The sequence below is a fragment of the Crinia signifera genome, chromosome 4 (assembly GCF_055691185.1).
Source record: "Crinia signifera chromosome 4, ASM5569118v1, whole genome shotgun sequence".
NCBI lineage: Eukaryota > Metazoa > Chordata > Amphibia > Anura > Myobatrachidae > Crinia > Crinia signifera.
The window spans coordinates 101,207,264-101,495,621 of record NC_139220.1 but is presented as its reverse complement, the minus strand read 5'-3'; the positions used below and the strand labels follow the sequence as shown (position 1 = coordinate 101,495,621).

At 43.8% G+C, this 288,358-nt stretch overlaps 2 protein-coding genes and 1 long non-coding RNA gene across 4 annotated transcripts; all 3 read right to left on the bottom strand.

The window, feature by feature from the left end:
* Positions 1-72,560: 72,560 nt before the first annotated feature.
* CPLX2 (complexin 2) lies at positions 72,561-235,516 on the bottom strand. 2 transcript variants are annotated; one of them, XM_083182055.1, is made up of 4 exons: positions 235,277-235,516; positions 114,549-114,644; positions 99,721-99,896; positions 72,561-75,894 (listed from the first exon to the last, which is right to left on the bottom strand). In XM_083182055.1, the coding sequence occupies exons 2-4, from the start codon at positions 114,577-114,579 to the stop codon at positions 75,697-75,699; spliced, it is 405 nt and encodes a 134-aa protein (XP_083038181.1). In that variant the 5' UTR covers positions 114,580-114,644; positions 235,277-235,516; the 3' UTR covers positions 72,561-75,696. The 2 variants fall into 2 exon arrangements, with proteins under 2 accessions (XP_083038181.1, XP_083038180.1); XM_083182054.1 differs by lacking the exon at positions 235,277-235,516 and adding an exon at positions 133,486-133,738.
* LOC146074203 (uncharacterized) lies at positions 199,080-200,799 on the bottom strand. Its single transcript, XR_014473382.1, has 3 exons — positions 200,625-200,799; positions 200,379-200,495; positions 199,080-199,570 (listed from the first exon to the last, which is right to left on the bottom strand). It is a non-coding gene; the product is annotated as an uncharacterized LOC146074203 (long non-coding RNA).
* LOC146074202 (uncharacterized) lies at positions 202,459-209,741 on the bottom strand. Its single transcript, XM_083182053.1, has 12 exons — positions 209,498-209,741; positions 207,024-207,468; positions 206,701-206,775; positions 206,521-206,604; positions 206,337-206,423; positions 205,294-205,356; positions 205,132-205,212; positions 204,935-205,036; positions 203,188-204,820; positions 202,953-203,054; positions 202,697-202,860; positions 202,459-202,567 (listed from the first exon to the last, which is right to left on the bottom strand). The coding sequence occupies exons 2-9, from the start codon at positions 207,451-207,453 to the stop codon at positions 203,229-203,231; spliced, it is 2,514 nt and encodes an 837-aa protein (XP_083038179.1). The 5' UTR covers positions 207,454-207,468; positions 209,498-209,741; the 3' UTR covers positions 202,459-202,567; positions 202,697-202,860; positions 202,953-203,054; positions 203,188-203,228.
* Positions 235,517-288,358: the final 52,842 nt, after the last annotated feature.

Genomic DNA, 288,358 nt, shown 5'->3' with positions numbered 1-288,358 from the left:
GACAAGTACGAAGCCTAGTGCTTAAACCAAGTAGTCCCCCCCCTTCTCCTTTTGTTTTATTTCTGTTTCATTTGAGGCACACGATGAACAAAGATGGAAGAGACTGCATACATATACACTGGTTGTGCAATATGAAAATGCCGGAATTGCAAACATTGGCAAAATCAACTGATAGAAGGATTATGGCCAAGACATACTTAACCACTCCCCTAAAAGGTCCAACAAACTCACAATCTTTCATCTTCTCCCCCAGGCAAGGGGAAAGGATGGGTATATAATACTGTGAATCACAGGACTGTCGTGAGAGGGCTGGGCCAACAATAATATAGAGTCTGGCCCTCACCTCCAGAATATCTATATGTGCTCTACAGGCTTCTGCCCTGCTGCCTGACCAGATATTAAATCAAACTTTGTTGTTTTATTAATTATGACTACTACACGCTGAAGAGTCTTGTTCATCTTATCCACAGACTGCCCTGACATTACATTGAAAGCAACCACATTTAATAACCATTCCTCCTTATTTCCACCCAGGTGCAATATCAAATGTATATTAATTGCATATAATAATTAGGCCTATTTCCCATAAGAAGGCCTGTTCGTAATTTAGTGGCCTGACATTTAATAGATATCTCATATTGCATTAACAGACCCTAAAATGTATTTATAGCCCCACTAACCATACATTAGATCAATAGTCCTCACATTTAATAGAGTTACTACATAACAATGCTACTCCACACAGGTCAACCCAATTGAACATTATCGACTTACAGTACAACCATACAGCATAACATCGTGAACAAAATAATAAGATCATTGTATTATGTTTACAGTAGTCTCTCTCTCTCTCTCTCTCTCTCTCTCTCAAAATGATATCATTTCTAGGTACAGTGTAGATCTAAGTTATATTTCTAACATAGTGTGAGTACAAGAAATGGTTATGGGTTCTCTTTAGCCGTGCTTTATGGTTTAATTAACATTTGTTTTCTCCTGCGTGGTGTCAGGTTTATTTTGTATTTTATTTTTATTTAATGAGTAATATGGAGCTGTGCTCATGATGAATGAGTTAGTGTGGATACAGAGCACATTGGACGGCAATGATTGATCAGCTTTGGCTTGGTAGCTGCAATGTAATTACGGCAAAAAGTAAAAGAACACAATTTAATGTTTATGTCTACTTCCATAGATGTCATTGTAAACAGTACTGTATTTGCTGTGACATTCCAGCCACTTTGACAAACAATAGTGTATTAAAATGATATCTAACTACATGCACACATATGAAATTACAGTCAAAAATTTTTTTTTTTACAGATTTCCATAAGTAATAGATTAGGACACGGGGTCAAGGGGTCTTAAGGTTTTTCTGCCATTTATCTATGAAATGCCTTCCTTTCTGAATTTAATTTCACTCCATTACTCAGGAAAAGGTTAATCAGCTATTTGCCCTTAAGGCAGATCCTTTTGAATGTGCTCTATCCAGTCATCAGCTCCCATAATTATGCATATGGAAAATCTGTACATGTTGGCAATTCCTTGTTAGAAAAGACACATTAGATTTTACATTTTAAATATGTTAAAACAGACGATATTTTAACCCCTTCCCGACATTTGACGTACATTTACGTCATGGCCGGGATGTACTTCCCGACACATGGCATAAATGTACGTCATGGCTTTAAACTGTCACCGCGTCTATAGACGCGGTGACAGTTTAAACATGTCTGCTGTCCCTGACAGCAGACATGTCCCTGCATGCCCAGGGGGGGCTGCGATGCCGCCCCCCCCGTCGGCGATCGCTGTGATTGGCTGTTCAAATGTGAACAGCCAATTACAGCGTTTTCTGTGTACCGGCGAATAACGTTCGCCGGTGACACAGGGATCGGTGGTGATTGGTGCTGTAAAGTACAGCACCAATCACCACGGGGTGTAAGGGTGACACTGGTGTCACCCCACCTCACCCCACCCGCCCCCAAAGGCCGTGATTGGTTCGTCGGACCGACGAACCAATCACAGCCATGGAGGGTGATTTAAACTAACGGTGACTGCACTGCAGACGCCATTCCGGTCTGGAATTGCGTGCAGTGCGGTCACCGTGCCTATCTGCCGTGATATACTGACCTGAACCTTGCAAATACTTACCTGATCACTGCTTGTAGTGTGCTGGATCTTGTTACTTCTTGTGACTTCCTGTGTTGTGCTGCTGCAGTGTGATCGAGTTATAGATAGAGAGATAGAGAGAGATAGAGAGAGATAGAGAGAGCTAGTGACAGAGAGTGCTATATTTTGTGCTGCTGCAGTGTGATAGAGTTATAGATAGAGAGATAGAGAGAGATAGAGAGAGATAGAGAGAGATAGAGAGAGATAGAGAGATAGTGACAGATTGTGCTATATATTTATTATATATATACAGCTGTACTGCGTGTGCAACTGACTGCTGCCCCCCCCTTTTGTGCTGATCAGTATAAATTAACTGATCAACAACTTTTTGGGGGCGCAGGTTTTTTTTTTTATATATATACCTGTCAGTGCTGCTGCTGCAGTGTCATAGAGTGATAGTGAGAGATAGAGAGATAGAGAGAGATAGTGACAGAGAGTGATAGAGAGTGCTATATTTTGTGTCTGCTGCCCCCCTTTTGTGCACCCCCAGCAACTTTTTGGGGGTGCAGGGGTTATTTTTTATATATATAACTGTCAGTGCTGCTGCTGCAGTGTCATAGAGTGATAGATAGTGAGAGATAGAGAGAGATAGAGATAGTGACAGAGAGTGATAGAGAGTGCTATATTTTGTGTCTGCTGCCCCCCCCCCCCTTTTGTGCTGATCACTATATCTGAGGTGATCAGCAACTTTTTGGGGGTGCAGAGGTTTTTTTTTTATATATACCTGTCAGTTGCTGCCAGTTGCACTGTCAGTTGCACCAAAGGTTGTGCACCTGCTGCCCCTCACTGGTAATCAGTGTCGCATCAGTGATCACCTTTTTTTTTTTTTTGAGGGTGCTGTGGGGTCTTTTTTTAATTTTTTTTTACACACACTGTGATTTTGTGGGTGTCCTGTGGCCACTGTGCGCTGATCAGTGACGTACATCACTGATCAGCTTTTTCGGCACAGGGTTGATCTATTTTTTTTTTTTCCTGTTGCCTTTGAGCGCTGTTCAGTGACGGACGTTACTGACCAACATCTGTGCTCAATTTTTGGCGCAGGACCTTTTTTTTATATTTTTTTTCTGCACTACATACACACTACACACTACATACTACATTGAAATAAAGTTTGTACCCCCCCTACACTATACACGTGTTGAAACATTTCACTACCAGAAACACAAAAATAAAAATGGCATCCCAAATGTCATCCCAAATGTCATCCCAGTCATCCAGAAGAATGTATTCAGCGGAGGAGGCATATGCCATGCTTGCCTCTGACTCTGACACAGTAAGTGAGGCAAGCGGGGAATTTGAAGGATTCATCTTAAGCTCCTCTTCCTCCTATAGTGATGAGGGACCCCCTCAAAGATGCCCCCGTAGAGCAGCTGAGACCCCCCCCAATAATTGATCTCGTATGGACCCCACCACCAGACAATTTTGAGCCCCAGGTTCCTGAGTTTTTGGCCATCCCAGGAATCCAATTTAAATCCACAGGTCTCAGAGAAATTGACTTTTTCAAATTATTTTTCTATGATGATTTTATAAATTTAATGGTGGACCAAACTAATTTATATGCCCAGCAGTTTATTGCTCAAAACCCCACGTCATCATTTGCTAGGTGGACCCCTGTAGATGCAGTAGAGATGATGACGTTTTGGGGTCTGGTGTTTCATATGGGCATAGTAAAAAAGCCAGAAATTAGGCAATATTGGAGTACAGATGTTCTGTACAGCACCCCACTTTACCGTATGGCCATGACCCGGACTCGTTTTGAGTTAATCCTTAAATTTTTGCATTACAACGATAATGCACAGTGCCCACCCAGAGATGATCCCACCTTTGACCGGCTATTCAAAGTCAGGCCGGTCATTGATCATTTCAGTGCCAAATTTGCAGAGATGTACATCCCTGAAAAATTTATTTGTATTGACGAGTCCCTTATACATTTTAAAGGAAGGGTTAAATTCCGCCAGTACCTTCCCAGTAAGAGGGCAAGGTATGGCATAAAAATGTATAAGCTGTGTGAAAGCACCTCAGGGTACACTCACAGGTTTAGGGTATATGAAGGGAAGGATTCAAGAATTGAACCGCCAGAATGCCCCCCCTCCCTCGTAGGTGTTAGTGGAAAAATTGTCTGGGATTTAGTGCACCCCTTCCTGGATAAAGGTTATCACCTCTATGTGGATAACTTTTACACTAGCATCCCCCTGTTTAAGGCCCTTGGTTCAAGAGGTACAGCAGCTTGCGGTACTGTGCGCAAGAACCAAAGAGGCCTCCCAAAAACGCACATTGCCCAAGTAATGAGAAGGGGTGAAAGCAGGGCACAATCCACCGAAAATATGTTGTTGGTCAAATATAAGGACAAGAGGGATGTCCTTATACTGACAACAATTCACGGAGACAGTACCACCTCCGTCCCTGTACGAGGTACCAGTACCCACACCTCAAAACCTAATTGTATCCTGGATTACAAAAGGTACATGGGCGGAGTGGATCTTTCAGATCAGGTACTGAAGCCGTACAGTGCCCTGTGGAAAACAAAAATCTGGTACAAGAAGCTGGCCGTGTATATCATCCAGATGGCACTGTATAACACTTACGTGCTATTCCGTTCTACCAGCCAGAGGGGGACATTTATGCACTTTCAAGAGGAAGTCATAAAGGGCCTAATATTTGGGAACCAGCAGGCAGAGGGCCCCAGTACTTCTAGTACTGGCCCCCGTATTGTACCAGGGCAGCATTTTCCTGATGAAATCCCCTCCACTGGAAAAAAGGGCAGGACACAAAAAAGGTGCAAAGTTTTCTATAAAAAGGGAATAAGAAAGGATACTATTTTCCACTGTGAAACTTGCCCCGACAAACCCGGCCTATGTATAAAGGAGTGTTTTAAACTATACCACACATCTATGGATTATTAGGTTCATCATTTCACCGTGCTTCGGGGGTCTTGCTAATGCCACATAGCACCCACCATTCATTCCACCAGAATCTGATCTGCAAAATCCAAAAATCACTCCTTCCCTTCTGAGTCCTGCCATGCACCCAACTGGTATTTTTTGGTCACATGTGAGGCATTGCCGTACTCGGGAGAAATTGGGGCACAGATTTTGGGGTGCTTTTTCTCCTTCATACCTTCTGAAAATGAAAAATTTTGAGCCAGAACTGCATTTTTGTGTAAAAAAATGTAATTTTTCATTTTCACTGCCCAGTTGTATCAAAATTGGTGAAACCCCTGGGGGTTTGAAATGTACACTATACCCCTAGATGAATTCCCTGAGGGGTGTAGTTTGCAAAATGGGGTCACTTGTGGGGGGGTTCCACTGTATTGGTGCTTTGGGGGTCTTGCTAATGCGACATAGCACCCACCAACATTCCACCAGAATCTGTGCTGCAAAATCCAAATATCACTCCTTTCCTTCTGAGTCCTGCCACTTTTTGGTCACACATGAGGCATTGCCGTACTCGGGAGAAATTGGGGCACAGATTTTGGGGTGCTTTGTCTCCTTCATTAATTGTGAAAATGAAAAATTTTGAGCCAGAACTGCATTTTTGTGTAAAAAATTTAATTTTTCATTTGCGTAGCCCAGTTGTATCAAAATTGGTGAAACCCCTGGGGGTTTGAAATGTACACTATACCCCTAGATGAATTCCCTGAGGGGTGTAGTTTGCAAAATGGGGTCACTTGTGGGGGGGTTCCACTGTATTGGTGCTTGGGGGGTCTTGCTAATGCGACATAGCACCCACCAACATTCCACCAGAATCTGAGCTGCAAAATCCATAAATCACTCCTTCCCTTCTGAGTCCTGCCATGCACCCAAATGGTATTTTTTGGTCACAAGTGAGGCATTGCCGTACTCGGGAGAAATTGGGGCACAGATTTTGGGGTGCTTTGTCTCCTTCATTCCTTGTGAAAATGAAAAATTTTGAGCCAGAACTGCATTTTTGTGTAAAAAATGTAATTTTTCATTTGCACAGCCCAGTTGTATCAAAATTGGTGAAACCCCTTGGGGTTTGAAATGTACACTATACCCCTAGATGAATTCCCTGAGGGGTGTAGTTTGCAAAATGGGGTCACTTGTGGGGGGGTTCCACTGTATTGGTGCTTGGGGGGTCTTGCTAATGCGACATAGCACCCACCAACATTCCACCAGAATCTGAGCTGCAAAATCCAAAAATCACTCCTCCCCTTCTGAGTCCTGCCATGCACCCAAATGGTATTTTTTGGTCACATGTGAGGCATTGCCGTACTCGGGAGAAATTGGGGCACAGATTTTGGGGTGCTTTGTCTCCTTCATTCCTTGTGAAAATGAAACATTTTGAGCCAGAACTGCATTTTTGTGTAAAAAATGTAATTTTTCATTTGCACAGCCCAGTTGTATCAAAATTGGTGAAACCCCTTGGGGTTTGAAATGTACACTATACCCCTAGATGAATTCCCTGAGGGGTGTAGTTTGCAAAATGGGGTCACTTGTGGGGGGGTTCCACTGTATTGGTGCTTGGGGGGTCTTGCTAATGCGACATAGCACCCACCAACATTCCACCAGAATCTGAGCTGCAAAATCCAAAAATCACTCCTCCCCTTCTGAGTCCTGCCATGCACCCAAATGGTATTTTTTGGTCACATGTGAGGCATTGCCGTACTCGGGAGAAATTGGGGCACAGATTTTGGGGTGCTTTGTCTCCTTCATTCCTTGTAAAAATGAAAAATTTTGAGCCAGAACTGCATTTTTGTGTAAAAAATTTAATTTTTCATTTGCACAGCCCAGTTGTATCAAAATTGGTGAAACCCCTGGGGGTTTGAAATGTACACTATACCCCTAGATGAATTCCCTGAGGGGTGTAGTTTGCAAAATGGGGTCACTTGTGGGGGGGTTCCTAAATTTTAGCATCTTATGGTGCCTAGAAACCTACATGGTGCCTAAAAAATAATCTCATAAAAAGGAGGCTCCAAAATCAAGTAGGTGCTCCTTCTATTATGAAGCCTGTGGTTTGGTCAACGTGCACACTAGGGCCACATATAGGATATTTATGAAGACACAAGAATAGGGGGAATCAATTTTTAGTCACATTTCTCTAGTAAAATCTACTGTGTTCCTTAGAAAAATGTATTAAAATTGCAAATCTGCAAAAAAAATGAAATTTTGAAATTTCACCTACACTTTGTTTTAATTCCTGTGAAACACCTAAAGGGTTAACAAACTTCCAAAATGCTGTTTTGAATACTGTGAGGGGTGCAGTTTTTGAAATGGCATCATTTATGGGGGTGTCTCACATACAAGTCCCTCAAAGTCACATCAGAACTGAACTGGTCCCTAAAAAAATCAGTGTTTGAAATTTTCTTGAAAATTTGAGAATTTGCTATTCATATTGTAAGCCTCCTAGTGTCCAAAAAAATTAAAAGGAAGTTGAAATAATGATGGACACATAAAGTAGACATATGGTCTATGTTAGTTATTAACTATTTTGAGTGGTATGATTATTTGTCTCACAAGCAGAAAATTTAACATTTTGCAAATTGCTAAATTTTCCATTTTTTTACGACATTTTGGTATTTTTCACAAAAAAACACAGACTGTATCGACCCAAATTTACCACTAATTTGAAGTACAATGTGTCACGAGAAAACAGTCTCAAAATCACTGGGATAAGTAAAAGCAAAAAAAAGTTATCCCCACTTAAGTGATACATGTCAGATTTGAAAAAAAGGGCTCTGTCAGGAAGGCAAAAACATGCTGTGTCAGGAAGGGGTTAAATAGAAGATAAGACATATTTTATTATATTATTATTTATGTGGTGCTACAAGGGATCAGCAGCGCCCACTTAAAGAGTACATAAGCGAATAAGCAAAACAATGACTGACAGTTCAATACAATAGAGGACAAGTAAAGGGTATATAAACATAGTTGCATCAGCAGAGGACACTGGAATGAATATCAGGGTGGCAGGAAACAGTAGAATTTGGTGCCATCAAAGATGGTTTAAGTAAAGAAGAAAAAGCATATTAGGGAAGAGGGCAATGTTCCCTCTGATTTTACCAAGGCTGTGTGCGGCAAAAGATTTTGGCTGTGCAACTTTGGAAGGAAATTTTCATTTTTATGCGTCACTTATATATAACTGGAAAATGACGTTCAGCATTTGCGTTAACTTTAATTCAAAATGATATTAAACATTTAAACATTCAAAACACAGCACACAATGTAGTTAATGGGTGAAACACACATTAATTGAGTCCACAACTGCAAAAAGGGACCACTGCTGCTTTGTGCGCTCAGTTGTAATGTCTGTGCGCACGCTCGTCGAGTTGTGTGCGCGCGCACGTGCGCACAGCTTAGAGGGAACACTGGAAGAGGGCCCTACTTGTTAGAGCTTACAGTCTAAAGGGGAGGGCTTGACAAAGGGGTGACACAGATGGGGTAGACTGAGAGCATGGAACAGAGGGTTAAGGTGAGATTTGGCTGGGTTTGGTGAAGAAGTGGGTCTTCATCCACAAACCCGTTTGAAGTTTTGTAGAGCGGTGGAGAGTCTGAGGGAGAGAGGTAGAGAATTCCAGATGTAAGGAGCAGCATGTGAAAAGTGATGGAGGTAGGAGTGGAGGGAAGTAATCAATAGGCAGGAGAGGCGGCGTGCATAAGCAGATCTGAGGTCAGGGATGTAAATGGGTGAGAGCTTTGTACGTAAGTGAGTGTGTTTGTCACTAAGCCGCTTTGACAAATTCGAAGTTTACAGCATAACCCTACTTTACTTTCCAATAATGGATCCTGATACGATGTCTGAAGAACGTTATTTATTATTTATTAAAGGGATCAGGAATTTATGCGATGATTGTTTAGAAGATGTAATAAGCATAATGTTGCATAGACCTGAAATTTCTATATTGATGTGAAGTTTCGGTATGTGTGAAGATAAAATTAATTTTGATGTGTATGTGCATGTATGGTTGGTACTTTGGGCCTTATTCTGGTTGGTGCGGCCGGGCCGTACGCATACGTTCCGGGGTTTTTCATGATCTGCGCATGCGTACATTCGCTAATGCGCAGGCGCGAACACTCCACAACGCTTACGGACGGGTCTCTCCGTGCGAAAAAACACATTCACTACGTGCTTTCATAGACTTTACACAGTAGCACACTCAATCTACACAAGTCGACATGTGTCAACATGTTCACTCTAATACAAACATAGGTTTTGTATTTATGACACAATAACATAAACCACATCTAACACCTACAAAGGATGTTTCAGCAATGTTTTAAGCCCATGCCCACTATTTTGCACATTAATTAATTCAATCAATTAATTAATTTTCATAATTATAGTTGAAAGGCAAGATTTGCAGGTCCATATATGTGAAGGGTATGCCAGCGTACACGGACGTACGCTCACTCTCACGAACGGTGACATAAGCTGAGTTTTCTATTGAAAACAATAGGGACCCGTCCGTGCAAGCTGGCGTACGCTCAGATAGCCGCAAGAAGTCGGTGGGAAGACGGACGAGAGACGTCCGTAAACGGTGGCGTACGCTCAATTGTACGCCAGTTGTCGGAGTGTAAGGGCTGGTCCGTCCGTGTACGTTGGCGTACGCTCATTTGTACGCCACTCCCCTTCTACGTTGTTTATGCCCGTACGTATGCGGCTGAGTTGTGGTGGACTTAACCCCAACGGCCGCGTACGGAGAGCGTACGTTAATAGTGAACGTACGCACGTTTGGCAGCTCCGATCAGAATAACCTCCTTTATCTCTGTCCAATTTATCTCTCTCTAATGCTTAGTACCTCCTTTATGTGCTACTTCACACCAATTCATTTGTGAAAAATACTAATCCTATATACTTAGGGGCTAATTCAGTATGCTTTCTGCTAATCTGTGCAGCGGCCGCACATGAACGGGATTCCCCAAACTGCGGTTGTATTCTGGAAAATGTAACCACAGTCTAAGGGCCAGTGGGGGGCAGCAAAGATGTGGCATCGTGGTGCTGTGGTGGAATCAACATGGAATTGGGGGGGGGGGGGGAGTTCAGACAAGACAGGTGTGTCCAGGCCATTTGGGGGGCAGGCCAAGGCAGCTTGCGAGCACTATTCTTTTTAGTGATTGCAAAGGTTCTTGGTGGGCTGTATGATACAGTGACCCAGCAATGTTGGCCAGAGGTCAGAGGGATGGAAAGGTGAGAGTGAAAATAAGTGAGGATATTTGTACTGCATAGAGGGGAAGTAATTGGATAGGAAAAGTTTATGAAGGTTATGTAGTATATGCCGGGTCAGTTAAAGTATTATAGATAGACCAAATGTATATAAATAATAATAATAAAAATATATATATATACATATACATACATATATATACATACAGGGGCATAAACAGCAGTGTAGGCCCCTGGGAATATCAATGTATTAGGGCCCCTACTGATCCTCCAGCGGTAGGGGTGGGGGAAGCTTTGATGTCCCGCGGGTGGTAGGGGGTATTATATCAGCCGCTCAGCATGTAGGGCCTGGATCAGTAATTTCCACTAATTACCCCTTTACTGCACAGATGGTGGGAGATGGAGTGGGAGAAGGGGGCATTGGGCTGAATGAAGGGGCCCTGACACATAACTTTCAGGGTGGTAGAGGATGTTTAATATGCAGAGGAGAGGTGTATAGTGGAGTGGGCTTATTATTCATAATTTTCTGGTGGGAGGACAGCTTGCTTGACTGCAGATATCTCCAGTTCCTGGAAATAAATTTCTTAGGATTTTAATGGAATTAAAAACTAGAGAATTCCACCTACCAAATGGTACTGGGGACTAGGGGATTAGATTTCAGGAGGCAGAGCAATCTGCCAATGAGTGTATAAAACTACATACCAGGTGTGTGGAGCTGGAGCAGTAACCATCTGCTAGAAGGCTGATATCTATGGTTCTGGGAACAGTAGAGACAAGCTACTAGTGTCCCTCAAAGGGGGAGAGTCCCAGCTTTTGGAGTATACCCTCAGAACTCTAAGTCAGACAGAACCTGAAATATCTGACTGGGAAGAGCAATTAACAGGCTTGGATGGGGACCACTGCTTTGAAGTTAGATATCTCCGGTTCCCAAGGGCCGATTTTTAAAATTCTTGTACCCATGGAAAGAGGGGACCCTCAGCTTTCAGCCTAGGGCCCTTAGACTCCTGGGGGGGTTTCTGGGTACCCAGAAACGCCCCCTGCGTGCGCTACTGTAGGTGGTTCTGGAATTTGATAAGCTTGTTTGAAGAGGTGGGTTTTTAGGGTGCACTTGAATTTTTGGAGACTAGCGGATATTCTTATATAGATGTATGTTGGTGTTATCTAGTTTATGGCCTTGTGCGTAAGTAAAAGCATTTTATAGTGAATACGGTAGAATACAGGTAACCAATGGAGGGACTGGCAGAGTAGTTTTGCAGACGATAAATGTCTGGCGAGGAAGATCAGCCTCACAGTTGCATTCATAGATTGTAGTGGTGAGAGTCTGTATTGGGGAAGGCCCAATAGATTGTAGTGGTGAGAGCCTGTATTGGGGAAGGCCAGTAAGGAGTCTATGTGTTTTTATTATTTTGTACTTGTTGTGGGTGGTTCACCTTATATGGGGTAACAAAAACCTTGTGGTGCCTTTTTAAATGCTAATAATAATATGAGGATGATTATGATGATAATAATATAATTATTATACCGTGATCTGTTTACCTTTGGAGATACAAATATAGACATAATATGTATGGTATCCTTGTTACATTTTTGTCTTTAATACGCATTTGAATCAAAACCATACTCACAAATCTATTGCTCAGACACTGAAACATTACTCTTAGGCGACCAATGACCCTCTGCTATTATACAAAAGAGCTTACAAAATACAAACACGTTTGGAAATAAAATGCCAAAAGCATTAAAACCCTTTGTAGTAAAACATAAGGACAGCAGGCAATGCCAGTCTTTCTTCTAGTGGCCCACGTGCTGAATGACTGTCTCCTGAATTCATCAGAAGTGCCATAAGCTTCTCAGCCAATTCCAATCCTTTTCCTACAGTTATGGCCTGGTACATCGTGGTTTACAACGCGCCATTGAGGGCTCTGACTCGCGAGTTGCAGATCACGTTATGTCCTGCGTTATGTACCACGCCATGCAATACATAGTTTAACCACTGGGTGACTAATGCTCCACGTTAAGACTTTACGCTACGGATTTTTGCTAACCACTTTTCACTACGGATTTTGTCCTTACTTTACGGACAGATTGTTTTGTATTTATTCGCAGAAGCAGCTACGTACGGTCATTTATGTAATTGGTACAGAAGCCATGCTAACCTTTGCTATTGCTGGATGACTACTTAAAACATTATTTGAGGACCTACAGTATCATACTTTACACTACGGATTTTGTCCTTACTTTACGGACAGAGTTCTTTTCTTTTATTCGCAGCCGCAGTGACGTACTGGATGGTCATGAACTGTATTTGATTGGTGCAGAAGCCATGTTAACCATCTGCCAGGAATGAAGTCACAGGCAATAGTGGCCTAGCGGGTAGAGGCACGGCTTCACTATCTCAGTATCAGTAGTTCGATCCTCAGTTGATTACATTATATTTTTATTTTTTAAACGTTTTTTTTCGCAAAATAGATTTAGCTTTTCAGGTAAAACTCCTTGCCTTGAGGACCGTGTTTCGGGATTAAATTCGCTAACCATTGCTAACCAGCCACTTTTCACTACGGATTTTGTCCTTACTTTACGGACAGATTGTTTTGTATTTATTCGCAGAAGCAGCTACGTACGGTCATTTATGTAATTGGTACAGAAGCCATGCTAACCTTTGCTATTGCTGGATGACTACTTAAAACATTATTTGAGGACCTACAGTATCATACTTTACACTACGGATTTTGTCCTTACTTTACGGACAGATTGTTAGTACAGTATTTATTCGCATTAGCAGCTACTGTACGTACGGTCATTTATGTACTGTAATTGGTACAGAAGCCATGCTAACCTTTGCTATTGCTGGATGACTACTTAAAACATTATTTGAGGACCTACAGTATCATACAGTACAGGTACTTTACACTACGGATTTTGTCCTTACTTTACGGACAGAGTTCTTTTCTTTTATTCGCAGCCGCAGTGACGTACTGGATGGTCATGAGCTGTATTTGATTGGTGCAGAAGCCATGTTAACCATCTGCCAGGAATGAAGTCACAGGCAATAGTGGCCTAGCGGGTAGAGGCACGGCTTCACTATCTCAGTATCAGTTGTTCGATCCTCAGTTGATTACATTATATTTTTATTTTTTAAACGTTTTTTTTCGCAAAATAGATTTAGCTTTTCAGGTAAAACTCCTTGCCTTGAGGACCGTGTTTCGGGATAAAATTCGCTAACCATTGCTAACCAGCCACTTTTCACTACGGATTTTGTCCTTACTTTACGGACAGATTGTTTTGTATTTATTCGCAGAAGCAGCTACGTACGGTCATTTATGTAATTGGTACAGAAGACATGCTAACCTTTGCTATTGCTGGATGACTACTTAAAACTTTATTTGAGGACCTACAGTATCATACTTTACACTACGGATTTTGTCCTTACTTTACGGACAGAGTTCTTTTCTTTTATTCGCAGCCGCAGTGACGTACTGGATGGTCATGAACTGTATTTGATTGGTGCAGAAGCCATGCTAACCATCTGCCAGCAGTAAAATCACAGGCAATAGTGGCCTAGCGGGTAGAGGCACGGCTTCACTATCTCAGTATCAGTAGTTCGATCCTCAGTTGGTTACATTATATTTTTATTTTTTAAACGTTCTTTTTTTTTTTTTTTTTAAACTAATACAGTTACAGTAGTTGGTGCTTATCAAAATCTTTCGGACTTTTCCACAAACAAAAACGATAGTTAATACCCATACTGTACATACTGTACTGCGCTACAGAGAACGTTTTTTTTCAGCAACAATACAGTAGATTTCTCCAAACTCAGACACAGACCGACACCTCAGACAATAAGATGTTGATTGCAGTCATACTGTATGTTAATTTCAGTCTGCCTTTTTGTTTCGCTGGTAATTGTACATAATTCAAATGCACCTATCAGCTTCATGAAGGATTTCCTTTGTCTCTGCCAGCATAAATTCAGCTACATTAAAATTGTCAAACAATCCAGTTTTTTTTTCTGCATCTAAACCGTGTAGAATTGCTACGGATCGTCTCTTCATCTCTTGCCTGTATACAAGCACGAGATTCTACCTGTACACCTGGACTATTCATTCTGCTGAATCCAAAGTCAAGTTGTTGCTGCTTTCGTGTTTCTACCGTTTTACCATCATACTGCCTTCCTTCTGCAAGAACACTACTGTATCTTCTCGCTGGAGCAGTACAGTAAGTACACTATACAGTAGTACAGTCTTTTGTACATTTCACTGATTGCTGCATTACAGTATACAGTAAGCAGCACTACAAAACGGTCCCTGCGCGGAAGCGCTCGGTTCCCACCCTTCCCTGAATGAAGCTGTTTCCCTTCTTTTCCTACTGTTCAAATGCACCCGGTGCAGAATACTGTATACCATCGCTTGCTGTGTATACTGTATTTAGATACTGCAGGCTGCCGCTATGAGTATTGGGGCAGATGTACAGTATTAAGCGTTAACAAGAGATTCAATCCAAGGGTGATAAGGAGAGATAAACGTCCAGCCAATCATCTCCTTTCTGACTTTTTTCAAACACAGCCTGTAACATGGCAGTTAGGAGGTGATTGGCTGGATGTTTATCTCTCCTTATCACCCTTGGATTTACAGTACCTCTTGTTAAAGCTTAATACACCTGCCCCACTGTCCATAAATACTAGAGTCTGTTTCGCAGACTTACTGTATACAGTATCTACAGTGGTAGTGATATCGTGATTTTTGATGCCTTACACGTTCAGTGCAGTGCAGTAGAGATAGCGCCATTGAGAATATTGTACAATGTGTTAAAATTGCCTGGTGTGTATGGGCCGCAGATCCCCGACTAGCGATGACAGTACTCTATTAGGGTGGGCTACTTTAGGCTGCTAAATACTAGTTCTCTCCGTAATACAATTGGTGTAATACTGTAAATAACGTATTTTTTCGCTATTTTGCACTCATACTGTACTGTATTTGTGTAAAAAAATACCCTAGCTGTGTACAAAATCCCCTAGCTGTGGGTGTTCGTATTGTAAGTACGAGGGGCGGCAGTACGCATCCTCTGACCTTTTCATACCCACACTATCCACGTCGGCGTGAAGTTGATCTTACTGTACAGTACAGTATACACTGTAGCGTGGCGCGCGCAGCGAGCCCCGCGAGGGCACGCGCATTACTTCACAAGTATTACGCGTCCCCTCACGGGTCTTGCTGCGCTCGTCACGCTTCAGGTTCAGTGGCTCGCTGCGCTCTATATACTGTACTGTAAAATCAACTCCAAACTCCACGCCGACGTGTGTAGTGGGGGTATAAAAAGGTCAGAGGACGCGTACCGCCGCCCCTCGCGGGCTGGCTGCGCTCGCCACGCTTCGGGTTGGTGTTGATAATGGGGTCTCGTTAACAATGGTGGTGCATTTAAAATAGTCATTACCCATCAGGGTACTCATCTGGTTGCCTGTACAATTACAAATCGGTCCTATCGCTTCATATCACATGCGATGCGATTTTTGGTTGTACAATGCCCTGCGATGGAAATGGTGGGCGCCTTGATAATACACAAGTACCCCATTTTTTTTTAATCATGCTACTTTTTGCCAATTTTCAGATCTACAGTAAATCTCCAAGTGTGTATAGTGTAGGCCACCAATGGGAGACACAACACTAGCAAAGTCTCCCGTCTGCTGATTTGACCAGCATGCCAGCGATGATGGATAATTTTTCATCCATCATCGCTGTGTGTGTGTGTACACCGCGCGTGCTTTCAACTTGCGGACCGCCTCTGCGCCTCCCCTTCTCCTGTCCCTGCTCCTTCCCCCTGCTCTGTGTTGTTATGAGCCACACATTACCGGCCGCTAGGGTTGCCACCTCATCCCTTTAATCCTGGAGACTGTACTGTATTTGGTACTTGTCTATTATCATCGCATCGCATACCACTAATTAAGGGAAGGCAACCCTACTGGCAGCACGTCCGGCCCCAACTTCACTCCTGCCTGCCCGGCTGACATCTGTACATACAGTACAGTATTAAAATCGCATCAAATCGCATCGCATGCAATACAATAGCATACAATGCAACAGCAATTTTCTCTTCAAAGGAATTTCAAGGGAAATCGCATCAAATCGCATGCTTAGGGTACTGGCATACAATTTCAACATTGGCTGCCCAGATACTGTAAGTCACAAGTACCGAAAATTATGTGACCGTACTGCATAGACATGAGCTTTTTTTTTCAATAAAAGGGATGAAGCGATAAACAAAAGTACAGTACGTTAACAGATGGGGCTTAGACAGACAGACTAGGAGGGGTGGAGGCAGGGGCGGGCTGGGCCGGGGGGCAGGATGCCATCTGCCCCCCAGGCCGCTCTGGCAGGTGTGCTGCGGGCCGCGCCCGTTTCTGAGGCCGCATTGCCGTTTGTTTGTTTTTTCACTGCCGGCGGCCATGTTACTGTGGTTTTTTAAATGATGTCTGAGGCCACAGCAACATGGCCGCCGGCCTCCACGGCTACGTGGAGGAGGGCTCCGGCCGGCAGCCTGTTCCCTCTTATCCCCAGTGGCAGTCGGCAGACGCTGGGTGCGGTGTGGACGTCATGACGTTGACGCCTCCCACCCACGCGTCTGCACTCAGAGACTGGAGGAAGGCTGGGGCCGCCCGCAGAGCAACTCGTGGGGGACGCTTCAGGAGGCCGCAGAGAGGGGAACAGAAATGTGTGGAGCCGCAGCAGGACAGGAGGAGCCTGGTCGAGGATAAAACACAGGATAGTAGTAAGTTAACATGATCTAAAACGACATACAGTATCTGTAATAATGCAATGACACCACAGGCTGCTCCCCCTGTATAATAATTTGTGTCATGGCATTACTATTAATAATAGTAATGCCATGACACAAATTATTATACAGGGGGAGCAGCCTGTGATCATGGCATTACTTTTATATTATACAGGTGGAGCACCCTGTGGTGTCATTATTATTGTACAGGGGGAGCAGCCTGTGGTGTCATGGCATTATGCCATGACACCACAGGCTGCTCCCTCTGCATAATAATAATGCCATGACACCACAGGCTGCTACCCCTGTATAATATAAAAGTAATGCCATGACACCACAGGCTGCTCCCTCTGTATAATAATAATGCAATGACACCACAGGCTGCTCCCCCTGTATAATAATTTGTGTCATGGTATTACTATTGTTACTGTATATTATACAGCGGGAGTAGCCTGTGGTGTCATTGCATTATTATTATACAGTACAGCAGGAACAGCATGTGGTGTCATTGCATTATTATTATTATACAGAGGGAGCAGCCAGTGGTGTCATGGCATTCATTTTACTGTATATTATACAGGGGGAGCCACCTGTGGTGTCATAATTATTATTGTACAGGGGGAGCAGACTGTGGTGTCATGGCATTATGCCATGACACCACAGGCTGCTCCCTCTGTATAATAATAATGCCATGACACCACAGGCTGCTCCCCCTGTATAATATAAAAGTAATGCCATGACACCACAGGCTGCTCCCTCTGTATACTGTAATAATAATAATGCAATGACACCACATGCTGTTCCTGCTGTATAATAATAATGCAATGAATTAATAAAAAATGTAATAAAAAAAATAAAAAAATAAACTGGTACAGTATTCTGGTTCTCCGGATACCTGTAATCTAGTATTACTGTACAGTAATTACTGTACAGTATTACAATACGAACACCCACAGCTAGGGGATTTTGTACACAGCTAGGGGATTTTTTACACAAACAGTATGACTGAGTCTGCGAAATACAGTAGTCTATTAATATGCGCAAAAATCCCCAAACTGCGAAAAAATACGTTACTACAGTATACAGTATTTACAGTATTACACCAACAGTATTTACAGTTGCACAGATTATACGAGAATACCCATAGTAGCAGCCTGCCAGTAGTAGCCCACCCTAATAGAGTATTGTCATCGCTAGTCGGGGATCTGCGGCCTATACACACCAGGCAATTTTAACACGTACAATATTCTAAATGGCGCTACAGTATCTCTACTGCACTGCACTGTACTGTATGTGGCATCCATGTTGATCCCTAAAATGGCGGAAAATCACGATACCACGTGATCCTATTGCTGTGACTACTTCAATTACAAGTACAGTATGCGGGAAAAAATGCCAAATGATCCGTTATTTACGGTATTACAACAATATTACTGACAATACCCCAATCCAGGATTTATTACACATTATACGGACAATACCCATAGCGGCAGCCTGCAGTAGCCTAATAAAGTATTCTCATCGCTAGTCGGGGAACTCTGGACCATACACACCAGGCAATTTTCAGATGAAAAACGTTTAGTGTGTACTGTATGGTCCTCAAGAGAATCATGCACTGTTCATTATGGTACTTACTGTATGGTACAGTACCTGAAGCAGAAGTGCAGTAAGGGGGAGGGAAAGTTGATCCTGCCCTCGCAAATGTAGCGGGGGATCTGCGTCCCATACACACTAGGCAATTTTAACACATTGTACAATATTCCACATGGCGCTATCTCTACTGCACTGTGCAGCCATCTCGATTCCCAACATGGCTGAAAATCACGATACTGTATCACATGTGCTCCTATTACTGACTGACTCTGCGAAACAGTCTGTAAACATGAGAAAAACACCGGTCCCCTCGTTTGAGGAAAAAATACGTGTTTTACGGTATTACACCAATGGTATTACGAAGAGAACTAGTATTTACAGTAGCAGCCTACAGTAGCCCACCCTAATAGAGTACTGTCATCGCTAGTCGGGGATTTGCGGCCCATACACACCAGGCAATTTTAACACATTGTACAATATTCTAAATGGCACTTGTACAGTATACAGTATTCTGCACCGGGTGCATTTGAACAGTAGGGAAAGAAGGGAAACATCTTCATTCAGGGAAGGGTGGGAACCGAGCGCTTCCGCGCAGGGACCGTTTTGTAGTGCTGCTTACTGTATACTGTAATGCAGCAATCAGTGAAATGTACAAATGACTGTACTACTGTATAGTGTACTTACTGCTCCAGCGAGAAGATACAGTACAGTAGTGTTCTTGCGGAAGGAAGGCAGTATGATGGTAAAACGGTAGAAACACGAAAGCAGCAACAACTTGACTTTGGATTCAGCAGAATGAATAGTCCAGGTGTACAGGTAGAATCTCGTGCTTGTATACAGGCAAGAGATGAAGAGACGATCCGTAGCAATTCTACACGGTTTAGATGCAGAAAAACAAACTGGATTGTTTGACAATTTTAATGTACTGTAGCTGAATTTATGCTGGCAGAGACAAAGGAAATCCTTCATGAAGCTGATAGGTGCATTTGAATTATGTACAATTACCAGCGAAACAAAAAGGCAGACTGAAATTAACATATGACTGCAATCAACATCTTATTGTCTGAGGTGTCGGTCTGTGTCTGAGTTTGGAGAAATCTATTGTTGCTGAAAAAAAACGTTCTCTGTAGCGCAGTACAGTATGTACAGTATGGGTATTAACTATCGTTTTTGTTTGTGGAAAAGTCCGAAAGATTTTGATAAGCACCAACTACTGTAACTGTATTAGTTTAAAAAAAAAAAAAAGAACGTTTAAAAAATAAAAATATAATGTAACCAACTGAGGATCGAACTACTGATACTGAGATAGTGAAGCCGTGCCTCTACCCGCTAGGCCACTATTGCCTGTGATTTTACTGCTGGCAGATGGTTAGCATGGCTTCTGCACCAATCAAATACAGTTCATGACCATCCAGTACGTCACTGCGGCTGCGAATAAAAGAAAAGAACTCTGTCCGTAAAGTAAGGACAAAATCCGTAGTGTAAAGTATGATACTGTAGGTCCTCAAATAATGTTTTAAGTAGTCATCCAGCAATAGCAAAGGTTAGCATGGCTTCTGTACCAATTACATAAATGACCGTACGTAGCTGCTTCTGCGAATAAATACTGTACTAACAATCTGTCCGTAAAGTAAGGACAAAATCCGTAGTGTAAAGTATGATACTGTAGGTCCTCAAATAATGTTTAAAGTAGTCATCCAGCAATAGCAAAGGTTAGCATGGCTTCTGTACCAATTACATAAATGACCGTACGTAGCTGCTTCTGCGAATAAATACAAAACAATCTGTCCGTAAAGTAAGGACAAAATCCGTAGTGAAAAGTGGCTGGTTAGCAATGGTTAGCGAATTTAATCCCGAAACACGGTCCTCAAGGCAAGGAGTTTTACCTGAAAAGCTAAATCTATTTTGCGAAAAAAAACGTTTAAAAAATAAAAATATAATGTAATCAACTGAGGATCGAACTACTGATACTGAGATAGTGAAGCCGTGCCTCTACCCGCTAGGCCACTATTGCCTGTGATTTTACTCCTGGCAGATGGTTAGCATGGCTTCTGCACCAATCAAATACAGTTCATGACCATCCAGTACGTCACTGCGGCTGCGAATAAAAGAAAAGAACTCTGTCCGTAAAGTAAGGACAAAATCCGTAGTGTAAAGTATGATACTGTAGGTCCTCAAATAAAGTTTTAAGTAGTCATCCAGCAATAGCAAAGGTTAGCATGTCTTCTGTACCAATTACATAAATGACCGTACGTAGCTGCTTCTGCGAATAAATACAAAACAATCTGTCCGTAAAGTAAGGACAAAATCCGTAGTGAAAAGTGGCTGGTTAGCAATGGTTAGCGAATTTAATCCCGAAACACGGTCCTCAAGGCAAGGAGTTTTATCTGAAAAGCTAAATCTATTTTGCGAAAAAAAACGTTTAAAAAATAAAAATATAATGTAATCAACTGAGGATCGAACTACTGATACTGAAATAGTGAAGCCGTGCCTCTACCCGCTAGGCCACTATTGCCTGTGATTTTACTCCTGGCAGATGGTTAGCATGGCTTCTGCACCAATCAAATACAGTTCATGACCATCCAGTACGTCACTGCGGCTGCGAATAAAAGAAAAGAACTCTGTCCGTAAAGTAAGGACAAAATCCGTAGTGTAAAGTATGATACTGTAGGTCCTCAAATAATGTTTTAAGTAGTCATCCAGCAATAGCAAAGGTTAGCATGGCTTCTGTACCAATTACATAAATGACCGTACGTAGCTGCTTCTGCGAATAAATACAAAACAATCTGTCCGTAAAGTAAGGACAAAATCCGTAGTGAAAAGTCGTGGCGGCCACTGTTTTGTAGAAGAGATTTTTACGCATGCGCTGTACTGTTTGGGAAAAGTGACATCTGGTGGTCAATGAGTGTAAGTGCAGGTTACATTTACAAGATTACGTTACGTTATAACGCGATCTATAACGGGACTATAGCGCAAGGAGCAGGCGCGATCCAGGCGCGATTTGCATGGCGCACTGTATGCGCAACGCAGCCACGATGTACCAGGCCATAACTGTATGTCAGCTATGCTATCCCCTGTTAAAACTTCAAGCTCTGGTCCATGAAGACTGTTGACTTCTTAAATGTAATATTTTATTTCAAGGTTCGCTATATCTATTTCTCACCTTACAATCAGGACTGTGCAGTTTTTGAACCAATGCTGTTTCATGATTGGAGTTCTGTTTATTTCTTCCTGTTCTTGCCACCTTATTTCAAAGTTTGCTTCCTGAGTTCCAGGCAAGAGTTCCAGGAGCTATTGTTACACCACTGGTGGTTACCAGTGTATAAACTTCATCTCTCCTAATTGACCCTTGCCTTCTGATAATCAAGTGAAACACTGAGTCCCAGACATTGTATTGCAACCCATATGTAATCCAGTTCTGTGTACATAACAACCCAAAAGACCGCCATGTATAGGAAATTCACATGCAATTTCTGCTCTTTTCCTGCGATTCCGGCGATCAATCTCAGGAAAAGAGCCCAAATTGCAGGTAAATTACAATGGTCCAATGCGATGCGTGGTCTTGTGCCCATGACACCTGATCCTGTGTGTCGCACCGGCAGTACAAGCAATCTTTTGGATTGCTTCCGAGCCAGGCAGGGTTGGCTGGGATTACATGCTTTATATGGCATGAAAAAGGACCAGGTGGCTCAAGGATGAATCGCCGGTGGCTTCTCCGATGGAAGCTGTCACCGTAGTGAATAGGCACCTTAAGTCAATGACTTCCAAGCACACGTTTAATCTTAATTTACTGGCCCCATTTTACTATTGTGCAATCATTCATTTTGGCAATCATTTACTACGTACAATTATAAATTGATGACTGTCTGCTTCTTAAGAGATATCATGAGGTTATGATGCTCTGATCCGGTATCTGTATGAAATCCTGAGGTCCTGACACCCAGCTATCTGTTTGCAATTGTATTTGCTGAGCGTAATATTACTTTTTCAGTCAATGTAGGAAGTATACATTAAGCACAGCAGCCTTTGGAGGCAAAGTGAAAGATAAAAGGCACCTTGTTTTGGGGTTTCCCTGCCATATCGGCAGCCGAGTCAGAATCTATAGCTTAGGTTTGTTATTCAGTATAGCCAAGTATAGCCTTACTGAAAATGATCCCCAGGCTGAATGACACATTGGCTATTATGGGATGACTCACTGCCAGAAAATGTAATTGACCCTAGCAGTACCTGTGCAGCAGCACAAAGACCTTTGGAATCAGAAGAAGAAGGGCGTTCAATTAAAATAAACAATGAAGTAAGAGTGACTAGCTCATCTTTTGTGTATAAACCTTCCATTGTCTCGGCCTCTCTACAGTGATGCCACATCATCAGTGACTGCATAGTATCCCCAGTTGCTGATTAATTGCTTTGAGCAGATAATGATATAGCCTTACTTCCCCACTGGCAGATACACTACTTTTTAAGTTACCTTATGTAACAAATATTCTCACACCTCTTAGACTGTAAACAGCGGTGTAACTATAAATTTTGTAACCCCCATGCCCAAAAAGTTTCTGACCTCCCCCATACATAAGTAATTAGAATTTTTAATTACATACTCATTGATAGGGGTTTCATTCTCGTTGTTGGGTTTCACAGTCAAACTTTCATGCTCGTTACCAGGGGTTCCTGCTTGTTGGCCGCGCCGGCATTCCTGGACTCCCAGCACTTTCAGGTAACACTGAAATAAAGAATATGTGTGGGGCGCAATTAACAGCAGCCGGCACTAAGGGTAGTCAATCCCTTAAAAAAATTGTTGGAATAGAAGTAGGTTTTTGTGCCAATGCACACGATATATCAATTAATACATTTTACTTAATAAAATATGTAAACAATAAATAATAACATTCAAAAAATAATATTAAAATTGGTTTAAAAGAGAAGACTTGATCATATATATGTAAAGCATAGTCTTTCAATTAGAATGAGTGGTAGAGATAAAAAAAGTCATGTGTCAGCTGAACAAGGATAAATACATATTACCATCCTTGGTTGTCCTCAAAGGAATTGTAGGAGAAATTTGTAATCCAAGGGGTTTAATTGATAGACCAATATTTCCCAGTGCTCTATGATGTCAAGAGCTCAAAACTCCCATGATGTAGCTCACCCTGACATCCGATTCAATTAGGGATCGTATTTATCCCACAGCCTCAGCGTTTCTCAGATTCCGTTCAGCGTGGTGTGCTGTGATTCGGGAGAGGTGGGTAGGTCACCAGAAAAGGAAAGTCCTTGTCAGCTAACAGTTTGAAGGTGCTCAAATCGTTTCACCGGATTAATAGCTGTCTGGCTTTCTCAGGAGCAAGTGTTGACTGTGTCCACAGTGCCTGGTTTTACACCACTGCATAGATTTGCTAAATTATCTCACCTGTGTGAGTTCCACCCATTAATAAAATAAAAACACATTAACCGTCTTGTAAAACACATTTCCTTATACAAATATACATTATTAACTGTCTGTTATATTAGAATAAATACATTTATAAAGCGAATAAATAGCTTTCATCCTCTAACACCTGTGGTGTAATAGATCAGGTGGGTCATATGACCAGGACGTGCTCGGTCACTTATTGTGTTGGTACACATTGGATAATTAAAACATACAAATATACGGTTCCATATGGTAATTATGTGTTACCTTTTTGAGATTCTGTGTCACAGGGAGCTCAGCTGTCCGCCGCCGATGGCCGGTATAGGTGGTTAGGACAGCAGGATCCCCGCGACCACCAAAACCAGTGACTCACCTGTTGCCTGGCGACCATGTCAGATGATGTGACCAATCACATGACATGGAAGTTCGCCAAGGCACAGGGGAGTGTTTCCCGCGTTGACCGGCAACGACCCGCCGCATGACCTAATCAGGCAGCGGGATACGTAAGCCAGGAGCCAGAGGAAACGTACTGTACCATACGTGCTGGGTCAGTCTGGGCTCTGTAGATGGATTCACCCCGTGTGACGTGACAGGGGATGGAATTAGAATCCAGAACTTAGCACCCTCACTGGTAGCGTCCCTCGTGTTGCCTAGCAACACCCGTGTTTTATTGTATGTTCCGATTATTTATATACATTTATTCATATATTATTATAGATAACATATGGGTGGATCTTCACTTGTAAATCTCACAGACAAAATCATAGATTACCCATATAGGAAAGATCTAGATCAATAAATATATATTATTATCAATGAGGTAAAATATATTATCTCGTAAAACTCTTTACATATATTTGATACATAGAATTTGGGAAAAAGAATTCAATGATAATGAAAAAAAGATAAAAAATAAACAAAGTAAAAAAACTTTAAATAAATAAATGTAATTTAATATTAATAATATTAATATTAATAATGCCCATATAAAAAAAATAATATATATATATATATATATATATATATATATATATATATATATATATATATATATATATATATAAAGTAATAACAAAATTGGGTACTTGTTTCCTAGCACGGCGCCCAAGATTTTCATCTTATGGCATCTTATGCAATCGCATGCCATATAGCCGCATACGATGCATGCGATGTGATGGTATACAATGTTTTATTGTACAACCACCCTGATGGGTCCTTACAATGTTAAATGCTACCCCATTGTCAACGCCATCCCCAGGATCAACGCCAACCCAAAGCGTGGCGTGCGCAGCGAGCCCACGAGGGGCGGCGGTACGTGTCCTCCGACCGTTTCATACCCCCACTATCCACGTCGTCGTGGAGTTGATTTTAAATAGTGTGGCGAGCGCAGCGAGCCACCGAGCCCGAAGCATGGCGAGCGCAGCGAGCCCCGCGAGGGGATGCGCATTACTTTACATGTATTGCGCGTCCCCTCGTGCGCTCGCCACGCTTCGGGCTCGGTGGCTTGCTGCGCTCGCCACACTATCTAAATTCAATTCCATGCCAACGTGGATAGTGGGGGTATGAAAAGGTCGGAAGACGGGTACCGCCACCCCTTGCATTATCATCAGGGAGCCTGATGATAATGCTTACGCATTGAAACATTGCTGTATGCCTCAATAAAGAAAGCTTGAAGATTAATGTGTCTGGAGTGCCGCATCTATCCCCAAAAAAGTCTATCTATCTATCTATCTATATATAGATAGATAGATAGATAGATAGATAGATAGATAGATAGAAAAAGAAACAGGAGCGCTCCATAGTGCAGTATCAAAGATAAAAAGTTTTTATTTTATAAAAGTCTCCAAGCATAGACAGGTGTAGGGTAACGTACCAGAGTAGGCTGTTCAACAACCGCAAAGTACGTGGCCTGGCGTTGCTGTCTGTCTATCGAATGTGAGAGTGTAACCGCTCCAACAAACCTGTGTAGGATACCCAGAGATTTATGCTGATACTTTGCGGTTGTTGAACCGACTACTCTGGTACGTTACCCTACACCTGTCTATGCTTGGAGACTTTTATAAAATAAAATCTTTTTATCTTTGATACTGCACTATGGAGCGCTCCTGTTTCTTTTTCTAGATCGTGTTGGAACCTGTGGAATCCAGGCAGTTGGGAGCAGCCGGGTGCAAATACACCCACAGTGCATTGAGTACATTGGAAGGGACTATTAACCCTTTTATTCGCGGACTGCCTTTGTTTGTAACTCTCAAGGTTTTTGCACACTTAATATTCTTTGTATATATATATATGCGTGGGGGGGATCGTGGCACTCAGATGGACTTGCATAAATAACTGCTCCACACACCGGCGGTGCGGCCAACGTTTCAGAAGTTTATTCCTTTGTCAAGGCTAGAACAAATACAACAGAGAAATGCACTCACCTAAATGCTCTGCGCCGTACCTGGTCCGCCTCTCTCCCTGTGCCGGTGACCCTCCTTCACTTCCAGTCTGACCTGATCACCTGTTAGAGACATCACTGTCTCCGGCTTCCTGGTTCCTGTATTACAAAAATAAACTTCACTTTTGTAGTCTTCAAGATCCCAAACAAAATGTTGAAAACCACAAGTTTAGATGATGATCTCCCATACTATCAATGTGCATTAATATAACAAGAGATAAATATATTAATATTGGATCTAGATGTATATATTTTAACCCACCTATCCATCATAATGTATAAGAGGGGAGACAAATAAATTACATAGGCGCAAATGAAATACAGGTTGAGTATCCCGTATCCGAATATCCGTTATCCGAATTATTCCGAAAACCATACATTCCAGAAAGTGAACCAAAAAATTTTTTTTTGCTAAAAACTTACTGGGGACATCTGTAACAGCACTACTGAGGACATGATATGTAACTGGCACTATATATGTGCAAGACAATGATTGCTTGGCATTTAAATTCAGTGCCTGAGATTGTACACAAACTTTGTTTCATGTTTTGAAACCTTGTTTTATGCACAAATAAAATATATTTGTGTTTATTTCATGTGTTTGATGTATATGTACAACATAAATGCAAGATACCTCAAGATACATCATTGAAATGTTAAAATATTCCGAAATACGGAATAATCCGTTATCCAAAATTCTCCTAGTCCCGAGCATTTTGGATAAGGGATACTCAACCTGTATCTATAAAACAGCATTTAATTCGATGGTCTGAATGAGACCATCGAATTAAATGCTGTTTTATAGATATTTCATTTGCGCCTATGTAATTTATGAATTTAATTTAAGGGTCCAGAAAACCTCTCTCTTACACAACAAATTAAATCTGTTCCCTCCTCTTGGGGTTTGTGATATTTGTTCTAAACCCACAATTGTGAGACAAGCTTGTCACATTAATGTTGTAGTTTCTAGGGTCGGGATACTAGCCCTTCTGTACTGTATATATCTGCGATGTTCCATAAATCTAGTGTGTAATGCTCTTGTGGTTATTCCACTATATGGTAAGTTACATCCGCATTTTCAGTTAACATTGTTTGCTCGGTTCTTCCCTGACAGATGCTAGAGTTCCGGTAGGCCCTCTAGCATTTCACTTCTCTTAGGCAGCAGGCATTTTGGAATGGACATTTTCAGCAGATTTCCTGGAGGATAGTCAGCACTAATGGAATCTACAGAACACAAGCGCCGGCACCCCCACGCCAATGCTTGGTCTTTGGGGGCTATTGCTACATTAATAATTGTGAACTTACTCTTCACTTTCTATCTAATGTCAATGTATGTCATTTGATTGTGTTGTGTTTCTCTCAGCACAATAGTGCAGTGTATTATAGATAAAGGTTACTGTTAATTAAATATATTCTGGCCAATAAGCCTGCACAAGGGAGAAATCTTTAGATCAAGCAACTTGAATGAAACAGGGCTAATAAGTTATATTTTTGTGACAAAGCAGAAAAAGAAGGAATAGATCGAACTTAGATTTCATATAAACTATAAATTGCTTAAGAATATTTATCTTTCCTCCAAAGATGAGTTTTATATGTTATTTTCAATGTCAATTTAAACAACACGTCTCTTAGTGCTCTTGTGTATGATTTGACTTCCTTGCCCTTAACCCAAGGATCTTTCGGGAATTTATGCAAATGTATTAGATTGACACTCAGCTATCTATTCTCTAGGGCAAGACTACTGAAGGATTGAGTAGAGATAAGGAAAATCTTTGGCTCTAACCTTTCTGAGACCTCTTTAAGACCCAGGAGGTTTGATTCCTAAAGATTAAAGTTCTAAGTATTTTATTGTTCAGACAGGTACTTTCAAGAGTTCAAAACCGACAACAAAGTCAGAGATAGAATGAGAAGCTTAAAGATTGCGCCAGGGAGGAGGAAAGGCAAGAATGAGGAAGGAAATTAATGCACAAAGAATTAATATGGATTAATTAAAAAAAATTATATATATATTATCCCCAATACTCCTCACGCGCTTATATGCACAATAATATTAGAAACAACTTAAACTTCAATTGCGGCTGCTTAACCACCAGGTTTCCTGAGGGCTAGGAAACAATACCCACAATATACTTCCCAAATGGTGGTATAGCGCCTGAATTAAATGTCCATGTATCACGGTAAAGTTCATAAAACCAAAAAGACGTTGGATTTCCAAGAGGTTTCTTTATTTGACTCTTATGTGGTTCAAACAATGTCCCTTATATATATATGGAACAGGCATGAACCTCTGCGCCAAGTGTATTTCAGACAGTTCTCCAGTAGAAGATCCGCTTGTATAACAACAGGGGGAATACCAGCACCGCAGCTGCTTTTCGCTAAGGGTGAAATCTCTGGAATCCACAGAGAGGATGGATCTAGGAAAGGGCATAGAAAAGGCGCTTCATGGTGCAATATCACTTATAAAAAGTTTAATGGACAATAGTAAAATCCAGGTACAGGCAGATAAAGACTCGTACCACAAGTAAAAGCACTGTGGACTGGGTACCACAAGGTTTTAAAACATAGCCACAGGCTAGGCTGCTCCCACTTCTGCGCTGGAACAAGGATCCGCCAAAGACACCGCTATGCTGGCTTGCAGGGAGGCATGCAGGGGTAACCAGGAACCAGACGTCAGTAGTGAGGAGAGAGGGAGCATCGTATGCCACGCCCTGACGCGTTTCGTCGTATAGACTTCGTCAGAGGGCGGCCTCTGATGAAGTATATAAATAAACTTGAAGAAAGGATGCAGCACACCATTCACCAAAAAACGTTGCCTTTGTGCTAAATAAATTGCACTCGTTTTTGGTGAATGGTGTGCCGCATCCTTTCTTCAAGTTTGTCTATATCTTTATGCGGGCACCCATGCAGTAAATCACGTAAGGAGGCTGTGCCGGACAATTTGGATTATATATATATATATATATCTCCCCAAAGATCGGCACTCGTACTCTAATGTGATTGCTTGCTCAAGGTGCCCTCCTAGATAAACCAATCGTAGATAGCTGCACTGCGGGCGGCACTCACGGAAATAAATACAGAACGCAAGGTTTTAGCTTAACGTTTCAATTCTCACACGAATTTTCATCAGAAGCACCATACAACAAATAATACAAGATTTAAATACCTTCACCCACACCGTCATGTTACGTGCAGACGCCGAGTCCAGGTTCCCGCTTCCGCCCTCGTTCAGCCGGGCGCTCCGTCGCCTCACCAGTGACGTCATAGGCGTGTAGTGTACAAAATTAATGAGATCTATACCTGCAATTCATCGTATGTAATTTATCTTTTAAAATGCCCTTGTGGTCTTGCATATGTGGGCAAGACCACTTGTAAATTTAAAGAGAGAATGGCACAACATAGGAGTGCCATTCATCTGGCCATAGGGGGTCGAGATACGGAGCAACCCGTAGCCAGATATTTTAAATTGATGAAACATGGTGAATCCACGGTCAGATACAAGATCATAGATAGTGTCCCGGTAAATGTAAGAGGAGGTGACCGTGCCAGAACTCTATTACAGAGGGAGGCACGGTGGATTTATATGCTGGGCACAGTTAATCCACACGGACTGAACGAACAATTGAATTTAAACTGCTATTTGTAAAATTATTTATGGATCTACAGTGATTACTAATGCCTTGTTGCTTAATATTGCAGAAATATCTGCCGATATATTCAATGTGTCATATTATGGGGGAAATTTACTAAAGGAAATTTGTAATAAATAGGTGTATTTGTATCCAGAAATACACTTATTTTTGACATTTACTATCCCAAAAATATGGCAATTCGTATTCGTATTGATAGCACATCAATACGACTACGAATTGCCGTATTTTCGGGATAGTAAATGTCAAAAATACGTGTATTTCTGGATACAAATACACCTATTTTTTTACAAATTTCCTTTAGTAAATTTCCCCCATTGTAACATGAATGCTCTGTTTTCTTCTTTTTTCACAGACGTCCGTATCTAGGTAACCCGCTGACGCCTATGACGTCACCGGTGAGGCGACGGAGCGCCCGGCTGAACGAGGGCGGAAGCGGGAACCTGGACTCGGCGTCTGCACGTAACATGACGGTGTGGGTGAAGGTATTTAAATCTTGTATTATTTGTTGTATGGTGCTTCTGATGAAAATTCGTGTGAGAATTGAAACGTTAAGCTAAAACCTTGCATTCTTTATTTATTTCCGTGAGTGCCGAGGCTCATTCCTCTACGATGTAGCAAATTTTTTTGGACACATACTTGCAGCCTATTATTCAAAAACAGAGCACTTATTTACAGGACACTACGATGTTTCTGAATGAATTGACAAAACTTGATCTGACAGATGGCAATTACCAGCTATGCACCATCGATGTGGTCAGCTTATATACAAGCATACCACACGACCGCGGTATACAAGCAATAAAATGCCTACTGCAGAATAATGATAGCTACAAAGGCCCGAATGTGGAACTTCTATTGCAGTTGTTACAACTCATCCTTACCAGGAACTATTTCATATTTCAAAAAGATTTTTTTATTCAAGTGCGTGGGTGTGCAATGGGTGTGTGCGTCGCACCCACGTACGCAAATGGATTCATGTTCCAACTAGAACAAGATTTATTTTTTGGAAATCCTGACTTTGCCACAAAGTGTATTTTTTTCAAACGCTTTATCGACAACGTCTTTGTGGTATGGAAAGGCACAGCAACTGAGTTCACAAGTATTATGGACACTATCAATACCCAAGATGACAACATTAAATTTACATATGATGTCAGTGATACCAGCATCTCATTTTTGGATGTGAAAATTACGTTAAATGGTGGACAAATAGCTACAACATTATTTAGTAAACCAACGGACTGTAATTCTTTATTATTAGCTTCAAGTTTTCATCCAGAATCTTTGAAAGAAGCATTACAGTTCTCGCAAATGTGCAGAGTCCGCAGGATATGTAACACCAAAGAAGAAGAGACTGCACAAATTAACAACATGTCAAAAAGATTTTTAGAACGAGGATATTCTCCTAATACAGTCATGAATGCAGTAGCTAGAGTAAAAGACATTCCTAGAAGAGACTTACTCACCACCAAACCCAAAAAGAGCTTGGAGAATAGTACCATTTTTATCACACAATATTCCACTGCCAGCAAAAAAATTATAGGTACAGCTAAGAGAATGTGGCCCATTATTAACACAGATCCTGAATTGCCACTATTAAAGGATAACACACTAATACCGTGCTATAAGCGTGGCCGAAGCATACGAGACTGGGTGGTAAAAACAAACCCAGTAAAACCCAAAATGGACCAAAAGTCGCATTTTCTAACAAAAAAACATGGCAACTATCGTTGCTTAGGTTGCACAACCTGTAATTTCCTGGAAACAGGAGATACCTTTACCCATCCACGGTTTGGCAAAGTGTACAAAATTAATGAGATCTATACCTGCAATTCATTGTATGTAATTTATCTTTTAAAATGCCCTTGTGGTTTTGCATATGTGGGCAAGGCCACTTGTAAATTTAAAGAGAGAATGGCACAACATAGGAGTGCCATTCATCTGGCCATAGGGGGTCGAGATACGGAGCAACCCGTAGCCAGTCATTTTAAATTGATGAAACATGGTGAATCCACGGTCAGATACAAGATCATAGATAGTGTCCCGGTAAATGTAAGAGGAGGTGACCGTGCCAGAACTCTATTACAGAGGGAGGCACGGTGGATTTATATGCTGGGCACAGTTAGTCCACACGGACTGAACGAACAATTGAATTTAAACTGCTATTTATAAAATTATTTATGGATCTACAGTGATTACTAATGCCTTGTTGCTTAATATTGCAGAAATATCTGCCGATATATACAATGTGTCATATTGTAACATGTATGCTCTGTTTTCTTCTTTTTTCACAGACGTCCGTATCTAGGTAACCAGCTGACGCCTATGACGTCACCGGTGAGGCGACGGAGCGCCCGGCTGAACGAGGGCGGAAGCGGGAACCTGGACTCGGCGTGAAGGTATTTAAATCTTGTATTATTTGTTGTATGGTGCTTCTGATGAAAATTCGTGTGAGAATTGAAACGTTAATCTAAAACCTTGCGTTCTGTATTTATTTCCGTGAGTGCCGCCCGCAGTGCAGCTATATATATATATATATATATATATATATATATATATATATATATGATAATACTAGGCAAAATTACAGAGAGAAGGGCAGTATAACACAAAGTGAAGAGGGGAACCAAGAGTAGACACCCTTATGCATGTGTATAGATTAACCTTTTGTTCAAATAGTACAAACGATACACTACACTAGAGCGACAATAAAAGCGGTTTCATGGAATAGACTCCGTATTGGAATTTGTGTTCCTCCATAACATTTTTCTTTACGTGCTTCACCCCTGTATGATTATTATTTCTATCCTTTATTTATTTGGCATCACAAGGATTCGCAGCGTCCAATTACAGAGAACATAAATGAGTAAGTAAATCAGGAAACAGTGACTTGCAGTTAAATACTATAGAGCAGTGGTTCCCAAACTTTTTGGAATCATGGCGCCCTATAGTATCAGAATTTACCCCATGGTACCCTTAGGCCAAAAGTTTCTTCTAGAGAAATGAAGAAACAAAATATGAATTCAATAAATTGTACTTACTGTATATGTCATCTTTAGGTTAAATTATGCAGTGAGGGAAAACATATGCTTCTGTTTCTCCACATATTTTATAATTGGCAGCCACAAACAATGGGTATTAAACAGAATTAATTTAAAATGGTCCTGGACCCCCCAACCCAAGGCACCCCTGCAAGGGTCCCAAGGCACCCCGGGGTGCCATGGCACACAGTTTGGGAACCACTGCAATAGAGGACATATACAAAGTACATAAATAAAGCGGCATCAGCAGACAATACTAAAATATGTATCAATATGGCAGAAAAGTGCAGTAAGAAAAGGAAAAGTACATGAGGGAAGAGGGCCCTGCTCATGAGAGCTTACAGGGGATGGGCAGATAGGGGTGACACAGATGGGGTAGTTAGTGAGCAGGGAACAGAGTGTTTGGATGAGATTTGGCTGGGTTTGATAAGGGAGTGGGTCTTGAGAGCCAGTTTGAAGGTTGTGGAAAGTCTGAGGGGGAAAGGTGGAGAATTCCAGATAAAGGGAGCAGCACATGAAAATCTTGGAAGTACAGTAGGAGTGGGAGGATGTTATCAGTATGCAGAAGAGGCAGTGTGCATTAACGGAGGGAAGAGGGTGGGTGGTAGTTTAACAGGAGATAAGGTCAGAGATGTACAGTAAATGGGAGAGGAGGGGGGAGGGCTTTGTAAGTGGGATAAATGTCAATTATATACTGTGGTGTTTATTTTATATACTGTCTGTTACTTTTCCAATTTCAAAAAAAGTGCTGGAGTATACAAGAAAACATAGCAGAGAGACAGTTAGAGACACCAGTGAGGAGAGTGAGGGAGAGGTCAGGGATGGAGTGTGGGACTTGAGTATCAACAGCTTTGATATGTCAAAGATGTCAAAGCTAAGTTCACCTAAAGAGGATGAATAGAGAAAGAAATGGAGAGGACCAAGAACAGGATGTTGGTGGACACTGACAGTTAGTAGAAGTGTGAGTGGGGGACGGGAGGGGGGTTGGAGTCATGAGAAGAGACAGAAAATAAATGGTCAGAGAAGGAGAGAACAGACAGGAGAGTACAGTATCACACACACCAAGGAAGTGACAGGTTTGCAGAAGAGGGTAGTCCACAGTGTTAAAGGCAGCAGAGAGGCTAAAAAGGTCACAATACTTGTTCTAGCATTCTGACTAGCACCAAAACACTGTGCAAGAATGGACAACATTGCTGAGGATGGCTGTGTCGAAATCCCGACTATCATCATCCTGATGGTATATGTGCCGGGACCCTTTGTGTTAGGCTGTGGGAAGCTTAGGGTTGTGCATGAGGGGGACTTGAGGTTAGGCTGTGGGGAGAGCAGAGGAATGTTAGGGTTTGGTTTCAGTAGGGAGAGTCAGGATTAAGCACTTCGAAGGGTAGCTTATGGTTAGGCAGTAGGGGAGGATAGATTTAGGTGGTCAGGTAAGAGGGTTAAAGTTAGGCACTAGCGGGGAGGGGAGGAGTGAGAATCAGGTCTGTGCATAGCAACACTGTGTTCAATGAAGGAGCTACATTTACCAGCATTTACTGTTACATATTAACAATACATTATATAATCTCTCTAATACAGCAGAAACAACTTGAAATGTTATGATGCAAAAACATGTACTAATAAAGAAGGCAGGAAAATGTCCACTTTCTTCCTTGCTTCAGCGATATATATATGCATGGGCATACGCATTGCGGCACCAATATGGATTGTCAGGCCACGTACACGTTGCAAATCCATATGGACACATCTGTATCAGCATCACCGGTGCATTCACAACCAGCCAATCACAAGCAGTTTACTAATGTATATCTGCCTGCAAATACGACAGCTCTCTCAGGTATAATAGTATCTGTGTCCAGATCTACACCTGTTTTCATTTGGTAAACATGTTCTTATTTTACTTAGTGTATGATGATGAGAATAATAATCATTTGACACTCCTTCCACATGCTAAGGCCCCTCTCCAAGTGCAAGTGGGAATAACTGCTAAAATCATGCAAATCAGCACAGTCACATACACAGTGTGCACGACCATTTTTCTGGGTGTTCACAGAAAAATGTAACTTTAAATACGCTGCTCAAACTGGGCAGTACTCGGTCCGCCTCAACCACGATAGGAAACAAGTCACGAGTCAAAGTTGTATCATTAGTGTTATTTACTGAAGAGAAAGTGAATAGAGTTGTTTGTTATAATAATAATCATAAAAACCAACATCAATTAAATGTGAAAGACAGATGAATGTGTACTTTATAAAACTTTCCTTAACCTATCTGTGCTACAAGTAAGAAGAAGTATTTAATTACAGTACATACATTTTAGTGCTTTAATGGAGATGTAAGATGTAACAAATGGTGTTAATTCTTCTTGAACCTTCAAGCAGCCTGTGACCTATATGCAAGAAAATCTCCTTCTAGAGGAGGATCACAGGAAGACAGGAAACACAGGCCTTGAAAATGTTGCTGGATCAGCCCTCCCACTATATGCAAACACTTCATTTCTTAATTCTGGTATTTCTTTATTGCAGTAATTAACAGTTATTTTAATTTCATTATACGTACAGAAGCATTTTGCCCTTCAATAGCAGATTTACTATGTCTTTGGTAGTGAAGGCTTCTTTCATCCCCCAGCTTCTAGCTGGATAAGTACAAGTCTTTGCATCTCATTCCCCTCCAGTAAACAGTCTGCATTGTTTCAGAAATTCTCTCTTTGTACTCTCAGTGATTATGGAGCTGGCTAAATGCCTGCTGCCATTTTCCTTTGTGTTTCCAGATGGTAACAAAGATTACAAATAGGAGGAGAGTAATTTGCAGCGTAGAGTAGGTGATATACAGTACTGGTGTAGCTGACTGTATTTTGACATTTAAGAAATATACAGTACAATAGGTACAGAAGATTGCATAATTAATCAAGCAGTTGCATTTTACTGTTACTTATGTTAGAAATTATAACCAATCTATTTACATACTGTAAGTCACAGAGAAAATATACTAAACCTTGATTTTACCAATTATGACCAGGTTCTTGCAGCCGTTTTGTTTTTCCCCATTCATTTCAGAAAATATATTTCGCTATCCGTTTAGTAATTGAGGGGCAGATTTATTAAGCTTGGGGAGGGGATAATGTGGCTGGTACTTTATCACTGGCCAATCAGCTCTCAACTGTGTAGTTACAGGCTCGGCTTGAAAAATGACAGGTAGGAGCTGAGTGGCTGGTGATAAAGTACTAGCCACTTTATCACCTCACCAAGCTTAATAAATCTACCCCTATATTACAGAATTTACTTTGTCATGTCAATATAAACATACAGTATGTAACATGTTTTTTTAAAATAACACGTTACACAATTTGTATTATATTTCTAATCATCGAGTGATCATAAGACACCTAAAGCAAAAGCAAAATAACTAATATAATACAGTAGCTTGTAATAGTAAAATAACCAATGACAATCCAGCACACAGTAAATGGGTCATGGTTGGGATAAAGGACACGGTTTCAACCTACTTTGATACCCTTTTTATAATAAAATATTGATCCTGGATAAACCCAGATCATGTGTCGGTGCCAACTGGGTCAAACCAGGTTTTGTTACCTGAATCGGCAACCCTGGTCTTGACCTAGGTTTTTTCCCATGCATGCCACAGTGAGAAAAGGGATGATAAATTTAGCTCATTAAGCTCTTCCAGGGTATAATAACCCAATAATCCCCTTATATAACATAGCATATCCATCCCAGACCTGAGAAAAACAATATTCAAGATTAAGGTCCACATAGGCCCAGAGTTCAAATGTAATATGGGCCTACTTTGTGCTCCTCCATGTGAGGAGTGAAGCCAGTGCTGTGGTGGTATAGTTTGCTCAAGAGGTATGGTCTGTGCAGTTGGGGTGGGGGTGGGTGTGTGGGTGTGGGGGGGGGGGGGGGTGGATAGTACCATTTAAGCACCAATATGAACTGTTGCTGCTAGCTGCCTGTTTGTTTGTTAGCCTTCAGAAACAGCTGCTGAGCCTCCTGTTGAGTGGGATAGATATCTGCCAGATATCCAAGGAATCTGAAGAAAAGCTAGGTAGGCTATTTACTACACAATAGTGTGTGCCGATTTGATAAATGCTAAAATCCGACAGATCGATCATTTGGTCTGAATAACCCCCTCACTCTTAACAGACAGACTCAGATTCTGCAGCTGCTGATGGCTGATGGGTAGGAATGGCTAGGCTGAGCACACGAGTGGGTTTGTGTGGCCGCCTTATGACTCTCTTATGCACCAAGCTTCAAAAAGTGATTAAGTGGAGAATGATAAACAACTAGCCAACAGCTCACAACTGTCATTTTCCAAACCCAGCTTGTAATGTGGCAGTTAGGAGCCGATTGGCTGGCTGTTTATCACTCTCCGTTTTATCACTTTTTGAAGCTTGATACACCTGGCCCTCGGATAGAGACCCAGGGAGAAGTATATCTAGGTATATACTATAATAGTTTGGGCTGATCCAATAAATGCTACAATACAATGGATTATCCGTACAGTGCACACATGTACACACTAATACATTTCTTGCTCAGGGTGTACTTTCTTCTGATAGGAAAATCCACAAAAATGAATATCCGGTAAAGTAAATGAACAACATTGGTAGCAGGCTATCTGGAGGATGAATTATCCAATATTTGATTATCTTTCCAATCTGGCTGGTTGAAATGAAAATCTGTTTAAATCAATTTATGACCAATTAAGCTTTTGGGAGCAAATAGTTGATTGTTATTTGTTGACAGAAATTTCCAGATTTTCATTCCAACCAGCCAGAATGGAAAGGTAATCTTATAGTGTGTATGGGCCTTAAAGACTTAAAATTTCCCTACTCTTCTGAAAGTTGTGAGATGCTCCTAATGTTGGGAATGGTCTCCTGCAGCCCAAAAAAAGTAGGAGGCTCTCCCGCATTAAGCGAGCATGACTGTATGTTATCCACCACCAATTGTGAGAGCCACAGGAAAAGGGTGGGGCTAAATGACTGGTCACATAAATTAGCTTTGCCCTCTCACCACAGACCCTCAAATCGCAGGTGTTTTCCTATGTTGGGGCTGGGCCTAACTATGAGACCATTAAGCCCTGCCCACTAAAATGCCCTGCAGTGTCTCCTCCCCAGGCTTTTCCTAGGGATCTTTACAAAGTAGGTACTTATGGGTATCTCTTCCTTGTGACAATGGTCTCAAAAGCAATATGCAAAATATTAAATTGTTTAGTTTTAAAACATATATAATTTTACCATAACTGAAGTAAAACAGCTATTGTTATATTACCATTAATACTGTAAAATGCAATGCAGTATGAGAACACTCTCATGGTAGAAGCTAAAATGTGATTTGTATATTCTCATTCTGCAAGTCATTTGCCTAGCGTTCATGCCTATGTTCTGCATCTTATAATGAAAGGAGACATTAGCTCCCAGCCGCTCCAAGGCTGTACTATGTTTCTGTTGCATTGGAAACATTAAACCCTGGCTCAGCTTCAATTTGTCTCCATCCTCTCTTGCATGCAGGCAGCCAGGGCACTGTACTGCAGATAACACATACAGCTGCAGTCATGCCAGGCAACGGAATCCCCGGAAGAGTTATTCCAAACACAGGATCTGGGCAGACATGCAGACACATTTTAGCACCTCAATAAAGATTTTTCTATTTTTGGAATACATCTCCTGGAAATTCTATTGCCTGAGAGCAGCTGTACGTATTGTATCTCTTCTCGTACACTCCACAACTGGAGATTTGCAGGAACCTGTTTGTTGTTTAAGTAAATATGAAAAAATAAAATGCTTCCAACTTAGTCACTCCTATTAAACATATATAAAATAATTAAAGTTATATAACAAATATGGTTATATTCTCCAGGACAGTAAAAATAGGAAAAACAATTAGGGTCCGTATTCAATTAAATACGGTACTTTGCTACACCTGGAAAATGGCGGTAGCCCTTATGTTATGATAATCTGGGGTGAACTTGGAGTTAACCCTCGCTCTGATTAGCAGGTCTGCAAGATATTGATAACAGCCTGAATTGTACTTCTGTGTCCGAGGTGGTGAAACCACAGCAGTGCCTGAACCTGACCCTGACTCTATTACTATACCCTGTGTCTTCTGGCACCACTTCTGGCAATTCACCACTAATAGCTGCCTCTCCAGGGCAAACTAGCTCCACCCTGTACTCCGATGCCACCTGGTCTTTTGCAATGACACAATGGGGCAGATGTATTAAGCCTTAACAAGAGATAAATGCAAGGGTGATAAAAAGAGATAAACGTCCAGCCAATCACCTGCTAACTGCCATGTTACAGGCTGTGTTTGAAAAAAGTCAGTGAGCTGATTGGCTGGACGTTTATCTCTCCTTATCACCCTTCCATTTATCTCTTGTTAAAGCTTAATACATCTGCCCCAAAGTCCCAACTGAGTCAGGGAACTAGTAAGAGGATAAACTGATTAGACACAAAGATTAAACTAGGCTCTGCATATGGCCTAGAACATGCAACCTTGCAGACAAAGACTGAACACAGGATTTGCGGACTAGTCGCTATACTGCAAATCTGTCACAATAAACAAACAGTAAAACTAGTCTGCAACCAAACCGCCTTTGCGACACCGTTGCAAGGCTAGACCAATATCTCCAGCATCTGTCATGAGACAAACAAGATACCCAAACATAAAAATGTTATCATGTGGTTAGACCTGCGCCCTAACTGACTCCATGTCACGGGACAAGACCTTTGGCTCCAGCTGGCACCATGGGAATACCAATGGCAGATAAAAGGTGCGACTTCCTCCACAATGTATGGGGAAGCCGCTGGTGCTCACAACACCTCCGGACGGAAACTGGACACAGACATGATCTTAGAAACTGGATGCAATGGTTCCTAGACACAGGCAGGATCTCACAGGATAAAAGGCAGGTATGCTTACTGGAATACTCAGACACAGGGTGGGGCAATCCAGGACACCAATGCTGCACTGAGGGCCTAAATCCACATGCTGGAGTATATAACAAGTTTCTAGGAATATAACTCTGCCCTAGGCATCTCTTGGATGAGTTAGTAATCACCACGGAACAGGAAATCATCACATAGCAGGAATATCACAGAAGTATCACAGGAATATTACCGGCAGGACTGACTGCTTAGAGCATGACTAAATACCATGTAGCTTAGAGGCAGCCACACCCAACACAGATTAAGGTATGCAGGGAAACAAGGCAAAATGAACCAACCAAAACCTGGAGCGCTAATCGGGTAAGTACAAAACCCACACAGAATGCTCACAGAAATACGACATGGAAATATAAACAGGATTATTGAATATTGGAAATGTTTGCAAGCCTGCTTTAAAGGCTTGCCTGCCATCTTAGCCTGCATCGTAAGCATGGCAACTGAAGCATGAGTTTGACTGGAGAGAAGTTCTAAAACCATCTCATCTCCTATTTTACAGGTACATGAATCCCATTTGAACATCTGATGCTTTTCATTTAAAGAACAGTCTGCATTGTGAATTGTTTTGTTACTTGGAGCCTGCAACTTCCCCCTTCCACTAATTAGCCTGTTGAGGAATTTGTGCAAACACCAGCCCCTCCCACTGTACCAGCTGACCCAAACTTTCCTTTAATATTGGAAATGTTTGCAAGCCTGCTTTAAAGGCTTGCCTGGCATCTTAGCCTGCATCGTAAGCATGGCAACTGAAGCATGAGTTTGACTGGAGTTTGGACTGGATTTGGACTTACACCCGCACATGGCATCATTTTATTTTTCACCAATTACCATCTCTCTCAGCCTCTAAACTGATGAAAGCTATGTATTTTCTTTGTTTACTGTCTCTTTACAATGATTTGTACCATGTACCTCCGTAACCACTGTTTGCAAAGCCTGTATGCTGTACCATCACTAGTTGCACCCTCTTTGAACAACAAGCTGGCAGGGTGTGCCAGCTTTGGAAGAAAAGTGCTGTATCCGGTCGAACTCATGCTTCAGTTGCCATGAAAATAATATTATTACTGCTGCCTTTGAGCAGCATGATCAAGATGGTGCCGCTGATGGCTGCCTAGGAGCTGTGCAGCTCAGCCAAATATGTTCCATGTGTGATAACTGTATTGTCTCTCTGCTTGTATTGTTACCTACCTGGCTGTTTCAGCGACCAGTGGCGCCGCTGATGGCTGCCTAGGTGCTGTTCAGCTTGGCGGGTATGTGCTCCCTATGTGATAACTGTACTTAATGCTACCTTCCTGGCTGTTGCAGTGACCAGTGGCGCCGCTGATGGCTGCCTAGGCGCTGTGCAGCTCGGCGGGTATGTGTTCCCCACATGTAGGGTGACATTCTATGGGATGAGATTTGCGTTTTTTGGCGTTAATTAGTAAAAAAAATGGCGATATCGCATTTTTCCTTCAAATCGCATATTTAATAGGATGCGCTAAGGGACAGAAATCGCATATTATGTGCGTTAATGCATGCTGACCAAAAGTGCGAGATAAATTCGCATTTTTATCGCATCCAGATGTTTTCATAAAGAAAAGTATACAAATCGCTTATTTAATGCAATGTGTTTTCGCAAATCGCACTTTTAAGGTGACTAATATTCGCACTTATTTCAGACCAGTTTCTGTTTGGCGAATTAGCCAGAACCCTGCACAGATCACAATGTTCTGTGCAGGGTTCTGGTGTAAAAAAAAAAAAAAAAACGGTTAAAATAAAAAAAAACGAGCGCGGGGTCCCCCGCCAGAGCATAACCAGCCCCGGGCTCATTGAGCCGGTGCTGGTGACATAAAATCAGGGTCCCCGACAAATAGGGGTCACCTTGATTTAGTGAAACCAGCACCAGGCTCAATGTCCGGCGCTGGTTCCCAAAATACGGGGGACAAAATGACTAGGGGTCCCCCGTATTTTAAGAACCAGCACCGGACCCAACCAGCCAGCAGGGTAATGCCACAGCCGGGGGACACTTATTATATAAGGTCCCGCGGCCAAAGCATTAACCCCCTGGCTGGTCAGCATGGGCAGGGGTCCTGGGGAAGTGGGGACCCCCCCAATGAAGGGGTCCCCCCCTCCAGGACTTACCAGCCCATGCTGAAAGTCCGGGGCTGTCCCCGATGCCCCTGGGCGGTGGGCATTGGGCTGATGGATTGTGTAAAAAAAAAGAAGAAAAACTATTGTTTTCTTCTGGCGAACTATGAGTCCCAGCAAGCCTACCCCGCATGCTGGGACTTGGAGAACCACAAGTCCCAGCATGCGGGGCATTAAAGGGCCCGCTGGAACTTGTAGTTCTACAGTACAAAAAATTGTTAAAGAAAACACACTGACACCCTGAAAAATAAAAGTTTAATACACACATAACACACACACACTGATACTTACCTACCTTGAGCCCGTAGGTCGGTCCCTGGATCCTGGGTCCGGGCTCCGGGGCTCCAGGGGCTCCAGGGCAGAAGAGTCCGGTTCCGGTTCCAGTGGCTCATAACACCTTAGGCTTCAACTCCCAGGGCTGGTCAGTTACCGTCACTTTTCCTTACATGGCAAATTACTTGTTAACCTATAGTCTGGACATCAAGACATTTAACACAGATTTCTGATTAAGTATCCCTCAGATATAAACAAAAATGCTTGTTAAGTGCAGCCTGCAGACTATCACAGGCCCTAAATGAATATCTCTGACACATAGCCAGATTAACTGAACCCTGAGGGGGGCGAGGGGGTTAAACGATAAAACAATAAATAGGGTGAGCGGCCGGTGTGGGGGTTAAATGGTGAGGGTCACTTGTTTTCTGCTATACCCGCCATTTAACCCCCTCGCTGGCCACATGGAATACGACATTATGAGTGAAGTCCAGTTATAGACAATTTTGTCCCTCCTGGAATGGATCATGTTGAGAGCTATGCACAATCTTATATAAACCCCCTCCCCTTTACATGGGCCGCCCCGTCTTAATCCAGTCCTGCCCTGACAGAGTGGGTAAACCTAGACGTTCAATGTTGCTATCAAGGAGAAAAAACATCACATGTATTCAGTGTGTACCTAGGAAAGTCTTGTGCATAATAAAACCTGTTACAGATTCATGTGTTCAATTGCATACATCACTAAATGCATCCAGCTTTAAAACATATTGCTAGATGAAACCAGGGGTGTAGCTAGGGCGCAGCAGGCGGAGCACAAGCTCCAGGTGCCGGATTGTCACTGGGCGCCGGAGCTGTGCACTTTGCAGCCGCCTCCCCTGCTCTGCTCCCCCACTCCCCCAGCACGCCCGCTCCCCCAGCACACCAGCTCCCCCTGCGCCCGATCCCTCTGCACCCGCTCCCCCAGCACGCCTCCCCCTACCCCGCTCACTACTCCCTGCCACTGTGTGAAAAGGACTGCGCTACATCTGCGCATGTGCGCTACGTTACCCTGCGTATGGGAGTAGAGGCAGAAACAACATACACAGGAGGAAGCGGCTGCGATTAGAGGTGTGTGTTGTTTTGGTTCTTACGTACTGAATTCTGACAGATCACATATAGTTGGTTTGGAAGTTGCAGGTGTCTGCAGGTATGACCCACATGTGTCTTGTTAATAACTTTAGTTGTAGCAGGCAGCATGTGTAGTCCTCCCTTACAATGAACCACATTTCCTGTAACATAGACAATCGTGTAATGTTGGAACAACAAATGTCTACGGCGCTTGGGGCGAGAGTAGTGTGTACTGGGCAGTGTACCTTCTGCAGCCACCGTGCTGGAGGAATGACAACCTCCCCAAAACCACAAAGAAACCAGAATAGCACAGTGGCTGCTATTCGTGCTATTCTGGTTTAATCGTGTAATGTAGCTACGGTTCCAGCAGATGAAAACCATTATAGGTGCTCCTAATATGGGAGTCTGCTATATAATTATTGGATGAATGCAGGAGAATAGTTTGGGTAATGTGTATGGCAGACTGGTATGACTATACAGATTAGATGTTTACTACAGAACGGGGCGGGGGGGGGGGGGGGGGTTGCGCACCAAACATGCTCCGGGCACCGTGGCACCTAGCTACACCACTGGCTGGAGCTCATAGTTTCAGTGTGCAGCTGTTTTAGCCAGTGGTGTAACACACAGTACCCAGACTACTTGGACACACTGTAGCATAGAGAGGACTGGATTGAACTCATTTGGACATGGAGGTAGGGGTGCACATATAGTGAAGCTCTGTTTCTTTTATTTGAACTGAAAGCCCACATGGCGTGTCATTGCATTGTGCTGGCCTTTACCCATGTCCAAAGCAGTAGCTGGGATGATGGATCCAGCTGTAATTTTCACAATGGTTTTAGAATTTAAACTAGAGGGCAAATAATAGGGATTTTTTTTTAAACCAATGCATTGTTTAAGTAGGCTTAAAAAAAAAAAAAATCTTTCTCTTTCTTCTAGAAGGTCCCAGGCTGCTGCCAAACCTTTAGGGAGTCAACGTTTTTGAAAATAGTAAAAATAAATAAATAATGCAGTGCTTACAGGCCGGGTTGCCTTGTTCTCAGCAAACTTCAAATAAATTCAAGTTTTTGGCTTTTGCCAGCAGGAACCAATGGCATCTTCAGATGACATTAATTCCAAGAGCCCCACTGCTTCAAATGCGAAGGAGGTCCAGTATTGCCAAGCGGGTTCGGATCAGATCACTCTATAGCCTCTGCACTGTGAATCCTGCAGCCATACTCATGCATGAAAATAGGCCACCAGTTGCAGATTAAACCCTGTGGAAATATCATATCCCAAATCCCGCCTCACAAATTATCTATATCTAATATGTTTTAAATTGTACCATCAGTCTACAATTTGGAAACTGTAATGTGAATCAGATGTCTATGGTTTATGTACTTTAAGTTGATAATGAGTACATTACATTAATACATGATTTTCTCTATAGAGTTTTTAATGTAAAGTTTTATTTTGTTTGAGTTGATTCTTTTTTTTATATCTTTGAGAAACAATTTTTAAAAAAAAAGCTTGGTTTTAATTTTCTTTCAAGATCAAATCAGAATTAAATCAGAATTACATTAATCTGTTGTTACGGGCCCCTAAATGGCACAGGACACATAGGTTGGTGCCTACTCTGCCTATTTGGTAACGTGCCACTGCAGGTCCCGCAATTGCAGTTGCCTGGCATGGTAGTACTAAGTAACTAAGTGGGCACTTTGGTCCCAGCACTTAAACAATACTGGATTGCTCCATTAATTAAGTATCCACTGCCTCATCTCACCATCCCATCTCAAATAATGAGTAAACCCCTTAAAAAAATTATATATCTCGCCTCATAGTTACAGACTTTTTGGAAGCTGATGTGGGGGCCATGGCTTGGCATAGGGAGCATGATGTGGAACAAGAGGCTTTGAGTGGGGACATGGGTGTTGTTCACAGCACACCCCTTGCTGTAAAATGCAGAGATTACTGGCATTGTACAGTGGGGGGCATGTTTACAATGACTCATTATTCGGTTTTCCCATTGTAGCGGGGGTGTGGGCAGCTTCAGGAGACTTGCCTACTTTCCTTTGGGGGGGCGGGAGAACCACTACATTTTCAGGAGCATCCTGGCAGTTCCAGTAAGAGGTCATTGTGTTTTAATGAATGCCTTATGAAATAATAATATGCAACAAAAACAACATATGAGCATATGGTAAAGGATGAACTAAGCTATGGTTTCCTTTTGTTGTCTCTGAGTTATACTGCTTTATTGATTTAACTGTAAGTGCTCTTTAATCAGCGGACACATTTTTCCCCAGTCGGGTTTGTAGTTAAATATGTAACATCAAACATGTCATTATGACTATTGTCAACTATTATACATTACGGTCTGAAAAATGTCATACAAATAATTTATTAGCATTATTTAATAGTTTAGTTTCTATGAGTTTATGTCTGACATGTTTACTGGAGTCTTGGATACAGACCAGCCACAAAGGAGGATTCAATAATTCTATTTAGCAAGAGTGTGTAAATGTTTAATGAATTCCGCCCACTGATTTCCATTTGGATAAGGATTGTGAGCTGCTCTGGGGAAAATTTCAGTTAAAAAAATAGCTTGCTTATGTTTTTAAGTTCAATTTCTGCTAGAGGACATCCTCTTAATTAGTTAATTGATTCTAGGCAGAAGATGGAGATCCACTAATTGCTTTTAAAATGATACACCAAGGACTGAAGAAAAGAGATAAGTAGATGAGAGCAAGAAAGATGAAAAGGAAGAGAATGCACAGACCATCTCGGGAATTAGAATGGATACGGGACAGCAAAGAGAGATGATAAATTAAAATTGAGGGAATGACACTGAAAATAAATGTCAGATAGATGTCATGGCCACAATTTTTTCTTTCCCTTTTACTTGGCTTTGTATAGTAAATATTTTCTTCTGGTTTGTGAATTACTCGTTTCTACCAATGTCCCATTTCCTCTGCAGCCAATGAACAAGTGGTTTATTTAAACATAGACCCTGAAGAATCAGGTGTGCTCGGTAAGCTGCGAACATCGCAACTTACCGAACACCTGAGACGCCCACCAAATACCCGTCCCCCCGCGGCCTAATCCCCTCGGTACAATGGAAGGCCATTTGTATGAGAACACATCCCCTCACATCCATTCACATCCATCTTCTATCCGGGGAAACCATTCGATGGTCAATCACCGTTGAATGATTCCTCCTGCCTTCGCAAATAGAATTCAGTGAAAATTGACTTTTATTTACAAGCGCAACGCTGAAGACTGGGTAGGTGGGTGATGTCTTGTGATGTCAGCCACCCACCTCTGGCAGGCATTGGCCCACCCACGTACCCATGGGAACGTCCAGCATTTTCATGCGAATGCTCATAAAAAGCTGGTCCAGCGACTTCACCGTCCCCAGCCCTTCCTCCCCACAATGAAAGGCTCGGCGAGTGTAACTCACCTAGGCCATTGGCTGCCGGCATACATACATGAATACGCACTTGCACATGCGCAGGCCCCCAAAAATCAGAATGGGGTCGAATTGGCCACGTTCTTAGTGACCAACAATAAGGCCCATAATCTATAATGTTAGCCACACTCACAGCAACTATATCAGCAACATGGTCTATTGCCCTTTAATGAGCAGGATTTCCAATAATGCCTTATTAGGCAGATTCCAGATTCTTTCTGTTCCAGGAAGAACCTGGTAAACCTGGTCAGACAGCACCCAATATCCAGGTCTGGTCCACTCACATGTGTGGTCTTGCAGGATAATAATCCTTATGCTCAGTACATGGGCAAAGTGGCAGGAATAGCCCAGCTTGGATCGTTGCAATCATCATGGATCATTTGACTAGATTTGGAACTCTGCTGTACAGAACTCCTATTCATGAAATCTGTTGTCAGTATAAATAGCTAGACAGATTGAGACTGTTTTATTAGTTTAGACTTGAACTCTATTCATTTGTAGATACTGGGACCAGTGGCGGCTCCTACCTTATTTGGGGAGGGGGGCTGCCTCTGGCCGCAGCGGGGGTACCACGATTCAGGCACTCCCCTCCCCCTGTCACAGCTGCTGCTGCTTCCTCTAGTCCTGTCCCCGGCGCATGCACAGTACAAACATGTGTACTGCGCATGCGGCCAGCTTCTATGGGCTGCATGGGCAACAGCCCATAGAAGCAATCTTGGTCCCGGCGCCTGCTTAATACAAATGACAGGCACCAGGACCAGCGCATGTGCAGTACCGATATAGGTACTGCGCATGCACAATTGCCGTTTTGCACGGCAGCCCGTACAAAGGCGCCCCGGAGGGAGGTAACACCTCCCAATGGGACTGCTTTTGTGACTGGCAGGTCGGACTTCCAATTGGAAGTCACTGGCAGTCACAGTGAAGCCAGTGCAGTCTCACAGACTGCATCTTGCTTCACTACAGCCCTGCAGCCCATAGGTAAAAACCGCCAGTGACTGGGACCCTTTAATATGTTGCAGAATGTAGTGTCTTTTGCATACTATACTGTAGAGGTAGCTAGAGATTCTGTTTTTTTTCCCAGGACTAAGCTGAATTTCGGCAAAATGTTCATTTTCAATTATTACTTCAAGAGCTGCAGGACATTACACCAATCCCATCAGAACATTACTCCCAGAGCTGTAGTGACACCAGTATGATTACTTGACATTGTGGATTATTCAGACTTGATCGCTTTTCTGCTATTTTGCAGAGCCCAGTGATCAGATAGCTGCCACCAGAGTGAAAGCCCACCCAATGCAAGGCTGCGAAAGGCTTGCAAATATATCGCAGATTGGTAATTAGCTGCATTACCATTTGCAACTCACTCGCCATCTAATGATTTTTTCAGTGTGTGCAGTCTGTGTGTATCCCAGGACCAACTTGATTGATGCGATAGAAACAGGCTGATCGAGGCTGGAGCTGATGTCACGCCTGACACTCCCAGTAAAGGGCCAGTTACCACCCCCAAAAGCCATCTTCCTGTCAACTTGTGAATGTCTAGCGATCAGAGAAGACACTGGATTTTTATCGCTGGATGGCCACGATCCGTACGCATGAGCAGTAATTTTATAATTGGGGCCCTGCTAAATCGCAGGGCTAAGATCAGGTCTGAATAACCCTCATTACTCCAAGGGCTGCAAGACATTGCACTCACACCAGTATGACTGTGTGTCATTATATCTGCAGGACATTACTTGCAGGGTTTTAGGAAATTGTATTCACTCCAGTATTGTTGCAGGATATTTCCCCCAGGGATGTAGGACATTGTGGCCAACCCTATTTAGAGCTCTACTAAAGCTCAGTGTGGATCTCCATAGCCACCTCCAAGATGCAGTGGAGGAGCATCACCCAGCAGCTGCACAACTCTCTCCCGGCCAGCTTCCTGCATTTCTAGCACAACTCTCTCCCGGCCAGCTTCCTCCATTTCTAGCACAACTCTCTCGCGGCCAGCTTCCTCCATTTCTAGCACAACTCTCTCACGGCCAGCTTCCTCCATTTCTAGCACAACTCTCTCGTGGCCAGCTTCCTCCATTTCTAGCACAACTCTCTCCAGGACATCTTCTTCCATTTCTAGCAAAACTTTCTGTTGGCCAGCTTCCTGCATTTCTAGCACAACTCTCTCCCGGCCAGCTTCCTGCATTTCTAGCACAACTCTCTCTTGGCCAGCTTCCTCCATTTCTAGCACAACTCTCTCTTGGCCAGCTTCTTCCATTTCTAGCACAACTCTCTCGCGGCCAGCTTCCTCCATTTCTAGCACAACTCTCTCGCAGCCAGCTTCCTGCATTTCTAGCACAACTCTCTATTGGCCAGCTTCCTCCATTTTGAGCACAACTCTCTCCCGGCCAGCTTCCTGCATTTCTAGCACAACTCTCCCTTGGCCAGCTTCCTCCATTTCTAGCACAACTCTCTCGCGACCAGCTTCCTGCATTTCTAGCACAACTCTCTCTTGGCCAGCTTCCTCCATTTCTAGCACAACTCTCGCGGCCAGCTTCCTCCATTTCTAGCACAACTCTCACTTGGCCAGCTTCCTCCATTTCTAGCACAACTCTCTCACGGCCAGCTTCCTCCATTTCTAGCTCAACTCTCTCGCGGCCAGCTTCCTCCATTTCTAGCACAACTCTCTCGCGGCCAGCTTCCTCCATTTCTAGCACAACTCTCTCGCGGCCAGCTTCCTGCATTTCTAGCACAACTCTCTCGCGGCAGCTTCCTCCATTTCTAGCACAACTCTCTTGCGGCCAGCTTCCTGCATGTCTAGCACAACTCTCTCGTGGCCAGCTTCCTGCATTTCTAGCACAACTCTCTCCCGGCCAGCTTCCTGCATGTCTAGCAACACTCTCTCTTGGCCAGCTTCCCCCATTTCTAGCACAACTCTCTTGGCCAGCTTCCTCCATTTCTAGCACAACTCTCTCGCGGCCAGCTCCCTCCATTTCTAGCACAACTCTCTCGCGGCCAGCTTCCTGCATTTCTAGTACAACTCTCTCTTGGCCAGCTTCCTCCATTTCTAGCACAACTCTCTCTTGGCCAGCTTCCTCCATTTCTAGCACAACTCTCTCGCATCCAGCTTCCTCTATTTCTAGCACAACTCTCTCGCGGCCAGCTTCCTGCATTTCTAGCACAACTCTCTCTTGGCCAGCTTCCTCCATTTCTAGCACAACTCTCGCGGCCAGCTTCCTCCATTTCTAGCACAACTCTCACTTGGCCAGCTTCCTCCATTTCTAGCACAACTCTCTCACGGCCAGCTTCCTCCATTTCTAGCTCAACTCTCTCGCGGCCAGCTTCCTCCATTTCTAGCACAACTCTCTCGTGGCCAGCTTCCTCCATTTCTAGCACAACTCTCTCGCGGCCAGCTTCCTCCATTTCTAGCACAACTCTCTTGCGGCCAGCTTCCTGCATGTCTAGCACAACTCTCTCGTGGCCAGCTTCCTGCATTTCTAGCACAACTCTCTCCCGGCCAGCTTCCTGCATGTCTAGCAACACTCTCTCTTGGCCAGCTTCCCCCATTTCTAGCACAACTCTCTTGGCCAGCTTCCTCCATTTCTAGCACAACTCTCTCGCGGCCAGCTCCCTCCATTTCTAGCACAACTCTCTCGCGGCCAGCTTCCTGCATTTCTAGTACAACTCTCTCTTGGCCAGCTTCCTCCATTTCTAGCACAACTCTCTCTTGGCCAGCTTCCTCCATTTCTAGCACAACTCTCTCGCATCCAGCTTCCTCTATTTCTAGCACAACTCTCTCGCGGCCAGCTTCCTGCATTTCTAGCACAACTCTCTCTTGGCCAGCTTCCTCCATTTCTAGCACAACTCTCTCCCGGCCAGCTTCCTGCATTTCTAGCACAACTCTCTCGTGGCCAGCTTCCTCCATTTCTAGCACAACTCTCTCCAGGACATCTTCTTCCATTTCTAGCAAAACTTTCTGTTGGCCAGCTTCCTGCATTTCTAGCACAACTCTCTCTTGGCCAGCTTCCTCCATTTCTAGCACAACTCTCTCTTGGCCAGCTTCTTCCATTTCTAGCACAACTCTCTCGCGGCCAGCTTCCTCCATTTCTAGCACAACTCTCTCGCAGCCAGCTTCCTGCATTTCTAGCACAACTCTCTATTGGCCAGCTTCCTCCATTTCGAGCACAACTCTCTCCCGGCCAGCTTCCTGCATTTCTAGCACAACTCTCCCTTGGCCAGCTTCCTCCATTTCTAGCACAACTCTCTCGCGACCAGCTTCCTGCATTTCTAGCACAACTCTCTCTTGGCCAGCTTCCTCCATTTCTAGCACAACTCTCGCGGCCAGCTTCCTCCATTTCTAGCACAACTCTCACTTGGCCAGCTTCCTCCATTTCTAGCACAACTCTCTCACGGCCAGCTTCCTCCATTTCTAGCTCAACTCTCTCGCGGCCAGCTTCCTCCATTTCTAGCACAACTCTCTCGCGGCCAGCTTCCTCCATTTCTAGCACAACTCTCTCGCAGCCAGCTTCCTGCATTTCTAGCACAACTCTCTCGCGGCAGCTTCCTCCATTTCTAGCACAACTCTCTTGCGGCCAGCTTCCTGCATGTCTAGCACAACTCTCTCGTGGCCAGCTTCCTGCATTTCTAGCACAACTCTCTCCCGGCCAGCTTCCTGCATGTCTAGCAACACTCTCTCTTGGCCAGCTTCCCCCATTTCTAGCACAACTCTCTTGGCCAGCTTCCTCCATTTCTAGCACAACTCTCTCGCGGCCAGCTCCCTCCATTTCTAGCACAACTCTCTCGCGGCCAGCTTCCTGCATTTCTAGTACAACTCTCTCTTGGCCAGCTTCCTCCATTTCTAGCACAACTCTCTCTTGGCCAGCTTCCTCCATTTCTAGCACAACTCTCTCGCATCCAGCTTCCTCTATTTCTAGCACAACTCTCTCGCGGCCAGCTTCCTGCATTTCTAGCACAACTCTCTCTTGGCCAGCTTCCTCCATTTCTAGCACAACTCTCTCCCGGCCAGCTTCCTGCATTTCTAGCACAACTCTCTTGGCCAGCTTCCTCCATTTCTAGCACAACTCTCTCGCGGCCAGCTTCCTGCATTATACCACAACTCTCAACTCTCTCACAACTCTTGCGCAGCTTCCTCCATTTCTAGCACAACTCTCTTGCGGCCAGCTTCCTCCATTTCTAGCACAACTCTCACTTGGCCACCTTCCTCCATTTCTAGCACAACTCTCTCGCAGCCAGCTTCCTGCATTACTAGCACAACTCTCTCGCGGCCAGCTTCCTCCATTTCTCGGCCAGCTTCCTGTTTTTCTAGCACAACTCTCTCTTGGCCAGCTTCCTCTATTTCTAGCACAACTCTCTCGCGGCCAGCTTCCTGCATTTCTAGCACAACTCTCTCGCGGCCAGCTTCCTGCATTTCTAGCACAACTCTCTCGCGGCCAGCTTCCTGCATTTCTAGCACAACTCTCTCTTGGCCAGCTTCTTCCATTTCTAGCACAACTCTCTCTTGGCCAGCTTTCTGCATTTCTAGCACAACTCTCTCTTGGCCAGCTTCCTCCATTTCTAGCACAACTCTCTAACGGCCAGCTTCCTCCATTTCCAGCACAACTCTCGGCCAGCTTCCTCCATTTCTAGCACAATTCTCTACCGGCCAGCTTTCTGCATGTCTAGCAACAATCTCTCTTGGCCAGCTTCCCCCATTTCGAGCACAACTCTCTCTTGGCCAGCTTCCTCTATTTCTAGTACAACTCTCTCACGGCCAGCTTCCTCCATTTCTAGCACAACTCTCTTGCGGCCATCTTCCTCCATTTCTAGCACAACTCTCTCTTGGCCAGCTTCCTCCATTTCTAGCACAACTCTCTCTTGGCCAGCTTCCTCCATTTCTAGCACAACTCTCTTGCAGCCAGCTTCCTGTATTTCTAGCACTACTCTCTCCCGGCCAGCTTCCTCCATTTCTAGCACAACTTTCTTGCGGCCAGCTTCCTCTATTTCTAGCACAACTCTCTCGTGGCCAGCTTCCTGCATTTCTAGCACAACTCTCTCTTGGCCAGCTTCCTCCATTTCTAGCACAACTCTCTCCCGGCCAGCTTCCTGCATTTCTAGCACAACTCTTACTTGGCCAGCTTCCTCCATTTCTAACACAACTCTCTCGCGTCCAGCTTCCTGCATTTCTAGCACAACTCTCTCTTGCCCAGCTTCCTCCATTTCTAAAACAACTCTCTCGCGGCCAGCTTCCTCCATTTCTAGCACAACTCTCACTTGGCCAGCTTCCTCCATTTCTAGCACAACTCTCTCGCGGCCAGCTTCCTCCATTTCTAGCACAACTCTCTCGCGGCCAGCTTCCTGTATTTCTAGCACAACTCTCTCCCGGCCAGCTTCCTGCATTTCTAGCACAACTCTCTCTTGGCCAGCTTTCTCCATTTCTAGCACAACTCTCTCCCAGCCAACTTCCTGCATTTCTAGCACAACTCTCTCGGCCAGCTTCCTGCATGTCTGGCACAACTCTCTCTTGACCAGCTTCCTCCATTTCTAGCACAATTCTCTCTTGGCCAGCTTCCTCCATTTCTAGCACAACTCTCACTTGGCCAGCTTCCTCCATTTCTAGCACAACTCTCTTGCGGCCAGCTTCCTGCATTTCTAGCACAACTCTCTTCCGGCCAGCTTCCTGCATTTCTAGCACAACTCTCTGGCGACCAGCTTTCTCAGTTTCTAGAACAACTCTCTCCCGGCCAGCTTCCTGCATTTCTAGCACAACTCTCTCGTGGCCAGCTTCCTCCATTTCTAGCACAACTCTCTCGTGGCCAGCTTCCTGCATTTCTAGCACAACTCTCTCTTGGCCAGCTTCCTCCATTTCTAGCACAACTCTCTCCCAGCCAGCTTCCTGCATTTCTAGCACAACTCTCTTTTGGCCAGCTTCCTCCATTTCTAGCACAACTCTCTCCCAGCCAGCTTCCTGCATTTCTAGCACAACTCTCTCTTGGCCAGCTTCCTCCATTTCTAGCGTGTATCGCTATGTGATAGTAGTAGTAGTAGTTCATTTATTTAGAAGGCAGCACAAAGTGTCTGCAGCGCCGTACATAGCAAACAAAAAACAAATTACAAGGTAACGTACAGGGTGTGTTGATACAATACAGCATAAATAGGGGTATAGCTGAAAGAACTAAAATCAGCATCAGTTCTGAAGTAGGTGTCGAAATTGTCGAGGAGACTGAAGATGGAGTAGAGGAAGGGAAGAACAGGGCCGAAGCGCTGGTGAGGTAAAGAGGTAGGGTGAGTACGTGAGGATGGAGGGCCCTACTCATAAGAGTTGACAGACTAAAAGTAGGTGGGTGGGCGAACGAAAAACAATAAGTAGGAACGGATGGGAACAGATGAAGGGGTAGGGTAGGCAGGATAGGAGGAGCGAAAGAGGTTAGGAGGAGGAGAGATAGGCTAGTCGGAAGAAGTGGGTTTTGAGGGAGCGCTTGAAGGAAGTAAGGGAATCAGAAAGCCTGATGGGTGGCGGGAGGTTGTTCCAGTTCAGGGGGGGCAGTGCGAGAGAAGTTTTGGACAAGGGAGTGGGAGGAGGTGATTAGGTGAGAGGTCAGGCGGCGGTTGGCGGCAGAGCAAAGAGGATGGGAGGGAGTGTGAATAGAGATCTGTGTGTGGATATGGGGTAATTGTGGATATGGGGTAGTGTCTGTGTGTGGATATGGGGTAGTCGGTGTGTGTCTTTGGAGCAGGGTGTGGGTGGTGGTGGAGCACCAAGCCTATTTTCTCAGTCCAGGGCCCCACAATATCTGGTGGCAGTGCCGTTCATGATTTCCACTCTGATCTCCTCTTGCTTCTGTAGGCTTACCTGTGACCTTTCTATTAGAGTTACTATGACCTTTCTATTAGAGTGTGAGCTCTCCCTATCCTCTGATCTCAGCTGTGTATTTATTTTCACTACTGTACAGCGTCGTGGAGCACTCTCCTTACAAGTCAGTGCAAATACAAATCAGGTATTATAAATTAGATAATTAACAACTAAATTGAGATTGTGGCCATTATTTGCCTTCTGGGGTCCTACTGCTGCTCCTTAGTCATCTTCCATTTCCTATCCAACTTTTGTAATATGCCAAGAGACTTGACAAAACTATTTGACATGTGTTCAGGAACCTTGCTATTTTATGGAGATAAATACTATTCTTGGCAATAGGCTGTCCCAGTATAGCATTTCCTGGCAAACTATTACCAATATTCTTCAAGGGGAATGCATCCAACTGTTTACCATAATATAGGAGCAAAAGTAAGTAATTATGGACTAGAAACACATATTTAAATAAAATGGTTTATCAAAAATGTACCCTGTTATGTTTTGGCTTCCCTTGCTTAATACACATTGGGGCTTAACCATTGAAAATTAGTAAAATAGTATTAATATATATAAAATAATATATCATCAGAAGCCATTGTAAATGCTAACTATTTTTATACACGGAGAACAGAATATAGAGGTTCTAATCCAGTATAATAACTAATTATTTTCAGGCATATTATTTTATTGGTGTAAAAAATGCTTACCTGCAGTTACCAGTACACTGGCATATCATTTCTATTTAGCATTTTTATACTAAATGGAAATAGTAGTTTTCCTAAATGTGTTGCAAGAGAGATTACATCAATGTCTGTAACTCAAAGGTATTTGCTTCTGGTCCTCATGAATGAAGTTGGTAAGTCCGCCAAGGTAATTAGATCAGCATCATGATTATAGAAAAGAATACAGAAGCAACTACACTACTAGTGCGTTGCAAAAGATCACCCTGGAAATGTCCACAATTAGTATTGTGACCCTGCAGGATAGAATAGCATTAGTCTTTATGTGGCCCAGTAATGGGGAAGTATGTTCCCTAATTGGAAAGACACGTTCTATTTATTTATTTATTTTTTTTAAACATTAGTTTTTATTGGTTTTATATAATAGCACACAAAATAAAAAGATACAGAAAGGCAAGGCAAAACAAAACAGGGGAAAATAAAACACATGGAGAGGCACACATTGGTACGGTCACAAGTACACAAATATGAAACAATCATAATTACTAAATAAACGTCAGTCAGAAGGCCCTTAAAAAGAGAATGTGGCATGGAGAGACTGGTCTATTGAGTGAGAAAAACCGCCCATTTCAGAGCAATTGAGAATAAGTTAAGATTTAGTGGTCCAATATTCAGTCCAGCCAAGCCATCTAATTAATGGGTTGGAGGTCGAGGAAGAGTAACGCACTCCAGCAGATTCAAATTCGCAGTGGTGTTGAACTGCTTGTTCAATTTGGGGGATGGTTGGGATTCGGGTGGATTGCCAATACTGTGCGATCAGAGTTTTAGATGCGATCAGGATGTGACCCATAACATATCTGTCATTACCAGAAAGGCCTCCATTATATAAATGAAAAATAGCCAATTTTGGAGTCGGGGAAATGGGGATTTTCAAGACTGTTGATATTAATACAAACACCGCTTTCCAATAACCGGAAATGTATGGACAATCCCAGAATATGTGGAATAGGGAGCCAACATACCCGCATCCTCGCCAACATAGCTCAGGGTTGGCTGGGCTGAATTTATGCAGTAATACTGGAGTTATATATAGACGGTGGAGTAATTTATAGTATTGTTCGATATGGGAAATACATTTAGACACTTTGAAGCAGATTTGGAAGATTTGATGCCACTCTTCCTCACTGATAGTTTCGGACAAGTCCTGTTCCCATTTCAGTAAGGTGGGGAATTTAATAAAGGCCGGTGGTTCTATCAGTAGGTTGTACCACCAGGTGATACCACCTCTACTATTAGCTCTGGTCACTTTATTGAGTAAATACGAAGGGAGTGTGGACACAACATGAGGTGTTGGGGTTACATCAAACAGCCAATGCCTAAGTTGTAGGAACTTAAAGAAGTCCTTGTGGGAGAGGGAGTATTGAGAATGGAGTTGTGAGTATGTTAATAAAGAGCCTGAGGATGTAACTTCTGTAAGTGATAACACCCCTTGTGAGACCCAAGATGTGAAAGAAAGATTTGGTATCAGGGAGGCAATGGCTGGGAGTGACAGCTGTGTACAGGGTAATGAAATATCTGAGGAAGTTTTTACCACCTCCAGCCAAGCCTTACGGGTATGTAGGACCGAGGAGATCGGAACCAATGGGCGTATATCAATCGATATGGGGAGCCATAGACTGTCTATGATTGGGAATGGGGAGATTAAATTACGTTCCAAGGTCACCCAAACTTTAGGGGCGTCTAGCTCAAACCAAGCCCCGACCTGGGCGAGAATACTCGCAATTTGGTAATTGTGCAGGTCACGTTCTATTTATTTATTAATAACTCTCAAGAAGTGTTTGATCATGCTGAGCAACACCAAGCTAAGATGAGAATTTTATTTCAGATGGAAGGTTGCTATCAGCAACCAGATTCCAACTATTATCTGCTAGAAGTTGCTAAAGAAATAAGACGTAGATTTTGATTAGTTGTCTATAGCAACATCCCATCTTCAACAGAACTCCCATCTTAGTAAATGTACCCTATGGTGTTTGGTTATTTGATAGTTGTGTTTCTCGTTGTGTTTCTGATTTATGTGTATGGCAAGTTTGGCAAATGCAGTTTACTCATACAGTATGTGTAGTGAAATGATTGAAAATGATATAACTTAATTTTATGCAAAAAAAGTTGAGACTATGCAATCTGATTTGGAGAACAGGGGAAGACTCTGAAATTGATGAATAGTTCCATATGTAGCAACAGTATGGATAATGTTGAGTTGGAAAGGCTCAAAATGGGAATGTTTAAGTGTGTCATAAATACAAGAGATTATATTTAATCAGAAACTGTTCAAGATGGTAAGTTTAAGTTCATTTTCTGTGTTCTTGAGTATACTGTAATTCCATTAAAGGGAAGTGTGTGCCTTGCAGCTTGCAAAATGTACAGTATCTACAACATTTAGTGGAACATGTTCTGTATACTAGTGTATGTTCCTAATTTATAGAAGACTGACTTAAACAGAGGAATCCACATTATTGTGTTCTAGTGATTTGGGTTAGAAGAGCCTAGAAACGCTTCTCTAGAAAGAGTATAGTAAGAACTTTCCTATAACATTTGCTGGAAAGTGAATGTAGCCATGGTCCTGCCACTGATGATCACCAGTCAAACCGTCACAGTACAGTGAGTATTAGGGTTTAATGTTAGGCACCGGGGGAGGGTTAGTGTTAGGCAGTGAGAGAAAACAGTGAGGGTTAGGCTGCTGAAGGGGATGGTTAGGGTAAGGCTGTGGGAGGAGATGTTAGGGTTAGGCTTTGAAAGGGACGATGGTTAGGCTGTGGGAGGGGATGGTTAGGGATGGGCTGTTGGAGGTAATTATTAAAGTTAGACTACGGGAGGGGTGGGTTAGGGTTATGCCATGTGGGCTGATTAGGGTTAGGCCATGGTGGGGTGGGGTGATTAGGGGTAGGCCATAGGGGTGGGGTGGTATTATGACCGCCTAGACATTGTTTGACCATTTATTTATTTTTATATCCAAAAGTTAAATATTGTTTATGGGATAAAGCCAGTTATTATAAATTAGATGATAAAAATGTAATTCAATATAAATGTGTCAATTTATATTGGGAAATATTGACTACAAGATGATATATCTGTTCCATAACACAATGGGTTTATTTAATAAAGATGCCATGTAACAAATAATCTACAGTGCATGGCATCCAATAAAATGATGGCAGCCACTTTTCAAAATCAAAGCTTACATCTTATCATTTATTATGTGATATAGTACAATATAATTACATAAGCCTCTAAAATTGTGTTATCTGGCTTTTACTTATCTATCACTAACACAAAACAAAACATAGTGCTGCCTGAAGTAAAACCTTTCACTTGTCTCAATATTGTGAGTACAGTGTGCTTTGCAAATTGAACCATTTCCATTACACAATTCACCCCAAGCGTGTACTGTAATTATATCTACAGTACCTTCTGAATGACAGTCACACACATTCAAATGCATTAATGGTTTCAAGCAACATGACTATTCTTAACATGTTAATGTCACTGAAGTCACATAGAACCATATGTGTGCTTTCACCTTGAATGTGATTTAATAAGCATTCTGCTTTGTAGAGCGCTTGTGTCTCAGAGCCCTATAATAGCTGTAATACAGTACTTTATGTGCTTGCAGTTCATTGCAGACAGAATCTGCTTAATCCATTCGTGTACATCATAGGCCACATAGGATTTTATGGAATTAAAAACATAATTGTTATATTGCATCTCATTATTCATTTTATTTTCTTCAGTACACATGTCAGCAGGAGAACAGGTATAGCATAATATCCGCAGACAATGGCACCCATGTAAAAGAGGCTTATGTTACAACAAACAAGATTTTTAAATTGTCAGGGCACACCATCAGACCCCCCACAGGGAAAAGCACATTGACCCCCACAGGAAAAAAAAACAAACCCATACTGTATGTCCCCCATAGGAAAGAAAAACACAGACATTGACTATCAGGTGAACACAGAACAGTCTGTGCCAGGCTCATCTGCTGGCAGAACACAGAAGAGATATTATATCAATGCCAATTGTTTTCAGTGTGTAGTGCCCAGGGGGTAGAGTTAAAAATGCCCTCATGTGAACACCATATGAGTCAGTGGTGTAACTATGGAGAGTTCAGGGGATGTAGCTGCTATGGAGCCTAGTGGGTTGGGGGGCCCAAGTGCCCAGCAGGTTATCCCCTGCACAGACCCTCTAACATTTGTTTTTTATTGTCATTTGTAGAAGGACACAAGCACAAGCAGTGTGTTGCTGCAGGCACCAGAGAGCATGCAGCGGGGGAACGGCCAGTGGATGTCTGCAAAGAGAGCAGGTCATGGGGTGTTGGAGGCTGCATTGGGAGCCAGAGATGGCAACACTCTAGCCGCTGTAGCCATTGCAGTGAGAGTCCGTTCCGATGGGGGGGCTTGGAAACTTCGGTGGGTGATGTGCGCAATGCTGCATGTTAGCCACTCCGGCCTGTAGGAGGGCTACTGCTGGAGGTGGAGAGCATCATTGCTAAATCCCTGCTGATCAGGATGGGGCAGCTGATTTATCATGAACCTTTCAGGTGAGCAAGAGTGGGGTTGGGGGGGGGGGGCTGTGTAAACTGCTGCTTCCCCAACACCTCTATAGTTGGAGTGTCAAGCCTGTTCATCCATCTATGCAACCTCCCGGCTGTCCCTCTCTCTTTGCCCCCTCCCGTCCGTCCCCCTCTCTATGCCCCTTCCCATCCATCACTGTGCTCGATCCCATCTGTCCCGCTCTCTTTACCCCCTCCCATCCATCCCTCTTGCTATGCCCCCTACCATCTGTTTCCTGTCTCTATACTCCATCCCGTCCCACCCACTGTGCCCCATCCCATCCATCACTTTCTCTGTGCTTTCTCCCATCCATCCCTTTTTCTGTGCTTTCTCCTGTCCATCCCTTTCTCTGTGCTTCCTCTCATCCATCCCTCTCTCTATGCCCCCTTCCTTCCGTCCCCCTTCACTGTGCCCCCTCCCATCCGAACCCCTCCCTTCTGTCTTTCAATTTATGTCCCCTCCCATCCATTTGTCTGTCCTTTAATGCTTCTTCCTCTCTCTGTCTCCTCTATTTCTGTCTCTCTCTCCCGTATTCCCTCTTTTTTCAACAAAACCATCATTCTCCACTCTCTAACTCGTTCCTCTCTTTCTTTCTCTCCCACTAAGGGGCATTGTAGTGACAAATGTGGAGGCTTTCATGATTTTGCTATGTGGCCCACAAATGTCTAGTTATGCCTCTGAGTTACTGCCTAGCTGCCATTATGTTCTCTAGGGAGCTAGTGGAGACAGTGTCACAGCGGGACATCTGAGTAGCTCCTCACCGAGCTCCCTGTGACTTGTCATCTCTAAATCCATTTCATGTCCTATGTACTTCTCAAGCAACAAGCCCTTGAACTGGGAAGGACACTGACAGAATCCATGTGAGAGAGTGAGCAACAACAGCCGCCAACCAATGATGATTACCGGATGACAAGAGGAGGACAGGCCAGCTGCCAGACCTGAACTTACAACATCAGAAAAGGATGATCCCATATGCCATAGGAGCTTGCGGCCTGGCAGCCGATCAGGAGTGGCTCCTATTGGATGGTGACCTGGCACGATATATCAAATAGCCATGGACTAGCTCTGAAGACAGCCGGGTTGCCCACCGCTCTCTGCCCGGCTGTCACATCACTTTCATTCTTCCGGGTGAGCCATTTACTATGATGGGAGTTCAATTTCAGATGAGATATTGCTATGGGCAACCAATAAGAATCTACTTCTTATTCATTTAGCACCTTCTAGAATAATGGTCATCAACCCGTTGCTCGCGAGCTACCGGTAGCTCGCGGCAGCGATCCGGGTGACTCGACCACTCTGCCCCCGCTCACCGCCCCCCCCCCCTCCGTTATCCAATGCTGCTGCTTCCCTTTTCCCTGAGGGGAGGACAGCGCATTGCGCGTCTCTTCTACCCCTCACTGTGCATCCCTGTGACTGGGCAATCCGCCAATCAGAGCTTTCTGTCCGGCAGCCAATCAGGAGCTGGCCCGCGAGCTTTGATTGGCAGATGGCCCAGTCACAAGGAAGTGAGAGGACGCGCATCTCTCCTCCCCCCTGAGAATGGCAGCAGCGACGGCGGCACTGGACCCCGGACATTGCTGAGGCACACAACTTCCCTCATCTCTTCCCCCGAAAAGGGAAGCAGCAGTGTCGCGGCGACCCCGGACATTTGTGAGGCACACAACTTCCCTCCTCTCCCCCCTCGAGAAGGGAAGCAGCAGCGGGGGCGACCTCGGACCCGGATCCTGCCCACTTGCTCAACCATTGCTGATCCCTGCTCCTTGCTCCTTCTGTTGACAAATTCTGGCTGCATAAACTCCCCCCACTGAGCCAGGAAGAGGGAAACCATCATGTCTACTGATTCAGAGATAGGGGCCAGTGTATTTTTATTTACTTAATTGCTGTGTTAGCTATTTGTGTGTTTTTTTCCCCATGGGGGACTATGTGCATTTTAATTCCCCATACAGGTCAATGTGTGTGTGTTTTTGGCCATGGTATGCTAATGGTATGGCATGGCAGTTTTAAACTCTTGTTTGGTGTGCAGGTAACAATAATTCACAATACGGAAATTGTTTTAATGATAATGTCAAACAAAGGTGCTCTGATAAGTTTACATTCAGTTCTAACTAAAGGTATGAGGAGTTCCATGATAGTAGGTCTTGCCGCCTAATTTTCCACTAGTTCCTTCACTCACATTCACATTACTGAAGTTCACTCTATTAATATCCCCCCCCCCTTTCCCTCTGCGTGTTGCTGCTATCTGTCAACCACCTGGGCTTCCCAAAGCTCAAAAGGAGAAAGAAGAAAGTGTATGCCAGAAAGAGACACAGCACCAATGCTCTTTATAGTCACTAAAAGTAGCAGTAGGTAATTAAAGAAAAATATATGACAGTTGCTCATTGAGGGGAAGACTTATTAAGCTTGGTGAAGTGATAAAGTGTCTGGTTTTTAGCACCAGCCAATCAGCTTCTAACTGTGAAGTTACATATTTGAAAAATGAAAGGTAGGAGCTGATTGGCCGTTGATAAAAATGAGACACTTTATCACTTCACCGAGCTTAATAAATCTACCATTCAGTCCTGTAGGATTCAATGTATCTAGCTTGAAGATCCACTGAACTACAAGTTGTAACAGTCTCTTTCTTCTATATCCACCCGAAAGATCAGCTGGTACATGATCAATTAGGATATACCTCAGACTTTCAAGGCTTTGTTTTGTAAAGGCAAAAAGTTTTGCCATAGGTTGATTATTCGATTTATTAATCAGGGCTGCACGAATTGCTGTGCAATGTAGGGCAATGCATTCTTTGAACGATCCGATCGTCTTTCCTACATAGCCCATGCCAAAAGGGCATGTGATCAGGTACACCACATAGGAGCTGACTTGCTACAGCTCCTAGGTGGTGTACCTGATCACATGCCCTTGTGGCATTGGCTATGTAGGAAAGACAATAAAATCGGTAAGTAGCTAAATAAGTGCCCACCAGGTGTCTACAGGTTAAGTGTGGCATACTGTGTAGTCATATTTATTTGTAGCTGTATATGTGTTTCATATGATTGAATTAAGGGGCTAGTTTACCACCATTTGTAACTGGACAAATGGAGGGGGGCATGGACATGCACCGGGGTGGCTTAAAGCCGCACGGTAAGTAGAGAATGACCTCTGCTTACTAAACAGTATTGATTTACACTTATTGTGTAGGCCCTATTGTGCACACAGAAAAAAAAAATCCAGTTTATGGGGTATATTCAATGTCCTTTTAAGCGAGCTATGATGGTGAGCAGTGTGGATAGCTCGCCGTCATAGCTCGCGGTCAGTATTCAACTGACCCCCCCCCCCTTCATTCACCGTTTCCACCTCGCCAGTTCTTTTCAGCAAGGTGGAAATGACGAGTGCAGCCATCAAAATGGTGTGGCTCACCTCTATATGGGCTTGGTGCATATGTGGCAAACCTGATCGGTGATCATCGGCAAAAACAAGTAATCCTCGCAGCACAAATCCCCTCGCTGGTGGCATTGAATACCGCCCGATAAGTTTAAATGTAATTTAGGTTTGTAGATATGTTCATTTAACATCCTGTGAAATATCCATCATACAGACTGCCTTATGGACATGTTTGCAAACAAGGCCACCTTAGCTTGCAAATTTGCTAACACACATCTCACAGCTGCACTTTTAAAATATGTCAAATATAAGCTGCTATGTTATTTGTACCATTTAAACATGAAAAATGTGGCTGAAAAAAATAATTGTAATTATTGTAATTTCTTTACCTGGAATTGTAATGATACATTATCATTATTTAAAGAAATAATTTATTTTCTTAGAATTAGCTCATTTAAAAAACAAAATAAACTCAAAAGTGTTGGACATCCCTCGGGCTATCCCCTCAGTCTTTGCTAGTGACCCATTTCTCCTTTCTGCATTATCGTACCTTTTATTCATCTTTATGGAGATCGGCCCAACTCTTACTCAAAGTTTTACCCATGGTTCCTGCTATTATTAAATGATGGATCAGAGGGTGAAGCCCTGTGCGTCATAAAACAGAATGAGACTGAATTTGATCATATTATTTTCCCAGAACACACGACCTCCTCCTCGGCACAATGCAGGGAGGTCACGTAAGGCTTGAAGCACATTTCACATCAGAGAACGAGGGACATACAGTCTACACCCTCAGTATAAACCATATGCTGTACCTCCTTCCTTTGGGGGAAAGATGTGTCGCTCCTGCTTCATTGATGCAAGTTAATAATTGTTAGGTGGGGCTTCTCTTTTTAAAATCACAGAGGTTCCCAGACCACATGATCAATTATGGGGCCAGCACTTTCAATCTACAGTATGTGTTGTGAAACCGCTGTGAAAATACTTTCACCTCTTTCTTTGCTTTTTAAATAAACAGAAACCATTTCTCACATGTCTGCTGATGTGTTGCTACAGATAGGTGCCTATAACTTTGCTTTATCTACTGCTTTATAAGCCACCCAAGACATTGAGAAATTAAATACTAAATCAGTGAGTATTTATGATAAACATTCCTTTATGATAAAGCACCTAACGAGATAGTGCAAACATACTGTAGATTCCATGTGTGCCTGATGCAGTGTTGTATGCAAGTATTCATGTAACTAAATGCGTATATTACCCATATGCAATTTTTTTCCCCACAGCTGTACGGGAGTTTGATATCTGTTAACATCATCATTATCATCATGCACTAATAGTACACTGGTCTATACTAGAGATGAGCGCCGGGGCCAAAGATTTGGACTTGGATTCGACGCCGGGATTTGGATTTGTCAAGCGGCGGTGAAAAGCTTTGGATTTGGATTTTTTCAAACATGGTCAAAAAAGCCCAAATCACGTAATTTTTGCATTTTTTTGTACCTAGAGTAGTATTAACCTCAATAACATTCATTTCCAGCCCTTTCCAGACAATTTTTACCACTTTACAGCTCACAATGTTGTTTTTATTCAATTTCGGCCAAGGTGTGCAGCAAGCTGGCTGGTTATTAACACACAGAACTTCTGACAGTATCAGTATGGTGTATTGGGGTGCAGTACACACAAACAATAAAGAAGAACACAATTGTTTTACATTTTTACTGTTATTTTTTTGTAATGTGCAGCTTTTATAACACTGCGTGGAGGCAGAACAATCACACGGAACTTCTGACAGTAGAATATGGTGTATTGGATTGCACTGCAACACACCACACACCACAATGAAAAAAAAAAGAAAATCTGACTGACAGCCTGCCTGTGTAATGTACCCCACTACCCTGACTGACATCCTGGCTAATCACAGGACCAGTACAATAACCCAGCACAAACCCCTCTGCACAGCACAAACCCCTCTGCACTCAGGGCTGGATTAACAATGGGCCTGATGGAGCTACAGCTCCAGGCCCACTCTCAAAATAGGCCCATTTTATAGCTGAGGGTCAGGGCTTTCCAACGAGACCAGCCCTGCTTCTCTAGCCCCCCAGAAACCGGAGATACCATTTTCTCCACAGGATAACATGGGACCCGCTAATTCCGACCCCCACCCAGTTCCAACGGCTGCCAGTTCCCCCTCCGGCATCACAGAAGCTCGGGGTGGATCTCAAACCCAAATTGCTGGACCTTCAATCTGATACCAGGCTGGTCCATATGGGTTAATAACATGTTGTTTGAGGGTAGATTTCTCTGGAAACGAACGGCCCAGTTTCACAGGACCAAAATCATTCAAAGCCCACTCAAAAGTTCTTCAATATGGTACTGATCTCATGTAAATGGGTCAGTTGTTTCCAAAGCTATAGCTGGTGGGTAAAGGAGGGGGGGAGTGTTCTCTCCACCTCACACCAGAAAATGCAGGGACTAGGCTGGTGTAAAAGGGGCCATTTTCTGGTGTGAAAGGGGTATTATTTCAAATAGCTGGGACCTGCAGTGCTCTGAATACAGCCGGACAGCCCGCTGATCTCTGCTTGGCTGTCAATGGCTGTCACTTCTGCCCTGCTGTGGATGTCCCTTGGCAATGAGCATGTAATCCCACATGGCAACAAGCATGAAACCCCTGACAATGAGCATGGAACCCCTGGAAATGAGCATGTAGGTAAGCAGCACTTATGTAGCAAAATATTTAATAGGCATTATGGGGTTTGGCATAATACATAATGAACATTATGGTGTGTGGCTTAACATGTAATGGGCATTATGGTGTACATTTTTAATGTCCCTGTTTATGAAGCATATTGTGAATTTTTGCTCAATTCAGAGGCAGAACTCTGGGAGGCAACGGAGTCATCTGCCGCCGGGCTCCTGCTCTCAAGGGGGCACTTCTCCATCACTGCCAGTTTAAATCCATTAATTGAAAGCCATCAAAATTGCTTCTGTGGCTGAGTTCTGAAATATATATGTGTTCTCCCTCTCTTTCTGTATATACATACAGTATATAATATATATTTCATAACAGACTATATATGTTTTGAATAACGTTGTGTGTGTGTGTGTGTGTGTGTGTGTGGGGGGGGCACCCATATACATCTTGCCTCCGGGCAACTGGGACGAACTTACGCCACTGGCTCAATTCATTTGGTATAGTGTGTAATTTGGCTCAATGCATGCGCCATAGTGTGGTTTTAGCCATATCTGTGGTAGGGGATATAGATTGTAAGCTTCACTGGGGCAGGGACTGATGTGAATGTTCAACTATACACTGTGAAGCACTGCAGAATATGTATGCGCTATATAAGAAACTGTTAATAAATAAATAATAAATATATAATTAGTTGTAAGTATTTACACAAATAGAGACACACCCATGAGCAGACCACTCAAACAGAACACTGGTTATGCCCCCCACATTATTAGGTACTGGCTAGAACCCCTATTAATGTGCATAATAGGCCCTTGATAATTTTCAGCTCCAGGCAAATTTAGAGCTTAATCTGGCATTGTCTGTACTACCAAAACCCCTCTGCACTGCACAACACCCCTCTGCACAGCACAAACCCCTCTGCACTGCACAACATTCCTCTGCACAGCACAGACCCCTCTGCACTACACAACACCCCTCTGCACAGCACAAATCCCTCTGCACTGCACAACATTCCTATGCACAGCACAGACCCCTCTACAATGCACAACACCCCTCTGCACTGCACAACACCCCTCTGTACTTCACAGCACCCCTCTGCACTGCACTGCACCCCTCTGCACAACACCCCCCTGCACAACACCCCTCTGCACAACACCCCTCTGCACAACACGCCCAGACCCCTGCACTGCAGCTTGTGGAAGCATTTGTGTAATGGCACCGAATTCTCAGGACGTCGAGCCTTTAAAGACTTTCCACCTCGCGGGAATCCGATGCGAGATGCCCACGTTCGGCCGCACTCAGGTTTCCGAACAAAGGCGGAGACTCGCGAGCATGACTCGCGTATGTCGAGTCGGGCTGTGTTTGGAGCGGTTCTATGGAATCTGAACCGCTCATCTCTAGTCTATACGAATGTAAATGAATCCCTGGTGCATTGGCGCTTCTGTCCAGGGCCGGCGCTGCCCTCTCAGCACAGGATGCAAAGCAGGGAGGTGCCAGCCTGGAGAGGCGCTCACTCCCTGCTTTTGCTATCCTGCTGCCTGCTTGCACTGCGCCTAACAAGCTAGTCGTGACAGCTTGCAGCGCTGGGCAGGCATCATGAAGCGCCGCGCTGCTCCGTGTCAGGTCCTTCCGTCCTCCCCGCTCCCCTCCGTCATCTCTCCTCCCCACTCCCCTGTGTAAGGTCCCTCCATTCTCTCTCCTCCCCGCCCCCTGGGTCATATCTCACCGCTCCGTCGGCTGTAGTTCCCGCTGGCTGTCGCCTGGCTGTCTCAGGTCCTTCAGACTTCCTCCATCCCCCATTCTTCCTGCTGCATCCGGGGTCCTGGGAGTTGATATTTCTAGGCGCTGAATGTGCTGCCCTTCTATGGGGAGCAGGGGCTGCTAGAATGGTTTTTGTATCCAATAGCATATATAATATATATACACACACATATATATATATATATATATATATATATAAACATGTGTGTATATATATATATATATATATATACAGGGCCGGTGCTAGGCACCAGAGCGCCCCAGGCGGGGAGGGGGGGGCGCCCCGACACTCAATTACTTACCCGCTCCAGGGGGGCTGCCTTCCGGGTCCAGTGATGCGGCGCATGGCGCTGGGACGTTCCGGGGGGCTTGCCGTGCGATGCGGTGCTGGCCGCCGGGACTCTCCCCAGGGAGGGGAGGGGAAGTGGGGTGTCCATCTCTGTGACGTTCCAGGAGGGGGGGTGTTGCCGAGCGATGCAGCGCTGTCCGCCGTGGGAGGGTGTGTCTGGCGCCGTGGGAGGGTGTGTCTGTGCTGGCGGGGGATGCGGGTCGCAGCAACACAATGCTCCCCAGGGAGGGGGCGGCTTGCTGGGTGATGCGGCACTGGGGGACCAGCTCGAAACTGCCGCCCTCCAGCGGCCGGCACCCTAGGCAAATGCCTAAGGCTGCCTAGTGGTGGCGCCGGCCCTGTATATATATATGTATACATATATATATATACATACATACATACACACACAAATATTTGCCAAGTCAGAGAGGCGTTTCCCTCCTCTGGCTATCTCTTGCTGAATCCCCAGCCGCCTGACTACTGCCAATTAAATGAAACAGCCTCCAGAGCTGAGATAAACAGGTGGGGGAGGGGAGTATCACCTTAGGGGCTCAGAGTCTCTTTCCACGTACAGAGACCCAGATCCCCTCCAAAAATGGCTGCCACCATAAAGGAGAGAGACATTTGAAGGCCTCCATCACCTCTATCAGGGTGCCTAGCACTACCCAGAAGTGCTGGCATGCTGTGCGCCTACATCCCCAGGCAATGCAAATCCCCCTGGCAACAAGCATGTAATCCCATGTGGCAACAAGCATATAATCCCTCCATGGCAGTGAATCCCCTGGAAAGGAGCATATAACCAATGTCAAGGAGCAAGTAATCCCTTGCATTGAGCAAGAAACCCTTGGCAATGAGCATGTAGGTAAGCAGAACTAATGTGGCATAATATGTAATAGGCTTTTCGGTGTGTAGCACAATGTGTAATTGGCATTATGTTGTGGGGTATAATATGTAATGGCATTACAGTGTGTGGTATAATGCCTAATAGGCATTAAGGTGTGTGGCAGAATGTGTAATGTGCATTATGTTGTGTGGTATAAAGTGTAATAAGCATTATGGTGTATGGCATAATATGTTAAAGGCATTGGGGAGTGCAACATAATGTGTTATGGACATTACGATGTGCTTAATCCTGGTGCTGTGTTGAGGTTTAACCTGGTACAGGGTGTTTAAGGGGCTATACCTGGCACAGTGTCTAAAAGGTTCTACCTAACGCAGTGTGCATAAGGAGCTACAATTTGCATATGTAGCACTAATGTGTGGTGTAAAAGGTGATTTGGTACTATTATGTGGCCACGCTCCATCCCCACAAAGCCACAACCAAAATTTTGGACGCGCGCCTTCGGCACACACTGTCCCTGTCTTTAGTGTGTATGTTGCTGTGTGGGGGGACCCAATTCTTTTTCTGGCACAGGGCATCAAAATGTTTAGTTATTGTACTGCTGCTACTGGGCACATGATGTGGCACTACAGTTACAGACATTTTTTTCAGGGTCTGCATTCGGTACTTGCTGTCTTTTTGTAAAGTATGGGAGGGCGCAAATTTATAGTTTGCAGGAGGGCGCCGAACACCCTAGCACCGGCCCTGCTTCTGTCTAACTCTGAATAGCCCACAATTCCATTGTCATGCTCTCTTTGAACTTACCTACCCACGAACATCATGTTACGGCTTAGTCTTACCCCTTCAGTGAAAGGTGAAGATAGGCTTGAACTGCTTAGAACTCTACATTGATCATATGCATTTGCAGTATAAAAATAGGCAAAATACTCTCTGTAGGATTATATTTAACTCTACATGAGCTTGAATATGAGGAACAACATAAACTTTATTAACATAGAAAACACTGGTATAATTCTTCTAGTATTAAATCCATTAGCATAGTGTTCAGCAGTTTTCATTATTTAAAAATAAGAGAATATATATATATATATATATATATATATTCATATATACGTGCTTGCGTGGGTTTACTCTGGGTACTCCGGTTTCCTCCCACAATCTAAAAATATACAGGTAGGTTAATTGGCTTCCGACAAAATTAACCGTAGAATGTCTGTGTGCGTGTACATGTGGTAGGGAATATAGATTGTAAGCTCCACTGGGGCAGGGACTGATGTGAATGTTCGAATATTCTCTGTAAAGTGCTGCGTAATATGTATGCGCTATATAAAAAACTGTTAATAAATAAATATATATATAGCAAATTTTGGCTCGGCACCCAGAAATGCAATTTCCTAAATTCAGCTAGCTATATATGCGTGGCACTCATGGTCTTAAAGCAATAAAACCACTCAGGGTATCTAAAGTTTCAACGTTTGGGTTTATTATATATAACCTTTGTCAGGAATCACATTGATTCCTGATGAAGGATATAATAAACCGAAACATTGAATCTTCAGGTACCCTGAGTGGTTGTATTGCTTTAAGATCATGAGTGCCACGCATATATATATATATATATATATATTTATATATATATATATATATATATATATGTACTGTATGTATGTATGTGCATATATATATATATATATATATATATGTATATATAACAGTTTACCAATAGTATATAGCAGATGTTTTAAAATGTCATCACAGAGGGAGGCATATTGAGCAATCAGCTGTGAATTAAAATTTGTTTGGGGTGATACAAGCTGATTGATTGGCACATTTACTCTCAGCAAGCTTTGATAAATCTCCCCCATATTAAGATAACTCAAATCATAAATGTTCAAATGTTCTGTTCTTTGGAGTACAGATGAGTCAATCGTTCAATTTCTAGAATTATTTTTTACATGAAGTCATTCATTTTTTTTAAACTACTGGTTCACCTAGGAAAGCCCATGTAAAAACTATATGAACATAAACATTACGGGGGAAATTTACTAAAGGAAATTTGTAAAAAAATAGGTGTATTTGTATCCAGAAATACACTTATTTTTGACATTTATTATCCCGAAAATACGGCAATTCGTATTCGTATTCGTATTGATGTGCTATCAATACGAATACGAATTGCTGTATTTTCCGGATAGTAAATGTCAAAAATAGGTGTATTTCTGGATACAAATACACCTATTTTTTACAAATTTCCTTTAGTAAATTTTCCCCTATATGTGAATTTTTTTGACACTCACATTGAATTTGCTCTTCAAAATCAACTGGTCAAACCTTTATTTAAAAGTACTTTTTTATTTCATGAACTATCTTTTTGTTACAATTGTTGATTTAGGATACCTGAAAAGAAAATTCTATAATTTATGAACCATGAAGAATTGATTTTCTTATCCCTACATAAAAAAGAAATCTGAGCTCTCTGGGAACTCAGGGCCTAATTCAGAATGAATCTCTAATGGTCAAAACCATGTTTCATTGCTGGTGGGGTGTGTTCAAACTGAGAGTTAGATTTGGGTGGGGTGTGTTCAAACTGAGAGTTAGATTTGGGTGGGATGTGTTCAAACGGAAACTTAATTGCAGTATCAAAATAAAGCAGCCAGTATTTGCTCTGCACAGAAACAAAATAACTCGCCCAAATATAACTCTCTCTGCACATGTTACATTTGCCCCACCTGCAGTAAAACATGGTTTTGTCCATTAGAGAACAAAAATGCTTTGCAATCCAGGGGGGTATTTAAGTAATTCCTTTTTTCTTTTGCCTAGCCAAATAAAAAACAGACTTTCCTATTTAATTGTATCTGTTTTTGTATGGTCTTTGGAAATGTTTTGCCGCTGCAGTTTCACTGTAATTTGCCGATCCAACAGTTGAAAAATCACCATTTTAATTGAATAGGTTGAATATAAATTCAACCAGAAATCCACAAAAACTGCAGATTTTTCTACTGTTGAGATATCTGGCATGTAATTGAATAGCTTCCAGTCTGAATAAGGCCCTAAAATGTTTGTCTTATTGACTAGAAGGGTGAGATTTAATAGGATGAGAGATTCAGAAATTGAGAGATTTGGTGAGAAATCTCCAGTTTTTTTAAAGCGGCAATCCTTTACACTTCAAAATCAAACTGTTTTAGCAGTGTAAATGATTGCCGCTTTAAAAAAACTGGAGATTTCTCACCAAATCTCTCACTTTCTGAATCTCTCATCCTATTAAATTTCGCCCACACTGTTTTGAAATTAGTGTTCAAAAAGCAAAACATTTATAATCATTCATTCACACCTGTGTCGAAACTATAAAGTATTTTAGATGCTGCTTGAAACCGGTAGTCAGGAGTATGTTTTATTTACATTAAAACTTTGTATCACGTATATGAATATTACAAATTTTATTCTCATTCTCGCAATTTGTATATAAATGTTCAAAAACAGTTTTCCTTACTGAATTTGAGATGTTTGCATTTTATATTTAAAGTGCAAAGTTGGAGTTTTAATAGCTAAAAAAATCATTGCTTAAATCATGACAATAGTATTTGTGTGTTTGATTGTGCGTGTGTGTGTGTGTGTGTGTGGAGGGAATTGAAGCAAATTGAATTAATAATTTTTCACACTATGTTTTTAATACTTGGGTATAAAAGAAAATTGTATATCTCCTGTGTTTATAGTATATTAATATCGCATTCCCAACTCAAATGTTTCAAAGATTTCATATATGTCCCCAAAAGAACCTTTAGAGAGTTGGTTGGATTCCATATAGTTGCATAACAGAATAAACATATACAAAACAGACTTTACAAGACATTAAATAATGGCAGTATGGCTTTATCTCCTACAGAACAGGTCACTGCTGGTTGTTGCCAATCATGTGACACAGCAGCTTGTTATCACTGTGAAACAGAAGCATGCATGTATGAAACATAAACACTTTACTAAAAGTCATAGGATGGGACAATAAACACACACACAGGAAATAGAAATGGTAACATAGAACATCTCAATGTACGTACGTACATACAAAGACATCTGACATACACATATACACACACACGCACAGATAACATGTACATACAGTAAATGGTAGCAAAAACCATTCCAGCTTTTAAATTCTAAGTGTTACTCTTGATTTTGCTTCTAAATGTATATATAATTATTTAAATATCTTCAATATATTGTTTTAAAATCTTGTCCTGTACAGTGTAACGGTCCCTGTGTCCTGTTTATGGTATCATTGCATTTTCAATATTTTTCTGATTTTTTTTCAAGTTATACAAGTTTACTCATTGAAATATATACAAACCCTATTTATGAAGAAAATACTTTATTATTGTAATTTATTGTGATGATAAGCATTCACTTGAGGAATGGAAATATGTGCTAGGAGGATTTAGATCATGCAACCGGTGTTCTTATGCTATTCGGTTAAAATCTTGAGTTTATGCTATAAAATATATTTGCAATGGGTGTGTGTGTGTGTGTGTGTGGGGGGGGGGGGGGGGGGGGTGGTGGGTGGGGTGGTCAGCGGGCCTAAAGGTAAACATTGGGACTACTACAATCTGGAATGTTTTATTACGCACCTATTAGTGGCCTTGCCTAACCTGGGATGTATATGTGTGTATTAAAATCTATTCAAGTTTATACAAACCTATAATTCTCGAAAGTATACAATGTGAAAGGTAAACAACATTAAAAAAAATTAAATACTTATATTATAAAGACCCCAATATAATGAGTAATGATTATCTTAGTTTGCCATTTTTGTTTTTTTGCCAACTGGAAGCCACTATGACGATCAATTTCAAAGTGCACATAGTGGTGTATATACTAACAATATGCTTTGTAAACCATTAACATTGTAAAGTGTAGAGTGAAGTGAATTTACAAGCCACACAAGAGGGGGATGTACAAAGTCGGTGACTTTAAGGTATAGGCTTCCTCATAGATATGGCAATAAGCATTAATTAGGAATGTACAATTAGCAGAAGACAACTGTGAGTGAGCGGAGCTTTTCCAAGAAGTAAAGGCAGTACATGTCACCCTGTGCTATACTGTATAAAAAATATTTTTCATCCTTTAACTTTTTTTTAACAGTGTCCGTAATTTGGTCCTTGGCAATTAACCTTGTCTCAGGGGAAGAAATTGACTAATAAGTCTTATAGACAGTAGACATTAACACAGAACAACAATACATACAGTATGTAGACCTATAAAGAGATAAATCACTTTGGCTTGAAAAATTTGCTCATAATAGAAAAAGAAAAATGAAAAAGAGGGGAACGGCATACTATGAAAGTACAAACATGTATCCACAATCAGATCCACAGCTCTAAATTTTTCCTTATGTTACAAATGTAAACAGTAAATACAGTGATAGGCACAGAACTAAGACAGACAGTGCTTGCAATAGTAAAAAAAAAGGCATCAAACACTTGTTTTCTCCAAAGCATGCAGACAGCATTACAGTCATAGAAATCTAGAAGAGAAATCTATGTGTTCAAGTCAAAGTCTATGTCATAGTCCGCTCCAGGTCTCGGATGACTTCCATGTTTCCTTTTGTAGAATGACTATTGCTAAGTGACCTGCAGTTTGTTTCCAGCTTCCGCACTGCGTAGTATGTGGTTTAATTGTACGGTAACAAATAGATTGACTCAATTTTATTAGGAAATAGGTTGCTATTTCCAAAATTCAGAATCAAATAAGCTATGCAACACAGGTCCTTTAGCAATGTATGGAGAAGGCGAGTATAAAGAGCCACAAATGGACAGTATAAAGTGTATGGTGCAGATGGAAACACACCAGGGTTCCTCCACTCGCATCTCAGGACATATTCCAAGCCACCAGATGTCCCACAGTGTGTAACATAATTCACAATGTGTACTGTCAATCAACGTATGAACTCTGTCCCTTTGCATCTCTGTGTCCTTGCGGGAGAGGAGCTAATTATTGATACTTATTCTTAAGTATTGTAATACAATATGAACATTGATTTATAGTTAAGCCGTTGAGAGTTTGAGCTCTTGCTCTAATTTACCAAACATCTACAGGGAACACACATTAACCTTTTCTATTCTTCCAGCTGTTACATCTACAAGGTCCTGAGCACTCGATTTGCAGCTCCAAAAACTCAGTTATTGTAGTTCTGTCACTGCTAAGCCCAGCATATTGAGCAGCAGTGACAACCTTGGTCCACGTAACATAATGTGAGGCAAAGAGTCCAAAAAGAAAAATAAAAGTTAATTAAAAGAAGCCATTAGGTTTTGTGTCCTTTGTGCGTGCAAGTTTGCATGTATGTTTATGGTCGTCAGTACAGAAAATGATGTGGCGATACTAATGTTTGTTTTATGCTTTTTTCTGGTATCCATTTGTGTGCTTTTATGTATCTCTTGTAGTCAAGGATTCCAATGATGGTCCCATTATTTGTAGCTAATAATTTTGGCTAGAGAAGTCCGAGTGGGCGCCTATGGTTACTTTTTAAACATGTCCTGGAGAGGACCTGGGAGGTACTTTAGTACGGTGTCCAAAATGCTTTCTTCTTCTTCATCATCGTCATCCCCACAACCTGCAGGAATAGCTTTTTTGGGGCGAGTCAAGCTGCCTTCACAGGGCTGCTCCATGGCCGCCTTTTCTTCTGCTTCTTTTTCTTCTTTCTTTTTTAAACCATACTACAAGGAGAAAAGAGAACACGTTAAGATATTGAAAATGTCTTTTTACTATAGGATACTGCACATTTACCCTTACCAATAAAGCCATGTGAAAGAAACATTTAAGTGTCGACGTTCAGTGGTTGACCTCATGAAAGTCGACCCTATATGTGTCACCCCAACAACCGTATACCCTAGTTATAATAATAATGTTTGTTATATAACTCTCTCATTTCTGTCATAAGACACATTTGTGTAAAAAAACTTTTATTCCCTAAATAATAGTAACTAAAGGCCCCCATACACTGAGCTGACCTTGCTGCATGTCGACCTAGTGGTGACGACCCAATGCTTGTCGTCCTAGTTGTTGTAGACCAAACAACACACACCCGTATAATTTTCCTTCCTTAAATACAGGGTATCCAATTATCTGTGGTAATTATGTTCCCCAGGGCTATCCTATGACCCCGGACCACAGGCACATATCTGTAGTTTTGTTGAGCCTGCCAGGCAGGTGAAACCAAATCCCGATAAGTTTGCTTAAAAACTGCCAGCACTGCAACGGAAACACATGATCTGTGGCTTTTTGCAAAACCTATGTGGTTTTGTGCGGTATAAGATAATTTACCTCACATTACAAAAATGGGCTATTATTAAATAGCCTGATAATGACCAGAGGGAAAACATTACATCACAAGACCCTTTTTGCCATGCAGTCAATTATATAATAGACAGTGAGTAGACACTGATTGGTTGCTATGGGAAACATATCCACTGTTCTGCTTCTCCACTCTTTTCACTGTTTGATTTGTTTCGCTCTGATTTCTTTTTGCTTTGATTTTTTATCTTTCTATCATATGCAACAGATTGCACACTGTTAAGTGTCCTATACATGTATTTAATCATTTAAATGCTGTTTCACCTAGATGTGAAATATTCCAAAAGATAAATATACATATACTTAATAACCAACTGCTGCAGTTTACTGTTACATACCCTGCTACATTCCTTTTATATGTCATCTCCACTTTCTTCCCATGAGAAAAACATGTTGAAAACAATTTCTGCACATGACAAGATAAAGAGAACCTGCCATCATCCTCTATCTATAGAAAGTCCAAGGATATATACTTTTTAGCCCTGCGTCTACATAGACATCAGAACAGAGAACAGGGAGCATGGAATTGGAACCTAGAACCATCAATCAAACCAATTTCAAGAAATGCAATCTCTACCTACACCAAATATAGAACAGGGCGGCAGGTTTCTTTCTTTTAAGACAAATATTCAGTATTTTTCTGATTTGGTAGTATTTGTAGAAAGCCCATTTATTGTGTACTATCTCCCTCATCTTCCTGACAGGATATTAAAGATCGGTGTCCTTCTGCCCACCTTGTGATTAGATGGAACATCTGCCAAGGGAATGAGCTGCCAGGGGGAGATGATAGATAGAGATAGACGGAGATTTCTAATATTAAGAGATTTGTAGATAACATTGAACTTTCTTAAACCTCTTCAAAAACAACATACATTGAATGTCATAAGGATATAGACAAAAAAAATGAAAGTATGTTTCTTTCTACTTCATCATTATATATAAAAGAGACACGCAGCTTACTGAGCAAACCTAAATCAGGCCCATAGTGTGCTCCTTGGCAAAAGCTATGTTGCATCGCAGATGGGGCAGATTTAAAATGTGCAGAGAGAGGTTTAGATTTGGCATGGGACTGGCTGAAACCTAAATTTCAACGTGCCCTCAATGCCTTAAAGTACTCAAAAAAGATTAGGCCTGGAGTTGATTATACCAACTGGAGTATATATATATGGCCCCTACCCTTTTACATTCCGCCCACAGCCCCGCCCTCTGTAGCTGCCTCCTGCACTAGATATGTCCTTAGTGTAGGACATAGTGGCCCAGGGGGCCCATGGCACTCTGCCCCCCAGCCCAGCCCGCCACTGGCTATATGGCTTCTCAGAACTTTGATAACTGACTGATCTATGACTGATGCTGAGTCTTTGTGCTCAGCCGCTGAAATTAGCAAAGCGGGCAGTGGGCGTCTCTTTAATCCATGTCCAAGTGGTTGCAACATTATCATATTTTCATAGAGCCGCTGTGTCCAAATTACCAGTTGCAAATGCCTTTGTGTACAACTCTGAATCCAGCCCTATGGTAGAAAGCGCACACAGCGATATTAAGTCATGTTTGACTCACAGGCGTGAAAGGCAATACAACTGTACTAGGGACCAAATTAGCATTTTGGTAGCAGCTCTTCTATAACCTTTCCCTTAGCTTGCTCTCTGGCACTCCATTTGAGCTGCTCCCAGAGTTCTTTTCTTATCCTCCTTAGGAATCCTACCCTTGTTTCACTCCTTACTCTCAGGGAGCACCTACGCAACATTATCATCCAACATCTACATCCGGTCCCGGGGTTTGCACATGCGCAGAAATGCGCATGCGACAACCCGACCATTGGGGCTGGGGCCGAATCCAGTCCACTACGAGCGATCCTAAATTGGCCTCACTGTGTATTAGCCGACCATTTAGTTCACACCTGTGCCTCACTATCCCCTTCCCCCACACCCTCCAGCTTAGCTTCCTCTGAGCTACCAACCTACATAGACACTGAGATATATTTGACATAGGGCCAGATGTATCAAGCTTCAAAAAGTGATAAAATGGAGAGTGATAAACATTCAGCCAATCAGTTCCTACCTGACATGTTACAGGCTGGGTTTGAAAAATGACAGGTAGGAGCTGATTGGCTGGTTGTTACTCTCCACTTTATCACTTTTTGAAGCTTGATACAGTACATCTGGCCCATAGTCACTGAGATATATTGATGGAAGAATCTGCAAACATTATTCCAGAACATTATTCCCTTATTAAATAATGCAGCAGTTGATTTACAAAGTGCAAACTGTTTTCAAACAAAAGTCATCTATATTTATAATGCCCCTGTAATGTCAGGCTTTGTATTGAGGAAATGAAAGAGTTACTACCATGTGGTGGAAAGCAAAAGGCAAAAAGAGGCTCTGGAGCTAATAAATTATTAAGTGGACAAACTGAGCACACGCAGCCTGCTATCTCCTTACAGAACACTGAACATTATGGTAGGAAAGTAGGTGCCTCAGCAGAAATAAACAAAGCAAACAAAGGAGGGGTGAGACGAGAGCAAGCGTTGTCACGAGAATTCTTCCCTTCCACGATCAATGTACATAACAATAAAGCAGCAAGTAAATAGTATAAAGCATAAAAATGGAGCATTAAGCCGTAAAAACGTAGTAATAAACATATTACATAGCAATGCTGACCCATTATTCCTGATGTACAGACACAATCTATCTTAATGTTCCACTCTGCTGCTCTTATTCTGATCTTTGCCTCGGAGTTCAGAGCAATTTATTTCTCACACTGCTGATTTAAGAGAGAACATTTGATGCAGTCTTTGCAGTTGGTGCCTTCATACTACAGTCAGATTCCAATAACACAAAATGCACCCCCCCCCCCCCCTCCCCAAGGAAGAGCAGTACTTGTATATATACAGTGTGCTATCCAGGACAGGGTATTCATAGTAACAATACCGATGCTGATGTGAATACATTTGAATCTATCAACTGTATATAGTAATGGGCTTGCATAGGCAAACACAGGGGGGTTCTGGTTGCCCGGAAACCCCTTCCTCTTGGCAAATGCCTTAAATAATGACAAAAAGTAGCACTGGTATACAATATGTTTATTAGAACTGCCACCACATCATGCAGTGTATGAAACAGAGCAGAGTAGCAGCACATGCCTGGTGTACCAGCTTATTCTACCACATTTACTGTATGTGTGGATCTGAGCCCTCATACATTGTGCTGGACCAGAGAGCAGCTGCCAGAGGGAAGAGACAGGAGCCTTACCATGAATTGGGAGATTAGAATGTGCAGTACTGTTTTTATTATGTTTGTTTAACCTTTTCCTGACTTATTTAAATGTTTGAAACAGCCTGAACTATAGACCATCTGTACTGTTAAATATTATTACTGTATTCCATACAGAATCCAGTGTATAAGAAAGTCGGTAATACCAATTTATTTCTGTCAACTTAATCTATGGTTGGTTGTGCAGTTTGTGCAAGGAAGACTTCAAGTTGCAAGGTCCCTTTTCTAAATATTCTGCAACTTACTTTACAGTTTAAGGTTATAACCAGGTTATGGAGTTTGTGACCATGTAAAGGACACTGTAGGGCAGGGGTGGCCAAACCGGTCCTCAAGATCTACCAACGGTGCATGTTTTCCAGGCCACCTGTGGATCTTTAGTAGGAATGAATGCAACAGGTTTTAAAATGTGACAGTTAGTAATGACCACAGCTGTGCACCAGCTAGGTAACCTGGAAAACGTGGACCGTTGGTAGATCCCAAGGACCGGTTTGGCCACCCCTGCTGTAGGGTAAATATAATAACATGGGAGTTCTATTGAAGATAGGATGTTGCCCATAGCAATCAGATTCTGCTTCTGATTTATTTAGCACCTTCTAGAAGATAATACATAAATTGGCACCATGGCCCTAACTGTACAGAGTTTGCATATTCTCCCCGTGTTTTGTGAGTTTTCTCTGGGTACTCCGCTTTCCTCCCACAATACAAATATTTACTGGTAGGTATAGTGGCTTCCAACAAAATTAACCTCAGAGTGAATGTGTGTGTACATGTGGTAGGGAATATAGAGGGGGATTCTGGTCTCCTTTTAAGTAGCAAAGACCTGCTGCTTAGTGAGCCTTCTATAGCTGCCAGCCGGGCATGCAAATACCTGTACCCACCATGCTCCGCATATCCCTGATGCTTTACGAATGGATGTTTTACATAAACATCCTTTCGCAAGGCAAAATCATTCAATGGTTGCCGACGACTCAACGACACAGAATGATTTTACCCCTGCTCGCAAATCGAAGTCATTCTGGGCTGACCTAGACTTGAGAAGTCCAGTCAGAGAATGGGGTGGGGAGCTGATGTCCTGTGATGTCTGTCACCTGCCCCCTGGCAGGCAGATGCCCGCCTGCATTTGCACTGGGATGCTCAGCATTTTCCTGGGAGCACACGCAGTTTATTTATGCGCAGGAAACGCTGGGCATCCCCATGTGCACACCCTCTGCCCACCTCCTTCCTCCCCCCCCCATGCGAGTGCCGAAGGTGCCTGCATAGAAGCTCTGCACATATGCGAATATGTGCATTCACAGTGCTAATACATCGGTCCCCGATGCAAATACGCCGGGGACCAAGTGAATTAGAATAAGCTCCACTGGGACAGGGACTGATGTGAATGTTCAACTATTCTCTGTAAAGCACTACGGAATATGTGTGCGCTATATACATAACTGGTAATAAATAAATAAAAATCTGAATGGTTGCAACATCCCATCTTCAATAGAACTCCCATCTTAGTACATTTACCCCTGTGTATATATTAAGTGAAGTTATAGTGAGATAGAATGTAAGCAAAGATGAGCAGGGCCCTCTCTCCTCATGTGCTTTTCTTAGAATATATCTCTGCCACTGGTATAATTGTGTCAGTGTCCGCTGCTGCAACTGTCTTTTTTATTTACCATGTCCTACTGTAATTTGCATTTTTACTGTAAATCACTATTTCCTTGTTTTGCGCATCTATGTATTGTCAGGTGCTGTGGAACCCTTGTGGCGCCATAAAAAAAATTATATAGATAATAGGGGGGCAGCATTGGCGGTGTATTGGTTAGCATTACTGCCTCACAGCACTGAGGTCAAGGGTTCAATCCCCACCATGGCCCTAACTGTGCGGAGTTTGTATATTCTCCCCGTGTTTGCGTGGGTTTACTCCGGGTACTCCGGTTTCCTCCCACATTCCAAAAATATACAGGTAGGTCAATTGGCTTCCAACAAAAATTAACCCTAGAATGTCTGTGTGTGTGTGTACATGTGGTAGCGAATATAGATTGTAAGCTCCACTGGGGCAGGGACTGATGTGAATGTTCAACTATACACTGTAAAGCGCTGCGGAATATGTGTGCGCTATATAAGAAACTGTTAATAAATAAATAAAATAATAATAATGATAGTGTTTGTACAGTAGTTGGAGACAATCTCACTACAGTGAATGCTTGCAGCTTCTGCTGATAGCGAATAGTCACTTGCTAAACCTTCTCAGACCTTACACCATGTATTCTTCTTCATTTCAGCTTTTTTTTTACACAAGATACATATATAATTTATTCATGCAAGTTTTATCAACAACTACAGCAACATATTTCCATGCACATTATCAGTATTATTTTTCTTTCACTTAAGCTACTTAAGAATTACTTTGGACCACCTCAGCCTCTGGTGAGCACTTATACATACACATTCATCACACATTATTTGGCTTATATTCTTCTTTGTGTCATTTCTACATACAAGAACCTGCCTTTGGATTGAAATAAAGGGAAATTGCTGTTTTTCTTTGTTTGAAGGTGACCTTGAATTAAATGAGGCAAGCATAAGAAGGGATCCATGGACCATTGATTTTGTTCCTGCCACTCTATGGTGACATAATAACAGATAGAGGAAGTCACGGCTCATTGACTTAAACCTACCCTTCTTAACTAGCAGAAAACAAATAACGTGAAAGAAGAATCTTAATATAGATCAGATGACTGCCTCTAATGTTTATACGCTATGTAGAAAAAAGTTATTGGACATATCACACAAGCAAAAATGGTGTGTTCCTGCAGCAGACATGTGTTGGTGAGGACATAAAGCAGGTAGAGAGCTTCTGATGAGATCATTTGCTCAAGAAATGGCCTGCCGGAAGAAGCTAACCAAGCTTGAAAAGGGAATCATGAGTATGAGTGTGCGAAGCATTGCGGATGTAAAGATGGTCCCTATACCCACTTTGTGTGGAAGAAGACTGGTCATTGCAGGAATGCCCCTCACCATGGACAACCCCTAAAACTGCAACCCAGGGACCGGAGAGTGCTAACCAGCGAGCTGAAAAAAAGAAAGGGTCATCCCATGCATACCATTGCACATGAGTTCCAAATGGCCACTAAGGCTATTTTGACAAAAACACTTCATAGGAAATTATGATTGAGTAGCGGTTCATTAATCTCCAATCACCAAGAAGAATGCACCCCAGTGCTTTAAATTTCCCCTTTTAATATCAGGGGTGAGATTTAATAGGATGAGAGATTCAGAAAGTGAGAGATTTGGTAAAGAAATCTCCAGGTTTTTTTAAAGCGGCAATCATTTACACTTTAAAATCAAACTGGTTTTGCAGTGTAAATGATTGCCGCTTTAAAAAAACCTGGAGATTTCTCACCAAATCTCTCACTTTCTGAATCTCTCATCCTATTAAATCTCACCCCGGATGTCATTAGAATGTCTAATGCCATAGTGTATAGTACCTAGAGTAAGACATGGAGGAGGTGGCGTTATGCTGTGGGGCTGTTTCAGCTGGTTCGGCATGGGCCCACTAGTTGTACTGAATGACCACATTAACTGAGAAGTACAGAGATCTCGATAACTCTGTGCTCCTTACATTATGACAGTTCTACGGAAACAACAGATGTTTCTATCAGGATGACAATGCCACCTATCGTGTTTCTAGGATGCTGGGCTGGTATACAGATAATTTGACAACCTAGATGGACTGGTAGCTCATAGTCCAGATCTTATCCTGAATGAAAGCCTTTGAGGCACATTGTAGTGACAAATGTGTTCTAGGTTTTCTTCAGTCTCATAGTTGATACTGTATTCAAGGAGGAATGGTAAATTAAGAAGGCTATCTGCAATATTCACTGCACATGGTGCACCTAAAATGTACTGATGTTAATAAAATGTTAATAATATGTTAATAAATGTTAATAAAATGTCATTGTCCAATTGGCTGTCAGCATCCAATTACTTTTGTCTACAAAGTGTAGTTGAGTTGCGGTGGAATTGGGTATTACTATGCCCAAGATAGCATAGTACAGAGCAGAGTATCCAGATATGCTGAAGTCTGGCTTCATGTATTATTAGTATCGCTTTGGAGGATATTCAATTAGTTTTTTTTTTACAAAGTTTATTTGGTACTCTTTACCTAGAACGGCGCCCATCGGGGTGATCGCGGGATCGCGGGCAGTACATAAACGGCCGCGACGCGATGCCCGCGATCACCGCGATTTTCCCATAGGGAACAATGTTAAAAAGCCAGATTGACCGCGATTTTGCATTGAATGCCTCAATGCCCGCGATTTTACCATAGGAATCAATGTTAAATGGGCTACAAAGCCCAAATAGGCTCAATTAACCCTTAAATGTCACCCCAATTTTTTGACGCCACCCCACGATCCACGCCAACCCGAAGCGTGGCGAGCGCAGCGAGCCCGCGAGAGCGGCGGTACGCGTCCTCCGACCTTTTCATGCCCTACTATCCACGTCGGCGTGGAGTTGAGAATAGAATAGTGTGGCGAGCGCAGCGAGCCACCGAGCCCGAAGCGTGGCGAGCGCAGCGAGCCCCGCGAGGGGACGCGGAGACCTTCACAGTTATACGCGTCCCCTCGCGGACTTCACAGGTGTCCGTGGCGACGCGGACACCTGTGAAGCCCGCGAAGGGACGCGTTTACCTGTGAAGGTATCCGCGTCCCCTCGCGGGGCTCGCTGCGCTCGCCACGCTTCGGGCTCGGTGGCTCGCTGCGCTCGCCACACTATTCTATTCTCAACTCCACGCCGACGTGGATAGTAGGGCATGAAAAGGTCGGAGGACGCGTACCGCCGCCCCTCGCGGGCTCGCTGCGCTCGTCACGCTTCGGGTTGGCGTGGATCGTGGGGTGGCGTAAAAAAATTGGGGTGACATTTAAGGGTTAATTGGGTCTATTTGGGCTCTGTAGCCCATTTAACATTGATTCCTATGAGAAAATCGCGGGCATTGAGGCATTTTACATTAAAATCGCGGTCAATTAGGCTTTTTAACATTGTTCCCTATGGGAAAATCGCGGTCATCGCGGGTACACGATTTTGATGTACCCGCGATTTACCCGCGATGCCCGCGATGACCGCGATTTTTTACCCCCGACGCCCGCGATTCTGATCGCGGGCGCCGTTCTAGGTAAAGAGTACCGTTTATTTGACACTTTTTTTTCTGTCCAGGTCAATCGTCCGCCTTTTTTATGCTGAACATTTTCTTATTTTGGGTGAAAACACTTATGATCCAGGGTAAGGGGCTAATACAGTGGTTATCAAACTTTTTGAATCATGGCACCCTAAAGTATCAGAATATTTTTCACGGCACCCCTAAGCCAAAAGTTGGTTATTAATTTCAGGAAAAATATTTAAAAAGTTGTGATTTAAATGTTTTCCTTAGGTCCAGTTATGTGGTGAGAAACATGATTCACTTCTGTTTACCCACATATTCTTAATTGGAAGCCACAAGCACTGATTTTGCCTATTTCATTGGCCATAAATAACTTGAATTGATTCTGGATCACCAACCTAAGGCACCCCTGCAAGTGATCCGAGGCACCCCAGGGAGCCTAGGCTCACAGTTTGGGAACCACTGGGCTAATAAGATGGTTATCAGGTATTTATTTTTGCCTGCCTTAGGCTTCCAAAAAAGAAAAATCCCCAAAGACTGCTGGCATCAGTGGCAATTAAATATTCCCAAGAAGGAAGGGGGGGTGTAAATTTGCCATTGAAAATACCAAGGCTAGTTGAATGTTCCCCTATGTGTAAGTAAATTATATTGTATGCTAGGTAATTCTTTTTTTGACCTACATATAGTAATATGATGCATATGGCACATATATATTTAATTTCAATTATATTTCCAAAGAACATCTTGAACTGCTCAACCAATTTGGCTAAAACTTAAAGACTAAAATCATTATTGGATTTATAATGCTTTATAAATGAAATATTATAAAACCTTATTGCATTATAGTTATTTATGACAACTATTCAACACCTCTGTAAGAAAGCAGGTGATAGTTCTCATATATTCATACATAATTGTATGATCTCTTCTTCTTCACCAACCATCTCTGATGCTGGTTGGATTTGATAAATTCTCACAAATCTGCAATGCGATAATTGAAAGCAAAGATATATCAATTGTCACATGCTGTGACAGAGCTTCTGAGAAAATGTGTATGCTATTTCTCTGCTTGCACTTTGTATGTTTTTTGTATTAACATGATTTATATGTCATCTGGAGGCAGGACCTGGGCATATTTGTGCAAGTTGCTTTAACTAGTAGCCCTAAACACAAGTACCTTTTAGTGTTTTCATGTTAGTGTTCCTGTGCCCATACTGGGGGCATTGTTCAAAGGGCACTACTGGTGGCATTAAGTGTGTAAACAGGAATACTGGTGGCATTATGTATAGCATAAATTGTGACAATGTGTAATTGGCATTATGGTGTGTGGCATAATGGGTAGTAGGCAATATGGTGTGTGGCATAATGTATAATGGGCATTACAATGTGTGGCATAATCTGTAATGACTTTTAAGGAGTGTGTCCAAGGGGCTCTACCTGGAAGAGTGTGTCCAAGGGGCTCTACCTGGAACAGTGTGTCCAAGGGGCTCTACCTGGAACAGTGTGTCCAAGGGGCTCTACCTGGAACAGTGTGTCCAAGGGGCTTTACCTGGAACAGTGCGTTCAAGAGGCTCTACCCGACTAAGAGGCTCTAACTGGTGCAATGTGTGGTGCACTGTCTCAAAGAGGCTCTACCTAGCGCAGTATCTACAAGTGGCACTGTGTGGTGTAATGTGAATAACAGACCCTAATGTGTGATGTAATGTGTTTTGGTACTATTATGTGACCATGCCCCTTCCCCACAAACACTTGTGCACTGTGCTTGTTGTAAATATGGGGGAGGGGTATGGAGGGGCACCAATTCCCTTTCTGGCACATGGCACCAAAATGTCTAGTTACGGCACTGCTTCCTAAATATTATTTTTATATCTTATTCATATTATGTTATATCAACATCTTATTCGAAATATACAAACTGACACAGAGCACTCATCTACCATTCACTTATTAAGCAAATATTATCATATATATTCATCCTTCCCTTATTGTCCGAAACATAATTCCTGTTATTGTTCTGGCTGTGTGCAACAGCTGCTGTATTGATCATACAGCACATACAATCAATGCCAGATCCTTCTTACATATATTTTTGTTCCATTACTACTCTATGTAAACTAATCATTATGTTACCCTGAATACACATCAAGCTGCAGGAGATTCTATACCAAGCACAAGCAAGTTTCATACATCAGCTGTTGCTGCACTAATCTCTTATACCCCTTTCCCACTGCAGCTCTTAAACGGTATATTGCTGTTTTTTTTAGCCTTTTTAAACGGGTAGAGCTGCAGTGGGAATGCTCCAGGTTGCTTTACCCGTTTAACAAATACCGGTGCTTGTTAAACGGGTGAAAAGCAGTGTTTTACCCGTTTAAGTGCCGTTTTTATTTTGCCAGTGGGAAAGGGGTATACATTGTTCCCGTTTAAACACATAGTAAAAAAAAACATAGTAAAAAAAATAACCAGCAGCAGGCTGAAAGAGCCGGAGCTGGTATTAAAAAATCAGGAAACCCGCCAAATAGGGGCTCCGCTGATTTTTTAAAACCAGCCCCAGGCTCCAAGGCCGTGGCTGCTTCCCAAAATATGGGGCACAAAATGACTAGGGGTCCCCTGTATTTTAAGATCCAGCCCCAGGCCCAACCAGCTAGCAGGGTAATGCCACAGCCGGGGGGAGACTTTTTATACAAGTCCCCCTGGCCAAAGCATTCAGCCCTACCGACCAGTCAGCCTCGCCAGGGGTCTTGGGGAAATGGGGACCCCCCCAATAAAGGCCCCCCCCCCCTCCAGGACTTACCTGGCCAGGCTGAAGCCTGATGCTGTCCCCGGTGACCCTGGAGCGGAGGTCACCGGGCTGATTAAATGGTGTAAAAAATACAATAAACTATTGTCTTACACTGTGAGTCCCAGCAAGCCTCCCCCACATGCTGGGACTTGGAGAACCACAAGTCCCAGCATGCGGGGCATTAAAGGGCCCGCTGGCTCTTGTAGTAGGTAGGGTCTACCGTTTAAAAGCTATAGTGGGAAAGGGTCTTTATGGCTCTTACCCGTTTCCTTGCAGACACAGGTGTGGGAGAAAATGAAGGAGGAGCTGGGGCCATGTCACGTCCCCTTCAGATGACAATCTCCTGACCTGCAGGTCTTTGCACCTTTGTAGACATGTGTCCGCCGGAAACAGAGACACAACTTTACGCTTTAAACCGGGGATTGAGCACGGTGGCCAGAATGTATTCCTCTGACTTAAACAGACTGACCACCCTCGTATCCTGGCAAAGCATATGGAGGGCTTCATCCACAAGAGCGACATGCTTTGCGAAATCGCAACGCTTTAACTCCTCCTTCATTTTCTCCAGCTGCTTCTGCAACAGCCTGATCAGAGGAATCACCTGACTAATGCTGGCAGTGTCAGAACTGACTTCAACGCTAGTTCAAACGGCTGGAGAACCTTGCACAACACGGAAATCAGCCTCCACTACACTTGAGTCAGATGCAGCCCCGCTCCTGCCTATGTCGTAGGTGGCCGTGTAGGCTTGAATGGCCTTTTGTTGCTCCTCCATCCTTTCCAGCATAAAGAATGTGGAGTTCCATCGCGTCACTACCTCTTGTTTAAGCTGATGGCAGGGCAAGTTGAGGAATTTTTGTTGCTGCTCCAGCCTTCGGCAGGCAGTGGAAGAATGCCGAAAGTGGCCGCAAATTTTGCAGGCCACCGCAAGCATATCCTGCATGCTCCTGTCACTTCTGATGAAATGCTGCACCACCAAATTTATTGTGTGGGCAAAACACGGCACATGCTGGAAATTGCCCATGTGTAATGCCTGCACAATGTTACTGGCTCTTGTCTGACACCTCAAATACCCAGGAGAGTCTAAGGGGGGGGGGGGGGGGTGGTAAGCCAATGGGAGATGATTTCCCTCAGTTTCTCTAAGAGGTTGTTGGCATTGTGCCTCTTCCTGAAACCAGTGATTCACAGTGTAGTCTGCCTTGAAATGGAGCTGGTGTGCAGGAGATGCTGCTGCTTTTGCTGTGGAAGGCGATGCATCTACCCAGTGCGCTGTCACAGTTATATAGTCCTTATTTTCCCCTGATCCACTTGTCCATATGTCCGTAGTTAAGTGGACAGTGGGTACAGCTGCATTTTTCAGGGCACTGCGGACACTTTTTCTGACGTCCCTGTATATCGTGGGTATCGCCTGCCTAGTGAAGTAGAATCTAGATGGTATTTGGTACTGGGGACACAATACACCCATCAACCGTATAAATCCCACTCCACTGATGGCGGACACCGGATGCACGTCTAACATCAACATAGCTGTCAAGGCCCCAGTTATACGCTTTGCCATAGGATGACTGCTGTCGTATTTCATCCATATGGCAAACGACTGTTGGACGGTCAATTGCTTAGTGAAAGACGTAGTGGTCTTACGACTTCCCCTCTGGGATGATGACCGACTCCCAGCAGCAGCGGCAGTAGTAGGCGTAGAGCTGCAGGATCCTCCGGAGGAATCTTAGATAGAAGGGGAGTCAGTCATGCTGGTGACATGGCCTACGGGACTCCCCCCGATCCGGTGGTGTGCTTTTCAGGCGCTTGGCTCCAACAGGATGCCCAAGGGATTTAGGTGTCCCTTGTCTACTAGCTGCCGTTTCTACTGATTTATGAAGGGTCTTCAGGTGACGTATATGAAAGCATGTCCCTAGGTGGGCAAGATCCTTACCCCTGCTTATTGGAGCTTTACATAAGCTACATTTGGCAATACATTTGTTGTCCGGATTCGGATAAAAAAAATTCCAGACCGTAGACGTGGATTTATTGGTCCTCTGCCCAGGCATAACGATGGGCTTTTTCATCCCATGGACAACAACTGTTTCTTCCCCCCTGGTGCCTCATTTAAGCAAACCACCTCAGCATCCTCCTCGTCAACTTCCTCCTCAGCGCCAGCTACATCAATATCCTCCTCTTGGTCTACAACATTTACAGCTTCATTATCTAAATCAGGAACTGCACAGTGGGTGATCCTTCCAGCATATGCAAAGGGAGTGCTGAAAATGGTGGAAGGAGCCACCTCTTCCCGTACAGGGATGGGAAGGTCAGGCATTGCAACCACTAACACCCTTGGACTCTCCTTGGGGGTTTGTGATAACTTCTTTAGTAAGTAGAGATGTTTGCTGTGTTTTTGATGACAGCTGAAATCTCTTCAAATTTCTAAAGGGGGGAGTAGGAGGGCTTGCATGGTCATGTGTTGTTGAACCACCAGTCATGAATACAGTCCAGGGCCATAATTGTTCCTTGCCACTCTGTGTCGTAAATGGCACATTGCCTATTTTACATTTCTCCTCCAATGATGTTAATTATTTTTTTTGGATCCTTCTTGTTTTAATCAACTTTGGCTTTTTGGATTTTATGTGCCCAGTACTTTGACACTGGACATAGGCCTTGGCAGAGGATGTTGATGGCATATCATCGTCTATGTCATCATTACTACTTGCATTTGCAGCAGATTCAGAAGTAAGAGGAAGCGGCCCTTCATCTTTCCCTAAATGATTCTCCATATTTTGGATCTCCATTATTTTTGTGGAGTTATGCAATATTACACCACAGGACAGCACTACTGGAATGCAAGTATATACGGCAGTAAATTAATTAGGCCCCACCAGAAAAATAAAATACGGTAGTCAATTAATTAGGCACCACCAGAAAAACAATATAAAGTAGTCAATTAATTATGCACCACCTGAAAGATATACTGTAGTCAATTAATTATGCCCCACCAGAAAGTTATACGGTAGTCAATTAATTAGGCACCACCAGAAAAATAATATACGATAGGCAATTAATTATGCACCACCAGAAAGATATACGGTAGTCAATTAATTAGGCACCACCAGAAAAATAATATACGGTAGTCAATTGATTATGCACCACCAGAAAGATATACGGTAGTCAATTAATTAGGCACCACCAGAAAAATAATATACGGTAGTCAATTAATTAGGCCCCACCAGAAAAATAATATACTACGGTAGTCAATTGATTATGCACTACCAGAAAGATATACGGTAGTCAATTAATTAGGCACCACCAGAAAAATACTATACAGTAGTCAATTAATTATGCACCACCAAAGATATATTCTCTATACAGCAGTATAATTAATATGCACCAGCAAAGATATTATTTTATTTAGTAGATGCACCAGTTGAGTACACTGTTAATTAATTTATTAATATTTACTTATGTCAGACTCAGTAGTACAGTAGATGCACCAGCAGAGAATATGTATTAGTTATGTAAGGCTATAACAATTACACCAGCAGGGGGGTATTATTAATTATTACAGCAGATAAACAAGAAGACTGGTATACAAGTGGTTAATATAAGTTTAACAGTGCTGCACACTGCAGTCATATACACATGTCTGATATAACTTAAGGCTGTAAAAAGTTCACCAGCAGGGGAGTATTATTAATTATACAGCAGATGCACAAGCAGACTGGTATACAAGTGGTTAATAAGTTTAACAACAGTGCTGCACACTGCAGTCATATACACATGTCTGATATGGCTGTAAAATATACCAGCAGGGGGGTATTATTAATTATACAGCAGATGCACAAGCAGACTGGTAAACAAGTGGTTAAATAAGTTTTACAACAGAGTGCACACTGCAGTCAGACATATACAGTACATGTATGATTGAAGTGGCTAGATATAGGTACTACTGCTGATGGGCTGGCAGCCAGCCTCTGGCAGTGTGGACACACACCACCAGAGAGCAGACAGTGGCACTAGTAGGCACTGGCAGTCGCCCCAGCAGCAAAAAAAAAACACAGATCCTAAGTCTAACCTAAATAACTAGTCTCCGCACACAGAATATCCTACTCTCTCTAACCAGCTCAAATCACGAGTGAAAAATGGTGCCGGTTGCTCGCTCTTTATATAGCGGTCCGGATCTCGCGAGAATCCGGCACCGGGCAATGACGTTTTGCTGAGTCAGGCAGGAAGCTCCGAACACCGCTCTGATACGGGCTCGGATTAGTGACGTTCGTGCGGGCTCGGATCTGGGAAATTCTCTAAAATAAATGCACAAACATAAAAAACCCATACTGCACTTTTTACGATCACATTCTCCTACCTAATATTAAAGGCTCCTATCTCTTCCTCCCATTGCGATGTTTGAGGGCTCAGATCTATACATACAGTAAATGTGGTAGAAGAAGCTTACACTGCATAATGTGGCAGCAGCTCTATTGATCATATTATATACTGTACCAGTGCTATTTTTGTCATAATTTAAGGCACTTGCAAAGAGGAGGGGTTATCTAGGCAACCAGAAACCCCCCTGCGTTTTCCTATGCACAATGTGCCTAGTGGTCTGACAATCTTCTGTGCTCAGGGTATGAAAGGTGGAAAAGTTGAAAATACTTTCCCATATTTAAAACAAAGCTTGGTACATACTATGTGACATATATTGCCCTATGTTGCAATTGCAATGGCTCACAACAATTATGATATAATCTGCATATATTTTGTGTTTGCATCATCGCATTGGATGTTCATCCAACAGAATGATTCCATGGTCAAAATGTTACTGTACAGGAAACATGTAACCATATAACAGGTTGTGTAGTATGTATGATGATGTGGATATATTGGGGGAAATTTACTAAAGGAAATTTGTAAAAAAATAGGTGTATTTGTATCCAGAAATACACTTATTTTTGACATTTACTATCCCGAAAATACGGCAATTCGTATTCGTATTCATGTGCTATCCATACGACTATGAATTGCCGTATTTTCGGGATAGTAAATGTAAAAAATAAGTGTATTTCTGGACACAAATACACCTATTTTTTACAAATTTCCTTTAGTAAATTTCCCCCGTAGTTACATCGCATTGATCCTTCACTGGGGAACACCATTATTTAGGTGTGTACACAGCTTTAGATTATTCCACTAAGAATAAAGGAGTAAGAAGGAGAACTTGAAGTTGGTGGGATGTGACAGGGGTGCAGTAGATGTACTGTGGTCAGTGACAACCAGTGTGCTTGACACCCCCCCCCCCTCCTCCCTTCCCTGCATGCAAGTATGGAAATGGGAATGGTCTCATGGGCTAACCCTTATTTTCATCACTAGGGTGAAGTACTGGGCTGCCCCCAGAGACTCACCTGGCTACACCACCAGAAACTACACTGTAACAGGAGCCCGATGCTGCAGGTAATGTCACAGTGCAGTGTTACCCTTGTGGGAGGGAGTTGGAATCCCTCTTTGTGAAGCAAAGCCAAGCAGTAGGGCTTACAAAGTATTATTTTGTCGAAAACAAACAGGTGAAATGTTGGTTGTATTTACTGGTTGTGAATTCTCATTTGGTTCCATAAACTAGCTGTCAGCTCTTAAGGCTGGGATGTGAGAGTCCTTACAGTATACAGTGTGCGGCCAAGTAGCTGCTTATGCCAATAGAGTATTTCTGTGTGCCCTTGTATGCCTTGCTCTCACATGAAGAACTGTACCTGTTATATGTGTGAATGCAATCTACCTAGGAAATGATAGTTCAATCAGCATCTCTGTGTCTGACTTGCCGATGTGTAATGCAGGTTTTTAATGATCTGCCATGAAAACCTGGCTGTTGTTTAACCCTACTGTATACCAAAAGAGACATTTTCAAATGGGAATTTTCTTGCATTGCCAGACACATGAGCATCACAGACGTCTGAAAATTGTTACAACAGACAACTATACATCACATTGTATACCACAAACCAGACAATACCTAATATACAGGCTGGATGCTCATATACTTCCTCATTTTCATGAAGTGCAAAGACAGATTTACTACCGTATGCTAATATGAGTAGCCTGCAACTATCATCATTAGTATCATCAGCACTTACACCCATAGGTGGTAGAATGGGGATGTGTGCTGCACCCGGTTGATATCCTTCCATGTGGTGACACCAAAATGCAGAATCCTCCACAAAGATAGGAACCGGGTGTTGCGGTATAACATTATCCTGCAGCACTCAGCTCTTGTCACTGAGAAGGGGCCTGCAGTACTGTAAAAGTTTTCAGGGGCAACCCACACACCTCTAAAGTAAAGTAATTTGAGATACTCACAAGGCCACACCCCCTTTAGTGATGTCAGCTGGGCTCCCATGACATCACACGCATGATCAGAAAGCCACACCCCCTTTTCTAGTGTGCATAGCTAAGGCACACACAGAGGGGTCTCTTAGCTGTGCCAGGTGTCACCAGCCCTGGTGCTTCCACTGCTTACTTCTGCCCCATAGGTGCTAAACATCCACCAAAATCAGATTATCCTTCATCATATGCATTACTCAGAATAGCATAGACTCAGCATAGCAGAGAAATCTGTTCACACACCCACTACAGTACCCTAAATCGGATCCCTTGCATTCTCTAGGTAGCCCATTTTGCGGACAGAAACTTCATCAAAAAGTAGTTTTCTAAAACTGTCTAGAGCAGTGGATCCCAAACTGTGCGCCTAGGCTCCCTGGGGTGCCGCAGGACACTTGCAGGGGTGCCTCAGGTTGGTGATCCAAGACCAAGTCACATTTTTCATGGTCAATTATTTATGGACAAAACCAATTCTGGTGACTACCAATCAAAAGGTGTGTAAAAACAGAACCCTTTACCGTGTAACTGAACCTAAGGATCACATATAAACACAATTCATTTAAAATTCATTTAATTTTATATTTTTTTCTAAATTTTTTTGGCCTTGGGGTGCCGTGAAAAAAAGTTCTTGTATTCTAGGGTGCCGTGATTCAAAAAAGATTGGGAAGCCCGGGTCTAGAGGCATTGGACTCAGAAGTGAAATTATTTATACAGATCTCTGCAACAAAAATAATAATCTGAAATGTGGTAGACAGGGTATAGTCAGCTGGGAGCTAGAGGGTAAATGAATCGATTTGCATTCTGTTATTACAAAGTTCAGCATACAGTACAGTATGTGAAGGCTGGAGGTCTCTGTATGGTAACACATTTTATGCAGTGTATATTGTTGTTGTCTATAGATTCTACATATTTTAATATTTCCAAACTTAGTTCTCATGGTAACCACTTTCTTTTTATGGGCATTGTGCAATCTCTAAAGAAATATACACATACAGGGTGACTAGAAAAAGGCTACAGAACAGCACGCAATGTTGCCTCTAGCGTGAACGAAAGCATTTAAAGCCCAATAAAATTCAATATCTAAGAGCTACAATTAGCGGTTCCCTGTATCCCTGCAGAATAGGGTTCTCGTAAAACATTTTTAATGCTACATATAATCAAGGGAACAGTTATCTGAATTTCTGCATGTACTGTATCAACATTTGTGTAGATATTGTCCACAAAATATGTTATATACAAAACAATATACATGAACAAATCATTGGGTAAACAAATATGGTGGCAAGACACAATCTTTTTTATAAAAAAAAATCGCATTAGCACAAACGAAAAACATTTCAACAATCCACTGCCAAAAACAGTCAAGATGATGACTGCAAGGCCTCATTTACAATGCAGCCAATGCCTCCTCAGGCAGTGTTTACAGGAGTAGACATTTGCACCAGCCAATGGGTGGATTTTTTTGTGAAGTCAGAGTTTAATTCCAAATTATGGACTATACACTGAGCCGTACACAATTGAAAATTCTATTTGCAATGAAGACTATTGAAATGAGAAGAGACATTGCATAAGGACGTTATTGCTGTGTGGGGGAAGGGGGACTGGGGTGACAGTGGAGACATCATTAGGCTTCTGTCCTTTTCAGCCCAGACCCTCATCGAGGACTCACGATTACTGGCATTATCTGCTTATCCTTTCCGCTTCTCTAGAAAGTGGGTGGGATGTGGGAGTAGTATCCATTCTTCCAGGTTGCAGAGGACTATCCCAAAATGGGGGTGTCTACTGCAACATCCAGGAGATTAGGTAAGTATCGCCAGGAGACTGGTGCCGGAATACCCACATCAATGGGGTATGCTAGTGTCATGATGGGGAAGAGGTGATTTAGGTTTAGCCACTAGGGAGTGTTGGGGACAGGGGGAAAGTAAGTAAAAACTTACCAGTCCCCAGTCAGTATTACCTCCTTTAAGATGCTGGCGACGGAATTCTGAACACCAGGATTCCCACCGCTGCTCATCTGTATGTATTCCATTAATAAAGTGCAAAAAATGATTTTGTGATTCCTATTATGTAGTGCACAAAATGTAAAAATCGCTTGTCCACTGTGTAAAATTTGCCATTGAGTAACGATCTGTGGCATAATTTAACAATGGGCTGTAGGGCTGCAGCCCCCATTAAATACCCCCAGTGAACCGGTCACTGTGCACTGACCACTGACAGTGGCTTTCCATTGGAAGTGCTATCTTTTGATCCTATGTTGGACAATCAGTCAAAGCATTATGATGTCCTTATACTGCCAGTCTGAACTGCAGCTACAAAAAGCTAATCCAGTGGGAAGCCACTCCACTGCTTTATCCAGCACTACCTGGTTTCTTGGGCTGCAACAGATGCACATTTTGTGTGCTTTCTAGTCCCCAACCCTTGTGATCTTTTTAGGTCATGTGTAATGTTGTGACCATCAGGACTTCCAACCAGACTGCAGTCTCCCTCATCCAAACTTGTAGGTGCCACCAATAGCAATTATCTTACCTGTCTCAACAGGCCGAAATCTCCTTAATAACATTATCGATAGGGAAATGTGAGCACTGGAGTTATGAAACAGTGTTTTACTAAATGTGTTTAAGGCAGATTTAGTACATAATAAATATAGGGTTTGATTTATTAAAGCTTGAAGAGATAGCTAATGTACCAACCATTTAGTTCCTAACTCATAGGAGCTGAATCCTGTAAAATGAGAGGAACTGATTGGTTGATCGTTACTCCATCTCTTGAAGGTTTTCGATATCTGCCCTATATCTTGCTTCACACACTAAACACATGAGATAGTGCATCTACAGCAATGTTGTCTTTACAAAAGAACTTTTAATGGGTGAACTGTGAATGTGGTAACCATAGTAATGTTTTAAACAGTGGGACCTATTCACATCATATTAGCAGGGCCTCTGAGAGGGGCGCTGGTACTAATTACCCGGGCTTGCTGGAGGGGCCCGGCGGGGGCCCTGGTCCGACCCCCCCTTCACGCTCCGTCCATCCCGGGCAGCACACACCTACAGCATGTGCTGTGCTGACAGGCTCAGCATGAGTGAGACACAGATAGCGTGAGTGGTCATGCTGAGCCTGCATCTGCAGTCAGTTCAGCACATGCTGTAGGTATGTGCTACTGCTGCTGCTGCTTCTGTTGAGGCAATAACACTCCCTCCTCAACTTTAAAGTGTTTTTTTACTTCCTTAACCTTTTTGGGGGTGTGGCCTAACCATGGACGGTGGCCACACCTTCCGTGAATAGGCCACGCCTCCAAAAATTTCCGGGCCGGTCATACCTCTTGGCGGCCTTGCATATTAGGTATGTATTCAATTAAACTTTTTATTTATTAGACCATGTTAAGTACAGTATGTAGTTTTTATTTCAGGAGGGAAAGTATTCTAGGGTCAATTATTTTCTAAACATTATAAAGAAATAAAATAGTAGGGAATTAAGATGATTTTGGTTGTCATACAGTACATACAAATATGTTTTTCTAATGAGCACATTTAGATTATAATAAATTAGACTTGGGGAGAGAAACAGGGGCGTGAGTGTGCACTAGCAAGTAGATTAATAATAGTTTGCGTAACCAATAATTCCGACTTCAAATAAGTACAATAATACTGTATGTAGAATTAGGGCAGTTGGCATTGCTCCCCGGGGGACCAGAGACTAATAGAAATGAGTAAGTGTCTTCTGAACAAAGCGTTCAGTAGCAAGAAAGCAGTTTAACCTCTTTTCAGGGGTACTCATTAGAAACTGAAATACATTTTTGCAAGTTAAAAATTAATCAAAAACATGTATAGCAATTCAAAAAAGGCAGAAGCAAAACATGTAACAGTATCGCTCCCTAAATTCTCAACCAATTAATTTTGTACTTGTAGTGGTAAAACATGGCAATAATATTTTTAAAATAAATTTTAACTTACAAAAATAAACTTTTTTTATTTTTTATTTTTTATAATGAGTACCCCTGCAAAAACTGCTTTGATATCCCTGCTGTGCTGGTCTATTTCACTAAAATTTGGTATGATCAGGAAGTAAAGTGAGTAGGAATGGGATGGAACTGAGTTCCACCACCTATAATGGTAGGGGGAACTGAGTTCCACCTCTACCACAGCCCTGAACAGTAAATTCCAACAGAAAAGCTTGTTCCAGCATCTTCTTCTTCTGTCATGGTGTATGTGATGTCATGCCATCACCGCCTCTGAAGTGCATGCTGAAGACATGGTGATAGGGGGCTGAAGTGACTCAGAGGTGTGGAAGCTGCTGGAGGGACACAGGGCATGGAGCTTCTGAGGGACATGGACAGCGAGCTGCTGGAGGGACAGAGACAGATGCGAATAAGCAGCACAACTGTGGACATTATGTGTATAAGGGGAACTACTATGTAATGTATATAAGATTGCACTACTTTGTGTTGTAATTTTCATTGGAGTTACTATTTTGTGACCACACTACTTCCTTGTGAGACCATTATTCCTTTATGGGAGGTAGGGCACAAATTCCTTGGCACTGGTCTCGGCTCTTCTTAATGGGGGGGGGGGGGTTGGTGTTACAGGAAAGGAGTTCCACAACCTCTCCAGGACCACTTTAAGCCTTGGGTATGATATGCTGACAGTGACCATCCAGAGAGCCAAAATACCAACAGTGGTACCCTGCCTAGCTCTAACAGCCCCCTTTGGCAGCCTAACTCTACCTATAATACAGGACCCAACTGTTCATCCACCTAGAATAATGTTGCTTCTTACCATCATCATAACACTATTATTATTATTATTATTATTATTATTATTATTATTAGAGGACTGGAAACCGGTGGTATTTTTTATTATAAAGTTCAAAGTGTTCACATTACAATATCTCCTGAAGTGAGCACCAAGGTGCAGATGTATTAAGCCCGGTCAAGTGATAAAGTGGAAGGTGATAACAGAGCAGTAGGTCGGCTCCTAACTGTCCTTTCCAAACCCCATAAGCAAATTAACAGTAACGAGCTGATTACCTGCTGCGTGATCACCTTCCACTTTATCACTTATTACATCTGCCCCAAGTATGCTAATAGATCCACTGCTTCCATCCCAGCTAAGCATCACTGCACTTAGCACTAGCAGTAACCGTATGCTAAACGTCACCACTGGTATAGAATTCATTAACATCATGTAGGAAAGACAGTCCCAGGAGTCTAGTAAGAGTAGACCCAGACAATTCTCTTTCTAGATTAATGACATCTTGCTCTGAAAGTACATATACACATTCTGCAAATGCTAGTGTTGTATAGCTGGACGCAACTTGCGATGCACCTAAGTAAACATATTGTACTGTATGTGGATATGTTTTTTCTCATGTTGTTATTTTAGCTTAGGATCTGATGTGAAACTCATGTGAGTGGAATCACATAACACATAGAAGGGAATTAAGAGCCTTTTTAACACTTTACTTTATTGTCTCAACAAAAAGAATCAATGTCTTTGAATTGACTACTTAAATTAGCATATTCTACATGTGGAGCCAAACAAAAATGTATCAAATATATGTGCTAATGTCTTTTTTCCTAGTCCCGCCATAACCCTACTACAAAATGTCCTATGAATGTTACAGTCCAAATGAAAGCTACAGTAGCATGGCGTACCTTGTCTCGTATTTGTTGCCGGACTTTCTCTCTTTCAGCTTCCATCCTGGCATGTTTGGCCTTCCTCTCTTCCTCTTGCTGACGTAGTGCTTCCTGCCTCTCTTCTTCCTTTTTCTGAGCATCTGGATCTTTTTCCTCTTCACCTCCCAGCATCTTTCCCATATCCTTTGTTGCCCCTGGATATAAGAAATACAATATTACTGCAATCTATATAAATATAAAAAAGCAATTGCAGTTAGAAGGACAGGTCTACTAAGCTTTGAAAAGTGACAAAATGGGGATTGATAAATGACCAACCGATCAGCTCCTAAAGGTGCCCGTCCACTTGTCTGATTTAATCCGAATTTTACCTGATTCAGACAGATCGGCCCAAATCAGATGTTGACAACACCTCTGACCCAATGCGTGGTCCAGTGCACATCGGGTCGGAGTGGGGAGGTCGGACGGGCTGCACATTAAATCTATCGGATCGGACCCATCAGTGGCACATCGCAGGTATATTTTAGCACCTGTGATGTGTCGATCCAATCCATAGGTGTGTGCCAGCAGTGAAGCACCGCTGCATGTGCAGCAGCAGGGTCCGGTCGTCTGGGTCTGGTCGGCGACTGGGAACGTTGCCGAATTAGAAAAAATATTTTGAAAAGACTGGCTGGATGCTGACCCCGCTGCCTAGACCCCACTCCGTGCCCTTCCCCCCCCCCCCCCCCCCCCACCGCTGTTGCAGCTCCCTGGGGGATATTACATGCAATAAATCGCATACTTGGCTGGTACTTTATCATTCTCCACTTTATTACTCTTGCAGGCTTAGTACAGGCATGACCAATCTGTGGTTCTCCAGCTTTTGTGATACTATAAGTCCCATCATGCCTTGCAACAGTTTTGCTATTAGGGAATACTAAACCTGTGGCAAGGCATGTTGGGATGGGAAGTTTCACACAGGTTGGTGAGACCTGTTTTTTTTAACTGCTTAACAACAATCTAGAGCATTTGTGTTGCACATCCTGATATCCTTATTACAGCAAAACAAGGCCTGAATTATAACGCTGATCTCTGTTCTATCATCTGTGTCGGCCGATCGAAAAAAAGACACATTCTAGGTTTCAGTTCATCATTTTGTGCACTTGTTTCTAACAGTGTAAACCAAATGTTCACCTTCTTGTCTCACATGTTCTTTACTGCCTGTTGACACCTTCATGTCACAGCTCAATATTTATATAAATATACATGACTAGGTGATTCATCGCGCCCTACGGGCGCTCTTCACACCGTTGTAAGGGGCTGCGCCCCCTTAATTTGTGAACATTTGTATATGAGAAATATGGTTAGAATTGTATGAAAGATGGCCTGTATTGCAACTTGAGTTATAGGTGAAATGTGTTACATAGAGAGCATATGATGTGGAAGGGGTGTGCATTGTTTTGTTTAATTAAAAAGCAGTTACAGAGTAAGATGTACATTGATAGTGTGGAGGGTACAGTGACATTTGTGGGTGTGGGGGTGTGTGTGCGTGTTGTTTATGTGGGTGTGCAATAGTATAGTAGGGTGTTTCTGAGTCAGCGGCTCCCCACTGGCGGAGGTCACGACACAGGAAAACAGGAGGCTGGGTAGTGATAGGGGTGTGTGGGCATAAGGGGGACTAAAGAGGAGGGTGGGAGATACTGTGCAGCTTCTGCCAGTGGGTGAGGGTCCATCGTGGCAGTACAGGATGGTGGCCCTTAGTCAGTGTCTCCTCCTACTGGGTGGGAGTTTGGGTGCATGAGAGCAAGAGGCTGGGCTATGAGGCATGATAGGGGCATGTGGGCAAAACAGCGTCAGCGACTCCCCAGTGGTGGAAGTTACGGTTCAGGAGAGCAGGAAGCTGGGTAGTGATAGGGGTGTGTGAGTATACGGGGGAGTAAAGAGGGGCTTAGGGGTGCCGTGAATTGCGGGAGGGGCGCGGGGGGTGCCGTGAATCAAGGGAGGGGGGGCGCAGTTGTCAGCGAATCGCGGGAGAGGGCGGGGGTCCGCAAAGCGTGGGAGGGGGCGTGAATTGCGCGAGGGGGGTTTGCGAATCGCGGGAGGGGGGTGCGCGGGGGTCCGTGAATTGCGGGAGGGGGGGGCACGGGGCACGATGAATCACCTAGTTGGTTATATATTCTTGTAGAAGGATGGTAGGATGTTGCTGTCATTCAGAATGCATTTACATAAACAGTAATAGTAGCAGTAAAAGGTCTGACTTAAAACACCGACAGTAAAACAGAACAGGTGTTATATATTATACAAAGAATTGGTTGATGATGTGTAGGTTGACATGCACATAGTTCAGAGTTGTCACTGGAAAAAAATTGCTACACGAAAAAATCAACACAGAAAGTTCAACACATGTAAATGTTGACATAAGTGTGGCACTTCATCGGTGTCCATGTCGACACATGAGAATGAATATGAAAACATTCCAAAAAAGAAAAATAAATCTTCAAAAACTCATGTCAACCTTTTTCATTGTCGACCATAGCCGTGCCAGTGTTTTGCATGTGCCATTTAATCCTGGGGTTGCCGTGAATCGCGCGCGGGGGTGGGGGGGGGGGGAGGAGGAGGTGAGGGGTGTCCGCGAATCACGGGAGGAGGGGTCGTGGGTGGATGCCGTGAATTGCGGGAGGGGGGGTCGCGGGGGGGGTGTGGGTGCCGCGAATTGTGGAAGGGGGGGGGCGCGGGGGGTTGCAGTGAATCGCGAGAGGGTGGGTCCCGGGGGCGTTGCCGCAATGACAGGAGGGGGGGTCAGGGGTTGGGAATCGCGGTAGGGGGGGTCGTGGGGGGCACCGTGAACCGCGGGAGGGGGGCCCAGGGGGTGGCGCGAATCGTGGGAGGGGGGGGTTGCGGGGTGCCGCGAATCGCAGGAGGGGGGGTGTCACGGGGGGGGGTCGCGAATCGCGGGAGTCACCGTGGGTGCCACGAATTGCAGGGGGTGTGCTGCAAATCGCGGGAGGGGGGTCGCGGGGGGTGCCGCGAATTGCCACAAGAAAAACACAGAAAGTTCAACACATGTAAATCGCGTGGGGGGGGAGGGAGGAGGTGAGGGGTGTCTGCGAATCACGGGAGGAGGGGTCGTGGGTGGATGCCGTGAATTGCAGGAGGGGGGGTCGGAGGGGGGGGGGTGTGGGTGTCGCGAATTGTGGGAGTCACCGGGGGTGCCGCGAATTGCGGGGGGTGTGCTGCAAATCGCGGGGGGGGGGGGGGGGTCGCGGGGGGTGCCGCGAATCTCCACAAGAAAAAATCAACACATGTAAATGTTGACATAAGTGTGGCACTTCATTGGTGTCCATGTCGACACATGAGAATGTATATGAAAACATTGAAAAAGTGAAAAATAAATCTGGTCAACCTTTTTCATTGTCGACCATAGCCATGTCAGTGTTTTGCATGTGCCATTTAATCGTGGGGATGCCGTGAATGGGGGGGGGGGGGAGGGAGGGAGGTGCACACCTCCCAACATGACCCTCTCCAGGAGGGACACATTGCTCTGTTTCTGGACTTTCTTCTTAATTTATGGATTACCATCACCTGTGCTTAAACACCTTTCTTATCAATTACCCTGTTTAAAACAGGTGATGACAATCATAAATTAAGATGGAAGTCCACAACCCAGCGTTACAGCTCCAGACACACTTTGAGTGACAGATGTAGCCAAATATATAAGAGATTTTGCCACAATATGTGGGAAACTTTTAAGCTGGGATTTGGCAGTGTATTACCTATGCTAACACTCAGGTTGTTAAATAAATGTATACATTGTAACAGGTGTTTAATAGAGATTTTATAGAAAGTAACACATGGTTATGTTACAGCGTTTTAAATTACTTTTATGTTATGCATCTCATTTATATCATACATTAGGACAGGGTTGTCTACTTTTCCTGAAGAGGGCAGCCAGCTAGAAGAAGCTAGAAGAAGCAGTTGGAGCCGGCGGACATGCCGTGAAGGGGCGCGACTGGAGGCGGGGCTGAAACTCTGTGCTATATTTTGGGGCATTGCAATGCCGGTATTTCAGGCATTACAGATTGTGGGAAAGGGGCCACACGCATCATTGGATCCCCGCAGACCATCCACCGAGTAGGAATTGCTGGACGTTGGAAGGATTTTGGGAGGCTTGCCAGCCTTCCTGGGCGGCCGGGAGGCAGACACGATTTCCGTGAGCCTGCCGGCCATTCTGGGGGGGGGGTAGGCAACCCTGCATTGAGATCAGTGCTCTGGAGTACTAGGAGCGCGGTTTTGCATATCATTAACAACCCCTAAACATGTGCATCTACACTCCTTTATCTTGTTGAAAATAATGGGGTTTATTCTGGCAGCCTTGCGAGTCCACCAAACCCTGCCCGGCGAATGAACACCCACCCCCCCCTTAAAGTACGGGTTTGCCTGCAAAGGCTGCAAATGGATGTATTCCATTCGTATGCCTCGGGTAACCGGCCACATCTTGATGTGGTGCATGCACGCATATAAAAGTGACTTACATATGCGTGCACGCTGGCACAGATATGGGCGGGCAGCTGACATCCGGTGATGTCAGCAGCCCGCCCCCCACACCAGTGTCACCGCCTCATTACCATTACCATGCATTCCCATATGGTAATGGGGCAGCCCGGCGCCCCCGCCCTTCTCCACCCCCCGCACGCCATCATGGGTGCGTGTACCCTGCGAACTAAAAGTTTGCCATGGGTGCACGCACCCTACGTCTGCACATGCGCAGAAACGCACCTGCGCAGATGCGCAACTCTAGACCGAACAAATGTGAATAACCCCCAATATGTGTGGAAATGATGATACTGCAGATAACCCAGTAACTTAAATAGTGGTGTTTGTTTATCGATAAATAGCAGATACAGCTGTACTTAATGTTACACACTAGAGCTGCTGGAGTGGATCCATAGCCGAGTTGGGTTTCATACAGATCACCAGAAGGGTGAGTGTATGTGGCACACAAGTAACAGTGCAGAGATGATGGAATCATTGAGGATTGTATGTAATTGCAGACCTCTCTTGAGCTAAGTGGAATAAAATGTATGTTCCGCTGTAATGCTCAAACACAGGGGTGTCCAAACATTTTGCAAAAAAATGTGGGGGGCCGACCATTCAGCCTGACATTCTTTGAACCATTAATCACATCAGAATGGTCCCCCACTCTGCCCCCATTCACTGTATGTCCCCCAGCGTGCCCCTTCACTGTATATTCCCCGCCTGACCCCCCTTCTCTGTATTTCCCCCAGCATGCCCCCATTCACTGTATGTCCCCCAGCTTACCCCTATTCACTGTATATGCCCCAGCGTGCCCCTCCTTCACTGTATGTCCCCCAGTGTGCCCCCATTTACTGTAAGTGCCCCAGCGTGCCCCTCCTTCACTGTATGTCCTCCAGCATGCCCCTCCTTCACTGTATGTCCCCCAGCATGCCCCCATTCACTGTATGTCCCCCAGCATGCCCCTCCTTCACTGTATGTCCCCCAGCATGCCCCTCCTTCACTGTATGTCCCCCACTCTGCCCCATTCACTATGTTCCTAAGCATGCCCCTCCTTCACTGTATGTCCCCCAGCCTGCCCCCATTCACTGTATGTCCCCCACTCTGCCCCATTCACTATGTCTCCCAGCCTGCCCACCCTTCTCTGAATGTACCACATACTTCCTCCCTTCACAGATGCTTGGGCTCCCGCCACCACCCTTCTCCGCTCTGCATATTACGGGAGTAAGCTTCCCCTTTGCTGTTCCCCCCCTACTCGCACACTGCTGTCACTGTGATTGCGGTGGAGGGTGATATATAATTGCAGCAGCAGGAGTTGGACACATACTCATCTGAGAGAAAGCAAACACGTCTCACATTGGCAGCCGGCACCCCCTCACCAATGATAACCAAAGCCAGCAAGGTAAAGGTGCGCTCGGCGGGGTCCTACTAGAGTCCTGTGCTGTGCGTCCCACGTCAGCCTCCAGCCACCCGCTTCTGGCTGGAGGCTGCGAGCCGCTTGAAGTGACATCACGGGCCACAATTGGCCCCCGAGCCGGACTTTGGACATGCCTGCTCTAACACAATGACAATAAAAAATGGCTCCAGAACTTGCGCAGTAGTGATCTTTGTGGTCATCTTGGGATAGGACATGAATCCTCCATGAAGTCTGCATACTCCTGTTTTAAAATATCTCATTTCAATTAAGTCTCTGGCAATGATAAATCACATTATAGCACTGGTGATTCTTCTCATTACCCAGGAATGAATAGCCCTATTCCATTAATGCTTAATGGTACTACTCTACAAGCACAGCTTTGTCCTGTTATTCCATTCACTGGGGCATAAATCAAAGTACGCCTGAATAGATCAAGGTGCACTACACCACCTTTGCTATTTTTCTGTGTGTCAATGACACATCATCTATTTGTAAATTTGTAACGCCAATTGACCCAATTTGGTCAGCCTGAATTGCCAGTTCCCACCATAGATGCCCATGTTAAAACTTTAACATGGGCATCACTGGGGATTCCCTCATTCTCGGGGAGGAGCTGCAAGTGAAACACACTTGGGGCTCCTTAGTCTACTGGTTTTGGGTTTTTGCATTTTTTTTAAAATTCGTGCAGGCCTACATGAACTGAAGAGGACGTGATCTATGCCAGAGAAGTGGTGAGTATAATTTTTTTCCCAGGCACCCTATGGATTCTACATGGGCAAGTGGACTGAACCTACGTTCCAAGATAGGTAAGTATGTATGTATGTATGTATGTATGTATGTATGTATGTATGTATGTATGTATATATATATATATATATATATATATATATATATATATATATATATATATATATATATATATATATATATATATATATATATATATATATATATCCAGGGTAGGTAGACGGCACTCTGGAGGTTTTTAAATAGAAACTGCACGGCGGCAGATCAAACAGTCAATGAGACAAAAGTCGGTCTGTGTGTCAACGTTTCGGGAAGTGAAACCCTTTATCAAGACATAACAAGTAAACAGAATACATACTTACATTTATAGGGGAGTGTGGGGGCAGGAGCACCTCGTGCAGCCATCACCTGCACGGCACCCGGCGAGTAGTAGATGACGTCATCCCAACCCCACAGACGGGGAATCGGGGTCACCGGGGGGCGTGGTGAAACAATCAAGACTGGTGTCCATGGAAACCACGGACGCTGTGTACGGTGTCTCCGACAAAAAGGGGAGCACCGTCGCGTGAACTAAGGGGAGGAACGGAACGAGTCGCGGGAATGCTGTGGTGCTGACAGATGACAGCTGCCTTCGGCACTGTGGAAATAAACAATGGCAACATGAATACAAGCGTATGCAAAAGTGCAAGCGGTTAAAGCTGTCACCACATCGTGACAGGACTGAGTGCTGTATAGCGCGTGCGGGTGATGAGCGGTGCGAGGCTGGGGGACGGGAGTCTATCACGGAGTGTGTGTGTGTAGATAGGAGTGTGGGAACAATACAGAAAAACGTGCGGCATGCTGAAAACAAAAGAAGTGCTTAAACGAAGTGCTCGTGTAGTGTGAGAAGGGAGGTCTCTGACCGCGGTGCTGGAAGAACAGCAGCGCGATGCAGCCGACCTCAACCCTGCGTGTGCTGGAGTGTGAGCTGAATGTGGTAGTGTGAACAGCGCAACCATAACAGTGCACTGAGAGGAGGGGCTGAGAACAGGACCACAGTGCGGTCCTAGTTGTGAACGTGATGTTGAGTGTGTGTAGGACAGGTGAAAAGCCTACTACCTAGTGAAAAAAAGCCTCAACCTATGCCCAAAAGCCGGGAGAAAGAGAAATGAGAAAAAAGATGAGAAAAAAGATGAAGCAAAATCAAATGCATAATCAAAGCAACATGTAGCAAACTCAGTGCTGAATGGCGCTGGCATGGGAGCAGAGAGCTAAGGGGAATGAGCCCACATTATCAGTGGGACTAAAGTCCAGCGGGGAAGACAATTCATCTGGGGCAGGCACAAAAAGGCTATATGAACAGTCTGGGTTTACAGAAAGCAGGACAGAGGAAGGAGTTCATTAAGTCCATGGGGTTGTACAGTGTTCAGTCTGTGAATCCATCTCGCTTCACATCTCAGGAGGGCTCTGCCCCTGTCACCTCCGCGAATGTTCTCAGGAATGTGGTCGATCATCTTATATTTCAGGCTAGGAAGACTGTGTTGGAAAGTACGCCAGTGTCGGGCCACTGGTTGGTCAGAGCCCTTGGGGCCAAGAGCAGCTCTGATACTGGATTTGTGGAGGGCCATCCTCTCTTTAAATTGTCTAATGGTTTTACCCACATACATGGAGCCACAGGGGCATTTGATATAATATACCACGTAGCGACTTGAGCAGGTTAGGGGGTGTTTGATAGGGATCTTTTTCCCTGTATGCGGGTGGAAGAAATGGTCCCCAATCTCCAGACCGCTGCAGGTTACACATTTAAGGCAGCGGAAATTACCGTTCTTCCTTTTAAGAAAGGTCGGTTGGTTGTCTATTTTCAGCTGAGAAATGTCATTGTGCACTACCAGGTCCTTTATGTTCCTGCTGCGCTTGTAAGCAGGCATGAGTGTGCTATTTTTCAGGGCCAGTGCCTCTGGGTTGCATGCGATGAGGGGCCAGATCCTTCTGGCAGCCTTAACCAGTTCAGTGCTGGATGTAGAAAAGCATTGTGTCCATACAATACGATTTTCAAGAGTAGGAGTAGTCTTAGGGGTGAGCAGCAGATCCCTGTTCATTTTTAGGACTTTGTCCCTGGTGCGTCTGAGAAGTTTGATGGGGTATCCTCTGGCTGCGTACTTCTTGGCCATGTCTTTAATTTCTACAGCTGCATCGCTGATTCTGGAGCAGATCCTTCGGGCTCTGAGGAACTGCGAATAGGGCAATGACCATTTGGTGGCTGAGGGATGAAAACTGCTTCCTAGAAGCGCAGTGTTCCTGTCCGTTGCTTTATGGAATACAGTATGTGGGCTCATTCCCCTTAGCTCTCTGCTCCCATGCCAGCGCCATTCAGCACTGAGTTTGCTACATGTTGCTTTGATTATGCATTTGATTTTGCTTCATCTTTTTTCTCATCTTTTTTCTCATTTCTCTTTCTCCCGGCTTTTGGGCATAGGTTGAGGCTTTTTTTCACTAGGTAGTAGGCTTTTCACCTGTCCTACACACACTCAACATCACGTTCACAACTAGGACCGCACTGTGGTCCTGTTCTCAGCCCCTCCTCTCAGTGCACTGTTATGGTTGCGCTGTTCACACTACCACATTCAGCTCACACTCCAGCACACGCAGGGTTGAGGTCGGCTGCATCGCGCTGCTGTTCTTCCAGCACCGCGGTCAGAGACCTCCCTTCTCACACTACACGAGCACTTCGTTTAAGCACTTCTTTTGTTTTCAGCATGCCGCACGTTTTTCTGTATTGTTCCCACACTCCTATCTACACACACACACTCCGTGATAGACTCCCGTCCCCCAGCCTCGCACCGCTCATCACCCGCACGCGCTATACAGCACTCAGTCCTGTCACGATGTGGTGACAGCTTTAACCGCTTGCACTTTTGCATACGCTTGTATTCATGTTGCCATTGTTTATTTCCACAGTGCCGAAGGCAGCTGTCATCTGTCAGCACCACAGCATTCCCGCGACTCGTTCCGTTCCTCCCCTTAGTTCACGCGACGGTGCTCCCCTTTTTGTCGGAGACACCGTACACAGCGTCCGTGGTTTCCATGGACACCAGTCTTGATTGTTTCACCACGCCCCCCGGTGACCCCGATTCCCCGTCTGTGGGGTTGGGATGACGTCATCTACTACTCGCCGGGTGCCGTGCAGGTGATGGCTGCACGAGGTGCTCCTGCCCCCACACTCCCCTATAAATGTAAGTATGTATTCTGTTTACTTGTTATGTCTTGATAAAGGGTTTCACTTCCCGAAACGTTGACACACAGACCGACTTTTGTCTCATTGACTGTTTGATCTGCCGCCGTGCAGTTTCTATTTAAAAACCTCCAGAGTGCCGTCTACCTACCCTGGATATATCTTTCCCCTCCTGTGGGGACAGAAAGGCACCAGGAGTCGTTGTGTTCTGTCAGAGAGTGCCTGGACTCCCGTTTGTACTATATATATATATATATATATATATATATATATATATATATATATATATATATATTTGGCGTGTGTAATAAAATTATACTTTAATCTTCTGTGTGTTTTATTTGGGCATTGGTTCAATGGTTTAACTACAAGTCCCAGTGCCCTGCATGATGGAACTTGTGGTTCACCAAGTCCCAGCATGTGAGGGATGCTTTCTGGGGCTTGAAATTTTACTACAAAACCTAATAGCAATGTTTATTATTTTTTTAACATTTTATTTTACACTATCAGCCTGGGGGTGCCTTGGAGGGGGGAACTCTACTCCCCCTGGAACCCAGTCAGGACTGTCATGTTTTGGCCGCAGGACCTATCTAATAAGTGTTCCCCATCTGTGGCTTGACACCGCTGGCTGTTGGTTGGAGCCCGGTGCTGGTTCCCAAAATATGGGGGACCCATACTCATTTTGTCCCCCATATTTTGTGAACCAGTACGGTGCTGGTTATAGAAATACAGGAGACTCCTATTTAATTTTTTTCACTGTATTTCTGCAACCAGGGTCGGCTCAAAGAGCCTGGGGCTGGCTATGCTAGTGAAGTGTTGGACCCCACACCCTTTAAAAAATATATATATTTTTCTATTTTTTACACAGACAAGCATCGCATGGATCTGACTGATCCATGCGATGCTTCATGCTCATCTATATTTGGCTGCCGGGAAACTTGGCAGCCAAATACAAATTACTTTTCTCAGGAAGATAAAGTACAAATCCTGTGCATTTGGCAGCTTAGTAAATCAGCTGAATTCTCAGGCTGTATATTCGTACCTGTTCGTACACTGGATTGGCCATGATAGGTGATTTTGGAAAATTTCCCAAATGAGTGATGTTCACACAATAAAACGTTTATCTTCAAATTGCACGTGTGTGTCTGTACATGTGTGGTTGCACAATTGTGCCACTGTGATCCCACTCAAACTGAGAGCTTTGTAGCAGGGTGATTGATTGACAGCAAGTAGCCATATGGAGGTGTTAACGGTGAGTTTAAAGGGAGAGTTTGAGAATAGGCAGGTGTGTCATTGCTGTTTTTGGGGCATGTGGAGCAGTGTGACTGAGGGACAGATTTATTAAGCTGGGTGAAGTGATAAAGTTGCCGGTGATAATGCAGCAGCTAATCAGCTCCTATCTGTTATGTAACAGGCTGGGTTTGAAAAATGACAGGAGCTGATTGGCTGCTGCATTATCACTGGCCAATTTATCCCTTCACCAGGCTTAATAAATCTACCACTGTATGTGCATATGCATTATAGCTTCTATGTTCTCAATAATAGTGTATATTCCACTAATGCGCACGAAATTGCGACAGAGCTTGTGATCAGCTCTGTGCATTCCAAAGTGGCGTCTTCACTTGCTAACATCAGCAGCTCCGTAGCAATTGCATTTGTGAACAAATATGAATTAGGCCCTTAGTAAGGAATAGCCACAATCTATTCAAGACGTCCCTTTATATGGTACACTCCAACAGAAGCAATGTAGTTGCATGACATCCCAATTCATGAATGAACCTTTGACCTAATCTTACTTTCTTACAATGGAAATTAACGAGGACTAAATTGTAATAGTTGCAAACTGCAGCAGATTGATGGATAAACAGAATGAGCGGCGAATGGTTAATGAGCTGCTCAGAAACCCACAAAGCCAAATGTTTCCCATAAATTGTATCTGAGAAGAGACTTGGCAAAGTCCAAAATGGATTGAAACATCCTCAGCTGCTAACACAAATCTGGAACAGGAAAAGCTTTCTAACAATGCCTAGAGGTTGTCAGCAGACTCTCCATCTGCCAGAGTCCTGCAGAGCATTACTTAGCTCTCTCCCCGGTCATTTCCACACACATAAATCTGATAAATAGTACAGTAATACCACTGGCTGCTTCTACGTGGGGTGCATGCCCTCTGCAGGGACCGGCTACATCATTAATGTACATACTAATTAACTTCAGTGGAACTAATGTTTCATGCACACTATGGACTTAACACAATTTAATGTTGACTTGTATACTGTACATAGGATTTAAGCTTTCAGGACCATGGACAGCCAATTATTCTAAGCAATGCCCAAGACATGCTGCTCTAATAAGCAAATCATTGGAGACATTTTTAGGTGAGACTGCTATAATTTTTCAATATAACCCAGACACGCCAGTTGTCTGAGAAGCATGCACACAGCAGGTGGTGTTATTGAATATTCATGTTTAGTCTACAAGAAAAACTAAAACTATATCCCAGATTTATTTAATTCAGTGGCTCACTAAAACATTATATCATTAACTGTTCTGTTTTTCTAGTGGAGACTGGCAGTCAAACTGCAGAGCTGAACACAAATGTTAAATAAACATTTTTTCTACCATCGTCTGACTTCTTTAATGGAATTATGCATAAATGTATAACCGCTAATATTCCAACTGTACAGGCCCAGCTCCCATAGCCTTTGTAATTATGCGCCAATGCCAGAAAGAGCTGCAAAGGATTTGAAACACATATTGTACAGTGCAAAACATTTTTATAAACACTGCATTTCAGTTAACCACATCACGCAGTAATAAAGCTGCTTTCCAAATGTAACTTGTACTAACTATATAAAAACCACTGCTGTTTGGGTAAGTGTAAATGTTGCACCTTAATGCTATGTTAATAAATTAACTCTATTGACTTTGTTAAATTAGGTTGGAGCGATTAATAGGGGTATTTATCAAAGCATGAAGTTGGCAGGAATAAAGTACTAACCAATCAGCATTTAAAGGCTTAATTCAATTAGCCCTATTAAGTTAACAAGGGTGAAAAAGACTGGTAGCCTCTGGCTTTATCTCCTAAAAACTATTGAATTCCTCTCACCTTTTCATCCGAATCTCTTATTGACATTTGTTAACTTAACAATTTAGCAGCCTTAACATGTGCAAACAGGCATTAACACACAGACACCATGAAAAGTTTCATGCACTAACTGGGTCGCGGCACCTGTTATCCACCTAGTTATTGGGGAACGTTTTTACATCTGTTCAGAAGTGTTAAAAACATCCCTGTTTAGTGCTACCAGCGGTGTCACATCAGGTCTAGTGTATAGCTCCATGTGATCAATTAGCCCATGTAGGGTTGGCTGGCACAGAAATTGAAGACAAGTTACATAAATTGAACTTGACCTATTGGCGAAGCAGGAAAACAGACATGTACTATACAATGTGAGCAAAGTAATGCTAGCCATCTTTATTCTAGAACAGAAAGCAATATGAAGACCAATGTTTGCTTGGTTGTTATGGTCACTACTAAATTTTTATTTGTGCCCAAGATTTGATGTAAATTCAATATACTGTAACTAATTACATTTTAAGATTTACAGTAAATTCCGGTTGAGAAATGGATATAATTACCTACTCAGAGCACAGAGAACTAGCAATTTGTCCTTATACACTGTGTCTTCAATCACGTCAAATAGACCATCTTGGTTCCCAATCAACTTGGCCTTTCTAAGTCCCTTTCTCATTCAACATTTACTTCTAAAGGCCCCCATACACTTATCTGACTTGTCCTAAGGACATTGTAACCAATTTACCCTGATCTCCCCACGAGGTTCACATCAGGTCTAGGGTATAGCTCCATGTGATCAATTAGCCCATGTGGGGTTGGACTGGCAAGGGATCAGGTTCCAGAATCTGTCCTAGTATACTTGAATATGAAGGGCTTTGTACATTTTGCAACATCTTGGCTTGGCGAACACATCCATTCAAAGCAGCGTGCACAGTAATTGGCATGGCAGGATTTCCCACTTGCAGGGAGGTGTTCACGCGATCCTTGGCCGCTGCACATTTACCGCCATGTGCTCAAGTCTGAGATACCTCTATGGAACATTTTACAGTACTATTATCTGGCATGATTCATTGACAGATGCTGTGGTGACTTGCCCTTGTGATTGTGCACGCCGAGAATGTGCGAAATTATTTTCCAAAACTAAAAGCCTTGAAAACTACAAAGACTCTCAGCCGAGCATTTGTAAATGCACAGCAGCTGTGTACACGTTCCAAGCGCACATGCTCATCCTTCGATACGGGTCAGCTTGATTAAATCAATGGCCACTCAGCATTGCATCCTGAACAGAGAGTATTTGTATAACTTGAGTATTTATTCACCTCAAAAATATCCACGATACACCTTTGTTTTACCACAGCTCCCTCTGTCAGTCCCCACAAAAGGAACTTCACTGTCAATTGTGCTGCGTGTTTCATCACTACTAGACTGTGACGCATGCTGCTGTTTACAAAAACATTGGCACAGTATCCATCATCTCCACTTTTATAAGCATCATAATGGAGGCTTTAGGCCAGTATCCTGTTGTTAGTTTGGAGATTTGGAGATCAATTTTGTAAATTATTTGCTTTGATATTCAATTCAAATGTTAATAAATCAGAGGATCTGATATTAGTCTATTTTAAAGTACAGATGTTTTGACGATTTTGAGTGGGATTTGGTCTTATGTGAAATTTTTCAATAATTTTTGCCTTTAGTAAATTTCTAGATTGCAAAATCAAATGAAAATCTACTGTAAAATCAATGTAAATTAAAATTCAAAATGGAAAATGAGTAAATATACCCCATATGTCAGGATAAGAGTGTTACTATAGCCATCAGAGAATGCTTATATAGGTTACTACAGAACAGGATATAGAAATTGATTAAAAAAGGAAGCTAAAACTTACCCCCTAAAGCTTGTTTCATAACGAAATCCATTCTCCTGTGATGAGTTTTGTATTACTGATTAAAGTATTCGCATCCAGTACAGATGTTAGGAGACACTATGAACAACAAAACAAAGACAACATTGGTCAAAAACTTTCCGAAATTGAAGACAAGTTACATAAATTGAACTTGACATATTGGCGAAGCAGGAAAACAGACATGTACTATACAATGTGTGCAAAGTAATGCTAGCCATCTTTATTCTAGGACAGAAAGCAATATAAAGACCAATGTTTGCTTGGTTGCTATGGTCACTACCAACTTTTTACTAATGCCCAAGATTTTATGTAAATTCAATATAACTAATGACATTTTAAGGTTTACAGTAAATCCTGGTTGAGAAAAAGATAATATTACCCACACAGAGCACAGAGAACTATCAATTTGTCCTTATACACTGTGGCTTCAATCGCGTCAAATAGACCATCTTAGTTCCCCAAGCAACTTGGCCTATCTAAGGGCCTTATTCTGATCGGTGCGGCCGGATCCGAATATGCGGCCAGGACCGTGCGTGCGAAACCCTGCCTTCCATACGGATCGCCAACTCCGTCCGTACGCGGTAAGAAGCTGGCTGAACGGACCGCACGTGTATTTTTCACGGAATACGCCTCCTCCATTTTAGGGAACTCCCCCATCATTCGATGGTTGCAGACCATCGAATGCAGGACCGAGTGGTCCACCAGCTCCCGCAACCTCAGACCACACAGACATTTTTCCGTGCAAAAGCAGGGATCTGGGCGGGCAGCTGACATCCGGCGATGTCATATGTCCGCCCCCTACACGTGCGTCACGACTGCATTACCATAGTACGCCCAGCGTTTGCATGGGAACGCCCATGAAACGTGGGGTGTATGCATATGGTAATGAGCCCAAATAGCCCTTCATGCCCCTCTCCACCCCCTGTTCGTAGTGTTCACATTTCATGCGGGATTTGGCTGTACGCCCCGCTCGCACATGCGCAGAGACGCCTCTGCACATGCGCAGACACAAAACATCGGCGGCACGAACGCACGCGGATATTACTGCACCAACCAGAATAAGGGCCTAAGTGTCTTTCTCACACAACATTTACATCTAAAGGCCCCCATTCACTTATCCAACTAAGGACATTGGACCCAATTTACCCTGATATCCCCCGGTAGCTCCCCAGGAAGCTTACATACTGGCACTGGATGTGCCATTTTTACAAGAGATAGATGACATGCATTTTTGCATGTAATGCTCCTAAAGAGCTGAAGGCAGGAGGTAGGAGAATTTAAATAAAAAACACATTCACAAGAATAGATGGCCACTGAGCTCTCTCAGCCAATCATCGGCTGCCCATTCTTTTGAAGTTTTTTATTTATTCTAATGCCGCCCACCGTCTGCTGTCCGCCACCTGCTGCAAGCTGCAGAGCGGGGAGGGCGCCTCTTCTGCACTACGCTTTCCCAATCGGGGATCCGGTTCAATACATCACGAGTGCTAAAAAGAACCCAGGATGTGCTGCTGATGGCTGAACGTAAGATCAGATCAGATCTCAGTCACATCCAATTTTGGCCTGATCCGTCTGAATCGGGTGAAATCTGACCCAAATCGGACAAGTATATGGGCACCTTTATTCACATAAATAAAACTGGAAGTGTCAAAACTATACTGCCAGATTGAATTAATCAATACAATGTGCGACGTTTGTACATCTGTGTGTGAATAAATCTGAATCTCTAAATTTAATTCCATAACCCAGTGGCCAATACTTTTTATCATGCCAAGGTCCATTGTGTTTCAATTACAACTATATATGTGTTTAGAAAGAATTCCAAACATCTTTAGTCTACTGTGAGAGGTGTGTCACTGGCGATCTGGATTATATGTTGACAGTGTCTAAGTTCACAGTCAAGGGGCCAGATGTATCAAGCTTCAAAAAGTGATAAAATGGTGAGCGATAAGCCAGCCAATCAGCTCCAACACTTTGGACCTATGAACATCTCCAACATGCTGATATTTGTCCATTTTAAATTGTGGGGTGAGTCAGTTAGCCACAAGTTTCTGTTGGATCCTTGGAGCTCCGGTGTTTAAGCTTAAGTGCAAAATGCAACTGAATTAGGATAGTCATAGATGATGAAGATGGCATAAAAAGGGTTTCTTCACTTCACCCGCGAGGGGACACGTAAAACGAGCCCAAAGCGTGGAGAGGGACCGCGGTTTACTTTACATGTACTGCTTGCTACGCTCACCATGCTGCGCTCCCCACACTTTAGAAAATCAACTTTACACCGACGTGGATAATGGGGGTATAAGCAGGTTGGGTAGCATATGGATAGTGGGGGTTTTAAATGGAGGCATTTGCCAGTATGTAATGGAGCACTGGCAAATGCGTCCTTCATTGTGCATGAGACACACTTGCGCCCGCACTGATCCTTTGTGCACGAGACGCACGCGCAACCGAACCTCGAATCCTGACCATCTCCCTGAAGTGGACATGGTCAGGGTTGCCGTACCCTGCCGCAGGAATTACTGAGACGCACTTGCATATGAGACACTCGTGCGTACCACATGTTGGGAGTCTACCATTAAGGGGTAAGTAAGTACAGTATAATTGTGACTCATTGCAGTTAGTAATTAGGGATCCCTCAATATATTTAATAAAAAGGTGGAATATGTTAAAAAACATCTGTATCAGCAGCAAATAGTATATATAGTTACTGTCATTTTTGTAACCATTTAGAAAATTAAGTAAATTTTTGATTGGCTGTACACTTGTCCACATTGTATTATGATGTCAATTAAAACCCTGGTTTTGTCCCCCCTTTCCCTTTACAGAAAGACATTGGTATTGCCAATATCATAATAATTATTATGATTACTAACTTTATAAAGTGCCAACACATACACAGTGTTGTCAGATATTGTTTTGTTTTACCCACAAGGGATCAACGGCACTGGTGTCAGGCAGTTCCCAGCCTTCAAAACAACCCTAATTATAATTACTGAAAGCTATGGAAATGATCTGAGTGTTGCTGCTATTTAATGTAAATGAGGAATTGCTTTCACCAACCAATGGGAAACGTGATTGATAAATTCCAGTAAAAGGGATTAGCTTCTCCTCATGCGCTGGGTAGATTAAGCACTGCAGTGTGGACATTTCTGTCACAGATAGTGCCCATAGACTGGCAACAGATAAATAGGAACAATCCAGCCAATTGTGATCTCTCAGGCTTTACATGTGTCAGGCAACTTCATGTCATGGGATTCCAAATTCTTCTACCAAATAAAATCCTTTTTACCCATCACATCACTATTAATTTTCAGAGCGCGCACTGACACCTGTCTATTTGAGGAATACTTAGGATTAAATAATACTTCAAAGCATTTCTGCTGTCAGTGTTAATATGAAAGTCTTTTCTTTTGTTCACAGGCAAGCTATATAATAAACGGTTCAAGGACGACTGAGCAATAGTTATACAGCTACCGAGTGGCATAATATGTGAGGGAGTTATTCTTTATCTCCAAAATGTAATAAAGCTTTGACTAAGCTCCCATACTCATTGCCTGCTTTGTTACAGTCATCACTAGCAGGTCCAATATACTGTAGCAAACAAGGGCCCAATTCAGACCCTATAGCTGGGCTGTAAATGTTTGGAGCACAGTGATCAGGTAAACACCGCCCCATCAGAGTGCCCCCCACTGTACTCCCCACTGTGCACGGCTGGCAATATGTTCACAGACATGCGCACTGGCTGAAAACGCAACCACTTACCACTGAATGGTTTTCCCTGTGTTTGCACCAAATAAGTGTAGGTTTACTTGACGCTTCGATGACCGTGGGGAAATGACTTGAGTGGCCCTCCCTCCCCACGGCCCACAGAGGGGCCTAATCTGTGTTTTTAGGTGGCTCTCTTAGAAAACACCAGGGTGCCACCTACACATGCCCCCCAGCTTTCAATCACCTTGTCAACAGCCAATGATGGCTAGGCTTTGCTGGATTCATTCCTAAAGGGACCCCGGGCATGCACACAGAGTACCGCGCACATGCACGGATCATCCAATAGGTGACAGGGCTGCAAATCGGCAACAAGAGTAAAGAACACCTGTAAAATTTCCAACAGCTGAAAGCATGTCCCATAGGACATCCTGTATGTCACTGCTTTCATCCTTTATAATAAAAGGCTGTCACTGCTCCTCACCTATTGGGGGGGGGGTTAAGTGTTATAGAACTGACAGCCACTACATTTCACCTGTTAAAGCAATCTGAAATATTGCTTCATTCAGATGCGCACAACCGCTAGCTCTGACATTAGTGTTATGATGTTCCATCATTTTGATGGGCTGGTAACTAGTCTGTTTATAATTTGTTGCATTAAGGGTACGTTACAGTATTTCAGCTATCCTTCTAATGCGCATAGTGTTGTGCCCCTGTCATACTGTACATCCATTACATGAATACATCCTAATTCTACAGTAGATATTAGACCCTCTTGAAAGCTAAAAGGACAGGACACAATACCTGATTTACTAATAGTGTTTATTAGAAAATATTTACATTGTAGAAGCATTTGTGATCTATTTGATGCATGTTACTACACTATATAAAGACAAGTAAGAAATATTATATAACAAGACAAATTAATGTGCCTGACCGAGGGCTGTCTTCTATTTCTTATTGCAGCTAAACTGTGAAAAAGGAACACGTTTACTTGTTGTTTCATCCCAAAACAAGTGTGACAGCATGAATGACACATCAGAGGATTAGCACACTGATGCAATGCTGATTGGCATAATTATACTCCAGGCAACATGCCAGTGACTGTATATAGGTATCACAGAGACATTTCAGTTTTATTAGACAATGCATTCATTGCTTGTAGTCGTCTGTTTATATTCACTTCAATTGTGAAAATGAAGAAAATGTAAGTGTGCACTGATACAGAGCTTGTAACGTGATTTAAATATGTTATATCTCTTTGAGTTCATTATGAAGGTCAATTAATTAAATGGCTGATTATATGAAATGCATATCTATGCATTGGTTGTATATAGTATGATACTGTACACAGAGGAGTGTTAGCCCAAAATGAATGAACAAGTACAGATTCTTATCTTCTAGGAATTACTGTTCACAATGATCAGCAATGCATCTGCTATTTAATAAAATCATATTTAGAAAACCCCTATATGAATATATCGTATTAGCTGAGCTGAGGCTCATGTACATGTCTGACTGCCAGTGGGTGCGGGGAGGTGTGGTACTGAGGGATAGATGTATAAAGCAGTGATAAGGGAGGATAAATGATAAAGTGCCTGGTACTTTATAACCAGCCAATCAGCTCTTGATGGTTAAGTTACAGCCTGGGCTTAAAAAATGACAGTTAGTGGCTGATTGGCCTGTGATAAAGTACCAGGCACTTTATCAGTTCTCCATACATCTACACCTGTGTGAGGTTTAGCTGTCATTATATCATTTTACTGTATATGCTGTATATATAGTGTGGTATGTATGACGCCCATTGTAATGTGTTATTGTATATGTATGTCACCATCTGTATAGCATTTGAATTTGGGGAAGTATTTTTTGGGGGGGCACCAAATTACTTGCTTGCCTCTGGTACAAGTGTATTGGGGCCTTAAGATTATTTGTTTATTGTTGTTATACTGTTGTAATATAGTGGATTGCATTTATAATTAGAGAGCAGCAAAATGTTAACTTTTATTGCTTATTGCTAATATATATATATGTGTGTGTGTGTGTTGCGAAGATACCCTCTGGACGGTCTTGCTCCAGTGCCCTCAAGTGGGGCTGTGATGCCCTGTATAGACAATTGTGGAGTAGGCAAGCGGCACTCAGAGACCTGATGAAATGTGAACTTGTGCTTTTAATAAGAGTTCAATGGTTCAAGGCCCTGGTCTCCTTCATCAGGATCTATATATGTTTATTAATGTGAAAAAAAAACTAATATTGTCAAAGAAGTGGCAAACATTATTGTATCCAAAGTGCTGTTTCTGTAGAGATGACTACATCATGCAACGCTATACACTAGCTACATGAAAGCTTAACAAATGTAATACCAGATGGTTCCATGGCTGCCAATGCTCACCTACAGACATGTGCCAAGACTGCTTCCAATCCAGGAAATACACACCATGCATCAGGTTAAAAGCCAGCAACCTCCATAAACCAAAATTCATTGGTTTATACATTGTTTTGGGAATAGCATTACTAAAAGTGCATTCTGTGAACATTGAATAAAGCTCAGAATGTTATCACTGACCCAACAATTTAAGATGTTTCCTATACTAGAAGACCAAGATAATGTATAATATAAGTATGTAAATGTAAATTGTATAATGGGTTCCAGATGCACCCAGCTTCAAAAAGTGATACAATTAAGGGTACTTGTTTCCTATCTGGGCGCCCACTAAGTTAATTGCGCACCATGCTATTCTCCGTAGAGAAATCGGATCGCATCGCATCGTACACATACACGATATTGAACGATGCGATGCGATGCGATCCGATTCGATTTCCCATAGGAAACAATGTTAAATGGCTCAATTTAGCCAAATTATCATAGGAACAATAGTAAATGGGCCAAAAACACCCCTGAACATTGAAATGTCCCCCCAAAAGTAGTTGACGCCACCCCGCCATCAACGTGAACCCGAAGCGTGGCGAGCGCAGCGAGCCCGCGAGGGGCGGCGGTACGCGTCCTCCGACCTTTTCATGCCCTACTATCCACGTCGGCGTGGAGTGAGAATAGAATAGTGTGGCGAGCGCAGCGAGCCACCGAGCCCGAAGCGTGGCGAGCGCAGCGAGCCCCGCGAGGGGACGCGGATACCTTCACAGGTAAACGCGTCCCTTCGCGGGCTTCCCAGGTGTCCGCGTCGCCCGCGAGGGGACGCGTATAACTGTGAAGGTATCCGCGTCCCCTCGCGGGGCTCGCTGCGCTCGCCACGCTTCGGGCTACTAGTGGATAGTAGGGCATGAAAAGGTCGGAGGACGCGTACCGCTGCCCCTCGCGGGCTCGCTGCGCTCGCCACGCTTCGGGTTCACGTTGATGGCGGGGTGGCGTAAACTACTTTTGGGGGGACATTTCAATGTTCAGGGGTGTTTTTGGCCCAGTTACTATTGTTCCTATGACAATTTGGCTAAATTGAGCCATTTCACATTGTTTCCTATGGCAAATCGAATCGGATCGCATCGCATCGCATCGCATCGTTCAATATCGTGTATGTGTACGATGCAATGCGATCCGATTTCATTACGGTGCCGTACGTAGAAAACCTGGGCGCCCAGATAGGAAACAAGTACCCAATTAAGAGTTATAAACCACCAGGCAATCAGCTCCTAACTGCCATGTTACAGGCTGGGTTTGAAAAATTACAGGAGCTGGTTGGCTGGTGGTTTATCACTCTCTACTTTATCACTTGTTGAATCTTGGTGCATCTGGCCCTTAAGGTGTGTACACACTTGTACAATTTAGACTATATTTCAATTTAGACTATGTATACAATTTAGACTATCTGCATACAATTTAGACTATATAGTGCAGATCTGCACTATATAGTCTATGCAGCCAAGACTTTCTGCATGAGATCCAGATGAGATTTTGATCTGGATCTCATGCAGATTGTACAAGTGTGTACACACCATAAGTGTTGTTGTTATTGGTGACGTTGGTGAAAAGTGATGATGTTTCGGTGATCACTCTCATATAGACTCTGTCTGCACCTAGGTAATGATTGTAAACCAGACATGACTGAGGGCTTCATTCAAAGTTGATTGATACTGAATAGTGGCAAAGAAGCAGCTAAGATGCTAATGCAACAGGAGGCATCTAGTATAAATAGACATCTACCAGCTTCCGTGATCCAGTGTTGCATCTCAAGTTGCACCATTGGATCACACTGTGTGACCATTGGTTATCTAAGTATCTTCCAGGTTACCCAGTATTATTTAGGCTTGAAGTCTCTGGTCGGCAGCTGAGGAAGGTCAGTAAATCTGTGTCGCCAGACTGTCGTCAGCAGTCCTGCAAAACAGAAGCTTCATGCCTCCATTTTTTTTTAACAGACTCTGCCTACACCCCTTCCCTACTTCCAAATACCCCCAGCCTGTCAATCAGGCTGGGGCTATAGGGGGCACTGCGCGTGAGGACGCTGGACCTGTTCTGCACATGCACAGAACAGACAGGCACTGATTTCCCACAATACAACCTAGACTCTTGCCTAGGGCATGTCCTGTCCTAAAATTGATCACAAAGGCTGGCTTCTAGCTAAATGTTTTACAGAGGCTCAGTAACCAGGCTCAGACCAATGCTAATATCACTAATACTGGCACTAAGCTCTGTTACTATGCCTACACACTATACCTACACCTATGCCGATACATGAAAAAGACGACAAGAGTTTTTCACTCTTTAGATATCAATGTTGACACTTCTTGACATGGACCCACAATTAGTGTAGCATGTATGCTCGCCATGCTTTACCGTTCCCAATTGTAGACTATGTGGATGGTAGAGTATTAAAAAGTCCCTAAAAAAATAATTTTGAAAAACTCATGTCAACCTTTTGTCAAAGTCGACTTTTTTCATATCAACCTTTTGTCTGCGTGGACCGATTGCATGTCGACTTTTTGTCTATTTTGGCATATTGCATGTTGACCTTTTGTTATCAACCCAGACACTGTCGACCTAACAGTCGGAACCACTAGGCCATCCGTCATCTGACCTGAAATGTGCACATACTCTGGCTTGTACAGTATTGCATGTAAGGGTCTAATTCCTAAGCCTTGCATGGATATAAAGTGGAAAGGGATAAAGTACCAGCCAATCAGCTCACTCCTGCCATGTTACAGGCAGTGTTAGAAAAATGACAGGTAGGAGATGGTTTGCTGGAACTTTTTATCCTTTCCGTCAAGGCTTATTAAACAGACCCCTTCCTTAGTCCCCACGTTTTTATCCAGCTGCAAAATGTTAGTGGGGATGCGCAGCTAAGGGACAGCTAATACAGTGCTATTTTATAAAGGTATGGGGATATGAAACATATAAATCCTAAAGGGATGTAGCCGTTATATTTGCCTATTCCTTTGGTACTGTACATTGCATTAAGCATATTGTTTAGGACATACTAATGTTGGATTTTTCATAACTCCATTATATATACACATCCATGTACAAAACATTACCAACTATCTTTACTCATACGAGGTCAGCAAAGTGAATTCTGCACTTTTGCAGCTAGAAGCGCACAGAGTTTCTAGCCTTGAATTGCTCCCATAGTCACATATTAAAGTGATGGGGAAATACTTGTCCCCTGACACATGAAAATACACTGTGTCTGCAGTGCTTAAGTGCTCTCCTGTGATAGAGGAAGTGTTTTTCTTTAACCTCTATCTGTCATGATAGAGGTATTCCAGCCTAATGTAGTTTTTTTTATTTTTTTTTTACTGGAAAAGAACAACAGTCAGTTGTTGGTTTTTGGCACTACTCTAAGATTATACCTATTGTATTGGTGAATATCATTAAAAATATCACTAATTAGTGTGGGTGAATGTTGGCGAGCAGGTATTTTGTTGTTTGTTTGTTCTTTAATAGGGGCAGTACGGATGGTGTAATGGTTAGCATTACTTCCTCACAGCACTGAGGTCATGGGTTAAATTCCCACCATGGCCCTAACTGTGCGGATTTTGTATATTCTCCCAAAAAGAAACTGTTAATAAATAAATAATTTTATTTATTTATTTATTTAATATTTTGCACCCTAATACAGCTCTCCTTGACTCCATTGCTTCCTCCCATAATAAATTAAATAAAGAGAAATTCTAGTTACATTTTATATATTAATATTAAATTCTAATCTATACTATAATAAAACTGTATGGGTTGCGTGTGTCTGTACAATTTTATATATATTTTGAGAAATATACTTGTAGGGACTGGTTTCTGAACTGTGGAGATGGAATTTTATTTTCAGAATTCCCGTCAGTCTGTCCGTTTCTTCCGGGATCCTGCAAAAACTAGTGGATGCATTTGTATGGCATTTTTTATTTTTGCCTAGCTTAGTGCCCTACAAAGAAACTGAGGTATGTATTACAGTATCTGGATGTGACATTAGGGAGAAGAGCAATAAAGAAAAAAACAGATGCTTTACACTCTGTGTGTGTTAATTCCGCTGAGTAATAATAACAGACATCCACGCGAGGGAAGCCATTGGCAACGCTAGTATTAAATAGACTATTAAGTAAACAAAACAAAGGATGTTACATCTGGGTAAAGGATAATATTTTGTAATAAAAAATAAAAAAATGTCTTCAACAAAGACGCTTTAATCTTTTTTGAAAATCGCATTTTGTGGTAAGTTATTTTTGACGTGACATGATGTTACTACCTTTCTCTGTAGGAAGAGTACTTGCAGTGGTACATGCTTACTGATATTCATAAACTCATGGATGTGGTGGCAAGACTGGATCCTGGAGGATGTAGTGAGGTAAACTAACAGCTTGTGCACGGTTCTGTAATAGGGAAAAGACTTATAGTAGTTCTGGAGAAGCACTGTCTACAAACGATGCCACTCCCTCAGGAACCAGATCTGAACTGAACTAGATCTTTTTAACCCATATAATATGTATCTGAGATAACATAAGGCCTGATTCAGGGCGAGATGCACTAAGCTTCAATAGTGATAAAATGGAGAGTGATAAACAGTCCTGCAATCAGCTCTTTATTGTAATGTCACAGACTGTGTTTGAAAAATGTCAAGCAGGAGCTGATTGGCTGGCTGTTTATCACTCTCCAATTTATCACTTTTGAAGCTTAGTGCCTCTGACCCTCAGACCTGTTCACTAGGCTGCATATGTTCACAGACTAGCGAATAGGTTAACGCCTCCCACCCGAATCCCCCCAATGCACGAATCATTGCATTTGTATGCACGGGATGTGTATTTTTACACATCCCCACACGCGTGAAAAATCATTTAATGGTCGCTGACCACCAAAGAATTTTTTTCCCCGATCACATATAGGGCCTTATTCTAGTTCACTCTTAGAGGCAAATTCCTTCTTAGCCGGACAAAACCATGTGCACTGCAGGTGGGGCAGATGTAACATGTGCAGAGAGAATTAGATTTGGGTGGGGTTTTTCTTCAAAGTGAGATCTATATTGCAGTGTAAAAATAAAGCAGTCAGTGTTTTCCCTGCACAGAAACAAGATAACTCACCCAAATCTAAATCTCTTTGCACAAGTTACATTTGCCCCACCTGCAGTGCACATGGTTTTGTCGAGCTAAGAAGGAATTTGCCTCTAAGAGTGAACTAGAATAAGGCACATAATGTGGCAACTGCAAACCCTGGACCAATGCAGCCACTACTACTAATATTGCAGGCTTTATATTAGTGCATATGGAAAGGACACCCTAAGAATTAGCAATAAGAGCATCATTTTTTTCTTATTACTTTACTTACATTTGTACACTCGTTGGTAATACAAATAACATAATTAGTTGTTTGGATAGAAATTTTCTTCAGTGGTGGGCAACATTTTGTCATATATCCATCCAGGTGGGGTTGTCTTATAACAAAGATGACTAGGTCATTTCATAGCAAGCTGGTTGTAAGCTTTAAATTGGTGAGCTACAGATATAGCCGCTCTCATCGTTGCCAGATTGTCATTGATCGCTCCCATTTGTCACTCCAAATTAACCCCTCCAAATTAGTCGATACAGGCAAAAAAATGTAAATGTCCTAGACATTGTTGACCTAATATAAAGTACCCCACCCGATTACAGGTGAGTAGAGGGACCATGGTCTGAATCAATTTACTACAGTGTGTAAAGCTATGAAATACCAACTCTGAGTGGCATTACATAATAGAAGCAAGGAAAACCACCTTAACCCTCGGAATTTACAATTAGGCTGCTGGGAACCTGGAGAAAACTTGGTGGTAAATGAAAGCTGTATGTTTCACTGCATTATATATCACTGATGTGCAAATACATTTTGCACCAGGGTCAAGATAAATACCCCCTAGTCATTAATAATAATCACCTCTAGTGTAGAACAGCATTGTTCCCAAATAGTAGGCTAATGCAGGATGTGAAAGGGAGTATCTTATAAATTGGCGTATATTAATAATTAGCTCTTTATGAGTAATACTATCAGTATTTTGGTAGGTGTTACGTTGCATCCTGCAGAATCCCTTTGAAAATCATGCTTGGTTGAAAAGCAAAGACAATATCTCCCCCACTCCCTCATGAGTTTCTGATTCGTAGAATATAGTGTAACCAGATATACTGTATTTATGTCCGTAAACATACTGTACTTGACTGAGACCCAGCAACAGAGTGGTTGTGTTACTGCTAATCCTATAATGCTTGCCATTTCCTGTAAACCTGTATGTCCATTATTGAACTTTGAGTGTCATCTACAGTATAACTTGGTGTGCTTGTACACTGTAATCGAGGCTCGGCATTAGACCACAAGTTCGGCACTAAAAGTACTGATAACATGGCAACCTTTTTCAGAGATGGCCAGACCCCTGTACAGGGGCGTAACTAGATATTCGTAGGCCCCATAGCAAAAGTTTGTAAGGGCCCCCTATTTAGCAACTGATAAATGTATGTAAAATATATTACTTAGACAGTTAAGATGGGCCCCCTTCAGTTTTGGGCCCCATAGCAGCTGCACCACTTGCATCTATGCTAGTTACATACTTGCCCCTGTATAAATCCTCTGTCACTTTTTGCTATGGGCCTTTCCTGATACCAGTAAACAATCCTATTTATTTCTGTAAGTCTTTTCATTATCACCCATATACATACTGTTCTTACTGACATTCTGGCTGCCCCCCTGGACGGACACATCTTGTTCATGGTATTAAGGTCATGTTGGGGAAATGTGATATTGACTAGGGGACGGGACAGGATCTGTGGTCACTTAACCAGATCATCGTGGCCCTGCCCCTGCTTCACAATGCCGGAATTACCATCATCTCTGTCACTGTGAAGCAGGTAGTGGGGGCACTATGGCATGATAAAGAATGAACTGCGTATTCAGAATGCTGTAGACTACCCACTTGTGGACAACTAGTGGGGGTGGGGCAAATTGGATGTGGGCAGATGCTGGGCGATGCTCTAACTCTTCTGGGAGGCTCAGAGCAAACACCTGATTTTTGGGAGCCTCCCAGCTGTTAAATATTTGCCCTTATACCCACACATATGATGGCTTAGTAAGATGCAACTGCAGCAATGATTGCGCATTCTAAATCTGCCCTATTTACAGTGCAGCGTGATTCTGCAAAGTGCACAGTTACTTGCTCCTTTTGTCCAAATGACAATCAGGCCCACTGTGTCTTTAGATACCCATTGAAACATGCAACAGCCCTATGACAGGTGCAGTGTCTCTGCCTGAGTATGGCTTCTTATGTACGTGGTTTATTTTCTCTGATTTAAACCTCTTTCAGCAACAAGACAATGCCACTCCCAACATCTCCATATTTTTGTTTAGCCACCCCCTGGTACCTCCCAGTCACTGACCAGGAATGACACATATATTACGGCCACCCTGCCCTGCTGCATGAATTGCAACTCAGTGCAAACAAAATTGGGAAGCATGTGCGTTTCAGGTACAGTATATACGGTTACGAAAAACACTTGATTAGATAATGATGTTTAAGATAAAATGTGGTACCTCGGATGGAATATTTTACTATAAGCCATTGGCCTATCTATTACAGGTGCATGTTGGGAAGCACACAGGCTCAGACCACATACAGTACCCTGCAATTATTGTTACACCATCTCTGGAGTCCCTCATTGGCCTGGCATTGCAAATAAGCATAAATCACAGGAAGAATGGAGCAGTGGCCACTTTACCTGTTATTTGTGCTTTGTGCAGTTTAGAAATCCCTGGGAACAATGGGGATCATTCAGGTTGGCTCGCAAACTGCATTTGGTTTGCTAATGGACAAAACCATGTGCACTGCAGGTGGAGCTATGTCAAAATAAAGCAGCAAGTATTTACCCTGCACAGAAACATAATAACCACATATAACTCTCTCTGCATGTGTTACATCTGCCCCACCTGCAGTGCACATGGTTTTGTCCATTATCAAACCAAATGTGCTTTGCGAGCCAACCTGAATCACCCCCAACGTGCAATCAAAATGTTTCCAGAGAATTGCACATGCACAGTAAACGTTATTCTACAGTGTAATGCATTGCCCGAGAGAAATGGCCCTCTGGGAGTCTGCCCAGGGGCCCGCTACTGCTGTAAGCCCTAATTTGCAACTTCTAGCTTACACTGTTGGAGAATTTTACCTTTGCGCATGTGTCTCAATATGGTCTGCCTGGAGTTTCAGATTGAAATTGCAATTGTCTGATGGTACAGCTGATGATGGTGTGATAATTGTGAGTCTTTGTATGCACGCCAGGAGATTCACTGTAACTGGTAAGCAGCCTCAGTTGTAAGGCGCAGCGGAATATGCTGCGTTATATAAGAAACTGTAAATAATAATAATAATAATAGGACACCAACCGGCCTTGGCATTGGTATAAAGACCCGTTAGCCTTTAATGCAGCTGTGTCCACCTCTGAATCACTGACACAGTGTATTATATATTTTTTTGCTAAGTTAGGCATCTGCAACCAACACCAATCTCCGATCTACATTAAGTTGCTCATACACTAGGGTGACTTCTCCAAAGGATGGCAGGATACACCATGGACCTTGGTCAGGTCCATTTGCAAGCCCATATGCGGTTGCATGGGCATTCGCCGGACTGGTCCGGTAGCATATGGGAACACCCATCGTTCCATGGCTGCCCGCCCACTTCCCCCCGAGCGTCCACGCATATGTAAGGTTGCTCAGAGCAACCATACATATGCGTGCACCTCGGTCGGCAACCATTGAAAGCTGTGGGAGGGTACCAGTGGCATGAGAATTTATGTCTATGTGAATCATCCATTCTCATGCTATGCGAAGGAATGCGCCATGCGAATGGTGGGCTGGCATACCACCATTCACAAGGCGGGATCTGGTTGACTCGCAAGGATGCAAATTAGCATCCAAGTGAATCAACCAGAATAACCCCCCATATGCAGTCCTTTTGATGTATCATATTCGATCCCACCCAAGCCGGCAGGAGGCTTGATGATGGGATATATCTATAGTGCTGCATGTGTGATCTCCAGGCTCCCATGCGATTGTCTCAGGACTGTGCATCGCATCAGACCGGATGTCGCACACATGTGATTTTGACACTTTTCATCCGATTTCTCGCTGCAATTGAAATAAAATGTACCAAATCACCATGGAATCACCCTTGTGAATGGGCACCTTTAGGCCTGCATGATCTTTAAAGAAAAATGTATACCCGAGCAATGAGTAAAAACTAACTGTAACAGATTGGAAATGAACTAGACTAATGCAGCACTCTATATGAATCCGTATGATCAGAAATGTGACAATGAAATAAGTAGACAAGTCACAGATACACAATTAATGCTGTTTGTGCTACCACTGCACAAATCAGTAGGAAATGTATTCTTGTTTCCTGTGTGTAGGCCACTGAATGTATGGATGGAATGCATTGCTAAATATGTCCACTGCCTCATTAATAGTTCAGGGAAAAGGAACAAGGTAAAGTACAGTACTGTAAAACCAACAGGCCCAATGCAACTACTGTATACAGTCCATACTGTAGCTACAATTGCCTTAATAAGGAGCATCTCGAACAGCAGAACTACTTAAATACTAAATTATGTATTGATGCCTAAAGGGAATAACAAACATTTTTTTTAATGTACAATTGAAAATAACTGATCTTTACAAATTGATTTATTATATTTTAGGCACATGATGTATATTTTATGTTCATGGTGTATTTTTTTTACAAGTGAAGCCATAAAACAATACTGACTGTAAACCATACTTGCCTACGTTTCAAACATCATTTCAGGGAGATTGTAAAGTAACACCTATAAGTGCTGAGGTGTACTGCAACATCTGAGATGTGTGTCATACAAATGACTTGCAGTACGTCTAAATATAAATGAGCCCCAAAGCAGTAAGTATCATCTACTGTACCTGTTGTAGTAAAGACACCTATACATTTCAGAGCTTGCTCATGTATTTTGATGTACAAGTGGTTCATTATACTGTAAATGATCACAAGAAATCTTATTAGAAAATGCATGTGGCTATAGAGATCAATGCTAGGAAATGGGTCTGATAATCCCATTTGAATGTAAATATATCTCTGATTTCCTTTTTTCCTAAGAATGTAACAGCTACATAATGGGATTAAGGTGCAATCAGGGAGAGTTCTTGACTCTTCAGGGTAGTGATGGCCATTGGCACCATTGATGGTATATGGTTGATGTCAAATACTTCACTATCAATGGTAGTGAACCAGATGTTTTTTTTTTCTTGCAGTTTAAAACCACTGTTGGTACTACTGTATATAAAGTAGTTATATAACATCAAGGGTTTATACCACCATCAGTATCTATGGGAATTATGCTGATATCCATCCCTTGCTGCCACATCAAGGAGTCTCCCTGACAATCAAGGATGCTGTAAATACACTGCAAAATGTAAGGGAATGTATTATGCAGTATCGCCTACATACAGTAGATGTATCCTTAAATAACTACAAAAAATTGTATAGTATCTTCATTAACTTTTCAATAAGTGTATGCCTAAAATGTGTAGCTATATATTTTTAATTCAATTAAAGTTTTGCTTTTTTTTTTTGGGGGGGGGGGGGGGGGTGTTTCTAAAATATTGCACTGTTTTTATAATGTGATTAAATATATAAATGAATGAACAGATAAATAGAAATATTTTCCAATAAAGTATGTCAGCTGTACATAACAATATATGTGAGCATTTTGTTCACATTCTCCAGGACTGTTTAATAATAAGCAAGTCTATTTCATTTTGGTACATATGAAATCCCCAAGTCATTCACTGAGGAAACTCATTTCCTGCTGCTGAAAGACAGTCTCCATCACAAGACAGTGATATCTGCATCAACAAGCTCAGCATTGGGGGGGGGGAGCAATGTTTTCTGTATTATAGGAATAGTTATTATAGGCGGGAAAAGCAATCATGTCTACCCAAACAGTCTGTTAATGCACAAAGATTGGGGAAGCTGTGAAGATTATGGAAATATATATTTGATAATAAATTCAATCATCTACAAAAATGTTGATATCATTAATGATATAAGCAGAGTGACTTCTATTAGGTTCTTATAAACACTTCTTTGACAACAGGGAAATGATTGTATATACACATCCCTCAGGCAACAAATATAATATGGAGATAAAACACTTCTGTGCATGTGCACACATTACTTATACATTACTAATTGTTCATTAATTCAGCTGTGCATGGCATAATATACAGATATTATTCTTAGATTTATCATAACGGTATTTTCAGAATCTAGACAAAAAGAAAAGTAATATTAATATTATAATAATAATAATAAAAAATGCCTTGATAGCCATCTTTCGATCCTGTACATACTGTAGTAAACAATGCTTGTCAGAATGTGTAACCAAATATACAACAAGCATTTCACCTGCTTCTACAATAAGTTGTTCTTGACCTCCACCAGTTGAGAGTCACCAACAAATCTAATCAGAGATGTGTATTCACACAAAGGGGGTTAGGAAAATATATAGCCTTAGGCTCAATTCATCGACACAGTACTTATTGTCATTAACAATACCACACGTGTATATGGGATTTAAGTTTAACATTAAGATATGGATAATGCAACTTTTGTAGATGATGATAGTAAGGAAAATCACAAACACACATTATATATCATCATTATATATAAAAAAATGTAATCTAATTTGTGTAAATGTTTCTTACTATTTTGTATACATTAAAAAAAGAATACATTCTGAACACTATATAATCAATGTTAAACTATCCGGGAATGTTATTTGGAATATACTAACAATCGCCACTTACTATATTTATCAATGTACCTTTGCTGGAAACATAGTGACTATAAACTACAGATGTCCTGCATGTGTGAATGCATTCAGATTAGCCAAATTGCACAATACTGATTTTTTTCTCCCACACAATAAACATAACAAAAGCAGAGAAAGAAAGTCCCAAAGAGTCCCTGCTGACAATGAGGTTTCAGGTCAGAATGAGTTACTTCATCCTTACCACAAACATTGCTCATAGTAGAAGTGTGGGACTAACGGCAGTGGCTTAATATCTGTTCAGAAAGATCAGGTTGCTGCTCATTCAAAGCTGTTAGCCTAGCTTGATTAATGTCATTTATCAACTATCACTCAGCATGTAATTTTCTATGCAGCTAGGAGAATCTAAGTCTGAGAATGAACTATTTTACTTAATAGGGGAAGTTCATGTGTATCTGTCAAAAATGACAGATTCATTTGTTGAGCTATTACTTTATCAGTGCCATTGCTCATGCACTATGTTGCACTCTTTTCGTGCATTTCTGTTACTACCCTTCAGCAATACACCGAGTACTATGGCTAAGAAACAGCATGAATGAGTCATATATAAAGCTTAGTGATAGTTGATATGTTCTGATGGTATACATAAAAGTATATAAATTAAATGTCAATAATAGAATTATTACTATCCTGCTTCATGTGATATCGTATGTCACACGTGATGCCTGTTATCTGAAATGCTACAAATATCGATAGTTACCCGCAACAGTTAACTTTAAACACAATAGCGGTGTTCCGTTAGAACTAGTTGCTACTGTAGTCTATGAACTTCCTGAGCTCTCATTCATTTGTATTCTAGAAAGGAGCTGTCCTTTCAGCACCACCGTGTTCCATTCACACCATACAGTGGAGCCGCTGCTCGCAGTGTAACATCACACCTGCTGTCATGCCTGCGTACACATACATCACTTACCTGGGCTGCCGTGATACTGGGTGAGCACTGCAGCGTTTGCACGATATCTAGGGGGAACCCAGTCCTTGTCCTGTCAGTGTGAGAGTGCTGCCTCCCCAGCTGGTGACTCTCAGCATCAGCAGTCACTCCCTTCCCTCCCCTCCCTCTGGCTGCCCCTGCTACCTATCACCACCAGCAGGGAACTCTGCCTAGTCTGCGGTGATGGATAGCGATCAGCTACAGTAGGTCTCAGGCAGCCTGTCCGTCCTGCGCTCACAGTGACTATTGCCGAGGGAGGCGCCTCCCATTCTATGTAACGCAGCTGAAGAGAAATAGGGGGATTGTGTTGAGGTGGGGGAGGGATGACCTTGCATTTTGACAATAGCACTACCAGCTTTAAAGGCTGGGTCCCCCGGAGCCCAACCCATGTTTAACCTTCTTGTAAGGATCCTAATGATATGCTTCATTTTTTCTGTCATCTTTTCTAGATTGGGCAGTGTAATATTAATCATGCCTGACTACAAAGAATAGACGGCATACTCCCTTCTGAAACTCGTCCTGGTTACAAGCAAAGAAATTCATGAATTAGTCATACACATCAGTCTAGTACTGCACTGTGAGGAGGCTGGCATTGTGCTAGACGTCCTTTCAGAAACTGTGATAGTGCTTCGGGCTTTCACTGACTGTGCTAAAGGTTTCTAAAAAACATTGTTGTAGTAGAACACACTCTCTCTCTCTCTCTCTCTCTCTCTCTCTCTCTCTCTCTCTCTCTCTCTCTCTCTCTCTCTCTCTCTCTCTGCCACTCTTTTAGCAGGTAATCTAATGGTCTTCTGTCATCTAGTCTTGCAATGACATCAAAGCAATTTGATTGAAAAACCACCAAAATGGTTTTATCTAAGTTCAAGAATCACATACATGTAACATCAGTAGTAGTAGTAGTAGTATTAGTAATAATAATAATAATACTAATAATAATAATAATAATAATTATTATTATTATTATTATTATTATTGATGGTTGAAAATCATGTATTTTTGTTGTCCATACTTAAAGGCCCTCATACACTATGCGACTTGTCTGAGGGGAGAAGTTGTAATCAATTTCCCTCTTGAGCCTCCCGAGAGGCTCACATACAATTTGGCACTTGATGTGCCATTTTTTCTTTACAGCTAAATTCCCCAAAACAAGAGTTTTCTGGGGTTACGGCAAATATGAAGTATCACCTGAATGCATCAGAAGGGACCGCAGCAGGAATCTCCAATCCTTTCGGAGACCTGTCCCTGCGTGTGCAGGCTAATACATCTCCGCGATAGGATCGCATAGTACAATGTGATCCTGGGTGCTAATATTCCAGACTGTTAATGCGATCCTTAATAAATGGGCCCCAAAGAGTCCTGGGGCAGCGGGGGGCAGGAGAATTTTAAGAAATACCTTAATTAAAGAATGGACACCTCTCTCTGCCAATCAGCGGGCACCCATTTTTAAAAAAAAATCTCCTGCCCAATGCTCGCATGCCGCACGAGACCATGCATCGGATCAAATTGGATGTCATACACATGCGATTTGAACCGATTTCAGGCAGTGTATGGGGGCTTTTGCACTCATAATCTTCAGCTGTTTTCATGTTTCCTCCTGATAATAATACTACCACTGCTGTACCAGTGATATAACACAGCTAAGCCTGACTGGTGTTCTCGCATGTGCAGGAAGAGCTGATGTCTGAAGGAAAGAGCCCAATTTAGAAAGAGGGATACCAATGGATCCTTCTTCCCAACGCAGGATACCTTCTCATAGGAAGGAGCAGAACTTTAAGAATGAATTCCATCTTCCCTGGTAATCAAACTCCAAAACTGATGTACAGTATTTTCAGTATTTGATAAATTGGGAGATATGAAGGTCCCCATACTAGTGTGTGAGGACCATGTTCCACTTCTGGGATGACAGGTAAGTAGGAGATGTCCTCGTTACCTATTTAATGAATGGATCCAACCAGTGGTGTAACTAAGGGTAGGCAGCACTAGTGGTCGCAGGGGGAGCCGGCGCCACCGGGGCGCAGCAGGGTCAGGGCGCACTCTGGAGCCGAAGGCTGTCCTGACTCCTGTGTAAGCTCTTTAGGCAGGAAGCTATGTATGTATGTATGTAATGCCGAGCTGCCTGTAGGTGGCACTGCTGCGCACAGCTCCTCGGATAACAGGAAGCTCTCAGGATATGTGACAGGCTGACTCTCCAGAAGTTCCCAGCAGCACCGGCCTTATCCAATTTGTTGCCATAGGCAAGAATTTTTGTTGCCTCCCCCCCACGCCTATATCCCAGCACACATGCGAATGGATGTTTAGCATAAACATCCATTTACAGCCTTGCACGCTGAGGCAAAATCATCCAATGTGCCAACCATCGGATGATTTGTACAGCGCTTGCAGATCTTAGACACCTCTCCACCTCTCCACACTTTAAACAGGATGGGGGGGGGGGGGTGGGGGACAAAACTTAATCACAGGCAGCAGCTGGGATAACCTTACACTTGTGAAGAGACCTCCTTCCCCCACATAACAGCTTATAGAAACCCCCTCCCCCCCCAGCTCCCCGGCATGCAGTGCATGTGCATGCCAGCAGAGGTTTTAGAACGGATTAGCAGAGTGCATTGGGATAATGCTTAACTAACCGATTGCGATCTACCAGCAGAAGCTCCGCAATCGACTGGTAGATCGCGATTGACGTTCTGGCCACACCAGAACAATGGCATAGGAGGCTGCAGTGATCACGAAAACCCCCCAAAATAGTGGGTCCCCTCACTTACAAAAATTGGGGTCCTACCTATGGAATAAAGACTCCTCTTCCCTTCCCCCTAGCATGGCATCGACAGAAGCCTCCTCCTGTCCCCCACATGGCATATACCCATAGCAGATGACCAGCCTGAGCCAATGTTATAGTACCAATTCACATTACACCACACATTAGTACCACTTCTACACATTGGGCCTTATTCTACAGTAGTTTACTCTTTCTGACAAAATCCTTCTTACACGGACAAAACCATGTGCACTGCAGGGGGGCAGATGTAAAATGTGCAGAGAGAATTAGATTTGGGTGAGTTATTTTGTTTCCGTGCAGGGTAAATACTGGCTGCTTTATTTTTACACTGCAATATAGATCTTACTTTGAAGTAAAACCCCACCCAAATCTAATTCTCTCTGCACAAGTAACATCTGCCCAACCTGCAGTGCACATGGTTTTGTCCATCTAAGAAGGATTTTGTCAGAAAGAGTGAACTAGAATAAGGCCCATTGTGCCAGCTAGAACCACTTGGACACACTGTGCCAGGATTACACACACCATAATACCCATTACACATTTTGCCACACACCGTTATGTCCATTACACAACATGCCACATACTGTACCATAATGTCCAGCATTGCAGCCTGTTGCAATGCTTATGCTTATATGTTTAAATAAACTTAAATTTTTTCACTGCATGGAAGTTTGCTGAGACCTGCCTTATTCTACGAGATATATATATATATATATACAAGGTATATACACACAAACAGTATGCCTGATGAAAATACCCACAGGGTATTGAACCGCTGCTGAGAATAAAACCTGCATTCATCTGCTAAAGTCTTTTATATATATAACAGAAGAAGAAGGAAGAGGGCACTCACCATTGAGATGAAAAAATCTTAGAGGAATTTATTGGTTATAAAGCATGTTAATGTTTCGATCCCCACCTGGATCTTTGTCAAAACATCAGCACAGGGTACAGAGTGATCCTTTCACTACATCCACACCAGCCAAAATGGTCAATCAGCAGGGTATATATAGGCATATATGTCACATGGGCTTGTGATCCACCAATCATGTCATCAAAGCCCAAAAACTATAGTTACAGAGGATTTATCACATTTAGAAACTAGTATATAAAGGTAATGAAGTGCCCCCAAGTACTCAGTCAAAAAGCGCTATTAACACAGTGCTATAAACAGGAAAAATTGCATAAAAGCAACTCGGGACACTGCATCGGAAGTACCATGCGTTCCAAAGCCTTGGAACGCACGGCCATGACCGGAAATTACGGCTGCCGGCATTCTATAAAAGGGACAAATAAACAAAGACGCCGCACCGGCTGCCGGCATTCAGTATTGAGAATAAAAAATACAATGGCGGCTCCCGGAAATAATATGCGTTCCATTCTAATGGAGCGCACATCCATAACCTAGGCAGCGGGGCAGAACATTATCTCTTCATATACAGCAAAAAATGAAAAGTATAAGAATTAATCGTCTTTGAAAAATCATTAAGTGACCATATGTTATACTCTATCCTGCTTGATGACCAAATTTCTTCATCAAACATATTATATTAAAAAACTTTATTTATAAGAAAAAAACAGACACACAACATAAAAACACCATTAAAAGCTAATGTATCGACTATTGTCGAGTAAAAAAAGAAAGAAAAAAGAAACCATGGAAAACCTATTTGGTTTCACCATGGAAATTAATGAGGAAAAGTGTTCTCATTAATAAAGGTGCAGGGGGAACATTGTTCACCCTATTGATTCTACTAATCCAATTTGGACCGTCACTCAAAAAAGCTTTTTATAAAAAGACATTTAAAGAATTATATGCATTTAACCCCTTGGGGGTCACGGTTCCAAGTTCAGTGATCCACTTTGCCTCTCGTTGTCTCAGTAATCGCTCTCTGTCTCCTCCTCTCGGTGGTTGTGGAACATGATCAATTAACATGCATTTTAGACTCGAGACAGAATGATTCTTGTGCATAAAGTGCAGGGCCACTGGTTTATCACTATTCCGAGTGCCAATGGCCAAACGGATGGATTAGCTGGAAATTTGTGTACTATACTCAGGATCCGGGCGCTCTCCTAACGGATATAGTAGGTAGTATCGGAAGTTTGAAAAAAATGAAGGGAGTGGTATATGGGATATACGGAATTGAAGAATACTCCCCTCTAATGTATCCTTGGATCCTCTTCTTATCTGTTTTCAACAAATAATTCCTCTTTCTCTCCAAACAGTTGTATCAATATAAAATGAGAGTGCATAAATTGCAGGGCCACTGGTTTATCACTCTTCCGAGTGTCAATGGCCAAACGGATGGAGTAGCTGTTCCTGATTTCAGGAAGTGCCACCTATTTCATATATACACACGTATTATATTATATTTATACACATAAACACACACACACATACACACTGCCTCCTTCACACATATATCGATACATGCACTACCTGCTATAACATGCACTGCCTCCTCACATACAGTACATACTGTACTTCTTTCACATACTACATAATGCAGTACAACCACTGCCACACATGCATGCATACAAACACTGTCTCTTTTTTATTTACATAGATACATCCACTCAGTTGCTTAAGTTTGTCGCAGTTGCCCGGAGGCAAGATAAAAATTTGTGCCCCCCCCCCCCCCCAACACACACACCATCTTATATAAATATATGTATGCATGCATGTATGTATATTATGTTTAGAATAAAGAGAGTGTGACATTTATGGTCCTACTAGGAGGAGGAGTGAGCCACAGAAGTGATATCAACGGCTTTCAATTAACTGATTCAAACTCACAGGGGAGGAGAGGTGCCCCCTTGGGAGCAGGAGCCCGGCGGGTGATGACTCCATTGCCTCCCAGAGATCTGCCTCTGCATCTACTGCCTACATAAACACATCCACCTAGGCATAAGCTGACACCCTAGGCAATTGTCTAGTATGCCTATGCCTAGGGCCGGCTCTGGTTCCCAGAACCAGGTGTGTGGACAGGGGGGTGAACGGGGACAACCTGGTCCTCTGGGTACGATATATAGACGATATATTGTTTATATGGAGGGGAGATTCAATATCACTAGAAGAATTCTGTACACATCTGAATAACAACACCAAAAACATTGTATTAACCTACAATATTAGCCAAGAACTGGTACATTTTTTGGACCTCTCAATTTTTATAGAAGAGGATAAGATCAATACCCGTACATATGTGAAACCCACCGATTGCAATTCTTTTATCCCCCATAATAGCAATCATCATAGAAATTGGTTATCTTCAGTACCCAATAGCCAATTCTATAGAATTAGAAAAAATTGCTCTAAACATGAAGACTATATAACCCAAGGAGATACTTTAAAACAGCAATTTGTCGACAAAGGATATCCATTGGAAGAAGTAAAAATCCCCTTTGAAAAATATAAAACCTATGACAGGAAACGGATGTTAAAAAAACAGACAGATAGCCAGGAGGGTACATTATCGACAACAGATACCCCAACTAAGAATTTTTCGTCGAAAAATATTCCATTCATTACCAAGTATAACAGTCAATATAAGAAATTAGAGTTTGTAATTAAAAAACATTGGGATATTTTACTCCATGATCCCACCCTGAGTGAATTTCTTGATATAAAACCTAAATTCATATATCGTAGGGCTAAGAATATTAAAAACAAACTTGTTAGCAGTGCACTAAACCAACCTGAGAAAAAGGGTACCATCAAAACGGAGGGGTTCCACAGGTGTGGTACGTGCACTATGTGTAAAAACTGTAAAAGTGACCAAACAAAAATAATTAAAGTCACTGCAACAAAAACTGGAAAAGAGTTTTCTATTAAACAGTTTATTACCTGTCATAGTAAAAATATTGTATATTTGCTACAGTGTTCTTGCAATAAGCAGTATATAGGGCGGACGTCTAGACGTTTAAAAGACAGAATGGCAGAACATGTGCGAAACATTAAAAAGGGTCTGATCACTCACAATGTATCTGCACACTTTAAGGATTGCCACAATAGTGACCCTAAACACCTTGTCCTATTTTGTGGTATACAGCTTGTTAATGGTACATGGCGAAAAAATAACGTAGAAGAGGTTTTAGCACAAACAGAAATGCGCACTATATTCAATTTCGGCACCTTACATCCTGGTGGGTTAAATCTCGATTTCGAGATAAAATGTTTTTTATGATTTTTTAATATGTACTTTTTTGAATATGAATTATGTCTTTTAGCATTTCTTAGCATTTTTTAGCATTTCTGCATTTTTGTATTTCATATTTGGATTTATAATGTGTAATTTTGTTTATCTCTACGCAACTGTATTATGCTGAACATTATCAGAAACCCAGTAAGGAAGTAGCGTTTGCGTTCCATTAGAACGGAACGCGTGGATTAATGTTTTCCCCCCCGCTATCAGGAAGTGCAGTAGCGGCATTTGCGTTCCATCGAGATGGAACGCACGCGTCATCACCTGTATGATATCCCGGACGTCGGAAGTAGTCATACTCCGACGAAGGTGGAAGTACGTGCGTTCCACGAGCGTGGAACGCAAAATAAACGAACAGCATTTATATCAGCTGTTAGTTACCTGTAAGCCCGTTTTTTCCCCTCTTATGGGCTGAAATGGATTGAGGATAGTAGCGCAGTATATACAAGCTGCACTGCGTATGCCAAAACTATACTTTTAGTTCACTTCCGGCCTGAAATGATGGACACACCCCGGATGGGATGTCCTTCCTCCCCTCAGGTATAAAAGAAGCTGTAGGAGTGATGCAAAGTACACCTTGATAAAGACAGTAGTCGAAACGCGTTGGTGGCTTTTATTGGGGTAACTACATTGGTCAGAACCTGTGTGGGTGAGTGTGTTCCGGTCACCTTGTCCTCTGTATGGTCCTGTATTCCAATTCCGATGTTTTTGCCTTTTTAATATTCCATTTTTAAATAAATTGAGTTTGCCTATTATTTGGAAGCATCTCTCCTTTGTTTGGATCAGAGAATTACCAAAGATACCCTGATATGAGGAGTAACAGAAATTACAAGTAAGCAAAACGTGAGCATCTGCTTGAAAAATTTAAGGAAAAAGATACCTTTATATATATGGTGATATTTTGTTATATGTAAGCATAGTGTAAGCTATTCCTACTTTTAGAACACAAGGGTGGTCCCTTTTCTAAAAGTTAAACTACACACCCCATAGACCTACTGGGTATGTAGTCTAACCGATTGGGTAATATTTATTCAGAATTTCTCATTTGACACCTACTGATACCGTTCCTCCGTGTTTATATTTCATAAACTCATTTGAGAGGAAAGAATAAGAGAAGAAGGTGTAAATGAGAAAACGGTGAAAAGAAACCTTTATGCGTATGGCGACGCCTCACTTTATGTAAGCAAGTGTAAGCAGAAATCAACATCTTTGACACCACGGTGATCCCATAAGAAAGTATTTTCGTCACACCCCGGAGCGGAATATTTTGGGACCCTGTTTGAAAAATCCTATTATCTAGACTTGCTACACTATTATATTCTTCTCATTTTTTTCCATATCTTCGATGCGGGAAGAAAATTTGAGAAGAACAGGAAACTGAGAACTTTCCATATCATCCCCCTAAAAAAATATTTTAGAGGTGGTAAGAGCGCTGTTTTGAGAAAGAGATATCTTATTGTTTTTCCAGGGGGGTGAATGGGCAGGGGGGTAAAGAGTGTGGGCACCATTAATGTATGCTGGCTCAGTGAGAACTATGATGTCATGGTAGCTGCAGTGGGAAGGGGGAGGACTGGGTATGTGGAAACTGGGTGCCCTCCTTTGTATGTGGGGACTATTTGCTTTAGTATTGGTATTTTGTAAGTATGCTGTGTGTGCATGTATTCTAAGTGTGTATGTATGTATACTTTGTGTGTATGCTACTGTATATGTTTATGCTATGTTTGTGTGTGTGTGTGTGTATGTTTATGTCCTTTGTATATGCTACAGTATGTGTGTCTTTCGCTTGTGTATGTTTATAAATATGCAGTGTGTGTGTGTGTGTATGTATTGTATCTGTATGCCATGTGTGTGTGCATGTATGTCCTTGGTGTGTATGTCCTGTGTGTCTGTATGATATGTGCGCATGTATGTACTGTGTGTCTGTATGGTATGTGCGCATGTATGTCCTGTGTGTCTGTATGGTATGTGCGTGTGTAGTTCCTGTGTGTCTGTATGGTATGTGCGTGTGTAGTTCCTGTGTGTCTGTATGGTATGTGCGCATGTACAGTATGTCCTGTGTGTCTTTACGGTATGTGCGCATGTATGTCCTGCGTGTCTGTATGGTATGTGCGTGTGTATGTCCTGTGTGTCTGTATGGTATGTGCGCATGTATGTCCTGTGTGTCTCTATGGTATGTGCGCATGTATGTCCTGTGTGTCTGTATGGTATGTGCGCATGTATGCCCTGTGTGTCTGTATAGTATGTGCGCGAGCATGTCCTGTGTGTCTGTATGGTATGTGTGCGTTTACTGTATGTGTGCATGTATGTCCTGTATGTATGTATGTATGTATGTGATGTGCGTGTATATGATGTGAGCATGTATGTCCTGTGTGTATTAATGGTAGGTTTTAGAAACATTTCAGGGTAACGCAGGAAAATGTGAACTGGGGGCGCCAGAATTTGTTTGGCTGGGGGGTAGTAAAATTTCTAGCTACGCCACTGGACCCAACACTTAAGTTTTACAAAAGTAGGTGAAAATTAATATTTTCTCCTACTCTTAAGGAAGATTAACCCCTTCAGTGGTACTCCCGAGACTTTTCCGGGCTAAGCTTCAGTGCCCAGACTGGTAAGTCCGGAAAATTCTCTGGAGTGCCACTGTCTGTGATGTTTTGTGCCAGGCAGTGCCGCTCAGCTGATTGCTGAGCTGAGTGCTGAGCTCAGCATCAGCCGCTGCCCGGCACCGGCTGCCCAGCCCCACCTCCTTCCCCCTGCTGTGTGCGGCGTGGCTTGCTAACGTCACACCCAGGGCTGGATTATAATGGGGGCAAAAGGGGTCAGCTAAAGGTTTTGTGCATGGAAGCTGAAGCTTCACCTATCTGCCAATGTGACAATGATTAATGGTGCTGAGCATTGGGAGCCAAGTGTGCAGTGCATTACTGGGAGTTGACTAAGTCCCATGACACTTTGCACCAGAGAGCAGAGGCTGAGATGTTTGTGTTGAGCTCTGATTGGTGGCGCTCATTACAAGCTTCTCAGGCCCATGGATAACAGCAGCAGCAGCCTAGTCATGGGAGGGTTTTTAATCAGAGGCAGCACTGGGACTTTAAGGTCTCCTACAGAGTAAGGTGCAGAGGGACAAACACAGGCTTTTCATGTGGTATGTATGTATGTATGTATGTATGTGTGTATGTGTGTGTGTGTGTGTGTGTGTGTGTGTGTGTGTGTGTATATACAGTATATATATCCCCTGAAGTTACCCATTGACCAAGTTTATACTGCCTTTACTCTGTGTTTTGACAGTGTAATATTCCCCCATGCAGTTTGTTGCCAGTAATGACAAGTGCAAGGGGGCCCCCCTGTCTAAAGTGCCCCGGGCCCCCCAAAGGCTTAATCTGGCACTGGACACCACACACAGCCGGGTTGCTGGGGAGCACTACCTAAAAGAAAAACCACTGAAGGGGTTAATAGACCCTTAATCATCATTATCCTACTGCACCACAAAACCAAGTAACTGCTACAATCATATTTGCAATGAGCTTGTTCTCAGCATGGTTAATGTGAAGCATTTTAAAATCTATGAATATCTAAAATTACCTTCAGCCTAAAAGAGATCACTTATTTACCAGCTCTTCTAGAAGTCCTGAAAAGCTGCATTAATGGCAGCTGAAATAAGAGGTAATGAGGAGTCAGTTTGGGAAATCCTGGTTGCATTTATTGAAGGTAAAAGTAATTATGCAAAGAGTTTGTACAGCTGTATGTTTTACAGCTTCCTCCTTTATGAAAATCATCAGAGAGAGCATCCTCTTGTACCTTGTCTCTTGGTAATGCTAATCACTGCACCATTTACATGGTTTGGATATATTCTCTTAAACTGGCTCATAGAAAGGAGAAGAAGGGCTTGTTCAGACAAGCTGGAAAAGCAAATGAAGAATTTGATCATGTAGGATCACGACATGCGCAAGCAGATTTTGATATCACGTGGGAGCTACTAAGAGTGACTGGCAGCAGGGATGCCAGCAGTCAGAATACTGATGCCGTTATCGTGATGCAGGAGGGAATCTCACCATTTCCCTCCCTCCCTTCCTACAGCCTAACCTTAACCTTCCACCCATCACTATTGCCTAACCCTAACACCCTGCCGCATAAACTACTTTCCCACAGCCTAACCCTAACCCCTCCATCTTAGTGCCTAACCCTCCCTCCCTGCAGCCTAACTCTAACTCAGGTCCCCTGTTAGTGCCTAAACATAACCTCCCCATCACGGCCTAATGCTTGCCCGCACTGTGTACTTACGATTGGGATTCTAGCGTCGGCATCCTCATTGATGTCAGCATTCTGGTGCGGGTCTTATGGGTAGTACTTGGAATGCTGGTGTCGATAGTCTGACTGCCAGCATGCCATTCGCTGGGATTCTATCCGCAGCCCCAAGTGCCAATGACACACAATTTTTGATTTCCACTTTCTTATCACCATTCTATGCACTTAGGGCCAGATGTATCAAGCTTCAAAAAGTGATAAAATGGAGAGTGATAAACAGCCAGCCAATCAGCTTCTGCCTGTTATTTTTCAAACCCAGCCTGTGACATGGAAGGTGGGAGCTGATTGGCTGGCTGTTTATCACTCTCTATTTTTTCACTTTTGAAGCTTGATACATCTGGCCCTAACACTGTATTTGTACATGTACATATAGCTGTAAATAGAACTGAGACAATGATGCTCTTTGATGTAGTTGAGGTAATTTTAATAACTAGTTACCAGCCCATCAAAATGATGGCACAAGATAGCAGTAATGTCAGCTCTGGTGAGTGCCTGAATAGAGAACTCTAGAATTGCTTTGCCATGTGTTATTTAGTGCCCACCAGCAGGCAAAACACTTGAATCCCCTCGTAGATACTTTGAATTTGTTTGACCAACTAAGCAAGTTGAAATAATGGAATATAATGGATGAGAAAGTTGTGCAAATTGCAAAAACAAAATATAGATAATTATGCATTTATATTGTAGTATAATGTGTAAATCTGTGTTATTAACAGGATAAAGATTTATTTATATAGTGTTAGCATATTTCATTGTGCTTTTCAAGGTATATTTTTCAAATGGAAAAGCTAAGATATGGCATTCACAAATGACATCTGCAATATAGAATTGCAGTAAACCCTGTGTACAGTGCCATACACTACTTACAGTACTTGTACCACCAGGGATTCCAGATACTGGATAGACAGTGTCTAGTTAGACTGACAATAGGTCATATTGTTGACATGGTCAAAAGGTTGATAGGTAATGTCGACTGTGTCTAAGGTAGACACCTACAAAAGTTTATATTTATAAAATGTATATATTTATATCCCTATCAAATATGATTAATTTAGTGATACATAGGTTTAACCCGAGAGTTGCTAGGCAACACTAGAGACACTGTCAGTGTTATTGCCAGGTCAGGATTCCAGTTCCGCCCATAGTCACATGACTAAGGACATTTCCATGTAGTCCTGGCCTATTCAGTGCAACCAGTAATTTAATACTTCCGGGTCACATGACCCACCTGATTGATTACGCAGCTGTGGCAAGTTTATTAAGTTGTGTAATCACTTTATAAATGTTTTTTTTTATTATGTAACTGTTTGTAACAAATAACTATTAATAAATGGGAATGCCTCCTTTTATATGTATATAGTGAAATGTATTTTACAAGACGATAACTGAGTTTTTATTATGTCAATGGGTGGAACTCACACAGGTGAGATAATTCAGCAAATCTCTGCAGTGGTATAAAATCAGGCACTGTGGACACAGTCAACACTTGCTCCTGAGGAAGCCGGACAGCTAATAATCCGGGGAAAAGCGTTGAGCACTTTAAACTGTCAGTTGATGGGGACTTTCTTCTTTGGAGACACACCCACTACTCCCTACTAAAGAGCACACCACGCTGAACTGAATCTGAGAACGCTGAGGCTGTGGGATAAAAGCACGATCCCTAATTTAATCGGATGTCAGGGTGAGCCACAATATGGGAGTGTTGAGCTCTTGAAATTATAGAGCACTGGGAAAAGCTGGTCTATTAACCATATACCTTGGATTACAAATCCCTTTATTTACCCCTGTTCAACTGACATATGACTTTATTTTTTACCACTCAAACCAATTTGAGAGAGTGAGCCACATAAAAAGTCTTCTCTATTAATAGATTTTGTGTATTATATTACATTATACTATTTTGTTTTTATATTGATATGTATATATATATATATATATATATATATATTCAAGTAAAAATGATCAATTGTTATATCGTCTTGTGTTTTTTCTTCTTTCTTACCGGAAGCACAGCGAGCTAATTAAGCAACACTATGTTTTCACATGAACAATATGTTGGTAATGTATCAATTAGGGCAGATAGCCAGCGAAGATATATAGAATAATGTAGCAAGGATAATGGCGTCAATAAGCACCTTCAGTAATAGGCCGCAGTACCATAAGTGCTTCACAAATAGCGCAGAATATTCTGTATTTCTATATATGTAAAGCAGGTTCAATTCTCTGTGATAGTTTGCAGGTAAATCAAGTTATGAGTACAAGTTTCGCATTAAGTTAATAAGATATAAATTAGGGTAAAGGCCCATACACACTGGGTGACTTTAAGCTGAAAGCCGCTCAAAACAGAAAGTTCCCGCATCATCGCCGGGGAAGCCGTTCATATGCTGGTATTATCAGCAGATGAGCAGCTTTGAGGACGGCTTTGCATAGCGCTGCGCTATGCAAAGCCGTCCTCCCCCTGCTGACGGCGCCAGGCAGGGGGAAAGCCACTCAGTGTGTATGCGACTTTCCCCTCCAGCGATGATAGCGATCATCACTGTCCATACACGCAGGGCATAATTGCCCAGTGTGTATGGATCATAAGTCTTCCAATTATATTTCTAAAGGGCTGCTGCTGCCTACTTTATATACCATAGACATTATGTGGTAATGGGTGTTCGAGGGTGGTCCCCCACTCTGTTACTAATCTGAACCAAAAAATGACAGTTGCCAAATTGTATTAAGGTGGCAGGTGATAGAATCCTCTATGTTGAATGATTAGGTATATAAATAGATTGGGTATCTGCTGTCCATTTTCACTCATAGAGGCACCATGGATAGAAATATTCCAGTGCAGCATACAGTAGCTTCCCTGAGCAACCGGGATGCGAGTACCCTGTGAGAAGCAGATATAGAAAAGAACAGCCCTGCACACAACATGCTGCTTCCGCCCATATGCTGAATAGCCTTGGTGGGCGGTAAGCGATGTGCGGTCGTAAGTTGGCTGTTAAGAAGAGGTTAGTGCAGGAGGCATGTACTAAATTTTTGCTTGCTAATTCGTCAAGGGAAGCATGTCCCAGCAAGGGAAAAAGGGAGACAGTGAAGATACCTGCGTACTACCAAGGTGGTAAATCTGTGAGTAGCCTGCTGGAGAGAGGTGCTGTGGGATCCTGGCAGAGTTTCCTGTTTGTAGATCATTTCTCCAGGGGCTTCCTCAGTATGTGTAACCCCCCCCCCACCCATCATCTGTACATGTAGCTCAATATGATAATATATTCAGCGACAGCATGTACGGAGCAGGGGTCCTGGTGACGTCACTGACCGATGGTGTTAAATATATTTGTCAGTGTGCTTGCAAAGAGAAGTAAATGAAGCGCACAATCAGTAATATAATATAACACGATTTTACTTATAAAATACTGACGTACCTTTAGGGTAAAAACAGCAATGCTTGCCAGGGAGTAGTCGGGCAGTGCGGCAGGAAGGTACAGATGTAACAGCCGTAGGCGGTGATCAGTCGCCGGCAGGAACCTCGTCAAACAACCGCTCACTCGGGTCAACTCCTTCAGATCGACATGACTGCAGAGACGCCACAACGTCGGGATCACTGGAAGCCACGCCCAACGCGTTTCGTCACAGGTTCGGGCTTCGTCAGGGGGTGTGATATTTGTCAGTGTGTATGCACTGGTGCTGGTAATTGCCAAGTGTATTCCCAGCATGCATAATTTACTGAGTTGGTGAGCTACATGTAAATGTAGATTGTTTGAAACTGACCAATGAATAGTCTACAGATGTGTGGCAAAGCAATGCTAAGTAAGTTTACTATAAACAATAAATGCCCAACAATTAATGTTAAATTCATTTGTAGTATATAGCCATAAGGGGGTATCCAATTCCAGGTCACGACTGTCCATCCGTCCCGACAGCCGTGACCCTTGCCCATTTTCATTTTGCTTGACAGCATACCACCAGGTGGGATTCTTACTGTCTTACTGGTGCTGCACATCCCTGTCTTCCAATAACCCTACATTACTGGTAGAGTAAATATCCCAGTATCATGTACATTTTGCTGGCCCTGCATATTCCAGCAATCCTGTCTCACTGGTCCTGCAAATTCACAGTACTCTGCATACCTGGTATAAGCATTTCCCAGTAATCCTGTATAGCTGGTCCTGCAGCTATCCCAGCAATCAGCAATCGTGTCTCACTGTCACTGCTACATTTCAGTGCTCTGCATGCCTGGTACAGCAATCCTTCAGGTGTTCCCTGTGACCCGCATCATCCTAGTAAACCTAAAGCTTTGTACTCAGCAACTCAACCTCATCTATCCCTGCCAAGTCTGAGTATGAGTTTACTCCATATTCTGCTCAAAGACCCCAAGTCACAGCCCAGTATCCGAGCCAGGCCCGATTTCAAAAAAAGCCACCTCCATGACAGTAACACTTTATGCCAGTTTGCAAAATCTGTAGTACTGTGATTCTCATTATAGTTAACCTGTAGTACTTCATCTGGGTATAGGAAACCTGTAGTACTTCATCTGGGTATAGGAAACCTGTAGTACTTCATCTGGGTATAGGAAACCTGTAGTACTTCATCTGGGTATAGGAAACCTGTAGTACTTCATCTGGGTATAGGAAACCTATAGTACTTCATCTGGGTATAGAAAAACTGTAGTACTTCATCTGGGTATAGGAAATCTGTAGTACTTCATCTGGGTATAGGAAAACTGTAGTACTTCATCTGGGTATAGGAAACCTGTAGTACTTCATCTGGGTATAGGAAATCTGTAGTACTTCATCTGGGTATAGGAAAACTGTAGTACTTCATCTGGGTATAGGAAACCTGTAGTACTTCATCTGGGTATAGGAAAACTGTAGTACTTCATCTGGGTATAGGAAACCTGTAGTACTTCATCTGGGTATAGGAAACCTGTAGTACTTCATCTGGGTATAGGAAACCTGTAGTACTTCATCTGGGTATAGGAAACCTATAGTACTTCATCTGGGTATAGAAAAATTGTAGTACTTCATCTGGGTATAGGAAATCTGTAGTACTTCATCTGGGTATAGGAAACCTGTAGTACTTCATCTGGGTATAGGAAACCTGTAGTACTTCATCTGGGTATAGGAAACCTGTAGTACTTCGTCTGGGTATAGGAAACCTGTAGTACTTCATCTGGGTATAGGAAACCTGTAGTACTTCATCTGGGTATAGGAAACCTGTAGTACTTCATCTGGGTATAGGAAACCTGTAGTACTTCATCTGGGTATAGGAAACCTGTAGTACTTCATCTGGGTATAGGAAACCTGTAGTACTTCATCTGGGTATAGGAAAACTGTAGTACTTCATCTGGGTATAGGAAACCTGTAGTACTTCATCTGGGTATAGGAAACCTGTAGTACTTCATCTGGGTATAGGAAACCTGTAGTACTTCATCTGGGTATAGGAAACCTATAGTACTTCATCTGGGTATAGAAAAATTGTAGTACTTCATCTGGGTATAGGAAACCTGTAGTACTTCATCTGGGTATAGGAAACCTGTAGTACTTCATCTGGGTATAGGAAACCTGTAGTACTTCATCTGGGTATAGGAAACCTATAGTACTTCATCTGGGTATAGAAAAATTGTAGTACTTCATCTGGGTATAGGAAACCTGTAGTACTTCATCTGGGTATAGGAAACCTGTAGTACTTCGTCTGGGTATAGGAAACCTGTAGTACTTCGTCTGGGTATAGGAAACCTGTAGTACTTCGTCTGGGTATAGGAAACCTGTAGTACTTCGTCTGGGTATAGGAAACCTGTAGTACTTCGTCTGGGTATAGGAAACCTGTAGTACTTCGTCTGGGTATAGGAAACCTGTAGTACTTCGTCTGGGTATAGGAAACCTGTAGTACTTCATCTGGGTATAGGAAACCTGTAGTACTTCATCTGGGTATAGGAAACCTGTAGTACTTCATCTGGGTATAGGAAACCTGTAGTACTTCATCTGGGTATAGGAAACCTGTAGTACTTCATCTGGGTATAGGAAACCTGTAGTACTTCATCTGGGTATAGGAAACCTGTAGTACTTCATCTGGGTATAGGAAACCTGTAGTACTTCATCTGGGTATAGGAAACCTGTAGTACTTCATCTGGGTATAGGAAACCTGTAGTACTTCATCTGGGTATAGGAAACCTGTAGTACTTCATCTGGGTATAGGAAAACTGTAGTACTTCATCTGGGTATAGGAAACCTGTAGTACTTCATCTGGGTATAGGAAACTGTAGTACTTCATCTGGGTAGAGGAAACCTGTAGTACTTCATCTGGGTATAGGAAAACTGTAGTACTTCATCTGGGTAGAGGAAACCTGTAGTACTTCATCTGGGTATAGGAAAACTGTAGTACTTCATCTGGGTATAGGAAACCTGTAGTACTTCATCTGGGTATAGGAAAACTGTAGTACTTCATCTGGGTATAGGAAACCTGTAGTACTTCATCTGGGTATAGGAAACCTATAGTACTTCATCTGGGTATAGAAAAACTGTAGTACTTCATCTGGGTATAGGAAATCTGTAGTACTTCATCTGGGTATAGGAAATCTGTAGTACTTCATCTGGGTATAGGAAACCTGTAGTACTTCATCTGGGTATAGGAAACCTGTAGTACTTCATCTGGGTATAGGAAACCTGTAGTACTTCATCTGGGTATAGGAAACCTGTAGTACTTCATCTGGGTATAGGAAACCTGTAGTACTTCATCTGGGTATAGGAAACCTGTAGTACTTCATCTGGGTATAGGAAAACTGTAGTACTTCATCTGGGTATAGGAAACCTGTAGTACTTCATCTGGGTATAGGAAACCTGTAGTACTTCATCTGAGTATAGGAAACCTGTAGTACTTTATCTGGGTATAGGAAACCTGTAGTACTTCATCTGGGTATAGGAAAACTGTAGTACTTCATCTGGGTATAGGAAACCTGTAGTACTTCATCTGGGTATAGGAAAACTGTAGTACTTCATCTGGGTATAGGAAACCTGTAGTACTTCATCTGGGTATAGGAAAACTGTAGTACTGTACTTCATCCTAGCATAGGAAACTTAGTCCTTAACCTGTTGCTATTATTAGGACATATTGGAGCAGATGTATTAATCTGCCCTTAACGTGTGTAATTTAACGTGTCCCACTTCTCCTGGCATAACACTCAGGAGAAGGAACAGTTTTTAACCTAATGTATTAAGATGGCGCTAGTGAGTAACGTTAATCGTTAACTCACCTCTGCCCTTTCTTTTGTTTTTCTCTTTTTACGTTCCTTTTCCTCTGCAATGCGCATGTCTGCCGCGGTCACGGTTTCCCATTCACCTTGCCTGAGGCAGCTCCTTCCCTTTCCCTGGGACATGATAGCCGCTGCCCCTGGCAACAGCAGCCACCACTATCCCCCTGCCCGCAGCAGCTGCCCCCATCCCCACGGTAGGCTGCATAATAATCTTTTACAAAAGAAAAGTCAAAAATCTCCCCCCCAGCTATTGGAGCTGGCAGGGGAGTCCGTGCAGCAGTGTGTAAATTAAAAGCCGTGGCGGCGCGGTGAGAGGGGTCCCTGCGGCAATGTTTGGAAGCCGAGGTGAGAGGGGTCCCTGCCGCGATGTGTTTTCAATCGGCGGTGTCCCTGCAGTGCATTGGAATTAAGTAGCAGCGCTATCCCCGCGGGAAGCGCTGCTGGGTTTAAAAACACTCACTGCACGCTGATTGGCTGAGATTCTGCCAATCAGCGTGCAGCAAGTGGTTTTCAAGCCCAGCCTTCCCGCGCCGCCCGGGGGATAGCGCTAGTAGTTAATTCCAATGCACTGCAGGGACCCCGCCAAGTAAACACCCATCGCGGCAGGGACCTCTCTCACCGCGGCTTCCAAACATCGCCGCACCGACTGCCAGCTCCAATAGTCCGTGGGGGTCTGGGTGGGATTGTGACTTAGAAAAGTTTGTTATTAGCAGCACTAATATATATATATATATATATATATATATATATATATATATATATATATATATATATATATATATATATACAGTATATTAGTGCTGCTCATAACAATCTTTTCTAAGTCACAATCCCACTCAGACAGGCAGATCTTTAATAAAAAAAACAAAAAAACAAATCAACCTAACGCCAGCCTGGGGCTGGCGAAGTGAAACAACGAGCTTAACGTCGGGGAAGGCAATAATACATTGCCTGCGACGTAAAAGCTCATAACTTCAAACAGGAGGACAGCGCCTGAACGTTAAGTTCAGGGCTGCCTCAGGGCGACGTTAAAAGCCCCTTTCATACATGTGCACAACTAGTAAAAAAAAACATTTTCTAGCGTTAAGTGCTACTTAAGCACTTAACGCTGCTTCATACATCTGCCCCACTGTATGTTGGTGAACTTTTAGGGAAAACAAATCAAAATTTGTAATTCTGTATAAATTATAGATTTATAAAAGCTAATGAGGAAAGCTTGAGATACTTTTGTTTTGAAGATTTCAAATTATTTACAGAGAATTAATATGGCAACAAAGTCAAATATAATGGTAATTGTAATTTGACTTCGACACAGAGCAGCTGCCTGTCACCAAATGCTAACTCATTAGCATATGATTGTAAGATGAGGCAATCTGAATGGGAGGTTCATTGCTAACCTTTGTACTCAAATGAAAAGATGGGAAGGGATGTTTATTTTTGTGGTTGCTAGGAAACCAATGGAACAGGTCAGGAAGAAGCGAGGGGTGCAAGTAACACAGAAGGGAAAGGTTCACTGAAGATCTAAATAGAACTCTGATAAAAGAGTAAGCTAATTAATTCTGATGGAGATATCTACAATTTAAGCATTCCATGTGCGCATACTTTGAATTTTACAATCCTGAAAGCTTTGGAACTTGTCTGTGCTTTGTGACTGAATATTCAGCTTCAAATATGGAAAATGCCTGTTTGTCAATTAAGATAACACACAAAGCAAAGATTGGAAATATGGTCTCCATCTGTCTCCAAATTAACTGCTGAAGACAAAAACTGACATCACCATTTATACATACTTATGACCCTTTAAGACCGTTTTAACCATTTTAAAACGGTAATATGTGTGGTCTGGAAGGTGCAGAGTGATTTTACAGTTAAAAAAAAACGGTTTTTAGAAACGATAAAAAAGCAAGGTCCTACCCATTTCAGACCTGTTTTTTTTGCTGTCTGAACGGGTCTGAAATGGTACCCAGGCAGCAGTGAACACTATGGGCTATTGCACACAATCTGGCTCCTGTCGGGCAGGGAAACCCCGCACCGCCAGAATGCTGTGCCGCACACAACAGTTTACAATGGTGGGGATGGCCACAGCCCGGCAGCCGTCCCTTCCAGTGGTGGGATCCGGCTGCAACCGGGCGGCCCGGCCGTGGCCGTCCCATGTGAATGGACACATTTGTGTCCATTATTAACTACGGTGCGCAGCACGGTGCGGGGTTTCGCTGCCCGGCAGGAGCCGGAGCGTGTGAAATAGCCTTATTGGTCTACAGCGCTGTGCATATTTAATGCACCGGCTGCTCATTACATATGCACATATGTAATCAGCCGATCATTACATATGCGCATATGTAATCAGCGGTCAGCTCATTAAATATGCACTGCGCTGGCTCAGACCAGATCAGCTACTGTTCACTGTCAGACCCCCTACCCATATGAGTGAGAGTAGTGAGAGAGAGAGAGAGCTGCTGCTGGGCTGGAGGGAGAGAGATGAGTGTCAGTGCTCACTCCCTGCAATGTAGGAGGGCAGGCAGAGTGATGCTGCTTTCACACCGCAAACCTGCTTTAGACCAGGTATTTACATGCGATGTGAAAGGGGTTAAACTTGCTCTGACCCATTTTAAAAAATGTTTTAAATACCTTGACTAAGCAGGTTCTGTGGTGTGAAAGCAACATTACCTACTTTTTAAAACTAGTTTCAGGGAGATTATAGTTGGTAGTAGAATTTTGCAAACTGCCCTATTGCGTTGGAGTGTCATGCTCCTCCCAAAGGGTGTGTCTAGTTCCATATATAAAGAGATTGTGAAAAGATTGTGAACGTGGCACCTAGAAGCATGGGTGTGTACTGCTACATCTGAAAAGGAATCTTTTAAAATGACACAAATGTAGATGAGCCCCAAAGCAGTAATTAAGAGATACTCTACTTGGTATAGTGCTTGGAAATGGTACAGATGATTCAATGTACAGTAAATGTATCTACTGTATCTCTCATTCCTTTTTTCCCCAAAAATGTAAGAGTGTAATGTGGGCTAGGTGAAATTAGGGATTGCTAGACTAATGAGGGAGAGAGGGAGATTGCTGTTATTTCAGGTAGTCTCCTGCAGAATGCACGCGGGAAGGCAACTATGCATTTATATCTGACATACAGTAATACCCTGAAGTTAATGTGTGGTATAAATTGCATTTTTCAGGTTATGTCACAGCAACTGAGTTGGAAATTTGAACACTTTTATCTAGCACTTCAGGAGGCTGCAAGAAAAAATGTTGTGCTGGAGGTAATTGGCGTCTGATCGGAGCAACAATCGCATAGCTCCATTACTATAAACAGCCAATAGGGGGCGAGTAGCAGAATTGAATCTCCCCTAGTGAAAGCAAGGATTAGGGTAAGATGCCCCACCTATCATGCTTTACAATTGGGATGCGGTTTCATGCTGGCATGCTGTGCTTGTTTTTCTCCACACATTCTGTAGGTGTACATTTACTAAGAATCGTGTGGTGTGAGTTTGCATTCTTTGGAGAGACTAACGTTTTTGAACTTGCTTGGACATTTACTTAAGCCAAACACGTGAGTAAAATCATTGTAACTGCAAAACATTAATAAAGCTGCAAAGAAAAAAAAAAAAGAAAAAAATCCCGCATAGGTGCTAATTCAGAGTTGCTCATTCAGGTCCGAATTAGTCCCCGTCTCCGATAGTGGGGGTCTGCGCATGCACAAAGGTGCTAACCCCACCAGCTATTGCCTTTGGAGATTGGGGCGTTCACACATTGATTGGCAGCTAGGGGGCGCTCCAGAGTGGACACCTGGCATTTCGTGGGCTCATAGAAACGCTGGGTGGGCCCCAGGGAACTTTATCTGCATACCAATTAATGTTACACTGTTTGGCTGAAAAACACTGTAGCATAAAATGTTTCATACAGATACAGTCAAAATGAAACACAGAATATAGGCATGCTGCATATCATTTTAATTAGCAGAAGCTGTTAGTGATTTCGATTCACATAACGCAGAGGATGCATTCAATGGGGAAAAAATGACATGTACATGATCTATTTTGATAGATCAAAGTATATTTTGCATTTCTGAGGTTAAAAATAACTTTTTAAATGTTTGAATTAAAAAATTGACAAATACAATGTTCCACTTTCGCCGGATTTGTAAAATGTCCTACTTTTGCAGAAAAACCTGAATTATGACAAAATTGGACCTAGATGGGCTGTCATTAGATCCCGGCCAATATGTTAATAGCTATTCCACATCTCCATGTTTTATTTCCGAGTAAAATAATGAATGTTTATTTTGCATAGCAATAGCAGTAGAGATAGAAAAGCAGGCAGTACTAAAGTGGAGTAATAGAATGAAATCATCATTTCCCAGTGCAATTATATTTTATTTTACAACAGCTATTCATTTCATTAAATAGTACTATAGAATGTGGGGTACTCGAATGCTATTTTATTTAGCTTTACAGCATAAGAGCAGCCTCTGCCCTCTGTTTGACATTTGTGTATGTCCATTTACTCTGCCCCCTTCGCTCGCATAATGATTGAGTGAATCAGTGCTCACCCACCTATTACATATTCAATCCCAAGAGCTCTGGGGAATCCAGGAAACTGATGAAGAAAATATCCACCAGCTAGCATCAGGGGAGTATTGTTCCTAATGATCTGGTGAAGGCACTGAGATTAGCATGAGTAGTCTGCTCCTATTTAACCCCTTTAGTGTGCAGCCAATATCATTGTTTCTCAATATGAATTTTACTTGGACTAACGTGCTTTAAAGCTACTTATTTAATATAATTTTTTGTGGTTCCAGAGATTCATCAATAAACTGGTTCAAATCTTCGCCGTATAGATTTCCAAATATACTTTCTTTACAAATGGTCTTATGTAATAAAGGTATAAACAGTCAGGTATTTCTTAATTATACAATATTTATATTTGAATGCTGTTTGTATGGGTCCCAGCAGGGCCAGCTGGATATCACATATGGGGGTTAAGCAGGAGCATGATTTAGCCCATATAAGGAATGAGGTATTTGCGTATACTGTAATATTGCACTATAGGTAAAAAAGAAAAACACAATTGTGCTGGTAGTATGTTTTCCATGTAAAATCCTATGAAAATGGCTAACAAGATATGGTCTTAATATTATCAGAGAAAAAGGTGACATACTGCACTGTATCAGTGGCGTTGCTAAGTTTTGGGCGCCCCCCCCGCCGTTAGGGGGGGCGCCCCCCTGCCGCAACCCCGCCAAGCACCCGCCGCCCATGCAAACCCCCCCCCCAATCCCCCGCAGCCTTACCTATCACGCTGGTCCCGTCGGCTCCATTCTTCTGCAAAGGACCACCACAAAATAGCCGCCCTCATACAGCAGACAGTTTCAGAGAACTGTGTGCTATATGGGGGCGGCCATTTTGTGGTGGTCCTCAGCAGAAGAACGGAGCCGCCGGGACCAGCGAGATAGGTAAGTCTGCGGGGGATTGGGGGGGGGGGGTGTGTAACTATAGCACCGCAGCCCCCGGCGCCCCCACATGCACAGCGCCCCCCCGCTGTGGCGGGGGCTGCGGTGCTATAGTTACTCCGCTGCACTGTATACTGTTTTATTACAAATATCTGACCCCTCAACAGGGGTCAGATAAGTCTACTTACTAACCCTCCCAACAGCCTAACAGTCACCTCCCACTGCAGACAGGGCTGTCTTTTTATATGGGCTTAATGGGCACTTGCCCAGGGACCCCATGTGTATACTGATAGCTGAGGATCCCCTTTTTCCAGGGAAACCAGAATTTTGAAAATCGGCCCTGGGGAACTGGAGATATCCATCTTCAAAGCAGCAGTCCACATCCGACCTGTTAATTGCAATTCCCAGTCATATTTCTCAGGTTCTCTCTGACTTAAAGTTGTTCTGAGAGTATACTCCAAAAGCTGGGACTCTCCCCTTTCTTTTGACACTAGAGCTTGTCTATATCATGCCCAGAACCAGAGATATCAGCCTTCCAGCAGTCGGTCCCTGCTCCATCTCCAAACGTCTGGTGTACAGTTTTAAGTTTTAGTCAATGGATTGTTCTGGCTCCTGATCTCTAATCCCCAAGTCCCCAGCACCTCCTGAAAGTTGGGACTCTAGGCTTTTATACTATTGAAGGCTAAAAAAATTATTTCCAGATAATGGTGATATCTGCAGTCAAACAAGCTGCCCTTCCACCAGAAAATGACGAATATTAAGCCCACTCCATTATCCAACCCTCCCCTGCGTATAAAACACCCCCTACCTCCCTGGAAGTCATTTACAAGGGACCCTTCATTCAGCTTGGTGCCCCCCTTCCACACGTTAGTGTTCTGCCTCCCACCACCTGTGCAGTAAAGGAGTAATTAGCAGAAGTTACTGCTCCAGGTCCTACATGTTGAAGATAGAGCACCCCCTGCCGCCCGTGGGACATCAAAGCTGCTGCTGATAGCACCTCCCACCCCTAGGAGGGGAGAATGGGTTAGGGCCCCAGTGCATTGCTTTGCCCAGGGGCCCACGCTGCTGTTAAGACGGCCCTGACTGCAGACAAACCCTAACCCCCCAGTGCCTAATCCTAACCCCCCCCCCCTTACATTCCCCCGGAATACTTATGTTCATCATCCCGACAGTCAGGATTCCAGCATCCTTGCTGATGTCAGGATTCCAGCGCTAGCATCCTCTATGATGTCGGGATTCCAGTGCCAGTCTCCTGGTGGTAGTCGTGATGCTGGCGTTGGTATTGTGAACACTGGCATCTCGACGGCCACAATGCTGAAGGCATCCCCTCTTAGACCCACATTTAAAAAATAAAAAAACATTAGCTAGAAATGTTCCTTTTTATGCTTTCCTGCCAGGTTATAATAACAAATGTGTTTAAAACTGCATCATGCAGATAGCTTTGCTGCACCAGCAGTGATATTACACCATGCCGCCAACCTTTAAACCTCCTCCTCACTATAGTATACATTTTACATACTCATTCTGGCCTTATTAATGTTATCCATGCTTTGGCAAACACCTGATATTGATCTATTTTTCCAGTTAGTTAAGTGAGAGTGAGACACATTTTCTAATAAAGTCCTCGGCATGTACTGTATTAATAACTATACAAATGTACATAGATTATTATTAAAATTACATTGTGAAGATAACTGTAATATCAAAGCAGTTCTACACAACAATCTGTTATGTAGTACAAAGCACCCACTGATGGGTTTAGGTGATTTACAATCAAAGGCTCAGGGGAAGGCGGGGATAAGTTGTTACAATGGGGGAGATGTATTAACCTGCAGTTTACGTTTTTAAAATAACGGGTCCCGCTTTTAAAGCATAATGTGGAGAAACGGGCACCCGTTATGAGCAGATGTAATACCCCCCAAGCCGATAAGGAGAGCCATTATTCCCAGCGTTAACGTCTCTCCTTATCGGCTCCCCCGGCATCCTGATCATGTGCAATCTCCCTATATCCACCGGCCGGCTCTAATGGGCATACGCAATATCTCGCTACTACCGCGAGATCTCCAGCACAGCCCGGAGCCACAGCAGGGATAGCGTTGCTATCGATGCTGAGCACAAGTGAGTGACAGGGGGTCTCCCAACTGCCCCACCGCCTGAATATGCTACCCACAGGTGGGAAAGAAGGACAGCTCACAAAAAATTAGACTGTCCCATTAAATGATGACAGTTGGGGGGTATGGTGCTACCATTTTTATTATTTTACTTTTTAGTTTACTGGGGTTTTTTTTCTGTCTAGGTTCGCCATGGTTAGATATTAAAGAAAGAAAACAATCAGAGCGAGGTACAATACAAGATGGCAACAAATAAATGTCATTAATGGAATTTTTTTTAAGAAAGCAGCTGATTTTCATTAAACTTTGACACTACACCAGTATACTGTAAGAAGCCAAACTAGAAACTGGTAGGAGCTAACGTCACACAACCTCCCCAAAAAGGCTTGGACCCGCCTTTTCCATTAAAAAATGTCCGGGTGACTCCCACAAACGCCAGCTTGCACACAGCAGCTGAACATGCGCATAAAAACCCATGAACATGGGCAGTCGCAAACATTCGGTCCCCCGTACGAACTTTCAGGGGACCGATCGAATCAGAATACTATTCCCCCCCCCCCCCCCGTAATCAGAAGAGCTTCATTTGAACATTCACATCAGTCCCTGCCCCAGTGGAGCTAATTCCCTACCACATGTACATGCAGACACATTCATTCTAGGGTTAATGTTGTTGGGAGCCAATTAACCTACCACTTTTAGATTGTGGGAGTACCCGGAGGAAACCCACGCAAGCACAGAGAGAATATACAAAATCCACAAAGTTAGGGCAATGGTGGCAATCGTAAGCAAACAAGAAGAAGAAGAGTGAGCAGCGCAAAACAGTTATTACTGTAAAAATATATAAGCAATTGGATGGTCTTCACAAAATGTAATAGTAAAATACTATAAATCAAAACACAATAGAAAACCATGATATCGGTCAGTAATAAGCCAAATATCCACCCATGCCAAATGTCAATTTGTGATAACCATAGTTTTCTAATGAACACTTTTTATATTAAGATTTTGTATTGATTATTTTACAACTCATCCCCATAGGGGGCAGATTGTTACAATAATTTTTGTTCTGAAAACTGTTTTTTTTTTTTTTTACAATAATCACTTACACCGACTTACACCCAGTATAGATAGAAGAAAGAATACTGTTTTGTATGTACATTTTTCTGTTTGGTTGTGATGAATTTTTTTTAGATATGTGAACATCTGTATTTGCCTTGCCTTCCCCTATATTTTGAATATATTTTGTATTGATGCATTTGTAAGAGTGGATTGGTTTCTCCTGGGACATTAGCACTGGTCTACAATCATGGTAATGTGAGGTTGGCAAATGACTTCCTCTGATAAACAAAAATACACAGCCAACCCAATTTGGCATGTCCTGTAAGCCCCCAGATGTTCTTTCAGTGATAGTGAATGCAAAAACATTCTTAAAAAGCCCGTAGGAATTGTATAATGGGATTTAAGGAATACCCATTGTTGATTAAAGATTTATGAACGATTGTGTGAAAGATTTGATCCACAAAATCTACCATGAAAATAAATATGATGACAGCTGATGAATATGTATCAAAGAACTGAACCTCACAAACAAAATAAACAGTGATCCAAATAATCTAAATTGGGATATAGTAATGTATAGAACAGGATGTCTGTTTGCCATTAACCTTAGTGATGCTGGATCTTGCTCTAGGTTGGCAATAATTACAGACCTACACATAAATCTATTCTAAGTACAATTCTCATGCTAAACAACATTCATGTTAATAAATTAATGGAAACTTGTTTTTAACATTGTAACTTACAGTACTTCAACCTTATGAACCATTTTTTTGTGTCAGCACAGCTCTGTGTACATATACTGCCATAGGCAAACACAGGGGGGGGGGGGGGGGTTATGGTTGCCTGAAAACCCCCTTCCTCTTGGCAAGTCCCTTAAATTATGACAGCAATAGCACTGGTATATAATATGATCAATAGAGCTGCCACCACATAAGTGTAAGGGACAAAGCGGTGCTGCAGCACATGCCCTGTAGGAGCAGCTTCTTCTACCAAGTTTGCTGCGTGTGTGTGTGTGTGTGTGTGTGTGGATCTGAGCCCTCAAACATCGCAATGGACCAGAGAGCAGCTGCCAGGAGAAAGAGACAGGAGCCTTACCATGCAGTGTGAGATTGTGAGCTTATAAAGTGCAGTACTGGTTCTATTATGTTTCTCTATTTATTTATTATGATATATTTAACCTTTTCCTGACCATTTATCTTATTTAAATGTTTGAAACAGCCTATATTATACACCATCTGTACTGTTAAATATTAATACTGTCTTCCATAAAGGAATCCATTGTATAAAAAGACCAATTTTCAGGGCTGTTACCATTCCCCTAGCTTACTCCAATGCGCTGCAAAGTATGAGATTTTGGATTACATTTGGAAACCCCCCTCTTAAAATCCTGCATTTGCCACTGACTGTATCTGTGTATGTCTGCAGCCTAGGCCCTATAGCACTGATGCACTCCCTCACCCCTTGGCCTGGGCTCTATCACACTGATGCAATTGCTCACTCTGCATCCTGTGCTTTATCACACTGAAGCAATCCCTCACCCCATGGCCTGGGCTCTATAACACTGATGTGCTCCCTCACCCCGTGACCTGTGTTCTATCATACTGACGCAATCCCTCAGCCTGCGGCCTGTTCTCTATCACACTGACACACTCCCTAACTCTGCAGCCTGGGTTCTATTATACTGATGCAGTCCCTCACCCTGTGACCTGGGCTCTATTACACTGACGCATTTCCTCACCCTCCAGCCTGGGCTCTATGACACTGACGCACTCCCTCACTCTGCAGCCTGGGTTCTATTATACTGATGCAGTCCCTCACCCTGTGACCTGGGCTCTATTACACTGACGCATTTCCTCACCCTCTGGCCTGGGCTCTATGACTCTGATGCACTCCCTCACTCTGCAGCCTGGGTTCTATTACACTGATGCAGTCCCTCACCCTGTGACCTGGGCTCTATTACACTGACGCATTCCCTCACCCTCCGGCCTGGGCTCTATGACTCTGACGCACTCCCTCACTCTGCAGCCTGGGTTCTACTACACTGACACAGTCCCTCACCCTGCTGCCTGCCCTCTATCACACCGGTGCAGTGGCGTAACTATAGAGGGTGCAGGGGGTGCACTTGCTATGGGGCCCTGCAGCTGGGGGGGCCCGCGTGATAAACAGCCAGCCAATCAGCTCCTACCTGTCATGTCACAGACTGTGTTTGAAAAATGTCAGGTAAGAGCTGATTGGCTGGCTGTTTATCTCTCTCCATTTTATCACTTTTGAAGCTTAGAGAATCTGGCCTATACCCTCCCCACCACCTAGCGCCTCTCTATCACTTCCCCTCTGCCTATTGTCTCACTATTCCCTTCCCTCTGCCTAGCATATTACTATCCCCTCCCCTCTGCCTAGCATCTCACTATCCCCTCCCAACTGCCTAGCGTCTCTATCCCTTCCCCTCCACCTAGCATCTCACTATCCCCTCCCCACCGCCTAGCATCTCACTATCCCCTCTCAACTGCCTAGCATCTCTATTCCTTACCCTTCACCTAGCATCTCACTATGCCCTCCCCAATGCCTAGGGTCTCTCTATCCCCCTCCCTACCTCCCTGCATCACTCTATCCCCTCCCTACATCTCACTATCCCTTCCCTACTGCCCTGCGTCTCTATCCCTTCCCCTCCACCTAGTATCTCACTATCCCCTCCCCACCACCTAGGGTCTCTCTATCCCCCTCCCTACCTCCCTGCATCACTCTATCCCCTCCCTACATCTCACTATGCCCTCTCTACTGCCCTGCGTCTTACGGTCACCTCTGTACTGCCCTATGTCTCGCTGTCACCTCCCTACCACCTTTCATCTATTGCCTCCCTATTGCCCTGCATTTATCTGTACCCTCCAACAGATAAAACTTGTACTGCACCACATTATGGTGGTAAAGGGTTGAGCCTGCAGTGCAGAGTTTTTTTTTTTTTTTTAAATCTGGTGGCCATGTTTTATTCATGGGGGGACCCTTTCAAGATTTTGCTATGGGGCCCACAAAGCTGTAGTTACGCCCCTGCACTGATGCATTCCCTCACCCTGTGGCCTGCACTCTATCACACTGATGTGCTCCCTGACCCTGCAGTGCGTGCCTTTAACCCCTTCCCGACATTGCCTTTTATGTTAATTTTTTTTTTTTTCCTCCTTGCGTTCAAATAAGCGTAACTTTTTTAATTTTCCAGCTATATAGACACATGAGGGCTTTTTTTTTGCGGGACAAGTTGTACTTTGTAATGGTACCATTTACTATACCGTATAATATTCTGGGGAATCAGGAAATAATTCAATGTGGGGTAAAAAAAAAAAAAAACGCCATTCCACAATTTTGCGCTGGTTACGTTTTTTTTGGAGTTCATAGTTCGTTTAAAATGATGGGTTATCTTTATTCTATGGGTCGTTACGATTCTGGTGATACCAAACTTATATAGTTTTCGTTATGTTTTACCACTAAAAAAAAAAATCGCAACTTTTACGGTTTTTCTAATTTGCGTCGCGTCGCCATGTTCTGCGGCTTATAACTTTTTTATTTTTCCACCTACGGACCTGGGTGAGGGCTCATTTTTTGCGGGCTGAAGTGTACTTTTTAATTAATTTAATTATGGGCTATGGGCGACTTTCTGATCTCTTTTAGTTATTTTTTTTTGGGTACGCGATGCGACCAAAAAACGTAGTTTTGGCGTTTGGAATTATTTTCCGTTTACGCCTTTAACCGTGCGGGATAACTAATGTTATATTTTAATAGATCGGACTTTTAGGAACGCGGCGATACCAAATATGTTTATTTTTTTTATTTTTTATTTATTTTTATTTGTGAAATGGGGAAAGGGGGGTGATTTTGAACTTTTAATATTTTTTTATTTTTTTTTTATTTTTAAACTTATTTATTTATTTTTTTTTACTTTTACTACAAGGCCCCCTAGTGTACTTGACCACTAGGGGGCGCGATCGCCTGTACTAGGTTCAGCCATAGAGCTCTATGGCTGAACGTAGTGATTTTCAGCACTTTCTATTACATCCTGCCTCAGGCAGGATGTAATAGGAATACTGACACGGCTAGCACAGGGTTCTACATTAGACCCCTGGCTACCATGGCAACCGATCGGCACCCTCCGATCTCGCCGCGGGGGGCCCCGATTGGCGCCGGAGGGGGCGCCCCCCCCTCCGATCAGCTATTTAAGCACTGCGGTCGCTTTGCCCGCGGTGCTTAAAGGGTTAAACGGCCACGATCGGCGAACTCGCCACTCGTGGCCGTGAGAGCAGGGACCTGGCTGTAATATACAGCCATTACCTGCTCTCTTTCAAGCCAGCTCACTCCGTGAGCTGGCTTGATTCCCCCTCAACCAACATATGACGTAAATGTACGTCATATGTCGGGAAGGGGTTAATGGGCACACGCATCCCTCCTTGCTTTCCTTCAAAGTTGGTATATATGGATGTAATGATGCCTGAGTTCAGTGACCGTGCAGGATTCTGGCTGAACTTGCAGCTATTTTTTAAGCCGCAAAAACTTACAAGGCAAAACCGTGTCTTGTTAATGACTGCTCCTTTAAAGAAAAGTCCGACTTCAGCCGGCATTCGGCACGGCCCCATACTCTGGACTCATTACATCCCACCCATAATATTTATTAAATACACACAACAAACACATATATGCTGAGCAGCGCAGCGGTGATCTCCTGCTCCCCCTTACTATCCCCACCACCGCGCCCAAAACTTAGTTACGCCACTGCTGTCGACCTATAGCAGGTGAATCCAGCATTTGCAGCTGCTTAGCTCTCATCCATAAGGGTATAGAATTAAAATCTAAAACAAATATCACAGAGATATGTCAGTGTGTCAACACACATCTTCTCATCCTATGCAGTATTGTTACAAGCTGATGAGATATGCTGAAGCATATGATCAGTTTATACCCCTGGGGATAGAATGAATATACTGTCTGTCTCATGTTTCTTTGTGTGCTGTTCATGCATGTTTTACATCTAGGCAGCAGTGGTATTATTCAGACAGATAATGTAAACAATGCAGACACCTCTTGTGCACTCACAATGTGCACCTGGGCTTCCATTCATAAAGGTGCCTCAAAAAGATACTGCCTACTATTCTTTAGTGGTTAACAAGACTGCATTATTAAGCACAGAACCACAAATTATGGGAAAAGAGTAGGCATATATTGAGCTCATTAAAAATAAGCAATTTGCATAATAGCAACAGGTATCTTTAGATGTCTGTGAATGAGCATAATATGTAAAATGCTTTTTTCCATAAATTACGTTAATTTAATAAGCTACGCTAAAAAAGGGATTCCCTAGATATATTAAAGAGTACCATCCAAACCCCAGGGATCGAGCTATAAAGAGATGAATGAGGGTTGTGTGTGAGGGTGTTTTATTCAATAAAGTTCTGTGAAATTCAGTGTGTCAGATGTCAGTGCATGCTGGTGCTTGTAGTTCTTCTAATTGTGCCAGCATAACTAAATACTTTTAAGTTGGCATTTTGAGATAAGGCGTTACAAAGTAAAAGTCTTGCTGTAAATTATTTTGAATAACACCCACCAACAGCGCAATGATTGTCCTATATGTCCATTTACAAGCTTTGTTTAAAAATTACAGTTAGGAGCTGATAATGTGTAAGGTGATAATGCACCATTCTATCATCACTTTATCACTTCAACAAGGCCCCCATACACTACGCGATTTGGCCCCGATTTCACCCGATTCTGGAGGATTGGGTCGAGAAATCGGGTGAAATCGGGCAAATTGCATAGGGTATGACATCTGATCTGATCTGATTCGCGGTCCCATGCGCATCGGATCAGATCCGGATGTCGGACGGTCTGCACATAAGATAAATCATGTGCAGCCATCTAGGGAGTGGCAGGAGCAGGCTGGGAGGGGGGACTGGTCAGGGGGAGCGTCACGATATGTAGCGGCAGGCAGGGAGCGGGGACTGCAGATGCCGAGCAGAGACCGGGGGCGCGGCGGGAGAATAGAAAGAAATCCTATTCAAAAGACTGGGCAGCCGCTGATTGGCTGAGTTCCCAGCCTATCAGCAGCTGCCCAGTCTTTTGAATAGGATTTCTTTCTATTCTCCCGCTGCGCCCCCGGTCTCTGCTCTGCATCTGCGCCGCGGTCCCCGCTTCCTGCCTGCCGCTACATCTCGTGCCAGTCCCCGGACTGGACCCCACTCCCAGCCTGCTCCTGCCGCTCCCCGGACCGGTCCCCACTCCCAGCCTGCTCCTGCCGCTCCCCCCTCGACTGAGATCAACCTCGACCTTCTGTGATGCTGGAGGGGGAACTGGCAGCTGTTGGAACTAGGTGGGAGTGTCCCATGTTATGGGGAAAACGTTCCAGATTTGCCTAGCGGTATCTCTGGTTTCCTCAGCTACAAAATGGGTCTATTTGTACAGTGGGCCTGGAGCTGTAGCTCCATCAGGCCCATTGTTAATCCGGCCCTGAGCCACATCATAATCTCCTGCCTATTTTTCAGTCAGTTTTTAATCTTCTTATTACTCTCTGTAACAGTTCATGCAAATAAAGTAAAAAAACATATATGGATGACACAGGTACGTAGTCATATGACAATGGTCTAGTACAATTAACAATGCAAAACACACATAATTGAATGATGGGCACTTCTTTTAATAGAATACAGTTCTAAAAAGCAAAAGTCTTTGGTAAAAGGTATTGCTGGTTGCTAGCGGCAGGGAGGTGTTTATAAGGGAGGGCACAGCATTAAGGGGTGCCTGTGCACCCCTAACACTCTATGTGCAAATGCCTATGGTCAGCAGTCAGGAGCTTTTCTCACACTGGTATTATTGCTCAGTTCTTGGTTATTCTAGAATTATTCAGAAACAAGATGCACCACTGCAGCGGCCATTGTCACATTATGTGCATGTTCCATATCTCAGCTGTACAAATGTTTGAACTGAAATAACATTTTTCACTTCAATTTGAAAATATGTACAACTGTATAAGATCTCCTACTGTATATACATTTTACTGTGGGGGATGCTGCATTTTTCGGTGAGGCTCCCGAGAAACATGTGGCATTGATGCTCCCCCTTCTGCAGCAAAGTCGATTAGGCCCGATGTTCTTTATTACTAGAAATACTGTAGAGTAGAGATGGCAATATGCCTTTTATGAAGTCTGTATGAGAGATGAAATCGGCATATATCCAATGGCAGCACAAAGTTTCTGTTAGCATACTATTTGCATTCCAGTTGGAAACCGAATGCTGAGGAGGAATGCAAAGTGGGGACTGAATTTTTAGAGGCATCAATCAACTGGACTTGTATTGTAGAAGTTGTAATGAATTAAATTGAATCATCCATTAATGACTGAACTGTTTGTTTATTCCAACTTACATAGAGGACTATCATTGCCAAATACTGTACACTTGATTTGTATACATTGAAAGGTTTAAAGTACTTTGTTTTAGATATGCTGAATAAAATATATATTTTTATGTAAATACAGTCAATACAGTAAACTGGTGTGATTTTATAACCCATTATATGCCAATCTGTTTAATCATCAAAACAAATGATACAGCTTGCCAATTGATATTAAATACTGTATACAGCTACAGTAGAGTAGCAGACGGTTGTTCTGTGGGAATACATATCCTGTTCTGTGTATCGCAATAGGAAACACATTTCAGAGCAATTGACTCAATTATGCCTTCTCTCAGAGCCCCTGCTACTATGCAAAGACCAGAGAGGGGATACCGTATAGCAATATCTCAGAATAGAAACTTGTACAGAAACAGTCATGAGGGCACTTCATCGGAATGTGTAAGACAAGCACTGCACTTTATCTTAGGTTTGTCCTAGACTACAGCTCCAAATTAACCAAGGTGCTGTTCCTTGGTGTTAGTACCTTACATCAGTGGCGTGCGGTGGGGTGAGGCAGATGAGGCACAGCCTATCCTGTCATACTAGTGAGTGGGGGAAATTTACTAATATGAAAAACCTAGTTTTTTGTATTAGTATTTTCTCTACGACTGCATACGACTGTTTCAGTTGTATGCAAAGTTGTGTTCCGGAGGGGAATTTTCAAAGCAGTCATATATGACTGCTTTGTAACCCTCCGATGTTGTAGGAATTCGTATTAGCTGGCCATATATACGGCCGCTAATACAAATTTTTCAGGCAGTCTGCATGGATCAGTCAGATCCGTGCAGGCTGCAGTGTGTAAAAAAAATAGAAAAAATAAATAAATATTTTAAAAAATTAGCGTTCCCCCCCCCCCCCCCCCCCAGCTGTAACCAGCACCAGGCTGAAAGAGCCGGGCCGGTAATTAAAAATCAGGGAACCCGACAAATAGGGGTTCCCCGATTTTTAACAACCAGACCCAGGATCCAGGTCCGGGGCTGGTTGCCAAAATACGGGGGACAAAATGACTAGGGGTCCCCCGTATTTTAAGAACCAGCCCCAGGCACAACCAGCCAGCAGGGTAATGTCACAGCCGGGGGACACTTATTATATAAGGTCCCGCAGCCAAAACCTTAACCCTACCGACCAGTCAGCCTGGCCAGGGGCCCTGGGGGAGTGGGTACCCCCACAATAAAGGGGTCCCCCCCCTCCAGGACTTACCTGACCAGGCTGAAGCCTGGTGCTGTCCCCGGTGGCCCTGTGCGGTGGCCACCGGGCTGATCTTGGTGTAAAAAAAATAGAAGAATAAACTATTGTTTTAACCTGTTGAGCAAGCCTCCCCCGCCAGCTGGGACTTGGAGATCCACAAGTCCCAGCCTGTGGGGCATTAAAGGGCCCGCTGGGTCTTGTAGTTCCACAGTAAAAAAAATTGTTAAATAAATACACACTGACACCTGAAAAATAAAAGTTTAATACATACATTACACACACACACTGATACTTACCTATCTTGATCCCGTAGGCAGGTCCCAGAGTCTTGATTCTTGCTTCTTCTTCAAGCTGCCGGCGACTCCGGCAGCTCCCCGCTGCGGACTGTCAGAGACGCAGAGATCCTTCCTCTTTTGCGTCTCTACTCATAATGAATTCTGGCCAATCAGGAGCCGACTTTCTTGGCTCCTGATTGGCCGCTAGGCAGCCAATAGAATTCATTCTGAGTAGAGACGCAGAGGAGGAAGGATCTCTGCGTCTCTGACAGTCCGCAGCGGGGAGCTGCCGGAGTCGCCGGCAGCTTGAAGAATAAGCAAGAAGATGGAAGAAGAAGGAAGAAGCCCTGGACTACATCGGATCAAGCCTGAAGAACTTCCATGGAGGACCTGGGTGAGTTGGATTTCCTTCCACAGGTCCACCATGGATTTCTTCGGACCCGGACGACTAGACGCCGATGCCGACATGGATAATCGACATGCAGAAGAATGGCGACATGGATCCGGAACCAGGACTTGTCACCGGATCAAGACTCTGGGACCTACCTACGGGATCAAGATAGGTAAGTATCAGTGTGTGTGTAATGTATGTATTAAACTTTTATTTTTCAGGTGTCAGTGTGTATTTATTTAACTATTTTTTTTACTGTGGAACTACAAGACCCAGGGGGCCCTTTAATGCCCCGCAGGCTGGGACTTTTGGTTCTCCAAGTCCCAGCTTGCGGGGGAGGCTTGCTGGGACTCATAGTTCCACAGTTTAAAACAATAGTTATTTCTTCTATTTTTTTACACCAAGATCAGCCCGGTGGCCACCGGGGACAGCACCAGGCTTCAGCCTGGTCAGGTAAGTCCTGGAGGGGGGGGACCCCTTTATTGGGGGGGTCCCCACTCCCCCAGGGCCCCTGGCCAGGCTGACTGGTCGGTAGGGTTAATGCTTTGGCCGGGGGGACTTGTATAAAAAGTCTCCCCCCGGCTGTGGCATTACCCTGCTGGTTGGTTCGGCCTTGGGCTGGTTCTTAAAATACGGGGGACCCCTAGTCATTTTGTCCCCTGTATTTTGGGAACCAGCCCCGGACCTGGATCCTGGGGCTGGTTGTTAAAAATCGGGGAACCCCTATTTGTCGGGTTCCCTGATTTTCAATTACCGGCCCGGCTCTTTCAGCCTGGTGCTGGTTACAGCTGTGGGGGGGGGCCCACGCTGTTTTTTTTTTTATTATTTATTTTTCCTTTTTTTTTTACACTAAAGCCTGCACGGATCTGACTGATCTGACAGGACAATCAAGGTGTATTTTCCTGTCGTATTTTCGTGCCTGTTTTACACCAATTAGCAGCCGTATTATTAATACGGCTGCTTAGTAAATCAGGAACCACCATTCTTTTGAATAGTGATTCCTGTCGTATCCTATCGATGGTGTAGACCAGTAGTAGCCAACCCTAGCCCTCGAGAGCTATCAACAGTTCACATTTTCCAGACAACCTAGCTGCTGCACAGCTGCACTCATTAATCACTGACAGATTTTAAAAGATCCACAGATGGAGCTAATTAGCTCACTTCTGTGAGGAGACCTGCAAAACATGCACTGTTGGTAGCTCTCCAGGACTAGGGTTGGCTACCCCAGGTGTAGACATTCGTATTTGTAAATACAAATACGAATGTGCCATCTTTAAGAATACGAATTGTTGTATTTTCTGGATAGTAAATCCCGAAAATACAAATGTGTAAAAAATAGGTGTATTTCTGCCTACGAATACACCTATTTTTTACGAATCCATATTAGTAAATTTCCCCCAGTATGTCAAATATACAAAGAATTTATAAAAAAAAAAATCCTTTTTTTATTATTCTAATCATTTTTATAGTCAAAAAAGTGCCTCACCTGGCTACTTTTTCTGCACATCTCTTATCAAAACTCAATGAATCTCAAGCAGTATATACTGCTGCACATGTGTATAATGCTGGCATGTACCCCATAGCTCATCTATTGTGTGCATATCTGGCTCTGGTACTTGCCAGGAACTCTTAAACCATTTACCTCACCGCACGTCCATGCGTTACATAGAAATAGGAGCTGCTGGAGCCGCCGCAAACGCCAGCTCTACAAAGCTGCACTGACTGCACCTGAAAGCAGGGCTGGGTGGCCGTTGGGAAGCACCACCAGCAGTGAGTTCATTGCCCCCAGGGCATAGTAGTAGTTTGTTTATTTATAAGGTGCCACAAAGTGTCCGCAGCGCCGTACATTGTAAACAAAAAACAAATTACAAGGTAATGTACAGGGTGTGTTGATAAAATACAGCATAAATAGGGGTATAGCTGGTAGAACTAAAATCAGCATTAGTTCTGAGGCACAAGGGACCCTGCATTAACAAACAGCACTATTTAGCGGGGAATAACGACGACTTCTGAGACCAGTTTGGAGTTAAATCTCCCCATATAGGGGTAGAGAAATGCTGCTGATAATTCCTGCATAGGTGGTACGGGATATTTATACAGATGGGAGCAAGGTACTTTTAATTAAGATTGCCATCTAATACCACGTACAATTCGGGCCACACCCAGGATTTTGTAACCGGCTCCAACCTGGCTTGTGACCGCTTTCACACCATCAACCTCACCCAGCATAATGGCAGGTGATGTCACTGGAGATGGGTCCATAGCCGGCGCTATGGGATGAGAGCATCTCTCAACGTTGGCTTTTCCATTGCAGTGAACAGGTCCCGGGTTGCATCAACCTGGGTTACCAGTTTACAGTGCACAGCGAGCCGGGGATGTGCAGGACCCAGGACATTTTAAATGGGAGTGTTTACACTGCCTGCAAACCCAGTTTTTGTGCGCTCCCATGCAAAAACCCGGGTTATTTTGGCTGGTGTAAAAGGGTTATACAGCCAGGCTAACTAAACTGCAGAGAAGGCTGATAATATAGAAATGGCAGAATTAATTAAAGACTGATTGTGCAATATATCTACAATTCTGATGCATGCTAACTACTGAAATGCTTGTGAGAGGTTCAACAGCTTTAAACAGCTATTTAAATTAGACTGAAGGCCCATACACACTGGGCGACTTTGAGCTAAAAGCAACTGAGTTTACTCGTCTGAGCTGCCTTCAGTTCGAAAGCCAAGTATTGTGTATGGGGCAGTGATGAGTGGTGACCGCTGATGCGCACTCCCGCATCATCGCTGGCACAACTGCTCATCTGCTGGTATTACCGACAGAAGAGCGGCGGTGTGGACGGCTGTCCCCATCATCGTGGATTTTCCCCATCATCATTATCCATATATTCTGGGCAAAAACGCCCAGTGTGTATGGACTTTCAGCACACATTTCAATAAATAGTATAACTACCCTACTTGCAGTTGGGAGCAAATTGTCACATATTATACCATATGTCAGCTTTACGTGTATTTTTAAGAATATGGAATAACATTATTTTAATTGTTTCCTATGTTAGGCTGAATATGTTGTATTATTTGTAATAAATATTGTTGGTTTAAGGTAAGTGGTTTGTTATTATCAGACAGTGCTCCCAATGTGGTTTTTCATCTCAGGCTGGACATCACTTCTCTTTAGAACCAGAAGACATTTGCGAATGTAATGTTCATGTTATACCAGCCACATGTTACATGAGTAGGAACATTGTGGAAGGCACCAAAATAAACTATTAAATTCAAGAGCATGTCTATAAGAAAATGTAGCTGATACTGTACATGAGCATGTGGATGAAATTAGTGCCAAAGTTTTATAGTTAATATGGGTCATTCTTACTAGAACATCCGCTACTAATAGCACAATGACCTAAATACATTTAACTATAACAAAGCCATTTTAATTGTATTAACTAAACGCATTTGTTTGATTGTACAGTTGGAGCCGGCTCCATCTTTGGCTTGCGCTCGTCAGATGACTTTCACTTGCAAGCACCGGCGATAGAGACTGTGACGCACGTGCATCCCAGTATCACGGCGGATCATGGCGGCTGGCCAGTGTCTCCCTGCCCGTCCCCACTGGTCCAGTACGGGGGGGACCGGTGGCGACGGTGGGGGAAGCAGTGGGGACCCCTGCCAAGCTCTGTCACCATGGGGCATGCAAGCTTCTCGTGCTCGCGCATCCCTGGCGGTAGCCAGCCGCTGGCGGTGGACGGCGGTAGAATCGCTATCCACTGCAAAGATGCTCCATCTGTATATTGCTGCATTGAAGTTCATACTGTAGAGCACTCACACTCTACTGTGCATGCGTGGCAGCCAGATCGCCACCACCGGACTCTGGTTTGGGGCCCACTCCACTGCGGTGTGGGCCCTCCTGAGACTCAGGAGCACCTGTGCATCATGCATACTGCACCCATTATAAAAATGCCACTTACTCCTATGTTGCTGGATAGGGCTTGATCACTAGATCTTGGTTGGATACTTATCCCCAGCAGCCCATAGCCCATAGACAGGCCCCTACCAAAATACTTGGTTTTGCTTATGGAGACTTGACTGTACCAACATGAGAGCTGGTGAACCTAGCTGGGATAAAGAAATAATTGACTAGATCGGCAAATAGTCTCCAGTGTGAACCATTTAGCATATGTGTGGGCTAACATGGTGGCAGCACTCGGTGCAACCTTAGGTTTTCTCAAAAGTTCAATGTTCGTTTCAATGATCAAAATGTTAATCTGATGTTGTTCTATAGAAGCATACAGCTTATCTAAGAGGCCAGCAGTGGGCATCTTCTTACCTTTGCACAAATTCTCAGTCGGTGCTAACAAGTTGCATCAGTGACCCACCTGTGATTCAGGCACAAATCTGATAGTACACATTGGTGTATTTATAATGGATGCACACTGCATACGGGTCCACAATGCACACCCGGCACCCATTTTTTGGAGTAATACATTGAAAGTAGCTGTGCTACAGAGATCAACAGGAAAATTGCTCAGCAATTTCCCATAGCTTCAGGCAAGCAGAGTAAGAAAACCACTGGGAAAACGGCCATTGTGCATATGCACAATAGATTCTGGGACAGTTCTAGTGCCTCCTAATTACTCTAGTACCCTGAGTATACAGCGTTGTTGACTAGAGATGAGGGGACCCACACTTTGGGGGATATTCAGTCCCTGCCACTATTTACGACAGGGGAAATAGCGTTGGGTGCCTATTCAATGCTGTCTTTCCCGACAGCATTGAAGATGCGGTACTTGTGAGTTATCCGGGCTGCCGATTTTTTTATCGCGCCCGAAATCGTGGGCATCGCGTCGGTCATGGCCGTTATAAGGGGCTGCGACGCGATGCCCGCGATTTCCCATAGACAGTAATGTTAAAAGACGCGATGGACCCGATTTCCCATAGACAGCAATGTTAAAACAAAATGACAATGTGAAATTGCCCAATATGGCCATTTCACATTGGATATGTTTTAAAAAAAAAGGTTTCATGGCCCCCCACCACCGTTAACGCCACCCCGCTATTGAGGCCAACCCGAAGCGTGGCGAGCGCAGCGAGCCCGCGAGGGGCGGCGGTACGCGTCCTCCGACCTTTTCATACCCCTACTATCCACTAGGGCGTGGAGTGAGAATAGAATAGTGTGGCGAGCGCAGCGGGCCACCAAACCCGAAGCGTGGCGAGCGCAGCGAGCCCCGCGAGGGGACGCGGATACCTTCACAGGTATCCGCATCCCCTTGCGGGCTTCACAGGTGTCCGCGTCCCCTCGCCACGCTTCGGGCACGGTGGCTCGCTGCGCTCGCCACACTATTCTATTCTCACTCCACGCCCTAGTGGATAGTAGGGGTATGAAAAGGTCGGAGGACACGTACCGCCGCCCCTCGCGGGCTCGCTGCGCTCGCCACGCTTCGGGTTGGTCTCAATAGCGGGGTGGCGTTAACGGTGGTGGGGGGCCATGAAACCTTTTTTTTTAAAACATATCCAATGTGAAATGGCCATATTGGCCAATTTCACATTGTCATTTTATTTTAACATTGCTGTCTATGGGAAATCGGGTCCATCGCGTCTTTTAACATTACTGTCTATGGGAAATCGGGTCCATCGCGTCTTTTAACATTACTGTCTATGGGAAATCGCGGGCATCGCGTCGCGGTCCCTTATAACGGCCACGACCGACGCGATGCCCCCGATTTGGTGCTAAATCGCGGGCATCGCGTCGGTCGGGTATCCTTAAGTTAACTAAACTTAAGGACAAAATCGGCAGCCCGGATAACTCACAAGTACCGAAGATGCAGATCGAAAAAAGGGGCCTGACTATAAAAGCTGGCGGGCCCGTTTTGCCGAGAGCGGCTGTGATTTGTTGCGATCACAGGCAGATCTCGACAATCCCTGGCCAATTACGCAGACATGCCCCCTTTTCGCTGATCATTGAATCCTGCCTGGCAATTTGTGGTTGAGGAAAACAAAAACAGGCCAGGGTCACGGCTTTCGGAACGTACCGACAGCCGTGACCTGGGATTGAAGACCACCCTGTGTGTGTACATGGGCCTCCTCCTCTCTAGAAGCACCTCTTGTAACACATGCCCAAGTGGAGTTTTTAGAGAATTTTGCCTACTGTCAATTGCAAAATGGCCATTGTATGCAGTTTTAGAGGCATTTACCCCTATTGCAACCATTGCATCAGCTACTATACTTTTATGTTTGTTCGTGTTCTACCCAGAATTCCATAGGCCATTTTAGCTCTGACATGTCCTTGATATTGTTATATAGTAGTACCATTTATAATACATATTAGGTAATAGGAAGTTTTCTAGAAAACCTCCCCTTCTTTGTCCAATGTTCTGTTACGCACGCAATCCTTTAACTGTACTATATTTGAACTCACCTGTTTTCTTCTGCCTATTGACTTGGTTCATTGTTCAATCGTCTCTGATATTTGTGCTGACAAACCAGGTAGTGGATTGTTAGTATTCTGGTTATTGAGACTTTCGTGACATTCTGCTTGGTCAAACATATCTAATTTCACATGTTCTCTGATTCACAGACAATATTTGTCTTTCAGCAATCTACTTACTACATAACATTTGTGTCCTTTAGTTTAACATCCTGTTTAAAATACATCAGGATTAATGAATAAAATATATTTGGCCTTGCTATACTATTTTCCTGTGTCCAACACTTTTTCATCTGTGAATGCTGGTTTGCACTAGGTAAATGGAGACCTATTTGCTTTGTTGACAGTAGGTGATGCAGGCATTAGGGAGGCCTGGCCTACATGTCATTCTTCAGGTGCTACGAAACCACACATCCCAGCATGCCCTGCCATAGTTTTAGCATTCTCTAATAGGAAAACTGTGGATAGACAAGCTGGGACTTCCCAACAGCTGGAGAACCACAGGTTGCTTAGGTCTGCAGTAGAGGAGCAACTTCGACTGAATAGAATGGGGTGATAATAGGGACTCCCTGCCGAAAAAGATTGTTTGGACACCACTCCCTGCAATCGGTTGGCAGCTGCAGCCTCTTTCTCCAGCACACGTTGCTGTGTTCTGGGCTGCACTGAGTCCAGGGAGGCAGCAGTCTCCCCTGGATGGAAGCAGTGGCGTAAGTTTGTCCCAGTTGCCCAGAGGCAAGATAAATATTGGTGCCCGCCACACATACACACACACACACAAACACACACACACCACGTTATATATATATATATATATATATATATATATATATATATGTGTATGCATGTATGAATGTATGGGATAATGTTACTAGGTCGATAAGACTGAAGCTCGACATGCATGAAGGTCGACATGGGTTAGGTCGGTAGGGATATTAACTTGACACAAGTATTAGGTGGACATGGGGAAGGTCGACAATAAAAAGGTTGACATGGGTTTTTTTACTGTTTTTTGAGCCGACATGTGCTGACAGGCGGTATTTCATGCCCTACCATCCACTAGGGTCTGGTGGGAAAATAATACAGTGTGCCCAGCGCAGCGAGGCACCGTGCCCGAAACATTGCTAGCGCAGCGGTGCACTTTTTTAGTGTCCATGTCAACTGTATCAACATTCGGGACAAAAAAGGTGAAAAACCCATGTCAATCTTTTGACTGTCGACCTTCCCCATGTCAATCGAATGCTTGTGTCAACCTAATGACCCTGTTGACCTAACCCATGTCGACCTTCATGCATGTCGACCTTCAGTCATGTCGACCTTCAGTCATGTCAACCTTCAGTCATGTCAACCTTCAGTGGTCGACCTAATGTTTGTAGACCTAATGTCTGTCTATCCAATGATCCAGACCTGTATGTATGTATGTTATGGATATTAATATAAAGAGAGTGTACATCTATGTTCCTGCTAGGAAAGGGAGTCAGCCATAGAAACGATATCAATGGCTTTGAATAAACTCGCAGGCGAGGAAAGGTGCCCCTTGGGAGCAGGAGCTCCATTGCCTCCCAGAGTTATGCCTCTGGATGGAAGGAGGTTGAGCAATCGCACTGATTGCTCACCTTCCCTGAATCTAACCCACATATTTCCCCCCACTGCAGGTTGTCGGCGCTTCACAGCACATAAAATGTACTTCCTCCATGTGTTATTAAAGAGGAGAGTGGCCGCAACAGCACACTGAGGGCATGATTCAGACATGGTCACTGCCTAGCAAACAGGTAAATGCTGCCCACCGCCCTGCCGAACATCCACCCCCCTGCGCGAACCCCTGCATTTTCATGACTAAGGTAATGACTCAGACATATATCGAAATGGCTTCGCATCTGCAATTCAGTATATGGCAGTTGTTTGAAATATGCAAATGTTGCTGGTACCGGGATTTGTATCAAGATGCCCACTAGAAACATCTGAGATCTGACATTTAAATATGAAGATGCAACCAACGGATGCACATCAGTCAACCTAACCCGGCCGGTATGGGTCATTAGGGCAACAATATCTAGGTCATATACAACCTAAACTGTGCATGTTTATAGTTTTCTGATTATATAACATTAGATATTACAATACAGTTATTGTGCAAATGTTACTAATGTTTTGGTATATCTGCTGTTTTTTTGTTTGTTTTGCAGTATTTGGTAACAGTATGACTGGAACAATAGCATACAGTAAATATATTGTTCTTTGTTTAATGAAAGTGTAATTACATAACAAATTTGTTCTCATTAATAAGGGCCAATTGTTACAATATACAAATTATATGGAAGCCTACATTTCTATTATAAATGCAATATTTTAAGCAGGAAATACTTTAATATAAATAAATGGTTAAATATACACAAATCTAAACCAAGGTAGCATATTTTTAAGTTTACTGTATAGCTAGTGAATGTTGGGACACTTTACATGTTGTTGTTAGAGATCCAGGCTATATACTACTGTAATGGTATATAGTATACCCTCAGATACAATAAGGTATACTGGAGCAGAAATGGATATTTAATTAGTGGGGAGAGGTCTCTCTCCACTAATTAAAAATCCATTGAAAAAAAGGTCACTAGTACATTGTAGAGACAGCGCCGGATGTGGTTCTCCATTTCTTGGAAGTAATCGGTGGTGGGTGTGGTAGACCCAGGAGGACTTTAGGGGGTTATTTTGGTTCACTCTTTCTGACAAATTCCTTCTTAGATGGACAAAACCATGTGCACTGCAGGAGGCCCAGATGTAACATGAGCAGATATAATTAGATTTGGGTGGGGTTTTACTTCAAAGTGAGATCTATTTTACAGTGTAAAAATAAAGCAGCCAGTATTTTCCCTGCACAGATACAAAATAACTCACCCAAAACTAATTCTCTCTGCACATGTTACATCTGCCCCACCTGCAGTGCACATGGTTTTGTCCATCTAAGAAGGAATTTATCAGAAAGAGTGAACCAAAATAGCCCCCTTAGTCGGGGCGGCAGTCAAGGGGGCGCATTACTCCTCCTACACCCATAATTGTTGTTAACATTCTATCTGAAATAGAACTCCCATCTTAGTAAATAAACGCCTACAGTATGTCTCACAGGGGCGTAACTATAGCACCGCAGCCCCCGCGACCGCTGGGGGGCGCTATGCATGTGCGGGCGCCGGGGGCTGCAGTGCTATAGTTACGTTACACCCCGCCGCCCGCCGCACCATCCCTAGTCTTTACCTGTGCAGGTGGGGGGGGGGCGCTGCGAGGCGGCTGGGGGGACGGACGCTGCGGGGGACGGACGCTGCGGGGGACACAGCTGCGGCAATTACTTACAGCTGAGCCGGGCAGGGGGAGCTGGGAGCTGTCTGTACTGAAGAAGAAAAAAAAAGCCCATACAATGAATGGGCAGCCTGTGATTGGCTGCTGAGCGCTCTCTCAGCCAATTGCTGACTGGCTGAGAGAGCGCTCAGCCAATCACAGGCTGCCGATTCATTGTATGGGCTTTTTTTTTTTTTCTTCCGTACTGACAGTGACAGCTCCCGGCTCCCCCTGCCCGGCTCAGCTGTAAGTAATTGCCGCCTCTGTGTCCCCCAGCTGCCTCGCAGCGTCCCCCCCACCTGCATTAACGGCTACCTGGGGGAGCGGCAGGCGACGTAGATGGAGACTGGGGGCGCGGCGGGAGAATATAAGGAAATCGTATTCAAAAGACCGGGCGGCCGCTGCCCGGTCTTTTGAATAGGATTTCTTCCTATTCTCCCGCCGCGCCCCCGGTCTCCATCTGCGCCGCCTGCGGTCCTCGCCTGCCGTTCCCCCAGGTACCCACAGATACAGTATATCGGATCTGACGCCCTCCCTTTAACGGCGGGGGGGCGCCCAAAATGTAGTTACGCCACTGATGTCTCAGTATCAGTGAAAGCCATAGTGGAAAAAGCAAGTGATATGTCCTGCTGCATGCAAGCACCACCAATGCAATGCTGAGAGGTATCAGCCGATATAAACACTCATGTAGCCCAACTGAAAAAAGCATGTGTATCTTCTGCAGTAACTAAATTAAAAAAGGTGTTTTTCACACCCAATGGTTTTTAAATTGTATCTATAAATTAGAGGGACACCTCTAATTAATGGTCTCTTCTCATTTTGAAGCTGTTCCACTGTCTTGTAGACAAACTTTAGTTTACTACATTAATCAAAGAGTGATTTATACCTTTTCTGATATTTTCAGTAGAAAACTGGATTTATGCCATGCACGTTATCAAATTTTCCACTACTGCATATGCAGCAGGTTTATGGCTGAACAGATGCCATCATGGATTTTTCAGTTACATTTTAAATTATTCAATGTTTGTTTTCTGGCACAATTTATTTTGTAAGACTTTTTTTTAATGTTTGCAATTGGACTCTATTTTACCCATTTATCTAAAGGCATACACTGAATCATAGCTTACTGTAATTACAGAATACTTCTGTCAGCAAGAGACTTTGGAGTCATTAGGGCTGTATCACAGGTAGAGTGGACCACTGGGAGCAATGGACAGTTCCTGCTCCCTCCAGTGACAAGCCATAGTCCCTGGCTCATTACCCCTTGCCGGGCTGATTCACATGTCCGGTGACAATGGGGTACACCTGTACCAAGACCCAAATAAACCTTTGCCTGCGCTTTTACAATAATCAACAGAGAGCTTGTATGTATGGGGTCTGGAGATGGAGAAACACTGTGGGAGCTGGATAGACAGAAGGTGGCTAGATAGATATTGGGCAGCGGGAGAGACACTAAGATTCTGGACCGTCATGGTTGGAGATGGGGCACCCTGAACAGCTGGAGAGACAGAATGAGGCTAGGTCTGAAGACACAATGGGGGCTGGGGCTGGAGAGATGGTTGGTCAGGGCTGGTGAATCAGAAGGAAGCATGAGAGATAATGAAGAGCTAGAGAAGCAGAAGGGAGCTGGAGAGAAAGAAGAGAGAAAGAACAGTGCTGAAGTGTCATTGGGGTGCTGGAGAGCTAGAAGGAGGCTGTAGAGACAGCTGAGAGCTGATGTTGGAAAGACACTGGGGAGGAGGGGGGGGGGGGGGTGGAGGGGGTGCTGAAGAGTAAAAAGGAGGCTGGAGTGGCAAACACCGGTGAATATGACTGGAGAGAAACAAAGAGATGGAGAAATCCAGCACTAGTGAAAAAATAAAATAAACAGTGGCACTTGCAGGTTTGTTTCAAAATCTTGTATCCAATGGGGAATCTATTTGAGCAAATAATAATAATACAAGATAAGTTCCATCAAATGTTAGGGAGCCTCCCACCCATTCCAGAAGAGAAGACAAGTATGTTTAAGCCTGGGGGTAAACACAAACAAGTGGGCCCCGGGTTTTCTACTGGCAAATATATTCTGCCACTATGTGAAACAGATGAGCAACAGCTTATCATTTATTAATACATCGGGATGATTTTCCATTGCCATAAAACAGTATGGTGAAACCAAGGTCCTCATACATTCATAATACCATTAGTTATGAACCAGGTTATGCAGCAAATATATAATGGGGATTCTCTGCAAGAGCAGAGGAAAAGATTCCTTTTGTGGATGTGCTCTTAGTTAATACATTTTCATAATACAATAAAAATATTTTAAAACATACTTTTAATAATATCAGTAAAATATCAGATATAGCAATACACATATTTAACCTTCAAAGTAGAATATATGATCACAATATCAAGTTTCTATAGGATCAATGTTTCTGGTGTGAACTCCAAATATATACAGTAGGTGTTTTATCATGCTGATAATATAGAATGTCCCATTGGGATTCACCATCATCTCACTATGGAAACACAAAGCAGAACCATGGCAGATGCTGGTAATCTGTTTGTTTTTGGCCTCCTTTGTGAACAGTGACACTCTAAAGAGCCCCATACACAGCACAATTTTCGGGCATTTTCTGAGCGATTTTAACACACAACATCTCCATGCATCAGTTTAGCTACCACCATGTTACATCCCACTGATGCTCCCATGCATTCCTGCTACTGGGTTGTCAGGGCCTGACTAAAGGTTCCAGGTTCCCTAGGCAGGGAACGTTAAACAACTGGCATGTACTGTAGGATCTAATGCTTGTGGGGTGTGAAGGAGACTCTGGCTTTAGGCTGCCCAGCTGGCGCCGTAGCAAAATGTACATAAAGTAATGGCAGGCACCTTAAGAACTTTACCCCCACAGTACATCAGGACTGATCATTTGCAAATCACCCCCCCCCCCCCCAGTCCTGGCACCCCAGCATGCAGCCTAGTCAGCCTAACGGTTATTGGGCACTTGGTATCTGAATTTGAAGTTAGGCTACCTGACTGTCTTATTTATTTATTTACAGTTTCTTATATAGCACAGCATACAGGTTGAGTATCCCTTATCCAAAATGCTCGGGACCACGAGCATTCCGGATAAGGGAATACTCCGGTTTTTGGAATAATTTTTTTTTTGTCATACTTACCTGCCCCTGGTGGGTCACCGATGGTCCCACGGCGTCCATGGAGTCCTCCGGCGTCCACAGCAGGCCACCAGCACCGTCTCCGGCGTCTCCAGCGGTCCCAGGAGTGCTTTGCGCAAGTTCCCAGGCGCGCCGGTGACGTCACCGGCGCGCGCGCGCACTCGCGCAAAGCACTCCTGGGACCGCTGGAGACGCTGGAGAGGATGCTGAAGGCCTGCCGTGGACGCCGGAGGACTTGGTAAGTATTAAAAGAGGGTTAGGGAGGGGAAAAAAACAAAATTTTTTTTTTTAATTATTCCAAAAAAACACGTTTTTTGGAATAATTCGGATACAGGATGCCCGGATACGGGATACCCGACCTGTATTCTGTTGGCTTTATAATTGGTCTGCCCTCAGATCATTATAAATTAAACATGCTGGGTTTCCTGCGGTCCCAGACCCTCAGAAATAGTTTTATTAAAAAAAAAAAAAAATGTACACCCTCTCTCCCCTGTGTCCATAGGCCCCTATTTAAAAATGTGGTATATGTAGACACATTGCAACAGCCCTAGAGCTGCAGAAATGTACTGGCACAGATGCCCATGGCAACCTGCCCCCTGGCCCAGCCTGCCACTATAACGGTGTGACTGTAGTGAGTAGTTACTTACCTTATTTTTGAATATCCTCTCCGAGAGAAGCTGCCTTGTCATTAGACCCAACCCCAACACAGATAAACACCTGCAATTTGTGGGTCAGCAGGGTCACGGTGGAGCTAAATGAAGCAATCCAGTCATTTATCCCCCCCCCCCCCAAAACGTCAACATAAGCAAACAGTTGACATGAGGATGGTCGACACATGCATCTACATATCCGAATCAGGCCCACTATGTATTCAACTCAACAACAACTTTCATATAAAGGACATGGTAAATAAAAAATTGATATGATAATATGTTTTATGTTCTCAGCAAACTGTCTGCAAGCTTAATAGTGCATATCTTTTAAATATTTTTATACACCTTCATTGTAGGGGCAGCATGGACGGTGTAATGGTTAGCATTAATGCCTCACAGCACTGAGGTCATGGGTTCAATTCCCACCATGGCTCTAACTGTGCGGAGTCTTTATAGTTTTCTCATGCTTGCCTGGGTTTACTTCGGGTACTCCGGTTTCCTCCCACAATCCAAAAATATACTGGTAGGTTAATTGGTTCCTCCAAAAATTAGAATGTCTGTGTGTGTACACGTGATAGGTAATATAGATTGTAAGCTCCACTGGGGCAGGGACTGAATGTTCAAATATTCTGTGAAAAGCGCTGCGGAATATGTGTGCGCTATATAAGAAACTTAATAAAAAAAATAATAATACACATCTGTATAATAATACATTACTGTAGTTCCATTGGGCTTATGTGATGTTACAGATCTACTTATATACACTTTAGCTAAATGAGTTCCAATAATGTGACAAATATTCTACTTTTTATTTGCTGGAGAGATTACACATGAATTTGTTGTTACCGTTTGCTGCAGTCACTCATGTGCCAAGTTGTGCCCACTGCCACAAGAGTATAACTGACTGCAAGCAACTTGTTCACTATACAGACAGCCCTGCACACCTGGTGTCTAAGAAAATTAAGGTGGTAGCGGAAACACAGCTTGGCAACTATTTATGGATTGATGCTTCATTACCCACCGAGCCGGGTGCCACCATCTGCAGCCAAGTATGTGTGTTGGAGCTGAGGACAATTACAGGGTCTCTAGAGGGACTGCTCTGTGGAATAAGAGAAAGTATCTGTGTTCTGTAACGCAGGTCAGCTGCAGTAATACGATTTGGACAGAGAATATGAGATCTATGTATTAAAGCTTTGACATTATAGTTATACAGTATAACTCGTAGATTTGCGTTGCCTAGCATTTTGGTTTTGCATTACTGGTCACTAGCAGCTTTGTGTATTGATGAGGTTCCATGGCAATTAACACCGTGTTCTCACATTACTCCAAGTTGTTTTGCTGCCATTTTCCCTTATAAAGCTTTTTACATTAAAGCTTTATAAATAAGGCTCTGAAATGCCGTCAGCTACTTAGAAAATCACAGCTACTTCTAAATAACAATTGGAACTGTATTATGTGCTGCAACTTGAAACTGTTACTGAAATAAATGAGGCTAAAGGTGATGTAATTACAAGATACAGATCTGAGAATTACACAAAGCTCTACAGGAACTGTGATCTCACTTTGGTCATCTAATTAATGACTGGCAGAGATGACTTTTTCCAACCCTATAAACTAGTCAGAATTAGTTTATAAAGCAATTTAACCCTTTTGTTTTAAATAGGAGCTAGCATTATAATAGTAAATGTATATAGAACACATTTAAATCAATCTTTGATGATGAGACTATTTGGTACTTTAGAAGCACTGGTCATTTTCCAACATCAATATAAGTAATGTTTTAGTTTTTACTGCAAGGAAATGAGCTAAAGCAAATGGGCCAAATTAAAAATTGAATGTATTTCATATATGCCTACCCTCCTGCATTCTGCAGGAGACTCACTGAAATACTATAACAGCAATCTCCCTCTCTCCCTCATTAGTCTAGCAATCTCCCTCATTTCACCTAGCCCACATTGCACACTTGCACATTGGTGCATGTAGAAAAAAAAAGAAATTCTGAGTGGTACTGTGCTGCGTGACGGAAAAGGGCGTGGTCATGGGCATGGCCACATGGCATGAGGGGGAGTGGCTACATGACAAAACTTTAGAACATGATGGCATTTCTGTTTCGGCTTGTGCATTGCATCCTGCACACAAAATGTAGGAGCCAGGATCAAAGTGTAGGGCCAGACAAACCATAAATAGGGATATTGCATGCCGAAGGCGCGCAGCAAAAATCTACACAATACTGCCTGTTACACGTCACACACCCAACACATATTACCCATGCCATAATGCCCAGAAGACATGACAGTTTGCCACATATTGTAATGACCATTACATATAATATCACACACCATAATGCCCATTACATATAGTACCACAAACCGTAATGATCATTACATATTATGCCACATAAGTGCCGCTTACCTACATGCTCGTTACTACGGGTTTCAAGCTCAATGCCAGGGGTTTCAATGTTTCATGCTCGATGCCAGGGTTTGCATGCTCTCTGCAATATAGATAAAGTATTACTCCCAGTAGCAGGATAAAATGTCAGTGAGGGGATGGGAGCCACAGCTGCCTCAGGAGTGCAATGCCTGTGCACAGGGATGCCAGAGACAAATATGAGAGCCCCCCCCCCTATCAAAAGCACATTAAGAGGGCAGTGACAGCCAGAGACCTCGGTATTGCCACAGACAGGGCACCCCTCCTAATAAAGATGGCACCGGCGTCCAGCAAGTAGAGGCCACGGCGGGGTCAGTGCCGCCTCAGGAGTCACGAGGCTCTACTCCACCCCGACGCACACTCACCCACCAGGAATAGAGAAAAAGAAGCGCAGGAGAAGATGAGAAGACGAGTCCCCACAGCAAGCCAGCGGTTCGGGCTCAATAACAGGCTGCACCCGCGAGGAAGGCACCACTGCCGCAGCGCCATGATGTCACTGCGCAAACCCACGCTTGCGCAGTGACATGCTAGCCGGGTTTTTGTTATGGCGGTATGGGGGAACCGGCGCAATATGTTATAGTGGTACGCCGTACCACCCTGTAGTGCCACACTTGCACCCCTGCCCACATTACACTTTTAAATTTTTTGCTAAAAAGGAATGAGAGATAGTTACATTTACATTGAATCATCAGCACCATTTCCCAGCACTTTAACAAGCATAGTATCTTTTACTAACTGCTTTGGGGCTCATCTACATTTGGATATAAGTCATTTTAAAAGATTTCTCTCTGATATAGCAGTACACACCCACGCTTCTAGGTGCCACGTTCACCATCTCTTTTCACAATCTCTCCATATATGGAACTAGACAGGACCATTGGGTGGGGCATGACACGCCCCCTCAATGTGGCACTGTGCAAAATTATATTACCAACTATAATCTTCCTAAAACTAGTTTTCAAAGTAGGCAAGTATGATACATTCCTTTTAGAAGAGTATACCATATGTATGTTCCCTTGGTTTAACCGTAAATGTAATTGTTTGAAAATGTCAGCATATCCATGATGTTGTTATAATGAATAACAGAAGATAAAAGGAAACATGTCAGGGTAGATGGGTGCACTTTATCTAGCTGATGAAATAGAAATACACCGGTCCAGGGTATTTGGTACAAATATCCGTAGCTATATTTATTTTCAGCAAACATAAAAACATAAACATATATCCTAGCCCATCTAGGCACTAACATTACACAAGGGGGGTGATTCTAGTTCACTCACCCCATTCCGAATTTGCAACGGGGACTGATGTTTTAGATCTGCGCATAATCACTTATGCACATGTGCAAATCCTCACTGCGGGCACCCTCGGGGACTTGCTTAGTGGGGGGTTGGTGTTCGTACGGGCAATGGGCAGAGTAAGACGACTCGCAAAGCAGCGAAATACTGCTGCTTTGCGAGTCAACCAGAATCAGGGACAAGGTTTCCCTTTCTATGTGTGAGAGCGACCTACTGTCAAGTTCACCGAAGCATTAGATCAACACAGCACTAAAGCTGGCTACACACTATATGATTTATGTTAACAATGTGCATGATAACGATATCATCATGCATATTGTTCAGTGTGTACCCACTACATTATTAACACTGCACACTCCTGCGGATCGTTAATGATAACCCCTATAGGCTGAACATGCAGTCAAATCTGACAATATTGTCAGTGACTGCATATATGGCGGGGGACAAGGTAATGTCACTAAATGATATTGTTCAGTGTTTAGCCTGTGGATTATTGCTTTTGTGGCACCGTTGCTATCGTTAACAATATCAGCAGTGCCACATACAGTGTCTGCAGGTAGTAATGATCTCTCTCTCTCTCTCTCTCTCTCTCTCTCTGTAAGCCAGCAGCTTGCTCCCTGGGCAATTCAAGTCTGAAAGGCTTTTATCACACCCATACAGGTGTTAGCACTGATTAGTTTTATCCAAAGGTGCCCATACACGGCCTGTTTTTGCCTTGCGATGTAATGCGTGCTCCAACGCACATCACATTGCAAAGCACAAAAAATATGTGCAGCCCATACTTTTTGTACTAAATCGCATTGCATCTTGTGCAAAACCTACGCTGTTGTAGTGTATCGCATGCGTTTTGAATTAGATGAGATGCAATCTAATACAAAATGAACAGAGCACATCACACCATGGGCCTTATTTTGGTTCATTCTTTCTGACAAAATCCTTCTTAGATGGGCAAAACCATGTGCACTGCAGGTGGGGCAGATGTAACATGTGCAGAGAGAATTCGATTTGGGTGGGGTTTTACTTCAAAGTGAGATCTATATTGCAGTGTAAAAATAAAGCAGTCAGTATTTTCCCTGCACAGAAACAAAATTACTCACCCAAATCTAATTCTCTCTGCACATGTTACATCTGCCCCCCTGCAGTGCACATGGTTTTGTCCATCTAAGAAGGATTTTGTCAGAAAGAATGAACCAAAATAAGGCCCCATGTGTGGTCACCCTAAGGCTAAAACATATATTTTCCTGAGGGTTTAAATTCACAGGACAAAAACTATGGGCAAACTGCCATTAAACACAATTATATTGCTTTTATCATAGGTAATATAAGCAAACAGCTGTTTACTGGTAACCAATAGATATTTTATCATGTATAACAGATAGCATCCATACATTGATTCTCTACATTATGTATTGGTAGGGGGCAGTATTGCTTCATTTATGGCTATAACTCACTAATCTCTTATATATTTGGCTACATCTGTCACTCAAAGTGTGTGAGTGTGTGTATAACGCTGGGTGGAGCCTGTGACTCACATGACTGACTCACATGATAGAGAACCAGCCCAGTGAGCCCACAGTGCCAGAGACCCTCTTCCTCCCCATGTTGCCCAGCACTGCTACTCCACAGCCACCAGATGAGCGCCCCCCGCCGCACACCACCTCCCTGTGCCCCCTCCTGCGACTTGCAGCAAACCCCCCCCACGACCCCCTCTCCCGCGATTCGCGGCAAAAAAAAAACCCCCGCGCGACCCCCCCCTCCCGCGATTCCTGGCAAAAACACCCCCGCGACCCCCCCTCCCGCGATTCCTGGCAAAAACACCCCCCCCCCCTCCCCCGCGACCCCCGCTCCTGCAATTCGCGGCAAAAACACCCCCCCTCCCGCGATTCGCGGGAAAAAGACCTCCCCCGCGACCCCCCTCCCGCAATTCGCGGCACCCCCCCCCCCCGCAATTCGCAGCAGCCCCAGGATTAAATGGCACATGCAAAACACTGACATGGCTATGGTCGACAATGAAAAAGGTTGACATGAGTTTTTAAAGATTTATTTTTCATTTTTTTAATGTTTTCATATTCATTGTCATGTGTCGACATGGACACCAATGAAGTGCAACACTTATGTCAACATTTACATGTGTTGACCTTTCTGTGTTGATTTTTTCTTGTGGCGATTCACGTCACACCCCCCCCCGCAACCCCCCCTCCCGCGATTCGCGTCACCCCCGCGACTCCCCCTCCCGCAAATTCGCGGCAACCCCCGACCGGAACCCCAGTGAACCCCGCCCTTCCGCGATTCGCGGCACCCACCCCCGCGACCCCCCCTCCCGCAATTCGCGGCACCCCCCGCGATTCGCGGCAGGCCCAGGATTAAATGGCACATGCAAAACACTGACATGGCTATGGTTGACAATAAAAAAGGTCGACATGAGTTTTTGAAGATTTATTTTTCATTTTTTGAATGTTTTCATGTGTTAACCTTTCTGTGTTGATTTTTTCTTGTGGTGATTTGCGTCACACCCCCACCCCCCGCGACGCCCCCTCCCGCGATTCTCGGCACCCCACCCGGTAACACCCCCTCCCGAGATTTGCGGCACACGCCCCGCGACCCCCCTCCCACCATTCGCCGCAGCCCCCGCAACCCCCCCTCCCGCGATTTGCGGCAACCCCCCCCCTCGCCATCCCCCCTTCCCGCGATTCTCTGCAACCCCTCCCCTCCCGCGATTCGCAGCATTTCTTCACATCCTATAACACACATTCATGTGCACCCTTATAATGACTATCAATGTGGAACAAGGACCACAAATATTTGAACACTAACAACTGGTTGCACTAAACTTATACAGGTACAGGCGAGGCAGAGCGGTGCACAATTCAAATGCATCTCACTAACAACTGAAGACATATAGCTGGGCTGCAGTGGGTTGCTCTCTTGAAAGCAAAGTTCAGTCAGGGCATGTGGGCTATGTAGAATTACAGTAGCTGTGAATTATATTGTTGCCTCAATGTAGGATGTTACTCCCTGGTGATCACTAGATAATAATCACTGTAGTGTTACATATGAAAGAGGCTGTGGTATCATATGAGGGTACCGGTGAGCTAACTGTATGTATACAAGGATTTAGTAGAGTCTTCCAAATTCCTGGACTTCTTCTTTATGGTTTCTGCAGTGTAGGATATTGTAATATAGTTTACACAATGATCATCAGACAATACTTTTTGGGAAACGTTACTATGTTTACATCAAATACAGGGTTGCAGGTTTTGTGAGAACCAGGCAAGTGGTAGTAGCACAGAGCAAAGTGAAATTGGACCATTGGTGAATTGAGTCGACCCACTGGTGAGGGCAGATGCCTTCTACTGGGACAGGCATTTACTAATGAGCAGTTTCACAATACTCATTTCACATTTTTGACATTTTGGGGGAAATTTACTAAAGGAAATTTGTAAAAAATAGGTGTATTTGTATCCAGAAATACACTTTTTTTGACATTTACTATCCCGAAAATACGGCAATTCGTATTCGTATTGATAGCACATCAATACGACTACAAATTGCCATATTTTCGGTACAGTAAATGTCAAAAATAAGTGTATTTCTGGATACAAATACACCTATTTTTACACCTATTTTTTACAAATTTCATTTAGTAAATTTCCCCCTTACTATCCCAAAAATACAGCAATTCGTATTCGTATTGATGTGCTATCAATACGAATACGAATTGCCATATTTTCGGGATAGTAAATTTTAAAAAAGAAGTGTATTTCTGGATTCAAATACACCTATTTTTTACAAATTTCCTTTAGTAAATTTCCCCCTTTATGTGTGGTTTGCAAACTATGTGATTCAGTAAAGGTCAAGCCACACATCAAACTGCATCATAGCAAGCCACAACATTTGAAACCACCATCCTAATTTTTCACATAAAATACATACATAGGGTGGGAATGGTGAAGTGCGACTGGATCGGTGGTCCGGTGCTCAGATGCTGCCCGGCATTGCACAGTCTAATCCTGAAATCTCAGAATTGGAAACTCCAATCCTGGGATACAAATGCTGTAAATTTTAGGGCCAAATCCCACCAATCCTGATCCCGGAATTGGCTACCTTACTTGTGAGCCTAAGACTAGAGTATTTAGGAAAGTAGTGACCCCCTAAAAATGGGTGTCCCCCTCCTACTTAGGACACATACTGTATCATCAGACTCTTTAGTTCACTGCTGGAGGTTAGGGTGCAAATTTAATTATCATAATAAATATTGTTAGTTATACAGATGGAGCCCCTCTCATGCTTGCAGCTGTCGGAAGGGGGCACGCGCACACTAGAAGCTTGCGCACCCCATTCCGATGGAGCTCCCCATCACCGTCCGATGCCTCCCCGGTCCCCATCCCTGGTCCCCACTGCCCCCCCAAACCCCACCAACCCTGCCCATCTCCACTTCAGGGATCCCACTGCCGACTGATTGGGATGCGCACGTGTGTGAGATGCTCCCGCGTTCCAGTATAATGGAGTCCCTATTCGGCAGTGTCCGCCAGCGGGACGTTCAGGCGAGCGCCGGCAATGAAAGAGAGGGGCTCCATCTGTAGATTGGCTACCGGTCCCAGAAAGACTGCTTAAGCATGGCGACACTACTACAATTATTACTACTAAAAGGGCCAGCATCAACTGTAAAAAAAAGGTCAGAATTGGACATTAAGGGGCAGATTTATTAAGCTAGAAGAAGAGATAAACTGGAGATAAAGCGGAGAAAAGGTAAAAGGAGATAAAGCACCAGCCAATCAGCTGTGTTTGAAAAAGACAGTTGGGAGTTGATTGGCTGGTGCTTTATCTCCTTTTACCTTTTCTCTGCTTTATCTCCAGTTTATCTCTTCTCCAAGCTTAATAAATCTGCCCCTATGGCTGAAATGTAATAGGATGAGAGAATCAGAAAGTGAGAGATTTGGTAAGAAATCTCCAGCTTTTTAAAGCGGCAATCATTTACACTGCAAAATCTAACAGGTTTGAACAGTGGGATACGGGCGTTTTAGCGAACGACATCACATCGAATACATTTACATCGAACTCATTTCACCGAATCAAAACACATCGACATTTACATCACTTCGATCAAACATACATCGAAATGCATTCTACTTCGAACATTACTTTATCGAACACCACAATACACCGAACACATAACTTACCGATTTATGTAATGTCGAACACGGGGTTTTTCGATTGCTATCAACTCGAACACGGGTTTTTTCGAATGCTATGAACTCGAAAATTATTACATCGAAAAACCTAACTAGAAATTTGTAACTTCGATAACATTTATATCGAAACTATTTACATCGAATACATTTAACGCGAATATTAAACTATCGATGTCATTGTGTAGAAATTAATTACTTCGATTGACATTTGATAGAAGCAATTTACATCGAACAGATTTAAGTCGATTACCAATTACTTCGATTGACATTTGATAGAAGCAATTTACATCGAACAGATTTAAGTCGATTACCTCATTTTTCGATAGCCTTTTTATCGAAGCAAACAGCTTCGATCATTATCTTTTCGAACAACAATACGTCGAACATCATACCGACAATCACTCTTGCATTGTGCAGACCTGCCCACACAGCAAATTACACAGCCCCCCGCCTATGCAGACGGCAAGTTCCATCTTGCGCCCTTCCGTCAAATGTCCGCACTGACCTTTGAACCACAAGTCCCACAATGACCTGCCAATGTTCTGCCCTGCACTCCCTCTCCTATTACCCCTCACCCATCATAGTCTATACCCTGTTGGTGGGCACCCTCCCCCCCATAAATCCGCACTGTTCAAACTGGCACAACCCCCCCGTCTGTGCAGACGGCAAGATCCGTGTAGCGCCCTGCCTTCTAACGTCTGCATTTACCGTGGCACCACAAGTCCCACAATGACCTGCCAATGTTCTGCCCTGAACTCCCTCTACTATTACCCCTCACCCATCATAGTCTATACCCTGTTGGTGGGCACCCTCCCCCCATAAATCCGCACTGTCCAAACTGGCACAACCCCCCCGTCTGTGCAGACGGCAAGATCAGTGTAGCGCCCTGCCTTCTAACGTCTGCATTTACCGTGGCACCACAAGTCCCACAATGACCTGCCAATGTTCTGCCCTGCACTCCCTCACCTATTACCCCCTCACCCATCATAGTCTATACCCTGTTGGTGGGCACCCTCCCCCCATAAATCCGCACTTTCCAAACTGGCACAACCCCCCCCCCCCCCCGTCTGTGTTACCGTGGCACCACAAGTCCCACAATGACCTGCCAATGTTCTGCCCTGCACTCCCTCACCTATTACCCCCTCACCCATCATAGTCTATACCCTGTTGGTGGGCACCCTCCCCCCATAAATCCGCACTGTCCAAACTGGCACAACCCCCCCGTCTGTGCAGACGGCAAGATCAGTGTAGCGCCCTGCCTTCTAACGTCTGCATTTACCGTGGCACCACAAGTCCCACAATGACCTGCCAATGTTCTGCCCTGAACTCCCTCTACTATTACCCCCTCACCCATCATAGTCTATACCCTGTTGGTGGGCACCCTCCCCCCATAAATCCGCACTTTCCAAACTGGCACAACCCCCCCCCCCCCCGTCTGTGTTACCGTGGCACCACAAGTCCCACAATGACCTGCCAATGTTCTGCCCTGAACTCCCTCACCTATTACCCCCTCACCCATCATAGTCTATACCCTGTTGGTGGGCACCCTCCCCCCATAAATCCGCACTGTTCAAACTGGCACAACCCCCCCCCGTCTGTGCAGACGGCAAGATCCGTGTAGCGCCCTGCCTGCCAATGTTCTGCCCTGAACTCCCTCTCCTATTACCCCTCACCCATCATAGTCTATACCCTGTTGGTGGGCACCCTCCCCCCCATAAATCCGCACTGTTCAAACTGGCACAACCCCCCCCCCCCCCCCGTCTGTGCAGACGGCAAGATCCGTGTAGCGCCCTGCCTTCTAACGTCTGCATTTACCGTGGCACCACAAGTCCCACAATGACCTGCTAATGTTGCACATCTGCCCACTCACATCACCCCTGCACGTTGTCTGCCTACCATATACGCACCCTTGTTTTTGTGCTATATCAAATTATGTTTTAAATAGATAAACCTATTATGTTTGACCCCTCATAAAGTTCTAGATAAAATCATGTCTCCTACATGATTGGTTCACTGGTGTCTCACACGGTTTTTTTTTTTATCTTGACATTGGCGTCAGGAGTCTTCTGTCTTTGGCATATCACTAAGTGACTTTGGTCATTCATGCCTTCTTTAAACAAGCATGAGTCATACTTCTTGACCTTTACTCTTTTGAATATCTTCTCAATGGGCTTAGATATCTTCTCTGATGAAAATCGAATTAGTTCGAGTCAATGGCCATTCTGTGAGTCACTGTAAACAAAATCTGTCTATACATCAACAAAACCATGATGCTATTGTTTGACATTATCACTCTGGCGTCACAAGTCTTGATTTCTCTCTCACCTCAGAGATACACTTATCTGAGAAACTTATCAAAAACATCACTAATCTTCATTCTTTTTTAATAAGTGCAACTCATATAGATTCTTATTCCTATTCCACTGTTTATGACAATAATTTTCTTAGACGTTTGATTACTTTTCATTTATTGCAATGAAATTTTTATTTTTATTTGTTGGACATTGCAATATAGAGCTTTATTTCAAGTTAAACCCCACCCGATTCTCATTCTCTCAGTGCAAGAGAAATCTGCCCCACCTGCAGTGCACATGGTTTTGGAGGCTCAGCCGCACTTGAGCGCATTGCCGAACAATATCAGTACTGCGGCGACTATGCGCCATCTGCTTAGGGTGCCGCGATCTATTGGGGCGCTGAAGGGTCTCCCACAAATATTCTCCCATTCACAGTTAGGATCCATGGCCGACTACATGCAGTTTGCAGCTGGGACTGTTTTACTGCCCCCCCCCCCTCCCCCAATGACATCCTCACCCCTCAAAAGTCGCAACCTTTTGGGGTCCCCTCCTCTCCCTAGCTGCACCCATAATGTTTCTACCCTCTCACCGAACCCGTATACACCCTCACAGGCAACAGTGACACTATGTCTATGTAGACGGCAAGATCTGGCTACTCTAGCGCCTTGCCGTTAAATGTCCGGACTGGCCGTGGCACCACAAGTCCCAAAATGACCTGCCAATTTTCTGCCCTGCACTCCCTCACCTATTACCCCCTCACCCATCATAGTCTATACCCTGTTGGTGGGCACCCTCCCCCCATAAATCCGCACTGTTCAAACTGGCACAACCCCCCCCCCGTCTGTGCAGACGGCAAGATCCGTGTAGCGCCCTGCCTTCTAACGTCTGCATTTACCGTGGCACCACAAGTCCCACAATGACCTGCCAATGTTCTGCCCTGCACTCCCTCACCTATTACCCCCTCACCCATCATAGTCTATACCCTGTTGGTGGGCACCCTCCCCCCATAAATCCGCACTGTTCAAACTGGCACAACCCCCCCCCGTCTGTGCAGACGGCAAGATCCGTGTAGCGCCCTGCCTTCTAACGTCTGCATTTACCGTGGCACCACAAGTCCCACAATGACCTGCCAATGTTCTGCCCTGCACTCCCTCACCTATTACCCCCTCACCCATCATAGTCTATACCCTGTTGGTGGGCACCCTCCCCCCATAAATCCGCACTGTCCAAACTGGCACAACCCCCCCCCCCCGTCTGTGCAGACGGCAAGATCCGTGTAGCGCCCTGCCTTCTAACGTCTGCATTTACCGTGGCACCACAAGTCCCACAATGACCTGCCAATGTTCTGCCCTGCACTCCCTCACCTATTACCCCCTCACCCATCATAGTCTATACCCTGTTGGTGGGCACCCTCCCCCCCATAAATCCGCACTGTTCAAACTGGCACAACCCCCCCTCCGTCTGTGCAGACGGCAAGATCCGTGTAGCGCCCTGCCTTCTAACGTCTGCATTTACCGTGGCACCACAAGTCCCACAATGACCTGCTAGTGTTGCAGCCTTGAGTTGTCAGCGCCCATTTCCATGCTGGCATCGATACCCGCATTCTCACCCCTTAAATATATTTTTGGAATTTATGACTGGCATCATCACTCAACCATGTTTCACCCTCATTTGCCCATCCAAATGATAGGCAATAATTTTTCCTATAATTTTACAAAATATCATAACATTATGCGTTCCTGTACACGTGTTAATGGCTAATGCCAATCCATCCCACTTCTTTTTAAACCAGCCCACTTTTTGAATTGAAAGGTTTTAATTGGATAACTTTTGTTAATCCTATCTCTAAAGAGTAACGCCCATTTTCAAGACAATAAAAGTAGCCACCTAACCTGTCCCCGCATCATAATTGAACTTTAGTGTCAATTATTCCTTGTTGTACGCTACAGCTACAGCTATTTCTTCGAAGATGGCAGAGGAAGCGACTTCATCCGCAGCAGCATCAACATCAGCACCATCGACATCTGCTGAATCAATGCCGGCATTTACCTTCGTACCTTCACAGAGAGGAGGACTGCTACTGAACATCAATGGATATCTTATGGCTAAGAACAAGCAGGTTGGAGACGTCGTCTATTGGCATTGCACAGAGAAAACTACAGCCCCTTGTTCAAGCTATGCCAAAACTACGATCTTTGGTGGAGTACATCAATTAAACAGGCACGGAGAGCATACCCATGCACCCAGACCTGAAAAGTCAATTGTTGCCGTGGCAAAGGCAGCAGTCAAGCGACGTGCCAGGGATACCACAGAGGAACCTTCACAAATAATTCAAAACGTCACTGCGGATATGCCTTCAACGAGTGCCATGTGTTTGCCCAATCGGGAATCCCTTCGCCAAATCGTCAAAAGGGTAAGGCGCCTTGATTGCCCAGCCGAGCCCACCACCCTGGAGGACATCAGTTTTCCTCACGATTTGCAATACATCGGGGAAACGAAGTTTTTGCTAAAGGACTGTACTGTTGCTAATGATCGGGTACTCTTATTCAGTACGGAACAAAACTTGAGGAAGCTCCATGAAGCTCAGTATTGGGTTATGGATGGAACTTTTAAAACATGCCCCACTTTATTTAGACAGATATATTCCATCCATGCAGTGGTTGGGACTGAGGACACCTCCAAACGCTTTTTGCCACTTGTCTATGGTCTTTTAAGTAGCAAGAATGAGGATTGCTACCAGCAATTTTTAGAAGCCCTGCAAGACGTTGGTAATGACCTGGATATTCCCTTTGCCCCAAGCTATATCATGACGGATTTTGAACGTGCAGCAATCCGAGCTTCGCAATCTGTTTTTCCCTCAAGTACTCACAAGTGCTGCCTATTTCATCTAGCACAAAACGTTTGGAGAAAGATCCAAGCAAGTCGACTTGTAAATGAATATGGGACCGATTATGGACTTCATTTGAAATTAAAACACCTGCAAGCACTTGCGTTTTTACCCCCGAATGACATTCCAGCAGCATTTGAGCTAGTGAAAGCTGAAATGCCAGAGAGTGCCTCATCTGTGTTAACCTACTTTGAGGAAACTTATGTTTTGGGCCGTGTAAGATCTGGCACAAGAAGCCATATCCGCTCACCACCTCTTTATCCACCAGAGCTATGGTCTATATATGATCCAATGTCTGTTGGAATACCGCGGACACAAAACAAGTTGGAGGGTTGGCATAGGCGATGGAATATCCTTCTGGGTGAGAAGAAGTTTGGCGTCTACAAGCTGGTCACTTTTTTACACAAGGAACAGAAAGTGACAGCCAGTTTAATCAGCAAAGTGGTCCTCAATGTCCCAAAAACTCCCCCCAGAAAAGAGTTGAAAGAGAGAGAAGCTTCAATTCGGCGGATTTTTGATCAGTATGGCACCATGAATGTCATGGAGTACCTGGGCGCAATAGCGCATCACTTGTCATTATCGTGAAGGCTTCACTTTGGAATTAATGTTTTTTCCCTAACTTTTGTGTATCAAGTTCAAGTTCAAACCGCCCACATTTTTTTTTTTAATTTTTGAAGATAAAAAGGGAGTGCCACTACATTGCCTTCATCCGATTTGTGGTAAGTAAACCATTTAATTCTCAAAGTATAGGCCTTTCCAAACTATGGCCCTCTACATGTTTTGAAAGTACATTTCCCATCATGCCTCCCCACATTGTGGCTATAATGGAATGCTATAACTCTGGCAAGGCATGCTGGTATGTGTAGTTCCACAACAGGTTGAGGGTCATAGTTACCCTAATGTACTGTTTCACATATATTCTTGCATTAATCGTTTTCTCCCAATCTAATTTATGACAAGATTATAACTTGAAGTTTCATTATGTGTCATTACCTTTTAGTAGGAGTCATCAAACTATGGCCCTACAGATGTTGTGAAAGTACAAGTCCTTTGATGCCTTGCCACAGTTTTGCTGTTCAGCAATGCTAAAACTATGGCAAGGCATGCTGGGAATGTGTAGTTACACCACATCTGGAGGGCCAGTTTCCGGATGCCTGGTTTAGGTGTACTTGGGACAAGATGACTTGAGTGTCCACACACTAAATGTGATGTAGATATTTTTATAAAATCTATGTCAAACATGCACTGTAAGCCTTGTTTTGAACAGATTTTAAAAAGAGCTAAATCACATACAGTGTGTGGAAACGCAAGTCATCTTAAGTTATATGGAATGAAAATTGACCTGCATATATGTCCTTTACAAATTGTCACATTTACCACATGTTTACATCCGTGCATCAACGACATATCAGATTACATATAATAGATGTAAAAAAAAAATAATTAGGGTAAAGGTAATTGCCAAACTTACTTATTTTTTTCTAAAGTACAGAAAATACACTCACTGGAAAATTGATTTAGATAATTTTATTTTAAGTGCTAAATACAGATCATAACAAACAATACCATGATATATATCACCCAAAAAACGACTTTAAACACAATACATATAAATATCTAAAAATATAGATCGAGCAAGATTTGCACATAGGCTATATTTTGTCAAATTTCCTTTTACTATTGACATTGCTATATTTTCCGATCAATTAAATACTTTTATTAGATATTTATCAACATCCAAAATATAATACTTTGACATTTTTATTTTTCATTATGTAACTCACATGATACATGTTTAATATGTTACTCATAGTATTTTCCTAGTGATATTATTTAATAGTACTTTAAATAAAAATTAGAAATATAACATCCATATTACATTCAAAACATCAAAAAACAGAATGAAAATAATCTGGTATTTAAATACAATTTATACTATATATACTGCATCACAGCTGTATTCATTCTTCTTTTCCTTTGTAATTTCTTCTGTCTTTTATGCACTGAAATAAAAAAAAAGGATTTAATTACATCATGAACTTGCACACTCCACATCCAGCACTACACAACCCTAACAATGTTGTTTAAAAATTTTGAAATATTTTATCTGCAGAACATTAGATCACACAACATTGTACATTGTGAAAGAGGGCCTTATTCTCTACTCTGACAAAGTACTTTCTAAAGGGCAATTGTGTCACCTCAAAATTTTTTGATTACTGAATTGCAGAGTTTTGATTTTTTATCTGTTTGTGCATGCAAAATACTGCCTTGAAATACTGCCTTCTTTATTTTCACACTGCAGTATAGGTCAGACTTTGAATTAAAACCACACCCATATCCATTACTTTTAACATATTACATCTACCCCACCTGCATAGGATCTGCTTTTGTACATGAAACCATTGTCAGCAGTTTTGGACTTGAATAAGGCCTACATGCACAGAAGTATTGTTCTCCCCTGCATTACACACCTTAATGTATTGGTGTTTAATAACTAATTTTTAAAATGAACAATCGTCAGATTTAGAACAGTGCACTGTTGTTTTAGAAATCTGTGCATATTAAGAATACATTCATTATCGACTCACTAGACCAAAAAAAGAATATCATTTATTTAAATATAGGTGGGGCATCTCCAAATTGTCTTTCTAGAGGTACAATTTTAAGATTTAATGTGCCCTTGTTCATATTAAGGACATTTAGGGCCTCAGCTCACTTTTTGCAAGGTCGATGTGATGTTTTGTAATGAAGGTCAACTTACACATTTCATTTCCCTTTCTCCTAGCACCTTCTCTTCCCAAGTTTTACCTTTGTACACTTTCGTGCCAACGGCATCTACATTATACCGAACTGTTTTTGTCTGAAGAATGCTACCATCGGATTCTTCGCCGCCGGTGTCTTCATGCAGGATGGACTCCTTGTAGCCTGCCCCCACCACAAAAAAAAGATAAGTAAACACATGTTAATATTTGCATTCCTGTGCTTTCTTACACCCTCCCTCCTCCCCCGTTCCCTATGCTTAACCCCTCTTTGCTTTCCCCGCTAGAAACTTACCCTAGGTTGCACACTTCATAGCCCTATGCCAGCCTCCTCATGGTCTTGTGCTCTTTGTCATCTCAGGCTGGACCCTTTCGTCTGGATTCTTCGCCGCCGGTGTCTTCATGCAGGATGGACTCCTTGTAGCCTGCCCCCACCACAAAAAAAAGATAAGTAAACACATGTTAATATTTGCATTCCTGTGCTTTCTTACACCCTCCCTCCTCCCCCGTTCCCTATGCTTAACCCCTCTTTGCTTTCCCCGCTAGAAACTTACCCTAGGTTGCACACTTCATAGCCCTATGCCAGCCTCCTCATGGTCTTGTGCTCTTTGTCATCTCAGGCTGGACCCTTTCGTCTGGATTCTTCGCCGCCGGTGTCTTCATGCAGGATGGACTCCTTGTAGCCTGCCCCCACCACAAAAAAAAGATAAGTAAACACATGTTAATATTTGCATTCCTGTGCTTTCTTACACCCTCCCTCCTCCCCCGTTCCCTATGCTTAACCCCTCTTTGCTTTCCCCGCTAGAAACTTACCCTAGGTTGCACACTTCATAGCCCTATGCCAGCCTCCTCATGGTCTTGTGCTCTTTGTCATCTCAGGCTGGACCCTTTCGTCTGGATTCTTCGCCGCCGGTGTCTTCATGCAGGATGGACTCCTTGTAGCCTGCCCCCACCACAAAAAAAAGATAAGTAAACACATGTTAATATTTGCATTCCTGTGCTTTCTTACACCCTCCCTCCTCCCCCGTTCCCTATGCTTAACCCCTCTTTGCTTTCCCCGCTAGAAACTTACCCTAGGTTGCACACTTCATAGCCCTATGCCAGCCTCCTCATGGTCTTGTGCTCTTTGTCATCTCAGGCTGGACCCTTTCGTCTGGATTCTTCGCCGCCGGTGTCTTCATGCAGGATGGACTCCTTGTAGCCTGCCCCCACCACAAAAAAAAGATAAGTAAACACATGTTAATATTTGCATTCCTGTGCTTTCTTACACCCTCCCTCCTCCCCCGTTCCCTATGCTTAACCCCTCTTTGCTTTCCCCGCTAGAAACTTACCCTAGGTTGCACACTTCATAGCCCTATGCCAGCCTCCTCATGGTCTTGTGCTCTTTGTCATCTCAGGCTGGACCCTTTCGTCTGGATTCTTCGCCGCCGGTGTCTTCATGCAGGATGGACTCCTTGTAGCCTGCCCCCACCACAAAAAAAAGATAAGTAAACACATGTTAATATTTGCATTCCTGTGCTTTCTTACACCCTCCCTCCTCCCCCGTTCCCTATGCTTAACCCCTCTTTGCTTTCCCCGCTAGAAACTTACCCTAGGTTGCACACTTCATAGCCCTATGCCAGCCTCCTCATGGTCTTGTGCTCTTTGTCATCTCAGGCTGGACCCTTTCGTCTGGATTCTTCGCCGCCGGTGTCTTCATGCAGGATGGACTCCTTGTAGCCTGCCCCCACCACAAAAAAAAGATAAGTAAACACATGTTAATATTTGCATTCCTGTGCTTTCTTACACCCTCCCTCCTCCCCCGTTCCCTATGCTTAACCCCTCTTTGCTTTCCCCGCTAGAAACTTACCCTAGGTTGCACACTTCATAGCCCTATGCCAGCCTCCTCATGGTCTTGTGCTCTTTGTCATCTCAGGCTGGACCCTTTCGTCTGGATTCTTCGCCGCCGGTGTCTTCATGCAGGATGGACTCCTTGTAGCCTGCCCCCACCACAAAAAAAAGATAAGTAAACACATGTTAATATTTGCATTCCTGTGCTTTCTTACACCCTCCCTCCTCCCCCGTTCCCTATGCTTAACCCCTCTTTGCTTTCCCCGCTAGAAACTTACCCTAGGTTGCACACTTCATAGCCCTATGCCAGCCTCCTCATGGTCTTGTGCTCTTTGTCATCTCAGGCTGGACCCTTTCGTCTGGATTCTTCGCCGCCGGTGTCTTCATGCAGGATGGACTCCTTGTAGCCTGCCCCCACCACAAAAAAAAGATAAGTAAACACATGTTAATATTTGCATTCCTGTGCTTTCTTACACCCTCCCTCCTCCCCCGTTCCCTATGCTTAACCCCTCTTTGCTTTCCCCGCTAGAAACTTACCCTAGGTTGCACACTTCATAGCCCTATGCCAGCCTCCTCATGGTCTTGTGCTCTTTGTCATCTCAGGCTGGACCCTTTCGTCTGGATTCTTCGCCGCCGGTGTCTTCATGCAGGATGGACTCTTCAGTGTGGCAGAGGTGCAGAGCAAGTTTGAACGTTGTTTCCTGAAAGACAGAAGGTGAGTTAGGGACGCATGTTACAAACCTTTCCTTTGCTCTTGTGTGGCCTGAGTCATCCCAGTGATGCTGCAACTCACCCCCTGCCGCCTCACTGGAAAGCTTTACGCCGGAATGCCTTCTTCTCTGTGCAGACTGGACACCCTGGAAGCTTGACGATTTTGCTTTCTTCTTTTCTAGATCTGTGTAATTTTTAACCGTATTAGTAAATTGATTGTATTACCTGTAACACATAATAGTTTAGATATGTATATATGTCTACCTTTACGTATCTATATTTTTGAAGATGAAGTTTGTGTGAGTGTGAAAAATTACCTTTCGTTCACGCTGTGTCTAATTAGGGCTTTTCCAAGACGCTACTTTGGGCCTCTGCCCTCCTGGTCCTCAGGGGCTCTGGCCGCCTGGTCCTCAGGGGCTCTGGCCGCCTGGTCCTCAGGGGCTCTGGCCGCCTGGTCCTCAGGGGCTCTGGCCGCCTGGTCCTCAGGGGCTCTGGCCGACTTCTCCTTCTCTCTGGGTCTGGCCGACTTCTTCTCTCTGGGTCTGGCCGACTTCTTCTCGCTGGGTCTGGCCGCCTTCTCCTTCTCTTTGGGTCTGGCCGCCTTCTCCTTCTCTTTGGGTCTGGCCGCCTGCTCCTTCTCTCTGGGTCTGGACGCCTTCTCCTTCTCTCTGTGTCTGGCCGCCTGCTCCTTCACTCTGGGTCTGGCCGCCTGCTCCTTCTCTCTGGGTCTGCGGTGCTTCACCTTTGGAGATGTTTTCACAGGCTGCTCCTGCAGATGTCCTTTGAGCTGCTGTCCATGAATCACTCTCCCTGCAAGCTCTTTGCTTCTTTGGACAGCCATCTCTGTTTCCATTCTTGGAGACATGGTTGCTTGGGGGATTCTGCGAACCTTGTCCTTTGGGCCTCTGATCACAGTTTGTTCCTCTGCACTTGTGTCCACCATCTGGTGCTGTGTTGTCTGGCGACTTTGCTTTGATGTGACCAACATCTCCATCAGGCACATGCTTGCCTGCTGTTCCTGGTATGTCATGTCCGTTTCCTCTTTCTGCTGGGCTATGACTTCCTCTCTCTCTCTTTGCAGTCTCTCTTGATTTTCTGTTGTTGCTCTTGTCCACATTTCTTCTGTGTGCTGTTCTTGCCTCTCCTTCTCAGCTCTGGCCAGCTGTGTCTTCTCTGCTCTTACACGCTCAGCCTCTGTGATTCTGGCACGCTCTGCCTCTTCTGCTCTGACACGCTGTGCCGCTTGCTCTGCTCTTTCCTTCTGCTCTTCCTCCACTATCCTTTGACGTTCCAGTTGAAGAGCTCGCTCCCAAAGTCGTGTGTCATGTGGTTCAGATTGCCTTGACTGTGTTTTTGATCCACCCTGATCCATTGTACCTTGACTGTGGTGTCTTCGCTGGTATGCCCTTTCAGCTTCCTCTTGCCGAGCCAACCATTCTGGATCGATTGTTGTGGAGGATGGTGTGGTTTGCTGTAGAGCTTGAAGTCGTGGAGCTGAAGATCTTCTTTCTTCTGTCATCAGATGAAGTGTAGTACATATCATGCTGGTGTTGGCATTGGACTGCTGCTGCCACATAAGAATACACTGGAGAGTCTGCTGCATGTGTTGCATGTCGACAGCATGGTTGGCTTGGAATTCAACGAGTTGAGAACTCATCTGTTGGAGAGAGACCGGTCCTTCCCTCGATGCATTCTGTGCTGTGGTCATGTCATCAACCTTCTGATTCAATGTCTGTAGGAGTGCAACAACTGAAGCATTTGATGACACAACTTCTTTGAAGGATTGAAGAATCGCTGCCATTGCCTCAGCTTGCTGATTGATGCTCGCATTCATCTGATTGATGCTCTGTTCAATCTTGTCAAATCGAAGAGCATTCCGTTCTGCATCTTCAGTTCTTCTTTCCTCCAATAGCTTCATAGCCTCTAGAATTGGTGACTGCTGCGACGAATCTATAATATCCCAAAAAAATTCCAGTTAAGTGTGTGTAAAGATAAACCAAAAAACAAAGTCTTGACATTTATTTTTTTTAACAGATTTGCCATAATTATATGCAAGATGCAGACCTTCCAGTGGATGTTCCAGGGGGGAATGTGGATTTTGCCTTTCGATGTCTTGGGACGCTGTCTGAAGCTGAGGAACAGTTCCTCTTGAGTCCAGTGGTGTGACTATAAATCAGAGGAAATTGATAAATAAATATCTGGACAAAGTAGAACAGGAAAATGTAGTAGCTTTTGTTCTAGCGATTACTAGCAAGGCTTACCAGTGAGGTCCAGTGTGTCTGCTGCATTTCTTTCCTGCGTTGTTCCAAATGACACTTTTCTTTTTGATTTTTCAACGGCTGCTGGTACATTTACCAAATAAGTTAATCTAGCCAATATGCACTAAAATTACTTTATAAAAACATAAAAAGTAGTTTACCCACCTCTCTCGAATGTCTGCGAGGTGATCTGCGACGCGGTTGGTGTTGTGGAAACCATTGGTGAACCTGAATATAAAAAAAAGGAAAGGCAATTAAAAAAATGCTTTTTACAATTGACACATAAACAAAAGTTATACTCTTCAATATTACTAATCTGTTTTGATTGATGCTAATTAAATAAAGTATTACTTTACAGAATGTGGTGAAGGACAAAGATATTTGAGAGACGATAACAAACTAATAACACAAGCACCAAAGCAGGACATACATACAGATAAAACATCCCGTTACCTAATTGATGTTGGACACATAGCTGTATATATACCAAAGGGCTAGGTATGGTACATAGGTTTGGTGGAATATGACATTGCCATTTGGACGTTTACGACAGTTCAATGAAAATAAAGTGTGCAGGACATGTAAGGTCATATAAGTTATCACCGTTGAAACATGTGGCTGGGTGGAGGAGAGATGACAGTATTCACCTTGATCAAGAGGTATATTGATGTATGAACATACTAGATTTTAAAAGTTGTTAGCACGGAAAGTAGAAATGGACCATGTTTGGGCTTATATTTTTGGGTCAATTGTAAAGAATTGAATGCTGTTACAGCCTATAATGTTGATTTTTTTTTGCGGGCCATATTAAATGCAAAAAACAAGCAGCAGGGCTTAGATTTAACAATTACCACTTGATTCAGGTCATAGAAGTGATATAGGATACAAATGGAGGATTTGGGTTCAATACGGTTAAGTGTTGTACATGTAGCCCTTATTTTGCTAAATGTTTGAATAAAGCGCTAAGAAAACGTCCTTAAGGATACACTGTTTTGGTGAAGTAATGCGCATATTGTTGCTTAAGGATCACAACGTAATATTAGAAGAACTCATGTTATCGTTGAATACAAGCCACATTATTTGTAGTTCAGTAAAGACGGAATGCAGTGCAGGCGCTAGTTGAATTTTACTTTGGGATGTAACAGAAATGTGTTGTATTTCAGTAAAAAATAGAAAATTTGAGCACCCAATTAAATAACATTTTTCACCTGCATGTGAACTTTTCCTATGCTTGCGCGGCGTGGGATCCTTTTCCGGGGTGGTGTCTTCCAATGTGGAGTCGGTTGCAGATCCTTCTGAGAAAGTAATGTAAGCATATATTAATAAGCATATCTAATCATTTAGAACAGTGCTTCATCAACAATATAAATTTTTTCATATAGCGTGCTTCACCTGTGTGTGTTTTTCTGTATCTCTTCGGCTGCTTTCTTTGCTTGAATGCCGCTGCATCTTCATCCATTTGCTCTGCTGCTGATCCTTAGGAAAAAAAGGGGAAACATAACAAATTACTTAATATAGCTTGAATATAGTAGATGCCTATATCAAATGTTGTGTTAATGTAGCATTGCAAACCTTTGTGTGATTTCGTGGACTTCTGAGGCGTAGTTTGCTTCGGTGTCTTCTTTGGCGTAGGAGTCTTTGTTGAAACTGGAGAAATGATAAATTACAGTTAGAAACATAGGATATTGCAATTGGATTTTATCTCTACAGAGAAGCAGCGCATGGTCAAAATTTTCTTTTTGGATCAACAGTACATCTAATAATTGAAAAAGTTAGAAATATTTTCCAAAAAGCATAATGCGCGCACATATGTACATTACTTGTGCGGCAGACATAGAGAGTCCATAAGGTTCAAACATTAAGATTCAGACTTGAATATGCACAATATACTATACCTTCTACACTGGTTGATGGCCTTTCTTCGGGGTTGTCCTTCACGAATTCTTCGATCTTCTTCTCCCAAACCTTCTGTAGCTTCTGTCCTCTGCGCATCTTATCAATGGTGGCTCTTCTGCTGTCACGCCACCTCTTCTTGCAGCTTTCTTCAGTTCGTTGGCATATCCCGATGTGGCTGACTGCATGTGAAATTTCTTCCCAAGTTGTGCTCGGCAATCTTGCTTGGGAACTCCTGGCATCTGTACCTAACTGAAGCATAAAGTGGTGGATTACCTGAGTGATGAGGGTTTCCGTTTCTACATCAGTGAAGTTGGGTCCTCGGTTCACGATTTCTTCTCCGGAGTCAACTTCTTTGTCTGTATGTGATCGTTGCCTCGGGTCTTCTACCTGTGAAGAGAGAGAAAGGCGCCTTCTTTCTTCCTGAGACATTTCTATAATAAGAATCTGAAATGATAAAAAAAAGGATTAGCAAATAAAGGATTATTTTATTAATATAGAGATAGAAAGAACATTGATATATTTTATATATTTAAAGTTTTTTGGTAGTCTGCGCACTGTCCTCTCTTGTGCGGTGCTAGCTGCTTCACTGCCCGGTTGACCGTTCTGGGTCGGTTAATGACTTGCAAAAAAAGGTTTTTTTTTTTATTGTAGCGCACCGCTCCTTGGGTGTGGGGTGTGTGGCTGATCCTAGAAATAGAATAGCCGCAGTAAATGTGACATGATCATGTCACATTTACTGCGGCTATTCTATTTCTAGGATCAGCCACACACCCCACACCCAAGGAGCGGTGCGCTACAATAAAAAAAAAAACCTTTTTTTGCAAATATTTTATATAGTGACCGGCTGTTTGTCCTGTCTTACATCACTTGAAGCACACTAGCAATGCAAAAAATGAAACCATCAAAGCACTTCTTATCATGCCATACAGAAGACATTTGTAAATTAAAAAAAAAAAAAAAAAAAAAAGCAGGCCTCAACAACATCCTGTCTGCATGGGTGACTGACAAGTGGGGATGACTGCAGAAGGAGGCGGGTGTCAACATGGCTGACTTTGGCAGCCATGTTGACACCCGCCTCTTTGTCCTGTCATGCTGACTTACATCACTTGAAGCACACTAGCAATGCAAAAAATGAAACCATCAAAGCACTTCTTATCATGCCATACAGAAGACATTTGTAAATTAAAAACAAAAAAAAAAACAAAGCAGGCCTCAACAACATCCTGTCTGCATGGGTGACTGACAAGTGGGGATGACTGCAGAAGGAGGCGGGTGTCAACATGGCTGACTTTGGCAGCCATGTTGACACCCGCCTCTTTGTCCTGTCATGCTGACTTACATCACTTGAAGCACACTAGCAATGCAAAAAATGAAACCATCAAAGCACTTCTTATCATGCCATACAGAAGACATTTGTAAATTAAAAACAAAAAAAAAAACAAAGCAGGCCTCAACAACATCCTGTCTGCATGGGTGACTGACAAGTGGGGATGACTGCAGAAGGAGGCGGGTGTCAACATGGCTGACTTTGGCAGCCATGTTGACACCCGCCTCTTTGTCCTGTCATGCTGACTTACATCACTTGAAGCACACTAGCAATGCAAAAAATGAAACCATCAAAGCACTTCTTATCATGCCATACAGAAGACATTTGTAAATTAAAAACAAAAAAAAAAACAAAGCAGGCCTCAACAACATCCTGTCTGCATGGGTGACTGACAAGTGGGGATGACTGCAGAAGGAGGCGGGTGTCAACATGGCTGACTTTGGCAGCCATGTTGACACCCGCCTCTTTGTCCTGTCATGCTGACTTACATCACTTGAAGCACACTAGCAATGCAAAAAATGAAACCATCAAAGCACTTCTTATCATGCCATACAGAAGACATTTCTAAATTAAAAAAAAAAAAAAAAAAAGCAGGCCCCTCAACAACATCCTGTCTGCATGGGTGACTGACAAGTGGGGATGACTGCAGAAGGAGGCGGGTGTCAACATGGCTAGACAGAAAGTCAGCCATGGTGACAACTGCATGATTTAACAGTCATGTTCACTCCCAACAGCAGTTTCTAAGCAGCAAGCCTTACACTGAAAATCCAGACGCCAAACATCAACATAACGGTCCAAATTAACCAACAAACAATACATTATAGAAAATGCTGAGAAAACTGTAGTAATGTAATGAGGTTAAACCCCGATAATAGGCCCGTGCACTAGGGATGAAGTTTAAACATGCATGGTTCGTGACGGTGTATGTGGTGTCACCCCGGGTACCCTGTGGTGTTGGGGAAAAGGAGGGGTGTCGCTAAAAATAACAAATATATTAGTGGGGGAAGGGGGGTACGGCGTGGTAAATGGCGAATCCCCGTGGTGTAATGGGGATGTTTTAAACAGGTGTAGTGGAGTGCGGTGACCTCTATAATCTAGTGTCAATGGGTAGAGAGGAGGAAGAGAGAGACAGAGTTCAGCACTTACACTCAGAAGAATGAATCCACCGGTCAGGGTACAACGGGTCTCCCGCTGTGCAGATGGGTGTCCTCCGCGTAGTCCGGTCACTCCTCCCAACTCCTTCCAGTCGTCTTCAAAACAATGTTCAGCTGACGATAGCGCTCCTCCAGGAGTTGGAAAGCCAAAGTACGCAAGCCAATTATATGAGAAAGCAGCCAAACTAATACAGCCAGGCAGCAAGCTCAACAAAATGGCGACTAAGCACGGGAGGTTCAGGGTTTATAAAGTGTAAAAAGTGCGGGAAACAATAGCTCCCCCTTCATCATAACATTGCTATGTATTAATTGGACATCTTATTGTCAGCACATTATACTGAGAGCATGCTGATTTGATGATTTAAAAAATGCATTAAGAACCCTTACGTGACTGGCGCAGTATGATGGCGGGAAAAAGTGGGATGTTTGTTGCTTGTTTATGAAGTCCTGTCCGGAAACAACACTATGTAACAATATCACATGTTTCACAAAGGTTAAACACACAACTGCCAACTGCTAAAAAAAAAATGACATAGAAAAAAAAACATTGGTAGATGGAATCGCAAGCGTAAGGGCAAGACATTATGGAACATGTAGTTCTACAAATAAACACTATGGTCCAATAACCATCTATACACAGTGCTTTGGGGGCCATATAAACATTAACTATGGTGTAACTAGTAATGGGTGTTTTAGGGTGCTTGCTCGTGGCGTGTATAGTGGGTGCAGCTAGGGAGACGGAGGGACCACTAATAGAGACTGTGGTGATGGGTGAGGGGTAATAGGAGAGGGAGTTCAGGGCAGAACATTGGCAGGTCATTGTGGGACTTGTGGTGCCACGGTAAATGCAGACGTTAGAAGGCAGGGCGCTACACGGATCTTGCCGTCTGCACAGACGGGGGGTTGTGCCAGTTTGAACAGTGCGGATTTATGGGGGGGAGGGTGCCCACCAACAGGGTATAGACTATGATGGGTGAGGGGTAATAGTAGAGGGAGTTCAGGGCAGAACATTGGCAGGTCATTGTGGGACTTGTGGTGCCACGGTAAATGCAGACGTTAGAAGGCAGGGCGCTACACGGATCTTGCCGTCTGCACAGACGGGGGGTTGTGCCAGTTTGAACAGTGCGGATTTATGGGGGGGAGGGTGCCCACCAACAGGGTATAGACTATGATGGGTGAGGGGGTAATAGGTGAGGGAGTTCAGGGCAGAACATTGGCAGGTCATTGTGGGACTTGTGGTGCCACGGTAAATGCAGACGTTAGAAGGCAGGGCGCTACACTGATCTTGCCGTCTGCACAGACGGGGGGGTTGTGCCAGTTTGGACAGTGCGGATTTATGGGGGGAGGGTGCCCACAAACAGGGTATAGACTATGATGGGTGAGGGGGTAATAGGTGAGGGAGTTCAGGGCAGAACATTGGCAGGTCATTGTGGGACTTGTGGTGCCACGGTAAATGCAGACGTTAGAAGGCAGGGCGCTACACGGATCTTGCCGTCTGCACAGACGGGGGGTTGTGCCAGTTTGAACAGTGCGGATTTATGGGGGGGAGGGTGCCCACCAACAGGGTATAGACTATGATGGGTGAGGGGTAATAGTAGAGGGAGTTCAGGGCAGAACATTGGCAGGTCATTGTGGGACTTGTGGTGCCACGGTAAATGCAGACGTTAGAAGGCAGGGCGCTACACGGATCTTGCCGTCTGCACAGACGGGGGGTTGTGCCAGTTTGAACAGTGCGGATTTATGGGGGGGAGGGTGCCCACCAACAGGGTATAGACTATGATGGGTGAGGGGGTAATAGGTGAGGGAGTTCAGGGCAGAACATTGGCAGGTCATTGTGGGACTTGTGGTGCCACGGTAAATGCAGACGTTAGAAGGCAGGGCGCTACACTGATCTTGCCGTCTGCACAGACGGGGGGGTTGTGCCAGTTTGGACAGTGCGGATTTATGGGGGGAGGGTGCCCACAAACAGGGTATAGACTATGATGGGTGAGGGGGTAATAGGTGAGGGAGTTCAGGGCAGAACATTGGCAGGTCATTGTGGGACTTGTGGTGCCACGGTAAATGCAGACGTTAGAAGGCAGGGCGCTACACGGATCTTGCCGTCTGCACAGACGGGGGGTTGTGCCAGTTTGAACAGTGCGGATTTATGGGGGGGAGGGTGCCCACCAACAGGGTATAGACTATGATGGGTGAGGGGGTAATAGTAGAGGGAGTTCAGGGCAGAACATTGGCAGGTCATTGTGGGACTTGTGGTGCCACGGTAAATGCAGACGTTAGAAGGCAGGGCGCTACACGGATCTTGCCGTCTGCACAGACGGGGGGTTGTGCCAGTTTGAACAGTGCGGATTTATGGGGGGGAGGGTGCCCACCAACAGGGTATAGACTATGATGGGTGAGGGGTAATAGGAGAGGGAGTTCAGGGCAGAACATTGGCAGGTCATTGTGGGACTTGTGGTGCCACGGTAAATGCAGACGTTAGAAGGCAGGGCGCTACACTGATCTTGCCGTCTGCACAGACGGGGGGGTTGTGCCAGTTTGGACAGTGCGGATTTATGGGGGGAGGGTGCCCACAAACAGGGTATAGACTATGATGGGTGAGGGGGTAATAGGTGAGGGAGTGCAGGGCAGAACATTGGCAGGTCATTGTGGGACTTGTGGTGCCACGGTAAATGCAGACGTTAGAAGGCAGGGCGCTACACGGATCTTGCCGTCTGCACAGACGGGGGGTTGGGCCAGTTTGGACAGTGCGGATTTAGACGGGTAGAACATTATGGGTGCAGGTCTGGGGTGAGGGTGCCCACCAAAAGGGTATTGACAATGATGAGTGAGGGTGTAATGTGTGTAAATTAGATTTAAAACCTTTCGATTGAACTCTTTTCGATATAACAATGTATCGATGTAACGATAGTCGACTTAGTTATTTTTGGTATATTTGTGTCGATGTAATGTAAATTCTTGCATTTACCGTTCGATATTGAATTTTTCGATAACAATGTGTTCGATATAATATTTTTCGAACACTATGCTATCGAAGTAAAATTACTTCTACATTGTACACGTCGATCAATTATTAACTTCGATAAATTGAGTAGTCTACATTACAACGGTCGACAACTTTAATGTTCGACCTTAAAAGTTCGACATAGAGACAATTCGACCTGTAACCGTTCGATATTTTAAACATTCGATCTATCATGCTTCGAAATTTATTGGTTCGATTACATGCTACGTTCGATGTATACACATTCGACAAAACTATCCTATCGAACTAACGGGGTCGACATAAATACACTCGAATTTATGTTCATCGGCAAAACGATCCCATTCCTGAACAGTTTCAACAAATAATCTGTCACTTACACCCTGCAGTGTTTGTATAGTTGTAACTTTCAAGTGAACTGGCTTTCAGGTAAATCTATAAATACAAGTACAGCACTTAGTTTTCTTTACCGTAAAATTGAGCTGTAATATGTACACTGATCTGTGTTGATTTTAAGATGTTTCTTCAAGACATAAATTGTGGTATCAGCATCTTTCACCCATTTGTCTAAGATCAAGTGAAGTTTTGCCTTCAGGCGCATGAGGGGAACCTGCAATAATGTGCAGACTACCATGTTTAAATGCATAAAAGTCAGTTGCTTTGACGTCTTAAGTGCATGCATGCATGCATACACAATTATAGCACTTTGAACAGGTATATTTGAGTGATGAGCAAGCACTTCTTTTCTTAAATAGACATTTTAATGTTGCCGATTACAATAGATCTTTAGGTATTTGTGGCACTATTTGTTTATTTCATTGTTTAAACTTCTTGTTAGAGTTTTTCTTAATTTCAGTTTGCATATTTGTCAGTTAAGCCCTTATAGATCTCCTCTTCATGTCTTAAGGCCCCCATACACTACACGATTTGGGCCCGATTTCACCCGATTCTGGAGGATCGGGCTGAGAAATCGGGTGAAATTGCCCAAATCGTGTAGGGTATGACATCCAATCTGATCCGATGCGCGGTCCCGTGCGCATCGGATCAGATCTGGATGTCGGACAGTCTGCACATAAGATAAATCTTATGTGCAGCCGGCATTGAGCTGGTCTGTGGGCGTGGGGACCGGAGAGCAGGGTCCGGTCCATGTGTGATGAGAGAGGGTAGTCACCTAGCGGCAGGAGAGGTGGCGGGGAGCGGGGTCCGGTCCAGCTGCAGGAGGGGTAGTGAGCTATTCTGTGGACTGGAGACTAGGTAGCGGCAGCTGCAGGCGAGGAGCATGGAGCGCACGGCGCATAATAACAGAGTCCGGGTAGCGGCGAGCGGGAGAATAGGAAACATCTTATTTAAAAGACTGGGCGGACGCTGATTGGTCGAGAGCTTAGCCAATCAGCGTCCGCCCTGCCCGCCCAGTCTTTTGAATAGGATGTTTCCTATTCTCCCGCTCGCCGCTACCCGGACTCTGTTATGCGCCGTGCGCTCCGTGCTCCCCGCCTGCAGCTGCCGCTACCTAGTCTCAGCTGGACATGCTCCCCTCCTGCAGCTGGACTGGACCCCGCTCCCCGCCACCTCTCCTGCCGCTAGGTGACTACCCTCTCTCATCACACATGGACCGGACCGGACCCTGCTCTCCGGTCTCTGGTCCACGCTCCCCCAGACGGACCCTGACGCCCCCCCCCCCGCCTGCAAGCTCCCCCAGACCCTGCTCTCCCACAGCTCCCCTGGATTTACATGTGATAAATCAATCCGATTTATCACATGTAAAAAATGGCACATCAAGGTTCAAATCATATCAGGAGCTGCCGGGGGAGCTCAGGGGAAGTCGGGGCCGACATTAGGAGTTGGCGTAGTGTATGGGGGTCTTAAGTATAGACAAAGTGACCATCTCCATTTTTATTCACTAGATGAAGGTTGTTGATAAGTCTTTATGGGTCGTCACATGTAGGTTTCGAGATAAAGCTATCTCCTACAAGATGCTTATGGTAAAAGACTTCCAAGTTTTGCACCGGAGTCAAACAACATACATGCCGCTTTCTACGGTTTTTAACGTTCCTGCATCCCACCCTTGTGGGACAGTTTCATTTCCTGGAATCAGGAATACTTCTGTAAACCATACAGTTGTTATTTTGAATTCAGTCGTTTTTATTGAAGTTTTTAACAGAAACGAAACTCCCAGAACAGACAAGGAGTAAGGCAGACACATTCAGGAGGCATCAGTATTAACAAAACATGCATAATGGGGTGTATATACCATGATATAATAATAGAGTACTGAGAGTACAAAAGTTTAAATGTGTAATACAGTTGTTATTATTATTATTTCCATTATTACTGTCATTTTTCCTATGTTCCTAACCATCTCGAGCTAAGAGACACAAAATAACCCCCCCCCCCCCAAAAAAAAAGTAAAATCCAAATGCCAGTTAAATTTGATCACCAGATTTTTTTTTATGCTAAAAAGAGCTATCGGAGGTGGGGCACCAATTAAAAATATTAATGAAAGAGAAATGTAAGAAAGAAGGAACATGCTTTAACAGTGTTACAGATGCATTTGCAATGTGATTCTTACTCTTTGCTTCCATATCATGTTTATAACTATATATAAGCTCCTATTTTATGTAAGTTATTTAATAATGATGATGATAATAACAACAAGGTTGTAACTGCAGTAGAAGCCAGCAAAGGAAATCTGACAGTTCTAGCCCGTAGCTTTAATGTCTGCAGCAGTGAAAGGATTAATAAATACCTCTCATGCCTCTAAGTATGCCCCATGAATACATTAAGCTATAGTATGATGAACTATAAAGGCAGAATATGCTCTACTGTATATAGGGGGTTATTCTGGTTCACTCACAAAGGCACAATCACTCTCTAATGGACAAACCATGTGATTTTATTACTGCACATCCTTCTGCTTGTCCAATGCAAGTGTACAGAGATGTCATATTCTATGTGACTAGACGTCAGTCCTCTTCTCACTCTGCTGTTTAAACTCTTCAAGGCTTGGGTGGAAGCGAATATGCAGCTGTTCTGTTTATTAATGAATTACTTTGACATCAAATAAATGTATTATGAAACTGGTAGATTTTCATGGTATTTTTGGACTTTCAATGTAGAATCTAAAACTCAGTTATTATGTTGTGGTGGGGTTTAATGAAACAGTTATTTGTAGTCGCAAACACAATTAAGGGTAAAATTCAAAAGTGCTAGCCGCTACATACTTATAATAAAACCTTTCAAGGTAATGTATTGTTATTTTACCTCTTCTATTAGGTCTTTTTAAATATCTCCTCCAGAGATGGTTAAATGGTTACATACAAAGGAAAATAGTTTTGTTTAAGTGAGTGTGGTACACTATAGGGTAGTATAATCTATGAATAATGATGTAGAAATATGAGGACCCTTTAAAGATATCTTTACATACTTAGTAATATATATTCTTAACCCCTTTGCTGGCACTCCCAAGAATTTTCCGGGCTATGCGTCAGTGCCCAGACTGGCAAACCTAAAAAATCTTTGAGTGCCACTGTCTGCACTCCCTTCTTCCTGGCAGTGCCACTTAGCTCTAAAGCAGCCCATAACGTTGCGATGCGGGCTGTCCCGATGTGTGCTTTGAGGTGCGCGCTCCCGCGGCACCTCATCGCACGGTACAAAAAGTATGTGCTTGCACATACTTTTTGTACTTCGTTTTCATCACATTGCATCGCATTGCATGCACAACGTGTGCACAGGCAATGCAATGCGATGTGATCCATGCTTGGCGTGTATGGCCAACTTAAGATCAGTGTTGCACTCAGCTTCAGCCGCTGCCCAGCTCCTGCTGCCCGGCCCTGCCTCCTTCCTCCCCTGGCTGTGTGTGACGTAGGGTGACCAACTCATCCCTTTAATCTGGGACACATATTAATTACACAGGTTCTGTGGCAGTTTAAAACCAGGTGAAATGGAGTCTTGAGGTGTGGCAGTTTAAAACCAGGTGAAAGCCAGCCACAGAACCTGTGTAATTAATATGAGTCCCGGATTAAAGGGATGAGTTGGTCACCCTAGTGTAACGTGACCTTGCTAACATCACGCTGCACACAGCCGAGTTGCTGGGGGCCGGGCAGTGGCTGATCTAGTGCGTGGCACTGCCCGGCCCTTGGAAACATAGTGGGGAGGGGAGGTCGTGTTTTGGGAGCGCTCCCCAAACAGCTGAGTAGAGAATACTCCTCTTACACTGTCCACAACTTTCAATGGTAAATCACAGCAGATACACGTGAAAATGAGAAAGTCACCGATCTATTCTGAACTCAATCACAGGTTCTAGTCACCCTTTTCTTGCATGAAGAACTTCTCAATGACATCCACCTGCAACCAGAGCCTCTCTCTTGGATCTGGGACTAAATTAAAATTGCCCAGCTATGTAAAAACTGTCCTGGCTCTCTCAAGGGTCAGTTCCACAGAACTCTTCACACCTCTCACTAAAGCCCTCTCTATCCACAACAGGGATTCACTGCCCCATCTCTTGGCTTTTGGCAGTGGTACACACAAACAGCTACACACCCAGAGAGGCCTGACTGCAAACGCCCAGTCAGCATCCTGATTCAAGTCACTCCCAGGTGGTGCTATTTGCTCTGTAACAACTAGCTGATACCTATTTTGGCAAAGTCCATGTAGTATATCTCTATCTTGTTTAGGCCCAATCATGTACAGGTTCCTGGAGATTGACAGCTGCACCAGGCTTGTCTCATACTTTTTGTTTTTATTGTCCATAATTGAATACTTTTATCACACAAAGTTTTTATACACCTTGGTAAAGAAAACAGAAGACTACTGGGTATTCCTGTTCAGTGTTTGTTGTTTTGTTCACTATCAAGATCCTTGAGTGCCGTGTCATCACAAGGGAAGTGGTGAGGGTGTGGGATGCACCTGGGGGTCACCTGCCAAGGGGTAATACCAAAATGCTGGTTCCTGCTCAGAGACAGGAGCTGTGTGCTGCACTGTAACATTACACAAAGCACTTAGCTCCTGTAACTGTGTTGGAGACGGCACTGCCGCCTACGCTGTCAAATGAGCATCTACTGGATGCCAGAGGGAAAAAAACAGGGTCAGGCCATGAGGCCACTCCCCTCTCATTAAGGTTATGTCCCTCTCAATGAAGCCATGCTCCCTTTTTCCCATTGTGTATCTCCGGACATGCTATTTATTGCTTTCAGCTGCTCTGGGTGTCATAGAGGCTAGTGATGAGTCTCTTTGAGTGCCGCCTTATTTACCTTATAATAATAGCTATTTAACGTTAATGCAGTATCATTTTTTATTAAATTTGCATATTTTTAATAATATCATGCTCAATTAGTGTATTATTTACATAATTTAGTAATACAAAATAAACAATTATTTACATGGAAAAGATGAAAGTGGTTAAGGAAAGAGTAAAGTTCTGCTTATGTTGGAAGGTCGGTCAGGTCAGATGATTCTCCATATGCCCGCTCTAGACACTCGCCAACTCTCTTTGGCAGGAGATCAGACCCTCTCTAGTGAAATCAACTGTTACAGTACATGTCACTGCTGCCCTCCAAAGACAGTTGTCACAATACTTTAGTTTAACATTTTCTGGGATGGTTGCTGTAATGGCCATTTTGAGGATTACAAAGTTAATCATATTATTTAAGGCAGGCATGTCCAAACTGCGGCCCTACAGCTGTTGTAAAACTACACATCCCAGCATGCCTTGCAATCATTGTAGCATTCCTAATAGCAAAACTGTGGCAAGGCATGATGGGACTTGTAGTTTCACAACATCTGGAGGGCCATAGTTTGGACATGCCAGATTTAAGGCAAATGGAGCGGACATAGAAGGATTCACAAGTTACTGTACTATGATTAGTGGTAATTACAAATGATCAGATGTCAGATATCTCTGTTTGCTTTATACCTACTGTAGATCAACCAAGTTTATTATTTATAGCTATTGTGCCTCAAATTGGAGGATTTTTCTTCTTGCCAACCCACACCTTGACATTTCTGTCCCAAATTCCCCTATCTCTATCTGGGCCAGATGTACTAAGCTTGAAAAGTGATACAATGGAGAGTAATAAACCACCAGTAAATCAGCACCTAACTCCCACGCTACAAGGTGGGATATGAAAAATGACAGTTGTGAGCTGATTGGTTGGTGGTTTATCACTCTCAATTTTATCACTTTTCAAGGCTTAGTACATATCACCCTCTGTCTCTCATCACTGTCTCTCCTGTCTGTCTCTCTATCTATCTTCTCTGTACCCTCCATTATCTGTTTCTCAGTTAGCTGTCTCCCATCCTGCATCATTCTCACCTGCCTGTACCATACATTCCTATTTGCCAATCTCTATCTCCCACCCCCTAGCTCTCTATCATCCTTGTCCTTCTTATCTTCAAACTCCAACTCTCTCATTACTGCCCCTCTTTTTGCTCATTGATGCTGAATCCAAAGACGCAGCAAACTGTTCTGCGTAAATCTGTGCATCAGGCACCATATCTCACGTGACAATAATTCAGTCCACTTGACACACATGTTTACACAATAGCTTGATGAGCAGGACACGGATGTTGTTCATACAGTATTACAGAGCCTTCTCATTCTGTAGCTCTGAATCCAATCAAACATTTTGTAGGCTTTTTGTAATGTTTCCTATTTTCCCCAATATGAACAAAGCAACAGTTGAGTGACTTGTTTTAAGACAAATGATACATTGCCCTTTCCGCATAATACATATTCAGGCTTTAGTAGACTTTATTCATTGATGCATTTATGTAGGTATACCATAGTTATCCTTCTGGAACACTCATGAATTACACAGGATCCAGGGCTGATTAAAACCAAGTGAATTACAGTTTTGAAGACAGCCAACCACAGAACCTGTGTGATGTATATGTCCCAGTTTAAAGGGATAATATGGTAAGTATACATATTCAGTATGATAAGAGACAGACTTCAGCCTCAACCATGTTCTCTAGCAAACCTCTCGGTGTGGTCATACAGTTGGTTCTTAAGCCCTGATATACATAATATAATGAACTAACATTTCTGTACTTTTTTAATAACAACTATTTCCTTGGAAAGTTTTAAAGGTTCAAATGTTATGACAGGATATCTTATTTTCATTTAAAGTGGAAAAGCACATATGACCCTGCTTAATATCAGTTTGTTTTCTTTTTCATTAAATATGCTTTTAGTAACTGCTAGCAACCAAGTGATATTAGTGAGGGTACCGGCTTGAAGACAAAGTCCACCCTTGTTTTCTCGGACCTCTCTTAAGTACAGTGCTCACACAGGTAAGGAGAAGTTGTTAACAGAAGCCCTCTATGTAACATCACCACAATCACCAAAGGGGCTTTAACAACAGCTGATATTATTAGCATTAACAGCAGTGTCCCCAGCGGTCCGAGCAGAGTACCCAAAACTCACCAGAGGCAGTTTCCACAGTTTAACGTACATTGTAAGTGTCCCAATTTTTGAGGGACGGTTACGTTTTACATTGGGACTGTCCCACCTGGGGCTTGGCAGTGTCCCACGGTGGGAGGCGGGCAGTTGGGCGTGCGCAAAACATCTATTCGATACAGCCGAGGGGTTAGGGCTTGGCCACCAGCTTACACAGTGCTAGCCATGCTCCCATAGTGAAAAAAAACAGGGTTGTGGCTTGCGGCCACGTCATCCCCATGAGGCCACTTCCCCTTAGACATAGACCATACCCTTTTTGTGGGCTGTGTGAGCATCCTGAACCTTAAGTATTACATGTTTGGAGGTACTGTATGGTATAATACAGTTCCTACCAGGAACTCCAGTAAAGAACTCCAGCAGATCCTTCATGGTCACTGAACTTCACCAACATGGTGGGCATCCAGCAACTATTCCCATTCATCTGCAGCTACAGGGATATTCCAGCAAACCTCCAAGCACCTTTAGAATATAAGATGCTAAAGAAATAGACTTCAAGCAGCTTCAGCAACATACTGTATGATTTGGATAGACTGACTCGCCCCTTCCTCAACACCTGTTTGCTTACAAAACCCCAATGAAAACATGACAAGGGCCTTGTTCATTTGACACACCGCTAATAAGATCGCACAGGAGCTTACCAGAAGAAATAGTCAATCTGGGAAGTAATGCTAAAGAAACATCAAATCATAAAAGAAGCATGATATGAGATGTGGTCAAACTAGACAATAACTGCTGTCCAGACAGAAAGTTTCAGAACAATCTTTACACAGAGGAGAGTCCAATGAGACCACCAAGCTCCATTTTTGAACAATTAGAGTATTAAACAATAAGACACCCTCCACAACAGTGTAAAAACTCACAGTATCAGGGCTGCAACTAGAGTGTGCAGACAGAGTTCATCCCACAATGCATTTCACCTATGGTCAGAGTACAGTCTACATTTACCAGCTGCAGCACTGCCCGCTACCACTGCTAGAAGTTTGTACATGTAGTTCATACTCACTATCCCATACAAGTCTGATAAAGCCTGCTACGGCATATTTGTTCATTTACTATCCTCTGTGTCTATGTAGTAGTGCAAAGATTAAATGCCCCTCTACTGAGCAGTCATTACCCTGCACCAAGGAGGCCAGCTAGTATTTACAGCACTGGACATACAGTACAGTATCCCCAGGCTCTACCTTGGAGAAGGACAAGCAGTGGTAGGAACCAGAATGACAAAGAGACCAAGGAAGCAAACCAGCATCGGGGTAAGTAAAACGCTGGGAGGTTTATCTTATTTACCCTAATAGGTACCACAGCTGCAGCATCATCATTGGGGTTTACTCTTTCTCAGTAGGGAGCATTAAGTGTGGTCTTTACCCCAGCATAGGATATATTATTGAAAGCACTAAACTGGGACATTTAACCCTCAAAACGTGGAAGCTAACAGTGCATATAGTATATCCATCTGTACCAACGCATATATAATGAAAATAATTTTTTTTTGGGTGGTTGTAGGTCTGATTATGGCCTTGCCCCGGGTGAAGGAAACCCTTGTTTTGGCCCTGTCATTGTTTCATAGATGGGGAAGGGGGCATCAAACATCCTTTTGGCATAGGTACCAAAATGTTTTGTTACGGCACTGCACAGTATTATACTGTACTTTAAGCATACAGACACAAGCTATTTTGTCTTGCCAATCACTTTGTGTAATGTTCTGATCCAGAGGATCATGACAGGGCACACCATGTGATGAATTATATCATCTTAGCAAGGGAATTGAAGACAGACATTAAATCCTCTGTGACTTTTTTTTCACTTATATTATAAAGGTCATGCTTCAACTTGGGATTGCTATGTAGCTCAAAAAGGGCAAAACTGTTATGTGTTTGAGTAAAATATACATCTTAAGATGCGAAAGAATAAATACTTTGGCCAGAATGTAATACAGGTACGGTATCCAGTATCCGTACATCCCCTATCCGAATTATTCCAAAAAACGTGTTTTTTTGGAACAATTCGAATCCCCCCCCCCCCCTTAACCTTTTTTTTATACTTAACATGTCCTCCGGCATCCACAGCAGGCCGTCAGCATCCTCTCTGGCGTCTCTAGCGGTCCCAGGAGTGCATTGCGCGAGTGCGCGCCGGTGACATCACCGGTGCGCCTGGGAACTCGCGCAATGCACTCCTGGGACCGCTGGAGATGACGGAGAGGATGTTGAAGGCCTGCCCTGGACGCCGGGGGACAACATGGGAGTCGAGGGACCATCGGGGCACCACCAGGGGACAGGTAAGTATGCCTAAAATAATTTATTCCAAAAACCAGAAAAATCCCTTATCCGGAATGCTCGTGGTCCCGAGCATTTCGGATAAGGGATACTCAACCTGTCTTTTATTTGTAATAAAACTCAACAAAAACAGCTTTAATTATGTCTGACTTTATAGAGCTTTTTTGTGTTCGACTTTCTAACTCTGCTCCTATTACATTGGCCGATATGTATGTGTAAAATGGGAAAAAACATCTGAATCCCACTTTTTACTGGCTGCTCTTATTCAAAGCTGTCTTTTGCTGAAAAATTTGAAATTTCACAAAATCATCTCTCATTACATCCCGGCTTTCAACAGTATTAAAATATTTAAAATTGATAACACATTAAGCTTGATTATGAACATATACAAAAAGGTCATACTGGGTAAATGGTGCTCTGGATTTTAAAGCAATTCGGAATGCTCCCCTGTTATTATCTGTTTGTCAAGGTTCAGGTTGATTGTGTTTTAAAATCATATACATATATACTTTTGAACAATGCACAATGTTTCCCCTAGTGTAATTTTACAACTACTGTAAATGCACATGTGAAGATGATCTACCACCTCAAGATTTGGATAACTGGAGTTCCCCTCCACATATAGCACTCACAGCTGAAATTCAGGCACATCAAGTTAATTCCACAGGCACATCAAGTTATTTCTAATATTCCACTTCAAAGCACTCACGGTATTCCACTTGAGTATTGGCGTGTGACACAGGGCCTTTGTAAATAATGCTTCAAAATATCCTTTTATGTTTTGATGAGTTAAACAATTTATTAGGCCTTGAAAAAGAACCAGAGAGTTTGAAACGCGTTGGATGGTCGCCTGGCTATGCTGATGGACTCTACTGATGATGGACTCTACTCATTGCTCAGGACAATATTGATGGATATTGTGAAGATTCCATTTAACATCTTTCTGTGCATTTTCTGTTCCTGGTTGGGTATGAGTCCCATTTTTTGTTTTATTTTTTTTAAATGGGAATATTTTTATCTAGAATTTTACCCTGGACCTTTTAATACATTTGAACTAGGGATGTGCACCGGCCTCTTTTTGAGTTTTGTGTTTTGGGTTCTGATTACCTTCAGGTTTTGGGTTCTAATGGGTTTTGCCAAAACACCCCCTAAACGTTTTGTGTTTGGATTTTTGGGGTTTTGGATTCGTTTTTTTTTTTTTTTTTAAAGCATAAAAACTGCTAAAATCGCAGAATTTTTTTTTTGTGCTCCTACGCTATTACTAACAGCATTCATCTCCACTCATTTCCAGTCTAGTCTGAACACCTCACACCTCCCAATATTGTTTTTAGGCCAAAAGGTTGCACTGAAGTAGTTGGATAACTATGATAAGCGACACAAGTGGGCGGCACAAACACTAGACTGATACGGCACACTTAATAGCACCCCTGGACTGATACGGCACACATGGTGGCAGACATGGAATTATACGGCAGACAAATTCCTGCAGGAAAAATAAAAAAATTGTGTTCTTTTCATTATAAAAAAGAGCAGCACACCTGGAATTATAAGGCAGACTTACAGTAGCAACACCCCATGAATTATGCAGCACTCTTGGCTCACCTCTGGACTCCAGCGCATTTAACAGCCCTTGCAGTAAAAAAAAAAAACACACCTTATTTTTATTTTCATTAAAAAAAGGGCAGCTCCCCTGGACTGATACGGGACACATGGGGCACCCATAGAATTACACGGCACACATGCGGGCACCCCTGGACAAATACAGCACACATGTGGGCACCCCTGGATGGATACAGTACACATGCGGGCACCCATGGACTTATACAGTACAAATGTGGGCACCCGTGGACAAATACAGCACACATGTGGGCACCCCTGGATGGATACAGTACACATGCGGGCACCCCTGGATGGATACAGCACACATGTGGGCACCCTGGACTTATACTGGGCACTGGCAGCAGTAATTAAAATAATGTAGCCCCCTCTGTAGCACCAGCAGCAGCCCCCTATGCATAAATCGGATTCAGTATTAAATCCCGGCGGCCGGGATCCCGGCGTTCAAAATCCCAACGCCGAAATCCCGACAAGGGGGGGACGCGGATCGCCCCCCCCCCCCCCCTGCGGGCTCGCTGCGCTTGCCACATTGGCCCCCATCACATCAGCCCACATTGGCCCCCATCACACCAGCCCACACTGTCCCTATCACACCAGCGGCCAGCCCACAGTGTCCCCCATCACACCAGCCCACACTGTCCCCATCAAACCAGGCCACACTGTCTCCCAGGCCCTTTACACCAGGCCACACACAGCCTGGCAATCCTGGATCATCCACAGCAGCCAGCAGACGACACACAGCAGTGTCAGTGCTGCAGTGCAGGGGGGCGGAGGTGCACGTGCCCGGTGCCCCCCCTAAATCCGCCCATGCCGGCGATATCAAATCGGTATTGACGTCCGCCACATCGAAGCGTGTGTGGATGCCATTAAATCTTAATTTGACATGTGTTTGTATAACCGCTCTGTCACCTAGTAGCCAGCCTGCTCTATACAACCTGAGGCCAATACTGGTAAAAATTGGTGGTCAAAATTGAATGGAAATGACTGGAAAAGAATGTTATTGAGCTAAATAATACTGTAAGAATGGGATATGGTCATTAGGTTTACACTATTAAGGTTGACAGCCAAAAGGTTGACATGAGTTTTTCACATTTCTTTGGGGCGACATTAGCTGACAGGCGATATTTCATGCCCTGGCATCCACTAGTACATGGAGGGAGAATATAATAGTGTGCCGAGTGCAGTGAGGCACTGTGCCCAAAGCATGGCGAGCAAGGCGAGCCATGTTCAGGTGTCGACCTAAGGCCTGTCGATTTTCAGTGGTTGATCCAATGCATGTCGACCTAAATTGGGTCAACCCAATGACCCATACTAGGAACAAAAGCAGGCCCAATTAACCTGACTTTAGCTGTTAATAGCATTTTGTTAATAAAATAAATAAATACAGATCCAGAACCAAAACAAAACACAGGATGGCTGTTTTGCAAAACCAGAATCAAAACCAAAACACGAAAATTATTTTAGATCCAAAACCAAAGGGGTAAGTGCACTTCTCTAGTCTGAAGTAATTAAGAAATGACTGAATAACATTTCTTGGCTAAGCTTTTGACATCACTGGTAATAAACATTTACACACAGGTTTATGGAATGGAAAATACTTGATGATTTAAATGAAATGCCAAGAGAGTTAATTAAGAAAAGATACACATCAAAACAGTGCAAGATACAATTTCCTTAGGGTGTTAATATGAGCATAATAAACCAGACTTGCCAGATCTCCCTGAATGTCAGGGAGACTCCCTGACATCTTCCTAACTCACTGAAGAATCCAACAATCTCCCTGAATGCACCTTACCCACAATATGTAGCTGTTATCTACAAAAAAAAAAAAAATAGAGATACAGTAAATTAATTCAAATGGGATAACCTGTGTAATTTTCCTGCATTGGTTATACTGTAAGGCACAATGGCGGTTATAGCTACATACAGTTTAAAACAGGGTTGCCTACCCACCCAAAATGGCCGAGAGGGTCCCGGAAATCGTGTCCTCCTCCCGGTCGCCTAAAAAGGGAGACAAGTCTCCTGAAATGCGGACAGTTTCCCACAACCCCCGTCAATGGGATTTGTGACATTGTAGATAGGATGTCTAATCTTGGGAATCGTGGGATTTGGACCCAAAATGTTAGGATTAGACAGCACATGTGCAACCTATTGCCGGGCAGCATCTGAACCCGACCTGTCAACTTTAGTCCAGTCGACCTATTTCATGTGTCGACCTAACCCATGTCGACATTTAGGGGTCGATCCAATGCTTGTCGACATGCATTGAGTCGACCACTGATGGTCGACAAGGGTTAGGTCAACACATGAAATATGTCGACTGGACTAAGGTTGACAGGGTTGTAAGTTCGACACAAGCAGTAGGTCGACAATGGTAAAGTTGACATTTGAAAGGTCAACATGAGTTTTATATGTGCCGGCAGGTGGTATTTCATGCTGTACAGTCCACTAGGCAATGGAGGGAGAATAGAGTTGAGTGCCGAGCGCAGCAAGCCACCATGACAAAGCATAGTCCATGTTGACTATGTCGACAGTTGGGACAAGAAAAGTGAGAAACTCATGTGGACCTTTTGACTGTCGACCTTGCCATTGTCGACCTAATGCTTGTGTCGACCTTCCAACCCTGTTGACCTTAGCCAGGTCGACCTACTGTAGTTAATGTGTTACTTTCACAATCTTCTTGAAATGCTCTGTCAAAAGAAGGCAAGTGTGAGAATGTACCATTCTGCTGCAATGTACACTTGCTTGGTAAATAAAGAGTTTTTCATGTTCTGGATGTATACAGTACATGTACTTTACCAAAAACAATCTCATCTGTCTATAGCACAGGGTAAAGTGGACTAATCCACAGGTTGCAGATTTACACCCTGGTCTGGGAATCGGATGCTTGAAGTTTGTTATGTTTGTTAAAGCTAAAACTGTAAAAGGCAGAAAAACAACACAAATGAAACAGATCAATGTTGTCTTCCATCCCACTGTCTAACAACTTGATTATTTCATTTTCATGCTGCTATTTGTCTGCAGCTCATTACTTGGCATGTACAGTAACAAGCGCTGCCTACAGTACATCTGTAGGAGCTGTGCAGTGCAACCCATTTATTATTACATGTGAACAGTAATGGTTGTTATAAAGCATGGGTCTTCAACCTGTGGCCCTCCAGATGTTGTGAAACTACATGTTCCAACATGCATTGCCACATTTTTTCCTATAAGAGCATGCTAAAACTGTCAGGGCATGCTGGGAAATGTAGTTCCACAACATCTGGAGGGCCACAGGTTGAAGACCTGTGTTATAAAGGGTAATGGCCCTCATTTACAGGCAGATGCTAGTTGTTCTTTTTGGTTTGCATGGAAAATGCATCAAACTGGTTCTGCTGCTGTACATTCAGGTGCAAGTTTATTCAGAGAAATAGGACTTTTCATATGGTGTACCAACCAGAGAAATCACTAGATCACAGCAATGGTTTTGCTGTACTAATCACAATAGTTACAGTGTTACTATTCAAAAGTATTTGTTAACCATCTATCTGACACAGTTGTTGTAGGAATATTGGTCAGATTTTTTTTTTTTATGTAATATAGTTTTTATTATATATATATATATATATATATATATATATATATATATATATATATATATATAATCCCTGAAGTGTGTTCTGGACCACCCTGTGTCCATCAGACCCCATTATAAAATCACTCAGTAGTAAAGGAATCCCTGGTTTATAAATCACCCCCCAGCTGTAGAAAGTTGTTTTTTATACCCCTCTCTTCCTTCCCCTCCCTCTCTGTGACAAATATCATTTATTTATTGTTCTTTTACCTCACTTCCAGCATCATATTACTTTTTTACCCCTCACTCACTCTCACTGATAGTAGCTCCCTCCCAAGTGTACAAGTCTCCAAGCCATTTATCAACTATCTGCGCCAATGGCCATATTTGCGGAATATATATATGCATAAAGGCTGAAGTTACCAATAAGGTAGTTTTCAACCAAAAAATGAGCATTATTATTATCAACATTGAATGTTACAGTACTTTAGCACTTGCAAAAGGACATCTCATAAAAAAGTTAAAATGAAGGTAAATGTTTATCCAACATTATAAAATTGACTATGCACTTACATGACTGAACTTACATGTTACTAATATACAGTATGTTATCACCTCTCCAAACACAAAGAATCACAACTATAACATTCGCTCAACATCAATCATCTCATCTTCATATGCTCTGTAAGGACTCTGGGGCTTACTTTTGATGAAACTGGTCAGAGTTCCAATGTTGCGACCAAACTAAACCAATCATGCATCCAATCGTGCATCTTTGTGTCGGATCAGTGAGCATCATTAGCATATTTTCACAGAGCGGCTGCATCTGAATACACAGTTACAAATGAACTAAAGTGCACCTCTGAATCAGTTATTTTTCAGAAGTTATTCAGAAAGACTATGAGGAGTATTCAATCCTGGATCCCGTCTGTCGATCCCTCCCGACAGCCGTGATCCATGCCTGTTTAAGTTTTGCCCGTCAGCAAATCAGCAGGTGGGATTCAATGTCCCGCCTTCCGCTCGTCGAAGAGTGGGCGTAAACGCCAGTGGATTGTTGATCTGCAGCTGGGATCGCGACAATCCACGGTCGTTATCGGCAGAACGGGCCCGACAGCTTCTGACGTCAGGCTCGTTCTGCTGTGATCCCTCTTTAATGCTGTCAGCATCACTGAAGACCCCCCTAAATATTAAATCGCCAATCCTCTTTTCTTCTGCAATGCAAATCTCCTTTTATCTCCATCACTGTTTTATTGTACTGTGATAAACCTCTAATACTGTAATTCCAGACGGGTAGCTTGACATTATAAAAACAGAAATGTCCTATTCTGTATTTAATGGCTCTTAACCAAAGATCACTATTTGGTGTTCTGTGTTGTTGCTAATGCATAATTAGAAGGGAAAATGAAAAATAATGTTTTATTTTATTTTATGGCCCAAAATCTTTGCTAAGAATTCCTATAAAACTAGTATTTTGGACATTAGCAAAACATATATAATACTGTAGTTGTTAAATGATGCATATTTAATTACAAAAGCATGCTGCTCACTACACATAAAAGAGGAACACCATCTCTTTTATACCACTTTCACACTGCCTAAACGTTTTAAAAACCGGTATATTCAAACCCTATTTAAAATGGGTCTGAGCCTTCATATTGCAATAGATTACCGTTTAAATATCGTTTAAGTACCATTCACATCAGTCAAGACGTTTAGGGGGAAATTTACTAACGTAAATTTGTAAAAAAATAGGTGTATTTGCATCCAGAAATACACTTATTTTTGACATTTACTATCCCGAAAATACGGCAATTCGTATTCGTATTGATGTGCTATCAATAGGAATACGAATTGCCGTATTTTCGGGATAGTAAATGTCAAAAATAAGTGTATTTCTGGATACAAATACACCTATTTTTTACAAATTTCCTTTAGTAAATTTCCCCCAGAATCCCCTCAACACATTTCAAGGCTGAATGCAGGGGACAGCCAATCACTGGTCTGTAATATGTTGTTTTTACTAAATACCGTTTCAGAGCCATTCACACTGCATAAAAAACGGCCCTGAAACGTGTAGGACTCTGCTTTTTAAACGTTTTGAAAATCCGGTTATCTTTAACTGGTAAATGAACTCTGGCGATTTCCCACTGCAGCCTTAAACGAGTTTAAATGGAGAAAAATGGCAATATACCGTTTAACAAGTGCGGTGTGAAAGGGGTATTAAAGTACAATTACATAAAAATAAATGTGTACATTGGCGCAATATTTCCATACAACGTTCAATTCAATATATAGCCAAGGTTTTAAAAAGAATATTTAAAACAATATTTATTTTCACATATAAACAACAGATGCACTTTGGGATGGTATCCGGATAGGGTCCAAAGGTCGACATTCAAAAGGATGACAGAGTCTAAAGGTTGACAGTCAATAGGTTGACATGGTCAAAAGGTCGACAGGTTCCAAAAGCCAACAGCCAAGAGGTCGATAGGGTCCAAAGGTCGACAGTGAAAAGGTTGACATGGTCTAAAGGTTGACAGTCAATAGGTTGACAGGGTCAATAGGTCAACATGGTCAAAAGGTAGACATGGTCAAAAGTCGACATGGAAAAGGTTGACGTGTTTTTTTTAACAACATTTTGAGCCATGTGCCAACAGGCGGTAATTCATGCCCTACCATCCACTACGGCGTGGAGGGAGAATATAATAGTGTGCCAAGCGCAGTTAGGCACCGAGCCCGAAGCATGGTGAGCGTAGCTGTACACTTAGACAGTGTTCATGTCGACCTATATCGACATAGCCCCCCAAAATGAAAAACTTATGTTGACCTTTTCCATGTCAACCTTTAGAATGTTGACCTTTTGACCAAGTCGACCTTTCCACTGTTGACCTTTTGACCCTGTCAACCTTTTGACTGTCTACCTTTGGGCCCTGTTGACCTTTTGACTGTGAACATTTGGACCCTGTTGAACATTTCACTGTCAATCTTTGGACCCTGTCAACCTTTTCAATGATGACCATTGACCTTTTGACCATGTCGACCTTTTGAGTGTCGTCCATTAGTGGTCGACCATATGACTGTAGACCTAGACACTATAGATCATAACTATACTATAGTTAGTTACATAGACTATACCATAACCCTTGGAATTAGCACCTGTGATGCACCTGGGACACTTTCTGGATGCACCAATACTTTACTTGGACCCTCTGTGGTGGTGCCGCAGACTTGCCTACAAGTATATTCCACCACAGCACTCATGTAGGGTGAGGTATTTTGTTTGTAATGACCGGAAAGGACGCCGTGGTCCCATGTTATTATAGTGTATTTCACCTTTATTGTTTATATGTGAAAATAAATATTGTTTTAAGAATTCCTTTTATAACCATGGCTATATATTGTATTGAAGAACGTTTGAAAATATTGCTCCAATTTACAAATCTATTTTTGTAGTATTTTCGACCCATCATTTACCAGGGCACAGTGGGCAGAATTCTCACACCACGGGTGTCTGCAACTGGTATGCTTCATTTTCCCTGGCTTCCTCCCACAATCCAACTGTATCCCCATCTTTTCCCAATCTCTTTCTCTGTCCCCTCTCTTATTCTGATCCCTCTGCCCTCATCCTCCCTTACGCTGCTGTCTGCCTTTTCCCAAATTTCAGTCTGGGGCCAATTCAGACCCGTTTGTACGGGTCAGAATTTGGTCCATTTTCGATGGTTGTGAGTCTGTGCATGCATGTATATGCATATGTGCAGACCCCCAGTGTGATCACCTTCTGTGATAATCACACTCGCTGAGGCGTTTGAACAGGCAGAGGATGGAGGGGGCGAGCAGGGGGTGGCATCAGGGGGACCCTCAGCATTTTATGGGTGTCCCCATGTAAATGCTGGGCATTCCCCTGGGAATGCAGGTGTGGTGTTGCCTGCTCAGGGCAGGCGGCTGATGTTAGATGACGTAAGCGCCTGCCCCATTTTCGGTGATCAGCGGCTGTAATAAGTCAGTTTAGGGGAGAAAAATAATTTGTGTATGCGGATATGCGGGCATATGGGTAATAAATAATTTGATGGTCGCCAACCATCAAATGATTTTTTCACCCGCTCCCAGATAAAAGTCAGTCTGATCTAACTATAATCTGCCCTGGAGATGGCCAAACAGGGGGCAGGCACTGATGCCCACCGCTTTTGTGGGCAGTGTGATAATCAATAAATTGTGCATGCGTATGGCTCACAGTATGCATGCGCACGGCCTTCCTGCAATGAAAACTCAGTCGTGCCCAGACGTTTGGAGGGAAGTCATGTGACATCCGCTCTGGCCCTGAACATCCTGGGCGAAATGTAATAGGGTGCAAGTTTTGGGCATGTTCAAAAATCGCCCCAAATCGCACCTTTAAAAATCAAATTTTTTGCTGCAAATTTGCATATTTAATGAGAAAAAAGTGCAATATGGTGCAATTTCGGGCGATTTTTTGTCATGAAAATGTGCACAAAAGCGATTTTGTGTAAAAAAAAACAACAGAAAAAAAAACGGCGTAGGGTCCCCCAGAACGGGACTTAGGCCCGCCCACCAGCTAATCATGGTCCAGGGAAACCCCCATACCAGACCATGATTGGCTGGTGGGCGGGCCTAAGTCCCCGTATGGGTGCGGAGCCGCAGATGTAAACAGAACACCGGACCATGGGAAGAGTGCTGCGGTGCTCCCGGAGAAGCGCTGAAGACGGCTGGTGAGTATGTTTTCTTTCCACAGGTAACCCAGTGGACTCTACTAGAGAATGGCACCGATGCTTTGTGGCAAAATAGGTAAGTATTGGATGAATGAGCTCCGAATGTAATAAAGTTTTACTGTAAGTGTGTGTGTATTTATTTAACTATTTGTGCTACTGTGGGACTACAATTTCCAGCGGCCCCTTTATTGCCCCACATACTGGGACTTGTGGTTCTCCAAGTCTCTGCATGTAGTGCAGGCTTGCTGGGACTCATAGTTCCACAGCAGTATACAATAGTTTTTCTTTCTTTTTACACCATTTATCAGCTCGATGTCAAGGGGCAACGAGGACAGCCCTGGGCTTCAGCATGGGCAGGTAAGTTCTGGAGGAGGGGACCCCTTCTTTGGGGGGCTCCCCACTCCCCCAGGACCCCTGCGCATGCTGACCGGTCAGGGGTTGAATGCTGTGGCCAGGGGGACTTGTATAAAAAGTCTCCCCCCGGCTGTGGCATTACCCTGCTGGCTGGTTGGGCCCGGTGCTGGTTCTTGAAATTCGGGGGACCCCTAGTAATTTTTTTCCCCTGTATTTTGGAAACCAGGACCAGCCCTTGAGCCTGTTGCTGGCTTTGTTAAATCAAGGGAAACCCTACATGTTTGTCCCTGTGATTTTATGAAACCAGGACTGGTTCTTGGAGCCCGGGGCTGGTTATGCTCAGGAGGGGGGGACCCCATGCCATTTTTTTTTCTGTTTTTTTTTTAACCCTTTTTTTGGACAGAACCATGCACAGATCACAATGATCTATGCATGGTTCTGTCAAATTCGCCAGCCAGAACCTGGTCTAATTTGTTGGCGATTTTTGGTAACCTTTACCAAAAATCACACCCTATGACATGTGCGAGTTAGATGCTTTCCAATGGGAAAAACATCTGGATGCGAATTGTGACTAAAATTCGCCACTTCAAAATAAAAAGTGTAATTTTTTTTGCTGTGCGATTTCGGCCATTTTTAACCAAAAATTGCACATGTATAAAAAATCCCACCCTATTACATTTCACCCCCTGTTTCCTTTGCAGCCACCGAGTAAGTTCTGAGCCATACACAGCTTGCACATCATTCTACGGCTTGCATATAGATTTCCTGCTTATCGTCAATTGGCATCATTTTAGCAAGCCATTCGCACGACGTGCACATCAATTTGCAGGCTTACACATGGAGGAAATGTAACTCTGTTTGGGCAGCGACTATCTGATCTCAGATCTCTGCAAATAGCAGAGAACCAATTAGGTCTGAATGACCCCCTGAGCCCCAACTCCAGAAACAATTTAGCTACTTGCTAAAACTTCCCACTACTGTATAATCTTCCATTGGTAGCTCAGGTGGAGACCACTGTCATTGTGGCACAGTGATATGGAGCTATAAGACATCAATATAAATCAATAGTGTTATTATTCTTGTCATGTTTGTTACATATCAGTGCTGGGCTGTTTCTTTGAAAATTAATAGTATGCAAGGGACTTACAAGTAATAATTTACAAACTAGTAAGGATTTAATGTCCTTCTTTCATTATAAAATATCAATGTCAGTGATCATAAATCCAACTAAAAGTGCAACTCTTATAAAAGTGGCCATAACCAAAAGAACATACTTGCCTACCTGACCCTCTCCATGAGGGAGAAAATGCTCTGTTCCTGGACTTCCCTGGTAATGTATGATTGCCATCACCTGTGGTGAGCTAGTTAATTGATAAGAAAGGTGTTTCAACACAGGTGATGGCCAGGAACAGAGCATTTTCTCCCTGAAGGAGAGGGTCAGGTAGGCAAGTATGCCAATGGGTAGACCACCAATCTGCAAAATCACATGCCAGTGACAGCTTTCACTTGAGACCTGGATGAGATTGCGGCCCCAGTATGGTCCGGACTGGTCTGATTGTTACTACAACCCCGGACCATACAGGGAGGCTTTATGCTCTCCTTCCTCCTCTCCCTAGTGACAGGTGTCACCCCCCTCTCTTCCCCGGACAGGCACCTCCTCGGACACTACAAGCTCTGAATTTACAGATATTGAGGAATGGAGCCTGTTCGGTTTGGGATTTCAGGGTGTTGTCTGGTTCAGGTTTTTACCCATACCGGTTCCAGGGTACGGGTAAAACTGGATCAGGACAAGACCCCCGGACCACCAGACCGGACATCAAACTCTGCATTTTGGAGCTTATAGCCTCCGGTCCGGGGGTGTCCTGTCCAGGGGGCTGCCTGTGACTCCTGTCACCAGGCAGAGGAGGAGGGGGAGAATAAAGCCTCCCTGTATGGTCCGGGCATGTAGCAGAAACTGGACATTCCACATGGGGAGGCTGTAATCTCCCCTTCCCCATGTCCCTGGTGAAAGCTATCACAGGGACCCTACCGGGCAAGACACCCTCCGGACTGCAGATTTTGATGTCCGGTCCGGCAGGCCGAGGTCTAGTCCGGGTCCGGTTTTTACATAGTCCCCCAGTTCCAGGGGTTAATGTTGTTGTTGTTGTTTAATTGTTGTGTCATCCTTATTTTTGTAGGATTCATAAAATATAGCAGAAAAAGTATTCTGCTATAGTGTCTACAAAAGAGTTAACTCCACAGAAGTATACAACCCATGTCCAAAGACTAATCTGAGCAATTCAGGCCTTCTGCTTAATACCAAGGTGCTATACTGAAACAGGTCTAATATTAATTAAAAGGGTTCCCAAGTTCCGATTTTTGCACCAAATTCATAGAGGTGAATACTATTTCTTACCATATAGAAGCATAATTACAATGGAAAATGACTCAGAGATTCTGTGTTGACATAGATTTGCAAGCAGTTCATTGGTCACACCTGTAGCGACTACATAAACAGCAAGAGGATAACCAAGTTCATTGAAGCCCTGCAGACTAATTGCACATCAAAGCAGCTCGCGTGTTACCGTGTAAGCCGGAGCAGGAGCTGTCCTCCCAGTCGTGGTGCTGAATCAAAACATTCAGCCAGATCTAGGCAAATAGACCTTTCATTGTCCTTTATTGCATTCATTGCATGTAATATTGCACCCTAGCCAAACATGATGTGCATTTATTTTATAATTAAGCACAATCTTACTGAACAGATGCAGCTTGGCCTACGCCACCAATAGCAACAAGGTAGGATCAGACATTAAGAATATAAGATATGGATGGACCTACCTCTTAGAGGATCTGGGTGTTGCAAGGAATGATTGTCGTGTTCCTGAAAGGGAGTCAGCTCTGCTGCTTTGTATTTTCCAGTGTTTTTCCTCCTTGCTTTCTCTTTCTGTCACTATATTTCTGTCTCCCTCTCTTTCTCTCTACCACTTCACAGCTCTCCCACTCCTGCTCTGCAAGAAAAGGTTTCTAAAAATAGCTCTCTCACGCCTGGCAGCGAAGCTAGCGCATCCTATACATTGCTTCTTGCATTTGTATCATCCGCTTTTCCAGCCAGTTCTGCACTATCAGACTAACGCTGTCTGTTCCTATACATCTTATAGACTAACATGTAGACTTTCCTGGCACTAAACATGTTGTCCCTATGGAGAAGTGTAAAGTAAAGAGGCAAGTGCAGATTTTCCAAGGACACTGAAGGCAGATAGATAAACGAATTATTTCTCATTATGAAAAAATAATACGTGACAATAAAGTGCAATAAATAACAATTAATTATAGTGTCACATAACAGTGAGATAATTTATATAAACTACTGCCCTTAGCAATTCAATGTATTTTATTACAATAATTGCACAAAAATAAATACATGTCTGAGTAAGAATGCAGTAGCAGATTGTGTTGTGAAATGTAATGCAAGCACTGTATGGTATTACAGGTTGAGTATCCTTTATGCAAATTATTCCTAAAACCCATACATTCCAGAAAGTAAAAAAAAAAAATCTTGCTAAAAGTATACTGGTTACATCTGTAACTGGCACTACGGAGGACATGATATGTAACTGGCACTACTGAGGACATGATATGTAACTGGCACTACTAAGGACATGATATGTAACTGGCACTGCTGAGGACATGATATGTAACTGGCACTACGGAGGACAGGATATGTAGCTGGCACTACTGAGGACATGATATGTAACTGGCACTACTGAGGACATGATATGTAACTGGCACTGCTGAGGACATGATATGTAACTGGCACTGCTGAGGACATGATATGTAACTGGCACTGCTGAGGACATGATATGTAACTGGCACTGCTGAGGACATGATATGTAACTGGCACTGCTGAGGACATGATATGTAACTGGCACTGCTGAGGACATGATATGTAACTGGCACTGCTGAGGACATGATATGTAACTGTCACTACAGAGGACATGATATGTAACTGGCACTACTGGGGACATGATATGTAACTGGCACTACTGGGGATATGATACAGTATGTAACTGCCACTACTGAGGACATGATATGTAACTGGCACTACTGGGGACATGATATGTAACTGGCAGCACTGGGGACATGATATGTAACTGGCAGTACTGGGGACATGATATGTAACTGGCACTAAATATGTGCAAGACAATGATTGCTTAGCATTCAAATTCATTGCCTGAGATTGTACACAAACTTTTTTCATGTTTTGAAACCTTATTTTATGCACAAATAAAATATATTTGTGTGTATTTCATGTATTTGATGTGTTTGTACAACAGAAATGCAAGATACCTCAAGAGACATCATTGAAATATAAAAACATTCTGCAATATGAAATAATCCATTATCCAAAATTCTTCTGGTCCCAAGCATTTTGGACAGTAAGTGATGACTGATGTTGTTCTTGGTTAAAAGAGACATTCCTGTTCATATTTCCCTCCAAGGTCAGTTTAATTTTCATGAAATTGATCGTGCAAATTGGACAATTTACTCTTGCAAGATTATCTTCCCAGACAATTATTTTTTAAATTACTTAACATTTGCATAAAATGTAGACATATACCAATAACATATTTTAATTATTTACATTACTGATAAAAAAAAAAAACAATCAAGTGATTTTTAATATACCTAGACATTTATATAATTATGTTGTTGTCATAGAAACCTAATTTACTCTATAATTATCCATCATCCAATCTCTCACTTGACATACAAGACATACATGTCAATGGATAAAAGGAAGAAAATGTATATTCAGTGCTAAGGTCAAAATAATGGGACTGAGTAACTGTTACTGAAAACAGATTGTGCACCACGAAATCAGGATTATAAACTATTATTCTAGATTGGCTACAGAAACCAAATGGCAGAGACCGTTTCAAATGTGATAAGCTTACGTCTAAATCAGTTACTACAAAGCAGTTTATATTCAGTGATAACATATGTTACAGGGACTTTATTGTCTTATCATGAAAAGCATCCTGATGGATTTAAATTTTAAACTCATTATACTCATATTATTCTCATTATACTCATTATACTCATATACGTCATATTCTCCATTTGGGGTCAAAGTAAAAAAGTTCTCTTCAAATATGTTAAAAATGTTTTGCTGTTGTTATGGAAATAGATTTGTTAACTTAACTGCAAGTGAAAAAAATGGGCCCATTTCTGACCTTTCTCTAAAATTCATTTAAGCTCTAGGAAAATTGAACAGTGCATAGATTCCTTCCCTATACGCATTTGAAGAGAGTTGAGAACCCCAGTGTTGCCTAGCTTATACAGCAGTGGTAAATATGCCAGTTATCTGAAGGTATGGCTTGATTTCTTCATTATTTTAATATTGTTAGACACAATCCACTCTTTCACTTGCCCTACTTAGATAGTGACCATTGTTTTGGTGGGAGACGGGATAATTGGAACATTGTTAAACTGAAAATTGTGCCAATCTACAAGTGTCACTTCAATGTTAAGTCCATAAGAACTCGGGCAATTACCCAATGGTGAATAGTGAGTACTGAAAATGATAGAGCCTAATGTACCAGGGGCAGAGGGGCAGGGCAGGTGTAATTTGTTAAGTTCTGTAAGTTGCGCACATTGTAGGCTACCCTAATAGAATAAGATACTGTACATTGTATTTTGGTCTTACTCATTGACATGCAATAGTTATGTAGTATATCACTTTCCCAGGCCATGGTAACACACCAATCTGGAAATAGAAGTGCTTAGGCAGTTCTAATTCAGTTATGCAGGGCTGTATCTAGGGGTCTTACCACCCCTAGCAAAGTGAAGGTCTTGATGCCCTCATATATCCATACAGATGTGTCCATATACAACATTGCTGCATTGCATATGCCTCACAGCATGTGGGTCATGGGATAGCACGAGCATGCATACACATGCCCCCGCTATCCCTATGTTTTGTATTGGAGTCCAGAAGGAGCTACAGAGCACTGCCTCCCACAGCATAGCACTGCCCTGAAGTAAGTTTACTAAAGAAGCAGGTACTTATATGTTAGTTGGGCGCCCACTAAGCTATTTGCTTAGTTTTACGCGTCCCCCCGCGGGACTCGCTACACTCGCCACGCTTCGGGCTCGGTGGCTCGCTGCGCTCGACACACTATATAAAATCAACTCCATGCCGACATGGATAGTGGGGGTATGAGCATACTAACTATAGTGGGCGCCCAACTAACATATAAGTACCAAGAAGCATCAGTCCAGCAGCTCCAGGCAACATGCCACAGCAAGCAGTCCTATGATCAGTATTGCTTTGGAGGAAGATTGGATCTTCTAATATACTGTACCAGTCACATCCCTCCATGACCTCCCACTCTACTTAGGCTGCAAAACATCAGTCAGAAGAAAATCATCTGTTTTCTTAAGTCTAACCTGCCTTGACAGTCATGGGCAAGGTTGAGCTTGTAGGATTACAATTTCCAGCATCACTTCAAAAGTGGTTTAGACATTCTGGAAACTTAGGCACGTTGGTAGCTTTAGTTCATTTCAGAGCAATGATTTATGAATCTAATTTTTGACCATAGAAATAACACCCACCACTGCAAGGTGTTGGGAATAGGCCCTAGTTCTATTGGCAGGGATGCCGGTTATCCTAGTGGGAGAAGTTGTTTGTCCAGGTGGTGAGTTGTTAAAAGTAAATGTTTCACAGACAGACATTCTGACTTCTCTGTACTTGAGTAATATCTGGGAACTCGATGTTCCTGTACAATAAAAAAATTGGTCGCATCGCATGCCATTATAATGGCATGCGATGGGACGCGACCGACCCGATTTTGCCATTGGACACAATGTTTAATTGTACCTCAGACCCGATTTTACATTGGATCCAATGTTAAATGCCCCACAGACCCGATTTTTCATTGTATACCCACCCTGATGGTTAATTATTAGGTCAAATGCCCCCCCCCCCCCATTGTTAACGCCACCCCACGATCAATACCAACCCGAAGCATGGCGGTACGCGTCCTCCGACCGTTTCATACCCCCACTATCCACGTCGGCGTGGAGTTGATTTTATTTAGTGTGGCGAGCGCAGCGAGCCCCACGAGGGGACACGGAATATGAGCCCGAAGCGTGGCGAGCGCAGCGAGCCCTGCGAGGGGACGCGGATTACTTAACATGTATTCCGCTTCCCCTCGCGGGGATCGCTGCATTCGCCACGCTTCGGGCTCGGGGGCTCGCTGCGCTCGCCACGCTTCGGGCTCGGGGGCTCGCTGTGCTCCCCACACTATATAAAATCAGTTCCACCCCGACGTGGATAGTGGGGGTATGAAAAGGTCGGAGGACGCGTACCGCCGCCACTCTCTGGCTCGCTGCGTTCGCCATGCTTCAGGTTGACGTTGATTGTGGCGTGGCATTAACAATGGGAGGGCATTTCACGTAGTAATTACCCATCAGGGTGGGTATACAATTAAAAATGGGGTCTGTGGGGCATTTAACATTGGTTCCAATGTAAAATCGGGTCTCAAGGACCATTTAACATTATATCCAATGTAAAAATCGGGTCGAATTGGTCACATCACATGCAAGTTGGTCGCATCGCATGCGATGCGACCGATTTTTCGGACCCGATGTCAAAATCGGGCGCCCAGATATTACGCAAGTACCGACTTCTCTATTAAATATATTATAATTATATTTAGGTCAAATTGTTTTTATATTAGTAGGGTGAAATAAAGTCATACTAAACATATTGTATTCCCATGGTTCATAATCATTATCACTTAAGTCAAATTACTCTCACAGTATGTCCCATTTAATTCTAAAGTGAAACAAAATACCTTCATATCTAGCCTTTAAAACATAAACTGTAATACAAATCAAAACATCAAAAAATAACTGCACTTACTTCCACAATAAATACACCCAGTCACCCTTACATTCTGAATCAAAGCAGCATGCTCAGTAACATACCTGACACTGGTAGCTGCATATCCACACATATGTTAAGCAAACCATAATGTCTGTTCCCAGCAAAAGTTAGTTTTTTAAGGATAATAATAGCTAGCTAAATGACATTTTTCCAATATGAATTCCCAGCATGTTGCAATCGTCCAATGAAAATTCACAGTATGATTTAATTGGTCAAGTAATAGTGCAATGCAGAATGTAATGTGCTGCAAGCTATTTATGATAATGCCCTCTAATAATACCTGGTAGGATACTGTTTTCCCCAGTAATTCCCAACATGATGATATGCAACTAGTAAAAAAATTCCCAGCAAGTTTCACTTTGCCTAATAATTACCCTGGAAGAGCTACACTCATTGTTGCAATTATGTGTCTCACACTGTTTCTCCCAGCACTAGTTTGGCTCGCTTCTAATTTTCCAGTCATGTAGAAGTTGGCTGCTTGCAGAACAGATTATGTGTCTTACCATGTTATTTTGTCAAGACGGGTAGGATGGAAACTCTGAACCTTGGGCACCACCATTGTGGATGGTGTTACATGTTCTGTTCTTCCAAACAGCTCTCAGCACATTTGGTCACAAGTTCTGAAGTGGCTATAAACCAGGATTTGCTGGCCAGCGGATCAGTAGGGCCTAGTGACAGTAGGTATGTGATTATTGCCACATATTGATCAAAGGTAAGGGGATAGGGTTTGTGGATTCCGCACATGGTACAGCCCGCCACCAGTGGGGGAGGTCAAGTCAGGCCTTCTCCGCTATGTGGTGGGATTTGGCCTGAGTAGCCTAATACCAACTATTATGGCAATGTATTCCCAAGCTGGGAAAAAAGGAAATTTGTAGAGTTGGTGGTGTATGAGTACAAATAAACAAAAGACTCTTTTTGTGAGGCACTCTTAATGATTAGATTAGACCTAAAATTTAACTTTTATTAATTATATTTTAAAATAATTGGGTACAATACAGCAATAATTACATATAACAAAAAACTATTTAATATTCAGTATCAAATGAAGGGGGGGGGGGTGTTTGTTTTACCTAGTATGCAATTTAGATGCTAGTATTTGCTGGAGGCAAACAATAATAGACAATTATGGGTTTATTGAAAAGGGTAATTCCCTTGATGTGGTGGAGACTGCTAGTAGATATAGAATAATATATATTTTCTTAGAGGCAACAGTATGTTCGCTTTAAGAGGTATCCTGACTCTTGTCACAGCCAGATAGTCAGGAAAAATATTCTATAGCCGACAGTTGGCAACAAATGTAGCAATATTGAGTTTTAAACAGTAGCAGTAATATTTTGCAATTGGCAACAAATGTAAACGTTATGTATATCTGTGCTTCCCAGACAATCAAGAGAAGCACTCTAAACCAGGCAGTTCTGCAACCAATGTAACAATTAGGTGTTACAGGTACATCAAACGACCTGCAGTAAGAACAGTATAACAGAGATATTACCGTCTGTGTTCCCCAGACATACGGGAGATGCACTCTGCAGTTAGTAGCAAGTGTAACCTGAAATTGGCAACCAATTTTGGCAACATATATATTGTTGCTATTGGCAACAAATCTAAACAATTGCACTTAATATCAAACAATTTGCTGTGGATAGAGCAAAGTCTTTATCTGTGAGATATCAATCTCCTATAGTTGAGAGCTGTAAATACTTATTTAACTAAAAAGACAGAGGGCGAAATGTAATAGGGTGTGATTTTTTAGACATGTGCGATTTTTGGTCAAAAACGGCCGAAATCGCACATTTTCCGAAAATCGCACATTTAATAGGTTGAAAATCGCGGTAAAAAATCGCACTTTTTACCGCGAAATCGCACTTTTAGAAGTGCGATTTTTAGTCACATTTCAATTCGCATCCAGATGTTTTCCCATTGAAAAGTATACAACTCGCAAATGTAATAGGGTGCGATTTTTGGTAAATGTTACCAAAAATCGCAAAAAAAATAGACCAGGTTCTGACAGGCGAATTTGACAGAACCATGCACAGATCATTGAGATCTGTGCATGGTTCTGTTAATAAAAATGTGTAAAAGTGTTTTTATAAAAAAAAAACGGCGTGGGGTCCCCCCTCCTAAGCATAACCAGCCCCGGGCTCATTGAGCCGGACCTGGTTCCAAAAATACGGGGGGACAAAAAGCATAGGGGTCCCCCGTATTTCTGAAACCAGCCCCGGACTCTTGGACCGGTCCTGGTTCCAAAAATACGGGGGACAAAAAATCTGGGGGTCCCCCGTATTTTGAAACCAGCACCGGGCTCCAACAGCCCGCGGTGTCATGCCACAGCCGGGGGACACTTTTTATACAAGGTCCCCCGGCCAAAACATGAGCACCGTGGCTGGTCAGCCTTGGACGGGGTACCTGGAGGAGTGGGGACCCCCCCAATAAAGGGGTCCCCCCCCCCAGGCTTCACCCGTCCAGGGCTGAAGCCCGGGGCTGTCACCGGCGTCCGTGGCCAGTGGACGCCGGCCTGATAGGGTTAAATCCATCATACATATCATTACATTGCTTTTTACTGGCGAACTACAAGTGCCAGCAGACCTCCCCCGCATGCTGGGACTTGGAGAACCACAAGTCCCAGCATGCGGGGCATTAATGGGCCCGCTGGGACTTGTAGTCCACCTGTAAAAAGAATGTTTATAAAAAACACACACACAGAGAAGTACAAGTTTATTACACACACACACCTCAATTTTACACCAGCATACTTACCATTCCTGGATCCAGCGCTGGTCTGGCTGCTTCACAGCCGGCTCCCCCCGCACTGACAGGCAGCGGGGAGAAGCGGCTGTCTCCGTCGCTTCTAACAGCCTCTGTAGCGCTGTCCGAGTGCTACAGAGGCTGAGAGCGTGATTGGCTGAGCTACAGTATGCGTCTCCATGGAGACGCATAGCTCAGCCAATCAGGACTGAGCTATGCGTCTCCATGGAGACGCATACTGTAGCTCAGCCAATCACGCTCTCAGCCTCTGTAGCACTCGGACAGCGCTACAGAGGCTGTTAGAAGCGACGGAGACAGCCGCTTCTCCCCGCTGCCTGTCAGTGCGGGGGGAGCCGGCTGTGAAGCAGCCAGACCAGCGCTGGATCCAGGAATGGTAAGTATGCTGGTGTAAAATTGAGGTGTGTGTGTGTAATAAACTTGTACTTCTCTGTGTGTGTGTTTTTTATAAACATTCTTTTTACAGGTGGACTACAAGTCCCAGCGGGCCCATTAATGCCCCGCATGCTGGGACTTGTGGTTCTCCAAGTCCCAGCATGCGGGGGAGGTCTGCTGGCACTTGTAGTTCGCCAGTAAAAAGCAATGTAATGATATGTATGATGGATTTAACCCTATCAGGCCGGCGTCCACTGGCCACGGACGCCGGTGACAGCCCCGGGCTTCAGCCCTGGACGGGTGAAGCCTGGGGGGGGGGGACCCCTTTATTGGGGGGGTCCCCACTCCTCCAGGTACCCCGTCCAAGGCTGACCAGCCACGGTGCTCATGTTTTGGCCGGGGGACCTTGTATAAAAAGTGTCCCCCGGCTGTGGCATGACACCGCGGGCTGTTGGAGCCCGGTGCTGGTTTCAAAATACGGGGGACCCCCAGATTTTTTGTCCCCCGTATTTTTGGAACCAGGACCGGTCCAAGAGTCCGGGGCTGGTTTCAGAAATACGGGGGACCCCTATGCTTTTTGTCCCCCCGTATTTTTGGAACCAGGTCCGGCTCAATGAGCCCGGGGCTGGTTATGCTTAGGAGGGGGGACCCCACGCCGTTTTTTTTTTTCCTTTTTTTTTTTTGAACAAAATCGCATTTATGAAAATGCGCACATTTTCATGACTGAAAATGCGCACATTTTCATGACTAAAAATCGCGGCAAATCGCGGCAAATCGCATTTTTTGCCGCTAATTCGCATCTCATTACATATGCGAATTCGCGGCAAAAAATGCGATTTTTAAAGGTGCGATTTGGTGCGATTTTTTTTTAGTCTAAAAATCGCACCCTATTACATTTCGCCCAGAATGTCTATTGGTGTGTGGTTGCTCAGGGAGATATACTTATTGCTCTGGTAGTCTGACCATTGGACCTCAAATCGATTTATCTGCTTTCTCTCTGTCATACAACAAATGCAGCAAACTCAGGATGAGAGAATTAGATTGGGTTTATGGGTCAGATAAAGACAGAGAAGATAGACACTTCTTTTAGCATACCAGATACAGTTTAACCCTGTTGTAGAGATAACATTGCAGGGAGAAATGCTGATTGGTTTTGCTAGTTATGCTGCTTTCCCACTGCCTACACGGGTAAAGACCCGTTTTTTTTAAACGGGTCTTTAAACGGGTAAGAGCCATAAAGACTCTTTCCCACTGCAGCTTTTAAACGGTAAATTACCGTTTAAAAGCTGTTTTTGTCACATTCACACTTACCCGTTTAAAAACCCGTTTAGGCAGTGTAAAGATAGGGGGGGGGGGAGAATTTAAAAAAAAAAAACGGCGTGGGGTCCCCCCCACTGCCGTAACCAGCACCAGGCTGAAAGAGCCGGGGCTGGTAATAAAAAATCAGGAAACCCGACAAATAGGGGTTCCCTGATTTTTTACAACCAGCCCCAGGCTCCAGGTCCGGGGCTGGTTCCCAAAATACGGGGGACAAAATGACTAGGGGTCCCCCGTATTTTAAGAACCAGCCCCAGGCACAACCAGCCAGCAGGGTAATGCCACAGCCGGGGGACACTTATGATATAAGTTCCCGCGGCCAAAGCATTAACCCTACCGACCAGTCAGCCTGGCCAGGGGCCCTGGGGGAGTGGGGACCCCCCCAATAAAGGGGTCCCCCCCCTCCAGGACTTACCTGACCAGGCTGAAGCCTGGTGCTGTCCTCGATGCCCCTGGGCGGTGGGCATCGAGCTGATGGTATTGTGTAAAAAATAGAATAAAAACCATTGTCTTTTACTGGTGAACTATGAGTCCCAGCAAGCCTCCCCCGCAAGCTGGGACTTGGAGAACCACAAGTCCCAGCCTGCGGGGCATTAAAGGGCCCGCTGGGTCTTGTAGTTCCACAGTAAAAGAAAGAGTTAAATAAACACACTGACACACGTGAAAAATAAAAGTTTAATACATACATAACACATACATACTGATACTTACCTATCTTGAGCCCGTAGGTAGCCCTGGTCCTGATGTCCTGGTCCGTGTCGGCGTCTGTATCCAGTCGGCATCCCTGTCGGCGACGGCGTCGGCGGTCCGGAGTCCGAAGAAATCCATTTGGGAAGCTGTGGAAGGAAACCATACTCACCTGTCCCAGCGCGACGTAGTCCAGGTAAGGTCTTTGCAAAAAAAACAAACCGACACCCGAACCAGACCGGACTGACGGAGACGCACGTGTGTTTGTTAACATCGTGCGGCTCCGCCTCCCGAATGCCGCTATTGGCCGCCTTGCGGCCTAGCGGCTCCTGATTGGCCGCTAGGCCGCAAGGCGGCCAATAGCGGCATTCGGGGGCGGAGCCGCACGATGTAAACACACACACGTGCGTCTCCGTCAGTCCGGTCTGGTTCGGGTGTCGGTTTGTTTTTTTTGCAAAGACCTTACCTGGACTACGTCGCGCTGGGACAGGTGAGTATGGTTTCCTTCCACAGCTTCCCAAATGGATTTCTTCGGACTCCGGACCGCCGACGCCGTCGCCGACAGGGATGCCGACTGGATACAGACGCCGACACGGACCAGGACATCAGGACCAGGGCTACCTACGGGCTCAAGATAGGTAAGTATCAGTATGTATGTGTTATGTATGTATTAAACTTTTATTTTTCACGTGTGTCAGTGTGTTTATTTAACTCTTTCTTTTACTGTGGAACTACAAGACCCAGCGGGCCCTTTAATGCCCCGCAGGCTGGGACTTGTGGTTCTCCAAGTCCCAGCTTGCGGGGGAGGCTTGCTGGGACTCATAGTTCACCAGTAAAAGACAATGGTTTTTATTCTATTTTTTACACAATACCATCAGCTCGATGCCCACCGCCCAGGGGCATCGAGGACAGCACCAGGCTTCAGCCTGGTCAGGTAAGTCCTGGAGGGGGGGGACCCCTTTATTGGGGGGGTCCCCACTCCCCCAGGGCCCCTGGCCAGGCTGACTGGTCGGTAGGGTTAATGCTTTGGCCGCGGGAACTTATATCATAAGTGTCCCCCGGCTGTGGCATTACCCTGCTGGCTGGTTGTGCCTGGGGCTGGTTCTTAAAATACGGGGGACCCCTAGTCATTTTGTCCCCCGTATTTTGGGAACCAGCCCCGGACCTGGAGCCTGGGGCTGGTTGTAAAAAATCAGGGAACCCCTATTTGTCGGGTTTCCTGATTTTTTATTACCAGCCCCGGCTCCTTCAGCCTGGTGCTGGTTTCGGCAGTGGGGGGGGACCCCATGCCGGTTTTTTTTTTAACGGGTAAAGGGCTACCCCTTTCCCACTGCCGAAAAAACGGCTATTACACGTTAAAAACACTGCTTTTTACACGGGTAACAAAAACCGGTATTTGTTACCCGTGTAAAGCAACCTGGAGCTTTCCCACTGCAGCTCTAGCCGTTTAAAAAGGCTAAAAAAACGGCATTTACACGTGTAAAGCCTGCAGTGGGAAAGGGGTATTAGAGTCAGAAATGTTATTTGCGCAGTGTTTGCAGGTATCCTGAAAGTGCAGGGACAGATTACCTGTTGACTGAACGTGCCTTTTGCTTTCAGAGAGTCATGCACTTGCAGTGGACTCAGTGATGAGAGGGGCACATTCAGAAAGCCAGTCAGAAAGATACAAAAAGGGGTTGCCTCTGCTGTTGACATTAAATATATCAGGCTGTCCTGTTGTAGGAAGACAGTGCAGGACCCGTGTGTATAGGTCATCAATGAGAGAGCTGCCGAATACCTTTAAGGAAGCTTGCTGCGTGGTCTCAGTAAATGCGACTTGGTTACCGTGCAGTCTCCGTACAAGTGGCGCCGGCGGCACAGGATGATGACGTGTTTCACCTCCGTGGGCTTGATCACATCATATTGATCATCTCTGCATATATTTTTGTAGAACAGAATATTTTTGTTGTAGAAGTTACTGTTCAAATGTACTGATCACACACATAAAAATGCCAACTAGGCCGAATAATCAAGGTCTAAGTCTTGTGTGGGCCGCAAGAAAAAAAAAAAAAAAGATTCCTACAGTACTGTATATACAATTTTCAAAGGGTTATTTGAAAAACTATATTATATATCAGTGTCTATTTAGCCTTCAAATTTACATTCTGAAACAGAGAATAAGCCATAATTCACATTCTGACACAGAGAATAAGCCAAAATTCACATTGTGACACAGGGAATGAGCAAAAATTTACATTCTGACACAGGGAATAAGCCAAAATTCACATTGTGACACAGGGAATGAACAAAAATTCACATTCTGACACAGGGAATAAGCCAAAATTCACATTGTGACACAGGGAATGTGTAAAAATTCACATTCTGACACAGAGAATAAGCCAAAATTAGCATTGTGACACAGCGAATGAGTAAAAATTCACATTGTGACACAGAGAATAAGCCGAAATACACATTTGACACAGGGAATGAGTAAAAATTCACATCCTGACACAGGGAATGTGAGCTGACACCTAACAAACAATACATTTCAAGCTGGGTCAAACTCATGGCCCTCCAGCTGTTGTGGAGCTACATGTCCCAGCATGCCCTGCCACAGTTTTAGCAATCTATTATATAAAATCTGTTGCACGGCATGCTGGAACGTGAAGTTCCACAACAGCTGGAGGGCCATGATTTTGACACCACAAAAGCAAGCTATGCCCACCAACCTTACAATGAGGGTCACGAGTGTTACCTTCCTCTCCCCCCCCAACCGACCACCCCACCTTCAGTGTCTTACTTTTTTTCAGCGCCGTCCGCCCCTCTGCCTTCAGCTGCCAGATATCAGCACCGCCAGAAATCCTTCCCTCCCTATGGCCTGCAGTGTATAACTTTTTTGCACCGCCGTCTGTCCCTCTGCCTTCAGCCACCACAAATCCTTCCCTCCCTTTGGCCGACTGCCTGCCTCCACCACCTCCTCCGCCAGAAATCAGCGCCGTCTGCCCCTCTTCCTTCAGCCACAAGAAACCAGGGCTGTGCGCCCCTCCGCCTTCAGCCGAGAAATCCTTCCCTCCCTATGCAGGGCCGGCCTTAGGCATAGGCACACTAGGCAATTGCCTAGGGCATTTGGAATTCCTAGGGGCATCAGCAGCTTCTGCTGATTAAAATGATATGCAGCATGCCTATATTCTGTGTGAGTGAGGCTGTATCTGCATATGAAATAGTGTATTCATGGAAATCACTGTAACATAGCATTCCGTATGCAGGTACAGCCACAGTCGCACACAAAATATAGGCATGCCGCATATCATTTTAATCATCGGAAGCTCCTTGTGTGTGCTGGTCATAACAATGCAAATAAGACGAATTTTCAGCAAAAAAGGCACCCAACGTTAGCAGAAGGGCCAGGAGCTGCATGGCCTATTGAGACAAGAGGTATGAGGAAACATCTGAATCCAAGCAGAGGCAGAGGTCACAGTATTAGCGGCTGTGCGAGTGCGGTCTGCGGGTGGGTTGGTTGTGCAATAGTGTTCGGCATATGTGTAAGGGGCATTATGTGTGTCATGTATAAATGCATTAATAATGTGCGACATATGTGTAACAAGCATTATGTGTGTCATGTGTATAAGGGCATTAATAATGTGCGACATGTGTAATGGGCATTTTGTGTGTCATGTGTATAAGGGCATTAATAATGTGAAACATATGTGTAAGGGGCATTATGTGTGTCATGTGTATGAAGGGCATTAATAAAGGTTGGCATAATGTGTAAGGGGCATTACGGTTATAAGGACATAAATAATGTGTGTCATGTGTAAGGGGCATTACTGTGTGGTATTATCAGGGGTGCCGAGAGAAAGGGGTAGGGGGTACAAATTACCCAGGCCAAAGCCTGATGGGAGGGCCCAGTGGGGGCCTTGGGCCCCCTCCCCTTAAGTGACAGCAGCAGCTGCAGCTCTTCTCCTCTGCCCAGCACACACTGCTTTGTGCTGGGTTGCAGTGTGGCCATGGAGGTGGTTAAAATACAATATTTTCTCAGGATTTTTTTCTAAGGGTATAATTTGATGAGTAATGTATATAAGGTAAAGTGGTACTACAATGTGATGTAACATGAATAAGGGACACTCTCACATGATATAATGTGAATAAAGTTGCACTACTGTGTGGCATAATTTGAATTTGGGGTAAAATTGTGTGGCCATGCCCCTTCCCAGCAAGAACGCACCCCTATTTGGGCTGCGCACCAAATGTGTGCACTGTTTCTATTTAAAATATTGCAGGTAGGAGCACCAAAATGATGACTGCTATGATGAGGGTTGATGGTGCTGGGAAAGGGGAGCAGTGTCAGAGGCGGAACTAGTGGCGGTGCTAGGGGGCACCAGCCAAAATCTTGCCTAGGGCATCATTTAGGCTAGGGCCGGCTCTGTCCCTATGGCCAACTGCCCGCCTCCACGACTCCTTTGGGCCCTGATGTGTTAGCGCCATGCGCGGGTGCGTGGTGACGTCACCCGTGCACCCACGCACCCCCGCAAAGCACTGCTCGGACCGGGCTTCAGAAGAAACTTCAAGCCCCATCAGCAGCCCTTGAAGCCCATTCCCAGCAGCATTTTCGCAGGTACAAGCACTGTCAGCCTGTGGGCCACAAAAGTGGGTGGCTGGGGCTGCACACTTCCTGCGGGCTGCAAGTTTGATATGCCTGATGTACACTGAGAAAGGTTATTAAGTTAACCCCTTCCTGACAGAGCCAGTTTTTGCGTTCCTGACATGTCTCACTTAAGTGGGGATAACTTTTTTTTGCTTTTACTTATCCCAGTGATTTTGAGATTGTTTTTTCGTGACACATTGTACTTCAAATTAGTGGTAAATTTGGGTCAATACAGTCTGTGTTTTTTTGTGAAAAATACCAAAATGTCGTAAAAAAATGGAAAATTTAGCAATTTGCAAAATGTTAAATTTTCTGCTTGTGAGACAAATAATCATACCACTCAAAATAGTTAATAACTAACATAGACCATATGTCTACTTTATGTTTCCATCATTATTTCAACTTCCTTTTAATTTTTTTGGACACTAGGAGGCTTACAATATGAATAGCAAATTCTCAAATTTTCAAGAAAATTTCAAACACTGATTTTTTTAGGGACCAGTTCAGTTCTGATGTGACTTTGAGGGACTTGTATGTGAGACACCCCCATAAATGATACCATTTCAAAAACTGCACCCCTCACAGTATTCAAAACAGCATTTTGGAAGTTTGTTAACCCTTTAGGTGTTTCACAGGAATTAAAACAAAGTGTAGGTGAAATTTCAAAATTTCATTTTTTTTGCAGATTTGCAATTTTAATACATTTTTCTAAGGAACACAGTACATTTTACTAGAGAAATGTGACTAAAAATTGATTCCCCCAATTCTTTTGTTTTAATAAATATCCTATATGTGGCCCTAGTGTGCACGTTGACCAAACCACAGGCTTCATAATAGAAGGAGCACCTACTTGATTTTGGAGCCTCCTTTTTATGAGATTATTTTTTAGGCACCATATAGGTTTCTAGGCACCATAAGATGCTAAAATTTAAGAACCCCCCCACAAGTGACCCCATTTTGCAAACTACACCCCTCAGGGAATTGATCTAGGGGTATAGTGTACATTTCAAACCCCCAGGGGTTTCACCAATTTTGATACAACTGGGCAGTGAAAATGAAAAATTACATTTTTTTACACAAAAATGCAGTTCTGGCTCAATATTTTTCATTTTCAGAAGGTATGAAGGAGAAAAAGCACCCCAAAATATGTGCCCCAATTTCTCCCGAGTACGGCAATGCCTCACATGTGACCAAAAAATACCAGTTGGGTGCATGGCAGGACTCAGAAGGGAAGGAGTGATTTTTGGATTTTGCAGCACAGATTTTGGTGGAATGAATGGTGGGTGCTATGTTGCACCAATACAGTGGAACCCCCCCACAAGTCACCCCATTTTGCAAAGTACACCCCTCAGGGAATTCATCTAGGGGTATAGTGTACATTTCAAACCCCCAGGGGTTTCACCAATTTTGATACAAGTGGGCAGTGAAAATGAAAAATTACATTTTTTTACACAAAAATGCAGTTCTGGCTCAAAATTTTTCATTTTCAGAAGGTATGAAGGAGAAAAAGCACCCGCAAAATATGTGCCCCAATTTCTCCCGAGTACGGCAATGCCTCACATGTGACCAAAAAATACCAGTTGGGTGCATGGCAGGACTCAGAAGGGAAGGAGTGATTTTTGGATTTTGCAGCTCAGATTCTGGTGGAATTTTGGTGGGTGCTATGTCGCATTAGCAAGACCCCCCAAGCACCAATACAGTGAAACCCCCCCACAAGTGACCCCATTTTGCAAACTACACCCCTCAGGGAATTCATCTAGGGGTATAGTGTACATTTCAAACCCCCAGGGGTTTCACCAATTTTGATACAAGTGGGCAGTGAAAATGAAAAATTACATTTTTTTACACAAAAATGCAGTTCTGGCTCAAAATTTTTCATTTTCAAAAGGTATGAAGGAGAAAAAGCACCCCAAAATATGTGCCCCAATTTCTCCCGAGTACGGCAATGCCTCACATGTGACCAAAAAATACCAGTTGGGTGCATGGCAGGACTCAGAAGGGAAGGAGTGATTTTTGGATTTTGCAGCTCAGATTCTGGTGGAATTTTGGTGGGTGCTATGTCGCATTAGCAAGACCCCCCAAGCACCAATACAGTGGAACCCCCCCACAAGTGACCCCATTTTGCAAACTACACCCCTCAGGGAATTCATCTAGGGGTATAGTGTACATTTCAAACCCCCAGGGGTTTCACCAATTTTGATACAAGTGGGCAGTGAAAATGAAAAATTAAATTTTTTTACACAAAAATGCAGTTCTGGCTCAAAATTTTTCATTTTCAGAAGGTATGAAGGAGAAAAAGCACCCCAAAATCTGTGCCCCAATTTCTCCCGAGTACGGCAATGCCTCACATGTGACCAAAAAATACCATTTGGGTGCATGGCAGGACTCAGAAGGGAAGGAGTGATTTTTGGATTTTGCAGCTCAGATTCTGGTGGAATTTTGGTGGGTGCTATGTCGCATTAGCAAGACCCCCCAAGCACCAATACAGTGGAACCCCCCCACAAGTGACCCCATTTTGCAAACTACACCCCTCAGGGAATTCATCTAGGGGTATAGTGTACATTTCAAACCCCCAGGGGTTTCACCAATTTTGATACAAGTGGGCAGTGAAAATGAAAAATTACATTTTTTTACACAAAAATGCAGTTCTGGCTCAAAATTTTTCATTTTCAGAAGGTATGAAGAAGAAAAAGCACCCCAAAATCTGTGCCCCAATTTCTCCCGAGTACGGCAATGCCTCACATGTGACCAAAAAATACCAGTTGGGTGCATGGCAGGACTCAGAAGGGAAGGAGTGATTTTTGGATTTTGCAGCTCAGATTCTGGTGGAATTTTGGTGGGTGCTATGTCGCATTAGCAAGACCCCCCAAGCACCAATACAGTGGAACCCCCCCACAAGTGACCCCATTTTGCAAACTACACCCCTCAGGGAATTCATCTAGGGGTATAGTGTACATTTCAAACCCCCAGGGGTTTCACCAATTTTGATACAAGTGGGAAGTGAAAATGAAAAATTACATTTTTTTACACAAAAATGCAGTTCTGGCTCAAAATTTTTCATTTTCAGAAGGTATGAAGGAGAAAAAGCACCCCAAAATCTGTGCCCCAATTTCTCCCGAGTACGGCAATGCCTCACATGTGACCAAAAAATACCAGTTGGGTGCATGGCAGGACTCAGAAGGGAAGGAGTGATTTTTGGATTTTGCAGCTCAGATTCTGGTGGAATTTTGGTGGGTGCTATGTCGCAATAGCAAGACCCCCCAAGCACCAATGCAGTGGAACCCCCCCACAAGTGACCCCATTTTGCAAACTACACCCCTCAGGGAATTCATCTAGGGGTATAGTGTACATTTCAAACCCCCAGGGGTTTCACCAATTTTGATACAAGTGGGCAGTGAAAATGAAAAATTACATTTTTTTACACATAAATGCAGTTCTGGCTCAAAATTTTTCATTTTCAGAAGGTATGAAGGAGAAAAAGCACCCCAAAATCTGTGCCCCAATTTCTCCCGAGTACGGCAATGCCTCACATGTGACCAAAAAATACCAGTTGGGTGCATGGCAGGACTCAGAAGGGAAGGAGTGATTTTTGGATTTTGCAGCACAGATTTTGGTGGAATGAATGGTGGGTGCTATGTTGCACCAATACAGTGGAACCCCCCCACAAGTCACCCCATTTTGCAAAGTAAACCCCTCAGGGAATTCATCTAGGGGTATAGTGTACATTTCAAACCCCCAGGGGTTTCACCAATTTTGATACAAGTGGGCAGTGAAAATGAAAAATTACATTTTTTTACACAAAAATGCAGTTCTGGCTCAAAATTTTTCATTTTCAGAAGGTATGAAGGAGAAAAAGCACCCCAAAATATGTGCCCCAATTTCTCCCGAGTACGGCAATGCCTCACATGTGACCAAAAAATACCAGTTGGGTGCATGGCAGGACTCAGAAGGGAAGGAGTGATTTTTGGATTTTGCAGCACAGATTTTGGTGGAATGAATGGTGGGTGCTATGTTGCACCAATACAGTGGAACCCCCCCACAAGTCACCCCATTTTGCAAAGTACACCCCTCAGGGAATTCATCTAGGGGTATAGTGTACATTTCAAACCCCCAGGGGTTTCACCAATTTTGATACAAGTGGGCAGTAAAAATGAAAAATTACATTTTTTTACACAAAAATGCAGTTCTGGCTCAAAATTTTTCATTTTCAGAAGGAATGAAGGAGACAGAGCACCCCAAAATCTGTGCCCCAATTTCTCCCGAGTACGGCAATGCCTCATGTGTGACCAAAAAGTGGCAGGACTCAGAAGGGAAGGAGTGATATTTGGATTTTGCAGCACAAATTCTGGTGGAATGATGGTGGGTGCTATGTCGCATTAGCAAGACCCCCAAAGCACCAATACAGTGGAACCCCCCCACAAGTGACCCCATTTTGCAAACTACACCCCTCAGGGAATTCATCTAGGGGTATAGTGTACATTTCAAACCCCCAGGGGTTTCACCAATTTTGATACAAGTGGGCAGTGAAAATGAAAAATTACATTTTTTTACACAAAAATGCAGTTCTGGCTCAAAATTTTTCATTTTCAGAAGGTATGAAGGAGAAAAAGCACCCCAAAATATGTGCCCCAATTTCTCCCGAGTACGGCAATGCCTCACATGTGACCAAAAAATACCAGTTGGGTGCATGGCAGGACTCAGAAGGGAAGGAGTGATTTTTGGATTTTGCGGCTCAGATTCTGGTGGAATGAATGGTGGGTGCTATGTGGCATTAGCAAGACCCCCGAAGCACGGTGAAATTATGAACCTAATAATCCATAGATGTGTGGTATATTTTAAAACACTCCTTTATACATAGGCCGGGTTTGTCGGGGCAAGTGTCACACTGGAAAATAGTTTGCTTTCTTATTCCCTTTTTATAGCAAACTTTGCACCTTTTTTGTGTCCTGCCCTTTTTTCCAGTGGAGGGGATTTCATCAGGAAAATGCTGCCCTGGTACAATACGGGGGCCAGTACTAGAAGTACTGGGGCCCTCTGCCTGCTGGTTCCCAAATATTAGGCCCTTTATGACTTCCTCTTGAAAGTGCATAAATGTCCCCCTCTGGCCGGTAGAACGGAATAGCACGTAAGCGTTATACAGTGCCATCTGGATGATATACACGGCCAGCTTCTTGTACCAGATTTTTGTTTTCCGCAGGGCACTGTACGGCTTCAGTACCTGATCTGAAAGATCCACTCCGCCCATGTACCTATTGTAATCCAGGATACAATTAGGTTTTGAGGTGTGGGTACTGGTACCTCGTACAGGGACGGAGGTGGTACTGTCTCCGTGAATTGTTGTCAGTATAAGGACATCCCTCTTGTCCTTATATTTGACCAACAACATATTTTCGGTGCATATTCCCCTGCTTTCACCCCTTCTCATTACTTGGGCAATGTGCGTTTTTGGGAGGCCTCTTTGGTTCTTGCGCACAGTACCGCAAGCTGCTGTACCTCTTGAACCAAGGGCCTTAAACAGGGGGATGCTAGTGTAAAAGTTATCCACATAGAGGTGATAACCTTTATCCAGGAAGGGGTGCACTAAATCCCAGACAATTTTTCCACTAACACCTACGAGGGAGGGGGGGCATTCTGGCGGTTCAATTCTTGAATCCTTCCCTTCATATACCCTAAACCTGTGAGTGTACCCTGAGGTGCTTTCACACAGCTTATACATTTTTATGCCATACCTTGCCCTCTTACTGGGAAGGTACTGGCGGAATTTAACCCTTCCTTTAAAATGTATAAGGGACTCGTCTATGCAAATGAATTTATCTGGGATGTACATGTCTTCAAATTTGGCACTGAAATGATCAATGACCGGCCTGACTTTGAATAGCCGGTCAAAGGTGGGATCATCTCTGGGTGGGCACTGTGCATTATCGTTGTAATGCAAAAATTTAAGGATCGTCTCAAATCGAGCCCGGGGCATGGCCATACGGTAAAATGGGGTGCTGTACAGAACATCTGTACTCCAATATTGCCTAATTTCTGGCTTTTTTACTATGCCCATATGAAACACCAGACCCCAAAACGTCATCATCTCTACTGCATCTACAGGGGTCCACCTAGCAAATGATGACGTGGGGTTTTGAGCAATAAACTGCTGGGCATATAAATTAGTTTGGTCCACCATTAAATTTATAAAATCATCAGAGAAAAATAATTTGAAAAAGTCAATTTCTCTGAGACCTGTGGAATCAAATTGGATTCCTGGCATGGCCAAAAACTCAGGAACCTGGGGCTCAAAATTGTCTGGTGGTGGGGTCCATACGAGATCAATTATTGGGGGGGGGGGTCTCAGCTGCTCTACGGGGGCGTCTTTGAGGGGGTCCCTCATCAGCAGAGGAGGAAGAGGAGCTTAAGGCGAATCCTTCAAATTCCCCGCTTGCATCACTGGCTGTGTCAGAGTCAGAAGCAAGCATGGCATATGCCTCCTCCACTGAATACATTCTTCTGGATGACTAGGATGACATTTGGGATGACATTTGGGATGACATTTGGGATGCCATTTTTATTTTTGTGTTACTGGTAGTGAAATGTTTCAACACGTGTATAGTGTAGGGGGGGGTACAAACTTTATTTCAACCAGGGGGGTATGTAGTGTGTAGTGTGTATGTAGTGCAGAAAAAAAAAAATACTTTATACCAAAAAAAAAAATGAAGGGGTTAAAAAAAAAAAAAAATTGAAGGGGTTAAAAAAAAAAGGTCCTGCGCCAAAAATTGAGCACAGATGTTGGTCAGTAACGTCCGTCACTGAACAGCGCTCAAAGGCAACAGGAATTTGATAAAAAAAAAAAAAAAAATAGATCAACCCTGTGCCGAAAAAGATGATCAGTGATGTACGTCACTGATCAGCGCACAGCGGCCACAGGACACCCACAAAATCACAGTGTGTGTAAAAAAAAAAAAAAAAAAAGACCCCACAGCACACACAAAAAAAAAAAAGGTGATCAGTGATGCGACACTGATTACCAGTGAGGGGCAGCAGGTGCACAACCTTTGGTGCAACTGACAGTGCAACTGGCAGGTATATATATATAAAAAAAAAAAACCTCTGCACCCCCAAAAAGTTGCTGATCACCTCAGATATAGTGATCAGCACAAAAGGCGGGGGCAGCAGACACAAAATTTAGCACTCTCTATCACTCTCTGTCACTATCTCTCTCTATCTCTCTATCTCTCACTATCTAACACTCTATGACACTGCAGCAGCAGCAGTGACAGGTATATATATATATATAAAAAAAAACCTGCGCCCCCAAAAAGTTGCTGATCAGTTAATTTATACTGATCAGCACAAAAGGGGGGGCAGCAGTCAGTTATATAAAAAATATATAGCACAATCTGTCACTATCTCTATCTCTCTCTCTCTCTCTATCTCTCTCTATCTCTCTCTATCTCTCTATCTATAACTATCACACTGCAGCAGCACAAAATATAGCACTCTCTGTCACTAGGCCTCTCTATCTCTCTCTCTCTATCTCTCTCTATCTCTCTCTATCTCTCTCTATCTCTCTCTATCTCTCTCTCTATAACTATATCACACTGCAGCAGCACAAAATATAGCACTCTCTGACACTATCTCTCTCTATCTCTCTCTATCTAACTAACGCTATTACACTGCAGCAGCACAAGTTCACAACACAGGAAGTCACAAGTAACAGGATCCAGGAAGCATCCAGCACACTACAAGCAGTGATGAAGCAGGCAAGATATTTGCAAGGATCAGGTAAGTATTTTGCAAGGTTCTGGTCAGTATATCGCGGCAGCTAGGCACGGTGACCGCACTGCACGCAATTCCAGACCGGAATGGCGTCTGCAGTGCAGTCACCGTTAGTTTAAACCCCCCTCCATGGCTGTGATTGGTCCGTCGGTCCGACGGACCAATCACGGCCTTTGGGGGCGGGCGGGGTGAGGTGGGGTGACACCAGTGTCACCCTTACACCCCGCGGTGATTGGTGCTGTACTTTACAGCACCAATCACCTCCGATCGCGTGTCACCGGCGAACGTTATTCGCCGGTGACACAGAAAACGCTGTAATTGGCTGTTCACACTGAACAGCCAATCACAGCGATCGCCGACGGGGGGGCGGCATCGCAGCCCCCCCTGGGCATGCACGGACATGTCTGCTGTCAGGGACAGCAGACATGTTGAAACTGTCACCGCGTCTATAGACGCGGTGACAGTTAAATGCCATGACGTACATTTACGCCATGTGTCGGGAAGTACTTCCCGACCATGACGTAAATGTACGTCAATTGTCGGGAAGGGGTTAAATATTCTGAATATGCCAAATTTTATTTTAAGCATCAACAAATGGTGATGACCCATTCAGATGTATAGAGTAGAGAACAAATGTGTAAATTGGAAGCCGCCACCTTCCTAACCTCCTATAATAACTGTCCCTTAAGGAATTAAAGGTGGAGTCATGCAATACTTTAGTCACTACAGGAAACAACACTGATAGTTTATAGTCTACACATTTGTCAACCTTGGGGTGGATTGTAATGCCACCTGAGTTCGGGGGCAGTGTAGGATGATGGCCGAACTCAGATGTTTTTTTTTTTAAAGGGGCAATCACTTACAAGGCAAAACCATGCCTTGTAATTGATTGCCCCTTTAAATAAAATGTTCGGCCACCATCCTGCACTTCCGCCGAATTTGGGGCAGCATGACTATCCACCCTTGGTGTCTAAATTGCAATGATTCTCTCAAGGATTTTTTTCCCCACAATATTATTGAAATTATGCATTATAAAGTATGTTGCAGAAAACAGAAATGAAAAATGGAACAGTGGGATAGCACACATTTTAAATAGATAATCATGACAGTTTGATATAATGTCAAAAGGATTACTTATCCAAGAACAGACACCATAATAAACAAAAACAGACACCAAAAAAAAAACAACACAAATAATACATGATTACATGGTAAAAAAAAAATTGCTCAGGGTCAGGGAACCTGGAGTTGGTAAATAAGGTATCCTCATTGTATTCAGCCCACACTGTATCCCACACTGTATCCAAATTGCACTGTATTCAACCAACATTATATCCGCACTGTGGGGGTTATTCTAGTTCATTCTTTCTGACAAAATCCTTCTTAGATGGACAAAACCATGTGCACTGCGGGTGGGGCAGATGTAACTTGTGCAGAGAGAATTAGATTTGGGTGGGGTTTTTCTTCAAAGTGAGATCTATATTGCAGTGTAAAATCATGCAGTCAGTATTTTCCCTGCACAGAAACAAAAAAACTCACCCAAATCTAATTCTCTCTGCACATGTTACATCTGCCCCCCTGCAGTGCACATGGTTTTGTCCATCTAAGAAGGATTTTGTCAGAAAGAATGAACTAGAATAAACCCCTGTATCCGACCCATACTGTAACCAACTGTAACCAACCTGCACTGTATACAACCCTCACTGCATCCTGCACTATATAGTAGCTAATCTGCACTGTATCCAAACCTCACTGTATCCTGCACTATACAGTAGCTAATCTGCACTGTATCCAAACCTCACTAAGGGCCTTATTCTAGTTCACTCTTTCTGACAAAATCCTTCTTAGTTGGACAAAACCATGTACACTGCAGGGAGACAGGTGTAATATGTGCAGAGAGAATTAGTTTTGGGTGAGTTATTTTGTTTCTGTGCAGGGTAAATACTGACTGCTTTATGTAACATGTGCAGAGAGAGTTAGATTTGAATCGGGTTTGGGAATAGGGTACTGTTGTATGGTGTATTATGTACAGTATAGGTATGTCAACGGAATATACTACGCTATATAAGAAACTGTAAATAAATAAATAAATAAATAATAAGGGTACTACCGTGTTGTGTAACATGTATAAGGGTACTTCTGTATGATGTTCTATGACTAATTCTGTGCAGCATAATGAGTAATGTGCTGTGTATTTATATCGCTGCTCTATCACTTATACTGCTTTCATATTGCATTTTCCTGGGTCAGATCCAGGATCTCATGCCAACCTGGCTCTAATCCGGGTCTGGCACTTTCACATTAAACTTGTGTAACCCATTATACACAGGGTGACCCTGGTTTAAGCCTTCTTACAGTATAGCCTGGGTTGTATTTCCAGGTTTGTCGACCTGGCATGTAAAGTTTGGTACTTTCATACCACACCTTGACCCAGGTTGATCCGGCAATAACCTGGGTTTGAGTTGCGGTGTGAAAAGGGTATTAGTGTCACCTGCCAACTCACTGCAGCCTTTGGCCAATATTGGTAAAAATTTTAAACCATGTTGTGAGATCTAAGGTGTAACATTTATTGAAAATTTGTGTAAATTAATGTTATTGGAGTTAATAATCCCATAGGAACAAAAACAGGCTGAAATTCTGTGATTGTAGCATTTTTCTATGATTTAAAAAAAAAAAAAAAATACAGATAGATCCAAAGCCATCAGAACCACAACAAACTAGGGTGGTTTTTGAAAAACCAAATCCAGATCCAAAACTGGAGGGAGATATACAGGTAGATCCAAAACCAAAGCGGAAAAGAGAGGCTGGCTCACATCTCTACTTTGAAGCCAGGCATTTCCTAATTACCTCTGTCTCCTTCTCCTACTCCAGTGATGACTAACCCTGACACTCCAGCGGTTGTTGAACTATACATCCCAGCATGCCCTGCACATCAGTTTTAGCCTGGCCAAATAGTAAAACTGATGCAGGGCATTCTGGGATGTGTAGTTCAACAACCGCTGGAGTGTCAAGGTTAGCCATCACTGTCTTACCCCTTTATTCACTAAAACCTATACAACTTTAATGATAGTAACTTGAGAACTCTTTCTTATTCAGTCACACAGTCCAGTATTACATTTGAAGATGATGTTATACACAGGATTCAAACCCTTCGCCTGTGGCATTGTAGTCAGACTCTCTATTCATGAGCTATCTGACCCTATATAGAAAGCCTCTCTCATTCTGGCACAGAACATTAAAAAGTCTAGTTATGGCTCTGTGTAAGGGAGTCATGTGAATGACAGAAAGGCACTATGCAATATGTATGCATAACTCCCAACTGTCCCGGTTTTTGCAGGACAGTTATTTTTGTGTGACTTTCCTCTGTACCACCCGTGGCTGACAGTGTCCCGCGGTTGGGGGGCAGTTGGGAGTCTCGGGAATGCGCAGGGCCACGCGGGAGTCCTCGCTCACAATACTAGTATGTTGGGAGGTATTGCTCTCTATAAAATGTAGCATCTTGAATAACTGCAGTAATTGTGTTAAAGCTGAGTTTGTTCTTGCATTTTGTCTTCTGTGTGGTTCCAGCCTAATGCAAATTTCTATCACTGATTTATTGACCTTTAGTGAATCTAAGCCCTGGAGTGAAAACAAGGAATTCCATAAACATTTACCTTTGTGTGCAAGCCTCCCTTCTGTAAATCAAATGCTCTGCAGTCAGCAGGCTGTGAATTCTTAATAAAAATGGAAATCTTTGCAGATTGACTCAGTAACACCGGGGCGACAGCAACCTTTGTGGCTGACCTTGTATCACAGCAGCAGAGATGAATTCTGAAACTAAAAAATGGATTTGAAAAACATTTTGAGGCTGCTGCTCAGCTTGATGAATTTCTATAAATTTAAGCCCAAAAGGTGTTAATACAAAAACAAGCATACCTGGGAGTTTGGGAGAAGGGTCTTGCAGAGAGCAAGGTGGGTAGAGCCTGCCAGTGAGCAGGGGAAGTGAGGTCCAGTAGCCATCAGGAGGAGGGTGGGTGGGTGGAAGGGGGAATAGTTAATGCAATTCCAAGTAATGGAATTGATTGAATCAGCATGTTTGATACCTGTCCATTAGGAGCATATAACTAACCATCTAGTCTATGTTGCATATTCAGAGATATATCTTTTTATAGCACACAGCAATGTTTCAACATAACAATGTCATCATCAGGCTAAACAACAAACAAGTGAACACATCTTAAGTAGCAGTAACTGCCACGTAAAGGAAGGGTGGAACTCCTGCCCAATGTCGTGTCCCATCAGGTTGATGTAATCGAACTGCAGCGCAGGAACTTACTTACTACAGCAACAAATCAGTTGTATACATTATAATTAAGCTACAAATATACATAAACAAACAGTGGATATGCACTAACACATATAAACAGCCTTTACATAAAGAAAAAACAAAAATCCAAACTGACAAGTCTGAATCTGGTACTACATTCCCATATCAACTTGAGACAGAGTAATCATCACATAGATAAGTATTCGGGCACAGTGTAACAAAAGGGTCAATCACAGTACTCTTTAACTCTTCTTAAGTAAGCTACTGTATAATAAACAGCAGTAAAGCAATGCATTAAGCCTGATTGCCTCATTTAACCCTTTAGGGCTCACAGAATAGTCACATAATCCAATATGCCACTCTTTGCAATAAGCTTTTGCCAGGATCTCCACCCCTCAGGGAGGACGGCACATGATCAATCATTTTATAATGAATCGATGTCACACAGTGTCGAGCCTCTATGAAGTGGTGAGCAACCGGTTGATCGCTTTTCTTTGTAGTTATAGCCGATTTGATCACCGATCGATGAGCCGCCATATGCTCTTTAAAGCCCTTTCGGTCTTACCAATATACTGTAGGCAAGGCCACATGGGCACACAATTTGATAGATTGTGAACTTTGTGTTACAATTTAATGTATGTCTAATATAAAAAAGGTTGTCCCAAATTTGCCAAAAGGAAACGACAGATAGTACATGTACATCTTGTGCATCCAGGTTTTAAACTTGATGTACCCACATTTTTAGGTTCAACAAAGGTTTTAACCAATACATCTCATATATTATGACCACATTTGAAACAAGGGATTAAAGTGGTGATTTGTAATTTTAGGTCTTTGTATGTAAAACAAAAAAAACTCTGCCCTATTTTATGATCACACAATCAGTTCACAGGACCTATTGTATGTTTGTACAAATGGAATCATGGGGTCCAAGGACGCCTTTTTGACCTTAGTGACAGCAAGTCTCTTGTACATTTGTGTATTCGAGCTCTGGTAAATAATAATTTATCCCTATTATATCCTCTTGACACAAAGTTCTCAATCATTTCCTACATTTGTTGGTCTGCTACTACCAGATCAGAATTGATCATTTTGCAGTGAATCAGCTGTGAATATGGTAATCCATATAAATTGGACCTGGGGTGGCAGCTATCATGATGCAAAAAATTATTACGATTGGTTGGCTTTGAAAATTTTTAAAATATGACCAATAGTTACTGAAATTGACACATAAAGAAAATTAATTTAAGTGTCATTATAATTATATGTAAATTGATGGTACCGGGACCTCAATTGTATGTCTCAATATGGGCTATAAGATCCTCAGGCACCCCTTCCAAAAAATGAGCAGATCGCCGATGTAGCGGGTGTAAAAACGAATATGTCCTGCCACATCGATGTCCAAAAAGAACACCTTGTCCTCAATGGAAAACATAAATATGTTGGTGTAGGATGGGGTGACTGCCAGCCCCATTGCTAAGCCAACGTCCTGTAGGAGCTGCTGCTCATCTTCTACACTGCCATAGTAGAGTCTGTCCTATGCACCCCGATTACAATCTGGTACAGAGAAGCAAACGTGAATGACAGACAAAGGCGGCAAAGGGTGGTGAGGATGGCAGAAAAGATCATTGGGACTGCCCTCCCTGCTCTCCAAGACCTATACATAGCCAGGTTTAATAAATGTGCAGGAAAGATCTTGTAGGACATGCTGCACCCTGGCCATATCCTGTTTTTAAACACTCCCATCAGGCAGACGCTACAGGCCCATCCCAGCAAAGTCGACAAGAACTATTGAAAGCTTCTTCCCAATAGCTGTCCACCAACTGAACAATATTGAATGACTGTTGATGGATGACTATGTGCAGTGACACAAATGGGCGGCACAATCACTGGACTGATATGGCATACTTAGTAGCATCCCTGGACTGATATGGCACACTTGGCAGCACCCATGAATTATATGGCAGACTTGGCTCACCCCAGGAATTATATGGCAGACTTGGCTCATCCCAGGACGTATACAGACCAGATGGTGGCGCCTCTGACATGATACAGCACACATGGTGGCACGCATGGAATTATACGGCACAGAAGGCAGAACCCCATGGCTGATACGGCAAACATGGCAGCTCACATGGAATTATACAGCACACATGAAGGCACTCCTGCAGTTAAAAAAAATATATAATTTTTTATTATTTTAATAAAAAAATACGATAGACTTAGCAGAACCCCTACACTTGGCTCACCCCTGGAATTATACATGACACATGGCGACACCCCTGGAATTATACAGAGCACATGGCAGCACCCCTGGACTGATGCGGTACACAAGGGGCACCCCTGGAATTATAAACAACACATGGGGCACCCCTGGACTGGTATGGCACCCTGGGCAGCGCAGGAGGAAAAAAATAAAGGCCATCTTTTTTATTTTCTTTTTTTTTTCAAATACACAGCAATTCCTATTTATTAGCCCACAGCCCCCTTAGCCCCCATAATAGTACCCTTTTTAGTGTTTCCCCCTTTGTAGTTGTCCCCCAAAGTAGTTTTCCCCTTAGTAGCTGTCCTCCATAGTAGTTTCACCCTTAGTAGCTGTCCCCCATAGTAGATTTCCCCATAGTACCTGTCCCCCATAGTAGTTTCCACCTTAGTAGTTGTCCCCATAGTAGTTTCAACCTTAGCAGTTTTTGTCCATACATAGTAGTTTCCATAGTAGGAGGTGTTTGTCCCCCTTAGGTGTTCCCTATTGTTGAAGCCCCCTCTCAGCCCCTAATAGCCTCCATTATAGCCCCATGTAGCAGACAGCACAGGACACGTCCGTGCTGTCTGCAATCAAGAGCGGGAATCAAGATGGAGCTGATGACCGGGACTTATATCGAGTCCGGATCTCGCGAGAACCGAAACAGTATGATGACGTTTTGCCGCCTTCTGTGCTCCAAGTCTGGGTGGGAATACCTGAACAGTGCTCGGTCTGTACTCAGATTGGGATTGTCCGGGAGTATTTGAATTCCCAAAATCCGAACCAGATCACCCCTAAATAATATCCTGCTCTCATGTATATGTTGGATGGACTAATGCTCGGGGCCATATTGTCCACAATGCAGTGTAGGCATGACATATATAAATATATATTCAGAGGCCTACAGGAGAAAGAGGGTGCAATTGGGTGCTCCTTCATAATGATCAGAGGGGAGAAAGAGTAAGCATGCAGACCAAACTGAAACATATACCCACCCTGAGGGCGGCAGAGGATCTCTGAAGTGTTTCTATAATGGGTGCCATGTGCATGGTGGACAGGGGCCCCTGGGTCCAGGGGGCCCACAATTCACACACTACACCAATATGTTATGCTTACCCTCTGAAGTCCTGCAGCGGCCTCCGTGTGCATATCTTACTGATTTGCGCATATGCACTGGAGATGTTCCTGGGAGTAAGACGCAGACTTGTGCATGGGCAGTAGACTATGGCAGTCTACTCGCCATCAGGGAGGAAGGGGCCCATACTGGCTGCACGTGGGCCTCTACTCTCTTAAAACACCCCTTCTTAGAATGTCATTGGTTTTTCTAACTACTGTAAATAAAATTTACCTAGAATTTTTCCACAGTCTTAACCGGTAAGATCTGAAATAACAGAATTTTTTGTATACTAGCTGACACATTTTAATGCGGTTTACACCTATACAGTAGCTGTCGAAATAAAAATTGAACTGTCCAGTCAGACTTTCTGCTGGGTAGGTGTTTTTTATTTTATGCATTTGATGAGTGTCATAATACTGAGGATAGAACCCCTGTAATAGATTGATCACTGGACATGATCACACTCAATAATATCTCTCACACCTTTTACCTTTTCAATTTGAGATAGCATGCCGCTGCAAAAATTTAATGAATACATTCTACAATGTAAAAAGTAGATATTGTAGTTAAAACCAGCATTTAAAAGGACAGAGATTGTTGTACATTATTTAACTCCTTGAGTGGTGGGTTTTGCTGGGGTAGGACAAATTTACCAGGGCAGGTTTGTCCTGCTTCAGCAATACTTACCACTGAAGGGCACACACTCAAGTCCCGGGGATCCCCTGCCGCAGCCCCCACCTATAATAAAGCCTAATATCAGTGGCATAGCTATTGTGTGGCAGACCCCACAGCGGCTTGGGGGAGTGGCACCAGCGGGGTCTGTGGCGGGCGCCCGGCACATGATAGCTTCGCCACTGTATCCAGCCATGCGGGAAATGCTGCTGATTTGAAAATACTGTCCGGACGCTGATTGGCTGAGAGAATTCAACCAATCAGCATCCGGCCAGTCTTTTCAAATTCAGCAGCACTTCCCGCCCCGACAGCACATAGCATTACAAGGCAAGCTGTTCGCCGCTGTCCCTATAATCCCCGCTGCTGCACATAGGTGAGGGGGGGCTGTCGGTTAGACCCTCAGCTCCTGGGGGCAGTGGGCAGCAAGGAGGGGGGCACCCAGGCCCAGCACGTGGGAGGGGGGATGCCCAGGTGGTCACAGTGGGGAGGGTTTACAATGCACCAATCGAGACAGTTCTGCCTGGGAGCTTGCTGCAAGTGTGACAGACAGCAGTGATTAGAAGCAGCTCTGTAATTTAAAGTAAGTCCCACCAGGGTGCATAGGTGCCGATTCTGTGGGTGCTCAAGGTCCCCAGCACCCACAGGAATTAATGAGCACCCACGTGCCCATAACTCCAGAGTCCCAATGCCGGGCCACTGTATTTATTTGTTGAGCCTTTCAACAGACTTGAGCACCCACCAGCAAAAACATAAATCGGCACCTCTGCCAGGGTGGTCTCAGTCTGGACCGGGGGGGGGGGGGGTGGCACATATAGGCATGTGGTAGGAAGGGACCAGGGGGGACACAGGGAGGCATGTGGTATAAAGGGACACATAGAGACCAGGGGAGAAACGGAGAGGCATGTGGTGGGAAGAGACCAGGGAGGCATGTGGTGGGAAGAGACCAGGGAGGCATGTGGTGGGAAGAGACCAGGGACCAGGGAGGCATGTGGTGGGAAGGGACCAGGAAGGACACAGAGAGGCATGTGGTGGGAAGGGACTGGGGATGTATGTGGTGGGAAGAGACCAGGGGGGACACGGAGAGGCATGTGGTGGAAAGAGACATGGGGGAGACAGAGAGGTAATATGTATGGGCATTATTGGGGGGGGGGGGGGGTTAGTAGGTATAGTTACACAACTGACTAATATGTATTTCTTTTCACTTTATGTAAAAAGATATACAGTGCTGTGTGCAACAGTTGATCGGAGCAATGTTTATTGAGATACAGCAACATACTGTACAATGCAGCTCCTGTGCTCAGAATCCCTCTCGCTTGCTAGGTGAATAAATTATGCATTTGACTAAGATGACAAAGATTTTCAATTAATACACACACTGCCTGAAGAAATAAATTTCTCTTCTTTGGTAGTTTCCTTGGAGAACATGTTTGAGTACACATGCTGCATAATAGATCAAACGTTGCTCTTATAATGCATAGTAATGTTCACCCTGGTACAAATTTAAGATTAAAATAAAAAGTACCATATATACTCGAGTATAAGCCTACTTTTTCAGACCATTTTTTATGCTGAAAAAGCCCCCCCCTCGGCTTATACTCGAGTGAGGGTCCCACTTGAGTCAATACATTTTCCCAGTTTTTTTTTGTAAAATTAGGTCCCTCGGCTTATATTCGGGTCGACTTATACTCGAGTATATACGGTAGCATAATTCTTTCTAACTCTACAACTATTTTATAGCCCTCTATTCATCAACTGATTGGTTAGAACTCATGCGTTAATGTAATGCAGCGATCACCTAGGCCAATGATGGGGAACCTTTGGCACTTCAGCTGTTTTTGAACTACACATCCCAGCACTCCCTGCAACAGTTTCAGCATAGCCAAATTTCAAAACAGTAGCAGGGCATGCTGGGATGTGTATTTCAATAAAAGCTGGAGTGCTAAAGGAAAGGTCTATAAGATGTGATTACATACTGTTGGTTCTCAGTAATAAATCTCATAATTCCTGCCTTCTGACAGCTGTATCTGGTGGGGGTGGGGGGAACACAGCTTTCAGTGGTTCACAACTTCTTTGAATTATGGGGAACCATTGAGTATAAATATTTTTTCAAAGCCTCCCTATTCCAAATATTGCTTATTGTCAATTTAATATATAAGTATATTGTGCTTACCTGTCACCATTCGGTTCCATTATGTGGTGGCGGACATAGTGTAGTTGTGTTTCTAATTGTCCACATATTGTATGAATTGCAGTCACCTGCACTGGTTTTGCGTGTCACTTTGACCATAAATCATTTTTACAAAAAAAAAGCACACTTGCAAGGGTCTTGTGGAACCCCAGGATCCCTAGTCACACAGCTTGGCAATCACTGGCCTAAGTAATGGAAGGACAGACCCAGGATGCATGACTAGGGTTGAACCTATCACAACAAATAAGGACCATGCTCCCCCTGGCTTGCCTGCCAATTTCTCAACTCAGTGTATTGTTTGTTAGAATTAATATATATGGTAATAAATTGGGAGTACCACTATTTTACACAAGAGCAAACAGGTGAGCTGGACATTTTTCATTTATCTGCCAATTGTGCAAGTTTTAAAGGCACATTTTAGTTATTTAAGATTCATGCACCTTATTAAACATTTCGGTGGTATACACGGAAATTTCCAGGCTGAGCCACGCTGCAGGAGCGATCTCTCCTGGAAAAGTTTGGCGCACTGATTGATTGATTGAAAGGGACCCAACGGCTGTACATTAGGCTGCTGTTCGCTGTCATAGATGGCTCTCTTTACCTTGCTGTCTCACATTAAATAAGTGTCTTCAGTATATGCAATGTACTTTCCTTGCAAAAGGTCCATGGTAGCATTTTTACCCAAGGTTTTCTGCTGTATGTGCCCGACGTTGGATGCCAAATGTGACATGTCACATGCACTGGATCAAGATGAAGTCTTGGGGCAGGATGTAATGCAGTGTGACTTTTAGACTTATGCAAATGTTTTCGCAAAAATACGTCCGAAACCGCACGTTTTGCGAAAATTGAATAGGACTTTTTTCAGCACATTTTGACCTGTAGATAATTTCGCATCCAGATGTTTTCCCATTATAAAGTATACTAAAGTAAACTTGCAAATGTAATAGGGTGCGATTTTTGGTAAATGTTACCAAAAATCGCCCCAAAAAAATAGACCAGTTCTGCCTGGCGAATTTGACAGAACCATGTACAGATCATTGCATTGGGTCTATCTTAAAATGTGTAAAAGTTAAAATAAAAAAAATGCCATGGGGTTCCCTCTCCTGAGCATAACCAGCCTCAGGCTCATTGAACCGGACCTGGTTCCAAAAATACAGGGGACAGAAAGCCTAGGGGTCCCCCTGTATTTCTGAAACCAGCCCATGGACTCTTAGACTGGTCCTGGTTCCAAGAATACTGGGGACAAAAAAAGTGGGGTCCCCAGTATTTTGGATCCAGCACTGGGCTCCAACAGCCCGCGGTGTCATGCCGCAGCTGGAGGACACTTTTTATGTAAGGTCTCCCGGCTGTACCATGCACACCATGGCTAGTCAGCCCTGTACTGGGTACCTGGGGAAATGGGGACCCCCCCCCCCAGTCTTCACCCGACCAGGGCTGTCCCTGGCTTTCCTAGGAGGTGGACTCCGAGCTTATATGTGGGACTTGGCAAACCACCACAAGTCCCAGCATTTGGTATAATAGGCCCCCTTGGACTTGTAGTACACCTGAAAAAAGAATGTTCAAATAAAAAAAAAACCACACACACATATATACATTATCTATCTCCCCTGCACCTCACATGCACAGACAGTAGGGGTGAGCTAGCTCCCCTTGCACTGACTGTCTGGTGAGCCATCTCCCTTTACACTGCGGGGTGAGCCAGCTTCACTTCCACTAATAACATGCTTAGTTTACACTTGTGTAAGGGCACTGCTCTACGTGCATCTCATTATGCTATGGAGCTCCTGCTGTGTGAAATACTGTATGTACAGTACAGTACATACAGTACAGCACAAAGTGATCCCTTGCCATCAGTTATGCTTATGCTGTTTTGGCTACAGGAAGATGATTATTTGCACCTGAATACACAAATATTATTTACTAACTTAGAGTATTTTTTTTTTCACTCTCTCCAACTGACCACTTGAACTGTATGTGTGTACAGCATACAGCACAGTAAAATTACAGTTGTCACAGTATACAGTACTGTTAGGGGACTTGGACACACATATAGTCCAGTATGCCCAATTGAAGAAAGCATCTGTGATTGCAGCTGGTTAATGTTGGCTGGTTAAATAACCACCCACACCCCTTCACCCTTTCCTTGGAGACTGCTCTTTTCACAGAGAAGGAGGCCAGTGTAAATGTAAATGATGGGCTAACACAGCACTTTAGTTGCTTTGTCTGTGGGAAGGCACTCTAGAAAATCCACAAGGACTGTACAGTATGTTAAAGAGTTCAGTACTAAACAATGCATGTGTATTGAGATGCTCAGAAAGTTAGTTATGGAAAAAGTTTTTTGTGAGTGCATAGTTATATTAAATTTAAGTTTCATAAATGTTTTGTAAATACCCCCCCCCCCAAAAAAAAATGTCACTCTAAGGGCAGTATTCAATGACTATAATCGCAATGTGCAGCGAATCCTGTTTAGGATTTGCTGCACAGTCGCCGTTTTCCGGAGGGCTGGAGCCTTCACTGCCTGCCCTCGCTGACACACTATTCAATGCCGCAGGGGCTCGCTGCCCCTGACGGCGAATGTTAACACCTGTGGCAGACGCCGCAGGGAGCCAGAGGATGGCGTCAGGCAGGGATATTCGCCCTGCCTGCCCCAGAATGTATGTGGGGGGGAGGTGCCGCAAGCTGCCCCCCCCCCCGGGAGAGCTAGCAAGGGACCGGGTAGGAGCCGCTAACACTGCTCCCGATCGTGCATATGTAATGATCGGGAGCAGTGAATATATGAATATGTAATGAGCGGCTCTCGGCTCCCAGACCCCTGCTGGCTGTTATGTGTAAAAAAAAAAAAAAAAAATGTTAAATTAAATATATATTCATGTGCTGTAAGCACATGAATAAAAATAGCATGCCCCTTCACAGAATAAAATTCCTGATTTTTTTACACCAATTTTTAAAAAAAAAAACATTATTTTAAAAGTTTACATTCCACTTCACCATGAAAAGATGGCGATTGCTACACGGTGACACACGGCGAAAATCACTTAGAGAGCATCACATTGAAAAACCCATTGAAAAACCACAGCGAGTTGCAGAGACTATCAGACGGCGAATTGTCCGTCAATTACGGTGAAAATTGCACGTTGAATAGGGTGATTCACTTTCTGACATATGCAGTACTGAGTATATACAGTAACTGTACGTACAATATGCTATTTTTATTAAATGATTTGCCTGAGGGACCCAGATGCACACTGTTCGTACATCTGAATACACTCATTTTATTTGCTGATTTAGAATATTGTTTATCTTTTTCACTCTCTCCACCTGACGACTGTACAGATGGAGCTGACCTCAGTTCGCAGAAGGAAGCTGACAGATGGCGGCGTGCAAGTGGCTCACTCGCTTGCACGCAGGGCCGCCACTAGAAATGCTGGGGCCCGGGACTGACCTACAGTCCGGGCCCCCAGCGGCACAGCACCATGGGTGCGGGTGCGTGGGGCGACGCCCTAAATAGAATCAACCTGGTGACCATAGCGCGGGCGCACGCGCGAGAGAGAGCGCGCTGGGGATAACATGTAGTACAGCAGCTAAACCTGATTAAGCGATAAAGTGGTAGTTGATAATTCGGTACTTGTTTCCTAGAACGGCCACAACGATTTAGATCGTTGTGGTCGTAAGATAAAAAATCGGATCGATCGCATCGCATGCGATTTGGTCGCATACGATGCGACCGATCCGATCGACCGATTTTTCACCCGATTTTTTTTTTTTTTTCACCAGATTTGTTTCAATTGCCCCCCCAAATGTTAATAAGTGTGCTAGACCCCACGATAGACGTGAACCCGAAGCGTGGCGAGCGCAGCGAGCCCGCGAGGGGCGGCGGTGCGCGTCCTCCGACCTTTTCATTCCCCTACTATCCACTAGGGCGTGGAGTGAGAATATAATAGTGTGGCGAGCGCAGCGAGCCACCGAGCCCGAAGCGTGGCGAGCGCAGCGAGCCCCGCGAGGGGACGCGTCTAACTTCACAGGTATACGCGTCCCCTCGCGGGGCTCGCTGCGCTCGCCACGCTTCGGGCTCGGTGGCTCGCTGCGCTCGCCACACTATTATATTCTCACTCCACGCCCTAGTGGATAGTAGGGGAATGAAAAGGTCGGAGGACGCGCACCGCCGCCCCTCGCGGGCTCGCTGCGCTCGCCACGCTTCGGGTTCACGTCTATCGTGGGGTCATGGCGGGCACATAAAAAATGTGAAATGGGTCATATTGGCCCATTTCACCTTTTTTATCATTTTTCCCTATGTGAGATGGACTTAATCAAGTCCATCTCATCTTGTGCCATTATAATGGCACAAGACCGACAAGATCCTCCCGATTTCAATGTTAAAAGATTTTTTAACATTGAAGTCTATGGAAAAATCGGGTCAATCGGTCGGTCGCATCGCGGCCGATTTTAATTGGTCGCGACCGACCGATCGACCCGATTTCTGTCAATCAAAGTGAAAAAAGTGTAAAAAATCGGCCACATCGTGAGGATCGTGTCCCTTAATTAAGAGCCACGATCACTCACGATTGTGGCCGTTCTAGGAAACAAGTACCGATAATTCAGCAGCCTATCAGCTCCTAACTGTCATGTTACAGGCTGGTTTAGAAAAATGGCAGCTAGGAGCTGATTGACAGATGCCAATTTTTTACTTCACCATAGGGATACACATCGGAAGCCCACCATCAATTGATGGCTGGGCATCCACCATCGAATCATTCATTGTGATGGTAACTAATCGTTGCATCAAAATAATTTTAAAAGAAAAAAAAGAACCCTGTTTGCGAATTTGCAAAACCTCTGCAGCGTGGCCGGCTGGACTGGGAGCAACACCATCAAATGTTTACTATTCAAAGGTGGCAACCATCTGTACGCCGCCATCCAATGTTAAAACCACAGCCATTGTAGAAAGGGACCCTGTGTGTCACCAACTGTCACATTTTAAAACTCCACAGGTGACCTAGAAAACATGACCTGCATCTGGTCCTGAGAACCTTGTGCTGTACGTGTTATGGTTGCAGCATACATACATACATTGGGGTGCAATATACACATCTATACACATACACATGTCATTATATACACACAAGCAAGTGTACAGCATGCAAGGAGTTGCACCCAGGAGTTGCACCAGGAACTATAAAGCATATATATACCCTATATACACATAAGAACATATGTCATGAGCCTCTCACCAGCTTCATTGTCCCTGCACACTACAGGCTCCCAACACCAGCAACAGCAGTCACCATGATGTTCCATCCCGGCAGTGCACGGCATGCCGGGATTCGTAGTTCCCCCACAGCCTGTCGTGACGTCACAATGACGTTCCTCCCACCGCAGTCTATCCCCGATCAGATGGAGGCGGTCCCGCCACGTTATGCCCGCGGTGCACTCTGGGAGATGTAGTCAGAGCCGGCCCTAGCCTAAATGACGCCCTAGGCAAGATTTTGGCTGGTGCCCACTAGCACCGCCACTAGTTCCGCATCTGACCCTGCTCCCCTTTCCCAGCACCATCAACCCTCATCACAGAAGTCATCATTTTGGTGCTCCTACCCACAATATTGTAAATAGAAACAGTGCACACATTCGGTGCTCAGCCCAAACAGGGGTGTGTTATTGCTGGGAAGAGGCATGGCCACACAATAGTACCCCCAATTCAAATTATGACACACAGTAGTGCAAATTTATTCACATTATATCATGCGATGGTGTCCCTTATTCACATTACATCACACAGTAGTACCACTTTTCCTATATACATTACTCCTCACATTATTATTATACCCTTAGAAAAAAATCCTGAGAAAATATTGTATTTTAAGCACCTTCATGGCCACACTGCAACCCAGCACAAAGCAGTGTGTGCTGGGCAGAGGAGAAGAGCTGCAGCTGCTGCTGTCACTTAAGAGGAGGGGGCCCAGTGCCCCCACTGGGCCCTTCCATCAGACTTAGACCTGGATAATTTGTACCCCCTCCCCTTTCTCTCGGCACCCCTGATAATACCACACAGTAATGCCCCTTACACATGACACACATTATTAATGTCCCTATAAATATAATGCCCCTTACACATATGCCAACCTTTATTAATGCCATTCATACACATAATGACACACATAATGCCCCTTACACATGATGCACATTATTAATACTCTTATACATATGACACACATAATGCCTGTTACACATGTCACACATTATTAATGCATTTATACATGACACACATAATGCCCCTTACATATATGCCGAACACTATTGCACAACCAACCCACCCGCAGACAGCACTCGCACAGCCGCTAACACTGTGACCTCTGCCTCTGCTTGGATACAGATGTTTCCTCATACATCTTGCCTCAATAGGCCATGCAGCTCCTGGCCAGTTCTGCTAACGTTGGGTGCCTTTTTTGCTGAAAATTCATCTTATTTGCATTGTTAGGTGACCAGGACACATAAGGAGCATCCAATGATTAAAATGATATGCGGCTGCCTATATTCTGTGTGCGACTGTGGCTGTACCTGCATAAGGAATGCTATAGTGATTTCCATGAATACACTATTTCATATGCAGATACAGCCTCACTCACACACAGAATATAGGCATGCTGCATATCATTTTAATCAGCAGAAGCTGCTGGTGCCCCTAGGTATTCCTAACGCCCTAGGCAATTGCCTAGTTTGCCTATGCCTAGGGCCGGCTCTGGATGTAGTACTGGCCGTCCGCTCCCCCTCACGCTCCATGAGGAGCAGCTGGCGGTGTCGGTAACTACAACTCCCAGAGTCCCCGTGGCCTCCTCGGCTGACTGAGAGCTACGCGACGGCTGCTAAGTGTCAACATGGTGACCGGGAGGCGGCAGACAAAGGCGGCTGAGGCTGGGATGTGAGTGGCGGGGAGACGCCGGAGGGGGTTTTGCAGCAGACTTGCTGGTTGAGGGACACTGGGTGCTGGGGAATGGGGGCTGTGGGCAGCTGCCCGGGCCCCTCCAGAGGCCGGGGCCTGGGACAGCTGTACCCAGGGCACCCCCCTGTCGGCGGCCCTGCTTGTACGTCCCATTCAGCAAGGCGGAAGGGAGCAGTGATCAGGTGCTTCCCTGTCTGTCTCCGCTTCAGAGAGACATGCTACGTGGCATTGGCCTCATCTCGAATGATTAGTCACCGACCATCGAATGATTATGTTGCATGCAAGGCTGTGAATCAAACTAATAAGAGGATAACCAATCATCTGCACGCAGGGCCGCCACTAGTAATGTTGGGGACCGGGACTGACCCCCCCTCGCGCCCGCCGGCACCCCCCCCCCTCGCGCGCCGGCACCCCTCCTCCCCCACCCCAATTACTTAGCAGCAGCAGCATCTTCTCCCGGGACTCGGGGCTCAGAGCACAGTGCAGCCTGCAGAGCACCGAGCCCCTCTGTATCCTAGATGCTATTTCTGCTTTATAGAACTGATAAACAGGGGGCCACAATTCCAGATCATAGATTATCAGTATATGAATCCTGTGCGATTGGCTTATGCAAAACCTCCATTCGTATGCCTGTGGGTGATCGCGGTGTGCAAGGGGGGGCGGGGGTGTGCGGACGGCTGTGCGGGTGGAAGACAACATCTGGTCGACTTGCAAGGTTGCTACATTTGCTGCCTTGCGAGTCAACCAGAATAACCTGCTTAGTTTCATTCATGCCCTGCGTTCATTCCTTACCGGCACATTCTACAGATCCACAGGTTGCCTGGAAAACATAAACTGTTGTTAGATCTCAAAGACTGGTTTGGCCACCCGGCCCTATCTCCTATATATTTGGCTACATCTGTCACTCAAAGTGGGTGTCTGTGTCTATAACGCTCTGTTCCTGGACTTTCCTCTTAATGTGTGATTGCCTTCATCTGTGCTGAACACCTTTCTGAGAAATTAACCTGTTTAAAACAGGTGATGGCAATCATACATTAAGGGGAAGTCTAGAAACAGAGCATTGTGTCCCTCCTAGAGAGGGTCATGTTGGGAGGTATGTGACAGAGAACCAGCCCAGTGAGCCCACAGACAGTGCCAGACACCCACTGCCTTCCCATGTTGCCCAGCACTGCTACTCCACAGCCACCAGGTGAGCGCCCCCCTCCCGCGATTTGAGGCAAAACCTCCCCCCCGCGCGCCCCCCCCCCTCCCGCAATTCGCGGCAAAAACACCCGCTCCCCCGCGACCCCCCCTCCCGTGATTCGCTGCAAAAAGAACCCCCCCACGACCCCTCCCACAATTCGTGGCATAACCACCACCCCGCGACCCCCCCTCCCGCGAATCGCGGCAAACCCTCCCCCGTGACCCCCCCCCCCCGATTCGCGGAAAAAACACCCCCCCCGCGACCTCACTCCCGCAATTCGCGGCAAAAAGAACCCCCCCGCGACCCCCCCTTGCACGATTGGCGGCACCCCCCCTGCGACCCCCCTCCCGCGATTCGCGGCACCCCCCCCCGCAATTCGCAGCAGCCCCAGGATTAAATGGCACATGCAAAACACTGACATGGCTATGGTCGACAATGAAAAAGGTTGACATGAGTTTTTGAAGATTTATTTTTAATTTTAACATATTCTTTGTCATGTGTCGACATGGACACCAATGAAGTGGCACACTTATGTCAACATTTACATGTGTTGACCTTTCTGTGTTGATTTTTTCTTGTGGCGATTCGCGTCACACCCCCCCCACCCCCCCCCACAACCCCCACTCCCGCGATTCACGGCACACACACACACACCTCCCCCGCGATTCTCGGCACCCCACCCCGTGACCCCACTCCCGTGATTCACGGCACCCCCCGTGACCCCCCACCTCCCGCAATTCGCGGCAACCCCTCACCGGAACCCCTGTGAACCCCGCCCTCCCGCGATTCGCGGCACCCACCCCCGCGACCCCCCCTCCCGCAATTCGCGGCACCCCCCCGTGATTCGCGGCAGCTCCAGAATTAAATTGCACATGGAAAACACTGACATGGCTATGGTCGACAATGAAAAAGGTTGACATGAGTTTTTGAAGTTTTTTTGTCATTTTTTGAATATTTTCATATTCATTCTCATGTGTCGATATGGACACCAATGAAGTGCCACACTTATGTCAACATTTACATGTGTTGACCTTTCTGTGTTGATTTTTTTTCTTGTGGCGATTCGCGTCACACCCCCCGCAACCCCCCCTCCGGAGATTCGCGGGACCCCCCCGCGACCCCCCCCCTCCCGCAATTCGCGGCAACCCCCCACCGGAATCCCCATGAACCCCGCTCTCCCGCGATTCGCGGCACCCACCCCCCGCAACCCCCCCCTCCCGCAAATCGCGGCACCCCCCGCGATTCGCGGCAGCCCCAGGATTAAATGGCACATGCAAAACACTGGCACGGCTATGGTCGACAATGAAAAAGGTTGACATGAGTTTTTGAAGATTTATTTCATTTTTTGAATGTTTTCATGTTCATTGTCATGTGTCAACATGGACACCAATGAAGTGGCACACTTATGTCAACATTTACATGTGTTGACCTTTCTGTGTTGATTTTTTCTTGTGGCGATTCGCGTCACACCCCCCCGCAACCCCCCCTCCCGCGATTCGCGGCACCCCCCGTGACCCCCCACCTCCCGCAATTCGCGGCAACCCCCCCGGAACCCCCGCGACCCCCCCCCTCCCGCAATTCGCGGCACCCCCCGTGATTCGCGGCAGCTCCAGAATTAAATTGCACATGGAAAACACTGACATGGCTATGGTCGACAATGAAAAAGGTTCACATGAGTTTTTGAAGTTTTTTTTAAATATTTTGAATATTTTCATATTCATTCTCATGTGTCGACATGGACACCAATGAAGTGGCACACTTATGTCAACATTTACATGTGTTGACCTTTCTGTGTTGATTTTTTCTTGTGGCGATTCGCGTCACACCCTCCCGCAATTCGCGGAAACCCCCCCCCCCGGAACCCCTGTGAACCCCGCCCTCCCACGATTCGCGGCACCCAACCCCGCGACCCCCCCCTCCCGCAATTCGCGGCACCCCCCGTGATTCGCGGCAGCTCCAGAATTAAATTGCACATGGAAAACACTGACATGGCTATGGTCGACAATGAAAAAGGTTGACATGAGTTTTTGAAGTTTTTTTTTCATTTTTTGAATATTTTCATATTCATTCTCATGTGTCGACATGGACACCAATGAAGTGCCACACTTATGTCAACATTTACATGTGTTGACCTTTCTGTGTTGATTTTTTTCTTGTGGCGATTTGCGTCACACCCCCCCACTCCCACGATTCACGGCACACACACACACACCTCCCCCGCGATTCTCGGCACCCCACCCCGTGACCCCCCCTCCCGTGATTCACGGCACACCCCCGCGACCCCCCCTCCCATGATTCGCCGCAACCCCCGCCCCGTAACCCCCCCTCCCGCGATTTGCAGCACCCACCCCCGCGACCCCCCCTCCCGCAATTCGCGGCACCCCCCGCGATTCGCGGCAGCTCCAGAATTAAATTGCACATGGAAAACACTGACATGGCTATGGTCGACAATGAAAAAGGTTGACATGAGTTTTTTAAGTTTTTTTTTCATTTTTTGAATGTTTTCATATTCATTCTCATGTGTCGACATGGACACCAATGAAGTGCCACACTTATGTCAACATTTACATGTGTTGACCTTTCTGTGTTGATTTTTTCTTGTGGCGATTCGCGTCCCACCCCCCCCACCCCCCCGCAACCCCCACTCCCGCGATTCACGGCACACACACACCCCCCCCGCGATTCTCGGCACCCCACCCCGTGACCCCCCCTCCCGTGATTCACGGCACACCCCACGCGACCCCCCCTACCATGATTCGCCGCAACCCCCGCCCCCATAACCCCCCTCCCGCGATTTGCGGCAACCCACCCCGCGACCCCCCTCCCACGATTCTCTGCAATCCCCCCCTCCGCGATTCGCAGCATCCACCCCCCCACAACCCCCCCTCCTGCAATTCGCGGCACCCCCCGCGACCCCCCCTCCTGCAATTCGCGGCACCCTCCGCGACCCCCCCTCCCGCGATTCGCGGACACCTAAGTTGCAATACAGGGCATCTTTCATACAATTCTAACCATATTTCTCATATACAAACGTTCACAAATTAAGGGGGCGCAGCCCCTTACGACCGTGTGAAGAGCGCCCGTAGGGCGCGATGAATCACCTAGTACCATAATATAAACCTCTACATTTCCAAGGTATAGAAAAAAAAATGAAAAACATTATAGTTGTTTCTTTAATTGATATATAACATTTGTTTCTAACTGAAGTGAAAGTTACTCACATGGGCGGGATGTTCAAACATCCGCTGCCCTGTATCGCCCCCCTTTGCCGGCCACCGCATTGTTAATGATCGCATATGCTGTAACATATGTGATCATTAACACAAGGGACAGCTCTTGCGATAAGAGCTGTCCCTTGCGATGTGGCTCCGGCGCTGGACTTCCGGTCTAAGACCCGAAAGTCCATCTGCGCATGCACAGAGCGACAGGGACGGCGGGCGGCATGCTGGGAGGGATCCGTGACGGATCCATCACACAGCGTTGCGGTAAAAAGCCCATAGGCTTCTGCAGGGTATCGCCAGATTTTGCTGGCGATTCCCTCCGCAGCGCTGCTGAGGGGGGACAGAGAATACAGAAACCCAGATTAAAGGGTTTTTACCGCATTTCTGGTTTAGAGCATCCCGCCCATAGTCAGAACTGTGGGGAACAAATTACCTTTACGGTGCTATTTTCTGCATCAATTTTACATCTTAAGCAAATTTGCCTAGTATATAATATAGCCCTAGAGGAAAAGAAGCAATATCTCCTTTGAATGTTATTTTAAAATGCCAATTGAAAATGCAATTGCTAGTACTTTTATTATATGCTTTGCATATGAAATTAATATAAAGCTCCTTCCCCCCCCCCCCCCAAAAAAAAATAAAAAATAAAAATAAGTTTATTACTGACTGGTTCAATAACCTGAAATTATTGTGCAACCATGCTTAAGATAATTCACTTGCTGACTTTAGATTTCCATTAATTAACAGCTGAAACAAATACCTAATTACATACTGCTAAAAGTATAGGCTGATATGAATTGGTGTGTGAATGGATGAGTTTCTGCCAACCATCTGAAGCCTATTCTATCTTTCTCTTTCATCTCTTTTTCTGTGATAGACGCTGATGGCATTAGGTCATGCTTACATAAGTTTTTTTGGTACTAGTGTATTAGCCGGGCACCTGGTATGTAGGCGTGGATAGTGGGGGTTTGAAAATGTCTCCTTTATTGTGCATAGGACGCACTTGCGCCTGCATACCCCCTGCGCCTGCATACCCCCTTTAAGCATGAGGTACACGTGCTAATAATTACTGAGACACCCCTGCGTCTCAGACAGCTGGAGCTCCTCTCTGCAGGGGCGTAGGGAGGGCGGAGCCGGCGGAGCTTGTGCTCCGGGCGCAGAGTGATCAAATGCACTGCTCGCCTGCTTCCCCGCTGTGAGCCAAAATAACAGGCTTACTAGTGTGGCGGCAGACAGCCCAACTGAAACACTGACAATCCCTGCCCCAGCATAGGCTGCTACAGTAACAGCACTGAGATCTAATTACAGCACTCAGCCGGAGATCAGTGTGGGCGGCACAGAACACAGTCCCTCAGGCCCGGCGACAGAGGGGGGTCACCCATACCAGGCCCCAAGGATCAGAGGCATAAATGTGCCGGTACTCTTTACCTAGAACGGCGCCCATCGCGCCCATCGCGACCATCGAATGCACTAAAAATCGGGTGCGATGCGATGGCCGTGATGGCCGCGATTTCCCATAGGGACCAATGTTAAAAATCAGATTGGATGCGATTTTAGTGTTCAATGCCTCAATGCCCGCGATTTTTACATAGGAAACAATGTTAAATGGGCCACAGAGCCCAAATAGTCACCGTGAAGTCTGAAATGGCCCCCACAATTGTTAACGCCACCCCACGATCAACGTCAACCCGAAGCGTGGCGAGCGTAGCGAGCCCGCGAGGGGCGGCGGTACGCGTCCTCCGACCTTTTCATACCCCCACTATCCACGTCGGCGTGGAGTTGAGAATAGAATAGTGTGGCAAGCACAGCGAGCCACCGAGCCCGAAGCGTGGCGAGCGCAGCGAGCCCCGCAAAGGGAACGCCGATACCTTCACAGTTATACGCGTCCCCTCGCGGGCTTCACAGGTGTCCGTGGCGACGCGGACACCTGTGAAGCACGCAAAGGGACGCGTTTACCTGTGAAGGTATCCGCGTCCGCTCGCCACGCTTCGGGCTCGGTGACTCGCTGCGCTCGCCACACTATTCTTTTCTCAACTCCACGCCGACGTGGATAGTGGGGGTATGAAAAGGTCCGAGGACGCGTACCGCCGCCCCTCGCGAGCTCGCTGCGCTCGCCACGCTTCGGGTTGACGTTGATCGTGGGGTGGCGTTAACAATTGTGGGGGCCATTTCAGAGTTCAAGGGCACTATTAGGGCTCTGTGGCCCATTTAACATTGTTTCCTATGGCCAAATCGCGGGCATTGAGGCATTTAACAGTAAAATCGCGTCCAATCACCGTTTTAACATTGATCCCTATGGGAAAATCGCGGGCATCGCGTCGCACCCGTTTTTTATGTACCCGCGATGCCCGCGATGGCCGCGATTTTTTTCCCCCGACGCCCGCGATTCCAATCGCGGGCGCCGTTCTAGGTAAAGAGTACCAATGTGCCTCAGCTGCAGTACCTGTTAAGATTTTATATACTACGATGACCCGCCCGTTAATAAGCTCAAGTAAAAATTTATATACCACAGCCAGCTCCCCCCTCCATTACCCTGTCACTTGGTCTGTCCCCAGGCTCCGTTGCAGACGTGGTGACCGAGTCATTACCCTGCACTGTGTCTCCTTCCCTGTGGACTGTGTCTTCATGCCGCCGAGGAGCAGGGAGAGCAGCACAGGAGAAGATCCATGGGGCAATCAGCAGCCTCTCCCCATGATCACGCAGAGCAGCTACGATCTGCTGGCAGGGAGAGCAGAAGCAGCCAACCCCTAAACAAGTGCAGGAGCTAGCTAGGACCCAGCGACTGCACTGAGATCAGCAGCACAGGACACTGGACCGATCGGAGACTGTTCTCTATGAAGCTCATTTCAGACAGAGTGACTAGAGCAGGGGAAGGTAAGCAGACAGCATGGCTTCATCAGGAGGAGCTGTGCCATCCCGAGCAGGAGCAGCCAGAGGTACAGAACACTTTCCCTAGAGCTTCTATCTCTCTCTCTCTCACCATCCCCCTGGTTGGTCTCTCTCTCTCTGACCCTGGTCTGTCTGTCTGTCTATCTCTCTCTCTGACTGTAATCTGTCTCTGTCTGACCCTGGTCTGTCTGACTGTCTGTCTGTCTCTCTCTCTCTCTGACTGAAATCTGTCTGTCACACCAGGGGGCTCAGTCGACGAGACTGAGACCTCTGGTGGGGACCTGGACCGGTGAGGTTGGAGAGGACCCTTGCGCATGGAGTACGCGACAGTGCACCCAGAGCCAATAAGCAGTCAGAGGTAAAATACAACCGGAGTTTATTTGCAGATGGTTGTAATATAAACAGACAGTAAAGTATGCAGGAGAAATGACAGAGTTCATGCAGATTGAAATACTTTACAGATGTGATGATATGTGGGATCGATGGTGGAACATCGGATGTGAAGACTGTGGGTCCGGAGTGATGTACGGAAGACTTGAGCTTGACTGTGGGTCCGGAATGACGGACGGAAGCTTGGTTTGGAGATCCGGAATATCGGACTATCGATGATGATGTGGGAACATCGGATTCGGGTATCGGATATGGAAGATGACTGTGGGTCCGTTATGACGGACGGAAGCAGGAGATCCGGAATATCGGACTAACGATGGAACATCGATGGTGGATGATGCTGGAGCATCGGAAGGACCAGAGTCCCGGAGCTAGGCTTGGTCGCTGGGCTGTAGAGGCAGGATCACAGGCGATGGAATAACCTGGACTTCACAGGAGATGGAACAACCTCGAACACACTGCAGCATGGAAGACAACACCAGCAGAGAAATACACTTGCACGGAGACAAGGACAGCTGACCATACACTGGAGACAACTGAAGCACTAGCAATGGTTCTGAGAGCTCCCAGCATACTTATCCCCACTGGGTGGCCAGGATTGGCCGAGGAAGTATGACAGGGAGATCAGAACCAACAGGATTGGACAGCACAGACATGTGACTGGGAAAAACATGGCAGCCCCCATGTCTGCTATGGCGGGAAAGTGTGTTTGTGCACACCATGCTGGATACTGGGAGCAATGGCGGCGGACAGGTGGATTGCCGTGCACTGGGGACTGTCACTGGGAGACAGGACGCCGGCAGGGATGATGTCTGGACCGCAAGCTGAACCTGCGGAGGCACTTAGCCGGTAAGAAAGTCTGTCTGACAGCTCGGATCGTGACACTGTCTCTCTCTGACCCTGGTCTCTCTCTCTCTCTCTCTCTGATCCTGGTCTCCCTCTCTGACTCTGGATTGTCTGTCTATCTGTCTCTCTCTCTGGTCCATCCCCCTCTCTCAGGCCTTCCTCTCACTTAAGGCCAATACATAATAAGCAATATTTTTATTTTAAATGATATTGCTCATTTACCCCCTTCTGAGCAATATTGATTAAAATATTGCTTAGTGTGTATGCAAAATATTGGCAATGATGCACACATTACCGCTGGTCATTAACGATGTAACCGCTCCTTCAGCAGTCCCCCCCCCCCTTGCGGGCATCTCTTGTTAAACACATCATGTAGGGTGTACTCAGCTTTAATCAGTCACCAGCAAAAACATGTCTCATATAATGTGTTTGGTGGGGAAGGGGGTGCCCAGGGCCCAGCAGAGAGTACCGGGTCCCAGGATAACATTTTTCCGTGCAAAAGCAGGGATCTGGGTGGGCAGCTGACATCTGGCGATGTCATATGTCCGCCCCCTACAAGTGCGTCAAGACCGCATTACCATACGTACGCCCAGCGTTTGCATGGGAACGCCCATGAAACGCGGGGCGTATGCATATGGTAATGAGCCCAAATAGCCCTTCAACGCCCCTCTCCACCCCCTGTTCGTAGTGTTCACATTTCATGCGGGATTTGGCCGTACGCCCCGCTCGCACATGCGCAGAGACGCCTCTGCACATGCACAGACACAAAACATCGGCGGCACGAACGCACGCGGATATTACCGCACCAACCAGAATAAGGGCCCATATCCTCGGGGGGTGTAATAGGGTGAGAGAATCAGAAAGAAATGTCCATTTTTTTTCGTAAAGAGACAATCGTTTACAAGGCAAAATCAGGTTGATATTGCCATGAGAATGATTGCAGCTTTAAAAAAACCTGGAGATTTCTTACCATATCTCCCACTTTCTGATTCAAACTCGTTTTGCAGTGTAAATGATGTCTTACCAAATCTCTCACTTTCTGATTCTCTCATCCCAATACATTTCATCTAATGTATTTGGTTTCCTTAATGAATTTTCCTTTCCATAAGGACTGCTGCAGGAATGTTGATTCCAAAAAAAGTTTTAAATGTATACAGTCGGTAACAAATGTGGAGGTATCATACTTATTTTATCTTTTTATATATGATACGTCTTTTACTTTTATTACTAAGACATTATTATTTTCTGTGCATTACATTACATTACCCTATTTGTGCATAATATAATATAAATTCACCATCAGTACTCTCATGCTTAACAGACCTTAACACTTAACTTACTAACTTATCTAAAAATAACGACACGGACACAAGTGCTGGCGTTTCAAAATAATGAATGTCAAATTTATTTTGACAACAGACTAAACTATATATATATATTGGTGGCGGCACTAAAGAACAGTCAGATAAAAGAAAAGGAGTGGGGTAGGATCACCATACCATTCACACACCGCTGGTGACCAACTCTCCCAGCCAACCACCCGGGTCGTTGGTGGCAGCCATCTTCCGTGCATAGAAGTATGGCTCGTGACAATCGATGCCTGGAGAGCTCACCCACTAATCTACACACATTCCATCTACACAATTGACCGTTCTTTACCGCCGCCCAAGTGAAGAAAATAGAGACAGAAAATAGGGATGGGAGGGTGGGAAAAACTTCCAGAGAGGAAGCTACTCTCTGGTCACAAGACCCTTCTGCCCTGTTAACTCCTCCCTCGACACCCATTGGCTGCCAGGCGAAGCCCTATCTGTCTCACTGCCCACATCTTTGCAGCATGATCCCCCTTTGGTGATTTATGTCACCTCCAGCTTAATCAGCCATCGGTGTTCCTTTATGTGAAACATGTTTTTATTATTAGATTGTGTATAAATATTGAAGACTAATTGCTTGTCGGCCTAATGCCTGTGTATAATGCACTTCTATCCAGTGCACATACACACACTAGTATTTACAGTGGATGGGTGAGAACTCTCCATGAGTTGTACGTACTGTAGTATTTTCAGCAAATTCTGCCCCATTCCGATGGTTGGGGGTCTGCACATACGCAAATTACTTTGACGAGTATCACACTCTAAGGTGGGGGGACAGGCAGGGTTTGGGATCAGATGAACATGTTAGATTTTTTGAATTATAGTTAATATTCAGTACCATAGGCGTGCACAGTCCATTTTCTTGCACAATTGTAGGGGTGTGTCCATCACTAAACTAAATAGGTGGCTTCAGAATGAATCATTCCCCCCATGTTGTGTGCCCAGATCAGTCTAAAACAGAAGGTATAGAAGTGTGGTTGGCATATGGAACAGCTATTAAGAGGATAAAAAGCTTCAAAAATACATAATGGGCCAGCTGCACTAAGTTGCAAAAGTGATAAAATGGAGAGTGACAAACAGCCAGCCAATCAGCTCCATCCTGACATGTCACAGACTGTGTTTGAAAAATGTCAGGCAGGAGCTGATTGGCTGGCTGATTACCACTCTCCATTTTTCAATTTGAAGCTTAGTGCATCTGGCCCATGATGACATCCATCATATCGGAACAATAAATGTCCCTCACAGCATCAAACCGGAAAACACTAACCTGCGTGGCCTATATAATGCAAGGTGAAAGAGACACCCGCATGTCACCTTGGGGGCTGCCCATACTCCTGCTCTTTAAATCTCATTTACCATACAAAAGTGCAAACATACAGTGCAAACTCTTTTTGTGACATCGGGCGGGATGTTCTAACATCCGCAGCCATGTATCGCCGGCCACCGCATTCTTAATGGCCGCATATTCTCTAACATATGCGGTCATTAACGCAAGGTACAGCTCTTGCAATAACCTGTCATTTGCAATGCGTCACCGGTGCTGGACTTCCGGGTCTGTGACCCGGGAGTCCATCTGCGCATGTGCAGAGCACGGCGCTGGCCGCAGGGCATGCTGGGAGGGGATGGATCCCTCACACAGCCCTGCGGTAAGAAGCCCATAGGTTTCTGAAGGGAATTGCCTGCGGTGACACTGCGGAGGGGGGGGCAGAACATACAGAAATGCGGTAAAAACCAAGAAAACTGGGTTTTATCGCATTTCTTTGTTAGAGAATTGCCCCCGTCATGTGACATTTTATTTATGGGTAAGTGCATAAATTTGCTGGCCATGAAGATGAAATCAGCAGTGGTGCCAACATTCCCAACATCCAACATAAGGAGTTGGAGTAAATTTTTATGATTGTTTTTCTTTCTGATGATGATTTAGAAGCCATGACATTACTACTGTATCTCACAACTCAAATGAATACAAGTTTTATAACTCATTAGTGGGCGTCTCTCTTCCACATGGAAACTATATTATACTAGCTAAGCCCGCTCAAAGCAAAAGCTTTGAAAGCTAGTCTGCTACCTTGTGATTGCCTCTGTGTTTCTGTGTGTGATTGCCTCTGTGTTTCTGCATGTTTGATTACCTCTGTGTTTCTGTGTGAAAGAGATGTAGTTTCACTCCAGCCAACAGATGGCAGTATTTCGGTGAGACACAGACAATAGACCTATATATAAGATTCCCACCATATTTGAAACTGAGTCTGTGCCATCTAATCACACTGCTGCATAAAAGTCCCTATATTCCAAGAAAAACTCAAGAGTGTGGTCCTAAAATGAAAATCAATTTAATTTAAATTTTCTACAGACCTGTATAACAAGGTGCCGATTGTTTCAAGTGGAACTGACAGTGCACTGTCTGACGTGTATGATTAAATGTTCATATGCAAATGATGGTGGCACTACATAAGTACAGAGATATAGTGACATTAGAGCTGACCTTATATAGGAAGACTCCTATGAAAGGGCAGAGTAACCTTTATATTTCTACATAGTGATGTCATGGTTCAAAGCTCTAGATATCAATAATCTCTGGCATTTGGGGTGAGCATATAGGACAGTTAAAGGTTACTTTTTATATTTAGCAGGGGGACGACGACACTTATATGCCAAACTTCTATTTGCAAATAACTAAGTGTAAAATTGGTTTGAAGGTTTTCAAATAACAGACACTGAAAAATCATTAATATGTGAAAAAGAGCGCTTGAAGGGATATATAAGTGGAAATAATTGGGTGTAAATAGGATAAATTATATCTGATCGAGTGGTACCTGTGAAAAAAACTTGTAGGTTAGTAGATAATGTTTACACCCTTTTGGGGAAAAATTATATTGTGAGGAGAGGTCCACTGTGCACGGCAGTTTGTGACGGTAATTATGCCATATCCATACCGCTGGAGCCGAGGCGATCGTCAAACTTGCTGAAGGTGGAATGTTTGCAGTTGAGAGGACCGTGGCCGTTGCGGGGTAGTGTGGTGTCCTGTGCTTGATGTTATTCGCACAGGGATTAAGTAGCTGCCGTGCCGGTCAGGTAGACTTG

Excerpts from the sequence above, each read along its gene's own strand:
- CPLX2 (XM_083182055.1), bottom strand. The coding sequence starts at position 114,579 with ATGGATTTCGTTATGAAACAAGCTTTAGGGG. Across the intron at positions 99,897-114,548 it reads TATGAAACAAGCTTTAGGGG|GGGCAACAAAGGATATGGGA; the intron begins GTAAGTTTTAGC and ends TCTTATATCCAG. Across the intron at positions 75,895-99,720 it reads GGCAACAAATACGAGACAAG|TATGGTTTAAAAAAGAAAGA; the intron begins GTACGCCATGCT and ends TTCTCCTTGTAG.
- LOC146074202 (XM_083182053.1), bottom strand. The coding sequence starts at position 207,453 with ATGTCTCAGGAAGAAAGAAGGCGCCTTTCTCTCTCTTCACAGGTAGAA. Across the intron at positions 205,357-206,336 it reads TAGGAAAAGTTCACATGCAG|GTTCACCAATGGTTTCCACA; the intron begins GTGAAAAATGTT and ends TTTTATATTCAG. Across the intron at positions 205,213-205,293 it reads CTCGCAGACATTCGAGAGAG|CAGCCGTTGAAAAATCAAAA; the intron begins GTGGGTAAACTA and ends TAAATGTACCAG.